Consider the following 288358-nt stretch of genomic DNA (forward strand, 5'->3'; position numbering starts at 1 on the left):
AGTAATTCTCAGTTACATATGTACCAAGGTTATTATAGCTTTGAATTATTTAAATTCGTTTTATTTTAATATAGGTTTCAAAATTTATATAAAATTCAGTTTAATTTGTATTAGTTTCATTAATAGTTTTGTTAGTTTTAGTTTAGTTTTTATTTTGTGAACACATTTTTATTTCATTTTATATAGTTTAGTTTCAGTTTTAATTTAAGTTTAGCAGAATTAACAGATCACTTCCAGGGGTCCAGTTGCATAAACTTAGCTAATAGCCACCATGTTAAGACTGTGTCTTAAGAACATCTTGGTTACATAGGTAACCCTCGTTCCCTGAAGGAGGAAACGGAGACGTACGTCGGAGTGACTGACGAATAGGAATCTCGCTAGAGAGGCCAATCTGCTTCGAGTGTAACTAAAACGAGCCAATGCACATTGGCATGCAATCATATGCAGCAGCTGCTCACCTCGCAGCGCGGGTATATAATGAGCAGCAGGCAGTGCTGGGGGTAACGCATTACAAGTAAAGCGAGTTACGTAATAATATTACTTTTTTCAAGTATTATTGACTGACAGTGCGCTGCGTGAACATGCTGTTACTGTAGTTCTAGACTAAATGTGAATGTGTATTAATTAAAACAGATTTAGTATTCATCAAAATGAATTTACTTTTCCTTCAGCCTGAGGTTTATTCATTACACTTTTTGGTGTGAAAGGGCTTTTACATTAGCTATAATTAGAACTTATTGTATTAAAAACAATCAAGCCCTGCTCATATTTAAAAGGTAACGCAAAAGTAACGTAACACATTACTTTCCATAAATTAGTTCCATAAAAATCTTCAGGTTTTTGCCGAGGAGGTGAAAAGGTAAGGCGGCAGCATCAGCGGGGTCCAGCGACTGTGGCGACGGGACGTATGTCTCCATTCCCTCCTTCAGGGAACGAGGGTTACCTATGTAACCGAGACGTTCCCATTCAGTCGGTCATGTTCACCGTACGTTGGACTGGCCGACGAATAGGAATCCCTACCAAAGTGCCACAGGAGCTGCCCCCTTCCAGTGCTCTGTAGCAAGCCTCCTGTACCCCCTTGCTTAAGGACGGTGGGACAGGGCAAACACAGAGAGTTTCGATCACTGCTGTTCCCCAAAACCCATTCATTGAGACTATTGGATAACACTGGGAAAGCGTACCCTTTCACTGGAAAGGAACGCTGCGGAAGCCACATCCTTCCCCGAAGGAGTTATGTGGAGAAGTACATATGGACTAACCCCGTAGGGCTGTACTTCATATGTAAGTATTGGGGTGACTCCAACCTGACGAGAGGTGGGTTCTCCCAGAGGGAAAGACACGGGCTTCGTTTAGGAGCAACCCCTGGAATAACACATATGGGATCCCCGTAAGGTCACACATATGGAACCCAGCCTAAATCCGGTTCTCAAGGATACAACAAAGTAAAGGCCTGGCGCCAGACGCTCCGCCACGTCTGGCTGCCGAAGGATGATCGGAGGATGCAACAGAGTCTGCCTTGTAGGAACTCTTTGGAGCAATAAGCGCATATAAACGCAGCAAGCCGACACTAAGCCGGGACCTCTCTGTGCCTCTGACCTGAGGTGAGAACACGGGAGGAGACCAGCTCGACACGAAGGCTATAGAATCTAGTGAACGTGTTAGGTGTCGCCCAGCCCACAGCTCTACAAATATCTGTCAGTGAGGCGCCACGAGCCAGTGCCCAGGAGGATGTCACGCCTCTCGTAGAGTGGGCATGCAACCTGAGCAGGCAGGGCACGCTTTGTGCTTGGTAAGCCAAGGCGATGGCATCCACTATCCAGTGGGCCATCCTCTGCTTGGAGACAGCCTTTCCCTTCTGCTGGCCTCTGTAACAGACAAGAGCTGGTCTGAGGTCCTGAGGCTTTGAGTTCTGTCTATGTACAGTCGCAAGGCACGAACTGGACAGAGCAAAGCCAGGGCTGGGTCTGCCTCCTCCGGCGGCAGCGCTTGCAGGATCACTACCTGGTCCCTGAAGGGAGTGGTAGGAACCTTGGGCACATAGCCAGGCCGGGGTCTCAGTCCCACTTGGCCGTCACCCGGCCCGAACTCTAGACATGATTTGTCAACCGAAAATGCCTGCAGGTCCCCTATCCTCTTGATGGAGACCAATGCAACCAGCAACAAAGTCTTCATATACAGAATCTTTAAGTCTGCTAAAGGCTGCTCTCCATAATGGTCCTCTCAGGTGGCTCAGGGCAAGGCGTACTGCTAGCAAATTGAGGCAGTTGACGTGCCAGTGCAGTTGGGGGCCCATCCACACCCCTGACACTGCATGCCCATTGTACGTGGCACCCCAGCCGGTGGCAGAGGCATCCGTGAAGACCACAGCATGCCGAGACTCCTGCTCTAGGGGCACTCCTGACTGAAGGCACAAGTGGTCTGACCACGGGCTGAAGGCTTGGTGGCATTCCGGAGTGATTGCCACTCGGTACGTGCCGTGTTGCCACGCCCATCTCGGGACTCGGCCGTGAAGCCAGTGCTGAAGTGGTCTCATATGAAGCAAACCGAGCGGGATTACTGCGGCTGTCATATACCCCAGGAGCCTCTGAATAGGTTCAGTGGGACCGCTGTCCTGCCCCTGAATGTATTCAGGCAGTTCAACACCGACTGAGCCCAAATGACTGAGCAACAAATCCCTGTGTTCTCATAACTGCTCCTGAGACGTAGAAAGAATGAGCCAGTCGTCGAGTTGAGGATGCGAATGCCCTGTTCTCTCATGGGAACAAGGGCTCCCTCCACGACTTTCGTGAAGACTTTTGGGGAGACAGGGCTAGCCCGAAGGGCAGGACCTTGTACTGATATGCTTGACCAGTCCCTCCTTCGGGGGAAGGAGTGGTGCAGTCACCATCTCCTGAAGAGCAGTCCCAATCATCCGGGTCGCCCGTCCTAGGGCCATTTGCTCTTGGCTTTGCCGCCCCTCTTAGCGGGGGCCTGGATGAGCTGGGGACCCCGCTTACGACTGGCTCCATGGCGCTACTTGGGTGGAGGCTGCTGCTGCGGCGCGGGGGCGGGGGCGGGGCCCTTGGCGACAAGCAGGCTGAGGTGCTGCTGGTGGCGGAATGGATGCAACAGCGGACCGCCAAGGGAGGATGTGACTGATCGCCTCAGACTGTTTCTGTACAGCCGAGAACTGCTGGGCGAAGTTTTCAACCGCCTCGCCAAAGAGGCCGGTCTGGGACACGGAGGAATTAAGGAACCTGACTTTGTTGGTATCCCTCATGTCAGCCAGACACAGCCAGAGATGGTGTTCCTGGACCACCAAAGTGGACATCGCATGACCCACTGACCGCGCCGTAACCTTCGTCGCCCGAAGCGTGAGGTCCGTCGCGGCACGAAGTTTCTGAAGAACTTGCGGATCATAATCACCCTCGTGCAGGCCCATCAGTGCCTTGGCCTGATGGACCTGCAACAACGCCGTAACGTGTAAGGTGGAAGCTGCTTCCCCACAGGCCTGGTAAGCCCTGCCGGTAAGGTCCGACGAGTGCTTACAGGCCCGGGAAGGGAGAGACGGCTTCCCCCGCCAGGTGGAGTTAGGGCACAGTTGCATAGCAATGGCCCACTCCACAGGGGGGATGCGCGTGTAACCCTTAGTCACACCACCATCAAGGGTGGTGATGGAGGAGGGCCCACCGACACGGTTTCGGGCAGTAAAAGGTGCCACTTTGAGTCACGTTGGTGACTGACGAATTGGGATCCCTCCAAAACCCCCTCCAGTGCCCTGTGTAGGCCTCCTGGTCCTTCCTATAAGGCAGATGATAGAACCGGGCTCTACACAGAGAAAGTCGACTACTGCTGTTCCTCGAGCAACCCAAACAGTAGGACTTGGATAACACTGGGAAAGGGTGCCCTTCCACCTGGAAGAGGCACACAGCAGAGTCACCTCCTCCCAAAGGGAGTTAAGTGACATTTACTCATGTGAAGTAACCTCATAGGGCCCTATTGCACAGGGAAGTCTCTGAGATGGCTCAGGCTGTATCATTTAAAGACGACAGAACATGGTCTGCCAGGGAAACATGACCCTAGTAAGTGTATCATGGAAATAACATATGGGATCCCAACAGGGTCACTCATATGGGCACTAGCCTGACACCAGATTTCAAGAACTCATTTTGAAGGGGCTGGATGCTCCGCCACGTCTGGCCGCCGGAGTGCTGGAGGACTCAACAGGGTTTGCCCGGTCAGAGAACTCCCTGGAGAATTTAACGACGCCGCAAGCTGACTCTGAGCCGGCCCTCTCGGTGCCACTGCCCGTTTGAGGTGAGAACACAGGAGGAAACCGGTTCGACACGCAGGCTATAGAACCTAGCGAACATGTTAGGAGTCACCCAGCCTGCAGCTCTACAGATATCTGCTAGCGAGGCACCAGGAGCCAGTGCCTAGGACGATGCAACACCCTTAGTGGAGTGAGCACGCAGCCTGTGGTGGCAGTTCAACATTGACTGAGCATGTTCCTAGGTGAGGAGTGAGTATAAGCCAGTTGTCGAAATAATTGAGGATGCGCATCCCCCCCCCCCCAAGGGCTGCCTCCGCGACTTTGGTGAAGACGCGAGACAACAGAGACAGCCCGAAGGGCAGGACCCTGTACTGATATGCCTGACCCTCGAACGCGAATCGCAGGAATGGGAAAGGAGCAGGAGCATCGCGACATGAAAGTACGCATCCTTCAGGTCTATCGCTGCACACCAGTCTTGGGGACGGATGCACTCGAAAATGCATTTCTGCGTCAACATGAACGGCAGCTTGTGAACCGCACTGTTCAAAACTCGCAGATCCAAGATTGGTTGTAACCCACCGCTTTACTTGGGCACAATGAAGTAAGGGCTGTAAAACCCCGACCTCATATCGGTTGGAGGAACCAGCTCTATCGCATCCTTCGCCAGCAGGACTGCGATTTCCGCCAGCTAGACAGGGTCTTCGACAGCATTGACAGAAGTGAACCGGATACCCCTGTACTTGAGGGGACAGCAGGCAAACTGAATTGTGTAGCCGAGTCTGATGGTCTGCAGGAGCCACCAGGACAGACTGGGGAGCGTTAGCCAGGCTCCGAGAGACTGTGCCAGCGGAAACTACGGGGCCACCAACGTACCCGTGGTGGGGCAGCGTAGTGGAACTTGAAGTTGTTAAAGACATAAAGTCAGTGGAAACAACATTAAATATCATCTGCAAAACTGCTTATGTTTTCAACGTGCAGAACTGCTTATGTTTTCAGTGTATGCGGAAGGAATAAAATTGGCTCTGCGTGCTTTAACTCTCAACGCACTGCACAACTGATTCTGATGTCAAACCCAATGATTAGGCGGTTTGATGGTCTTGTAGTAGGACTACGTGGATTTGTGACGCATGAACTGAAATTATTTTACAGTAATACGTTTTAATATGTTAATAATTATTTTAATTTCAATGTTACTTTTCATGCAGTTAACGTCTCTGAGTTTGTGTAGTTTTGAGGGATGGTCAGGATAAATGTAATTTGTTTACAAGTCAATATTTGGACAGCCCAAAGGGCTGCAGTCCACATTCAAAGTGCAACGTTTTCGTTGTCCGTAAGTCCGTTTTAAACTCGTAAATTCCATTAATAGTTTAAAGAACTATTAATGGAAAAAAGTGTGTTGGTACAGGTGCATTGGAGTGTATTGGGAATATACTAAAGTAATAAACCTTCTGATGAAGTACGTGAATTTCTTTCACCATTTCAAACTAACTATATGCTGTTTACATATCTTTACTTTTGTAACTCCTTTCAATATGTATGTAAAGCTGCTTTGCAGCCATGCAAATTGTGAAGAGCACTATATGAAGTGTGGTTAAATAATTGAAATTGTAAAGGTCATAATTATACAAAGTACTGCATCATTATGAATTATAATTATTTGCAACTCAAAACATTTCTTTTTATCTATACTATTTTTATACTCAACAAGTAGAACTCAAATACAGTGTATTATATTGTACATTTAATCATTACAGATCAAAAAAAGATAAAAAAAAAAAATTACTGAAGTTTTAATTCAGTATTCAATAAATTAAATTGTTTTATTTGCAAATTCCCCATTATTACATTTGTTCTGTAGGCAAACGTTGCATTTGGAAATTCTGCCCTTGCAGCACCTGTTAGGAGAAAAATACTGGATGTTTCAAATCATACCTCACATTTTCTTTGGTTTGCCCAAAAAGGAAGTCTCATCTTTAAAAAAAAATAATAATAATTGCACAGCATCATCTTAAAATAATTCCATCATTATTAGATTTGAAATACACGGTGAGACTTGTGTCTTTAGCTGCAATGTGTTTCTAGACTCTAAAGGTTTCTTCTGAAAAATGTGCCAAATCTGCAACAGATTCCTGATAGTGTGCTACTTGTTGGTGAATTTCAGAGCTCATGAAAGTAAGGTGTGGAGAGACTGACTTATCAAGACCCCTTCACTGAACACACAGTAGCCTATATTTAGGCTGATGTTAAAATCACATTATTAACATAATTAAGACACTTTTGGGGAGAAGGAACAAACAAATATCAATACACAGAATGTGATATTGTCTCTTGTGCCATAGCAGCCTTGTTTACTTTAATGATATGACAACATACAGTACAAACAATCCCCACAGACATACATTAATATTGCCTTCATACAGCTTCAAGATTATAAGATGAATTGCATCATTCATCCGTTATGGACACTCAGGGGCGTAGATTACGCGGGGGACGCGGGGGACGTGTCCCCCCCACTTTTTATAAAAAGTAAAGTCGTCCCCCGCACTTTTTCATTGGACAGTTGTGTTCTCGACATGTTGAGGTTCTAATGGAGCAGTGTATATAAATTATATAAATTTGTATTGATTTCAAAATCAAAAAGACAAGATAATTTATACATGACGTTTACGTTTCCATGGCAATCAGTCACTCATTTTTTCACGTCACGACATGCCCAGGCTCACGCCCGCGGTCCCGCGCTGTATCCATCATTCATTAGAGGTCGAGATGAGTTCAAAGCGACAAAAAACTCTTTACTCCTTTTTTACGAAGAAGTCAAGCAGCGTAAGTTGGATCCGAATAGTGTTGCACAATGTTGAGTGACTCTGCCTATTGCTCTTGTTGAATAATTAGCCAGTTTTGATGTTCATTATATGGAGGGGAAAAAAGCTGCCTGGACAAACATGCACATTTATTTTCAGTGTATTTTTCCGTAAGTCTTTTGTAACGTCTTTTATTTTAACACGTATGTATGTTATCAGAACCCTTCAAATAAGAATAAAGATAATGTTGAACTGAGATTTTACAGCGTTTGCAGCATTGTGACATGTTTAACTCTAATGTTCAATTCTACATGATGTATTTCAATCAAGTGTGCAAGCACTGATCTGATACAGGATCGATCTTCATTTAGGGGTGCTCTGTCATTATTACACTAATTTGACGTTTTTATGTGTTGTCAAGAATGAAAAAGAAACAGTCAGCCTAGGTTTGTTAGAAGAATCAGGACGACACGCAAGAAAAACACACTTCACAGGTGAGAACAACTGATCAGAATCAGAATGAATGAGCTTTATTGGCCAAGTATGTTTACACATACAAGGAATTTGTTGTAGTGACAGAAGCTCCACAGTGCAACAGAAGGACAGTAACAGGACAGGACACAGGTAATGAAACAAAATAACAGGAAATAGCCAATGACCAATGTACAAAGCAGCAAAAAAAAAAAAAAAAAATACACAATATATAATATATAATATAGGCGACTATGTATGTACAGGTCAAGTATGTGCAAATTAGAAATGAGAAAATAAAATAAGTGAGTGTGGTGAATGGATAATGTATTAGTTGTGTGTTCTACGTTTATTTATTGAGTGTTCATGAGATGTATTGACTGAGGGAAGAAACTGTTCCTGTGTCTGGTCGTTCTGGTGCTCAGAGCTCTGTAGCGTCGACCAGATGGTAAAAGTTCAAAGAGGTTGTGTGCTGGATGTGAGGGGTCCAGAGTGATTTTACCAGCCTTTTTGCTCACTCTGGATAAGTACCGTTCTTGGAGAGTGGGGAGGGTTGTACCAATGATTCGCTCAGCAGTCCGGACTACCCTCCGTAGTCTTCTGAGGTCAGATTTGGTAGCTGAGCTGAACCAGACAGTTATTGAGGTGCAGAGGATGGATTCAATGATGGCAGAGTAGAACTGTTTCAGTAAGTCCTGTGGCAGGTTGAACTTCCTCAGCTGGCGAAGAAAGTACAACCTCTGCTGGGCCTTCCTGACAATGGAGTCAATGTGAATATCCCACTTCAGGTCCTGAGAGATGGTGGTGCCCAGGAATCTGAATGACTCCACTGCAGTCACGGTGCTGTTCATGATGGTGAGTGGGGGGAGAGCAGGGGGGTTTCTCCTGAAGTCCACGATCATCTCCACCGTTTTGAGCGTGTTAAGCTCCAGGTTGTTGAGACTGCACCAGACAGCCAGCTCCTTAACCTCCTGTCTGTAAGCAGACTCGTCACCGTCCTGGATGAGGCCGATCAGTGTGGTGTCGTCTGCGAACTTCAGGAGCTTGTCAGAGGGGTCTTTAGATGTGCAGTCGTTGGTGTAGAGGGAGAAGAGCAGTGGGGAGAGTACGCAGCCCTGAGGAGCTCCAGTGCTGATGGTTCGAGTGCTGGATGTGAATTTGCCAAGCTTTACTAACTGCTGTCTGTCTGTCAGGAAGCTGTTGATCCACTGGCAGACGGAGGTGGGGACGGAGAGCTGAGTTAGTTTATTTTGAAGGGTTTCCGGGATAATGGTGTTAAAAGCAGAGCTGAAGTCCACAAACAGGATCCTCACATAAGTCCCTGGTCTGTCCAGATGCTGCAGGATGAAGTGCAGTCCCATGTTGACTGCATCATCCACAGACCTGTTTGCTCTGTAGGCAAACTGCAGGGGGTCCAGTAAGGGTCCAGTGATGTCCTTCAGATGAGCCAGAACCAGTCTTTCGAATGATTTCATGGCTACAGACGTTAGTGCCACAGGTCTGTATTCATTAAGTCCAGTAATTTTGTGTTTCTTTGGGACGGGGATGATGGTGGAGCGTTTGAAGCATGAGGGGACTTCACACAGCTCCAGTGATCTATTGAAGGTCTGTGTGAAGATGGGGGCCAGCTGCTCAGCACAGATTTTTAGGCAGGCTGGTGACACACCATCTGGACCAGGTGCTTTCCTTCTTTTGTTCTTCCTGAAGACCTGGCACACATCGTCTTCGCTGATTTGAATTGTAGGTGTGGGGGAGAGAGGGGTTGCTGGAGGTGTGAATGGTTGTGTGGAGGGGTGTTCTGGGCGGGTGTGGGGTGATCGTTCAAAACGACAAAAGAACTCGTTTAAGTCGTCTGCCAGGTGTTGATTCTCCAGAGTGCTGGGGGGTGGTGTTTTGTAGCTGGTGATGTCCTTTAATCCTAGCCACACTGAAGCCGGATCGCTGGAAGAGAATTTGTTCCTGAGCTTGTCAGAATAATTCCTCTTTGCCACTCTGATCTCCTTTTCCAGTGTGTATTTGGCCTGTTTGTACAAGACTTTATCCCCCTTTCTGTGAGCATCTTCTTTGGCCTGACGGAGCTGTCTGAGTTTGGCAGTGAACCATGGTTTGTCATTGTTGTAGAATAGATGAGTCCTGGTAGGAATGCACATGTCCTCACAGAAACTGATATAAGATGTTACAGTCTCTGTGAGCTCGTCCAGGTCATTTGCCGCATCTTCAAAAACAGTCCAATCAGTCAGGTCGAACAGGCTTGTAAATCCCGCTCTGTTTCGTTAGTCCATCTTTTAACAGATCTTAATACAGGCTTCGCAGACTTAAGTTTCTGCCTGTAGGATGGAATAAGATGAACCAAACAGTGATCAGAGAGTCCTAAAGCTGCTCGTGGAACCGAGTGATATGCGTCCTTTATTGTTGTGTAACAGTGATCCAATATATTACTGTCTCTGGTGGGACATGTAACATGCTGTCTGTATTTTGGCAGTTCACGGGAGAGATTTGCTTTATTAAAGTCCCCGAGAATGATTAAAACAGAGTCCGGGTGTTGTTGTTCACTCTCTGTGATCAGATCAGCGAGTTTCTGTAGAGCTGTGCTCACGTGCGCTTGCGGTGGAATGTAAACACTCACGAGAATGAACGAGCAGAACTCCCGCGGCGAATAGAACGGCTATTGATAGAGTGGCTTTTAACACCTGACTGTTTTTACATTGTATAAAATCTATTAATACACAAGCGTTTGTAGGATTATATATGGACCAATCATAGAAAACACATAATTAGTCAAATATAGAAAAATAAAAAATAACATTAGTATGATGAACAACTTCTCAGCTATCATTTTTAACTACAGTATGCAATTATTAGCTAGCATATTGGTTGTTTATTAGCACTTAAGCACATATTAATTCGGTATTCTTCATGATCATTTTCTGCATCCCATAATCCTAAACTTAACAACTACAAGGACTACCTTACAAGCTATTAATAAGCAGTAAATGAAGAGTTTATCGAGGCAAAAGTCATAGTTAATAGTGAATGTGTTTATCATTCTAAAGTGTTAAAAAAACATTTAGGATAAAAATGATTGGTTATTGTCCAGCAGTGTACTTAATTAGTTATTTTCTTCTGTATGTCACTATTCCCTGTATGTACATGTTTCAAACACTACTTTATTTGCTGTAGACAGACGCAGAAGTGAATTCAGAGTTGAAAGTGAATGAGGCAGAGAGTTTCAGTGAGGCTTCAGAGGTAAAGATTAAAGATTTACAGCATTGTCTATGATAAGATATTTATTTTAACATAGACTAATCAGACTAATGTATAATAGAACAGAACAGAATAAAGGAGCATGTGAATGTGCAAGTATCCATTACTGTGTGCCATGTACTCTACATACAACACTCACAAAATACAATCTGAAATATGTAAACAATAGTACCCTTATAAGGACATCTTTGTAACTTATACTCAAAAAGGTGCACATTAGTACCTTAGAATACCAATATGTACCGTAATGACTTTTGTACCGTTTGACTTATATTTCACTGCTGGTTATACTCTGTATAATGGTGTATGTGACGAATAAAAATCTTGAATCTAATGTACAACTATGAAACTTTTTGGGGTAAATAAGGTACAAAGATGTCCTTTTAAGGGTACTGTCCCAGTGACAAGCTGTTGTATTTCTTTCTTTTTCCTCTCTTTCTTTCCTTCTGTTTTATAATCATATATAATATAATCATAAAGCATATTAAGCAAAAAGGTATGATTAAAAATAAAACCTGTCAATTAGACAAGGGTTAACTGAAAAAAAAACAACAGGTATAACACTAGACATTCCGTCCCCCCCACTTTTGAAATGATGGCTACGCCCCTGTGGACACTAGTTGCTGGGTTGAGTGATCATGGGGTTAAGAAGTGGGCATCCTCTTTCAAATGTTTTGTCCAGTTAGTTTATGTGTGTGTGGTGTGGGGTGTGCGCCAAAATTACAAAATGGCGGCGCGCACAGACGCAGCGGCTTCTCTCTCTCCCGACAGAACGGTGTTTTCGTGTTTTTTGTCTTGTAATTCGCAATGTTTTTGTACATCTTCGTCTCGTCTACCTGCCTTTAAGCGCGCATACAGTCGTGAGTTTCTGCTCGATGTCGGCAGAATCACATTTTTAGAGTTAAACTCAGCACACACTGAAGAGCTGCGGGACCTCGGACTGCTCCGAAAGCCTACTCCATCACCGACCCCCACTACTGCACCTCGCCCACAGTGGAGGCGCTACAAGCGGCGTGAGGGGAAGCAGAAGAGGGGTAAGCACGGAGGTATCCGAGCTAGGCTAGCGGCCAACCCACACAAGCCAGCTATCCCCACCATCGTACTGGCGAACGTATGCTCTTTGGACTATAAACTGGACTACATCCGACTACTTCGCTCTACTCAGAGGACTGCAAGAGACTGTTGTGTTTTTGTGTTTACGGAAACATGGCTTAACAACAGCGTACCGGACTGCGCCATACAGCTCAACCAGCTAACATGCTATCGAGCTGACAGAGCTCTCGTCGGGGGAGGTAAGATCCGCGGCGGCGGGCTTTGTGTTTACATCAATGATGCATGGTGCCGCGACGCTGTTGTGGTCTGCAAACACTGCTCACCCTTGGTGGAGTTTATGATTATTAAGTGCCGGCCGTTCTATCTACCGAGAGAATATACAGCTATACTGCTCGTTGCTGTATACATCCCTCCCAGCTCCAACAACAACAACAGGAGTGAGGCACTAAATGATCTGTACCAGCACACCAGTGAGCAGCAGACAGCCCATCCAGATGCTTTTCTCATCTTGGCTGGGTATTTCAACCACGCAGACTTAAAGAGTGTGTTCCCAAAAATACATCAACACATAGACTTTCCAACATAGACTTTCCAACAAGGGGAAAAAATACTTTGGACTTTGTTTACACCACCCAGAGAGGAGCCTACAAGGCCCTCCCCCTCTCCCACCTCGGAGCCTCAGACCACATCACTGTCATGCTAATGCCTGCATACAGACCGCTTGTTAAAGTCATCAAACCAATACACAAACAGATTCAAGTGTGGCCGGAAGGGTCGTCAGAGGCACTTCAAGACTGTTTTGACACCACTGACTGGAATATGTTTAAACAGGCTGCAACACACAACAACACTACAGACCTCCAAGAGTACTCGGAGACTGTCACTGCCTACATCACCAAGTGCATTGATGATGTAACGGTCACAAAGTCCATCATTGTCAGGGCCAACCAGAAGCCGTGGATGACAGGGGAGGTTTACAGACTTCTGAAGGCTCGGAATGCTGCCTTTAGAGCTGGAGATGAGGAGGGCCTGAAGACAGCTAGGGCCAACCTTTCCCGCGGCATCAGAGAGGCCAAGAGACAGTACTCCAGGAGGATAGCCCATCGTTTCAGCGACAGCAGAGACACTCAGAGCCTGTGGCAGGGGATACAGACCATCACGGACTACAAGCCCCTACCACAGATCTGTGACAGCACCATCCACCTGCTGAACGAGCTGAATACCTTCTTTGCTCGCTTTGAGGCACAAAACAGCACCACTGCACAGAAGACTCCACCTCCTCCCGGCGACCAGTGATGACGCTGTCCCCGGACAGTATGAGGAGATCCCTCAGCAGGATCAATGCACGCAAAGCTCTGGGTCCTGACAACATTCCTGGGCGTGTATTGAGAGACTGTGCAGTGGAACTCACTGATGTCTTCACAGACATCTTCAACATCTCGCTAAATCAGGCCGTTGTCCCCACATGCTTCAAAGCTACCACCATCATTCCAGTCCCGAAGAAGTCATCTCCATCCTGTTTCAATGACTACCGTCCAATAGCACTCACTCCTATTCTCATGAAGTGCTCCGAACGGCTAGTCATGCACCACATCAAGTCTGTCCTCCCCCCCTCCCTGGACCCCTTCCAGTTTGCATATAGGTCCAACCGCTCGACCGATGATGCCATCGCCACTGCCCTCCACCCAGCCCTCACACATCTGGACAAAAAAGACTCATATGTCAGGATGCTGTTCATAGACTTCAGTTCAGCATTCAACACAATCCTCCCTCAACAGCTCACTCACAAACTGGTCCAGCTGGGGCTCAACACCTCTCTGTGCAACTGGCTGTTGGACTTCCTGACCGGGAGACCTCAAGCAGTACGGGTTGGCAGTAACACATCCAGCACCATCACACTGAACACTGGGGCCCCCCAAGGATGTGTGCTGAGCCCCCTCCTCTTCACTCTGCTGACCCACGACTGCACACCGTCACACCACTCCAACCGGTTCATTAAGTTTGCGGATGACACAACTGTGGTGGGTCTCATTAGCAACAGAAATGAGACAAACTACAGGAGCGAGGTGAGCCGCCTGGCCGGGTGGTGCAGTGACAACAATCTCTCTCTGAATGTGGAGAAGACGAAGGAGATTGTTGTTGACTTCAGGAGAGTACACACTCAGCATGCCCCTCTGACCATCAACGGTGCGACTGTGGAGAGAGTGAGCAGCACCAAGTTCCTGGGTGTGCACATCACAGAGGACCTCTCCTGGACTAAAAACACTGTAGCACTGGCCAAGAAAGCACAGCAGCGTCTCTACTTCCTCCGCAAACTGAGAAGAGCCAGAGCCCCTGCCCCCATCATGTGCACCTTCTACAGAGGCACCATCGAGAGCATCCTAACCAGCTGCATCACTGTGTGGTATGGTGCTTGCAACGCATCCTGCCGCAAGTCACTTCAGCGCATAGTGAGAGCAGTTGAGAAGATCGTTGGTGTCTCTCTCCCCTCCCTCCAGGACATTTACAGCACCCGTCTCACCCGCAAAGACATCCGCATTGCAGGTGATCCCACCCACCCGACACAAAGCTTCTTCAGTCTGCTGCCATCAGGGAGGAGACTGCGGAGTCTCTAGGCGAGGACCAGCAGACTGAAGGACAGCTTCATACATCAGGCTGTCAGGAAGCTGAACTCCCTCCCGTCCTTGCCCCCCCTCCCCTCTTTTACCCCCCTCTTTTACCCCATGCAACACTGAACTCTGACACTATGAGCCTCCCCGCCTCACCAACTTAAAAACTGTGACCAGCACCTGTCACTTGTGCAACATTGGACTGATCACTACCTCATCCAGCATTGACTGCAAACTACCTCTTCAGATAGTCTGATATAAGGACTGTTCTCCCTACTGACAAGCTCTTCTTGCACTACACATATATCTGCACAGTTTTGTTTTATTTAACTGATTTGCACTCTATCTATTCTGCCATGTGCCTTATGCCACTTTATCTATTTCTTTATATTTCTACAATATCCTCATTTGTATAGCTGTATAGTTGTATGTACATATGTTTAAACTGTATTATCTGTATTTGAACGTGTTTAATGTTAACTGTATGCACCAGGGGTCTGAGAGTAACGTAATTTCAATTCTCTGTATGTATGCGCCGTACATGTGGAAGAATTGACAATAAAGCAGACTTGACTTGACTTGATTTGACTGTGGGGGTGGTCACATTTATAGGTTTATTTATTTATTTATTTATTGGTTGGTGCTCAGAGAACACATGAAAATCACTTTTAACAAGTTTCAAATATGTTGCAGATGGACTTAACCTAGCCAGTGTGCGTCCTTAAAGATGAATACAGTGGTGTGAAAAAGTTTTTTTTGTTGTTTTTTTTTTTTTGCATATTTGTCACACTTGAATGATTCAGATCATCAAACTAATTTTAATATTACACAAAGATAACTCAAGTAAATACAAACGTTTTGAAATAATGATTTAATTTATTAAGGGTAAAAAGCTGTCCAAAGCTGTCTGGCCCTACGTGAAAAAGTAATTGCCCCGTACATCTAATAACCGGTTGTGCCACCCTTTGCAGCAAAAACTGCAATCAAGCGTTTGCGATAACTGGCAATGAGTCTTTCACATCGCTGTGGAGGAATTTTGGCCCACTCTTCTTTGCAGAATTATTTTAATTCAGCTACATTGGAGGGTTTTCGCGCATGAATGGACTGTTTAAGGCAGGGGTCATCAAACTTGTTCCTGGAGGGCAGGTGTCCTGCAGAGTTTAGCTCCAACTTGCCTCAACACACGTGCCTGGACGTTTGAAGATATGTTTGATTAGGGTTGGAGCTAAACTCTGCAGGACAACTGCCCTCCAGGACCGAACTTGGTGACCCCTGGTTTAAGGTCATGCCACAGCATCTCAATCGGATTTAAGTCTGGACTTTGACTTGGCCACTCCAAAACCTTAATTTTGTTTTCTTGAGCCATTCAGAAGGGGACTTGCTGGTGTGTTTGGGATCATTGTCCTGCTGCATAACCCAAGTGCGCTTGAGCTTGAGGTCACAAACTGATTGCCGGACATTCTCCTTCTGGATTTTCTGATAGAGTGCAGAATTCATGGTTCCATCATTTATGGCAAGTCGTCCAGGTCCTGAAGCTGCAAAGCAGCCCCAGACGATCACACTACCACCATCATGTTTGACTGTTGGTATGATGTTCTTTTTATGAAATGCTGTGTTGGTTTTATGCCAGATGTAATGGGACACGCATCAGTCCACATCATCAGTCCACAGAATATTTGCCCAAAAGTCTTGGGGATAATCAAGATATTTTTTGGCAAATGTGAGACGAGCCTTTGTGTTCTTTTTGGTCAGCAGTGGCTTTTACCTTGGAACTCTCCCATGGATGCCATTTTTGCCCAATCTCTTTCTTATTGTTTAACCATGAACACTTACCTTAGTCGAGACAAGTGAGGCCTGCAGTTCTTTAGATTAGTTGTTCTGGGTTATTTTATGACCTCCTGGATGAGTCGTCGTTGCGCTCTTGGAGTAATTTTGGTAGGCCGGCCACTCCTGGGAAGGTTCACCACCATTACAAGTTTTCTCCATTTGTGGATAATGGCTCTGACAGTGGTTCGCTGGAGCCCCAAAGCCTTACAAATGGCTTTATAACCCCTTCCAGACTGATACATGTCAACTATTTTGTTTCTCGTTATGTCTTCACGACATTATGGGGGGGATTCACTTGAGAGCCCCAATCATTTCTGACTTTAAGAGAAAACGCCAATGAATATTGGCTATTGGATTTTGCATAGGCAAGGCAAGGCAAGTTTATTTATATAGCACATTTCATACACTATGGTAATTTAAAGTGCTTTACATAAAAGAAAGTAAAATAGTAAAAATAAAGAATTGAAAAATAAATAAATACTTGAGCCACTCCCCGTGCATACGGGTATAAATAGGTGACAGGTGCATCCGCTCTTCAGGTTTTATGCTGAGGAGCCGAGAACTTGTCCCTGGCCGCCAGCGATGGTTCAAGGTTGTGGCAAGGGGACATAACGTCTTGTCGTCTTCGTTCCCTCCATCAGGGAACCCCGTCATAACCCTATGTAACGCTTTTCCTCAGACAGCATTCAAATCACAGACGGACACGGAGAACTGATTTTCATGCGTTGTTTACTGTAACACAACAAGGAGAGACATACATCCTCTGGCGACAGTGAGCATTTAAACATATGTACATTCATCACCTCTCAGCATCGGATAAATTTCTCTGCTGGGGTTTTAAATAAACACCAGAACGCGACGCAGCGCAAATCTGTCTCAATAGAACAGTTTTAACAGTCAATATTCAACTATACAAACATACCTGTAACACAACAAGGAGAGACATACATCCTCTGGCGACAGTGAGCATTTAAACACATGTACATTCATCTAAAAGAGCAAACAGAAATGAGAAATAAACCTTTGATTCAAAAAGATGGCGTCAGCCATGCAACGCACATGTTGAGCAAATTGAATCTAAACTCCACAAAGTTCATCAAATACAATCACAATCACTTAATATCTTGTTACACAATATAATTAACCGTTTATCTTAATATTATTTGTGAAATTAACAAGTGTCAAGTTACAAACAAAACTCATTTTGCAGGAGCGCATTTTACCTACCACCTCTCAGCATCAGATAAATTTCTCTGCTGGGGGTGGGGGTGTGGTTTAACAGCTGAAAGTGCATTTGACCCACTAATTACTTAATATCGCCACAAGAGGTCTCCAAACAATTAATAAATTAACAAAAACACAGTAATTTTGCTGAAAGTTATAACATTTAAAGTAACATTTTTAACCGTTACATATGGCGCAGCAAATGTTAGCAAGCGACCGCGTCAGACAACTGCTACACAAAGGTCGTAATTGGTGCTCGCATTTGGTGCCAAGCCACTGTTCCTTTCACCACAGAAATGATTAACAGAAGGGATTTCGACCTTCCATGAAAAATTTGTTGTTACAGCTTAACTTAGCTTTTTTTTTTTTTTTTTTTTTTACGATGGGGAAGCAAGCCTTCCTGAAAAGTGTGCTATGGAGGCCACATCCTATCTGTAGTGAGGTATCATGTAGAGACGCTAATATGGACAGACCCAGGCCTGGGGCAGTAATACATATGGAATGTGTCTCTGAGGTAGGTCCTACCTGAGAGTAGGGATGGAACAACTGTCAGCAGAGACTGACAGAATGGTCTGTCAAAGGGAAGACATGGGTTTGGCAAGAGGGAAACCTTACCGTGGAAGAATACACATATGGGATTGCCCTCAGGGAATCAAGCCATATGGACACCTAGCCCAATACTGGGGATGACCGGAGACCCGGGCAAGCTAACACCAATACTGGGCTTGGCATAAGACTGCTCCACCCAGTCTGACTGCCGAGAGTGCTGGAGGAACTACACCAGGGTTCGCCGTACAGGGAACTTCACTGGAGGAAGAAAAAGGCACTCGCATCCCCTGGTGAGGGGGAATGGTACAGCAAGCATGACACCGGTCAGCTCGTCCCGCAAATTACCTGTTACCCAACACACGGGAAGAAACTGGCTCAACGCAGAAATTGTGAAATCTCACGAAGGTGTTCGGTGTCGCCCAGCCCGCAGCTCCACAGATGTCTGCCAGAGAGATGCCATGCACCAAAGCATAGGAGGAGGCAACACTCAGTGTGGAGTGAGCCGGCGCACAGCGACTTGTGCTGTGTCTGACTCCAGAGGAGGAGATGCCGAGCAAGTTGTGACGTGACATGAATTTGTAAATTTCGAGGTCCCGGAACAAAGCGGGGTGATGGATCCGGCATGTGATTGGGGGGGTATAACTCTATTAAATCTCTCTAATAGAGTTATAATAAATCCTGTCTAGCATTTTGTGGGGGATTGTGTGTATATCACAGTGGGGGATTGTGTGTATATCACAGTTTTACTCATCCCCACAGCTTTCAAGTTTATAATGAGGGAAATTCCTGCAAACATTTATTCAATATAGCAAGTATGGCAGGGCTCTAGGCTGCGACTATTTTTTGAGAATGTGCGAGTTAAAATTTGACATGGTCGCACTTGTAGCAGGAGTCAGATTTCACTGATCACATGAAGAGGGGTGCTTTCAGATTACCTCACATTATGCTATAGAGGCTTTCCTTATTTTCCTAGGGAAGTCGTGGCCTAATGGTTAGAGAGTCGGACTTGTAATCCGAAGGTTGCGGGTTCGAGTCTCCGGCCGGCAGGAATTGTAGGTGGGGGGAGTGAATGTCCAGCGCTCTCTCCACCCTCAATACCATGACTGAGGTGCCCTTGAGCAAGGCACCGAACCCCAAACTGCTCCCCGGGCGCTGCAGCATAAAATGGCTGCCCACTGCTCCGGGTGTGTGTTCACGGTGTGTGTGTGTTCACTGCTGTGTGTGTGCATGTTGGATGGGTTAAATGCAGAGCACGAATTCTGAGTATGGGTCACCATACTTGGCTGAATGTCAATTCACTTCACTTTTTTTTTATTATTATTTATTTGATTCCTCAGTGTTAGCTAAACATTCTGTAATTTAGGCTATTAGTCAGTAAATAATACAGCATGTGATGTGTCCCAGGCCTCTTCTTATTCCTTTTTGTTAATAAATGTTATGTAAGCTAGTTTGTCATTGCCTACTGTTTTATTGTTGTTGTGCTTTTAATTAAGAATAACAATGAATCCATCTTTGTTTTGGTCTTAAAAAATGAAAGGTGTATAGATCTTTTCTTGTAAAATGTGACAGCAAGATCGCGAATTTGAAAGTGAAAGCGCACAAAAAAAAGGAATTCCTGTTCACAAACTTTAAATCACAAATATTATAGGCTACTGATGAAAAAGAACGGGTTGAATGTTGAACACTTTCGTTACCATATGACTATAATGTAAACTGTGATAAAAGTTCATCAGTATGCATTGATTAACCAAATGTTGTAGCAAAAAAAACTATTTTTAAAATTGCGACCAAATTACGTGCTTGTGCAACAAACTGAGAAAGTTAGTGCAAAAGTGCGACCAGTGGGAGGAATGAGTCTAGAGCCCTGTATGGGTAAATAAATCCACACAAACTAGCAGATTAAATAAGTCATTTGAAAACAGTGTGAGTGATTCAGCTGGACCACGTCTTCTCTCTTTCACTCTCTCAAAGCGGCTTCACATCAGCGCATCTCCTCTACAATACGAGCTGCTGCACGCTGTCGCTGATCCAAGGCTTGCGCTCACATTTCAGGACAGATGTCAAAATTGTCACTTGCTTAATCGGGTCATTGTTGCATCATCACAAAAATTTGTAATTTGCACGTCTTTTTAAGCCAATCGGCACTGGCGCACTCCAGAGGCTGTTTCAAGGCTGAGCGCTCACAATCACATCCAAAGCCGCCTAGTGAGTATCATATTGAGTTGTTTTTCGTAGTTTGTTGTTGAGTTTAAGTGGCCAAATACACACAAAATTATGCAAAAATGGCCGTCCTGGCCAGTATCCAGGTTGTTTCTTAAGTAAATGTGAACAGTTGAGAAATAAAACGCATGTGTATAGGCTATGGATCCATGCATTGTCTTGTGAGAGCAGAGCAGTTTACATGTCGCGTCTTTTGCGTGCACAGGTTCTTTGTTTCAAATGTAGATGTGCCGCAAGCATGGTCATTATAGAGGCACATTATAGGTCAGCACAAACGTCTTTCATTCGTGCGTGAGGAGGGGGATCCGACAAAATGAGGTGCCGGATTGGATTTCGGAGGTGTTCCGGCACAAATTAAGCCCTGCTGCCGGTTGATGTACAAGATAGCCGCAGTGTTGTCCGTGCAGACCAACACGTGCCAGACAAGCAGCAGCGGCTGGACCACCGCAAGGCTAGTAGCACTGCCAACAACTCGAGGCAGTTGATGTACCAAAGCAGTCGAGGCCCTGTCCAGAGGCTGCCTGCCCATTGCATGTAGCGCACCAGCCCACACTGAAGGCATCCATCGTGACAACGACATGCCGAGACACTTGTTCTAAGGGTACTCCAAAACGTAGAATGACAAGGTCCGTCCAGGGGCTGAACGAGCGGCAACACGTTGGCGTGGTATTCACGCGAACTGTACCACGGTGCCATGCCCATCTCAGGACTCGGGAGTGTAACCTGTGCTGAAGTGGTCTCAAATGACGCAATCCATGCAGTGTGACTGCGGCTGTGGATGCCATATGCCCCAGGAACCTCTGAAAGTGTTTCAGTGGTACCACCATCCTGTCTCTGAAGGAACTCAGGCAGATCAGCATGGACTGGACACGCTTATTGGTGAGACGTGCCATCACACTCACCGAGTCTAACTCCATACTGAGAAAAGAGTTTTTTTCTGCACAGGAGAGAGCTTGCTCTTTTCCCAGTTGACCCGAAGTCCCAACTAGCTGAGGTGTCGGAGCACCAGGTCCCTGTGATCGCACAACTGTTCTCACGCGGGCCATGATTGAGATAGTTGAGGATCCCTGATGCCCACTTCCCGTAACGGGTCAAGGGCACCCTCCGTGACTTTCGCAAAGAAACGAGGGGACATGGAGAGCCTGAAGGGGAGGACCCTGTACTGCCATGCCCAACCCTCGAACACAAACAGACAGTCTGTGTTGAGGGAAAACTGAGATATGAGTAAGCATCCTTCAGGTCGACCGCTGCAAACCAATCTTGGGGTTGGATGCATCTGATGATGCACTTCTCCGTCAATATCTTGAACGGAAGCTTGTGCAGGGCCCGATTCAAGACTCGCAGATCCAGGATTGGCCAGAGGCCACCGCCTTTCTTGGGTACAATGAAGTAAGGTCTGTAAAACCCCTGCTTCATCTATTTACACCTGGGGAATGTCCAGGAAATCACAGATTATTAACTGCCCAGAACATGAAGGGTTTTTCTGAACGATGCACAGTGGTCTCTCCAAGGTATGCTTCCAGCTGTATGGTGGTGGATGCTGGAGCTCTGCTCTCAGATGCCGGTGAGACCTTTTTGTCAGCTGGTGCAGCATGTGTCTCAGGTGTGGCTGTCTCTCCCACAGACATTTTTTGCATCTCCAGTACCAACATTTCTTTGGCCTGCCTGGCAGTGTCTGTGTTGGATAAGAGTCGATCTTTATACCTTGAACAAAAAACAATGATGACATTAGCATTTGTTCCGTGCAGTTAAAAAAATATATAAGAAATTTAAATCACTCTTGCATTTTTTTAATTGAATTATCACCTCAACATCTTTTACATTTTATTATTGAGCTAATTAAAGCTGATCTATTATATCTTAACTTATAATTATAATTTTAGCTAAATTAATTTAAAATTGAGCACAAAAAAATATTAATTACCTTGGATCAAGTAAACTTGCAATGCAGTAAAGTAGGTTTTGCTCCATGTTGGAAAAGTGCCTCTGCAAAGCATCAAGCAAAGTGCTCTTCATTGTTTTGATTCAGTGGTCCTCATCCATTTGTTTCAGCAACAGTCTCTGTAGCACAGTGACAGCATGATTACATCTGAGGCTAAAGCATCTGAAGAACTCACTTGACGAGTCATTTCTTCAAAGGGCGCCAATACATTTACCATCTCCTCTAGAAGATTCCACTGGTTTGACGTTAGTGGCAGGGAGCTCGTTTTAAGACACACATACTCCAATCACCCGTTTTTGCTCAATCAGAGACTGCACCATGTAGAATGTGCTATTTCAACGAGTCTGCACGTCTTGCTGAAGTCTTTTTATTGGTTGACCGAGCTGTGTCTGAATATCCTGTAACTGAGAGTATGCCAGGTTGGAGTGTTTAAAGTGGCCGACTATTTTGCGTCGAACTTCCACAGCCTCCGTAACGCTGTGCTGTGACAGCAGACCCTCTGTGATAGCCAGCTGCAGAGTATGTGCCACACACGGAAGACTAGAAACTCCAACCTCCTCCATGCCCTTTACCATGTTTTTGGCATTGTCACGGACAACAACATGGACAGAACCTTTGGGAATTGCCCAAGTCGCAAACATTTCCTCAAATACGCTCGCTATCGCTAGACCCGTATGTGAGCCTCGAAATTGCTTTGCATGAAGCATGATTTGCTGTAGAGTGAAATCGCCATCTATCCATTGCGCCGTTACGCTGATAAGAGACAATGAGCCTAATTTATGAAACGAACGTACGACCGAAAATTGGGTGTATGGTCATTTCTACGCAAAACGTGGAATTTATCAATATGGGCGTAAGCGGTGGCTATGATCAAATCTCACGTCAGGTCTGAGCCGTGTACGCAAGTTTTTGAGTTAGCCTGAACTTGCGTGCAGCATAAAGAATTTCTGAGAATTGTATAATGACAGCATTTTGTTCATTTAGGTTATTTTCCCAAATCGACAAACAAAGCTTTTTTTTTTTCCTTTCAGGGCTTTAGCTTTATATGCGCAAATAGCAGCATAAACAACAGACCGTGAGGAATCACACATCGTCGTATCACACACCTGCAGCGCTTCTGTGAATGGAGAAAAACATAAATTATAAAATGAATAAAATAAATATGGCTACACGAAATATATTTCTCTTAATTAACAGATTAACAAAAGAAAAAAACGGTGCGACAAGTATAGGCCACTTTCGTTTTTGTGACACTCTTAATGCATTTTATTTGTTTTCTATAACTTTATTTGTTTTTATTATACTGATTGGTGATCACGCAGGTGCCTCACACGCACACACACAACATTTCAGCGTTACTAACTTGACATGTCAGCCATTAATCAAACTAAAATGCAGTCAAACATAAATATAACATTGCACACTTTACAAGGTCCACTGTAAAATCAGCATGCAGCGCTGAAACAAACATTTATTGCGCATGCGGAGGATGATATTTTATGTGGATATTGGAACACAAGTGAAGTACAAAGCCTTGTTTACATCAGAGATAATAGTTTAGCAACCAAATATTACATGGCAAAAATTGAAACATTTGGATGTCGAATGAGAGAGGCTTGTGAGCCCACTGCTGTTTAGTTTCACTTGAATTCATTCATTAGGTTTTTAAACTTTTCAAACTCTTTTAAACTGTCTGGTCCGGCTTTCTCAAGCCAACTTAAAATTTGTCTCGACAAACTTTTTTATCTAGTTATTATTATTATTAAGTTGGCTTGAGAAAGCCAACTTAATGAAATGCTAATAAACTTCTTATTATTATTCTTCTGAGACTAAATTTACAACTTTATCTCCTCCTAGAGCTTTAACTCTACAGACTCCAAACTCAGCCCAGATCTTCAGACTGATCTATCTATCTATCTATCTATCTATCTATCTATCTATCTATCTATCTATCTATCTATCTATCTATCTATCTATCTATCTTGAGAAAGCCAACTTACTGAAATCCTAATAAACTTCTTATTAGGTTGGCTTGAGAAAGCCAACCTACTGATCTTCTACTTAAGCTTATTATTATTCTTCTTAGCCAAATTTCTGAACGCATCTCCTCCTAGAGCTTTCAAGCTAGAACCACCAAACTCAGCCCAGCTCTTCGGACTGATCTCACTTAGTGTGGTATATCTTTTCTAACTGATCCGATTTATAGTTTTCATAAAAATGAATATTAAAAATCATAAAAATCCCATAGACTTACATTCATGGAATGTTCAGATAAGCCAAGACTATTCAAACTCCAACTGTCAAAATTCAAACTGAAGCCCATTAGACTCAATCAGACTTCCCTTCTATGTACTATTTCTAATCCATTCAAACTCATTCATATTCAAACTCCAACTGTCAAAATTCAAACGTAAACAAACTGAAGTCCATTAGACTCAATCAGACTTCCCTTCTATGTACTATTTCTAATCCATTCAAACTCATTCATATTCAAACTCCAACTGTCAAAATTCAAACGTAAACAAACTGAAGCCCATTAGACTCAATCAGACTTCCCTTCTATGTACTATTTCTAATCCATTCAATCTCATTCAAACTCATCTATCTAATATTTCTAATTAATCTATCTATCCTAGCGACATGGTAATCATTCTAGAAACATACTAACAATATGCTAGAAGCTTGCAAATCATGCTAGCAACATGCTAATCATGCTAGCTACCTGCTAGTCACTTGCTAATCATGCTAGAAACATGCTAGTGACATGCTAGTAACTTGTTAATCATGCTAGAAACATGCTAGTGACATGCACTCAAAAAAATGATTCTTTAAACTTACTTAATTTAATTATGGACAGTGGTTCCACACAAGCAAATTGCTTTTTATTAACATTAATGGAATTTTTTGAATCTATGTAAACTCCTTGTGTTGGGACAACACAACTGAATGGGGAAGAATCTATGTGAAACAGTAATGTCGAACTAAATCAATGGAATTGCTTCCCTGTAACTTAAATCGGTTAAGTTAAGTGAACATGCAGTAGTTTATTTAAAACTGTCCAAATAGGTTACATTCAACAAACACAAGGAGATTTGTTTCAAAGAACTCATTTAAATTATGGACAGTGGTTCCATCCAATTAGTTCTTGTTACTTTAACTCAGTAGTATCTATTTAAAGTTACTCCTTTCAAAGCAGCATTTGTTTGTGTGTGATCGTCTTGTAGAGTCATAAAAAGTCACTATTTCATATTTATCCCGTTGACTGACAACATAAACAGTAACATATATAAAGGAAAACAGTTTTATTGAGAATTTGGCTGCATTAAAATACAGTATGAGCACAGAGAGACAAACAAATGTAAAAGGCAATATGACGCGATGACGTAATGAATATGCTAATTAGCGCATGACGTCATCTGGCGACATTTAGCGACTTTTCAAACTGGCTTTAGCTACTTTCCATCGAAAGAAGTTGGCAACACTGATTCGAGCTCAGTCCCATAGTGGACTTTGCAAGTGTAGTCAAAAGACAAACTGCTGCAACTATTTCTTGATATTTGCTTGGCGAAATTGCTGGCCAATACATTATACATTTCACACAATTATACACCACATTCCTTGTTTCAATTTAACCTAATTCCCACATTTCCTCCATCAAGTTTAATGTTTTTTTAGATTGTTTGTTCATTCATTCATTCATACAGTAGGCCAGGCGGTGAACTAGCCAGCTAGCAAACTGCACACAATGGCAGAATTTACGTATAAATAAATGGACAATTTTTATGATGTAGGCCAAAAATGAGCTTCCCCTCTTTGAAAGACCAGCAGCCGCCACTGCTTGAGACATAAATGACTGTTTTCGGTGATGTTAGCCATATTATGTATTTTGACATGATTTTGTATGTATTTGTCTGTTCAAGTGCTGAGAGACACAACACGGCTCTTAGTGACACACAGAACAGCTTGCAAACACTGAATTGAGTTATTTCATGTTACCTTGTGCTTGAACAGTGTAAAGTCGCTTGAATATTTGGTCCCACTTTACATCAGGTGGCCTTAACTACTGTGTACTTACATTTAAATTAATAATTTGATGCAATGCACTTATTGTGTACATACATGTTTTTACATTGTACTAATAACTTTAAAAATACCTATATGTAAATCATTTCTATAATTATAATTACATTGTTGATCCATCCCTTACACCTTAACCCACCCTTAAACCGACACATACCACCAAACCTGCCCCTAACGTTACCTGTATCCCACCTCAATAGCAGAAAAAAGTGTTTTGCAATACAGTATAACCACAATAAGTACATCATACTTATTTTTTGATGCAAGTACATAGTAGTTAAGGCCACCTAATATAAAATGTGACCGAATGTTTTAATTGGCAAGCCTTAAAAACACATGCAAATGATGAACTTTCATGAGGACGCAGCAGAGGCTCACAGCAGTGACAGATCAGTCATCTGTCCCGAGCATCTTTTACACTGGCCTCTGGACATCAGACAGTCATTATTTGACATGGTCATGATCAAATATGTTAACTTTGCTTGGCAGCATAAAGGAAATTGCATTGATTTGTAATTTTAATTGATTGAAAACGAAAGTGAATGAGGAGAGTTGAAAGATTTCTTACTCTGAGGCTAATTCTAGTGGACAGAAAATGTTCTCTAGAAGGGGCATTTTTTGCTCAGCCAATGCAAGTCTATGTGAAATCTTTGATTTTTGATAATTATTTATACGAAAACTAAAAGTCTGATCAGTCTGAAAATATATAGTATAAAACTACACATCGGGGCCCAGGTCTCTGCCGAATTTGGTGCTTCCTAGCATTAAAGCCATAGGATGGTTTTAATTATACACATTATATAGTACAGTTGAAAATTCTGGGTAGAAGAATAAGTGTAGTTGATCAGTTAATGTGGGAGAAGGAGAGAGATAACTTAGTGTGTGTGCTAAGTGTGTGTACTTAGGTCTTTCTTGTACATTTATGGCGAATCTAAATGTATTTGTTTTTGTGCACAACCGTATACCAAGAGCTCTTTTGACCGGCAGATTGCTTTTGTTGAAATCTAAATCCTTGACTTCTTTGGTTCGTTCCTTTTCTGGCAATGATAACAGGACCGCTCTGCTATTGCTCACTCACTTTATAGTGGAATCCACCTTTAGAGCACGCAGATATTAGACTTTGTGATAATTTGATTGCTGCATCCTCAGATGCTACAGATTTTAAGCAATCATCCATGTAAAAGTTTTGTAGAATAGTATCAGCCGCTTCTGCTGTTGCCTCCACCTTTCCATCTATTGCAGTCTTTCTTAACGCAAAGCACGCGCAACTGGGAGTCGAAGTTGCTCCGAACAGGTGCACCGTCATCCTGTATTCTGCAGTCGGCTTACTAAGATCTCCTTCGGGCCACCACAAAAATCTCAAAAGGTCTGCATCAGCATCTGGGACTCTCACTTGGTAGAACATTGATTCAATGTCTGCCATGATAGCAACTGGTTTTTTCTGAAGCGATTCAGTACACCAATGAGAGTGTTGGTCAAATCAGGTCCCTGCATTAGTTGACTATTCAGTGAGAAGTTCTGGTAAGTTGCTGTGCAGTCGAAGACAACTCTAATGTTTATATGTGTGCTCAGGGCTCGCATGGAATGAATGGACATCGGCTACCGTCCTCCCCAGCAGCTTTTGGGAAAGTTTGACTCATCCATGTACTAGACAGCTCAGCCAGACTGTACATAGTTCGGAAAAGTTGCATTCAGATTTTCAGCTGTGTTCTTCAGCATCCTGTGAAGTTACAACCGACAGCATGTTCTTGTTCTGCATTTAAAGGTAGGACTATGATCTCTCGCTAAATCCTGTCTGTCTCTCTCTCTCTCTCACTCACACACGTTTATCAGGAGTGAAATATAGTAATAATAATAATAATAATTATTATTATTATTCAAATAGATAATATCATTTAAATACACATTGTTAAATTTGTTATGAACAAATTGGGTATTATCTTATCGTATTTAAATCTACACTGTAAAGTGCATTGTGTGGGTGTGGCGATGTGAACGGGTTGTGTTGTCATTTTGCTATTGTGGTTCTGTTACTGCTGGTATTTATCACTAGCTACAGTATGGTACATTGAGTGTGGCAGTTAAAATAACTAGGCTAAATATTGATCAAATTGAAACTAATATTAATAAAATATTTTGGGCGGTTTTGTGCGTGTTTGGGCGGGTTTTGGGCAGTTTTTGGGTGGGAAACGATCAACTGCTAAGATGGTGCTGCGTACGGCAGCCACAGTGCTTAGCTCTCCATTGTTTGTACTGTTTTTGTTAGTTTTTCTTGTTTTTTTGTTTCTCAAATATGATCAGTTTTACCAGGGATGTACTGCTGAACATTCGGCAGAACACACCACAAAATCTTTTACTGGATTTCGATTATTCAGACGTTTTGCTGAATGGTGTAGTCGGCGGAGCGGCGGTGCTGTTTAGATGCTTTTGGACGCGCTGACGGGGGAAGCGAGCCAGCGCGCTTGTGAAGCTCAGACAGCGCGGATTCAGAATGCCGATTCTGATTTCAGCTGTTTAGAGCAGACCGCGACACAGAATCAACAGGGAAATCGTGTGGTGGCGGGACGTGCTTTTACATCAACGAAAGGTGGTGTACAGATGTAACTGTGTTAAAGAAGATGCGCTGTCCTGATCTTGAAACACTCTTCATTAACTGCAAACTGTTCTATTCACCACGGGAGTCTTGCTCATTCATTCTGGTGAGTGTCTACATTCCAATGCAAGCGCACATGAGCTCGGCTTTACAGAAACTCGCTGATATGATCACAGAGAGTGAGCAACAATACCCGGACTCTGTTTTAATCATTCTCAGGGACTTTAACAAAGCAAATCTCTCATGTGAACTGCCAAAATACAGACAGCATGTTACATGTCCCACCAGAGACGGTACTATACTGGATTACTGTTACACAGCAATAAAAGATGCATATCACTCTGTCACACGGGCAGCTTTGGGGCTCTCTGATCACTGTTTAGCTCATATCATACCGACCTACAGGCAGAAACTGAAATCAGCTAAACCTGTATTAAGGACTGTAAAAAGATGGACTAATGAAGCAGAGTGGGATTTACAAGCCTGTTTCTCTCTCACTGATTGGACTGTTTTTGAAGCTGCTGCCACCGATCTTGATGAGCTCACAGAGATTGTAGCATCATATATCAGTTTCTGTGAGGATTTGTGCATTCCTACCAGGCCTCATCTAACTTAAAACAATGACAAACCATGGTTCACTGCAAAATTCAGCCAGCTCCGTCAGGCCAAAGAAGATGCTCGGAGGAATGGGGACAGAATCTTGTACAAACAGGCCAAATACACACTGGAAATGGAGATCAGAGTGGCAAAGAGGAATTATTCCGCAAAGCTACGGATTCAGTTCTCTTCTAGTGACACGACTTCAATGTGGAAAGGTCTGAAAGACATCACCAATTACAAGACACCATCCCCCAGCACTGTGGAGAAATGGCAGACGATCTGAACAAGTTTTAATGCAGGTTTGAAAAAGCACCATTCACACCTCCTGCAACCCCCATCTCCCCCACAACTGCAATTCAGTTCAGTGAAGAAGATGTGTGCCAGGTCTTCAGAAAGAACAAGAAAAGAAAGGCACCAGGCCCAGATGGTGTCACACCAGCCTGTCTGAAAACGTGTGCTGACCAGTTGGCCCCCATCTTCACACAGATTTCAACAAATCACTGGAGCTGTGCGAAGTCCCCTCATGCTTCAAACGTTCCACCATCATCTCCCTCCCAAAGAAACCCAAGATAACAGGATTTAATGACTACAGACCTGTGGCTCTAACGTCTGTGGCCATGAAATCATTTGAAAGACTGGTTTTGGCTTATCTGAAGGACATCGCTGGACCCTTACTGGACCCCCTGCAGTTTGCCTACAGAGCAAACAGGTCTGTGAATGATGTAGTCAATATGGGACTGCATTATGTTCTACGGCATCCTGTTTGTAGACTTCAGCTCTACTTTTAACACCATCATCCCATCACTCCTCCAGCCCAAACTAACTCAGCTCTCCGTGCACACCTCCGTCTGTCAGTGGATCACCAGCTTCTTGACAGACAGGCAGCAGCTAGTGAGGCTGGGAAAATTCTCATCCAGCACCCAAGCCATCAGCACCGGTGCCCCTAAGGGCTGTCTTCTCTCCCCACTACTCTTCTCCCTCTACACCAATGACTGCATCTCTAAAATCCCTCTGTCAAGCTCCTGAAGTTTGCAGATGACACCATACTGATCGGCCTCATCCAGGACGGCGACAAGTCTACTTATAGACAGGAGGTTAAAGAGTTAGCTGTCTGGTGCAGTCTTGACAACCTGGAGCTCAACACGCTCAAGACAGTGGAGATGATCGTGGACTTCAGGAGAAACCCCCCTGCTCTCCCCCTACTCACCGTCATGAACAGCACTGTGGCTGCAGTGGAGTCATTCAGATTCCTGGGCACCACAATCTCCCAGTTAAAAGGATTTGATGATCACTAGTCTAGTGATTGTATGTTATTGTTGTCATCGTTCAGGCCGTATTTCAGCTGATATTTAACAAGGAAAATGTACGATAGAACATAGATATAGGTAAAAGGTTTGCAGTAATTTAATCTTTTTACTTGGCAAACAGTAAGCAGTATGAAGCTGTCTAGTCAATTGGTGGAGGGGACCTATCTATAATGTTTATATTTAAATATGATACACACACATATATATATATATATATATATATAGTAACGGGGTGAGGAATCACACGACAAGGAAGGCAGGTTAAAGGCCCCGAAGGGTGGCTTTATTGAGGCGGTGTGCAGTGCAAGGCAGGGAAAAAAGGTCCTCTGGAGTGCTCCAGTGCGGTGAGTGCTCTCTTCCTCCTTTCCCAGTGCTGTGAGTCCGTGTAGTGTCCAAGGGGTGCTGGTTGGTCACACGCTGCTGTCTGTGGGAGAAATGAGATGGCGAGGTAGTGCTTGGTCTCATGACGTCCTCTTCCTGTGTGTGGGGCTTGCGTGGCTTATCTAGCCGCCGCCTGATGAGCCGCAGCTGTGACCGATCAGCCTGTGATGAGGATGTGCAGGTGTTCCCAGGACCTGTCATAGTTTAAAGGTGCCATAGAATGAAAAACTGTCTTTGCCTTGGCATAGTTACATAATAACAGTTCTGTACATGGAAAAGACATACAGTGAGCCTCAAACACCATAGTTTCCTCCTTCTTATGTAAATCTCGTGATTAAAAAAGACCACTGAAAAACAGGCGAATCAGAACATAGCACCAACTGTGATGCAACAGTTGGGATCACTGCACCCAACATTTGCATAAACCCGCCCATGTTCTCGGCCAGCCGCCAGCTGAACCATCAAAAGCTCTGCAGGTATTGTGAAGAAACAAGCGAGGACAACAGCAAAAACGGCAGATCATGGAAATAAATGTTATGTTCCAGGCTGTGCAGGGGTTGTGAAGTGCAGGGCTGGTGACTGTATTTTGAAAGGCACGGAAAGCAAATATAGTCCAGGTGATATGTGTAAAATTTGAGGTAAAATGTTCACTTTTTCATAAAAGCATGAAATTTGGTACACTTGGATAGTTTGCGGCCCTAAACATTTTCAGAAAGGGAGCCATCGTAAAAACATGCGGCCATAACCAAATGATGTTGTGTCATATCTCTTGAAACAAACATGATAACACAGAAAAGGTGATGTCTACCCCTACGTATTGATGGTCAAGGATTACAATGATTCCATATACAACAACATGAACTGTTCAATTGAAGAGTTAATGGTGAAATCAGCAATGTAAGAAGGAAATAACAGTATCTGAGCATCACAGTATCACAGCATTTACAATAGTCCATATTATGGCTATTATTTTTTTTCTTTGTTTGATAATTAACTAATATTTTATTCAATAGTACAATAAAAGAATGTTTTAATTAATTATTAATTCGTTTCTGGGTACTCAAAGCACTTTACGTGGAAGGGGGAATCTCAACTGTGCAGCATCCACCTAGATGATGCGACAGCAGCCATATTGCGCCAGAACACCCACCAAACACCAGCTAAATAATATTTTATTCAATAGTACAATAAAAGATTGTTTTCATAATACAATAATTTATTTCAGAGATATAAAAAAAATATCATCTCAAGTAATTGTATTTTAATTACCTCTCAGGTAGAGTAAGGTAGGCGGTAGTATGTTTCCAATACATTCTTGTTCTCTTTCAACAATGCTCTAACATCACACGCAAATGGCAACGCAATCTTGCTAAACTGTGTCCTATATGCACCTCTTCTGCTGCACCTCTGTCATTTTCTGTGGGTCTCTGGAATTGTCAGTCAGCGGACAACAAACCTCATTATGGCCATTGCTTCTCAGTCTACTCTTATTATCTTGGGCTTGACTGTGACCTGGATTTGTCCAGAAGACTCCGCAACCCCTGCTGTTCTCTCTAACAACTTCCCTTTCTCTCACACCCCCTGGCAGGTTGAAAGGGTACTGGTCTTCTCATTTCTAATAATTGGAAATACTCAACTCACTCTTCCCTATGCATTAAAAATTATTTTGAGTTTAAACTACTGAGTAGTTAAACTCCATATTGTAATGATTTATCACCTTCCTGGTCAAATATAATCCTTTATAGAGGAGCTGTATGGGCTGCTGTCCTCATGCTGTCCTCAAGGCAGTCCACTTGTAGTCTTTGGTGACTTTGAAATCCATTTGGAGAAGCCTTACACTGCAGACTTCCACTTCCACTCCTAGCTTCATTCGATCTCAAATGGCTTACCACCAAATGCACTAACAAATCAGGCACATGCAATTGTATCACAGACAACATTTGGTAAAACCTCTAGACATCTCTGCTCATTGCTTTATTATATTTAACCTATATATTACTACCTGTGTGCCACCAATCCCTCTACCAGTTACTTTTAGGCAAAACCTTCACTCCCTTTCACCCTTCCATCTTTTCCCTGTTGTGTCATCTTCTCCTCCCTCACCCACCTATTTCTCATCTCTGGATGTAAATACAGCAAGTGACACTTTATGATCCACTTTAACTTCATTGAGCAAGTGATGCAAAGCAAACATACACCTATAGAGGTGCAAGTTGAAGGAAAAAATATGATCTAATTGAAAGAGAACAACTGCACACTCACTTAACAGCATTCTTCCATTTTAGAAACATTGCCAAGCTTCGAAACATGCTACCTGTTTCTGATGCAGAAAAGCTAGTTCATGCATTCATGACCTCTAGACTGGACTATTGTAATGCACTGCTAGCTGGTTGTCCTGCATCTTCAATAAACAAGCTACAGATAGTCCAAAATGCAGCGGCTAGAGTTCTTACCTGGTCAAGAAAATGTGATCTATACAGTCAATACAAATATTATACAGTCTCTGCACTGGCTACCTATTCAGTTCCGTATCATTTAGATAATATTATTACTTGCCTATAAGGCCCTAAATGGTTTAGCTCTTGCGTACCTAACTTGTCTTCTACCACGCTACAATCCAACCCGCTCCCTAAGGTCACAAAACTCTGGACTTTTGGTAGTACCTAGGATAGCAAAGTACACTAAAGGAGGTAGAGCCTTTTCACATTTGGCTCCCAAACTCTGGAACAGCCTTCCTGATAACGTTCGGGGTTCAGACACACTAATCTAGATTAAAGACACATCTCTTTAGCCAAGCATTCCCATAATGAATCGTATAATCTTGTACTGCAGTTATATCTGATCAAATGTACATTATTATTATTCTTTAGCTTGGGTTGAACAAATAATTTTTTCTTAGATGCTTAGATGGAACAGCAGCTACGCTAATTAGGTCTCTATTTGTTTCTCTGTTTCTGCCACAGGATTAACATCCCGTGGTAACTAGGAATTACAGACGCTTCAGTCTGGATCTAACCCATAAATGATCTGAGATGACCGAACACCTGAGAAAAGATAATGCAAACCCCTCAGAGGACCTCAGAGGATGCCAACGCTCAGATAACATACAGAATTACCAAACTTTGCCATAAGTTAAATATATTAATGTTCAGCAATATATAATTCCTGTAGAGCTGCTTTGCAACGATTTGAATCGTAAAAAGCGCTATACAAATAAACTTGAACTTGAACTTAAGCATAGGCTATTTATTATGCCTACGTGAGTGTGCAGTTATTCTCTTTCAGTTAGTCCATTTTAACTTCATGTCAAGACAATATCTGTCTACAGACAAGCCAGTGCATACTACCCCTTCTAACCTAAAAAGTTGCCCCATATATCATCATCTTTACTGTATTTTTGCTGAGCAGTCTTTTGGGTGGCTCACCAATGTAATATAAAAATTTCTCTAATTTCTCTAATATTTCTCTAATATAAAAAATTAAGTATGCTTGAGCAAAATTTTTGGGGGGAGAAGAATTTATTGAATATGGTAGTGTAGCAGTTCTTCAACAGCGATGTTAGCATGTCTTCCTTCAAACAATCTTAACCCTTTTATTAATCCTAGTTTCTCCCAAAGTTCTAACTGTGGGATATAATTGTATACTGAAGACAAACGGGCTAGTAAAAACAGATACTCTTAGGACCTTCCTGCTGGAGATCCTGCAATCTACAAGATGTTCCTGAGAATGATGTTCCTTTGTTATTCTAATGGAATGGACCATTTGGTTCACACCTTTATAGACACAGTTATATTATTTCTTTCACAGAATGACCACCTGAACTTTAACCAATCTGGTTTCAGCAGCGGCCATTCAACTGAGACTGCTTTGCTGTCGGTCACTGTAGCCCAGATAGAGAAAGCTGATTCCAAATCATCAGTCCTTATTCTGCTGGATCTATCTGACACTTTTGACACTGTGAATCATCAGATTATCCTGTCTACCATCACAGGATCTGCACTCCACTGGTTTGAATCTTATCGCACAGGTAGGTCTTTCAGGGTTTCCTGGGGAGGGGAGGTATCCAAAGAACATCAACTGGTCACAGGGTTTCCTCAGAATTCAATTTTTCACCATATACACTACATCACTGGGACCCATTTTACAAGCACATGGTTTCTCCTACCAAATTCTAGCATTGATGACACACAGCTCTATCATTCATTTCAACCAGACAATCCAATAGTAGCTGCATGGATCTCAGGCTGCCTGGCAAACATCTCGGCATGGATGAAAGAACATCACCTGCAGCAGCTCAACCTGGCAAAGACTGAGCTTCTCGTTTTCCCTGCCAATCCGATTCTACAGCACAATTTCATCATCCTGCTAGGTTCATCAAAAATTATTCTTTGGTGACCAGTTGACCTTCAAGAACCATATTGTAAAGACAGCGTGATCATGCAGGTTTGCATTGCACAACATCAGGAGGATCAGGCCCTTCCAAACAGAGCATGCTGAACAACTTCTTGCCCAGGCCCTTGTCATTTCTAGGTTGGACTATTGCTACTTCTAGCTGGACTTCCATCATGCGCAAAACAAACTGTTTCAAAACAAATGAAACAAATGTTTCAGAATGCAGTGGCCTGACTGGTCTACAATGAACTCAAAAGGGCCCACTTCACACCTCTCTTTATCTCCCCGCACTGGCTACCGTTTGCGGCTCGCATCAAGTTCAAGAAATTTATGTTTGCGTACAGAATAGCCACAGGCTCTGCACCCTCCTGCTTCCTCCTCAGTCTTACGAATCTACATCCCCTCCAGAAGCCTGAGATCTGTAAGTAAGTGATGCCTTGTGATAACATCACAGAGAGGCATTTTCGTTCACATTTCCTGGCTGGTGAAATGATCATCCAACACCTGCAGGAATTAACAGAACACCCGACACGTTATCTGACAACAACACTAATTTAATCCCAGACCTGACCCATTTGACATAAAAACTGGGACCCGAACCGCACCTGCTTTGAATCTCCTACATGAGGTAGGAAAAACTTTTATTCAAATTGTGAATAGATTAAATACAGAAAGCAAGCAAAGAGCGCCCCCTTTAATATAATCACTACTGCTGTCAATCAGTGGCAGCGCGATTGGCTACATTGCTCAGCGTGTACTGGACCAAGTCGAAATAGGCTTGGTTACTGGACCCGCAACCCGCACGTGCTTGTCACCGTCCGGGCCACACCCTACATATAAATATTATTCCACCCGTTACATCAAATATTAGCGATTCACCTGCGTGTACTCGCCCGCATGTAGGACTCTGGCTTTCCCCTTGTGGACAACATAATAGACAACTCTGGCCACAGAGAGTGATTGTAAATTAAGTTTACATGAAAAATGTTTGAAATTTCATTCTGCATCTTCTGAGATTTCATTGTAATCCTTCTCATACAGTCACTAAATTAACCATTAACGGTTCACCTGATTGCACTGCCGTCTGTGTGTGATGTTAGAGCGTTGTCGAGAGTGAACAAGAATGTATTGGAAATACACTTACCTGAGATGATTTTTTATATATATATCTCTGAAATATATGACAGTATTCTTGAAAAAAAATATATTATAATGTATTACTGACTAAAATATTAGTTAATTATCAAAGAAAGAAAAAATTCATAGCCATGATATGGACTTTTGTAAATGCTGTGATACTGTGATGCTCATTACTGATTTCAACATTAACTCTTCACTTGAACAGTTTATGTTGTTGTATATGGTATCATTGTAATCCTTGACCATCAAAACACAGGGGTAGACATCACCTTTTCTGTTTTATCATGTTTGGTTCAGGAGATATGACACAAAATACATAATTTGGTTATGGCGGAAAGTAAAATGTTCGCCATGGCAACCACAAGGTGTTTTTGCAATGGCTCCACTTATGAAAATGTTTAGGGCCACAAACTATACAAGTGCACCAAATTTCATGCTTTTATGAAAAAGTTAAAAAAAAATTCACATATCACCTGGACTAATAATGCGTTCTACTAAATTGACGTGAGCCACTTAAGGGACATGGTTAGCTTCTTTGCTAGCTGTAGCCTGTTACAGTACATAAGATTCCACTTACCACATAAACAGAGTAAGGCGAGATGAGGATGATGGCAAATGATTTACAGATCCTGAGCACCACTGGCAAGCATCCGATCTTGTAAAATGTGTGGTAAGTACTGTTGCTCCATAACATAGTTTATGTGATCGCGTCTCTTGAAAGTGAAACTATAACGCGATCTGCTATCTTGGTTGGTTCATTTATTTATTTTATTTTCTCTTTTATTTGACAGGGACATTGCAATTAAACATAGTACAAAACAAGTTAGTAACTGATGCTATGCAAAAAGAGTTTATAGCTAGAGCTAATTTTCAACTCCAGTCCCTGGTTGGGCCTTTACATTACAACATTTTCTATTTCCTCATAAAAACGTATCTATAGACACACCATATAAATCACTTACATACACAAACTAGCTATTTACAAATGGGTAAATTCCTGTTTCGATTTCATCCAAGACTTAACTCGAGAAGTGAACATTTTAAGCTCAGTCATGGTTTTATGTTCAGTGGGTAATGAGTTCCACAACTTTGCACCTTTATATGAAAAAGCAGACTGACCAAATGAAGTCTTACGGTATGGAACTATACAGTTATTATTGATAGAGCCTCTGGTGACTCTGTTGATGCTTTGTCTCTGCATAAATGAACTGAGTGGCTCAGGTGCTATATTATTGAGACATTTGAAAGTTAGTTTGAGAAAACATAAATCGCTAAAGCTTTCAAAGCTTAAAAATGTATACTTCTGAAGAATATTGCAATGATGGTAGCGGATTGGCTTTTTGTCCATAATCTTTATAGTTTGATTGTATAATGACCTGATGTTTTTAGTTACTGAGAGCGTGGCCTGTGCCCATGTTGTCATGCAGTATGATATATGAGAGAATATCATAGCATGCATGTACAGGAGGGCGGCCTGGTTTGGAATGTACTGTCTAATTAGTTTGAAACAGTTTAGGTTGCTTTGTATAGTTTTTGAGATTTTCTTAAGATTTTTGTCAAATTTTAATTGGGGGTCAAGGATCAATCCAAGGTATTTAAAATCTGTTACCAATTTTATAGTTGTGTCTTGCAGAGTAATCTGAAAATTTTGTTCCACAATTTGTCTTTTAGTAGAAAAACACATTGCTACAGTTTTAATTGAATTTAGCACCAACTGATTTTGAATGAGCCATTGACTGACCTCAGCCATACAAGTGGTCAAAACCTCCGCTGACTGTTCCGGTGACTTAGCGGGTGCATAAAAAACAGCATCATCCGCATAAAGTTGGCAAGTTACATCTGGACAGATTTGTGGCAAATCATTTATAAAAAGACTAAACATCAAAGGTCCCAGTATAGAGCCCTGTGGTATGCCCCTTTGAATGCTTAAGAATGGTGACTTATCCTGACCAACTTTAACACATTGATGTCTGTCTTGAAGATAAGATGTAAACCAGCTAACTGTCTCAGCAGAAAAGTTAAAGGATGTCATCTTGGATAGTAGTAGGCTATGACTGACCGTTTCGAAAGCCTTTTTTAGATCTAAAAATACCGCTCCTACCACCTGACTCCTGTCCATGGACTGTTTTAGATTTTCAATCAAACAGCAGTTTGCAATTTCGGTTGAATAACCCGGTCTAAAACCAAACTGCTGTGGGTGGAGGAGCTGATTGGTTTCCAAGTGGTCAATCAATTGTGCAGCTACTACTTTCTCCAATACTTTTGATAAAATAGGCAAAATGGATATGGGCCGATAATTGCACATACTGTCCGGACTTCCTGCTTTGAATATAGGTATGATGACGGCCTTTTTCCAATCTGAAGGAAATTTACACGTTCTTATTGACAAATTAACTAGATGTGTCAATGGTCTTCTCAAGACACTGCTGTATTTTTTAAGAAAGCAACAATCAATATTAAAAATATCATTTGATTTAGAATTAGATAATTTTGCAATAATTGATGTCACTTTTGTTTCATCAACTGTTTGGATGTAGAAACAATCTGCCAAGGCAGAAGGAGCTGAACAATTTAAGTTTTCAGTTGTTGAAAAATCTTTACACAAGTCTTCTACTGATTGCACAAAATATGAATTAAATTCGTTTGCCATTACGGCAGCGTCATTCAAATTTTTGTCATCTATAGTAAGTCCCCGAATTCCTTTGTGTTTAGTTGTTTTATTAGTTAAGTTATTTAAGTATTTCCAGAGAGAATTATTGTTTCCCTTTGCATTTCCTATAAGTTTAGTATAATAAAATACTTTCGCTTTTCGTAATTCATCGACCACTTTATTTCTTAAGCTTTTGTAAATTAAGATATCAAAATTAAGCTTTGATCTTAAAGATTTCTTTAGGGCCATATCTCTCATCTTCATTAGCTTTTTCATATCATTATTTAGCCACGGAAGGGTATTATTATTTTGTTTGTATTTCTTTTGCTTTCTAAATTTTTCTATTAACCCTGAGATTGCTGCTGTCATAGAATTGCAACATTCATCCACATCCTCCATGGCCATAATTTGTTCCCAATTACAGTTCTTTAATTCCCTTCCAAACTGCACAGTTTTGGATTTAGGGATAACTAATCTTATATTATTATTATTATCAGGTTTACCAAAATATTGCAGTCTCTTTTTAGTGAGTTTTCTAACTGTCAGGGTCATGTTGTGGTCTGAGAGTCCAGTTATCAGATTATAGGTCCTAGTAATACGCTCTGGTCTGTTAGTAAAAGCGTCAATGAGCATCTTTGTTTGCCGAGTAATCCTCGTAGGCCCTTTAATCATTTGTTCATAGCCAAATTTAGTCATTATAGTTTTTAATTTTATTCTACAAACCTTATCAGACCAATTGATATTGAAGTCACCATACCATATTGTCTCTCTATGAACCTCAAGCTGTTTCGCTGCCTTACTCAGCTCATCATAAAAAGACACATTATAAGAAGGTGGGTTATAGAGGACTACAATATTAAAGTTCATTGATGTTGATAGAGTTACATTAAGAGCAAGGCATTCGAGGGGGGTGTTAAGTCCTACTACGTGACATTTAAATATATCTCTGATGTAGATTAGCACGCCTCCCCCTTCCCAGAGTTTCTGTCCTTTCTATAGCATTGATATCCAGAAACGTCAATCATATTTATTGAAATATTGTTGTGCAGCCAGGTTTCCGTCAAACAAATATAGTCCAAGTTGGAGTCCAGGAGAAGTACTGAGATCTGATCCCTTTTGGAGATTAGACTGCGGATTGTCCTCCTAGTATTCCTTTTGGTTTGCTCACAGGTTCCCAGAGCACTCGGGCATGATTGACCGTTTGAAAGAAAAGATGTTCTTTTTGCTTTTGCGTAGCACGACTGGCCATATTGGAGCGCGTTTGTAGCGTCTTGCACGCCCCTCCATTAGCACGCCTCGCTGCCCCACTGTTTACCGATTGAGAGTCATCCCGCACGGTTCTACATCCGCGTAAAACCGTAATCGGCGCGGTCTGTATAATCTCAGCACCCGCACATGAGTCTATCAAAAAGAATGACTCACCGGTCAGGCTGCGATCCGTTGTACACAGGCGGCTAAGATCAATAGCGGTGCACTCCTCAGCTTGACGCTGCTCCTGTAGTTCCTGGCTCAGAGCCAACAGCTGAGCGGGCCAGGGCTCTGCTCCGCGGGGCTCCGGTGTGTGCAAGGGCGGTGCCTCCACGTATCCACCAGCACCTAGCCCCACCTGCTCCACAGAGCTAGCCTGCTTCTCCAGCGAGCTTGGGCCAGGATTTAGATGTATATCCCCCGCTAAAAGCATAAGCATCAGTAGTATTTTGGATGCTTGTGTTTTGCCCTGCTGAGATGTTGCCTTGTTGCCCTTGTTGTCCTTGCTCCTGTTGTCCTTGCTCCTGTTGCTCTTCCACCAGAATGACGACCAGATGGAATACAGAGTGTTGTGTCCATACCCAAACATATAGAGCTTAGTTTTACCATCGAATAAGCCGTTTGAGATACCCTCATAAGATGAAAACTTGGTACTCCAAACACAAAACAACAATAATAAAAGTGATAAAATACAAAGGGCTTGAGTGGAGCCCAGCAAACCACCCCTGCCTTCGGCAGCCATGATGGTTCAAAAGCAGTTTCAATGCCTCGCATATTAATAATGGCTCCCTGATGCCCGCATTTTATATACAGCATAATTACCCGATGATATAACTGTGAGAGAAAGTATTTAAATATATATTTTCCTCCCTGTGTTTCCTTCTTGCCGATGAGCTTCACTGTGAAACAGGCAATCAGAGCAGAGCTCAACATTGAGCAGCACTTTGAAAAAGCCAATCGGAGCAGAGCTCATTATTATTCATGACCCTGACAGACCGTTCAATTTGAGGGAGAAATCCTAGGGTTGTAAATGGACCTGTAAAATCTTTCTGGAGATTTTTTGGCCTTACCGAAGCCACATACTTTCTATGTAGATATCAGAGAACAATTTAAAATACTGTATCAATGCATTCTATGGCACCTTTAATGAGTGGGAAGATGACATGAAGCGACGCGAGGTTAACTGCATTAAAAATTGATGAGCACACATGGCTAGTACAGCTCCCGATCGGGGCGAAGTTCACAGGATTTTGTCCACAGAATGATAAGAGCACACGTTTTAACATATTAATTTATTATTTAACACTCAGCATTTAACTTTAGCGCTGCAAGCAATGCATACAGCGCCCGACATGACAGGTTCCCTTCCAGGAACTTCGAGCTGCGTCTGAAACACTCTGGGGAACGCCTTCAGCGTGACCACGCTCTGCATATTACCTGCAATCAGTAAAAAATAGACGGGCGAGGCGTCACGGGCGGGGTGACGTCACGACCAGGAAGTATATAAGCACGTGCGGCGGAGCCGGCGTCAGCTTTCTGTCATTCAGCAAGCGCTCTGTATGTTGTCAGTACGTTTTGTGTCTTGTGAGTCTTATTTAGTGTTGTCTGTCTCAAAAGATGCCTAAATCCAAGGCCAAGACGTTGGGCGATCCCAGATCGCGTTACAGGTTGTGTGTTAGTCCCTGCCCTCGCTACATCACGAGTGGGGAAACACACAATCTGTGCGTGGTCTGCCTGGGTGCGGAGCATGCGGTGTCGGCTCTCGAGGGAGCCGATTGCCCGCACTGTGTGCGGCTCTCGCTGCACACACTCCGCACCCGGAGGGCTCTCTTTGAGGAAGGAGCCTTCGTGAGCACCCCACGCGGGGGGCTCGCAGGCTGATCTGGCTGGCGAGAGTGAGACGGGCATGCCCCTATCTCCTCCCGTATCCACCAGATCTGGTGTCCTGTCTCTCGGGGAAGCGGTTCCTTCCCCCCGAGATGAGGACTCAACGCTTCGTCTCTCTTCCTCTGAGGAGGTTGACGTGACGAGCGTTGACGAGGGTTTGCCATCTCTCTCGCCCCATTATGAGAACTTGCTAGAGGTGGTTACTCGGGCTGTGGCCAAACTCGACATCAGTTGGCCCCCCGAGCAAACATCAGCGCCGCATTTTAGTCTCTTAGATGAGCGTTTTCTACGCTCGCGGCCGCCACCTCTACGCAGGAGCCTTCCGTTTTTCCCCGATCTCCACACCGAGGTGTCGAGATCGTGGGTTAAACCCTATTCGTCCCGCCCATTCGTTCCCACATCTAATTACTATGGTAATGTGCGGGAATTGGGTGCGCGCGGGTACAAGGCGATGCCCCAGATCGAGCAGACGCTCGCGAGCTATCTGTCTCCTTCCACGGCATCGTCTCTGAAGGCTCCTACTCTGCCCACTAAGCCTCTGCGCACCACATCTTCCTTAGTGGGCAGGGGGTATGCGGCAGCAGGTCAGGCCGGTGCGTGTCTGCACACTATGGCAGTGTTGCAGGCGTACCAGGCCGAACTGCTGAGAGAGTTAGATGAGGGCGGGGATATCAGAGCTGACGATATCTCCGAGCTCAGGAGGACCGCTGATCTTGCCCTCCGTGCCACCAAGGAGTCGGCCCGTGCCATCGGCCACTCCATGGCAGCTATGGTGGCAACGGAGAGGCATTTATGGCTGACCCTGTCCGATATTAAAGAGAAGGACAGGGTCTGCCTTCTGGACGCCTCACTTCAGCCTTCTGGCCTGTTCGGCGATGCAGTGAGCTCTCCTTTCGTTGCGCCGCATCGAGGCAGCGGTCTGGCCGCTTCTCTGACACCAGAGGTCAGTCTCGAGAGACTGATTCCCTTAGTAGATCATTTGGCAGCCTGGCAGCGACTGCCGAATGTGTCTCTTTGGGTCCTGCGCACGGTAGAGAATGGCTATTGCATCCAGTTCGATGGACCACCTCCACGGTCAACGGGGTTGTTGTGACTGCGGTCCGCCCCGAGCAGGCTCTGGTTTTGGAACAGGAAGTCGATACGTTGCTGAGGAAGAAAGACATCGAGTTGGTTCCTCCTCACGAGGTTCACACTGGCTTCTACAGCCGGTACTTCATTGTTCCAAAGAAGGATGGGGGGGCTGAGGCCCATACTGGACTTGCGTTTGTTGAACCGCTCAGCCAGAAAGCTGAAATTCAAAATGCTCACTGTCAGGCAGGTCGTGTCTCAGATCAGGTCCGAGGACTGGTTTGTTCCAATAGACCTCAAAGACGCCTATTTCCATGTTGTTTCCATCCTTCCCTCTCACAGGAAGTTCCTGAGGTTCGCTTTCGGGGGCAAAGCATACCAGTATCGGGTTCTTCCCTTCGGCCTAGCACTCTCACCCTGCACTTTCACCAAGTGTGTGGATGCAGCTCTGGTCCCGTTGCGACTGCAGGGCATCCGCATACTCAATTATATCGATGATTGGTTGATCCTCGCTCAATCAGAGCGGTTGGCGGTTCGGCATCGAGGTGTCATTCTCGCCCACATGAAAGACTTGGGGTTAAGACTAAACGCCAGGAAAAGTGTGCTTTCTCCAGCTCAGAGAACCACTTATCTAGGCGTGGTGTGGGATTCGACCACGATGCAGGCGCAGTTATCCCCTGCTCGGATCGAGTCGATCCTCACGGCAGTCAAGAGAGTACGAGAAGGCCAGCCATTCACTGTCAAGCAGTTTCAGAGGCTGCTCGGGCTCATGGCGGCTGCGTCCAACGTGATTCCATTCGGCCTGCTGCACGAGGCCCCTACAGTGGTGGCTCAAGACCAAGGCGGTTTCCCTGAGAGGAAATCCGTTCCACACTGTCAAAGTGTCACGCCGTTGTGTCCGTGCCTTAGACATGTGGAGGAAACCTTGGTTCTTGTCTCAGGGCCCGGTGCTGGGAGCTCCTTGTCGCCGCGTCTCACTTGCGACGGACGCCTCCCTCACCGGTTGGGGTGCGGTCATGAGTGGCCACCCTGCCCGTGGTCTGTGGAGTGGTCGCCACCTGACGTGGCATATCAACTGGCTAGAGATCCTAGCTGTGCTCCGTGCACTCAAGCACTTCTTCCCGGACCTAAGAGGTCACCACGTGCTGGTCCGCACCGACAGCACGGCAGTGGTCTCTTACATCAACCACCAAGGAGGTCTGCAGTCGCGCCCCTTGTACAAGCTGGCACACCAGATCCTTGTGTGGTCCCAGGGCAAGCTCCTATCTCTGAGAGCTGTGCACATTCCTGGGCATCTCAATGTGGGAGCAGACGTCCTGTCGAGACGGGGGCCGAGGCCCGGGGAATGGATGCTTCACCCCGAGGTGGTGAAGCAGATCTGGAAGGTTTTTGGCCACAGGTGGACCTCTTTGCGACCCGAGAGTCAGCACAATGTCCCCTCTGGTTCTCTCTAGCTCCTCCAGCTCCTCTGGGGCTGGACGCTTTAGTACAGACCTGGCCGAGGCTTCGTTTGTACGCCTTCCCCCCGATCGCTCTGCTCCCGGGAGTTCTGGCGAGAGTGCACCGGGACGAGGTCAGTCTACTGTTAGTAGCACCGTTCTGGCCGGGCTGAGTATGGTTCTCTGACCTGATTTCTCTCCTCGACGGCACCCCGTGGCCGGTGCCGATCAGGAGAGATCTCCTCTCACAGGCCAGGGGCACCATAGTGCACCCTCGCCCGGAGTTGTGGAAACTGTGGGTATGGCCACTGAGGAGGCACAACTCATAGCTTCCGGTCTGTCAACCGAGGTTGTCGAGACCATCCTCCAATCCAGAGCTCCCTCCACGAGGAAACTGTACGCCTTGAAGTGGAAACTCTTCACTTCTTGGTGTGGGGACCGCCAGCTCGACCCAGTCAACTGCCCGATTCGCGCAGTTCTGGAGTTCCTGCAGGCCCGTTTCTCCGCAGGGTTAACCCACTCCACTATTGAGGTCTACGTGGCAGCTATTTCGTCATACCACGCCCCTAGTAGTGGCCAGACAGTGGGTAGACACCCCCTAGTTATACGTTTCCTCCGCGGTGCACTGAAGCTGAAGCCGCCTGTACGATCACATGTCCCCACGTGGGACCTGGCTGTGGTACTGGAGGCTCTGTGTGTGGCACCATTTGAGCCTATTGAGGAGATCTCGGACAGACTCCTCACCATTAAGACTGTTTTCTTGTTGGCCATCACTTCTCTGAGGAGGGTGGGTGACCTTCAGGCCCTGTCGGCGGCTCCTTCGTGTATTGACTTTGCGCACGGTTTGGCGAAAGTCTTTCTCTACACCCGTGCGGGGTACGTACCGAAGGTTCCAACAGTCGTATCACAGCCGGTCGTACTCCAGGCCTTCTGTCCTCCTCCCTTCGGGGAGCCAGACCAGGAAAGGCACAACTGTATGTGCCCAGTGCGAGCACTGGGCGCGTACATCCACAGAGCTGCCCTGTGGATGAAGTCGGACCAATTGCTCGTGTGCTTTGGTCCGCCTAAGAGGGGGCTTCCTGCTTCGAAGCCCACTCTTAGTAGGTGGATAGTGGATGCCATTAATCTGGCGTATGAGGCCTCTGAACGTCCCCCGCCGTTGGGAGTCAGAGCGCACTCAACATGAGGTGTGGCGGCCTTCTTGGCAGGTGTGTCCCTGCAGGACATCTGCAACGCTGCTGGGTGGTCCACGCCCCTGACATTTGTTAGGTTCTATGACCTCGACATTCGAGCCACTCCAGGCTCTTCTGTCCTTTCGTCCTGACATCAGGCAGGGACTTGTCAGTGTGGCAGCGTTGGTATATCGTTCCCCAGAGTGTTTCGGACGCAGCTCGAAGTTCCTGGAAGGGAACGTACTAGGTTACGTATGTAACCCAGGTTCCCTGAAGGGAACCAGAGCTGCGTCTCGTAGCCACACTTCCGGCATCCCTGCCAGCGCTTGCTTCATGACTTGAAGCTGACGCCGGCTCCGCCGCACATGCTTATATACTTCCTGGTTGTGATGTCACCCCGCCCGTGACGCCTCGCCCGTCTATTTTTGACTGATTGCAGGTAATATTCAGAGCATGGTCACGCTGAAGACGTTCCCCAGAGTGTTTCAGACACAGCTATCGTTCCCTTCAGGGAACCTGGGTTAAATACGTAACCTAGTACGTTTTCTGTTACGCAAAACAAGTACTTTAAAGGAATACCTTAGCTTATTGCCTTTACCATGGCAGCCAACAACAGCACAGTTTAACCCTCCACACACTTTTATATTTACTTATATTGAAAAAGTTTCAATTTAGTCTATCTTTTTTACCCTGTTTTAACATGGATTTCTATGTTGACAGCCCGTAGCTGTCGGGCAAGATGGCGGATAGCGGCACATAATCACTGCGTTCTGATTGGTTAGATCGCCTGTCAATCAAGCTCTTTGCGAATGGTCAGTTCACTTGACTTGACACAAGGAATATGTAAAGAAATAGAGTCAAGGAATGCAGGAAGCATATGAGATTGCCAAAGAAAACAGCAAAAAAGTGGCTGAGAGAAACAAAAGGAAACACGAATGAAAAGTAAGGAGCTCAGTGTTGCACCCAGGAGATTGTGTTCTGGTGAGGAACCTCACACCTAGAGGAGGCACAAGGAAGCTGCGGAATCATTGGGAGGACGCGATACACACAGTTGTTCACCGAGTGGGAGAAGAAGGCCCTGTTTATGAAGTGAAACCAGAACCAAGGGTCTACACCGGAATCTCCTGTTACCATCCAATTACCTACCACTGGAATTGGAACTCCAACCACAGCCAAGAGTGAAGAGGAAAACATGGGTGCCAACCTTCATGGAAAGGCATGATCCTAGCTCAGAGGAAGAAGATGAAGAACATGGCTACTATTAATTACCTGTGGGAGGAAACAATGAATTGGAAAATGAAAACCTACCTGTAGTCCAGCATCAGCAACCTGTGGGAGGCAACAATGAATTAGAAAATGAAAATTGACCTGCCCTCCGGAATCAGCAACCTGTGGAGAGAAATGAAGGACTAGAGGCAACAAACTTACTACTTGTCCAGCCTTGCGAAGTGGAGAAGGAAAGAAATGAACGAGAAGGCGTGAGGGTGGAGGAACAACCTGCAGCTGATGTTGTAGCAGATGGACATGTAGCCCTGAGTGAAGTTGATGATGAAGGAAAACAGGGGTGCAGATGGCCTAGGAGAGAGAGGAGACCACCAAAGACGTTTACCTATGACTACCTTGGTACTCCGGCATGCTATGGGGTAGAGCATTTAAACCCAGGAATGTTTCTGCCCACTCAATATGGGATGCAGAACTTGACTTAATGGGCTCCCCCAGTACCACCATATCAGCCAGTATATTTATACACATATAAAAACGTATATGCATACTGAAGAGAATGAATTAAAAGGTGAAAAGGAAGTGTCCATAAGGAAGACAAGACTATGCACTTTCCAAAATAAACCTTTATTGGTGAACTGTAGATACAGTAACACAGTACATACACACTTTAGAACATTTGGATAACACACACAAAAAAAAAAGGTGTAATGTCGGAATGACATTTATTTTTGAAGGGGAGAGTGTGGTGGTTATAAAAACTAAATGAAATGAAATGAAGAAAAAAAAACTGAAATGGAGTAAAGTAAAAAGGGATAAATCATATTATATTTAATATAATATGATTTATCGGCGATCATGCCGTTGTAGCGAGGTTTTTGAACATGGGGTAATGAATTATATTATCTGTCAATTAGTGTGACAAGAAATATCACAACGATTTGTACGTTATATGTTTTTAACGGTTTTTGATGATTTGTTTAATAACCATTTATAAAAGTGGTGAAACATTAATTGTGGGAAAGCTGTATGTATTTCATTATTTTTTTTCCCCTTTTCATATAAAATGTAATGTGAATTATTTACTGATTGCTACTTGTGATAAGACAAAGGTTATAAAAAGGAGATACTTTTATTTTTTCACTTGCTGTTCAAGTTAATACACCGCTTCAGAAGAAGACGCAGCAGCTCCGTCTCTTGTGGTTTTTTCTTAACTGTTTATTTCCCCTCATCAGGCGGTGAGGGTGCTAGAGGTGCAACCCCCAGGCTGGGAACTAGTGATCTAGGGAACATGGAAAGGGTAAACACGGAAATTAGGAACAAATGGCTATTCAATAATCAGCACTCTAGAGTGAGTATAAGCATATTTTATACTAGACAAGAAGAGCACATGACAAAACCAACCAAAGAGAACAAGGCACATGCAACCAAGGAACCAATCAGAACATGACACATGCAACCAAGGAACCAATCAGAACATAACCACAAGGCTTGTTCGACTTCATGTGGCGCCGCAAAGATCTGCTGCAGCCTGACAAAAGCAGTGCATTCTGCTTAGAACATTTGTCCGACTTTAATCGGCGCTGCAGCCGCCTTACGATCACATGTGCCATCAAAGTACCACGAGAGCAAAACGAGACCAGCCTCAGAGGTCAGGCACTGCAGATGCTCAAATTCGGCTGCGAAAGCCTTGATGACGACACGCTTTATTCTCATTTGTCAGATTCTGTGAAGACAAGCACAAGATGTGTTGCATGTGTTTATTCTAATTTACTCACTTCCAATAATGCTCACAAATTTGTTTTTATAACAGTAGCTTTAGTATAGTCACACTGTTATCTTGAGTCATTTGTTTTATCAAAAACACTGATAAAAACATACTTTATTGGTATTTAGTAGCCTATATGTTTATGCTGAACTATATTCTTGAATAGATGGTGCTGTATTAAGCAGCTTATAAAAAGTGTTTCTGTTCTTCATAAAAATGTTTCTGTGTATTTCACATATATTTAATTTAATTCACTTTATCTGTGATAAGAGTATGCAAACACTGTGAGAGCATCACTACCGGGAGCAGAAAGTGTCCGACTTGAATTCGCCACTTTTAATTCCGCCCCGATTGCAAGCGGCTACTCTCGCCAGCCGGTGACAGGCTAGTATAGGTCATCTCAAACAAGCCTACAGACAAGGGTAGCACATGAGAAGATCACATGAGGGGCAAGGGACACATGGGAAATGGAGTCCAGAAAACAAAGGCAAGAGTTCGGGGTGGAATGCCCTCTAATGGAGTTCATGGGCACTCTAGCTGGCGGTTGTAACATATGTTTAGTTTTGACATTTATGTACTCGTGTGCGACAACCTTTTTTAAAATGTATTTATTTATATTTTTAACAACAAAAACTGCATATTCTGTTTTTGGTTTTATTTTTTTTTTTTTTTTTTTTTAAGAAGCCCTGTTTTGAATGCATTTATTGATTGTTCCAAGACTCAGTTAGCACATGCCAACCATTTGCAAATAAAGCTAAAGACCTTTGAGTTTAACATGTCAATGTTTACCAAGTCTACACTGTAAGATCCAGTAAATGACTTTTAAGGTTAAAAACAAGTTTTTTTTTCTTTCATTGATTTAAGGAGGATCAGCAGGTCATCTAGGATACAACAACAATTTAAGCTAATACAAATAGGTGTCAGAATCTTCTTCTGTCGCTTGTTTATCAATTCAATAGATTGCTCAATTCTAATAAACACCTTTCGCAATGTAATGGAAGTTAAAGCTATATTATGCAATGCTTGTACTATTGCAATGTCTGAAGGCTTGCCGGTGTTGTAAATCTTCTCTCATCTCTTGGCTCTCATGGGGTGGTGATGGCGCAGTGGATAAGACACATGCCTTTGGTGTGAGAGACCCGGGTTCGAATCCACTGTGAGACACCAATGTGTCCCTGAGCAAGACACTTAACCCCTAGTTGCTCCAGAGGCGTGCGACCTCTGACATATAGAAATTGTAAGTCGCTTTGGATAAAAGCACCAGCTAAATGAATAAATGTAAATGTCATCTCACTCTCTTTTTTTTTTAATGGGACAGATTTATTCATTACATACTGTTATTCTTGAATCAACCACATAATATGCATGAACCAGTTAAAAACATCTAACAGGATTAAGCAGTAAACATGGCAATTATTTTGAAACCTGCACTTTGCTTCCTGTTCATATATTACATAAGTTTGACTCAAGAAGTTTGAAGTTTGACTTCTCTAAAGAAATTTTTTGGTGTGTCCAAATGACAAACATCAATTGCTGCATCAGACACAATTTCTTTCTTTCTTTCTTTCTAGAAAGATTTTATTCTTTTTTACAGGAAATATTGCTTGTGTACAGAGAGGTCCGGTGTAAGAAAGACATCTTTTTGACATAGGTAAATTATTAACTTCTTGTTCCCAAAGTAGGCAAGAGATTCAGAGGCAGACCAAAAAAAGTTGCAGTACTTGTGAACTGAGCTCAAAATGAGAGTTTCTGTTAAACTTCTTGGCTTCGGCTTTTGGTTGTTTTTCCTAAATTGTGCCCGATGTAAAGGCAAGTGACTTTGTTGTTATTTATTTGATGTTTTGTTTTTGTTCAATGAGATTTTACTGACTTTAATGTAAATGTTACTATTTGCAGTTCCCAAAACATTTAACTGACCTCATGTAGCTTTAGAGATTGTAGACTTGTGCATGTACTTCAGCATTTAACAGTTGCATCTTTGTGTTTGTTCTTCTCAGAATGTCGTCGAGAGGACATTACATATGAAAACACAGAACCAGTTGGGAAAGCTTCATACACTCATGGTGAAGCAGTGAGAGTGAACTGCGTGACAGGTTTTTCCGGCTTGTATAAACTAAAATGTGAAAAAGGAGAATGGACGAAATCCATTGAGCGACCATGTACAAGTAAGAAAATTATCAATATGATGCCAGCATATTTTTTAAGTTATTAAATCATTGCTATCATGTAATGTACAACTTGTTTGATTTCTGCAGAAAAAAAATGTAGTCACCCAGGTGACACACCAAATGGCGAATTTTCACTTACAGATGGGATGGAGTTTGTTTTTGGAGCAACAGTGGTGTATACTTGCAAGAAAGGGTAAAAGTGCTTTGTTTTTTTGTTTGTTGTATTTTATTGCAGGAAATGTTTACTGTCCTCATCAGTTTGACAATACTTTGTCAAAAAATTGTGTTGACAGGTATGAAATGGCAAGCAGAACCAATCAGCGTACCTGCAGAGATAAAGGATGGGACAATGCTGTTCCTGTCTGTGAGGGTATGATTTCTTGAAAGTCACTGTTTTTCTTTTTTTCTCTCTCTTGTTTAATTTCTCTCCATTATAAAATAGTGAATCCTCAGCCAGAAGAGAATAACAAAAAAAAAAAATATTGATTTATTATTGTTTGATTGGTTTGTTGGTTTCTTTATTTTTATCTGTTTTCATGTTCATTCATGGCCTAGTGATGAAATGTCCAGCCATTCGCACAGATGGGACTGTAACTGCATCGGGCAACACAGAGGAGGGAAGTTATGGTGATGTTATTCACTTTGAGTGTGTATCTTCTGATAAAATGATAGCTGGAAGTAGTGACATTTACTGTGACGAGACGGGCGAGTGGAGTAACATTGTTCCAAAGTGCAAAGGTGCATTTCCATTGTATTTTTGTTGTTGTTGTTTATATATCTGTATCTTTAATCAAATATCACAGATATCTCCACATTAATTATTCTTGTTTCTTTCACTTTTCATACAGATATAACATGCACAGCACCTGTGATACCAAATGGATATATCGATGAGCCACTGCAAGAATATCAGAAAGATGCCGTTTTAAAATACAAATGCGGCACAGGATACAAGGCCAGAGAGGGAATCCCCCGATGTTCTAAATTTGGCTGGACTCTGAAACCAGAATGTGATGGTAGTCCACCACTCTTACATAATAATCAATTCATATGGGAAATTATACTTAAATACTTTCATAATGCAAAAAGCATGGTAGGGTCACACATGAACTCAAACATTCTAAAAATAGATAGTCATTAACCTCATATTTAAATTAGAAAATTAAAAAAACACAACTACAAATTAAGTTATCAGTCAGTTGAATATGGATAATTGTGACTATAAATAAAAAAAATCTATTATTTTAAATAAATAAACAAACACACAAACAAACAAATAAATATCCGAGATTATTTGTCTCCCTCCTGCAAAAGACAAAGTATTGAAATCTAGTTTCACAGATCAGCTATTAGTGCTTAATTTCTTATCTTTAGTTCTGCTAAATTATGTCTTGTACAGAAGTATTCTGTGAGCTAAAGTCAACCAGATTTGGAGTGAAAAAGATCATCCCAGAGGGAAAAACTATTTTCAGAGCTGGAGAAAGTGTGCGTATCATCTGCTCTGAAAAACACAGGCTCATTGATACAGCTGAAACCAGCAAAACAATTACATGCCAAGATAACGGGGAGTGGGAGTATAACCCTGTTTGTGAAGGTAAGGTTATAGAGAATAGAACTTTAGAATAGAAAGAATTACAGAGAGAGAACTTGCTATCTTAATAAAAGCATGTGAATCTTGTTTCAGTGATTAGATGTGAAGTTCCACGTGGCCAGCATGTGAGAAACCCGTTATATTACTTCAGCGACGATATGAAATTAGGAGTAAAAAAAAGATACTATTGTGAGCGTGAGTATAAGGAAATGGCAGCAGAGGCCACATGTACAGAAAATGGATGGATACCAAAACCACTGTGTGCTGGTATGTTCAGCTGTGCAGTATTAAAATCTTTACTACTCACATAAAATCAGTTTTAAGATTATGTTGACTTTCTTCCTTTCTTTCTTTTAGAAATAACATGTGCAGCTCCCAACATCGAAAATGCAGAGATTGTTGGACATCAGAGTGAAAACTACAAAATCAATTCAAGAATACAATATAAATGTCATCGTGGATTTGAACCAGAGCAGCCTGTACAAATCACCTGTAATTCCCAGGGCCAATGGACAGGCATACGGCAATGCACTGGTATGTTACAGCTTATTGACATGTTGTATCTAATTCCACTGAATGTTGTGAAACAAGAATTATTGGTTATCCAATTATTTTATATCTCCACATTGATGAATTCTAATTAGTATCATGGATGTTTTACAGCAATGTGTGCCGCACCTAACATCCCAAATGCAAAAATTTTGGAAGGTCAGAGTTCAAAATATAAAATCAATTCAAGAATACTATATACATGTAATCGTGGATTTGAACCAGAGAGGCCTGTACAAATCACCTGTGATTCCCAGGGCCAGTGGAAAGGCATACAACAATGCACTGGTATGTTAAATCGTATTGACTATTTGTCTTTAATAATCATTCAAAGACATATTAAGTCAGATTTTTTAAGAGTTTTGAAATTGTTTTCTCACAGCAACACTAAAAGTGTGCCTTGAATTATCCATGGAAAATGGGTTCATACACAGCCAACCCTTCAATAAGGAAGAAATATTTTACTCATGCGACACGGGATATAAACCATTCACTGGGAACTGGTGGGGTTCAGTAACATGCAGGAAAGGATCTCAGTCTGATGAGCCTCGCTGCATCTGTGAGTTTTATTATTGTCAGTCTCAGGTGTTTGATGAATGCTAGCCCATAGGAAAAAAATATTGCTCAGTGGTGGTTTTTCCTTAGCTCAGGAGACTTAGATGTGATTCTCATACAGTATATCTCTCATTTTAGTATCAACAGCATTTCAGGTGTTTCTCCTAAAATCCCTTAGGAGAAACAGAAGTAGACACAAATGAGACATGAGAAATATTTGAGAAAAAATTAGTCCAAACTGAGAATGTGGTGGAAGAAACATAGAATATCTATTTATTGTCTTGCTGCAATCGCTATCAGGACTCCATTATAGGAATATTATATTGCTCAGTGGTTGCTCTTTCTAACCTCAGGAGACTTAGTTGTGGTTCTCATGTATTTCTCATTTTAGTCTCAAAAATCCTTAGGAGAAATAAAAGTAGACACAACTGAGACATGAGAAAGTTCTGAAAGAAAAAAATCCAAAATGACAATAGGAGAGAAATGCATGAGAAACATGGGAGATCACTTTATTTTCTTGCTGTAATCTCTTGCAAGACTCCATTATAAAAATGTCTTATTGCTCAGAGATTGCTTTTTTTATGGGGTTTTTCAACTTTAATGGTCAGAACAGTATGAGTAGAGACAGGAAGCAATTGGACAGGTGAGAACTGAACAGGAGCAGGAAAATACCTTTAGCTGGGATTCAAACCCATGCTGTCTGAGGTGCACTTGTGCTTTCACATCGATGTGATGCCCACAAGGCTATGGCTCTGACAGAGGTTACTCTATGCTCAGGATACTAAGGGGTGATTCTCTTATGTGTCTCATTGAGATATCAGCTTTGTCTTAAGATTTATTTTAGGAGAAACGTTAAACTTTTACTAATATTGTAAATACTAAAACTATAATTTAAAAGGGTCATATGATGCGATTTCAAGTTTTCCTTTCTCTTTGGAGTGTTACAAGATGATTGTGCATAGATAAGATCCCTGAAGTTGCAAAGACAAAAGTCTCAAAACCAAAGAGATATTCTTTATCAAAGTTAAGACTCTACCACGCACCCCTAAAATGGCTCGTTCAAACAAGCCCCCACGTCTACGTCACAATGTGTAAATATTTGCATTCCAAATGTTCACGCAAAGAAAGAAGGCGTGGTTTCAGTAACTGTAGTAGTGTTGATGCAGCCATGACAGGGAGATGCTGTGTGTTTCTAGGCGAAAGTACATTGCCCTCCGAGTATGGTATATTATGGTATGTTGCCCTAGAAAAGTATGGTTGGAAATATTGGCATGAATCCTTTTTAATTTGTGACAATTTTGCACCGATAAGGGACAACACAAACTACGAAAACATATTTTATTACATAAACAGTTTGTACATAGAAAAAACTTAAAGGAGTCCTATTATGCTCTTTAACAAAGTCTTGATTTTGTTTTAGCGGTGTACTAGAACATGCTCTCATGCTTGGTGGTTCGAAAATCACATGATTTTTCACATAATTTACATTACAATACTTTTCTCCCCATCTTGGCCCAAACGGCTCGATCAGTTCCGGGTTTGATGAAGGCCAGCATTCCAAAAAACGAAATGTGTTGTGATTGGTTAGCTGTCCCAGTGCGTTGTGATTGGTGAACAGCTTAGGCGGTGTTTCAGTACTGCCCTGCCCTTTGCCAGAACAGCAAGTTTGTCAATATTGCCATATCAGTTCAGACATTATCAAGTAGGCTATATCATCAAATCACACACAGAGTGCACACACGTTGATTTATTAATGTATTAAAACTCAGATTTCCAGGCATTCTAAATTGTAGACGGCAAAAATGCTTCTGTATGTTTTTTATATTTATATAATGTAGTTAACTTCTATATCTATATACTTTCAATACTTAAGTACATTTAAGATTTTTAAAAATAATTTTCGTACTTAAGTACAATACATATCATATACTTTAAGACTTTTACTCAAGTAATATTCTAAACGAAGACTTCAACTTCTACCAAAGTAATTTTTTGGTAAGATACCTGTACTTTTACTTGAGTATGGCTTTCGGGTACTTTATACACCACTGCACACACACACACACACACACACACACACACACACAGGATGCCTTCTTATGCTTTTAAAGGTTCATCCAAGGAGTTAACAAATTTGACTAAGTTTACAGTTTATTTAATGCTATACTATGGGAAACTGTGATCATCTGATCAACAATTTATCATGTCTCTTCCCTTTCTCCCTCAAACACACAGGCACACACAAGATGGATGTCATAACTATGTAGGCCTATAGTTTTAGGATTCATCAGTGTGGATTATAGTTTTATTATATTAATAAATTACACTTTTTTGAAGTTTTTAAGATGTCAGCACTCACTCGTTCCTACCTATTATTATATGCCTTTAGTGCTTTTATGGAATAGGAGCTGGTATACATATTCAAGAGCGTGCAAAGATGGGTAGTATTTTGATTGTATGTAGTGGGCCGGTCTGGGCCAAAATGCCAGGGCCTATTTTTTTTTGTCCCAGTCCAGCCCTGGTGTGCGCGCACGCGTGTGAGAGAGAGAGAGCGAGAGAGAGAGCATCACATCCCAGACCACATTAACCGCGGCTTGTGTGCAAACACATACGAGCTTCATCACTGTGTCTGTCACGCGACTCTGTTCCCCTTTCGAGCTTGAACTGATGGTAAAACTAAGGACATTATCAACTGTCTTTATTTTTATTTTCAAACTATTGAGGCTCATGATTATGGAAAGGGCCGTTACATTTCCGACGAGTGCTTGCGTTGTTCGGCCAATCACAATGCACTGTGCCAGCTGGCCAATCAGAGCAGACTGCGCTTGATGGAAGGAGGGATTTTGTAGAAAACGAAGCGTTTGAGAGAGGCGGGGCCTCTCTACTGGACCTAAAATAATGTACAGTATTTGAAAAATAATGTTGTTTTTGAACTTTAATGCATGTCAACATATTCTGTTACACCAAATACACAAAATAATGATCTTTAATCCTCATGTACTGTTCAAAAACAGGTGACTTCCTGTATGGTCCGGGTCAAATTGACCCATATTGGATTCAATGTAATTCCACAAAAATTATGACATATAAAAAAAACATACAATCAATAAACTTTTAATATCAATACTTTTCACACATTTCAAAGAATGAATATCTGAATTTATGATTTATAAAAATGTTTTTAGCCTCTATTTTTGACTGCCACTCTTTAGACCTGTGAGATGTTTGCGATTGCACATTTTTTCACAATAATATCTTGGTCTAAACCTAAAGTAATCTTGACAAATTATATATCATTTGAAAGGTTTTGGACTCTAGTTTTCATATTTGGTGACTGTTTTTCAAAGAAATGACAGAGCAATAGATAAATAGCGATATATTCTCCATTTGTGATATAGTGCCAAACACACTTTTATTCTATACGCATGTTTTTTATGTGTTTTAGAGATACAAGTCAAATCAAATATTAAAGTTACTGCCCAAACTATTTCTGAATAGGATGTCTACTTCATAAATATAAAAAAAAAATATGGAAATATATAGTTCAGAACACGCTGTATATCACCTAGTGGAGATGTTTGGTACCGCATCCACAAAATCGTATTTAAAAGTAAATTTTTTTCAGATATCAACCTAAAATTTGGCACAAAACTTGTTCAGATGATTGGCTTCGATTTTCTTGACGATTTGGTGGTAAACATGTTTTGTAAAATTGCTATTTTAAATAAAATTAAATTAAATAAAAATATCTATTTTTATATTTTACATTTTCATACATTTAAACTTCTATAACTTTTTATAAATGTACTTTTATAACAGTTTTTTTTTTTTGTTTTACTTCTACAATAACTTGTGATGTTTCACCTTTAAAAACATACCAAGCTTAAGTCTGTGCTCTGAAGTTTTCAAGTTTTATAACAATTGTAGCCGGAAAAGTCATTTTTATGTCTGTGCTCAAAAACTGTGACTTACAATTAAAAGGCTAAACAGTTTTGTTTTCACAAACTTTGAAATTAAAAATTTGTTAAACTCATCAAGACACTGACACTAGGGGGCATTTCAGGACTAGAGTTGAGGAGCTCTGAAATACGACAAAGCAATTTGTTGTTATTTTGTGTGTATTTCAGTTGTTTTATGAATGGATGCCTATGCGGGTCAAATTGACCCACAAACGTATTATAATTTCTGCAGTGTTGTGCAAGTTACTTCCAAACTGTAATACATTATAGATTACTTATTACTGTTACTTAAAAGTAATTCCTTACCTTACAATATTACTCTCTCAGAATTGTAATGCGTTACATGACTCCTGTATTACTTTTGAGTTACTTTCACCAAAATAACTACAGAAGTAGAACTTAACATTCTAAAGTGACAAAATGTACTAGAGCCCTGCACGGGCCTCAAATTTAGGCCCCAGTCCGGCCCTGGACCGAGACGTTCAGGCCCGGCCCGTGTCCGACAGCTTATCGGAATTACCGACCCGAGCCCGTCTTTTTTTTCCCTTCTCCCAAAACAGCTTATGCTACTGTTTCGGCTATTAAAATAGTTCAGTTTTGTGTGTAATGGCAAAATTATTATATTTTTTTTTTTTTTTTTTTTTATTAAGTTCATTTAGAAAAACGTTTGAAGCATTTTTATTCGTTAAATAGCCTATACGTTTTTTTTTTTTAAAACAACGACCAAGCGGCCAGCAGCATGAGCTGATCACAGCCTATGTTTGATCAATTTAGCCTTCTCATATCATCATGACTTGCCTAAAATAAAATCTATAGATATACTAAAACAGTTCAAGTATATAACAGTGTTTAAACGGTAAACCTGCGCTATAATAATAATGTGTGCTAGCCTATATTTAAGTTTGTGCGGAGAGTGGAAGCTAAAGCGCGCTCTGCAGGACATGGAGGCGCCAGAGCAAACACTTGGATTTTTTTCAGGGGAAACAAATTAAAATAGCCTACGCTGTAATTTTTTGTTTGTTTGCTTGTTTTTTTGATAAAGGTAAGAGTAATACATCATTCGGAACTGTAAAGGGTCTACTTGTATTTGTGTGCATTCACAATACCAACAAAAGGTAGTTATTTTATAAAACAAAGAAAACAAACATGATGCGCTTTCTGTCGTCTTGAACAGGAGCGCTTCACAAAAATGAACCGAAGCTGAGCAAATACATGCCTCACAGACATGATAAATATATCTATAGAAAGCTTTAAATTATCACTTAACGAAATAAAAAAAATCGAAAATAAAAACTCTTTTTATAATCTTAATCATAATCAATAAAGACACATTTCTCTCTAAAGGCGCGTCTAATGAGGAGACGCGAGTGAGGATCAGCAACTTCATCCTTGCGACACGGACTCAGAAAACATTAGTTTATTAGTAAATAATTCAAATATCCCCTTACTATTTCCCGCAGACACATTCATGGTTATGTTTGCTGGGGCTTTGCAGCAAGCTTTAGCCTATTGCGTGCATTTGAACGCAGAACTCTTCATCTGTGCTGAAGTCACTTGCGGTCGCTGCTGCGGGACACTAAACACCATCGAGCTGCTCTCAGTCGCGGCAGCGCGGTCTCGTGTTTCCACCAGCGCTGCAATTTTTTTCATCACTAATCGATGGATGTCTACAATATAAAAATAAGGAGAAACCCAAAACAGGCCCGAGGCCTGGCCTGTGTCTGAACTATGACTGGAAATTGGCCCGAAGCCCGGCCCTAGAGGCGTAAAAAAGTCAGGGCCCAGGCAGAAATGCAGGGCTCTAATCATACCGACCCGAGCCCGTCTTACCCCCGTCTTAAACTAGTTCAGTTTTGCATGTAAATGCAAAGTGTTTATATTTTGTTTCATTTTTTAATTTAGTTAATTTAGAAAAAAATGCATTTTTTGTTCATTAAATAAGTATTTTTCTTTCTTAAAGTAAGGACCAAGCTGCCAGCTAAATTGATGTTCGATCAATTTAGCCTTCTCAAATCATCATGACTTGCCTAAAATAAAGTCTATAGATATACTAAAACAGTTCAAGCATATAACAATGTTTAAACATTAAACCTAGATAAATGTGCGCTGCATCAGTAGTTTGTGGAGAGTGGAAGTGGAAAAATCAATTGCATTTTTTTCAATGGTATGAAAATGAATGAACAACTTGCGCTGTAATTTTTGCTCATAAGAGTAATACATAATTCGTAACTGTAAAGGGTCTACTTTTATTTGTGTGCACTCAAAATATCAACAAAACGTTGTGCTTTTATCTTGAACAGGAGCTCTTCACAAACACTAACCGAAAGGCAGTGAATACCACACAGACATGATAAATATATCTGTAGAAAGCTTTAAATTGCTACTTAATGAAATAAATAAAAATGAAAACAAAAACTCTTTAATATAATCGTTATCCGTGAAGATGCACTTCTCTCTAAAGGCGAGTCTAACGAGGAGATAGCGAATCCTTACTATTTCCCGCGGACACATTTATGGTAATTATTTTTGCTGGGGCTTTTGCTTTATTGCGTGTATTTGAAGCAGAACTCTCCAGCTGTGCTGATGCCTCGCTGCTACTGCGGGACACTAAACACCGTCGAGCCGCTCTTGACAGTCGCGGCAGCACAGACTCATGTTATTTCCACCAGCGCGGCAATTTTTTCATCAATAATTGATGGATGTCTAAAATATAAAGATAAGGAGAAGCCTAAAACAGACCCGAGGCCCAGCCCACGTCTGAACTATGACGTGATGTCCCGAAGCCCGGCCCTAGGGATGTAAAAAAGTCGGATGACTTTAAATTAAAATTTAAAAAATAAATACATTTTGGGCTAAAAGTGTGTTGTAACGCAAGCGTCATTTGAAAAACTGGTTCTGGCTTATCTGAAGGACATCACGGTACCCTTACTGGACCCCCTGCAGTTTGGTTACTGAGCAAACAGGTCCGTGGATGATGCAATCAACACGGGACTGCATTACATCCTGCAACACCTGGACAAATCATCCTGCAACACCTGAACATGTACCTAGTAAAATATTACTGAAAATTGAGTTGCAATGCCTTGCATTACCCTAAACGAGAAAAAAAGTAACAAAACTTCAAGAAAAACAGCATGAGTTAAATAGTATTTCAGATAGATTAAAAAAAGAAATGATAGCTAATTTTTACCACTTTGGCTCACGTGAGCTCAGCTTTACAGAAACTTGCTGATTAGATCACAGAGAGAGAACAACAACACCCAGACTCTGTTTTAATCCTTCTTGGGGACTTTAATAAAGCCAGTCTCTCCCGTGAACTGCCAAAATACAAACAGCATGTTACATGTCCCACCAGAGACAGTAATATACTGGATCAGTGTTACACAGCAATAAAGGATGCATACCACTCTGTCACACGGGCAGCTTTGGGGGCTTTCTGACCACTGCCTGGTTCATCTTATACCAACCTGCAGGCAAAAACTTAAATCTGCTAAACCTGTAGAAAAGACTGTAAAGAGATTGACCAACGAAACAGAGTGGGTTTTACAAGCCTGTTTCTACTGCACTGATTGGAGTGTTTTTGAAGCTGCTACCACAGATCTGGACGAACTCACAGAGACTGTAACATCCTATATTAGTTTCTGTGAGGATATATGCATTCCTACCAGAACTTATTTAATATCCAACAATTATAAGCCATGGTTTACAGCAAAACTCAGACATCTTCGTCAGGCCAAAGAGAATGCCTACAGAAATGGGGACAGAGTCTTGTACAGTCAGGCCAAGAACACACTGAATAAGGAGATTAGAGTGGCTAAAAGGACCTACGCTCAAAAGCTGGAAGAACAGTTCACTTCCAATGACTCAGCTTCAGTGTGGAAAGGTCTGAAAACCATCACCAACTACAATACACCATCCCCCAGCACTGTGGTGAATCAAAAACTTGCTGAAAACCTGAATGAGTTTTATTGTAGATTTGAAACCCCTCACACCCGTCCTGACCATCTCTCTACACAATCGTTAACACCTCCTGTTACCCCCCTCTCCTGCACTTCAGATCAGTGAAGAAGAGGTGCACCAGGTCTTCAGAAAGAACAAGAGAAGAAAGGCACCAGGCCCAGACAGTGTCACACCAGCCTGTCTGAAAACATGTGCTGACCAGCTGGCCCCCACCTACACACAGATCTTCAATAGATCTCTGTCTTGTGAAGTCCCTTCCTGCTTCAAACACTCCACCATCATCCCTGGTCCAAAGAAACCCAAGATAACAGGACTTGTAGCTCTAACGTCTGTAGTCATGAAGTCATTTGAAAAACTGGTTCTGGCTTATCTGAAGGACATCACGGTACCCTTACTGGACCCCCTGCAGTTTGGTTACTGAGCAAACAGGTCCGTGGATGATGCAATCAATACGGGACTGCATTACATCCTGCAACACCTGGACAAATCAGGGACTTATGTGAGGATCCTGTTTGTGGACTTTTGTTCAGCCTTCAACACCATTCCAACACTCCTCCAGACCAAACTAACCCAGCTGTCCTTAGTTCTATCTGTCAGTGGAACACCAACTTTCTGACAGATAGGCAGCAGCTAGTGAGACTGGGGAAATTCATGTCAAACAGTCGCTCCACCAACACTGGTGCCCCTCAGGGATGTGTTCTCTCCCCACTCCTCTTCTCCCTGTACATCAACGACTGCACCTCTAAAGACACCTGTCAAGCTCCTGAAGTTCGCAGATGACACTACAGGCATCGGTCTCATCCAGGGCGGCGACGAGTCTGCTTACAGATAGGAAGATGAGCAGCTGGCTGTCTGGTGCAGTCTTAACAACCTGGAGCTGAACATGCTCAAAACAGTGAGATGATCATGGACTTCAGGAGAAACCCCCCTGCACTCTCCCCACTCACCATCATAGACAGCACTGTGGCTGCAGTGGAGACATTCAAGTTCCTGGGATGCATCATCTCTCAGGACCTGAAAAGCTGCACTCACATCGACTCCATTGTAAAAAAAAAAAAAAGACCCAACAAAGGTTGTACTTCCTTCACCAGCTGAGGAAGTTTAACCTGCTACAGGAGCTGCTGAAACAGTTCTACTCAGCTGTCATTGAGTCTGTTCTGTGCACATCAATAACTGTCTGGTTTGGTTCAGCTACAAAATCAGACATCAGAAGACTACAGAGAATGGTTCGGACTGCTGAAAGGATTATTGGTGCTCCCCTTCCCACCCTCCAAGAACTGTATACATTCAGAGTGAGGAAAAGGGCTCAGAAAATCACTCTGGATCCCTCACATCCAAGATATCCCCTTTTTGAACTTTTGCCATCTGGCCGGCGCTACAGAGCCCCAGATACCAGGACAGCCAGGCACAAGAACAGTTTCTTTCCCCAGGCAATCTACCTTATGAACAATTAAATGTTCCCCACATTATGCAATGAACATGTGCAATAACCTTATTTATTTGTTACCACTTCCATCCTAGCACATCCCTGCATCTCATTAGATGCACATCCCTGCATCTATTCTATTCCATTCTATCTTCTATAACACAACTGTACATACAATTTATTTTTCAATTTTACCTTTTTATATTTACATATGTGTGTGTAATAAATAAATAAATATATATATATATATATATTTTTTTTTTTTTTTTTTTTTTTTTTTTTGTCTGTGTGTTGTTGTCTCTGTGTACTGGAAGCTTATGTCACTAAAACAAATTCCTTGTATGTGCTAGCATACGTGGCAATAAAGCTCTTTCTGAATCTGATTCTGATTCTAATGTGCTTCTTCTTGAGCCATTCCTTTGTTGCCTTGGCCGTGTGTTTTGGGTCATTGTCATGCTGGAATACCCATCCATGACCCATTTTCAATGGCCGGGCCAGCTTCAATGCCCTGGCCCTGATGGTACATGGCCCCGTCCATTGTCCCTTTGATGCGGTGCAGTTGTCCTGTCCCCTTAGCAGAAAAACACCCCCAGAACATAATGTTAAACACAGCGAGTTGAGTTGATGCAAAAGACCTCAATTTTGGTCTCATCTGACCACAGCACTTTCCCCCAGTTCTCCTCTGAATCATTGGCAGACTTCAGATGGTCCTGTACATTTGCTTTCTTGAGCAGGGGGACCTTGCGGGCACTGCAGGATTTCAGTTCTTCACGGCGTAGTGTGTTATCAATTGTTTTCTTGGTGATTATGGTCCCAGCTGCCTTGAGATCATTGACAACATCCTCCCGTGTAGTTCTGGGCTGATTCCTCAACGTTCTCATGATCATTGAAACTCCAAGAGGTGAGATCTTGCATGGAGCCCCAGTCCGGGGGAGATTGACAGTTATTTTGTGTTTCTTCCATTTACGAATAATCACACCAACTGTTGTCACCTTCTCACCAAGCTGCCTGGCGATGGTCTTGTAGCCCATTCCAGCCTTGTGTAGGTCTACAATCTTGTCCCTGATATCGCTGGTGCCTGCGTCCCAATGTGCACACTATCCATCCTAAATTCTATGTGATATTAGTAATTTTCAATACTATTTAGGACAGATAGGGTGGATAGTATGCACATTGGGACGCAGGGATTGTGTGATTACAGAGAGAGAGAGCGAGTGTGTCCGAGAGAGAGAGAGAGAGTGTGAGAGAGAGCGAGTGTGTCCGAGAGAGAGAGCAACAGTGAGACAGTGCACGAGAGATATGTAATACTCATATGTGATAAGGGTACAGTGAACCAGTGTTACCAGGGTCACGGTTTTCCCACACAATTGGACTATTTTGAAAATACAGTCGCGGGAAAAATGACAGAGCCGTGGGTTGTGGTTTTTGGGCTACTTTTATAATGTACCGCCGTCGCCCAAAGTATACACGTGATCGCAAAAGGAAGTTATTACAAGCACTCGATGGTGGTTTAAAGTGAGTTCTGAGTAAAAATGTACTATTAATCTCATAAATTGTCTTATGTAGCATGATGCTAATGTTAGCTCTAATGCACCTGCAGAACAGGTCCAATTCTTCTTCATAATGCATTTTATCATAATACTTCATGTAAGGTCGCAAGAAAATGTTTTGTATTTATTTAGAAATACTTTTGATAATAGCTGAGTAAATGTGTACTGGGATTGAAGCGATGTGGCTTGGTAAACGTTTTATTGGCAGTATAAAGGCTGAATTAAAACAAAAGAATAATAAGGATTGACCTATGTACCTGGCAGAGATGTGAAAGTTTCTGTTTCCTTAAACTAGTTTGTCATGCATTCCTTTATTTCAACACATTTACAGGTAAATCCTAGTATTTTAAATTTGCGATTAATCGTGATTAATCACAGTCCAGGACTTGGATTAACGCGATTAAATGTTTTAATCGATTGACTGCACTAATGTAAATATAAGTTATGGTTTCCTCTGTTAAATCATTGTGCAATAAAATTCTACATAAAACAACTTCAAATATGACAATGCATGTATTGTCTTTGATTGAAATGGTGTGGATACATGACATTGAAGCTAACCAGAGGGAAGAAAAATAACAAAAGGGATCTCTTTAACATTTAACATTTTTCTCCTAGACAGAAATTAGGTTACTTTAAGATTGAATGAAAATTTTGGCTCGAGTCTCCTGCTTCTCAAACTTGTCTCCTGAGACAAAAACTCTAATGCCCGAGACACGCTGCATGATTTTCGGCTGTCCCAGATGAAAGATTGGCATCATGAAACAATCGTGGCGAATCAGAAATCACCACGATTGATTCACGATACCAGTCTTTCATCTGGGACAGCCGAAAATCGTGCAGTGCATCTCGGGCTTAACACTCACACAATGGTCTCAATTAAAGCTTTGGAAGAGATCTCAACAACTTTACACACTGTGCTCAGATTTGTCTCCTACATAAAGACTCACGAGCTCTCACATTTGTCTCCTCTAAAGTTTTGAAAAGATCTCAACATCACACATTGTGCTCAGATGTTTCTCCTACACTAAAGACTCACAAGCTCTCACATTTCTCTCCTCTAAATATCAGAAGTGATCTTAATAACTTTACAAAGTGCACCAAGTCAAAGGCCTCAATATTATCTCAAACATGTCTGATATGATATGTATTAATAATCAAATTAGTCAATTAATAATCAAGATTGTGTCATAAGAAATTTATGTTCCTTTCAGCAAAGAAGGCTCCAGGGTTACATTTTCTGTAAATAAGACTGCATTAAGGCAATGTAAAGTACATTACTATTTCCAACAAAAAATGATGTGCCTAAGTACACATTGTCCTAAAAAAAATATTATCCTTATTTCTGCTTAAATTCTCTCTCAATATAGCTTTTAACTCTAAATTTTAGAGTTAAAAGCTATATTGATGCACCTGCAGAACAGGTGCATATTGACCCCCCCCCCCCTATTTAGTGCCTATCAAGTACTTGACTTGATGCACACTTTGTAAAGTTGTTGAGATCTCTTCTAAAGCTTTACAGGAGACAAATATGAGACTCCCAGATTATTTAGCTAAAGATAAACATCTAAGCACAGTGCGTGACGTTGTTGAGATCTCTAATCTAAACTTTTGAGGAGACAAATGTGAGAGATCCAGAGTTTAAAAATTCTAAGCACAGTGTGTGAAGTTATTGATATATATTTAAATAAAATAAACATTTAAATTATTAAATATCTTAAATATTTGAGATAAAGAGATCTCACTTTTGATTTTTCTTTCCTATGGGAGTGTCCTAAAATGTGCTTCCTTTTGTCTATCTATACAGTGCAGGAAGAATGCGGTGCTCTTCCCAGTGTTCACAATGGAAAACTAAAGCAAACCCTTCATGATCCAGAAACTGCTGAAGTGGAATGTGATCCAGGGTTTGTGTCAAGTCATCACCTCATAAAATGTGTCAATGGTAGCTGGGACAAACCAGTTTGTAAGGGTGAGCCTCTTAAACTCTTATTACTCGCTTGTATTAAGAGCAGCTGTACATACAGCGGGCTGGACAATGTAATCTATCAACATTATTACATTTACATTACATTTATTCATTTGGCAGATGCTTTTATCCAAAGCGACTTACAATTGGGGAATACATCAAGCGATTCATCTTAAAGAGGCAAATAGGCACAGAAAGCAGGGGCGTGTCTAGAGCATTTTAAATGGGGGGGCCAGTCTGGGGCACTGCCTTAAAAGAGGGTGGCCGGGGGGATAATAGGCCTATATTATATAGGCTATTAATTGCACAGTGTGAGATTCATTGGTCCTCACAGAACTTTGTGAGATCGCGATGAACAAAGAGTGACAGCTTTATTGGTTATGAGAACTCTTTGCGACCTTTCTAAGCAATCCATTTAAAATGTAGAACTTTGTTTTTTGGCCCACACACACGTTGCAAAGTTTTGGGAATGACATCTGCATATTTATGCGGGATTCGCTCTCGAAGTAGCAGCATATTGATAGCAATAGAAGGGACAAAATATGTGAAAATGTGCATTAAGAGAGCACCGCCACTTATTTCAGAAGCAGCCTTAGTGATGGTTGATATGCTTCTATAACTATATACAAAAACAACAAAATACAAATGTACTACATAAAATAATTTAATAAATGCATATTTACAATTTAAGCACTTAACTAAAATAAGTATTAATAAAATTAATAACTAGAGAAGGCTAACTATATTCAGCTTGCTTCCATTTAGTGAGAAAAGCCTACTCTTCACTTGAATTAGAAAAAAAAAAGCTTTTCTGGTCTTCAGTGATGCGAGGATAACGTTTGAGCATACTCACAATATCTGAGTGAGACCCGAGCCAATTCATAAAAGAACAATGTAGATTTAAAAGCACACGTCCAGTTTTGTGCGAGTGAAGGAAATCCGCTTGCGAGTGGAGAGATTTGTGCTCGCGCATTACATGACCGCGTAACATTATGCGCTCTCGACATCTATCATTTAGATCACGCTAAAATGCCTAAAATGAATAAAGAAGAGAAGAAAGCGGCCCTAGGCAGCTGCCTACACATGCCAAGATACGCCAGATGCAGTTAGAAATTAACTAAAAACAAGCCTATCGCAAGACATCTGGTAGGGGGGGCACCTGGGGTGGCCAGCCAAATTTCAGGGGGGGCCGGTGCCACCCCTGGCCACCACGTAGACACGCCCCTGACAGAAAGTGCTCGTAATACCAACTTTCAAGCATTGTTCAAATAAGTACAAGCCAGACAGGGAAAGATCATAGAAAGAAATAAAAAAATAAATAATAATAATAAAAAAAAAATATATATATATATATATATATGTATGTATGTGTGTATGTGTGTGTGTGTGTATATATATGTATATATATATAGAATTTTTTTTTTTAAAGATGAAGTCAGATAGTGACGAAAAAGGTGAGTTTTCAGCTGTCACTTGAAAATTGTCAGGGAATCAGCATTCCGGATAGAGGTAAGATCCTTCCACCAGCCAGGAACGTTAAACGAAAATGTTCTGGAAAGTGATTTTGTGCCTCTCTGTGGTGGCACCACAAGGTGTCACTCACTAGTGGATCTCAGGCTTCCGGTGGGAATATAGATTCATAAAAGTGAGATGAATTAGGCGGGTGCTTAGCCTGTGGCTGTTCTATATGCAAGCATCAGTGACTTGAACTTGATGCGAGCCATAACCGGCAGCCAGTGCAGGGAGATGAAGAGAGGTGTGACATGGGCTATTTTGGGCTCGTTGAAGACCAGTCGTGCTGCTGCATTCTGAATCATTTATAAAGGTTTGATTGTGCATGACAGAAGTCCAGCTAGGAGAGCATTGCAGTAGTCCAGTCTAGAAATGATAAGGGCCTGGGCAAGACGTTGTGCAGCATGCTCCGTTAGGAAGGGACGGATCTTTCTGATGTTTTGCAATGAAAACCTGCAAGATCGAGCAATTTTTGCAATGTGGTCTTTTAAAATCAGCTGGTCATCAAAGATTCCACCACATTTCTGACCAAACCTGATGGGGTAATTGTTGATTAACCTAGCTGGATGGTGAAGTCATGCTGTAAAGTTGGAGTGGCAAGGAAGACAAGAAGCTCAGTCTTTGCCAGGTTGAGCTGTAGGTGATATTCTTTCATCCATGCCAAGATTTCCACCAGGCAGCCTGAGATCCGTGCAGCTACCGTTGCATCATCTGGTTGAAATGAAAGATAGAGCTGTGTGTCATTAGCATAGCAATGGTAGGAGAAGCCATGTGCCCGTATTATAGGTTCCAGTGATGTAGTGTATATGGAGAAGAGGAGGGGTCCAAGAACTGATCCCTGAGGAACCTCTGTGACCAGTTGGTGTGCTTTGGATACCTCCCCTCCCCAGGCCACCCTGAAGGACCTACCAGTGAGATAGGATTCAAACCAACGAACTAGAATCCCTGTGATGCCCAGTAATGAAAGGGTGGACAAGAGCAGACACCAGTTCAGACCAGACACGGCAGAAGACCACCACGACAGAGCGGGAACCCTAAGTAGAGACTGGGACCTAGGGAAAACTGAGACACAAGAAACAGAGAGAGCATGTACGGACTCAAGGACTGAGTTGGGGAACATAGGAAGTCCATCAATATTTTCCCTGTTGGCAACTGAGCAGGCAGACAGTCCATAAGCAAACTCCCTGATCAAAACTGGACGGCAGACCATTCAAAATTTGACTCATTGACTGGAACTGGACAGGAAGACAGTTCAAATCCTGACTCTTGACTGGAACTGGACAGGAGAACAGTTCATATGCAGATTTGACTGCAGAATTCAAACCAACAGACAGTTCACAATTGGATGCATTGACGGGTACTGGATTGGCAGGACAGGACGAGGGTTCATAAGTGGATACCAATGAGACCTCCGGAGGTTCTACAGCGGTTGCCACCACTTCTTGAGGTTCTACAGCAGTAACAGTCTCTTTGACCACAAGACGACAGGCTGAGAGTACATTGCTGGGTGCCACCACCATACAACGAGCTGAAGTGAGCGCCGCCGCTTCGGAAGGTTCTGCAGCATGAGCCACCACCTCTGGAGAAGCTGCAGTGAATGCCATCGCTTCAGCGAACACAGCAGCAAGTGTCACTACCCCAAGAGGTTCTGCAGGATCAGCCGCCACCTCTAGAGATATCACAGTGGACGTCACCAACTCGGGCAGTTCTGTGGTGGTGTACGCAGCCCAAACGCAACACAAAGCGATCCCCATCATGGGAAGGGCTTCAGACAGGAGAATTAGTTCAGGAACAGAAGGGCTAGAGTGAGTGGGTTTGGGGATACCAGCTGTGCATGCAGACACCAGCGGTGCATCCTTCACACTGGAAACCAGACTGGTATATCGAAGGACTGACCTTGAATATCCAGGTGCAACAGACAGGGAGTGATAGGACTCTGGATGAACAGATGAGACGTGACAAGACTCCAGACGATCAACTGTGACTTGACTTGATTCATGAAAATCAACTGTGACTTTACTTGACTCATGAAGATCAACTGAGAAATGACGGTGCTTTGTTGCGCCCGCCATTTTGTGGGTGCGTTCTGGTGCGTCCGCCATTTCAGTCACAGATGCGGTGTCGCGTTCCTCTTCCGCGACACCCACAGTAAACAAAGAAACAGCACACAGCAAAGCAGAGTCCATAAAATCATTTAAACTATAATTAAACTTCCCCTCAGGTAACCTTGACTTTATGGGCTCACTTAATCCGAAATGGAAAATGTCCTTTGATACGACCTCATCAAAAGGTACCCTATAAGATAACTCACAGAATTACACCTCAATGGATAAACTCCTTTGTCGCTGGTCAAATGGGTCCATACCTGGCCAGGGTCCTTTAGAAAAGCTGCTGGATCCTTGTTTGGCCAAGTATTCTGTAACAGGGCAATCGAGACGTGCAAGCTTTTATTATGAAACATGGTCAAAACACAGGCAGGGTCGAACAACAGCAAGAGAGAAGAACAATCCTAAACGGGGTTGAGTCAGATGACAGCAAACGTAATCCAGAGGGCTAGACAAGAGGGGTAATCCATAACGTGTGCGAAAGTCCAGATGAGGAGCAAACACAGTCCGAAACAGCAAGCAAAGGGTTAATCCAAAATACGTGGGCAAGAATCAGGAACTAGGAAATCAGGAAACGACGAGACTAGACTAAGACTAGAACTAGGAACTAGAAACTAGAAACTAAGACAGGAAAATGGCTCTGTAAAGCAGCTATCACTTGGAGAGTGATAAACACATAACAATACTGGAGACTAAACATAAAATAAACACGGAATGGCTTGGTAAAGTAACTAAAACTAGAAGAGTGCTAAACGCTAGACAATACTCAGCGATCTGAACAGGATCTGAGTCGGTATTATATAGTGTGTGCAATAGCCCTTAGGTGAGCGTGTAATTGGTGACAGCTGTGTGATCAGTGCAATGGATATTGGGAAATGCAGTCCAGTGTGTGTGGTGTAAGAGTCAATATGAAGGAAGGGCAACCTCTGATGGCGAGTGGACAGAAGACCATGAACCGGATTTGTGAAAATAACTGGTTAAAAACAACTCGTTTGAATGTTTTTGCTATGAATGGAAGGAGAGAGACAGGTCTGTAGCTATCTATAAGTGAAGTGTTTAAAATATATTAATATTAAAGATACAGTTTAAGATATAGTTCAATATTAAAATCAGTCTTGTGCAAGTTCATGATCTTCCATTATTTATTTATTTTTAATTTCTTTTTCAGAGGATGTGCATTGTGAGATTCCTCCAAAGGTGGAAAATGCAGTCATAATATCTAAACCTAAAGAATGGTATCTTGATGGATCTAACATAACGTACGTATGTCGAAGCTCATACTTCATCAACGGGAAAAGTACAGTTTTCTGCCACAACGGAACTTGGGAAAAACCACCAAAATGTCAAGGTGAGGATTTGGTTGATGATAACTTGTTTTAAAAGTCTTTTAAAACTTTTTACTGATTTATTTTTTTTTTTAGATATCATTCATGTATGTGAAAATCTAGAGAGACTGATATTTAGATACTTGAAAATCGAAGAACATCAAATCCCATATACTTTTGTCAGTGAAAACCAATTTTGAGTTTTAGCCCGTTTATTCTATCTGCACTAGATTCACATGCCAATGTAATGGTAAACAATTTTAGTTTATCTTTAATATGCTTTTAAACTTGACTTGTCTTTTCTTCTGGGAAAACAGGAAAAGTATTGATGACATTCTGCACTTCACAATTTTTTTTCAATCAGATGTTCTCTAGAATCAAATTAGTGTTTCAATTCAATAGTGCTTCCACATGCTTGAAGCCAACAAAGAATGGAAGAAAAATCCTGCATACATGACAATAATTGCTCAAATACATCAACATAAGAATTACTTTTAATTCTACAGTTGTGCGGTACAATACATTTCTCATTTTAGTTTGTGGAGATGGAGATGTCTCCTGATGGAAAACACTTATAAAATAAAAATGGCATGAAATAACAATTAATACCAGTAGATGGCAGGAGAGGACCACTCATTAGCCGAGTTCCCATCTCCACGCCTTAGTTATTTTCTCATTTGGCTTTAAGGTTTATGATAAAAGGACTATTATAACTAAATTTAGTAATTCTATTGTACAGGAGTATGAAGTATAGGTAGGTCAAGAAGCTGAAAAGTCTCATGTAATTTCATAAATAAATAAACAAGGCTAGACCCCAATAGCCTAAGAGTTTTTACACTGCATTTACAATTGATTATATAATGCAATTTTTTAATTCAATATTTAAATATAAAATGACTTCTAATTCTAACTTTTTAATTGAAAAGGTATTTTACATATGAAATTAAAACCACCAGCAGCTGGTGGCAATTCTTAATTTAAACGAGTGAGTCATTCATCAACAGCTCATTCATTCTGGAATGAGGCAAGTGACCATTTTTAGGTGTTTCTCAAATGGAAGGACACGTCCTAGTGATATGTTGGCTGATACATCATTAAGTGTCGTTGAAGGATGTCTCTTGAGTAGTGTTGTTTTTGGCGGCCTGTTTTAATTTTAGTTTTAGTCTAGTCTTTGTGGGAAGCTGTCATTTTAGTTTTTATAAGTTTTAGTCACGTTTATACTCTTTTTAGTCTAGTCAAGTTTCAGTCAACTAAAAGTCTGAGCATTTTAGTCTTATTTTAGTCAGAATTAACCATGACTATGTTCGTCTAGTTTTAGTTGACAAAAACTGATGACATTTTAGTCTAGTTTTAGTCAATGAAAATTTTATTATTTTTAGTAATGCAATTCTATTTAACCCAGTCAATATAGTATAAGTACTTAGTACAGACGAAACCAAAATTTTCTTTTAGCCAAACCCATTTCAAACAAGGTTATCTTATTATATTATTGTTACCTTATAGACTCAAGAATACACCCATTCCGGACACGGAAGACGCTCTGATTTGAATTTACAACATTTATTTTACCAATCAAACATGTTAACGTTTTTTGTCGTCTTCTAAATAATGCTGTGAGAGGGGTTTGAGGAAGTGACATCGCCTGCGTCTGCGCAGTACGACCTGATACAATCCCTGAAGTGAGGCTGTGTTCGAAATGCCATACTATCATAATACTCTTACTATTTCTGCAGCATCCAATATGTATGCTGCTCATAGTATGCACATTTGCTGTATGCATGAAATACCCGGATGACCTACTATATCTAAATATAACTCAAGTATACTGAAATCAGTACAGAAGCTGTATTCTAAATGGCATACTATCATACAACTCCTACTATACTGCAGTATGCTGTGTGAATACTGTGAATAGTATGTGATTTTTCTGTATGCATGGAATGCCCGGATTACGTGCTACATTTGCTGAAATTTGATGTATGCATCTGAAGACGCTGCGTGGGGTACTGTTTCCCAGAATGCAATGCGCTCCATGTGACCTTTCATCTTCAAACGCGTAAGTGAACTGGAGGCGTGGAATAATAATTATAAATGTTACACTTGTATATGCACGTTTATACATATACATGTAATCTACAAACTATCGCTGTGCATTTAAAAACAATATAATTTGTAGTAGGACATAAATTGTACTTTAATCTCTACGGCACTTTTCCGATCAAGTCAAATGACTTCACCTTTAGCTCTATAGCGCTTTATACATTGTTTCAAAGATATTACATAATACTATTAATATTGCAGTAATATAATATATAAATAAATTATATATATATATAACTAGAATTAATATTTCAATTAAGCAAACAGAATTAAATTCAGATGCAAACAGCTCTAAAAAGAAATTGAGTGTATTTACTCTAAGGACAAATAGACCAATTTGTTGTCAGAGGCTATTTACATTAACTCCACCCACCAATGCCTGCCTGTGATAAACAGCTCTGCAGAAGACACGTGTATTTCTGTAGAATCAGTGGCGGAGAGAGTAAAAGATACGAGCTGCTGTTGATACGAGCGATCCGAGTTCGATTGCGGCTTTTGTGAAACTCGTGCAACTCCTTTTCCCATCACATACCAGATCAGAAAGAAATTTATTTTCAATAAAAAATTAAGTAAATATTTGAAAAGTGGAGATTAAACACCTCATTAATAATACAGTGTGCTTAGCTGTTAGTAGGTTTTTGTCCCAATAAAGTGGCGTTCATCAAATAAAATTTATGATAATTTACATTAAAATGTTGTTGTCTAATATGTTATTGCATACTGTTTTATAATGTACTACAGTATAAATATCTGCCACCTAACTACTATTTACACACCTGTTGCTAAAGAAAATGCTGCTATTTTATTGTAAACATAATTTATCATTATTTGCACTTAGTGTAATTATATCACTTTTTCCACTTAGTGTAACTGCCAAAAATATTGTTCAGTTAAAGACAGCTCATTCAGTTCAGTCCATAGCCTATGTAAAGTTATTCAATTATGAAATGAATTCAGTTGGCCAATATTGTTTACTAGTATGAAGCCTTAATAACAAGCCTTTGTAAAAAGAGTAGTTAGCACATTTGTTTGTAAGGTAACAACCTTCACAGCTGTGCTGAATTAATGTTTGTCATGTGACAATTAAGCATACTACTCTGAAACATTTGTTGCTTACTGTATACTGTTTCACACACTATTCTTTAAACAATAGTAGACAGTATACACTGTGTACTGGGCAGTAAGCAGTATGCAGTAAGCAAGTATGCCATTTCGTACACAGCCTGAGAAACAAAATAATAATGGGCGCGTTCGACTTGAAACGGCGCTGCGCAGAATGATCAGTGTATGACATCAAAGTACCGCGAGAGCGATAAGAGAGCAGACAGATCTTTATACTTTCGAATCGCTCTCGCGGTACTTTGATGTCTAAACTGATCATTCTGTGCAGTGCGCTTCAAGTCGAACGCGCCTAATAATAGGCTTGTTTGAGATGCGCCTTGCCTCGCCTGTAATTTAGTCGAGAGTAGGCGGCTGCAGTGAGGGGAGGAGTGAAAAAAGTGCAGGCAAGCCGGACACTTCCTGAATCTCGTTGTGTCGTTGGACTGCAAACGTCAGCAATGGAAGAGATCGCGTTCGCGTTCTTTATCGCACTTTGTGGATGCCTTTTATAATCAAAGCCATAATGAGAAATGAGGAGCACACAGATGCTGCACTAAATTTACACTGTTATCCCTAATTATGGGTTAAACATTTCAGAGTGGGATATGGCACAGCTGATTAACCTAATTATGTGTATCCTACTTAAGGGACAGTCCCCCCCCCCCCAAAAAAAATCTTTGGGTGATCCCTTTTTTACATGAAACATATTCCATATAAATATATTACACAATTGTTTGTCACCTTAATGTAAATTTGAATTTCATGTTTAATGATTAGGAAAAGTGTGTACAGCAAATTATTATTCAAAATTAATATGAAACAAAAACACATTTTAAATTAAGAAATTAGCATGCATGTGTGGGCTTTGTTTACTGCACTCCTGAAATAAGACATACCCAGATAAAGATCTCAGATAAAAACACACAAACATGAGGCCTAATTGCAAAACCGTCACATTAGATGTAGCCTATGCATGCATGTATTGATGGATTGACTAATTTATTTAATGGAATAATGTTGTACAAAAATGTAAATGTACAAAATTAACACCAGCATACAATACATAAAGAGAAAATTACAACAAACAGGACTTCAAACCAAGAAAATAAAATAAAAGGGTAACTAAATAAAGCACGTGTCCTAATTACTAATAAATTACTATAGAAAAAGTAAATAGTATTAGGCTATAGGTAATGGACTTTTTAGGATTAAGGGGAAAAAATATCAGCTGACATTCGCAGCCAATGAGCATTAAGCTGTGTCGTCAGCAAGTCGTTTCCCATGATGCTTTTGATCAGCGCAGTCAGTGGAGAGCAACTGCGCTCGACTGCAGAATCCGACACGTGCGCCTTGCGCTCGCGAGAGATTTTTGACATACGTCAGCATGACATCAGAGCAAGGCGGACCGCCCTCGGACACATTTCTAACCGGCATGCATCTCGCGCTGATCACCGGTGATCGGTTCTGCGCAGATTTTGCTCATCTCAAACAAGCCTAATAATGCGATTAAGCGAGACGAAATAACGTTATAACATTTCGTTTAGTCTCGTTTTGGTCAACGAACATGAAGAGACATTTTAGCATAGTTTTTATTTTGTAAACCACATTTAGTCTCGTTTTTATTAGTCAACAATATTGCATTGTACATTTAATTATAGTCATCGTCACATGACCAGCATTTACGTTGTGTCTCGTCCCATTTTCGTCACGTGATAAAGGTTCGTTGACGACAATATTTAGTCATAATTTTCGGTGACGAAAGCAACACTACTCGAATTTCTCAATTTCATTATGTTATGCAAGAAATATATATTTGAAGTGAAGGCATTATGTTTTAATAATGCTGAATGTGTAATGTAAACCACTGGGAGACCACAGATGGTTGAAAATAACTGTACTGTACCTTTACTATACAACGCTCTACTTTGTGAGTAAACCACTCTCATATGAGACTAAATTTAATGCTATTTTTAGCACCAGAATAATTGTTAGATTTCACTCACCAGTGACAGAGTTAAGTGTAGCACAGATGTCTTTACTCGCCTACACTTGAACACTGAGCATTTGAGAGAGTGGTTCCTTCAGTAGTTGGCAGGAATAATGCATATGCTGCAATCTCACTGGCTAGTGCTCACCTATTCCCATCCACGTATTGATTGCAGCAAAACAGTTTCAGTGAATGCTGACAATGTAATTAATAGTCATGAGCCCAGCAGTTTATCAGGCCACACGGTATTTCATATGGTAATTAGTGGCAGAATTAGTAGTAGTAGTAGTTTTTTTTTTTTTTTTTTGAATTATTGTTAGATTTTATTACAGAAACACTGAGTTACAACAATGTGTCACTCATGACTACCATATAAAAATAAATGCTTGACTGACTGAAGTTTTGTTGTTATGCTTTCAGCTGTATTGCAACACTTTGTATATACTATTTTTCATATTGGTCCAAAAATATTTTGCATAATGTTACATTATTTTATATTATAAATTTATCTAACTTAAAAACATATATATTTTTAAGATTAAGATTGTGTTCATATTTTATATTATACATTCTATTTTATAATATCATTTTGATGTGATTTGTTTATTAAGTATTTTATTTTAGAATACAATTTTTTTATATGGAATACTATTTTTATATTGCTACAAAAATGCAGTGCAGTAAACAAATTAAATTGGTTTACATGAATCAAACTTCCCAATAATAGAGACTTCATGTGATGTCATGCTGACGTGTGTCAGAATACTTTCGTAACAGTGAGGAGTTTTCAGATCCACATGCTTCCCCTACTGGTACAGTAGATGTAGAGTCTTTTTTTTCATCTTTAACTACGTTTTCCTAGCTGTAACGCTGCTTGCGCAATACCATTTGATAAAAATATGATTGTTATGCTAAATCAAATTGGAAGTTAGTATTAGTATTAGTAATTATAAATGCTTCTGAGTGGATAAAAATGTGACCAATTGTCTGCTTTCCCTAGAGGCAACATGTTCTCTACAGTGGAACACAACAGAAGACTTAAAAATTGACAATGATCAAGACTTTGATATTGAAGGTCCAGTCAAACCTGGGCACACACTAACTTTTTCATGCACTGGAGAAGGACTGATTATAAAAGGACAGAGAAAAATCACCTGCCAGGCAAATGGAGAATGGAACAGCCCTTTTCCCAAATGTGAAGGTAAACACACAAAAAGTAAAAGTTTCTGATTGGCTAAAATCACCTGCCTGTCAAATGGAACATGGGACACCCCATTCCCAAAATGTATAGGTAAACTCACACGTTTACTTACTTGAGTTTTATTAGCAGTGTCTGCGAGCATCACTATTGTTCATATTAAAGATGATGATAGTTTGGTGCAAAACTCATCAGCACACACGTTTCTCCTCATTTGAGCCCAAAAGCAATCACCTAGCACAAAACAACCTAGCAACTAGCATATGTGTGTATATCATACCATAATGTGTCATATTATATAATATATCATATTATATTGTAAATATGTCTTCATCTCGTCAGTCTTTTTTAAAACATTTTATTCAAATGATCTCATTCTCATATTAGTAATGTGCATTACATTAATATATTACATATATAATATGTAATATCTGTGCTTAAGGTCAGAAATGTGGGAAACCACCACATGTGAGTAATGCATATACAATAGAAACAACAAAAAATTAATAAAAAATACAGGGGAGATGGTTGAATACATTTGTGCTAATAAATACATTTTGGAAGAGCACCCACCTTTCTCCAAATACTTGACCTGTCAACAAGGCAAATGGAGTGGGAATATAAAGTGTTTAAGTATGAACACGCTACACCATACATACAGTCATGGCCAAAAATATCAGCACACTTGCAATTCTGTCAGAAAATGCAACACTTCTCTCAGAAAATTGTTCCAACAAATACCAATATTTTGGTATTCACGTGCTTACTGTTTTTGTTTGTACTGCAACAACACAAAAAAAGAAAAAAAAAAAGAAAAGTCAACTTGATAAAATTTCACACAGAACTCAAAAATGGACTGGACAAAATTATTGGCACCTTGTCAAAATTGTAAGAAATAATTGCTTTTCAAGCATGTGATACTCCTGTAATTTGTATTTAGACACACCTGTGGTAACGGGTGTGGGCTGTATAGTATAGTGTGGGCAATACAGTAATCACACGTGCAACCAGTTAAAATGGAGAAAAGTTGATTTAACCTTTGTGTTGTGTGTCACACTGAGCATGGAGAAAAGAAAGAAGTGCAAAGAGTTGTCTTGAGGATTTGAGAGAAAACTAATTGTGAAAAAACCATGGACAATCTCAAGGCTACAAGTCCATCTCCAGAGATCTTAATATTCCTGTGTCCACTGTGCGCAATATAATTTTATTACAGCCCATGGCACTGTAGCTAACTTCACTGGACGTGGACAGAAGAACAAAATTAATGAAAAATTACAATGAAGGATTGTTCGAATGGTGGATAAAGAACCCCGATTAACGTCCAAACAAATTCAAGCTGATCTGCAGACACGGGGTACAACAGTGTCAGCTCGCACTATCCGTCGCCATCTGAATGAAAAGGGACGCTATGGTAGGAGACCGAGGAGGACTCCACTACTGACACAAAGGCATAAAAAAGCAAGACTGGAGTTTGCCAAAACTTATGTGACACAACCACAATCCTTCTGGGAGAATGTACTATGGACAGATGAGACAAAAGTAGAGTTTTTTGGTAAAGAACATCATGGCACTGTTTACAGAAAAAGAAGATTCAAGATATTTGTCACATACACAATTATACAAAGTATAACCAGCAGTGAAATGTAAGTCAGGTCCGCTCTAAGGACAGTGCAATTATATAGTATTCAAATATTAAGAAAAAGAAAAGTAGAAAAAATAAAAAATATAAATATAAATGTGCAGGTCAGTATGTTGTTGACTTAAATAGTAATATAAGAGGAATGTGCAAAAGAATGTGCAAAAAGTTATACAGGGTATTTAAATAGCAGCAATATGAGGTAGAGAAAAATTATGAATAGCTTATTGATATGGTGATATTTACATGGAGTCAAGTGATGTTATGACACAGAGTTAGAGTTTAGGAGCCTGATGGCCTGGGGGAAGAAGCTCCTCCTAAGTCTCTCAGTTTTTGCCGTCAGGCTACGGAAGCGCTTACCAGATGGAAGCAAAGTGAATAGACGGTTACCAGGGTGATTTGAGTCCTTGATGATTTTGACAGCTCTATTTTTGCAGCGTTTGAGGTAGATGTCCTGCAGAGAGGGGAGAGCAGACCCTGAGATGCACTCAGCTAAGCGCACAACTCTCTGTAGAGCTTTGCAGTCCTGATTGGAGCTGTTTCCATACCACACTGAGATGCACAATACACTTTCTATGGTCCCTGAATAGAAAGTTTTCAGGATTGCTGGTCAGACCCTGAATTTCCTCAGCTGTTGCAGGTGGTACAGTCTTTGCCTGGCTTTCTTAACCTGTGTTTGGATGTGTGTAGTCCAAGTCAGGTTCTCGGAGATGTTTACACCGAGGTACTTGAAGCTACTCACCCTGTCCACAGGGGTCCCACTGATCATAAAAGGAATGTAGGGCCGCTGCTGTCTCGTCCTAAAGTCCATGATCAGCTCTTTAGTTTTGCTCACATTCAGAGAGAGACAGTTGTCCTGGCACCATGATGGGAGTCTCTCTACCTCATCCAAGTATGCGGTCTCATCATTGTTGGAGATGAGGCCCAGAACCACAGTATCATCAGCGAATTTGATAATAGATTTGGAGCTGTGAGAGGACACGCAGTCATGCGTGTAGAGAGAGTAGAGCAGGGGAAATGAGGCCCTCAAAGAAAAGAACACAGTCCCTACAGTCAAACATGGTGGAAGGTTCAAAGATGTTTTAGGGTTCCTTTGCTGCTTCTGACACTGGATGCTTTGACTGTGTGAATGGAATCATGAAATCTGATGATTACTGTATTCTAAATGGCATACTATCATACAACTCCTACTATACTGCAGTATGCTGTGTGAATACTGTGAATAGTATGTGATTTTTCTGTATGCATGGAATGCCCGGATTACGTGCTACATTTGCTGAAATTTGATGTATGCATCTGAAGACGCTGCGTGGGGTACTGTTTCCCAGAATGCAATGCGCTCCATGTGACCTTTCGTCTTCAAACGCGTAAGTGAACTGGAGGCGTGGAATAATAATTATAAATGTTACACTTGTATATGCACGTTTATACATATACATGTAATCTACAAACTATCGCTGTGCATTTAAAAACAATATAATTTGTAGTAGGACATAAATTGTACTTTAATCTCTACGGCACTTTTCCGATCAAGTCAAATGACTTCACCTTTAGCTCTATAGCGCTTTATACATTGTTTCAAAGATATTACATAATACTATTAATATTGCAGTAATATAATATATAAATAAATTATATATATAACTAGAATTAATATTTCAATTAAGCAAACAGAATTAAATTCAAATGCAAACAGCTCTAAAAAGAAATTGAGAGTATTTACTCTAAGGACAAATAGACCAATTTGTTGTCAGAGGCTATTTACATTAACTCCGCCCACCAATGCCTGCCTGTGATAAACAGCTCTGCAGAAGACACGTGTATTTCTGTAGAATCAGTGGCGGAGAGAGTAAAAGATACGAGCTGCTGTTGATACTAGCGATCCGAGTTCGATTGCGGCTTTTGTGAAACTCGTGCAACTCCTTTTCCCATCACATACCAGATCAGAAAGAAATTTATTTTCAATAAAAAATTAAGTAAATATTTGAAAAGTGGAGATTAAACACCTCATTAATAATACAGTGTGCTTAGCTGTTAGTAGGTTTTTGTCCCAATAAAGTGGCGTTCATCAAATAAAATTTATGATAATTTACATTAAAATGTTGTTGTCTAATATGTTATTGCATACTGTTTTATAATGTACTACAGTATAAATATCTGCCACCTAACTACTATTTACACACCTGTTGCTAAAGAAAATGCTGCTATTTTATTGTAAACATAATTTATCATTATTTGCACTTAGTGTAATTATATCACTTTTTCCACTTAGTGTAACTGCCAAAAATATTGTTCAGTTAAAGACAGCTCATTCAGTTCAGTCCATAGCCTATGTAAAGTTATTCAATTATGAAATGAGTTCAATTGGCCAATATTGTTTACTAGTATGAAGCCTTAATAACAAGCCTTTGTAAAAAGACTAGTTAGCACATTTGTTTGTAAGGTAACAACCTTCACAGCTGTGCTGAATTAATGTTTGTGTTTGTCATGTGACAATTAAGCATACTACTCTGAAACATTTGTTGCTTACTGTATACTGTTTCACACACTATTCTTTAAAAAATAGTAGACAGTATACACTGTGGGGGAAGTCGTGGCCTAATGGTTAGAGAGTCGGACTTGTAATCCAAAGGTTGCGGGTTCGAGTCTCGGGCCGGCAGGGATTGTAGGTGGGGGGGAGTGAATGTCCAGCGCTCTCTCCACCCTCAATACCACGACTGAGGTGAGACCCTTGAGCAAGGCACCGAACCCCCAACTGCTCCCCGGGCGCTGCAGCATAAAATGGCTGCCCACTGCTCTGGGTGTGTGTTCACGGTGTGTGTGTGTTCACTGCTGTGTGTGTGCACGTTGGATGGGTTAAATGCAGAGCACGAATTCCGAGTATGGGTCATCATACTTGGCTGAATGTCACTTCACTTCACTTCACTTCTGTGTACTGGGCACTAAGCAGTAGGGCTGGGTATTGTGACCAATTCTGCGATTCGATTCGATTTCAATTTCGATTCGATTTGATATCGATTAGCTATCAATATTTCATTTAAAATGTTAGTTTTGCAGACATGGGATCCATATTTTGATATAAATGCTGGTAACTGAAACTCTCCTACTTAAGTTTATTACTGAAATACACATCTACATTAATAATAGGGTGCACACAGTTGTTTTTTTTAGTGGAGCAATTCGAAAGATGGTGGCACCTTCAGGACGAGAGGCGAATATTCATATCCTCTTACGTGAAGCACGCGCATTAAGAATCGATTCGGGGATTTCCCGAATCGATATCGTTGCGTTAAACTGAAGATCGATTAAAATCGGAGAATCGATATTTTTTACCCAGCCCTAGTAAGCAGTATGCAGTAAGCAAGTATGCCATTTCGAACACAGCCTGAGAAACAAAATAATAATGTGCTATAATAATGGGCCAGAATAATTGTTAGATTTCACTCACCAGTGACAGAGTTAAGTGTAGCACAGATGTCTTTACTCGCCTACACTTGAACACTGAGCATTTGAGAGAGTGGTTCCTTCAGTAGTTGGCAGGAATAATGCATATGCTGCAATCTCACTGGCTAGTGCTCACCTATTCCCATCCACGTATTGATTGCAGCAAAACAGTTTCAGTGAATGCTGACAATGTAATTAATAGTCATGAGCCCAGCAGTTTATCAGGCCACACGGTATTTCATATGGTAATTAGTGGCAGAATTAGTAGTAGTAGTAGTTTTTTTTTATTTATTTTTTTTTTTAGAATTATTGTTAGATTTTATTACAGAAACACTGAGTTACAACAATGTGTCACTCATGACTACCATATAAAAATAAATGCTTGACTGACTGAAGTTTTGTTGTTATGCTTTCAGCTGTATTGCAACACTTTGTATATACTATTTTTCATATTGGTCCAAAAATATTTTGCATAATGTTACATTATTTTATATTATAAATTTATCTAACTTAAAAACATATATATTTTTAAGATTAAGATTGTGTTCATATTTTATATTATACATTCTATTTTATAATATCATTTTGATGTGATTTGTTTATTAAGTATTTTATTTTAGAATACTATTTTTTTATATGGAATACTATTTTTATATTGCTACAAAAATGCAGTGCAGTAAACAAATTAAATTGGTTTACATGAATCAAACTTCCCAATAATAGAGACTTCATGTGATGTCATGCTGACGTGTGTCAGAATACTTTCGTAACAGTGAGGAGTTTTCAGATCCACATGCTTCCCCTACTGGTACAGTAGATGTAGAGTCTTTTTTTTCATCTTTAACTACGTTTTCCTAGCTGTAACGCTGCTTGCGCAATACCATTTGATAAAAATATGATTGTTATGCTAAATCAAATTGGAAGTTAGTATTAGTATTAGTAATTATAAATGCTTCTGAGTGGATAAAAATGTGACCAATTGTCTGCTTTCCCTAGAGGCAACATGTTCTCTACAGTGGAACACAACAGAAGACTTAAAAATTGACAGTGATCAAGACTTTGATATTGAAGGTCCAGTCAAACCTGGGCACACACTAACTTTTTCATGCACTGGAGAAGGACTGATTATAAAAGGACAGAGAAAAATCACCTGCCAGGCAAATGGAGAATGGAACAGCCCTTTTCCCAAATGTGAAGGTAAACACACAAAAAGTAAAAGTTTCTGATTGGCTAAAATCACCTGCCTGTCAAATGGAACATGGGACACCCCATTCCCAAAATGTATAGGTAAACTCACACGTTTACTTACTTGAGTTTTATTAGCAGTGTCTGCGAGCATCACTATTGTTCATATTAAAGATGATGATAGTTTGGTGCAAAACTCATCAGCACACACGTTTCTCCTCATTTGAGCCCAAAAGCAATCACCTAGCACAAAACAACCTAGCAACTAGCATATGTGTGTATATCATACCATAATGTGTCATATTATATAATATATTATATTGTAAATATGTCTTCATCTCGTCAGTCTTTTTTAAAACATTTTATTCAAATGATCTCATTCTCATATTACATTAATATATTACATATATAATATGTAATATCTGTGCTTAAGGTCAGAAATGTGGGAAACCACCACATGTGAGTAATGCATATACAATAGAAACAACAAAAAATTAATAAAAAATACAGGGGAGATGGTTGAATACATTTGTGCTAATAAATACATTTTGGAAGAGCACCCACCTTTCTCCAAATACTTGACCTGTCAACAAGGCAAATGGAGTGGGAATATAAAGTGTTTAAGTATGAACACGCTACACCATACATACAGTCATGGCCAAAAATATCAGCACACTTGCAATTCTGTCAGAAAATGCAACACTTCTCTCAGAAAATTGTTCCAACAAATACCAATATTTTGGTATTCACGTGCTTATTGTTTTTGTTTGTACTGCAACAACACAAAAAAAAAGAAAAAAAAAGAAAAGTCAACTTGATAAAATTTCACACAGAACTCAAAAATGGACTGGACAAAATTATTGGCACCTTGTCAAAATTGTAAGAAATAATTGCTTTTCAAGCATGTGATACTCCTGTAATTTGTATTTAGACACACCTGTGGTAACGGGTGTGGGCTGTATAGTATAGTGTGGGCAATACAGTAATCACACGTGCAACCAGTTAAAATGGAGAAAAGTTGATTTAACCTTTGTGTTGTGTGTCACACTGAGCATGGAGAAAAGAAAGAAGTGCAAAGAGTTGTCTTGAGGATTTGAGAGAAAACTAATTGTGAAAAAACCATGGACAATCTCAAGGCTACAAGTCCATCTCCAGAGATCTTAATGTTCCTGTGTCCACTCTGCGCAATATAATTTTATTACAGCCCATGGCACTGTAGCTAACTTCACTGGACGTGGACAGAAGAACAAAATTAATGAAAAATTACAATGAAGCATTGTTCGAATGGTGGATAAAGAACCCCGATTAACTTCCAAACAAATTCAAGCTGATCTGCAGACACGGGGTACAACAGTGTCAGCTCGCACTATCCGTCGCCATCTGAATGAAAAGGGACGCTATGGTAGGAGACCGAGGAGGACTCCACTACTGACACAAAGGCATAAAAAAGCAAGACTGGAGTTTGCCTAAACTTATGTGACACAACCACAATCCTTCTGGGAGAATGTACTATGGACAGATGAGACAAAAGTAGAGTTTTTTGGTAAAGAACATCATGGCACTGTTTACAGAAAAAGAAGATTCAAGATATTTGTCACATACACAATTATACAGAGTATAACCAGCAGTGAAATGTAAGTCAGGTCCGCTCTAAGGACAGTGCAATTATATAGTATACAAATATTAAGAAAAAGAAAAGTAGAAAAAATAAAAAATATAAATATAAATGTGCAGGTCAGTATGTTGTTGACTTAAATAGTAATATAAGAGGAATGTTAAAAAGAATGTGCAAAAAGTTATACAGGGTATTTAAATAGCAGCAATATGAGGTAGAGAAAAATTATGAATAGCTTATTGATATGGTGATATTTACATGGAGTCAAGTGATGTTATGACACAGAGTTAGAGTTTAGGAGCCTGATGGCCTGGGGGAAGAAGCTCCTCCTAAGTCTCTCAGTTTTTGCCGTCAGGCTACGGAAGCGCTTACCAGATGGAAGCAAAGTGAATAGACGGTTACCAGGGTGATTTGAGTCCTTGATGATTTTGACAGCTCTATTTTTGCAGCGTTTGAGGTAGATGTCCTGCAGAGAGGGGAGAGCAGACCCTGAGATGCACTCAGCTAAGCGCACAACTCTCTGTAGAGCTTTGCAGTCCTGATTGGAGCTGTTTCCATACCACACTGAGATGCACAATACACTTTCTATGGTCCCTGAATAGAAAGTTTTCAGGATTGCTGGTCAGACCCTGAATTTCCTCAGCTGTTGCAGGTGGTACAGTCTTTGCCTGGCTTTCTTAACCTGTGTTTGGATGTGTGTAGTCCAAGTCAGGTTCTCGGAGATGTTTACACCGAGGTACTTGAAGCTACTCACCCTCTCCACAGGGGTCCCACTGATCATAAAAGGAATGTAGGGCCGCTGCTGTCTCGTCCTAAAGTCCATGATCAGCTCTTTAGTTTTGCTCACATTCAGAGAGAGACAGTTGTCCTGGCACCATGATGGGAGTCTCTCTACCTCATCCAAGTATGTGGTCTCATCATTGTTGGAGATGAGGCCCAGAACCACAGTATCATCAGCGAATTTGATAATAGATGTGGAGCTGTGAGAGGACACGCAGTCATGCGTGTAGAGAGAGTAGAGCAGGGGAAATGAGGCCCTCAAAGAAAAGAACACAGTCCCTACAGTCAAACATGGTGGAAGGTTCAAAGATGTTTTAGGGTTCCTTTGCTGCTTCTGACACTGGATGCTTTGACTGTGTGAATGGAATCATGAAATCTGATGATTACCAAAGAATTTTGGGGCACAACGTAGTGGCCAGTGTCAGAAAGCTGCGTCTCCACCAGAGGTCATGGGTCTTCCAGCAGGACAATAACCCAAAACACTTAAAAAAGCACTCAGAAATGGTTACAAACAAAGCGCTGGAGAGTTCTGAAATGGCCAGCAATGAGTCCAGATCTGAATCCCATAGAACACCTGTGGTAAGATCTCAAAACAGCAGTTGGGAGAAGGCATCCTTCAAATTTGAATAACCTGGAGCAGTTTGCAAAAGAAGAGTGGTCCAAAATTCCAGTAGAGAGGTGTAAGAAACTCAGGGTGCTTTCACATCTGTAGTTCGGTTCCTTTGGTCCGGACCAAAGGCAAAAAATTATACATTGTAGCTATTTTTAGCCGTTTTAGTTCCTTTTCACACCACACTGTTTGCTCTGGTCCGAACCAACTGAAACGAACCAAAATGCAGTCACATGACAACATTCGCTTCACTTGTTGGCTAGATGTGTCTTTGAATGCATTCCCTAAACTGCTTTTCGATTGGCCAGAAAGAGCGTGCGGGAAAATTCCAACGGTGCTCCCGGAAGTAAACAAAGACAGGAGTAAAATGCAGCAGACAGCACACTGCTATTTTGAGGCTCCGCACCTCCTCGCAACCCCAAGTTTGTCCGCGACCTGCCATGCTAAACTGTCAACAAACACTTCCTCATCCTATAATGCACAGCGCAGCTGACTACGGCAGCTGGTTTAGTCCAAAAATGCGCAGTTCTTTTTGCGGTTGGGTCTGTTTAAGGTCGGATCGTGTTCTCACCACAAACGATCCGCTCCAGGGTTCGTTTGAAAGCGTACCGAGACCACCTCTTCAAGGAGGTCTCGGTACACTTTTTTTGTTTGGTCCGCTTTTGGCGCGCACCCGAGTGCGATTGCTGCTTTCTCACCTGCCCAAACGAACCGCACCAAGAGGGAAAACGAACTCTAGTGCGATTCAACCGAACTAAATGAGGCAGGTGAGAAAGCACCCTCATTCATGGTTACAGGAATCGATTGATTTCAGTTATTTTTTCCAAAGGGGGTGTTACCAAATATTAAGTTAATGGTGCCAATAATTTTGTCCAGTGCATTTTTTAAGTGAAGTGACATACTGCCAAGTATGGTGACCCATACTCGGAATTCGTGCTCTGCATTTAACCCATCCAACGTGCACACACACAGCAGTGAACACACACACACACACCGTGAACACACACCCAGAGCAGTGGGCAGCCATTTATGCTGCGGCGCCCGGGGAGCAGTTGGGGGTTCGGTGCCTTGCTCAAGGGCACCTCAGTCGTGGTATTGAGGGTGGAGAGAGCGCTGGACATTCACTCCCCCCACCTACAATCCCTGCTGGCCCGAGACTCAAACCCGCAACCTTTGGATTACGAGTCCGACTCTCTAACCATTAGGCCACGACTTCCCATGGATTTTGGATTCTGTGTGGAATTGTATCAGATTTGACTCTTCTTCTCTGTTTTTTTGTGTTGTTCCAATGCAAACAAAAAATAAAATAAACGTGAGTACCAAAACATTTGCAACTGCATAAATTTTCTGAGAGAAGGGTTGCATTTTCTGACAGAATTGCAAGGGTGCTGATATTTTTGGCCATGACTGTGTGTATATACATCATGATGTAATCTTGTAGATTAAGTTCCCTATCTGTCGGTCAATACGAGTTATGTCGAGTGATGACATTAGGGGATTCACTTGGGAGCCCCAATCATCTCTGACTTTAAGAGAAACGCCAATGAATATTGGCTAGTGGATTTTGCGTACCTGAGCCACTCCCCGTGCATATGGGTATAAATAGATGACAGGTGCATCCACTCATCAAATTTTTGCTTCGGAGCCGAGTGGATGAACGTGTTGATCTCCACAAAGCCATTCATCATCTGTCTGGAAGCTGTTCTGGTTGGCGTTATAGTGCGAACAGCGGTGTCCCTGTCTGCAGCGATTCCCCTGGGCTCTGATCTAAAACTAAACTCAACTAAAAGAGCAGATTTCTTAAAAGAGCAAATCAAGGTTGGTTCGTGTCTTTCTAAAGATGCCGTTCCGGGCGTGTCCTCTTGGTTGTGGTCGTTTCCTATCCCCCGTTGACAGCCGTGATCGTTGGCTTCAGAATCCAGCATGCTGAAGCTACATACTTGGATGGTTTATGCATTCGTTTTGAGTGTGTAACCATGGCAGCTCTGCGATCATGCCTCTCTCTCCTCACAGGAATGGAAGGGGCTCCCTCTATCACTACCCACGCTGGCTTCTCTTCCAGAAACAGAGAACCATCGGCTAGTGCTCTGGGCGATCTGAGGGGTACAGTGAGAGCCGTCCCACTGGGCCAGTCCCCACAGACCTTTCACTCCTCCCGCAGTAGCTGTTCTGTGCTGCTCCCCAGTGATTCTGCTGTGCCATCTTACGGCGTGCCCAGCGTTTCATTCGGCGTACCAATAGAGGATCTGATGTCGATAGCAGCATCGGGGGATGGACAATCGTCCTCTGAGGATGAAGATTCGGCGGGGCTGCCCCCCTAGAGTGTCGCGGCCACCGCTGAATCGGACCCAGGGTTAACGGCCGTTCTTTCCTGGGCCACCGTGAACATCGGCCTGGAGGGGTGCACACCTCGCAGTCCCGAGCCCTTGCGGCGAGTTGATTGGTTCCTCGGCACGGGCCGTGGCTCACGGCCACGCCCTGCTCCAGTTCCTTTCTTCCCGGAGGTGCATGAGAAGCCGATGAGCTTGAGGACGGCCCCTTTTTCAGCCGGAAGCTGCACATCTGTCTCCCCCATCCTCACCACCCTCGATGGCGGGGCGGCTAGGAGATACGTTGACATTCACCAGGCGGAGAGTGCGGTTGCGGTGCACCTGTGCCCGCAAAATGCTGCCACTTGGAGGAATCGTCCTCATCTCCCATCCAAAGCCTGCAAGCTGACAGCTGCTCTTGTGGCCAAAGCTTACAATGCTGCAGGCCAAGCCTCCACTGCCCTGCATGCCATGGCTACCCTGCAAACACACCAAGCTAAGGCACTAAAATACACAAGCTTAGTACCAACCTGAGGTTGATGCAGGAGCTGCGCTTGACGACTGACCTCGCCCTACAGGCAACGGAAGTCACAGCGTGGTTCCTCGGGAAGGAGATGTCCACAATTGTGGCCCAAGAGCGCCATCTATGGCTCAGCCTGGCTGAGATGAGCGATATCGACAAAGTGCTCTTTCTTGACTGCCTCCTATCCCAGGCTGAACAGTTTGGCGACACTGTCGAGGACTGTGCCCAGCAGTTCTCAGCAGTACAGAAGCAGACTGAGGCCATCCAACACATCTTGCCCTGGCATGATGCACCACCGCTCCGCTACGGGCCAGTCCCCAGTCTGCTTGTCACCGTGGGTGCCCTCCTGCGTTCTCCAGAGTGCGCTGCCCAACCCAGCTCATTCGCACAATCTGACTCGACTATGCGATTCAGTTCACCAGGCGATCTCCCAAGTTCATTGGCATTCTCAAAACTTCGGTGGCAGTCCGAGACGCACCTATCTTGCACAAAGAGATTTCTGTCCTCCTGGCGAAGGCTGCAATCGGGCCGGTCCCTCCAGCCTAGAAGAAGCAGGGGTTTTACAGCCCTTACTTCATCGTTCCCAAGAAAGGTGGTGGCCTCCGGGCCAATCCTGGATCTGCGAGTCTTGAATCAGGCCCTTCACAAGCTGTTAAATATATTGAAATATATTTTGAAAATATTTTAAAAAAATACATAAAACAAAGCTTAAAAATTGTTCCTCGTGATACATGTGTAAATAGGCTGTGTACGAATTCATGCGTATATAATCGATCTTTTTATTTATTATTAAATATTTCTACACCAAGTTTACCATTTCTAATAGCTATTATTATTTATATTATAATATATTTACATACATTCTGCATGACTTCTACGTGCTTTAATGGGCGCGCGCGCTGATCTGGAGCGGAGGAAGTCACCATGGAAACGGCGTGGCAGCTCAACTGTCAAACGTGTAACACTCCAAAATAATATCAAAGGAGTAGATAAAGAGACCACAAGGTTCCTGACTGGACCAGATCATTTATTTGGGCATCAATAGCAGGAGACTCAAGAACACAACATTAATATAAATTAATATGGCACTTTTATTCTTATACAATAATACTACAATATTAAAACCTCCAAAGGGCAAAGCAGCAGGTTAAGATGGTTATCACATATAGGCCTATACTTCAATTAATAGTGTATTTGACAAATCACAAATGACCTACAATAAATAAACAGTCGACGAGCAGGAAGTATTCAGCAGAGAGTTTCAACACCTTAAAATTAGTTAATGTGCCCGCCAATTATACACAATTTCATTACACAGCAAACACCAAATGTACACAAATCCGTAAGTGCACCAGTTAAATCACACACTTCAATACACACCACAAGATCACTCAGTATGGGCCAAAACCACTCTGGCTAACCACTTAGCCGTCGTCAATATAAAACAATATGAAAAATGGCACATGAAAGAAGATAACCTGCCCTAATACCCCATACACACACACTCACAATTACAAACACATACAAACGCCGGGTGACCGGTAACAATTAATCAATCACATTAAACCAGGACGCCCCGGCGAATAAAACACTTCATATTGTAGTATTCTAACGACATTATATTTATTTTAGCTTTTAGGGAATCACTCTTAAGATGATTATATGATTTATATGATTAATTGCTATTAATCAGAATGTCCAACTTATACCTGGTTAACGATACCTTATTAACGACTTGTCCAGCAAGTAGTAAAATCAGCACGTTATTTCTTAACTATTTATCTTATTCGCTGGCCAACGATAAAATAACCCAAATAGTCAACTTAGTTATCAAGCTCATGAGCGTAATTAATGCGGTCTTTTTGGCAAATAATTACGATTTGCAAAATCACATAGCACAGACACGGGATTTCTTAATATAATCAAAGTTTATTTACTACTCTAACACACTACTACATTAACCAACACAAAACAAAAGACATAAACACACACATTCGTTGCAATGGATTGTTCTGATCTGAAGAGAGTCTTAGGTTCTAAAGTATCGTTTCAACCTGAGGGAAATCACACGCAGGAACTCTTTATCCTTACTCTAAAAAAAATAGATATCACCAGTTTCAGCAGATTCAAGAGAATTGTCTTACTGTCTGTGTTTCAATTGAGTTCAGTTCCTTTCGTTCGGTTGAAGACGTCGCTGCTTCAACTTGGCTCTCAGTTGAATTCAGCTCTTTGTTCAGTTCGAGACGGACCGTGCGCTGATTGGCGGCTTGGGAGGTCGTCGTCACGGGGGTACTCTTCAGTGGTTGGTTGACTTCGTGCTGACTCGATGACGCTCTCAGGAAGTCTTTCTAGTTCTTAGCTTCAGATGTTAGTTTCTCTCAAAGTTTAACTGAGTCTTGGTCTCAGTTGCAATGCTCAGCCGTGATGTTAGTGGCCAGAAGCGCTCTGCAGCGCGTGAGCAGAACGAGAGATGAGCGAGGCGAGAGTGAGCTCTTCCTTTTCAGTTTTCAACTCCAACCGAACTTTCACAGTTGTGCATCTGGTTTTAACGGGCCGATTTGGGATCCGCCCATGGGCGCCTGATCCAATCGGATTCTTCCTGTGGGGCGTTTGATCCAATCGCAAGTGTTTCTGTGGGGCAGAGCCCCGCCCTGCACAGCTGCGTGTTGTGCATACATTATCTTGTTCAGTTGTTTTGTGACATGAACAAAATTATGAACAGCAAACTTCTATTCGTATTGTAATCATGCATCGATGAAAACATAATCTTCATTCATACCACAACATTATTCATGAAATTATCTTTCGTCTGGCACCAAACATTAGGCATTTGACATGCCCAAAAATACATATCCTTTATATTCATTACGTGGTTAATGCATTGATTAAACGATTCTGAATTCTAAATAATCACATCGAGCATGTGAAAATTAACAACTAGTGATCAGGAATATTATACATTCTGGAAAAAGATTACCATAAGTTCAAAATAACACAACAAGCTTATAAATGTCACAAACAAAAACATCCTTTAATATATATGTTGCAAATATATGGTATATAGTGTTTTTGTTTTCGAGTATAATTTCAGTCGCAGAAACTTAGTATAACTCGTTCCCTTTTAAAAATGTATTTAAGCAAAGCTGTGGCTCTCTCTCTTTGTCTGTTTTAGAGAACGCAACAAAAAAGGCACATTCCTTTCTTGGGCGAAACGCGAGGTCATAAAAGTCACTTCTTTTGGAGTTGTCAGAGTTACTCGTAAAAAGTCTTCTTCAGCGATTACTTTCTTGAATTACTGCGTGAACGTCAGAGAGTATCGAGAGAGTCCACGTTAGAACCTTTTTTTCCTTCAGACGCCTTTATAAGTCTTTATTTATGATAAAAACCAGCCAGGCGCTTAAAATTTTATTCTTGAAAGACATCCAGATGTGACTGTCCCATATATCCCGAGTTTATGGTCTCAGGAGATAAGGGAGTTAATTCCAGAAGAGCCAGGCTGTCTGTTGAGTTAGGTGTGTGTGTGTCCTGTTAGGACCCAAGCACTACAATATATACACCCAATTCAATAAACCATAAAGGCAGATAATGGGATGCTGGCCCTCTTACCCACTACCGGACATGGGGTACAGTGTTCGGGAAGACAAGCGGCGGCCGCCGAACTTTAGTTAGGGAACCCAAAACTACAAACTATCCCTCCCAATCACATCGCACACGTAGCCGAAAAAAACATCCAACCCACGTGCCGGCACGGTAGCCTCGGCAAGAAGCTCAGCAGCACTCACATACAAAATCCCCTCCCAAACAACAACAGACCTCATACCTTTATAGATTCCATTAGAAATGCAGCACAGGTGTTTGTCCCTTTCCCTAATGAGACGTAAGGCAGACACTGCGGGCGCCACCACTGTCGCCCCTCCCCTTGCCTAAATGAAGGGCTTACAAACAGCTAAACGTCGTCTCCCACTGCTGTTTTCACTCTGAAATAGCAGATGAGGGAAACAGACGTCCCCTGTTTGCTGGGCCGTCAATCTGAATGTGTGTGTGTGACGCGCGTGACGATCTCTCTCTCTCTGTATGTATGTATATATATATATATATATATATATATATATATACACTGTACATACAGTGTATGTATATATATATATATATGTGTGTGTGTGTATGTACAGTATGTATATACAGTCAGGTCCATAAATATTGGGACATCAACACAATTCTAAATATTTTGGCTCTATACACCACCACAATGGATTTCAAATGAAACGAACAAGATGTGCTTTAACTGCAGACTGTCAGCTTTAATTTGAGGGTATTTACATCCAAATCAGGAGAACGGTGTAGGAATTACAACAGTTTGCATATGTGCCTGGAGCGAGCCCTGGGGCTGGATCCGACACTGAAGCGAGCTCTGGGCCTGGAGCCGATACTGTAGCGAACTGCGGGGCTGGAGCCCACAGACTCTTCCTCCGCAATCTCCTCTTTTGGGCTGAGAAGAGGGAAATGGCCACCAGGCTTGACTTAGGAGCGGCCAGGGAACTTGACTCAGGAGCAGCCGGCGGGCTTGTGTGAGCCGCAGCCGGCATGCTTGAGCGAGTGGTGGCTGGCGAACTTTGGAGAGGCCGGCGGGCTTGACGTAGAAGCCAGCGGGCTTGAGTGACAAACCGCTGGCAGGCTTGACATCGGCGAGGCCTGGCGGCCATGACTTTAAAGTGGCCAGCAATCTTGACCAGGAAGTGTCCGGCATTTCTGGGCTGAGGCTGGAGCTTAGGATCACTTGGGGGTGCTGTGGGTTGCGCAGGTGGTCGGAGCCGTTGGCGTGGTATTTTTGTTATCGCAGCCAAAGTAGCATGTCCAACTCAAAAAGAACCGAATGAGCCGGTTCAACCAAATTACAGTTTTTAATTTAAATTTTATTAAAACCTGCAAAAACCTTTCTGTCGAGTGATGTAAATAAATAGTTTGTGCATGAATATTATATTTAAAGTTGCTTAAGCGAAATCAAGGAGTATATAAGAGTAATTTATTCATTCTTTATACAGTAGACATGTAGAACATATATGCGTTTGTGCATCAATGTCTGTAATGTGTGCTGTAGGTGTGAAACTTAGGAATCTTATCCAAGTTGTAGGCAAGTCAATAACCTATTGATAATATGCTTTCACACAAATAACTTTATTTTCTGAATGTTTCAGCGTGTTGACATAAATGACTTATTTGAATTTTTCATTGATTCAACATGGCACTGAGTTGTTGGAAAATAAATGTGTATTGCTTGATGATGTCAGGAACTGATGAATCGGCTTTTTGAACAGGTTCAATGAGCTGATCTGTCTGAAAAGAACCGGTTCGCGGAAATGAAACGGACTTTGCATAACTAATACAGGTCCTTTTCAAAAAATTAGCATATTGTGATAAAGTTCATTATTTTCTGTAATGTACTGATAAACATTAGACTTTCATATATTTTAGATTCATTACAACACAACTGAAGTAGTTCAAGCCTTTTATTGTTTTAATATTGATGATTTTGGCATACAGCTCATGAAAACCCAAAATTCCTATCTCAAAAAATTAGCATATTTCATCCGACCAATAAAAGAAAAGTGTTTTTAATACAAAAAAAGTCAACCTTCAAATAATTATGTTCAGTTATGCACTCAATACTTGGTCGGGAATCCTTTTGCAGAAATGACTGCTTCAATGCGGCGTGGCATGGAGGCAATCAGCCTGTGGCACTGCTGAGGTGTTATGGAGGCCCAGGATGCTTCGATAGCGGCCTTAAGCTCATCCAGAGTGTTGGGTCTTGCGTCTCTCAACTTTCTCTTCACAATATCCCACAGATTCTCTATGGGGTTCAGGTCAGGAGAGTTGGCAGGCCAATTGAGCACAGTAATACCATGGTCAGTAAACCATTTACCAGTGGTTTTGGCACTGTGAGCAGGTGCCAGGTCGTGCTGAAAAATGAAATCTTCATCTCCATAAAGCTTTTCAGCAGATGGAAGCATGAAGTGCTCCAAAATCTCCTGATAGCTAGCTGCATTGACCCTGCCCTTGATAAAACACAGTGGACCAACACCAGCATCACTGACTGTGGGTATTTGACACTGGACTTCAGGCATTTTGGCATTTCCCTCTCCCCAGTCTTCCTCCAGACTCTGGCACCTTGATTTCCGAATGACATGCAAAATTTGCTTTCATCCGAAAAAAGTACTTTGGACCACTGAGCAACAGTCCAGTGCTGCTTCTCTGTAGCCCAGGTCAGGCGCTTCTGCCGCTGTTTCTGGTTCAAAAGTGGCTTGACCCGGGGAATGCGGCACCTGTAGCCCATTTCCTGCACACGCCTGTACACGGTGGCTCTGGATGTTTCTACTCCAGACTCAGTCCACTGCTTCCGCAGGTCCCCCAAGGTCTGGAATCGGTCCTTCTCCACAATCTTCCTCAGGGTCCGGTCACCTCTTCTCGTTGTGCTGCGTTTTCTGCCACACTTTTTCCTTCCCACAGACTTCCCACTGAGGTGCCTTGATACAGCACTCTGGGAACAGCCTATTCGTTCAGAAATTTCTTTCTGTGTCTTACCCTCTTGCTTGAGGGTGTCAATGATGGCCTTCTGGACAGCAGTCAGGTCGGCAGTCTTACCCATGATTGCGGTTTTGAGTAATGAACCAGCCACACTCATTTACTGATGACCTACACAGTGATCATGTGTGAAAACACATACAATAATACATAATTTGTTCACTTAGAAATCAAAACTCAATGTCTTGAGGAAGAAATTAATTTTACATCCTTGCACACACACATAAATATATACACACACACATATATATATATACATATATATATATATATGTATATATATGTATATATGTGTATATATATATGTGTGTGTGTATATATTTATGTGTGTGTGTGTGTGTGTGCAAGGATGTAAAATTAATTTCTTCCTGAACAAATTATTTCTTCCTGAACAAATTATTTCTTCCTGAACAAATTATTATTGTATGTGTTTTCACACATGATCACTGTGTAGGTCATCAGTAAATGAGTGTGGCATTTAAATGGCAGCGTTTCCCAAATGAAATATATATATATATATATATAGAGAGAGAGAGAGAGAGAGAGAGAGGTTTCCCCGGTAACTGCTCTAGTAGACAAAGTAGCGCTGAGCTTACAAACGCTGCTTTATCAGGCATATAACATGCAAGATTAAATGAAAATGACATCAAATATTTTCTAAAGACACAGTCAGTGGCGTAGCGGACAGGCACGCAGGGCACACACTGCAGGGGAGCCCTGTGATAATCTCCGTGCTGGGGTGCGTTGAAAGAGAGGATCATGTACCAGCGGATTTGCGCTACTCCACTGAACACAGTGATATAAAAACACACCTCGTTTTGATTTTTAAACGTGCATTACGTGCTCATGTTTAGTCAACGAAGCCTTCGGAAAATCAGTCAGTTTTGATATTGTGGCGGGTCACTTTAACTTTAACTGCGTTTGTAGCCGTTTGTAGCATCGTTAGCCAACTATGGTTGCAAGTTCCGTCGTTACCAGCATAGTTCAACGTTTTCGGTGTTTCCCAAATCCATAGTTCAAACGAACGTTCGCAATCAGCGTCACAAACTTCCGTGGTTGGAACAACAGCTCTCGACCTGTAGTTAGAAGCATAGTTTCCTGTTAGTAAGATATATGGGCTTAAATAAATATGCTCTTTGGCACAACAAGCAAGCTAACATCCAGTACTATCTATATTGTCCATTCTATGTAAATATAAATGCATTTTAATTAAGTATTTTTGCGCTTCCATTGTAAGCACCGAGTGTGCATGTGCATAAATGCCTGCGGGAACCCCGGAGCATGACGTAAGAGGGAACCCATGATGAATCAAACATCAAATAAATCACAATGACAGGGAACAAAAACAGTAAATTAGTCAGTAGGTGCCATGTTCAATACAGTAGCATTTTAGAGACCTCTAATCAGTTAAATAGCTTAAGTTATTCCTCCACCACACGCGTGACGTCATTAACAATGGCCCTATATTGTTGAACTAACCACAAGATGCGACCGTGTTCGGGAAACAGTCGTGACTAGATAGTTTGTTTCCAAAACGATGCATCGTACTATGGTGGTTAATCAGCGAGCGACGTCGTTGTTCGAGAAACGCACCCCAGACCAATAACAAACACAGACCGGAAGTTAACTTTGGGCCTGGCACGTGCGCCCGATGAAACTGTCTATTTCTCCCGCTTTAAAGCACCTCCTGCTGGTAGAGAATGAATTAGCATTTTTAATAAGTCCATCCATGTAGTTATCATTGCATCTCAGTCCGTCTGATTTACGCAGCAAATATATTTAGCTTGTTATCAAATAAATAATCTACTCTAGAGGGACTTAGCTGTTGTTTTTTTTATTCTAAATTAGGGCCACAAAAGCGCACATGTGCAGTAACGTTTGTTTATGTTGTTGCCGTTGAAACCGTCTATAAAACTTACACATAGGAGCCTGAGAAAAATGCTCCTTTTAGAAGAAAATTTCAAATGGCACTTGAGGTTTTGCATCTGAACTCAATATATATATATATATATATATATATATATATATATATATATATATATATATATATATATATATAGAGTTTATTTGCAAAAACAGATTTTTTTTTATTTTCAAAAATCATGTTTTTTATGTTATGAAGTTTTTATTGTGTTAGGTAGCTAAGTTAGTTAGTTTTTTGTTTTGTTTTTTAACCTATTCAAAATAACCCAACTGCAGTTTAATTGAGATTAATTGGAATGCACAATGAAAAAACTTGATTTCTGAGAATTGTTAAAAACGGAGTTAACTGTTTTTGCACATGACCTGTTCATATATATAAACAATATAAATAAGTGTGCCATGAAATATGTAATGTAATGTGTGTTGTAAAGATCGTGAGTGAAAACAAAAGAAAAAGAAAAGCTTACAGCGGCATGAGTTGTGATTGTCATGTTAGCCTGATGCAGTGCTTGAAGTGGAAAAAAAGAAGTGCCGGTACATTTTGAATATGATCGGGACAAATTAGTCAGTGAGAGAGATGCCTCTACAGACACAGAAACATCTCTAGTTGTGTATGGACCGATAACCCGTCAATCTGAATGTGTGTGTGTGTGTGTGTGTACACAGGTTTATATATCCTGGTGGGGACTTAAACCTGAATACACACAGACTCATGGGGACTCATGTCACGGTGGGGGCCTATATTGAGGTCCCCATGGGTACAAAAGCTTATAAATCATAGAGAATGATTGTTTTGAGAAAGTAAAAATGCAGAAAGTTTCCTGTGAGGAGTAAATTTAGGTGTAGGGGATAGAAAATACAGTTTGTACAGTATAAAAACCATTACGCCTGTGGAGAGTTCCTACAAGGATAGCTGACCAGACGTGTGTGTGTGTGTGTGTGTGTGTGTGTGTGTGTCTGTCTGTTCTGTTTATTGAATGCAATTTCAGTTATTCATATAATTATTTACAGGTGAAAGAATTTGACATTTGAATGTATTTTGCTTGAAAATGCACTACTCTTTAAAAATAAATTTTTCTCAGTTTTTTGTCCAAAATGTTGTATTTCTGATGAAACCTATGTGCATTCAGGTGGTGATAAAACATGAACACATGAAGATAGAATAAAATAGTTTTATTAATTTAAAAGCAGAGGCTTGATTCTATATTTTGATGTATAATATGTTCATACATTCATAGCAGAACATATTCGGAGGGCTGTCAAATTTAGGTGAAAATCATCAAAAATGCTGGTGGTGGCTGGCAACTTTTTTTTAAACGCTGGCGGGGAAAGAATTAAATAAATACATTTTAATAATTCACAATGTATGTATAGTGCCTCAATCAATCAATCAATAATTAAATAAAAGTTTTCAATACAAATTAGCACAAGTCAAGCTGCAATACCAAACAGGACCACAGGGAGACGCCAAAGACCACTAAATCGCCTGCCTTTTAATATACGGATCCATTCAGAATTGCTAAATCTCTGACCACCGCATAATCAGCATTCATTATAAAACACTCTTGCTTTTAAGACAAATACACGCTGAAAAGAATAATTTTACTGACATCTGGACGTAAGTCACTATTCTCTCCGTAATCACTGATTAAATCGGCCGTGTTTTCTCTGCATTAGCGCTGTTTTGAGCTTACTGTTTGAATTCGTTCACTGAATCCTTGGACTTTCCAGGAGTTTACGGTTTAAAATGATGTGATGTGCAAAAGCATGATGTGCATTGAATTGAATTGAATTTATTTATTTGATCAGGGACAATGCACAAAAAACATTAGTCTAAAAAAGAAGAGATGTCATGTGCCAGGTTATAGCAAAAAATGCTAATTTCCACCCGCAGTCCCTAGACAGGTTGATATTATACTTACACAAATTCATAAAATATATACAAAATAATACATGGAAGCATTACTTCACTCACATCATAAAAATACTCTCCACTTCAGGAATCTATCACTCACTTACTCACAATTTACACCATTCATATCACAGTCATTCAGTGTGTACAGGTTTGCTTTAATAACAACCACTGTTTGGTCAGGCGTGTAAAAGTACTATAGTTTGTACATGAAATAATTTCGTTTGGAAGAGTATTCCAAAGGCTCACTGCTTTATAAGAGAACGCTTGTTGGCCATATGTGGTTCTACGTCTGGGAACACTGCACTCTCCTCTGACTGTCGACCGTGTGGCTCTAGAAATTTTCTCCGAATTTAGTGTGACAAATTTTCTCAAAGCGGGAGCAGCGATGTTATGGATCATTTTAAATAGAGCAGAAATTTGATTATATTTAACGAGGTTTTCAAAACTCAATATGTTGTATTTACTTTGTATTTTACAATGATGGTACTGGCAAGGCTTTTTATCATGAATTTTTATGGCCCTTTTATATAATGATTCAAGTAATTTTAACGATGTTTTACACGCCTGAGACCAACTAGACATGCAATACAGAAGATGTGGGACAATCATAGTATTAAGATATATATTTGAGGTTTCCATAGTTAATGAATTTCTGATATGTTTATAGTTCATCAAATTAAATTTCAATTTATTACCAAGTTTTTTTATGTGACTTTTAAAACTAAGGTTCGAATCAAGTATCAGACCTAAATATTTTGTTTCATTTACATTTTTAATTTTTTGTCCATTAACTTGAATTTCTTGAGTTAGTTGTAATTTACGTTTATTTGAAAAAAACATTGAAACCGTTTTATCTACATTTAAAGTCAGATAGGACGTCTGCAACCATTCTGCAACTTTTTGCATCTCTTTTGATAATTTGTCAGCAACCTCCAGCTCGTTTTCCCCAGAAGTGAAGATCACCGTGTCATCAGCGTACATAATTACGTCAACGTCCGAACACACTCTAGGGAGGTCATTTATATAGATGCTAAAAAGCAAGGGTCCCAAAATGGACCCTTGCGGTACTCCCATCGAGGTATGATGTGCAAAAGCCTGCTTCTTTTCATTTTAAGATATGATTTTCGTTATAAAGTACTGATTCAAATTAGTAATCGATAATTAATTATTATTCTACTGCTACGCGCACCTCCCCTGACATGCTCTCGCGCAACACACAATGAAGTAGACCGACTCTGCTTGCGTTCATTCACGTGATTAATTGAGATGAGAGGTGATCCCGCCGGGGTAGTGTGATTTACATAGTTTCTATGTAATTTCTAATCATATACGGGATCATATAGCCTAATCACCCAGACCCTGACGATTTTACTCTGAGTACCGTCAACATGTCAGAAGTGCAGGTACGCACAAAAAAGTGCAGGTACTCTAAAGGCTAAAATATATAAGTGCCGGTACTTCAAGCACTGGCCTGATGGGAACAAACTTCCTCTGTAAGGGATTTTAAAATGTAAGACAGTACCCAGATTTCAAGACAATAAGATTTCACTTCTAGTGTTAATAAAATTTTGGTAGGCTACTATGAGATGGGTAGACTGAATGTTATATAATGCAGATGGGCTACTTGTTATTTTTATGGTATATCTAAAATTGTATATTTTTAAGTGCATTTCTTGGTACACTTTTACCAGTATTTACCATACTCTCAAAACAAAAATTAAAATAGGAAAAATATGCAATATGAAAATAATTTAAGAATTTTTTTCCCCCCTGTAAAACAAGATTTGGTTTTCAAAAAGCCTTTTTCCAAAAGGCACATCTGGAAAAAGGGGGGGTCGTCTTATATTCGGGTCACGGTATATATTAGGGCTGCCCTCTAATAGTCGACTAACTGTTAGTAGAAAGTAGAGCCTTGGTCAACCAAAACATTTTCGCTTAGTCACAGGAAAAAAAAAAAAAAATCAGTCATACAGTCTGTGATATAATGAGATAATGAAAGCAAACGGGATGAGCTTTCTGCCATTTCGGTCTCTGTGAACTTTAGCACAAAACTCTGTGTATATTTGCCTCACAGATAGGAAGACATCTATAGAGAGCGAAATGTCTACTTTCAAATGAACCAATTCAAATAGAAAACAAATTCTCTGATTCATTCACTGATGAGTCAGTGTCGCCAAATTCATCTCTTATGCTGAAAGCACTAGTATATCAATACATTATTAAAATGTTAATGCAGCCTCCTTACTATTTGTCCCTGACACATTCATAATCATAGCTTCTGCAGTACATGTTGGCAAGCTTTAATACTTGTTATGTGTGTGTTTGAGCGCTTATAGGCTATGTAGTACGGTGGCCGAGAGAGCTCAACATGCTGCAACTTCAGAAAACACATGCAAATAGAAAAAGCACCAGCAAATCAAGAAAAAATCTTCATCAGTTTGACAGCAGGTGGTGCAAATGCTCACAATGCAAACAAATAAAGAAACACTGCAAATGCTCACAATACAACCAAATAAATTTTATTTGCAGTGCGTCTCTTTGTTTGGTTGTGTTGTGAGCATTTGCAGCGTGTGCGTTATAAAATTGAGGAAGTTGTTTTCTTAATTTGCAGGTATTTTTTCTATTTGCAGCGCATTGAGCTCTCTCGGTCACCGTAATGCAGGCAATTAAAGGCTCATTATAATGATTAATGGTTTATTATAAATGTGCGATTAAACATCTCGCCACGGCGGCACATATACTGGATTGATACAGAGAAGATTAGCATGACCAGTGCGAAAGGTCCATCTTTTAAAAAAAAAAATTATATTTATTTAAGGTGGCAGTCGTGGCCTAATGGATAGGGAATCGGACTTGTAACCCAAAGGTAACGGGTTCGAGTCTCACGTCTGGCGGGGATTGTAGGTGGGGGGAGTGAATGTCCAGCTCTCTCTCCACCCTCAATACCACGACTAGGTGAATAGGTGAGACCCTTGAGCAAGGCACTGATCCCCCAACTGCTCCCCGGGCGCCGCAGCATACTGTGTGTCTGCACTTGGAAGGGTTAAATGCAGAGAACAAATTACGAGTATGGGTCACCATACTTGGCCATACATCACTTCATTTTTTAATTTTTGTATTTTTTTTTTTTATTTTTTTTTATATAGACTGCATATGAATACAAAACAAGTTCAATATTCAAGTCAGTTCAGTATTGATTCCTTTCAGTTGCTTAATAACTGTGTAAAATTTATCAGTTGTACCAAAGACTATAGAATACCCGTGATGTGTCACTCGTATAGTTTGGGGAAAATGCGTCACTGCAGCTGCTGTTCTGCTGTTCAAAGATGTGAACAGTCGGAAGTTCTGAGACGTGCACCTAGGACTGCGCACTGGCTGATCTAGCCTGAAAAAGCCGCTTTTTTAATGCTATTTGAGCAAAATAAACTACATTTATGATACAGTTGTTGTCAGGTTTCATTGGTGATTTCAAATAAGAAATGTAATCGTAAGCTTGGCAAGCAATTTTGGAGAATTTGATGTTTCCCCATTCAAAGAGATAGGAGATGCACTTGCATGCCCGAGAGGTGTTTCAAAGATGGCCGCCGAATGGCATGACTTGCCTGAAAGGGACTTTGGTAGTACGTACATACTGTTTATGCAGTGTATATGTGCATATGCATGTAAGTGTGAGTGCTATGTCAAACTCCTGTGCTCCCTTGCACTCTGAACAAGTAAAGCATACACAAGTGTACTGTTTTACCTTTTTCACATCTGTGTAGTTTGGCGTGTATGTGGCTAATTATTTTATGTTTGTGTGTAGAGTTACTATAATACCATTAGAGTTCAAATAGATTTGAAAGAAGTATTTGCTTTTGCAAGACATGTATGATGTTTTGCATGTTGTTGTTGTAATAATAATAATAATACGTTTTATTTATATAGTGCCTTTCCATTCAAGGTCGCTTTACGGTGAAGAGACCGTGTGTGTGTTTTGTGGTTTTGTGTGTAGAGTTTTGAGAAATGGAGCAAGTTTCAAAAGTTTCAAATGACAGCTTATGAACAGATAAATAGATGGAGAATACGGCAATGACTGGTATTTCTTCTCTCTCTAGATGTAATATGTTTTCTTTAAAAAAAACCCAGGCTTGTTCTTAAAGGGTGATGTTATGTCCTCATTATTATTAATCAAGGAATAACACACAGGTCTGTTGCTATTCAAAACAGTAAAAGAAATTGATTTGTTAAAAAAACAGAAAACGCATCTTAGTTGGTTAAATTCAAGAAGAAAAAAAGCTCTTATCTAAAACACTGTTCTCTTCATACAAAAGTAAATAAGTGTGTAATAAAGTTAAAAAGTCATCTGTGTTTAACATTTAAATACAACATAATTATGTCTTGTACAGAAATAACTTGTGAGCTTCAGGCTACCACAGTTGGAGTAAAAAAGATCAGACCACAGGGAAAAATTATTTTCAGACCTGGAGAAGTTGTGGAGATCACCTGCTCTGAACAAGCCTGGTTATATGGTCAAAAAGAAACCAGCAAATTATTTAAATGCCAAGATAATGGGCAGTGGGACAATGAGCCTCTTTGTAAAGGTAAGATTATAAACACTTCTGGATTTGGTGATGAACTCACTGCATGTTATTAAAAGCATGTGAATATTGTTTCAGAGATTAGATGCAATGTTCCACGTGACCAGCATGTGAGTAGACTACAACAGTACTTTAGAGAAGATATGAAACTGAGAGCAAAACAATATTACGATTGCGAGTCTGGGTATCGTAAAATGGCAGAAGAGGCCACATGTACACGAGATGGATGGACACCAAAACCACTGTGTGCTGGTATGTTCTGCTATTAAATTTCAATATATGAAAATGAATGAGGTAATTATTCAATTCACCTCATTATCATATTAGAGATTTACTAATTGCACATTTTCTTAGAGATGACAGTCTCAGCGAAATGTGGGCCACCACCACAGCTGAACAATGCAGATACAATAGACATGCCAAAAAAGGAATACGATACAGGAGAGCGAGTTGAATACATCTGCTTTAGTAAATACACACTGAATCTGCAACACCCTTTCACCAAATACTTGACCTGTCAGCAAGGTGAATGGAGAGGGAGTGTTAAGTGTTTAGGTAAATATGAACAGACTTCGCCATTTATATCTTCTATTTACATCATGATGTAATCTTGTAGTTTTAAGTTGTAGGTTATGATGATTAGTTATTGAATGCATATTGTGACACTGATATTGTGACATGCTGGGTTTATTTCAGAGCCCTGTACAGTGACAAAGGAGATAATGGATGAAAAAGGTATAGACTTGGCCTATGCTAATGACCAAAAGATGTTTGCACCACATAATGATCACATCACCTTTATGTGTCAGAGGGGCAAATTTCAAAGAATTGATATTGCCCTGAGACAAAAGTGTAATGATGGAATGATGACTTTGCCTGAGTGTGTGTAACAGAAGGAATAAAACAAAGATGAGGCATCAGCTGTACTATTAGACAAATAAGCAGATCAAAATAAATCTTCTTTTTCCAAATCAATTTGTCTGTTTTGTCTGATTTCTTGCAAGATAAAAAGCAAACAAGCACACAAACGAACAAGAAAAAAACTTCAAAAACTTCTAGCAAACCTTTATTTTTGTCCTCCGATTCTTTTCAAGTACAGTGGCTTCTTTATTTCTTTATTCTTAATTTGAGACTATGCTAATTTGCGCCGCGCTTGATATATTGCATTGGTCAGTATGTAAATGAGATGTTGCATCTGTGTTCTTTAGTTTGCACATTGTTAGTAAATCACACGGAGAAATTTTCCCTCCCATCGACGCTGTTTTGGAATTGCATTCTTGCGTTAATTTACCCTGTTTAGAAAAACTGGCCCAAAGACTTTTAAGATGAAAATGACATGAAATTATCATTATAGCCAGTAGATGGCAGCAGAGGAACACTCATTAGCTCAGTTGCGATTTCAACTCTATTTTTGTCATGTCTTGCTTTTGAAATGACTATTTTATTCCATTTTAGCCATTTTACTGTACCCAAGTACGAAGTAAATAAATAAATAAATAGGCAAACCCAGACGTGTGAATGTTATAATAAATGTATTAGGTGAGTGATGGCGCAGTGGATAAGACACATGCCTTTGGTGTGAGAGACCCGGGTTCGAATCCACTGTGAGACACCAATGTGTCCCTGAGCAAGACACTTAACCCCTAGTTGCTCCAGAGGCGTGCGACCTCTGACATATATAGCAATTGTAAGTCGCTTTGGATAAAAGCGTCAGCTAAATGAATAAATGTATTAGCTGTTGTAATTATCATTATTATTGTCTTACTTTTTATTTTATTATACAGAACAACAGTAAAATTACATTAACATTTATTAATGTTAGTGCCTCAGTGCCTCTTATTGTTGACAACAGCAGATTTATAAATGATCCATGATGATGGATATTCTCTTCCCATAAATTTTGCATCTGAAAGGGAAACTCATACAAATGCATATTCAATAAGGTCAGGCGCAAAAATAACTGTTTTTGTGTCATTACAAATTTGAGAATATGTTTGTCGCACTTATAACATACCTTCTAAAAATTCATAAAAATGTGACTCAGCAACTAACGAATAACGCTCGTTTCAGCGCTGTTTTTTCTTGAACTTTGAACCCTGGCTAACAAGCAGATGCGCAGCGCTGTCAGAACAGATGCAATTTGTGCGTGTATTAGAAAACATAATGTTCTGCCGTTTATTTACTAATTGTTTAAGGCCATTTCAATCATCAAACATAACAAGCAACAACCACCCCTTCCTCTTCTCATCGAAGACATGCGATGCAGTGCTAAACAGTCTCTCACTGTCGGTGCTTGTAATGATTTTTGCGTCTTTCTCGAACTGTTTTAATTGCTTCTACACTGCGACATTTGCTGCATTATAAAGAGTGCACCCTTTTTCCTCTATGCTGGTTGATTTTTGATCACATCATGTCATTGTTTGGTACAATTTATCATTGTTTGGTCTTTTTGCTTATTATTCATTTTAGTGGCCGAACATTTGGTGCATACCTAAATATTAGTATACAAACATGGACTAAATATTTAAACCAAACTCAGCAAGCTGAATTGGATTTGTGAAGAAGGGGGCTGCCGTTTTTGGGACGTGGAACCGAGTCCTGTTTGGTGGGGTGGAGGAAAGGGGATGGTTGATTTTCATCTACATTACACAAACTTCAGAGATTCATATCACCACCGCTTTTAAGAGTGATTATGAATACTTTTGGAAAACAGGTAATCAAAGTTATTATTAGTACTCAATAATTTACATTTAGCATTTAGCAGACAATTCAAAGCGACTTACATTGCATTCAAGTTACAGTTTTTACATTTTATCAGCTCTTGTTTTCCCTGGGAATCAAACCCATGATATTGGCGTTGCTAGCGCAATGCTCTACTAATTGATTTATGTTAAATAAGGAACGTGACTCAGCCTTTAAACTAAATATTTTGTAGGTGTTTCAGTCAAGACTGTTTATACAGTTTATAGCTTTGTAAAAGTGTACATCTGTCATGTACATCTGATATTTATTTTTCTTCTATTAATAATCATGGATGTCTCAACAAATGCTCATGCATGGTAACACAATGACACAGAGTAGACCATATGTTTTATACAATATAATAATATATTTTTTGTATATCAATTTTATTTTATTTTTATTAATTTTTTGGTCGTTTTCCATAAACATTTACTGACCATAAAACCCAAATATGGGACGATATGACATGACTGATGATATGATATGCTGAACGTTCTAATCACGCTGGTGCGATTGTATCAAATATAGAAAATATCAATCGGCTATTTTTTTGTATTTTGGAATATGCATTCAAAATCCACTTAGCTCAAAAATCTGAGGGGCATGTGCCACTATAAGTGCATCAGTTAAATCACACACTTCAATACACACCATAAAACCACTCAGTATGGCACCACACCACAAAACCACTCTGGCTAACTACTTAGCCGTTGTCAATATAAAACTATATGAAAAATGGCACATGAAAGAGGATAACCTGCCCTAATACCCCATACGCACGCACACTCACAATTACAAACATATACAAACGCCGGGGGGACCGGTAACAATTAATCAATTAATCAATCACATTAAACCAGGACGCCCCGGCGAATAAAACGCTACCTATATACACCCAATTCAATAAACCATAAAGGCAGATAATGGGCTGCTGGCCTTCTTACCCGCTACCGGACATAGGGTACAGTGTTTGGGAAGACAATTAAGCGGCGGCCGCCGAATTTTAGAATTTTAACCCAAAACTACAAACTATCCCTCCCAATCGCTTCACACATGTCGCAGAGAAACATCCAGCCCACATCTGAGAAGGGTCTGGCTGCAGACGTGCACTTGCATTTTCAGACTTGCACTCTCAGACACCTGCACTTCCGCAAGTGACGTCACTTGCGGTCTTTATTTGTTATTTGCTGTTCAATGACCGCAGATTTGCGGGTCTTGCTTTTTCTTTTACAGATGACTTGCAGGACCCTGCCTGTATGTTATGATATTAGTTTTAATCGTTTAACCACCACAGCGTCTTGTCTCCACTGGCAACAAGCACGGTTTGTTTGGATTGCAAGTGACGTCACAGATAGCGAAAAGTGGAAGCAGCGATTGCAAGTGACATTGTAATTAGTTCATTTTTTTCTTGTATTCACCACCTGGCTACTTGTGTAAAATGTTGAGAAATTCAATTTAAAAAATAATTAATAAATAAAAAAATAAATAAAAAAGACTGCAAGTCAAGTTCAAGGTCAAGTGCTGACGAAGGTGCTGCACAGGCAAGACATCAAAAATACCAACTAACAAAAGCATTAAGACAATATTAACATTTAAAACCATTAAATGATACAAAAAGTAATACAAAACATAACCAAAGAAAAAAACAAACAGAGACCAAACAAAAAGTAAATTCAAATTAAGCAAAAGCCTGAGAAAAAAGATATGTTTTAAGAGATGATTTAAAAGAAGATAACGTAGGTGATGATCTGATTGATAAAGGCAAGGAGTTCCAGAGCATAGGACCAAGGACTGAAAAAGCTCTGTGACGTCACTTGTGGAAGTGCAGGTGTCTGAGAGTGCAAGTTTGAAAATGCAAGTGCATGTCTGCAGCCAGACCCTATTGCCACATCCCGGCACAGCAGCCTCGGCAAGAATCTCAGCAGCACTCACATACAAAATCCCTCTCAAACAACAACAGACCTCATACCTTTATCGATTCCATTAGAAATGCAGCACAGGTGTTTGTCCCTTTCCCTAATGAGACGTAAGGCAGACACTGCAGGCGCCACCACTGTCGCCCCTCCCCTTGCCTAAATGAAGGACTTACATCATGGGAAACATGGGCTGCAGCCCAGAGCCCCGAACACTAGGGAGCCCCTGAGTCAATTCTCTATTGCATTTTATATAGGGTTGCTAACCGTTCTGTATAATATGGAATCGTCCCATATTTTAAGAAATCAGTTTGTCCCGTATTTGCAGGCATATGCCGTATGACCACCTAGCCTATACAAATAACAAATAAATTATTATTTTTCCATAGTATTGTTTGAATTGCGACCCAGCAAACATTGGACCGACGGCAACGTCGTGTCCCTGGCCAAAAATAGTTGCGAAGATAAATATGTAAAAATATGTAACACAGAATATTTCCTAAAAATGCATTCAGATACGTTTGTAAATGTCTATAGTTCTCAGGGGTTGCATGTATAATTGTTACTTTGACTTTTAGCTACGTGTAGTTCAATATACCCTGTTGTGCTTCAGTTGTGAGACGATGTCCAGTAGGTAACGTCTTTTACACGTGCATTTATAGTCCATCATGACCCTCTATGAAATCCTTATGAAATATGCAAATAATTGTGATTACACCTTGGTTAATACTGCAAAAATAATTTTAAGTGCCACAAGTAGTTTTTAAGAGGTTGTGAATAGACGTCCACTGATGTCCTTTACACTTCTAGTCAAGCACCCATACAAATAAGCCAAATAAAAAATTTAAAACGGGGAAAAAAACACGGGAATCTTTATTAAAAAAACAAAACAAACATCTTCTTCCGCTTATCCGGGGCCGGGTCGCGGGGGAAGCAGTCTAAGCAGAGATGCCCAGACTTCCCTCTCCCTAGACACTTCCTCCAGCTCTTCCGGGTGGACACCGAGGCATTCCCAGGCCAGCCGGGGGACATAGTCTCTCCAGCGTGTCCTAGGTCTTCCCCGGGGTCTCCTCCCAGTGGGACGCGCCCGGAACACCTTCCCGGGAAGGCGTCCAGGAGGCATCCGGAACAGATGCCCGAGCCACCTCAGCTGACCCTTCTCAATGTGAAGGAGCAGCGGCTCTACTCTGAGCTCCTCCCGAGTGACCGAGCTTCTCACCCTATCTCTAAGGGATCGCCCAGCCACCCTGCGGAGAAAGCTCATTTCAGCCGCCTGTATCCGGGATCTTGTCCTTTCGGTCATGACCCAAAGCTCATGACCATAGGTGAGAGTAGGAACGTAGATTGACCGGTAAATTGAGAGCTTCGCCTTGCGGCTCAGCTCTTTCTTCACCACGACAGACCGGTACATCGACCGCATTACTGCAGAAGCTGCACCGATCCGTCTGTCAATCTCCCGTTCCATCCTTCCCTCACTCGTGAACAAAACCCCAAGATAATTAAACTCCTCCACTTGAGGCAGGAACTCTCCACCAACCTGAAGGGCAAATCACCCTTTTCCGACTGAGGACCATGGCCTCGGATTTGGAGGTGCTGATTCTCATCCCAGCCGCTTCACACTCGGCTGCAAACCGTCCCAGTGCATGCTGAAGGTCCTGGCTTGATGAAGCCAACACGACAACGTCGTCTGCAAAAAGCAGATACGAAATCGTGTGGTCACCAAACCTGACACCCTCCGGCCCCTGGCTGCGCCTAGAAATTCTGTCCATAAAAATTATGAACAGAACCGGCGACAAAGGGCAGCCCTGCCGGAGTCCAACATGCACCGGGAACAAGTCTGACTTACTGCCGGCAATGCGAACCAAGCTCCTGCTTCGGTCATACAGGGACCGGACAGCCCTTAGTAAAGGACCCCGGACCCCGGACCCCATACTCCCGGAGCACCCTCCACAGGCCGCCGCGAGGGACACAGTCGAATGCCTTCTCCAAATCCACAAAACACATGTGGACTGGTTGGGCAAACTCCCATGAACCCTCCAGCACCCTGTAGAGGGTATAGAGCTGGTCCAGTGTTCCACGGCCCGGACAAAAAACCACACTGTTCCTCCTGAATCCGAGGTTCTACTATCGACCGTATTCTCCTCTCCAGTACCCTGGCATAGACTTTCCCAGGGAGGCTGAGAAGTGTGATCCCCCTGTAGTTGGAACACACCCTCCGGTCCCCCTTCTAAAAAAGAGGGACTACCACCCCGGTCTGCCACCCCAGAGGCACTGTCCCCGACCGCCACGCGATGCTGCAGAGGCGTGTCAGTCAAGACAGCCCCACAACATCCAGAGACTTGAGGTACTCAGGGCGGATCTCATCCACCCCCGGTGCCCTGCCACCGAGGAGTTTCTTGAGTACCTCGGTGACTTCAGCTTGGGTGATGGATGAGTCCACCTCTGAGCCCCCAGGCTCTGCTTCCTCAATGGAAGATGTGACGGCGGGATTGAGGAGATCCTTGAAGTATTCCTTCCACCGTCCAACGATATCCCCAGTCGAGGTCAGCAGCTCCCCACCTCTACTGTAAACAGCGTTGGTAGGGCACTGCTTCCCTCTCCTGAGGCGCCGGACGGTTTGCCAGAATCTCTTCGAGGCCAGCCGATAGTCCTTCTCCATGGCCTCACCGAACTCCTCCCAGGCCCGAGTTTTTGCCTCCACAACCACCCGGGCTGCAGTTCGCTTGGCCTGTCGGTACCCGTCAGCTGCCTCAGGAGTCCCACAAGCCAGCCAGGCCCGATAGGACTTCTTCAGCTTGACGGCATCCCTTACTTCCGGTGTCCACCACCTGGTTCGGGGATTACCGCCTCGACAGGCACCGGAGACCTTACGGCTACAGCTCCGAGCAGCCGCTTCGACAATGGAGGTGGAGAACATGGTCCACTCGGACTCAATATCTCCAGCCTCCCTCGGGATCCGGTCGAAGCTCCGCCGGAGGTGGGAGTTGAAGATCTCTCTGACAGGAGACTCTGCCAAACGTTCCCAGCAGACCCTCACAGTACGCTTGGGTCTGCCGAGTCTGTCCAGCTTCCTCCCCCGCCATCGGATCCAACTCACCACCAGGTGGTGATCAGTTGACAGCTCCGCCCCTCTCTTTACCCGAGTGTCCAAGACATACGGCCGCAGGTCAGATGAAACGACCACAAAGTCGATCATCGACCTACGGCCTAGGGTGTCCTGGTGCCACGTGCACTGATGGACACCCTTATGCTTGAACATGGTGTTCGTTATGGACAAACTGTAACTAGCACAGAAGTCCAATAACTGAACACCACTCGGGTTCAGATCAGGGTTCCTCCCAATCACGCCCCTCCAGGTGTCACTGTCGCTACCCATGTGGGCATTGAAGTCCCCCAGTAGAACGACGGAGTCCCTGGTTGGAGCACTTTCCAGCACCCCTCCCAGAGACCCCAAGAAGGCCGGGTACTCTGCACTGCCGTTTGGCCCGTAGGCACACACGACAGTGAGAGACCTATCCCCTACCCGTAGGCGCAGGGAAACGACCCTCTCGTTCACCAGGGTGAACTCCAACACATGGCGGCTGAGCTGGGGGGCTATAAGCAAACCCACACCAGCCCGCCGCCTCTCACCATGGGCAACTCCAGAGTGGTGAAGAGTCCATCCTCTCTCGAGGAGTGTGGTTCCAGAGCCCAAGCCGTGCGTAGAGGTGATCCCAACTATCTCTAGTCGGAACCTCTCAACCTCACACACAATCTCAGGCTCCTTCCCCGCCAGCGAGGTGACATTCCACGTCCCTAGAGCTAGCTTCTGTGTCCAGGGATCAGGTTGTTGAGGCCCCCGCCTTCGACTGCCGCCCGATCCTCTTAGCACCGGCCCCTTACGGTCCCTCCTGCAGGTGGTGAGCCCACGGGAAGGCGGCCCCACGTCGCTCCTTCGGGTTGAGCCCGGCCGGACCCCATGGGGGGAGGCCCGGCCACCAGGCACTCGCATACGAGCCCCAACCCCGGGCCTGGCTCCAGGGTGGGGCCCCGGCTGCGCCATACCGGGCGACGTCACTGTCCTCTGTTTATTTTTCTTCATAAGGGGGTTTTTGAACCGCTCTTAGTCTGACCCGTCGCCTAGGACCTATTTGCCTTGGGAGACCCTACCAGGGGCATATAGCCCCAGACAACATAGCTCCTAGGTTCATTCGGGTACTCAAACCCCTCCACCACGTTAAGGTGGCAGTTCAAGGAGGGGTATTTGTATTTACATCTTGTTTAATGTCAAATTATATTCACAAAGTGCCCTGTGTGGTTAAGTAATTGTGCCACTGCATTTTAGTCATTATTTGACCTGTTTCCTGTACATTACAATACTTATGTATAAATTTATAAATGTATAAAACACACTTAAAACAAGAAATCAAAAGATAATTTCAGTGTAAGCCATGAATGACAGTCATTATTGTCACAAAAACAGTGGATATGGATAGGGTCATGGTTCAGAGCACTTTTACTTGATAGATGAGTGGTTGTATATATATAAATATATATATATATATATATATATATATATATATATATATATATATATATATATAGTTTCCTCCTCTCTCTTATGAAATGGGTAAACTCTGGTCCACACTCCAATAGGCCCTTTTCACAATGACGTCAGCTAACTTCCGCTTTTACGCAAAGCAAGCAGTGGATCCGTACTTCCGTTATACCCAGAGCTGGGTAGATTATTTACAAATTGTAATCTGTTACTGATTCCAAATTACATGACACAAATTGTAGTCAGTAACGTAATCCATTACATTACACATTTTAGTTAATATAATCAGATTACTTTTAGATTACTTTTGACCTAACTCGTTTATCACATTGATTTAAACAGGATAATCTTATACCATAATGATATAAAAATACAGAGTGAGAAAGTATATTCCTTTCATTCTAATTAACAACATGAAGTGCATTACACATTATATTACATCAAGGTTTCCCAAACTGTGGTTCGTAAATTAAATTCGGTGGGCGGTGAATTGAAAGAAAGGCAAAGCTGTAATTAAATCAAATTAAAAATGTAAAATTAAAATGAATAATTTTAAAATAACAATCAAAATAATTAACTTACTAAAAAAGAAGAAATATTTTGTGTTTACCGGCACACCATATGACCATTAACCAATGTCAGAGAACCGTGAACATGCAAATGTGATACTTAATTATTAAAATATTTATTTTCAAAATCTCAGGGGTACTTATAGGGGGTCATTGATTATGATTTAACTTTTTTAACTTTAGTTAGTGTGTAATGTTGCTGATTGAGCATAAACAACATCTGCAAAGTTACGATGCTCAAAGTTCAATGCAAACAGTAAATATATTAGGTGAAAGACAAAAAATTTAAGGATGTCTGCAAATAAGAAATAACGAGAATTTGTGCATTTTAATCGGTTTGAAAGACAAAAGCCTTTCAATAATACATATTTAACAGTAGGTTAAATAACCTACTAATACAACACAATTAATGTCTGCTGCAAGGTATCAAACCACGTTGTTAATCATGGTATACTCACTAAATTAAGTAGTTTAATCCATTTGTATTATAGTTTTTTTTTTTTTTTTACAATTCCCTAACAATAAATAGGTCATACCAGTGACGTCAGCTAAAAGCTTCATATGAAATCATGAGATAAATAAGAAACTTTCTGATAACTGAAAAGAGACAGTGGATTTATCATGGGCCTTTCTTTAAAATGTAGATCTTCAAGAAATAGAAAGAAGGAAGTCAAATAATGCCATTAGTGTGATTTCTATTTCAAAATAAATGATTTTTGTTAAATGGTAACACCAGTGACACAACTCCATGGGACCACCGTTTATAATGAATTAAAAAACAAATATTGCCACATTGATGGCTCAAGAAGGTGTAATTGTTCAAATAACATATTGTTTAATTTTAAAATATAAATAAACTGTAACCCTAAAGTGTTTTTCAAGTGTAATATTTCTGTAAAGGCTAGGGACAGAAAAATTGGCATTTTCATAGAATGACCCATTTATTTATTCATGACTTAAATCGTATCATGTTTATCAAAATAAAGTGGAAAAATATAGACCACATTTTATTGATATTTAAATAGTACAAGCTTATGTTGAATATTATTATTGTACATACAGATGCTATAGGCTATTAAGCAGTACATAAATTATTGAATGAAAAATCTTTGTTACCACATGCAAATATCTAAAACTTATTTGACAAATATATCTAACAGCAATAAAGACAGCAAACGCTGTGCGAGAGTCGCAGAAATCAGAAAGTACGACTTCTCCATTCACAACGCCTCCCTCGACCAAGCGACAAATCTCGCCGATCGGTATTCGGTAAGTTCATTTGAGATGCCAGACGCCTCGTCTTGAATGAGGACGAGAGAAGAAAGCTGCAGTCATCCTTTAATCGTATTTGTGGAAGATGTATAAGTGCCTGGTTGAACTCCATGCTGGTAGCGATAGCGCTTTACTATGCAGGCGGAAGTAAGAATACCCTGCTTCGACTCAAAACGGAAGTTGCGTGACATCATGTGAAAAGGGTCTATACAGTAGGTGGCGATATGGGCTAGTTGCATATCTCCGCCATCTTGGATTTCCGGTCTAGCGAGTGTGTGTATAGATGCTTCCGGTTGTGCTAAACGCCAGTGTAGAGAACCGGAGAAATACAAATATTACCTTCTATATATGTTTACAGGATTTATAATATCATTTCAAATGCAAATAAGATCTAGACTGCTATTATCACTCTACTATAAATGTTAACTGCGCCAGTGGATTTGAAACTTACATACGTTAATCCCTACTGTTTACAAAACGAAAGTTGAACTCGTGGTGTGTACACACAGCTACACATTTTTTCCTCACCAGTTATGTACAAATTACTTATTTCTCGAAAATGTTTGTATTACATTTATTTATTTTTAATGAAATGTTATGGGCTGCGATTGATCTTCATAAATATCCATTTCTCAGTTTTGCATATACATCAGTTTGTTCCATCATCTTTTTCACAACATATTTTAATATTTTACACAGTTAACTTTGCATCAAACATTTTTTTTTTAAATGAAAAATGATATCTGATAATGAATGCAAAAGAAATCATAAAAATACATGTGCTGCTTGTAGACATAATTATTTATGCAACAGATCTTTCACAAAACAGATAAATATTAATAAAACACACAGGTAATGCAAACACCGATCTTTTAATTAATGCCAACCTACCATATTATGTTACAGTTATAAATTATCAAAAAGTTAATATAAATACATGCAGATATCTCTGAGCATCTCGTTTGACAGTCACAAACCTTATAACTAGCAGTCAGAACAAAATCAACTCTCCGAAAATGTACAGTATTGCATGTTTGAATGATTTGTGTTTGAATGAAGAGATCCCTGCAGACTGATAAGCGCTGATGTTGAGCCTCATCAACAGAAGAAATAAGAAATCTTCGCGGTTTATCTTGATGAATTTCCACACAGAGGTACGCAATAATGTAGCAAGAATGTTTTCTCTTGTCTTTGATATACCACTATCCGCTTTTTAATCTGACATTCATTATTTCTATCTAGCCAAGTTTCGTATGAAGTTTCCCCTTACAGTAAATGTGAACATCGCAAGACCGGAAGTAAGTATGCACACACTCGAGTTGCCGAAGCTCACTGGCGCCATCTTTTGCACCGAGCCCATTGCACCTTAACGTTGGCACTACCCGCCAGAAAACTGAAGAAGAAGAAGAAGAATAAGAAGAGAACTTGAGGAGGGTGCTTGGCTGTGTTGCAAAAGTTGACGAATTATTAAAAATCTACTGTTGGGTAAGTACATTTTGCATTAAAGTGGTTGAGTTTTACTTGTTTGACACGAGGGAACCGAAAGAAATGATGTGCATATTGTCAGCTGAAATATATTTTGAGTTTGGCTAAAATTAGTTAGTAGGCTAAAAGTTAGTTGGGGTAAGATTAGGCTTTACCCTAAAAAGAAACTCTGCTGGTGTGAATTTGCCAGTATAAACCACCATGGGGTCTCTACACTTGAGTTGTGTTGTTTTATGCAGTTAAGCATACTTCTTGGTGGGAAATTGATAGCAAAATCATCAAATCCCCAATCTGTTCATTTTGGCTAAATGCCGTGCTACTGCAAGAACATGGTGTAATAGATCCAGGGTTCCCAATCCTGGTCTACAAGGACACCTGGCTTAATTATTTTCAAACTTTAGTATTTTTGTTGTTTACTTGTTTGATTTATGGCTGTTTAACAGTCCAGAACATCCAGAAGATGACATATTTAGATTTCCAGGGACGTGCAGAAAAGACGTGTAATTCACGGCCAGAAGACGTCAAAGACATCGGTTCAATTTTCCTTTTGGAGATATTTTTCAACCATGATGGGACGTGTCAGAGGGACGTCTTTTCAACGGTCATTAAACATCCAAATGTTTGCTGGGAAGTAATCTTAATGATTCCTAAATGCATCTACTTTCGGAAGGCCAAATAAAGTGCTTTTGCTTTCGCATAGAAACACACAGTGTCTCCCTGACATAGCTGCATCAACACTACTGCGGTTACTGAAACCACGCCGCCTTTCTTTGCATGAACATTTGGACGGCATTACGCAAATATTTCGACATTGTGACGTAGACATGTGGGGCCGTGTTTGAAGGAGCTGTTTAAGGGGGGCATGGCAGAGTCTTAACATTGATAAAGAATATATCTTTGGTTTTGAGCAGTGGTGGAAAGAGTACTGAACAAATATACTCAAGTAAAATTACCATTACCTTCCAGAAATTGTAGTGCGAGTAGAGTAAAAGTACTTGTCCAAAAAACTTGAGTAAGAGTAAAAGAGTAGCCTATAAATATTTTCCAGCATCAGTAAACTGAGCTGGAACATGAATTTGTGTCAGGTTTTCAACAAATCATTTTTGGGGGCGTTGAGTTGAGTCCTGTTTGGTGGGTCAGAGGGAAGGGGTCAGTTGCTTTTTATCTGCATTACACAGACTTCAGAGATTCATATAACCACCACTCTTAAGAGTTCATGAATACATCTTTTGGAAAACAGGTCATCTGAGTTTTTCAATAGTACTCATTCATGTTTAACACTAATAGAGTAATAACACTTATAGAGTATATTAGCTTTGTAAACTGTACTAAGCCATTTATCATGTTTTACAGCTTAAAATGAAATAATGTGAGATATTTCTCTTCTATTAATGATCATGGATATCTCAACAAATGCTCAAGGTAACACAATGATACACAAAGTAGCTAAAGGATAAACATCTAATATAATAATATCATGTTTGTATATCACTTTTATTTATAATCATGGTTTTTTGTTCATTTTCCATTAAATTTCACTGACCATAAAACCCAAATGTGGGTCTAAATTTGAAGTAAATTTAGCTGTCATTACACTGTCCTGCTCTGCTTTATTTCAGTGAAATCACAGATATATTTTAATTATTTTATTTTATTTCTTGATCTACAGAAGTTATTTGTGAGTGGGAACAACTCATCAATGTTGACATTTTAACTGGATATCCAGGTATCGTTTCACCTTATAAACCTGGGCATGTTTTAGTTTTTCGCTGCACTGATGTGAACGTGAAGATGCAAGGACAACGAACGATTGAATGCCTGTCAAATGGAAAATGGGATCACCCATATCCAAAATGTGAAGGTATGAAACAATACTACAATGTATTATTTGCTTTAAACCTTTTTACAAAATGTTGCTATGTTTATTATGTATAGAGTATAAAACTTCATGAATTATATCCTTGATTAAAAAAAAATAATTAAAGGTAAAGTTAACATCTATGTGTTATTCATTAAAACATCATTCATACATCAAATATTCACACATGGCAATGACTAGAAGATTTTGTTCAGTGTCTTTCTTCATCTCTTAGTGAGTTGATTAACAGCTGACAAGCCCCAGCAAGCAAAAAATATACAGCAAAAACAAAAACAAAAAAAAGTTGAGCCAACTTAATATTTTAAGGCAACCAGCTTTAGTAGATTTTTGAGCTTTCTCAACTTGTTGTTTTAAGTTTATACAACAAAAATAAGTTGAGAGAACATAAAAATCTGCTGATTCTGGTTGCCTTAAAATTTTAAGTTGGCTCAACTTTTTTTTTCTTTTTTTACAGTGCAGCATGCTGGTTATTTATGTTTTGAAGCATGGCTGCTGGTTTGAGCTGGTTCTTTGCTGGTCATGAGCTGGTTTAAGATGGTTCTTAGCTGGTCATGTGCTGGTCCTAAGCAACTAGCTCCTGCTCAGTACCAGCACATGACCAGCTTAAACCAACTCGTGACCATCTTAAACCAGATCAAACAGCAGCCATGCTTCAAAACCTACCTAACCATATGCTGGATTTTTCAGCAGGGGTAACACACAGGTCTGTTGCTATTCAAAACAGAAAAAAATCACCCTGGACCCCTCACATCTAGCACACTCCTACTTTGAACTGTTGCTGTCTGGTCGACACTACAGAGCTCTGAGCACCAGAACGGCCAGGCACAGGAACAGTTTCTTCCCTCAGGCAATCCATCTCATGAACACTTGACAATAATTGTGGAACACACACTATTTATACACTCATACACTTATTTATCTAACACACCTACTTAGTCTACATTTCAATTTGCACATAATACACCTGTACCTGAACCTGAACTGTCTATTGTTATATACGTATCTGTACATACAATTGTCAACTTGTATATTGTTATTCCATATTTACTTGTTATATTTTTTCATTCTTCTTTTTATTATCTGTTTTTTTTTTTTGTTCTGTCACTGTCATTCTGTTGCACTATGGAAGCTTCTGTCAACCGTTATGGTTGACAGAATGCAGCATTATCCAACCGTTAATAAGGTTGGATAATGCTGCATGACTTTTGCGCCAATTTGATCAGCACTTAAATAGAGTTTAGCTTTAAACACACTTTTAATTCAGTTTTATGACCCCTAAGAGATAGTAGCAATAACAACAGAGCTCCCGGAAAGTTAATCCATGGTTGTTTGCATCTGTCATGTGGCTCTGATAGGTGTTTGCTGTGATGAACATCTTCAATTGATATCTAAGTATTTTAAATACTGTACCTATTTGTAGATTTCCATATATCGTAATACACCTTAATTATGACCATTTATACTTATATTTTCAAGTTTTTTATTATCTGTACCCTGAAGCCTGAATTGATTGTTTTCATTTAATATAGCAGTTTTCTAACACAAACATGGTGAAGCTGTTCAGTAAAAAAAGCAAACAAGATCAGAAATGGTTAAGGGATAGGGAAATCCTTTTAAATATTACTAAACAGTGTATTGTTTTTGTAATATTATACAGATTATTAATTCTTCATAATTTAATTCAAAATATATGTTAATTTATAATGTAACAATTTAAAATGCAACTGAAAGTAATTCAAAATGCATCTGAATTCAATTCAGTATACAATCCAATTTTAAAAAAACCTTGAACAATGGTAAGTGTAAGAGAATTATCAAATGCTTTAATGAATGACATATATAATTAATAAACTTTGATTAAAAATATTAACATGCCCCGTTGGTATGCCTAGAGAGTCAAACCAGGGCCTGTCAGTGGGATGGTGGTTCTGTTTGCTCACTGATACAATAAGGTAGCTATCTCTGATAGCTTTATGAGCACATTTCAGTATGATCGCATTTCTGGCAAGTGTTTTATAACGGACACTCACTGAAGCGTGTTTTTATAGAAGTTTGCTATGTACAGTGGTGTATGGCATCAACATTCACTCTGACACAGGAACTGTTCACTGGTCAGTCATGTTGAGCTGCCTTCAGATCACCACACTCAAATTCATGTCTTTATTTTATTTATTTTTTTAAATTTATGTTTTTCTCTGTTTAATAATTCTGAATACAGATCCGTGTGTATTTATATAACTTTAAGGAGACTGGGATAGTGGTCTGTTGGCGTCTCTGTGTGGTCCTGCTTGGTACTGCAGCTTGACTTTTAGTTATTTATATATGTATAGAAAATGGTCTAAACAAATGTAACATTTATTTATTTTTCTCACAGATTTTGCTGTTGCACTGTATACATCAATTTTGAATTATAATAAAAAATTAAAGACAAAATGTTTTCATTTTTCTTGAAAAAAGCTTGCAGAAAATATAGTTCCCTTTCGAAAGCTACAATCGATGCTGCGCTGCTCAGCGCATTGGAAACATCTTTAGTCGTCATCGGCGCGCACCCGCAACACGAGGCTATAAATAGATGAGCCACAGGTGCATCATCAGGTCTTTTGTCTTCAGACCATTCTGTGTATGTGTGCGTCGAGTCAGGTAGTGTGCAGAAAATTCTCATTCTCAAATCTTTTTCTCTCACGTTACAACAAAGAGTTTAAAAAGTAAAAGAAGAGAAATGAGCCAACAAATCAGTAAGCGTTGTGTTCCTCCATGCTCCCATCCCATGTCTGAGCTGGATACACACGATTACTGTTTTGTTTGTTTGGGGGAAGAGCACGCGGTTCTGGCTATAGAGAAAGGCGGGTGCGAGCATTGTGACCAGCTCACAGTTAAGATGCTTCGCTCCCGTCTGAACTATTTCCAGTCCGCACCCGCATTACCATCGTGGGGCTCTCGTATGGATCTGCATGACGAGCAAGAGACGGGTCCGTCCCTTTCGCTTGCTGCGTCACCAGATCCTAACATCCCTTCTCGTGATCTTGAAGCGCGCTCCGGTGCTTCTTCAGTTCAGGAGGGGGATGATATATCTCTTGGTTCTTCAGATCACGAGCAGCCAGCCTCTGAGCATTCCTCTCGCAAAAAGAAATCTGTCGAGGAATTGCTAGAGGTGGTTACTCGCGCGGTGGCCAGGTTACAGCTTGACTGGCCACGTGAACAAGAGACCCCCAAACGTAATAAGCTAGAGGATAGGTTTCTGTCCGGTGGCAGGGGGGAGAGGCCACAACATCAGTCTCTCCCCTTTTTCGAGGACCTCCATGATGAGCTGTCTAAGTCATGGAGTAAACCATATACTTCTCGCGTCTTTGTGCCTTCGACGTCGACTTTTTCGACTATCGTGGGTGCGAAGTCGCGGGGGTATACGGAGATGCCTCGGGTTGAAGAGACGCTCGCGAGCTATGTTTCACCCAAAGCCGCATCTTCGATAAAGAAACCTACCCTCCCCACTAAACCTTGTCGTATAACATCATCACTAGTGGGTAAAGCTTTCCAAGCTGCAGGTCAGGCTGGTGCTGTGCTGCACACTATGGCAGTGTTACAGGCATACCAGGCTGACCTGTTGAAGGATTTGAGTATGGGCAGTACCATCGACGAGGAAGCGTTCTCTGAGCTTCGTCGAGTCTCAGATCTGTCTCTCCGTGCGACCAAGCAAACGGCCCGTGCCATCGGCCGTTTAATGAGTGCTTTAGTCAGCACGGAGAGACACCTGTGGCTGAATCTGACAGGTATTAAAGAGAAAGATTGTTTGTTTCTGTTAGACTCCCCTGTTTCTCCCTCTGGTTTGTTTGGCGACTCCGTGAACACCGTAGTGGCCAGATTTAAAGAGGTGAATAAACACGAAGAAGCATTCGTTCAGTTCCTTCCTCGCCGCACTCAAGGGGAGGGGCCGTCTGCCACCCAGCCCCGCGCCGGTCCTTCAAAAGCTAGGGAGGTTAAAAAGCAGAGCGTGGCGGAGCGTGGTCCCCCTCGTAGAGACTGGGGACAGGCTCACCGCGCTCAGCAACCTCCCAAGCCAGACCTCAGGACTATTATTAACAAGAAGCGAAAGTCATGATGGTCTGAAGCCCAATCTGGTGGGGGTAGTCCCCCACGGGATGGGACGCGTTCAAGATCTCTTCGCCCCTTCCCGCTACCCTCACAAAACCACTCCATCCCCGCCACCTCTCGTGCTTCGGGGGGCAGCGGTTTCCAGCAAAATGTTAGATGGTCCGTTGTTTCCGGCTGTCATTCCGGACGCGGAACATCTAACATCCCCTCAAAAGGAAGTATTAAAATTAATACCACTCTCAGAGAGTCTGGCAGCGTGGAAACTTCTGCCAGGCATTTCTGCGTGGGTATTAAGCACAGTGCAGATAGGATACAGAATCCAATTTATTCGTCGTCCTCCGCGTTTCAACGGCATGGTTTTCACTTCCGTGAAACCGGAGCTGATGCACGTACTGTCACAAGAGCTGCAAACTCTTCTGAGCAAAGAGGCCATAGAACATGTTCCTCTTCCAGAGAGAGAGTCGGGCTATTACAGCAGATACTTCCTGGTTCCCAAAAAGGATGGGGGGGTACGTCCAATCTTGGATCTTTGAGGCTTAAACCGTGCAGTCAAAGCGCTCAAGTTCAAGATGTTAACCGTCAAGACGGTCGTGACGCAAATTCAACATCACGATTGGTTCGTCACGATCGATCTGAAGGACGCATATTTCACATAGAAATATTGCCACAACACAGGAAATTCCTGAGGTTCGCTTTCGGGGGCGAAGCGTACCAATTTCGGGTTCTTCCATTCGGCCTAGCCTTGTCACCTCGCACATACACAAAATGCATGGATGCAGCACTGGCTCCATTACGACTCCAGGGCATTCGCATTTTGAATTACATCGACGATTGGTTAATATTAGCACAATCGCGAGAGATGGCGCTCCAACACAGAGACATCGTGTTAGCTCATCTAGTTTCTCTAGGGTTGAGACTCAACACCAAGAAAAGTGTTCTTTCTCCTGCCCAGAGAACGACTTATCTCGGGATCATTTGGGATTCGATCACGATGCGGGCACAACTGTCTCCCGCTCGTATCAAGACCATTCGGCAGACCATGAGCAAAGTCAGGCTAGGCCAAGATCGCACTGTTCGTCAGTACCAAAAAATGTTAGGTTACATGGCTTCAGCATCCACGGTGATTCCTCTGGGGCTGTTGCACATGAGACCGTTTCAGTTGTGGCTGAAAGCCAGAGGATTTCATCCAAGAGCCAATCCTCAAAGGCAAATAAAAGTGACGCGCCGTGGGCTTCGTACACTATCTCTGTGGCTCAGACCCCGGTTCCTTGCCTTGGGTCCCACTCTAGGGGCGCTGTGTCGTCGCAGACTGCTAACGACGGACGCCTCCCTGATGGGCTGGGGAGCGGTCTTAGATGGCCGTCCAGCTCAAGGGGAATGGGAGGGCCATCAATTCGATTGGCACATCAATTGCCTCGAGCTGATGGCCGTATTTCTGGCTCTGAAATATTTTCTCCATCAATTGAGGGGCTGTCATGTCCTAGTGAGGGTGGACAACACAGCAGCAGTCTCTTATATAAATCACCAGGGAGGTCTGCGCTCACGCAATCTGAACAGAATAGCGAGGCATATTTTTCTCTGGGCCCAGGACAAGTTCCTGTCACTCAGGGCAGTATACATTCCAGGGCATTTGAATGTGGGAGCAGATTTACTGTCCAGGCAGACACTACCGACGGGGGAATGGAAACTCCACCCGGAAGTAGTGAAACAGATTTGGACCAAATTTTACAAAGCGGAGGTGGACCTCTTCGCCTCACAACAGACAGCGCAATGTCCCCTCTACTTCTCTCTGAGTCACCCAGCTCCACTGGGTCTGGATGCGATGGCGCACACATGGCCCAAGATGCGCCTGTATGCGTTTCCTCCAGTTTCTCTGCTCCCGGGAGTTCTAGCCAGAGTTCGCCAACAAGGGTCTTGCCTCTTGCTGATAGCGCCACGTTGGCCGAACAGAGTGTGGTTCTCGGAGATAATATCTCTCCTCGACGGCTCGCCGTGGGCGATTCCGGAGAGGAGGGACCTTCTGTCTCAGGCGGAGGGCACGATATTCCATCCCAGGCCCGACCTGTGGAATCTTCACGTTTGGCCCCTGATGGGAACCAACTGAGGTACACTGGGCTTTCGCCTGCCGTTATTGAGACCATTCTGAGTGCTAGAGCTTCCTCCACTAGACAAATGTATGCCAATAAATGGGGTGTTTTTGAAAGGTGGTGTGTTTTACACAATGTAGATCCAGTCAACTGCCAGGTTGCTTCAGTTCTGGACGTCATGCAGGAGAAATTATCAACAGGCACGTGCCCTGCTACTCTTAAGGTTTATGTGGCCGCTCTTTCGGCTTGCCACGCCTTGGTAGATGGGGCGCCACTCGGGAGATATCCTCTGCTCTCTCGCTTCCTTCGGGGGGCCAGGCGACTGAGGCCTCCAGTAAAAACCAAGATCCCTTCATGGGACTTAGCTACAGTTCTCGAGGGTCTGGTTCAAACCCCCTTTGAACATATAGAATCATCGTCTGATAAACTTCTGACTCTAAAAATGGTTTTTCTCATGGCAATAACTTCCTTGAAGAGAATTGGGGATATGCAGGCTCTGTCTATCTCTCCATCCTGCTTAGACTTTGCCCCAGGAATGGTGAAAGTGATTTTGCATCCACATCCTGATTACCTGCCTAAGGTTCCATTTTCGGCTGTACATCCGGTCATTCTAGAGGCCTTCGGCCCTCCACCGTTCACAATGCCGGAGCAGGAGAAATCTCATAGACTGTGTCCAGTCCGTGCTCTTCAGGCTTACATCCACCGCACTAGCCAGTGGCGTAAGTCAGAGCAACTGTTCGTCTGTTATGGTGGTAGTAACAGAGGAGCAGCTGCCACCAAGCAGACCATGTCTCATTGGGTCAGGGATGCTATTGCTCTTGCTTATGAGGCGCGCAGTCAAGCTTCGCCTATAGGTCTTAGGGCTCACTCCACCAGGGGGGTCGCCTCCTCTAGTGCTTTGGCAAGGGGTGACCCCTTACAACAGGTTTGTGATGCAGCAGGTTGGTCCTCTCCACACACATTCATAAGATTTTATAGTTTGGATGTTCATGACACTCCGGGCTCTCATGTCCTTGAGTCAACGTCACAAGCTAATGTCTGAGGCCTTCTTGCGTTCTTGTGGGCACACCTGCACAACCGTGGGGTCCAGACATTTCCAAGCACGGCGGTGTGGGTATTCTCGTTCCCAATGCGCTGAGCAGCGCAGCATCGATTGTAGCTTTCGAAAGGGAACATTTCTGGTTACTTAACCCTTTAGGCGCCAGGGTTTTTTGGAAAAAATGCTGGATTTTGACATCAAGATTTCAAAAGCTTGTGGCTTGAAAGGGCTTAAAGATAGAGATCTACTGTAAATTAAAAAAATGTTGGGCATGACCGAAAGTTTATGTGGGGTGTAAATATACTCATCTAATTTGCATATTATGACGTCATCAGGGCTTGAATTTCATAATATTTAGGAAATAGTAGATATTGAATTGATGTTTGATTTTTTTGTTTGTTTTTTTGTCTTTTTCTCCTCATTCCAAATGATCAGAAAAGAGGAAACCAACAATAAAACAGGAGAAAGTAGTAAATTATTACTATATTACTGTGCCATAGTAAAATACATGTGCCTATTACTATATAGTAGTAAAACGCATGTGAGCAGTAGCCTACTTTTTGATCAGTTCATCAGTAATATTCAGGAAATAATAGATATTGAATGGATGGTTGAACTTATTTGCATGTTGTTGTTGTTTTTTTGTCTTTTTATCCTCATTCCAAATGATCAGGAAAAGAGGAAATCAACAGTAAAACAGGAGAAAGTAGTAAATTATTACTATATTACTGTGCCATAGTAAAATACATGTGCCTATTTTTTGATCAGTTGACCAGCTATCTGCCCAATCAGGTATCTATGTGACAGTTTATAGTTCTTGAGAGTATGGTACCTCTCATTGCATGGCACAGCGCACAGACCGACCCCACACACCGCACCTGTACTGTCTGCCGGCGGCACTTAGAGCGCGCGCGATCAGAACAAACAGCGCAATCTGGCCGATTATCAGAGAGAAACAGCTCTCCTATGGACACTAAGACCACGTCCACCCCTGCCACCCCCATCCCCATTGGGCAAAGTGTTGAAATGATCACTTGTTTGTGCTTTGTGAACGATCGCGCCTTGCGCAGCGGCACAATTGCGCGGAAAAGGTGTACCGGGAGAAGCGCGATCATTAGACGGCCGATCGTCATTTCCAAAAGGCAAATATTCCCCTTCAGAGTCAGAATCGGCCAATAACATTTGCAACACATCCTCACAGTACAACTTTTTATTAGCCGTTTGGCGATTTTCTCTCACAAATCTCACAATTTACTCAGACGCTATGAACTGAATTGCTTCCGCATTAATGACACGATAGCTCACTTACTATGCTATTTCCTCGAACAATTTTGGTCTAGAATCGAAGTACTACATGTCTGCCATCTAGTGGAAGGGAATACAAATGAGCCATTACACCAGATTAGGAACTACAGCCCATTTCATGAAGTATGACGTCTTGTCGCAATTTTGCGACTTTGGCGCTTAGAGGGTTAACTGTAACCTTGTTCCCTGAGAAAGCGGAACGAGATGCTGCGCTGCTTTGCCGTGCTGAAGATGTCCCAGGACTGCTCTTCAGACAAAATATCCTGATGATGCACCTGTGGCTCATCTATTTATAGCCTCGTGTTGCGGGTGCGCGCCGATGACGTCATCGACCGAGGCTATATTGGATTGGATTGGATTCAATTTATTGTCATTGCACATGTAGGTACAAGGAAACGAAATGCAATAAAGAAGAGAATACAGCACAACATGAGGAAAGAGAGGAGAAAAAAATAGTCCTACACTACGCTCCTGAACGAGAGTGCAGTGTGAGAACAGACAAAAACCTCAGCATAGAGCACAGTCAACACAGGAACATAACTTGCATAGTAATCCAATTCAGACGAAAACAGCCATCCGGTCTGCAGCCATTACAGCGCGAACACAGACCCGTTATCAACTGACGGGATGAAGCGACGAAGGCGTGGGCATGGGGGTAGGGAGGTGAATATCTGTATGTGTGTATGTGTAAGTTCGTGTGCCTAGAGATCCGCCACGCTGGCACTCCAGACAAGTTGTCTCAGTCCGCAGATTGTATTGCCATGGAAACGACCTTGGCCGGAACCCAAACGCTCGACAATCACAAGGTGTTTGTTGAGGGGGGAGGGAAGAAAGAGCGTCTCTCTGCAGTATTCATCCGGGGAGTTAGATTCCAGAACAACCTTGCCAAGCTGTCTGTTGTTTTGGGAAGCCGAAAGAGATAAGATTGTTTGGTCTTTGGGCGAAAAGCTGCCTTTTAATTTCACAGCTTATTCTCATTGTCCATTCTGATCTCCTTGTCCATCAATTTTCCTTTCCAAAGCCGAGAGCTTATCCGTGATCGAATCCATATTGCGGTTAATAGTCTCTGTTTCAGAGTTGACCGCTGCCAACTGCTTCAATCATGACGGGCAGCCTTGTGAGGTTTTGGACAGCTTTTCCCGTCTCCTGAATTCTCCGATAACAGGGCAACACCTAATCCAAACAGCAGAAACCCAGTTATCATGGTTCCGAATAGGTAGATGTCTTCAATGTCCTCCACGGAAAGAGCCGCCAGACACACGACCCGCCACCTCTCCCATGCGTCCATCGTGTAGCCAGCTGCGAAAGTCCCAGCAGGACACTTGGGTTCTCCCGATCCCAAGATGGTGTCAATTGCATTAAGAGACCAGTTGATCAGATCCATAATTTCGGTTTTGTAGAATATTGCGGAGAAAGTCTCTTCAGTGTCAGACAAGGACAAGACAGGAGAGAGCAAGCAGGGGTGATAAGGGCAGGGAGGGAAGAAAAATGCGACCGCCTTCGATGAGAGCCAAACGAGAAGGCGATAACGCCTTATATTACCTCCGGGTCAATTCTATCGACATGTTACACACAATATTCACAGCTGGTCACGACTAAAGATGTTCCCAATGCGCTGAGCAGTGCAGCATCTCGTTCCGCTTTCTCAGGGAACAAGGTTACAGTTAAGTAACCGGTTTTGTGAGAATCATCCTCAATCTTGAATTTGGTAAAACAATTTTCTTTATTTAAAATGTTTCATGTCTTTTCTTTTTGTTATACTGGGATACATCATATCAGGATGTATGCTAAAATTTTTGGATGTGGCGCCCCACCTAGAAAATTTGCCACCAGCCGCCATTGGGTAGGAGTAGACTATAAATGTATAACAGTCTAATATTGTTACATTATCTTTTCATATCTTGATATATTCATAATATATAACATGCCTATATGATTAGGCCTTGCAGAAAAAGAAAAAACACAATCATAGTGGATATGGTACTGTTCATAATGTATGGACGATTTTTATGGTCAATTTACCCTGTACCTTTGTTTGTTTGTTTTTTCTCAGGAGAACACTTTGGTGTCACCAGCGAGCTGCCTGACCTATCAGTCCTTCAAGTGGCAGAAGTGTTAAAATAAGACCATTACATTATCACAGTTATTAATATTTAATGTATTAGTATTTTACCTAAACATTACACTATCAAAGTTACTTATATTGACATGGTGTCAATGTTTATTATATTTACATGTTTAGATTACACCGGTGTGCAAGTAACAGTATTGAAGTTTCACCAAGTCTCCAAAAGTACAGGAGGACAGCAATCTCTTCGCGCAAGACAGGTGCGTCTCGGACTGCCACCGAGGTCTCGAGAATGGCACTGAACCTGGGAGGTCGCCTGGAGAACTGAATCGCGTAGCCAAGTCGAATTGTGCAAATGAGCCAGCGAGACGGGTTGGGCAGCGCAAGCCACGCCCCCAGATATCGTGCAAGTGGCACCAAAGGAACAATCGACATACCCGCAGTGGTGCAGCGAAGGGGAGCAAGGCGGGATGGTACAGAAGACTCTGCATTCTGACTCATCCTCGCCAAACCCTGGAGGGACTGGCTAGAGGTGCGTGGGGAGGCACTGCGTCCCCCAACCGCACTCTCTTGGCCGCTGGCAAGATGGGTTGTGGGCGAGAGTGAGGAGGCAGCGCGTCACACACTGTCAGCCCGCGAACCCGGAGGATAAGGAAATTGCTCTTTCTTTGAGAAGGTGAGTACCGCTGGCCCTTGAGCCAGTGGCGGAACAGAAACAAAAAGAAACACAGGATTCTCCACCCGGCCCTCCTCCGGGGGAAGGAGCGACGCTGTCCTCGCCATCTCCGGGTATGCCTGCGTCAGGGCCGCCTCTGGAGGACTTGGGCGCCGCCTGAGGCGTGGGGGATGCCGCACTCCTGCGAGAGGCTCGATGCCCCGGCCTAGGTGTTGATTCAGCACGGGGCGGAGCGGCTCTGGAGGACACAGGAGGGCGCCCACGGTGACGAGCAGACTGAGTCCTGGCCCTCGGGGCTGGGGTGGCTGACGGTGCATCACGCTGGTGTAGGATTGGCCTATCCCATTTTTACTCTGTGTACATTTTAAATGGGCTACTTTTTACTCTTACTTGAGTAGATTTTTAGACTGGTCCTTTTACTTGTACTTAAGTAAAATTTAATTAAGGTAATGGTACTTTTACTTGAGTAAAATATTTTCGTACTCTTTCCACCTCTGATAACTGCATTCTCTGGTTTCTCTAATGGCTTCATTCATCCACTTTAGCTCCCCTTTTGTATGTACGTGTGAGTGTATGTATGTTTGTTAGACTAGTTTGTGTTAGTGTTTAGTTTATAAAACTCTTGTGCGCAAATTACATGAATTTCTGATTCTGCCTTGCAAATGAATTTCCCATTACGATTTCGATGCTTGCTACATGCTCTAATGCCTTAATACTGTAGGAGGGTGTTTTCTGTGGCTACGAAAATATCTTTTCCTAGAGTTGATATGAACTTACACTGAATATTCTTTGGATGAACAGATTAGTTGATGGCAATTTAATTCTGCTACAGTCACTACTGGAAGCATATATAAATAATTAATTATAAGTAATTAATCATAATTAATTGTAATTATTTATATATATTTCCCTTTTGAGATAATTTGCTAAGTCAATAACTAACTGCGTGATTTTTACTGAAAATTTCTGCCATATGGACATCAACTTGACAGTCACCACTGATAAGCTACTGTACTACTAAATATAATGTAGAAACTTTATTTTTTCTGTAAAGCTGCTTTTCAATAATTTTTGTCGTGAGAAGCACTATACAAACAAATGTGAAAACTTAAAGTACAATTAAATTACATTAAAGATACTTGAAGTGGTTCTTTTTAACACAACTAAATGTTAAAATATAATCCAATTATAGTTGATCTTAAGCATACCTTAAAGAGCACTTCACATTAGGGCTGTAGTACTCGTGTCTGGTCTCGTATTCGAGTCCGGACTCGAGACGTTTTTCTATCGTCTCTGACTTGTCTTGGACTCGTTGGTATTTGGACTCGGACTTCGCATTCGGCACTCGCCAAATGTTCTAGTTGCTCCAACTATGCTTTTTTTCTCTCTTTCAAAGCAAAACCATTAATCTGGCTCGCTTGTTCGGATAATGGGTAATGTAATTGTTTTAACTCCATCTAGAACGGGCATTGCCATTGGTCGCCTGGTAAATGCACAACTGCGTCATATTCCTGGCTCCAAGTGTGCGTGCTGCACGGAGGCATAAATCATTTTTATTTTGGGTACAGATACAATGTCGGCCAGTTGCATAGTACAGTTTGGTTTTACAAAGTTTGTTGGAGTTTTCCCTCTCACTTTCCTTTGCTTTTAAATAGCTTATAAATGCCCGTGTGCATTTTACTTTCACTTTCATTTTCGGTCAATTGCTTATTTATAACTTACAACATTTTTCTGCAATAAACATGGGACATTTATTAACAAAACGAATAAAAATACACCATTACCATGCTATAAGCCTAATATAAAATAACAAACTTACAAAATGTTGAAATGTAAAAACGGAAAATCAGAAAAACGCTGTGGAACCAAATGAATAAGAAACAGAACGAATAAGAGCAAAACGAATATAGCCTGGAGGCCGGAATACTATACGGTGCCTGGGAGGGCCCGTCTTCGGTTCACTTAGTTTTGTCGTGGCCACGAGATATTAATTTGTGGGACCGTCTTATTAACTTGTGGGAACGTGATATTATGTCGTGGTCCTCCAGATGCTGTGTTGAGGGAACAACATCCATTTCTCGTGGCCACGACTTCTTATGTTGAGGGAACAACATTTTTCTCGTGGCCACGAGTTTAATGTGTAAACAAACCTACGTGACCATTGCAACCCGGGATTATCAGAAATGGATAAAACATTTTTATTAACATTAAACATTTAATTTAATATTTATATTATTATTAGGTTATATTAACTTGTTAGGGCTATATTTTTATATTCATTTCATATAAATATTGTGACGAGTCGGCTGCCTCCCCCCTGTCCATCATCACCACCCCGTCCCTTATTCGCCGCCCTTCACCAGGCTCCCGACGGGAGTGGGTGTGTGAGAGAGGAGGGGCGCTGAAACAGCCAGGGCTGGCGGCGCATGATGAGGCGCACCTGACGTGAATGGAGCCTCATCACCGCCGCCGTTTAAACTCCGAGCGCGCCTCTCCTCGGGAGACCGGTCTCTTCCCCGTGCATGCACGCTGGTGTCCTCGTGGGTCCAGGAAAGGGAGCGTAGAGGGAACTACCTGCCGCCGCCAGAGACGCGAGCGGCCGGACCCGCAGTCCGGCCGACACTGCACCCGCGATACGGCCGTCGGGCAAGGACGCCGGGCCGTGGAATCCCGTCGAGCACCCGGGGATGAAGGAGTTGGACGAAGCCGCCACAGAAGCCGCCGTCACCCGCGCCCCGGGACCTCCAGACGGGAGCGCGTGCGGCCGCCGGACTCCGCCCCTTACCTGGACCCTTCCCTCCTGAACACTGCCCTCCTTCACGAGCCCCGCAGCACAACGAGGACACCAGATCCCTGTTTATTTTGGACACTTTTCCCCCTTTGGACACTTTATTTTAATATTTTGTTTAATAAAAACCTCTCCGAGGCTTGACGCCACGCCCACTGTGTCTGTCGTTGGCTCCTCCCGCCACAGTGGTGGAGAATGCGGGCAGGCGGAGCCTAGACAGCACAGTTGGGCAACATCTGATGACGTCATCCCCTCTCGCTCGCAAGAAGCCGTAGAGCCCGTACGGGGACGGAGGAAGGACGGGGACAGCCTCCCAGCCACCAATGGGGTAAGTGACATTCTGTCTATTTGTCATCATTACCCCGTGGTTGGTTGAGGCTGTCAACTAAAACCCGCTTTCTCTGTCCCGGCTCCGGCGCGGTGCGAGAGGGAGCGTTGCCCGGAGAGGAATCCCTGCCCCGCCCACTCCGACCGCTGGAGCCTGGTTGAGGAAGGTAGCACTCCTGCGTGGGCGGCGACCCTCGGACGGGGATGTCGCTTGGGGGGGGGAATGTGACGAGTCGGCTGCCTCCCCCCTGTCCATCATCACCACCCCGTCCCTTATTCGCCGCCCTTCACCAGGCTCCCGACGGGAGTGGGTGTGTGAGAGAGGAGGGGCGCTGAAACAGCCAGGGCTGGCGGCGCGTGATGAGGCGCACCTGACGTGAATGGAGCCTCATCACCGCCGCCGTTTAAACTCCGAGCGCGCCTCTCCTCGGGAGACCGGTCTCTTCCCCGTGCATGCACGCTGGTGTCCTCGTGGGTCCAGGAAAGGGAGCGTAGAGGGAACTACCTGCCGCCGCCAGAGACGCGAGCGGCCGGACCCGCAGTCCGGCCGACACTGCACCCGCGATACGGCCGTCGGGCAAGGACGCCGGGCCGTGGAATCCCGTCGAGCACCCGGGGATGAAGGAGTTGGACGAAGCCGCCACAGAAGCCGCCGTCACCCGCGCCCCGGGACCTCCAGACGGGAGCGCGTGCGGCCGCCGGACTCCGCCCCTTACCTGGACCCTTCCCTCCTGAACACTGCCCTCCTTCACGAGCCCCGCAGCACAACGAGGACACCAGATCCCTGTTTATTTTGGACACTTTTCCCCCTTTGGACACTTTATTTTAATATTTTGTTTAATAAAAACCTCTCCGAGGCTTGACGCCACGCCCACTGTGTCTGTCGTTGGCTCCTCCCGCCACAATATATTTTATTATTTCCCCTTTCAATTTGTTTATCGTTTTACCTAATTAACGTTCTGTACAATTATGCTATTTGCTACCATATATTTAGCAAATACTGAAAACGCCTGACAAATATGCCAATACTTTATGATTGTAGGCTATTTATGCCTGTGCATGATGATAAATGAGCGTGTGAATGATTCATTCCTCAACAAAACACTATAGGCAGTAGGCTTAGGCTAATAATTATTCATTCACAGAAAAAAAAGAAAATAAATACATGTTAAATTCAACCTTTAAACTGCATTTCCAATAGGCTATAAATTCCAGTCAGCATAATTAAAGCTTTATGTCGAGCATTTACAGGCTTACAAAACTGGTCAGAACGTTATGTAAAGAGATCGAAATGAAGGGGAAAAACGAATATAAAAATATAATAATAGGAATATAAAAATATAATAATAGGCTAATAATAACAATAATAGCTAATGATAATATACAAATATTACGGAAAAAGACAATCAGTTAATGGACACACAGCTAAACTGTGGGATGGATAAAAATCTTTTCTTGTAGGTCTATTTTATTTTATGTAGGCCTACTTTATGTAACATTTAAACTATTTGTGATAAACTTCGCGTGCAATTGCCTACAGTCCAGTAGCCTATGGTCAATATAATAATTTAATTATGTAATAATTTTTATAATAACTAATATAATAATTTCTTAATTAAAAAAATATATATATTAATGAATCCCTGATAATCCCCGGTTGCTATGGTCACGTAGGTTTGTTTACACATTAAACTTAAGAAATGGATGTCGTTCCCTCAACATACACTGTAAAAAAAAGTCCGTAAAAATACAGTACAATATACCATAATAATTTGAAAGAAGTTTCCATATTTGTTTTTTTACAGGTGTTTTTACGTATGTTTTTTAATTACGCTTTGTTTGTGGGAACAAGAAGCTCAGTCGATTTTCGGCGCGAAAACAGTGCTTGAGCAGACTCCATTATTCACGGAGATGGTCTCTTTTGCTGCACCTTTGGCTCAGAATGCATCCTCAAATTCTCACTGCATTTTGCTACAATTATCATGCGCTGTTATGATGGAAATGCAATCCCAAGTGTCCTACCCCTAAGTCTAAATGCTTTTAGGTTTTTGCTTGGACATGTTAAACATATCAATTTGGGTAATACATTTTTGTTTTAATTTCACAACTTTTAAAGTGTTAAAATTATTTTTTTTTTTGCATATTAAAACTAGTGTACAAAATGGCAAATGTAAATTATATAACTGAATTTTCATTTTGCACTAAAATTTGGACACATGTATGGCAAATACATGGCACTACATTGCCATTCTATTTATTACAATGCATTTGCATTTGCATATTTCAAATTGAACATTTGAAATTTAATTTTGCTACCCATATGCTTCCATTTTTATTCACCTTTAGGGATATTCAATACTAACAAAAAATTAGTAATTGAGTCCTTTATTAAGTTGACTTTGTTATTGAAGTTGTTTGTGTAGGAAAGATTTAATCAATGTTTGGAGTTGCTTTCTGAATTTCCGATGTTTTGTTTATAATTTCTTATTTGTTTATTGTTATTGGTGATTCAATATTGCTGTCATTCAAGAAGTTATCATTTCCTCCCTTATTGTGGCTGAGCTACACATTCTCTTCATTTTATTTTAAACATAAAACATCCAGAGGAGAATGGCACCTACTCTGGAATTCATACAAATGTAAGGAACATATGTAATGAAACTGTGTATAAAGCATTTTGTTGTGTTGCTGTTTAGTTGAAAATAATCAAAGGGTTAGTTCACTCAAAAATGAAAATTCTGTCATTAATTACTCCCCCTCATGTCGTTCCAAACCCATAAGACCTTCGTTCATCTTTGCAGCACAAATTACGATATTTTTTATGAAATCTGAGAGCTCATAGACAGCAAGGGTCCTTACATGCTCAAGGCACAGAAACATAGTATAAGGACATCGTTAAAACAGTCCATTTGCCATCAGTGGTTCAATCTGAACTTTGAAGCGACGAGGATACTTTTTGTACGCAAAGAAAGTAAAAATAACTTTATTGAACAAGTTGTTATTTAACAAAAACAGTATATCCGTGTGGTGCGGCTGACACAACAGCATACACAATTTGTGTTCAGAGGATATTCTCCAAAATTTGACACAGATGTGACGAATTGTTGAATAAAGTCGTTATTTTTATTTTCTTTGCATACAAAAAGTATTCTTGTCACTTCATAAAGTTCACATTAAACCACTGATGGCAGAAATACTTTTTTTTACAATTTTCATACTTTTCTGGCCCAAAATATTTTAAATTGTGTTCCGAAGACAAACAAAGCTTTTACGGGTTTGGAACGACATGGGGGTAAGTGATTAATGACAAAATTTTCATTTTGGGGTGGAGTATCCCTTTAAGTATATCATAAAACATTGTTGACAAGATCACATGACAGATACAATTGGAGACCACTGGAAATGCAAGTTTAGCATTTTATAATCAATGCTTGAACTGGAATTGATAATTCAATCTCAACCTGTTCTTCATGTTACTCTGTACTTCACTTTCATTCATTTAATTTCTTTTCATTTCCAGTCTTTCTATGAAGAAATCCTGAACGAGGGTCAAAGGTTCAGATGAAGGGAACCTACGCGTCCAAGACTCATGTATGAACAACTTCGAGAATCCATGTACAATTTGAGCTTTTTTCAAATTTCAACATGGAAGTTGGACTGAACATGCAGCTAAAGAAAAAAAAAAGTAGTTTCCCCAAGTTGGGAAAGAGATGGAAAGAGATTCCACATGGAAAGAGATACTAAAAGCACACAAACACTTGGAGCCCCGCTCTTAATTTAGATTGTATATTTCTCTTAGTTTCACATTGAAATGTCAGACATGTATGCATGAATCTTTGTTCTTTATTTTCAAATGCTGTACAAGAAAGTTTTTTTTTTTTTTTTTTTTTTGACAGAATTCACATTTTTGGGTGAATTGTCTTTTAAATAACATTTCACTTGACTATTACTATAAGTCTATAGCAATTGTTATTAATGACACCTCTGTCTTTGTATAAATTTTTTTCCCATGTATCTGAAAACGTTTTGAATCTTGATGGTTTCACAATGAAGTTTATCTTTGTGACCACTATTTGGTGCAACACCAATATTGTGCAAGTACCTGCTCATGTTTTCTTTGTTGCTGTTTAAAACTAAACATTTTCCACAATACAAGCATTTTCAATGGTGCTTTAAACATTGTTAAATTAACTGATGTCATAATATTTTTGTCTTCACCTGTTAAAGGCAAATAAAAGCTACTGAACGCACTTTTAAGAATGTTTACATGAGGTAAAAATAAACCATGTTCAATTTGTATATATTGTGCTGGATTTATTTGCTGCTAAAGATAGGCCTATGCTATAATTTTTTTTTAATTTCTGCATAACGGATTGTCCGTTTATGGTACAGAAGAAAATGTAAATCTACAGAATTTTCCGTTTTAATGAAAGAAATGTCCGTAAATTTAATAGATATTGACCTGGTAATTTTCTGCCAGCAAATTCTCAAATTTTTTTTTTACTGTGTAGCATCTGGAGGCCACAACATAATATCACGTTCCCACAGAGATGGTCCTCACTGCAGAACACAAGATCCAGGGGGCATGGTTGGATCTAGATCCAACTCCTCCCACCTTATATTTACCTAAACCTACCCATCTCCACCCCCTGATCCCTAGACCCACCCATCCCCACCCCTAAACCCACCCATATCCACCCCTAAACCTACACATCTCCACCCCTAAACCTACCATCTCCACCCCTTAGATGTGAAACCAACCCCGCCCCCTGGGTCTTTGTTCTGCAGTGAGGGGCTACTGCCCTCCCGGGCACCGTAGAATACACTTTGATGTAAAATAAAATAAATAAATTACACAAAAATTGAAATAAAGTAAAAATAAGCAAACACTGTGGCTGGGCGATTTTTCAGATTTTATCGATTAATTCGAGTTTAATGTTTTGCCACAATTTTATTTTTTATAAATCGAGGAATCGCAATTTTGAATAGAAATATTACCAAATGCTAGAATTAGACACTTTGACAATAACAGTAAAGAGAAAAGAACAATCCAACCGCATCAGTGCACATGACTAATCGTTCACTTGTGATGCTTTCTAGGTGCCATTCACACAGAATGTGTGAATGGCACCTAGAAATAGTTAGGCTGACAGAGAAGGTTTCAGAATTAGAGACACGCATCCAAATTTTAGTTGAGGATAGTAAGAATGTGAGGGCTGTAGATACTGCTTTGGATGCGACTAGCTCAAGGAATCCTGTACATTGTTCGGTTCCGGTTGAGCCCATGCAGCAGGGCGGCTGGGTGACTGTAAGGTGGCCTAGTCGCGGGTCAAAACACTGCTCTTCCGTTCCGATCAGAACATCAAACAGGTTTTCCCCACTCAGTGAAGCACCCACTGAGAAACCTGATGAAAGTGCTCTACTAATTGGCGATTCTATTGTACGGAACGTGAAAATAGAGACACAATATAATCCAATGTTTACGGGGAGCCAGAGCGCCTGACATCTTGGCAAATTTAAAAGTGCTGGCTAATGCTAAACGTAAATTCAGTAAGATTGTTATCCACGTCGGCGCTAATGATGTTCGACTTCGCCAGTTGGAGATCACTAAAAATAATGTTAAAGAGGTGTGTGAACTTGCAAGTACGATGTCAGACATTGTAATATGCTCTGTTCCGCTCCCTGCTTACCGTGGCGATGAGATTCATAGCAGACTGTCGTCACTCAATGGCTGGATGTCTAAGTGGTGCCCGCAGAATAACATCGACTTTATAGACAATTGGACGAGTTTTTGGGGCAGACGTGACCTGTTGAAAAGAGATGGTGTTCATCCCTCCTGGGGTGGTGCCGCTCTTCTCTCTAGAAATATGGCACATAGTCTTAGAGTTCATACTTGACTAACTGGGGCCCAGGTCAGGAAGCAGACAGACTGGCTAAACCGACCATCTACTGGCCGCCTCACGTCACAGAAGTCTCAGCACATAGAGACTCTTTCACCTAGATATCACATTATAGCGACTGTGTCTGTTCCCCGAACTAGAAAATACAGAAAACGTCCAAACCAAATTAAGAGTAACAATTTAATTGATGTTCAACAAATAAAAAATGTTTACAATACAGAGAAACAATTGATAAAGCTTGGCTCAATGAATATCAGGTCCCTTTCTACAAAAGCACTTTTTGTAAATGATTTGATCAATGATAATAATCTAGATTTGCTCTGTTTGACAGAAACATGGCTAAAACCAGATGAATACATTTGTTACGGGGCTGACGAGACGCGAGACGTGCGGATCCATGTGCAAAGCTTTATTATAAAACATGGTCATGCAGGCAAGGTCGGGAGACAGCCAACAGGTATGGCAGAGGCAAGACAGAGCAATCCGTGGAGCAAGCGTGGGTCAAAGATCAGCGAACAGTATCCAAAGGGGCAAGGCAGAGAGATAATCCAGAGTTGAGAGCAATAATCCAAACGAGGTGCAAACACAGTCCAAACGGCAAGGCAAAGGGGTAAATCCAGGAAACACGGGCAGGGTCAGACATGGCAAGAAAGACAAGGCAAGACTAAGACTAAGACTATGGCTCTGTAAAGTAGCTATCCCTGGGAGAGTGATAAGTGCTGACAATACTCGGCCGAGAGCAAGAGCAAGTCCCAGGCTTAAATAGTGAGTGATTGGGTGATGGTGATTGCGAGATGAATATCAGGTGTGGGCGTGATAATTGTGAACAGCTGTGCATGTCGTCAGTGCAATGGATTATGGGAAATGGAGTCCAATGTGCTGTGTAGTGTGAAAAGTCCATGTGGTGAACGGGTGACCTCTGGTGGTGAATGAGTGGAAGTGCATGGCCAGGATTCGTGGCATAGCCCCCCCCAAAGGAGCGGCTTCCAGACGCTCCTAAACAATCCAGGAGGGCGGTGGCGCGGAGGCGGAGCAGGGGGAGGGACGGAGGGCCAGGTCCTTGAGGACGTGGGAAGACCGGGGATAGAGGCAGAACCGGCAGAGCAGGAAACCAGGGCGGAGCCAGAGGCCAGGTCAGGACCGACAGAGCAGAGGCCCACCAGGGTTGAGCAGATGGCACGGGAGCCCACCAGGGCGAAGTAGACGGGACTGGAGCCCACCAGAGCGGAGCAGACGGGACCAGAGCCCACCAGGGCGGAGCAGACGAGACCAGAGCCCACCAGGGCGGAGCAGGCGAGACCAGAGCCCACCAGGGCGGAGCAGGCGAAACCAGAGCCCACCAGGGCGGAGCAGGCGAGACCAGAGCCCACCAGGGCGGAGCAGGTGACCAGACCGGAGCAGAGGACCACCACGGCGGAGCAGATGACCACCAGACCCGAGCATAAGACCACCACGGCGGGCAGACAACCACCAGACCCGAGCAGAAGACTACCATGGCAGGGCAGAGGACCACCACAGGGAGGCAGACAGGGCAGGAACCCATGACGGAGACTGAGATCTGGGCAGAATAAGGACAGACAACACAGAGAGAGCAGGGACAGACAACACTGAGAGAGTCCTTGTTGCAGGGCAGGACGGGACCAGAGTGCACCTGGGCGAAGCAGGAGACCCCCAGAACCAGACAGCTGACCACCACCGCTGAGCAGACAAAGCCGGAGCCCACCAGTGTGGCGTAGACTGGGTAGAGAATCTCCACTGTAGAGTGGACTGGTCAGGAAGCCAGGGCAGGATCAGGGATCTGGGGAGAGCAGAGACAGACACCACAGGGAGAACAGAGACAGACAACACAGAGAGAGTCCTCATGGTCTCAGGAGCTGGGACCGGGCAGGTCGAGAGCTCGTAAACGGTCTCCATGGCCGTGGCAGGACAGGAGGAGAATAGGCAGACGGCCTCCATGGCCGTGACTGGGCATGACGAGGATTCGCAGACGGCCTCCATGGCCGTGACAGGACAGGGCGCGAGTTCGCAGACGGCCTCCTTGGCCGTGACAGGACAGGGCGCGAGTTCACAGACGGCCTCCTTGGCCGTGACAGGACAGGGCGCGAGTTCACAGACGGCCTCCTTGGCCGTGACAGGACAGGGCATGAGTTCACAGGCGGCCTCTTTGGGGCGCTCCGGAGGAGCGGGCACTTGAGGGCGCTCTTGCAGCGTGGACACTTGAGGCTCGGGAACGGCACTCCTGGCCGTGACATGGTAAACAGGGAGTTCGGGAATGGCCTCCGTGGCCATAACGGGGCAGACAGTGAGTTCAGGAACGGGTGCCACCACTTCGGAAGGTTCTGCAGCGAAAGCCGCCACCTCTGGAGGCACTGGAGCAGACTCGTGGACAGGAGAGGCCTCAGGAGCACAGTGTGCAGCCCACACACTCAAAATGGCAACCGCCATAATGGGAAGCACTGAGGTCAGGGGAACAGTCTCTGTAACAGCCAGGGTTGAGGCCCTGGGAATGCCAGCTACTCGCACTGACATCAGTGGTGGGTCCATCACACTGGATATCAGAACTCGAAGGACTGACCTTGAATCTGTGGTAACAGCCTCTGGCAGTTCGGCGGAGGCGTGGCGTGACTCTGGCTGGAGCACTGAGACGTGGCGTGACTCTGGCTGGAGCACTGAGACGTGGCGTGACTCTGGCTGGAGCACCTGGCTGGAGCACTGAGACGTGGCGTGACTCTGGCTGGAGCACTATGACGTGAGCAGACTCTGGCTTGGCAGGCATGACGTGAGCAGACTCTGGCTTGGCAGGCATGACGTGAGCAGACTCTGGCTTGGCAGGCATGACGTGAGCAGACTCTGGCTTGGCAGGCATTGTGGTGGTTTCCCTTTTTCGTGAAGAATCGCGCTCAGAGCCTTGTGGGGTTTTGATGCCAGAAAATAGACTTTATTATAACAAGACAACAAAGCCGAGGAGTCTTCTGCAGAACAGTCCTCTCGACGTTTTCTGAGTTTGTCTTTATATACTCTATCTTCTAGGCGTGTTCAGAACATTTCATACATGTGCATATTTCCTTTTTTGGCAATATTTATACATATGTTATTTCCCTAGAGAGAAGGGGCTCCTAGACGTGTTTAAGGAAAGAAGCCTTCTTTGTATTTCCACATATGTTTTCCATCATAAGGGTCTGAACCTTCCATCCATGCGAGCCCTTAACACACAGGCATATGCTTATATTGGAAATATAACTTAATACACAAGTGGTTAGATTCACATTAATTATACTTGATTAATTCATATTTTGACTAATAAAAATCTTCTACATATTCCCCCTTTGAGACTTATTAAGTCTCACATTTGCTTATTTTCACCCAGAATGCTGCTTCATAATTCAGCCTCATCAGTTAATATTTCCTAGCAACCAAATAAGTCACCCAGTCTTATCAATGACTAGATTATGCAGCAGCATTCTGGCGGAGTAACAGGACCAAACCTCTCCCACCACACTTGACTAGGAAGGAGTAAAAGATCCCATCTCCGTAACCCCTTATCTAATATAAAACAATGTTAAAAGCATGAGCATGTAATTGGTTCAGCACTTGCCTATGGTTGTCATAGTTATGTATAAAAGACAATATAATTAAACATCAAAACATAAAAGTTGTAACATCACAATAACATAGTTGATCTTTAGCTCAGTAGAGGGCCACCCTTGGGCAGAAGTTAGACTAGCACTTACACCCAGGGTATGGTTCATCTTTACACCTCTCCTGTGTCCTCATTGGAGGAACTGGAACTATCATCCAAATTTTTCTCATTTAAGTTTAGCTTGTTTAGCCATCCGTCATAATATTCATATAGGGTCTTTTCTGTAATCATTTGACTATATTTTGGACTTTTATCACTTCCATTTGCGTAACAGTAGCATTAACGATTAATGTTCTTAATATGGGTATTACACAACAAAATAATAATCCTCCTATGTATATGGCAACTTCTAAAAACATTCCCAGTTTAGTAAATCATGCTCCCATCAATCTTCCATCTTCACCAGGGTTACTCTTTACGAGTCGTTGCATTGGTCTTTCCCTCGTTGGCAAGGGAGGGTCGTTACTAGCACGCCCTTCATCCCTCACTTCTTGCTGTGTGGGATTGTTGAAGCTGGTCGTCGTATTTTAAAGGTGAGAGATGTGGACCCAGGTATCACTTTCCAACCATTTTGCTGATCAATGCAAGATTCTCCCTCCAGACCATTACTGTACTCACTGGTTCTTAATGGTGGAGCAAACCATTCCCTGGTTTTGGTAGAACTGCTGTAACCTGTAAACAGAAACCTTCACACTTTTTGTTAGTGATTTAATATTCAGAAAGATAATATTTTACCCTTTTTAGACAGAATCAGCTCCATCATGATATGCTGAAAAGTGAAAGTGGAAAGAAAGTTATTTGTGGGGTGGACAGAGCAAGCTTGCTTGCTTTGCCTTCCCATGTTATGCGCTGCGCAATTGTGGCACTGTGTTTCTTTCTGCCACAACAATAACCTAGGTATTGACCAGGAAACTTAGCCATATTCTTCCATGGTCATTATTTTACTGGGCATTTTTTGCCCTGTGGGCCCACATATTAGAATTTGCATACAGCTGTTTTGGCAAAATAATTGATTTGCCTCAGTGTCTGTCAGACACCTTCTTTCACTCCATAACACCATCATTCATACGTTTTCACACTTTTTCACACTCTCCTTTTGGTCAAAACCATATTTTTTCTTGAGAGCTCAGTTGGTTGTGAAATGAATGGTTTTAGATTGCCACAGATTTCGAATATGATAACATAACTTTTCTTGTTAGACTATACTGAGTATAGACCTGGCAGCATCCTACATACTGTCTAACTGTTATATGCAATTGGACAACGTCAGTCACCATAAAGATTAATTTAATACTGCAGTATAAACTTCTTTTTTTTTGTTCTCTAACAAAATCTAATAGATTAATTGGTTTAGTATAATTGTTTTAGGCATTGTGCAATTTATAGAATCAATTGTAATTTTTAAAATGTCCCTTGTGTGTGTAAGTTAAATTTTAGTCATATAATTTCATTATTGGTCATTAGCTACTTTGAGAAGAGGATTGGATATCTCCGCATAATTTAGGATCCATTGTCAATTTTCTATCTTGTCACTCTCAGCGATGACAGCATTTGTGATTTCATGATTTAGGATCATTGGAGTTAAATTTATTTACTAGTATTATTATTATATTCAAACTAACCCTTGTCCATTATTATTTAACAAACTGGATTGACCAATATTTTTTATTTTATCTGCCATATATTTTCAATTAGACATCTTGTTTTCTCTTTTTATGTTTTATTTTATTTTTTCATTCTTTCCCCCAAAGAGTTCAGCATTGTTGTCAATAATTCAGTTGTGCATTTTCCCCTAGTTGGTTAATAAAATTAACCCACACTATGCCAAATCCAGCTTCATTTTTATCTGATTGGTGAGTCAAGCACCGACGTCTGTCTGTCTATCATAAGACCTTCTAAATTTGCCTTTTAGAATTCGATTGAATAAATGTGTCGAATGTTTAAACCCTTATGGGATTTTGGTATAATGTTTACCAGCATATGTAAATGCAAATAAATATCTACTCTCTTCTGCTTGTGGAACACTGAAGTTTTGCATCAGGAGGGACATTCGTCAGTAGCGTGTGTGGGTTTGGTGCATATCTTCTATTATTTAATTGATTGTTCGTACGTCATGCATAAGACGCCACCTGCTGTTGTCTGTTTTAATCACGGACATAATTGGAGTGTTACAATGACTAGTTATTTCTATTAATACTTCTGCCTTCACTAACCCTTCAATAGTGTTTTTTATACTTGCTTCAGCATCAGGACACAAAGGGTATTGCGATTTTCTGAGCAGACGTGCATCTGGCTTAAGTTGTACTCTCGCTGGGCTTGCTGATTTTATTAATCCTATATCTGAGTCGTGTTGAGACCATAGTTCAGTTGGTACCTGTTGTTCTACTTATTTAATTAATTCAGTGTCAGGAGTGTCTATCAATTCAGATGTTGCAGACATCTGCATCAGTTTCTTTTGACTAATAATCACTTCCTGAGGAATTCCCATCAAACTAGTTGCACAAAATTTTTATGTAATTTTTATCAGCTGAGTGAGATATCAACGGATGTTCTGTTGGTTCCCATTTGCTTTGTTCTGCTTCTTTCATCATTGGTCCTAAATCTTTTGCTTCCCAATTTTTTCCTACATATACTGCAATATGTGGGACAGAATCAGTTTCATTGAACCATTTTTTAGCAAATTCACAATCTGGCATATTTAAAGCTGCTCCCTGTTTACCTATTATTATGTACTGTGAGACTATTTCAATTTGTTGTCCTTTTGTTTCTTCCTGCCATTTTTGTTCTATTTTTCATCTATTTCGGGATTAAACATCATTGTGCAATGAAATTTTGATTTTGGTATCTGTGCTTCTGGTAACTGAGCTTCAATAAATTTTCCCCATTTATTGACTGTTTGTCTCACATCCTGTTCTATATGTCCTATCCAATAAACATTTGCTTTTGGTTCTACAACCATCATCTGAGTTTCTACTCCAATTGTGTCTATATATACTCCTTCTGGAGAACATTTGTAGCCCCAATTTACATAATACATCTCTCCCTAACAAATTAACAGGAGTCTGATTTGACACAAGAATGGGCATTGTTATGCTTTTATTTTTAGTTTGTAGACACACTGGAGCTGTCATTGGAATTAGCTGTATTTGTCCCGAGAATTCTATTATCTTTGCAAATTTTCCAGACAAGGGGAGATGTGTGGCATAATTTGTATTTACACATGTATAACTGGTGTGTCTTTTCCTTCTATCTTAATTTGCAGAATAGGCTCTTGATCAGCTTTAGTTGTCAAAGTAGAAGCTGACTCTCCCCTGTAGGATTCTCTGGGCACCCCTAATAGCCTTGATTTGGACCTCCCCAAGGGTTTACTGGGCCCTGTAATGGACCACGGGTGGGCTGCTGCTAACTCCCCCCCCTTCCACCCCCCCCCCCCCCCCCCTTCCACCCCGAGGTGGCTGTTGCCATGGATTGGTAGGACAATCAATTCTGTTATGTCCGAATTGTTCACATCCCCAGCACACTCCTGGAGGACCAGTGTACAGCTTGCCTCTTCCTCTCTGTCCTCTTTGTACTGGTTTTCTTTTCCATCCCATTGTCTCTGGTTGTTGAGTATAGACATTAATGATGGGTACAGGAATGTGATGTGCATTTGGAGGGACCGCTGCAGGTGGGCTCGGCTGAATAGCTGCTTGAGGAGTATTTATTAGAGACAATGACATTTATTCTGATTCATCTTTCTTTATTGGAGCTTGAAAGTTTTTCTTGTTAATTTTTGTCAGTTCTTCAAGTTGTAACTGAGTTAATTTTCTCTGTAGCTCTTTCTCTTGGGTCTTGAGCCTCTGTTCATTTTTGCTATGCTGCTCTACTGCATGGGACACATGGTCACAGAACTCTTTGTGTGTTTTAGAGTTTAAGCCAACCACGTCCTCTAGCCTGCTCTTTACAGCTTGTGGCATGGCATCAATCACAGCATTTCTAAACAGTGTAGCCATTAATGGGTCTCCTTCTGGATTCCCTTCAGTCTCTTGTTTCCATCTTTTTAGATGTCTTTGAACATATATGGTTGGATTTTCTGCTTCCCCCAGCTGTTCTCCCTTTAATGATTTAGGGTCTAGTCTGATCGGGTACTCTGCTCGCAGTGCTTGCCATACTGCTGGACGGAATGCATCAAAAACAGTTCCATCCATGTAGTGAGAGTCCACAGGTCTGTTTAGATTAGATGCTTGAAGAATTTCTTCCATCTTTGCCCCTCCCATTATTCTTGCCAGAAGTGCTTTAATGTCCCCCACAGCTAAAAGTTTGCCCATAGTTTCTTCTTCAAACACCTTAATCCACTTTCCAGCCCCCTCATGAATATCTGGGAGGCGAGTGACCAGCCCCTCGAGGTCCTGGGTGGCCCAGGGGACATACTGTCCCTGTGCACCCTTGATTAAAATTGGAAATTGTGCAGCCAGTGGTCTCAGAGCCCCTCTTTCTCTGCTCCATTTTCCTTTATCAAATGACTCCTCATCTTCATTCACATCCTCACTGCTGTCAAACAGCTTATTTCTCCCTCTATTCACTTTAGTTACCTCTTGAATCTTTTTTCCTGATTCTTTAATTTTCTCCTCTATTTCTTCTTTCATAACCTTTGCTTGTGCTCCCATTTCCCAATCCTTTCTCCTCATCTCTTCTACCACGTCCTTATATTCTGTTTTGCCTTCCTGGTTTGTTTTCATCATTTCTAATGCTATGCGTGCCTGTCTATAACAATCCATCGGTAAATATCCTTCACTCTCTTTTCCCTGTCGCCTCTTTGTCTTTACATCTGGTTCTTCTTTTTCTTCCAATTCTACTTGCCCTTCCATCTGCATTTCTCCTAACACTTCTACCGTACCCTTAAGAATAGGCAACTGTCCCTTTGGGGGCAGATATGGGGGAGGTTTAGAAAACAACATTTCCTTTTTCTTTGTCTGCCTCCTTAAGCATCCTCCTTGCCTGTTTTATACTTTTTAATGCATCATTCCCTTCCTTTTTAAACATGGCTAACACTTCGTTCTCTTTTTCCCTTTTTGCTTCTCTCTTTTCTCTTTTTTTACTGATACTTTTAGTTTTATAGTTTTGTATCAGAGTTTCCATTTCCTCACACAATGCTACATCAAATGTCCCTTCCTTTGGCCATTTTGTCATCATATTCTTAGTTCTCTTCTGCCATTTGTTTGAGACCTTACTTATCAATTCTTTACACAATGTATATTTTAATCCTAATAATTCCACCGGAGTGGCTGCCATACTTTTCTATAATCTTACAATCCAATAGTTAAGATTCTATATATATTTCTTTATAACTAATTAACTTACTATTTTTCCCACTTAATTTAACTATTTTATCCAATACTCTCTTCTTTATTTTTGTGATCTGCATCCTTAAACTTAGTTTTTTTATTCTTTCTGATGCATGTACACTTTCTGTACAAGTTAATAGTTTCAGCTCTATTTTATATTCACTCAATATCCAAAACTACTAAAAATAATATTTATATTTATTTTTCCTTCAATTCTTTTGTCCACCCTTATAGGTTTATTATTATTTTTATTTTATTTTTATTTATTTTTTTTTTTACATAATGCCTAGATCTTACTTCTGCTGCTTTGATCTCAGAAATGTTCTCCTTTTCATTCACACAGAGCTCTAAAACGTATAAACATATAAAAGATCTTTATTGATACAAATGTTTCCTAATCACATTCACTCCTAGTCCTTTATTTATAGGGTTCATTCTTTCATTCAGTGCCCCTTTATTTTTTAGGGTTCATTATTTCATTCTATGCCCCTTTATTTTTTAGGGTTCATGCAGTCAATCATTCCTCTCAGGCGCGCACCAGCCACTCCCCTCTCAAGGGACTTCCAGAAGGGGGGCGCAGCTCTTGCCCACCCAATACGGAATTTATTTATTTTTCATACAACCTCAATCATTCACTCAGACACAAACATAGACACAAACACAGACAAAACTACACTACGCTCCTCTTGAACGACCTGCATCTGAACTGCTTACTCTTTTTCTGATGCACTTCCTCAACACAGAAAAAACAGTACCCTGCAGGATTTTTGCCTTATCCTAAGGACTTTGCGCGCTTTTCTCTACTTTATCTGCTTAACGTTTAATGTTATCCTCAAGGACCATTAAACAATAAACACAGACCATTGCATGCAATGTATATCTGCTCAACGTTTACGTCATCCATCAAGGCCCTCTTGACAGTAAACACAGATTTTTGCATACACAATCTGCCCTAATTCACTGCTATCCATCAAGGCCCTCTTAACAGTAAAACAGATCTGTGCATGCAATTATTTCTTCTGGAATCAAAACCCCTTTCTTTTCTTTTGGTTCTTTAAATTTGGAAGAGCAATTTTTAAGAGTTCTTACCACAAAGGGCCAACTGGCAAACAACACAAACCAATTATATAAGCATAAACTGCTTACCTGTGGCCACTTAATTTGTGTTGTCTGTCAGCAAGCTCAACGCGGTCTTTCACCCTCTGCTCCTTTCCATCCTGTTCGTGACGCCAAATGTGGTGGTTTCCCTTTTTCGTGAAGAATCGCGCTCAGAGCCTTGTGGGGTTTTGATGCCAGAAAGTAGACTTTATTATAACAAGACAACAAAGCCGAGGAGTCTTCTGCAGAACAGTCCTCTCGACGTTTTCTGAGTTTCTCTTTATATACTCTATCTTCTAGGCGTGTTCAGAACATTTCATACATGTGCATATTTCCTTTTTTGGCAATATTTATACATATGTTCTTTCCCTAGAGAGAAGGGGCTCCTAGACGTGTTTAAGGAAAGAAGCCTTCTTTGTATTTCCACATATGTTTTCCATCATAAGGGTCAGAACATGCCCTCCATGCGAACCCTTAACACATAGGCATATGCTTATATTGGAAATATAACTTAATACACAAGTGGTTAGATTCACATTAATTATACTTGATTAATTCATATTTTGACTAATAAAAATCTTCTACAGCATGACGTGAGCAGACTCTGGCTTGGCAGGCATGATGTGAGCAGACTCTGGCTTGGCAGGCATGACGTGAGCAGACTCTGGCTTGGCAGGCATGACGTGAGCAGACTCTGGCTTGGCAGGCATGACGTGAGCAGACTCTGGCTTGGCAGGCATGACGTGAGCAGACTCTGGCTTGGCAGGCATGACGTGAGCAGACTCTGGCTTGGCAGGCATGACGCTACGAGGTGGTGTTGTTGCCGCCATTTTGCGAGTGAGTGCGGTGTTGCATTCCTCCGCGACACCCACAGTGAATGACGAACCCACCAACATCAAGGCATAGTCCATGAACTCAGCAAGTGACGAACGCGGACCCTCTCTAAAGTGTTTACCTCTGAGAGGTTTATTAAGGCCATCCCCAAAAAGATGAATTAAAAAACAGTCCGGCAGATCTGAGTCATTGGCTACACTTAAAAACTCCTCAATGCACTCCTCCAGCGATCGGGTACCCTGCTTGAACCGCAGCAAACTATAAGCTGTGTCCATACCTTCCTCCTGATCCTCTGGAAAGCTGCTGGATCCTCTTGTGGCCGAGTATTCTGTTACGGGGCTGACGAGACGTGAGACGTGCGGATCCATGTGCAAAGCTTTATTATAAAACATGGTCATACAGGCAGGGTCGGGAGACAGCAAACAGGTATGGCAGAGGCAAGACAGAGCAATCCGTGGAGCAAGCGTGGGTCAACGATCAGCGAACAGTATCCAAAGGGGCAAGGCGGAGAGATAATCCAGAGTTGAGAGCAATAATCCAAACGAGGTGCAAACACAGTCCAAACGGCAAGGCAAAGGGGTAAATCCAGGAAACACGGGCAGGGTCAGACACGGCAAGAAAGACAAGGCAAGGCAAGACTAAGACTATGGCTCTGTAAAGTAGCTATCCCTGGGAGAGTGATAAGTGCTGACAATACTCGGCCGAGAGCAAGAGCAAGTCCCAGGCATAAATAGTGAGTGATTGGGTGATGGTGATTGCGAGATGGATATCAGGTGTGGGCGTGATAATTGTGAACAGCTGTGTGTGTCGTCAGTGCAATGGATTATGGGAAATGGAGTCCAATGTGCTGTGTAGTGTGAAAAGTCCATGTGGTGAACGGGTGACCTCTGGTGGTGAATGAGTGGAAGTGCATGGCCAGGATTCGTGACAACATTACTTTAAATGAGTCCACTCCCCAAGATTACTGCTATAAAAATGAGCCACGTCCAAAAGGTAAAGGGGGAGGTGTTGCTACAATTTATAGCAATATTCTCGGTATTTCTCAGAGGGCAGGCTTTAAGTATAACTTGTTTGAAGTTATGGTGCTGCATATAACATTATCTAGAGAAACACGTGTTAGTGATAAATCCCCTGTGATATTTGTACTGGCTACTGTATACAGGCCACCAGGGCACCACACAGACTTTATTAAAGAATTTGCTGATTTTCTATCTGAGTTAGTACTGGCTGCAGATAAAGTCTTAATTGTTGGCGATTTTAATATCCATGTCGATAATGAAAAAGATGCATTAGGATCAGCATTCATAGACATTCTGAACCCTATTGGGGTTAGACGACCCACTCATTATCGAAATCATACTCTAGATTTAATACTGTCACATGGAATTGATGTTAGTGGTGTTGAAATTCTGCAGCAAAGCGATGATATCTCAGATCATTATCTAGTCTTGTGTAAACTCCATATAGCTAAAACTGTAAATTCTACTCCTTGTTACAAGTATCACCTCTAATACAAAAGACTGCTTTGTAAGTAATCTTCCTGATCTATCTCAATTCCTCAGCATATCCAACAGCGCAGAAAAACTTAATGATGTAACAGAAACTATGGACTCTCTCTTTTCTAGCATTTTAGATACAGTTGCTCCTTTACGCTTAAGGAAGATCAAAGAAAACAGTCCGACTCCATGGTATAATGAGCACACTCGCACCTTAAAGAGAGCAGCCCGGAAAATGGAGCGCAGATGGAGGAAAACAAAACTAGAGGTATTTCGTATAGCCTGGCGGGAAAATACCCTATCCTCCAGAAAAGCATTAAAATCTGCTAGACCTGATTACTTTTCGTCTCTTCTAGAAGAAAACAAACATAACCCCTGGTATTTATTCAATACAGTCACTAAATTAACAAAAAATAAAGCATCAACAGGTGTTGGCATTTCCCAAGAGCACAGCAGTAATGACTTTATGAACTACTTTACTTCCAAGATCGATTCTATCAGAGATAAAATTGTAATCATGCAGCCGTCAGCTACAGTATCGCATCAGATATGCACTATAGATCCCCTGAGGAAAAATTCCACTCATTCTCTACTATAGGAGAGGAAGAATTGTATAAATTTGTTAAATCATCTAATATTGTATATGCTTTATTGGGTGGTTGTTCTGCACACTTGATCAACAAACTACAGTTGGTCCAAAATGCAGCAGCTAGAGTCCTTACTAGAACCAGGACGTACGACCATATTAGCCCGGTTCTGTCAACACTGCATTGGCTCCCTATCAAATATCGTATAGATTTTAAAATCTTGTTAATTACTTATAAAGCCCTGAATGGCTTAGCTCCTCAGTACTTGAGCGAGCTCTTATCACAGTATAGTCCTCCACGTCTGCTGCGTTCTCAAAACTCTGGCCATTTGATAATACCTAGAATATCAAAATCGACTGCGGACGGCAGATCCTTTTCCTATTTAGCACCCAAACTCTGGAACAATCTACCTAATACTGTTCGGGAGGTAGACACACTCTGTCAGTTTAAATCTAGATTAAAGACACATTTCTTTAGCCTGGCTTACACACTAATACATTTCTATTATTCAAATCTGTTAAAGGATTGTTAGGCTGCATTAATTAGATCAACCGGAACCGGGGACACTCCCCATAACACATGATGTACTCGTTACATCATAAGAAGAATGGCATCTATGCTAATATTTGTCTGTTTCTATTCTGCTTCTCAGTTCGTGTCCGGATCAGATGGTGGATCGGCGTCGGGAGATGATGTATGTGGCCCCGATCGTCGGCGGAGGCCGGACACCTGGATGAGCCCCGGGGACATATCCCCAGTGAAGACCTCAACTTAAAATACAATAAAACTTAAAATAAAACAAATAACTAAAAATATAATAAAATACCAAACTACATAATACTATTATTCTTAGAAATTGCAACAATATAAAAATAGAAATATAATACATTTATACATTTAAAATTTTAATTAAAACCATAAATAAACAATAATATCCTGGCCAGAGGAGAGCTGGCCCCCTGACTGAGCCTGGTTTCTCCCAAGGTTTTTTTTTTCTCCATTCTGTCACAGTGGGAGTTTTGGTTCCTTGCCGCTGTCACCTCTGGCTGGCTCACTTGGGGACACTTAATTTCTAGCGATTATCATCAATTTGATTTCACAGATACTATTTAAACTAAACTGAGCTAGACAATTACATATCTGAATTCAATAATGAAATGCCTTTAACTGAAAATTTAATGTTTAATCTTATTATTATACATTACTGACACTCTATCCTCCAATTGGATACTGTTAAGTGCTTTGACACAATCTGTATTGTTAAAAGCGCTATATAAATAAAGCTGACTTGACTTGACTTGACTTTAATAACTAGAGCGCCGCGTTTTTAGAATGCCGTTTCATGCACGAGATGCTGCAAGAGACACGAGTGCAACAGTCAAACGCGTCCATGTTTACATAAAAAAACAATGGAAAAGCAGCGTAATCGAATAAAACACCTGTGAAGAACTACTACTGTATGTCTGATATTTCATGTTTGCATCAGGGTGACAGGCCGAAAACTGCTGTTCATTGTTTTACAGAGCCTTTAAAGTTAATAATAGCACTCTAGGTGTTATACCTTCAGTCATTTTGAATTTTAATTACTTGAGAATTTTTTTAAGCATTTTGCTTGTATTATTTCTGAACATATAATATGCATAAGAAAAGTTTGTTCAAGATGTAGTTGTAGTTCATGCATCTTTTCTGCAAAGATATTTAGTGATTTGTTTAACATTTACATCATGATGACAACTTCATGTGTGTGGTGCACTTAGAATAGAATTTTCTTTAACTAGAAGGTTAATAAATAAAAAGTTGCTTGAATCATGTTGTAGTTACGTTTTCAAATTGACTAGTTAAAATCATACAAAATCGAGAATTGGTCAAATGTTCTGTGAAAATCAAGATTTATTTTTTTTTGCCATATCACCCAGCAATAGAAACAAATAAAAAAAAACTTCCAATTTTTAATTTCTTTAATTTTTCAATCTTTAATTGTCTGTTCTCTAACTGAACTAAATGAACACCTGTAATACTGTCTATATCCCCCATCCCCGGGGGATGTATATATTATATAGCACCTATATTTTATGGCCTAAGGCAAATAGCAAACAAATGCATGCACGGCCACACACAGACCTGAAGGTGTTTATATGCTACACAGCCTTGCTTGGGAGGGTTATATTGTACTATGGTTTCTTTAGGACAGAGGTCTCGAAACTTGGTCCTGGAGGGCTGGTGTCCTGCAGAGTTCAACTCCAACAATTATCAAACACACCTGAAACAGCTAATCTAAGCATACTAGAAACTTTCAGGCAGGTGTTTTGAGGCAAGTTGGAGCTAAACTCTGCAGGACACTGGCTTTCTAGGACTGAGTTTGGACACCCTGCTTTAGAACAAGTAACATGTTGATTTTTTTATTTACACTTATGTTGCTTGTTATTTGTAATATTTTCCATTGGCAGCCCAGAATGTGATTGTTACACTATAATAAAAATGCTGAAAATGTGAAATTGCTAAACCTAAAGTAAATAAAATAGCTTAATTTGATCCTACAGTGTTGCTGCACATGCTTTTAGATCATTACAAATAATAATGTAAAATTATTATCTTAGAATAGAAGATATGCTGTCTCTCATATCACATAAATTATCAATAGTTAAGTAGTTGGTTTTGAAGAAGATTCTTTTTTTCTTTCTCTGTTTTGACTGTCTCATTTGGACTTGGACTTGACTTGGATTCAAACCTCTTGGACTTTGATTGGAGTCGAACCTCTTTGGACTCAAGTCTTGACTTGACTTGTCTTGACTAGTCCTGGTCTTGGACTTGTCTTGGACTCGACAAAGGTGGACTTGACTACAGCCCTACTTCACATACTTAAAGTTGTTCCAAAATAACACATTTGTTATGCACTTAGTATAGCATAATAAAAATATAATAAGTTTAAGTTGTAGGAACTAGCTCAGATTCTTTTCTTTTAGGGAATTGAACTTAAGATCCAGTTTGATTTGATTTGATTGAACTGAATCAAAATGTATAGCTTACACTTTATCAACTAGTCGTCCAGCGTCGTAGTAGAATTTAGTGTATCTTTTCAATTCTGTTGGTATTACTCCGTGGCCAACGATAATACAAACAGAATGGTAGTTTTACTATGAGCAAGGTAACAAAGATCGACAGCTCAAGGCAGTAACTTATCAATCACATAAACACAAACACTGCTCTTTAAAATGAAACAAAAGTATATTTGAACTACTCTAATACATTAAAATAAACTAACATATGGAACTAAATCAATGAACCACACACACATACATACGTTTCAAAGGATGAGAATTACAGAGTTTGCATGAAGTTCCCAAAATTCTAGTACTTGCAAATAGTTCTTTAATCTTAGGTTGGTTATTGGTTATCTGATTGGTTATTTGCCTTGACCGCGGATGTTGATTTCTTGAAGTTCTTCTGAGAGTTTCCTTCTATTCTGCGGCTTTAGGCTTCTGAAGATTTCTGACACGGTCACAAAGTTTCAACAAAGTGTTTGAGTTCTGGAGTCTCGCTCGCATGATGGTACAGCGTGTGACCGCAAGTTGTAGCATGGTCAACAAGGCGAAAGAGCCAAAGAGCGAAAGAGTGAGCGCCGAATTCTTTGTGTTGCCAGTTTCTAAGCGGGCCGATTTTGTCCGTCCCACTACATGGTCTTCCAATCAAATGTTCCGTGCAGGGCAGGTCCACGCCCCGTACGGTTCCTCTTCGGGCACAAATTAACAATGCTGTATCTGTCACATGAGGAAATATCCTAGAAGATTTTCTTGATAACTTCAACAAAGTGTCTTAATGCGAGTCTTGTGCATACTACTAAATTGTCATTCATTTCAAAGTTCTGCATTTGTCGCGACCTTTTGTTCAAAACTAAACTTCACATATTTCACACACGTTAATAGCTTTATCTGCTAAAAGGGGTTATAATGCATAGATTAAAATTCACAGATTACATAAAACATATCAAGCATATAAAATACATAACACAAATTCTTTGTCATTATATTGCTCTAATAGCCATAGTAATAACTGATTGTCTTTTAAAATCATCATGCAAGGTTCTGTGGTCTTTTGTTTGTAAAAGAAAACGGGTGAGTTGGGCCATGGAAGAGCGGTCACGCTGTATAGATCCTGTGTGTGTTCAGGCCCGGGAGGGGGTCAGTAAATTATCCTTTTCTGTTGGATATACTGGGCCCATATATTGCGCCCACGAGGTACTTCTCGACCACGTGTTGCGTGAACAAACTCTTTAGTTCTTGATAATAATAATAATAATAATAATAATTCATTACATTTATATAGCGCCTTTCTGCTTTTTCTAAGCACACAAAGCGCTCTACATTTTCTGGGGGGATCTCCTCATCCACCACCAGTGTGCAGCATCCACCTGGATGCCCACCACACACCAGCTTATTGGTGGAGAGGAGACAGAGTGATGAAGCCAATCAGCAGATATGGGGATTGTTAGGACACCATGATGATCAGAGGCCAATGGCCAAATTTGGCCAGGATCCCGAGGATTTTTAATGACCACAGAGAGTCAGGTCCTCAGTTTAACGTCTCATCTGAAGAAAAAGATCTCTGTTGTTCTCCTGATTGAGTTTTTATCACTCTTCTGAGTAGATAATGACAAGGCGCTGACACGAAACCGACCCAGAACATTGACGTCATGTGATAGTGTGATTAGTTTAGACCGTAGATGGCTGAGGGAAGACTCAACTTCTTCTAAGGAATGCGCTGATTCTGCAGTTTATTTGTGTGTCAGTTCAATGAGGTCCTACAAAGTGCATCAATATTAGTACAACTTAAGTGTATTTCATTTTTACTTGGGTACATACATTAAAGATAGAATAACTTTTTTAATATCTAATCAAATTATTATATATCTACATGGTAATAGAAACAACATATGAAATTAAAATTTTGAAGAGTTTTGAATCTATTTCCTCACAGCAAAGCAAGAATTGTGCCCTGATCTATCTGTGGAAAGCGGGTTCATATACAGCCCCTCCTTCTATAAGGAAAAAATCTTTTACTCCTGCAACACAGGATGTAAACCATTCACTGGGAACTGATGGGGTTCAGTAACATACAGCAAAGGCTCTTGGTCTGATGAGCTACGCAGCATCTGTGAGTTTTATTATTGTCAGTCTCAAGTGTTTGATGAATGATAGTGTACTAAAATGTGCTTCATGTGGTCTGTCTATACAGCACAGGAAGAATGTGGTGCACTTCCTTGTCTTCACAATGGAAAACCTATAAGCAAACCAAACAGACCTTTCATGACAGAGAAACGTTTGAACATTTGAATGTGATCCAGGGTACATCTCAATTCAATGCTTCATAAAATGCATCAATGGTAGATGGGAGACACTAGTATGTAAGGGTGAGCCTCTAAAAATCTTATTACAAGTTTGTGTGGTACAATTGTACAATTGAGTATCATATTAACAACAATGGTAACCTCAGTCTAATGCATGAGTTTCTTTTTATTTTTCAGTGGGTGTGTGTTGGGACATTCCTCCAAATGTGGAAAATGCAGGCATAACATCTGAACCTGAAGAATTGTATGCAGATGGATCTTGTGTAACATACTGTAATAAATGTTGGGGATTATTTATTTTGATTAGTTAGATCCTGCCTATGTGAAGTTTACGCAGCACATTCTCTTTCCTATGGACTGAAGGAGAGACTGATTGAACTCACCTGGAGTAGAGGTAATTTAAGAGACAATGGGAGAGGAAACATAGCGACAGAGGGAACGAGTTTGGCCTTTGCGCTCAGGGGAACAACGGGGATGCTTTTTGGTTGCCCGAGACCGTTAGAGTTTGTCTGGCAATGAAGATAGCTAGTTAGATCATATTTATTGGTTTTAGTGAGATAGTGGGGGGATTTTAGGAGCACGAAGCACTTGTTTAATAAATGTTTCAGAGAAATGTGGAGCTGATGGAAAAGGACTTATCAGTACTACTGACACTGTGACTCTTAAAGGGGCTTAAAGGAGCTTTTCACTACACTAAAGCTACAGCCCTGGGAAATGTGACAAGCTAAGCTACAGCAACATGGCAAAAGCAGATTACTGCATCTAAGCTAAAAAACATATATATAATTTTATATTGAATCAACATCATACCAAGTCAATGCTCTCTCAGTGATCAATAAAACTGTCAGTAAAGCAGATAGACAGGCATAAAAGTTCAGGTTAATTGTTTATTCAACAACTGTTCCAAATAAATTTGTCAACAAAAAGCAGTATCATGTACAGGGCCAGATTTACCTCATATTGTGACATAGGCTAAATAAATGTTTGCTGTTGGCCAGAAACCTCCTATTGGTAGTTGGTATTATGGCTTTATTGTATACAGATACATTTCTGCAAAGGGTAACACTTAACAATAAGGTTCATAAGTTAACATTAGTTAACTAGTGTAGTTAACATGAACTAAGAATGAACAATACTTCTGCAGCATTTAATGTCAACATTTACTAATGCATTAGCCTATCAAAATCAAAAGTTGCGTTTGTTAATATTTGTTAATGCACTGTGAACTAATGTGAACTACCAATGAACGACTGTATTTTCTTAACATTAACAAAGATTAATAAATACTGTAATAAATGTATTGTTCATTGTTCGCTCATGTTAGTTCATATAATGAAATCTTATTGTATAGTGTCACCATATAAATGTGTAGGCCTATAAAGATAGGCTAAGTTTATTGGTATCGTTGCATGTGTCATTATATTATTAACATTTCACCAAAATCAAGTTCAAATACAAAGTTTGGTAACGTTTTAGATTACAGCCCGCAATGTACCGCGTAATTAAACAGAATTTACAGCGTACCTATTTGTAACTATAGAGTACCTCCACAGTACCTACTCATAGGTATAAGGGAACAATATGCAACGTTTGGGGAATAAGGGGGTAATAACCTGCAGAATTATAAAGCACTTATATTGTAAGTATTTTATAACTAAAGGGAACCTATTCTGAAATTACTTGTATGTAGAGACCACGATTTTCCGCATCGGCATAACTTAAAGCTGAATGTATATGTAGGTAAACAGAAACATTTGAGGAATAAGGGGGTAATGACTTTGAAAATTAAAGTATTTACACTGTTAGTATTTCATAAGCAAGGTGTAACTATTCTAGGATTACGTGGTATTTATATCCTACTGTTTTAGGCAACAATATTATGATTTAGAACAACTTTCCTTATTGTAATAACACAAAATATATGATGCAACATATTTTTACACTACGTACTGGATAGCCTACTTATTGTATTATAACAACATATCTTAGATGACATAGTAAACTGTAGTATACTATAGTATAATTTAGTAATTATAGTGAAATTAAAAACCACAATAGTCTTTATAAATTTTACCACAGTTTACTAAAGAATATAAGCTATATTATTTACTAGTGTTATTTATGTGGGGTCATGGAGATTACTGAACTCAGCTGAAAGTATGGGGTAATTATGTGATGAGCTTCTGATATGATTTGGTTTAGAAATTCCCATATGAAAATTTACCTGATGAAAGAGTATTGCTTATGGTCATCTCAGCAGCGAGTCAGGTCACCAGCATTGAACTGTCGAGAAGCTTCCAGCTCCTCCCAGGATAAATAACAACATAAAACACAACACGTATAATTACTGTATAATTGATGTTTTTTTGATAGCTGTAGTGCTGTTGGTGCACTTTGGGCTTTCGTATGTGGGTTGAGGCAAGTAGAATAAAATATACTACAACCTTTTTCTTAACTACTGTACAAACATACACCCTTGTTATGTGTAGTTATTGTGTAAGTGTAACATCCGTGGGCTGTAATCTAAAGTGATGCCTTGTTACCCTCCTGTTCCGTGTAGTTACTGTGTAAGTGTAACATCCGTGGGCTGTAATCTAAAGTGATGCCTTGTTACCCTCCTGTTACGTGTAGTTCAAGATTCAAGATTCAAGAGTTTTATTTGTCACATACACAATTATACAGAGTATAACCAGCAGTGAAATGTAGGTCAGGTCCGCTCCAAGGACAGTGCAATTATAAAGTATACAAATATTAAGAGAAGAAAAGTAGAAAAAATAAAATAAAAGAATAAAATAAAATAAAAGATAAGATAAAAAATATAAATATAAATGTGCAGGTCAGTATGTTGTTGACTTAAATAGTAATAAGAGGAATGTGCAAAAATAATGTGCAAAAGTTGTACTGGGTATTTAAATAGCAGCAATATGAGGTAGAGAAAAATTATGAATAGCTTATTGATATGGTGATATTTACATGGAGTCAAGTGATGTTATGACACAGAGTTAGAGTTTAGGAGCCTGATGGCCTGGGGGAAGAAGCTCCTCCTAAGTCTCTCAGTTTTTGCCATTAGGCTACGGAAGCGCTTACCAGATGGAAGCAAAGTGAATAGTCGGTTACCAGGGTGATTTGAGTCCTTGAAGATTTTAACAGCTCTATTTTTGTAGCGTTTGAGGTAGATGTCCTGCAGAGAGGGGAGAGCAGACCCTGAGATGCGCTCAGCTAAGCGCACAACTCTCTGTAGAGCTTTGCAGTCCTGATTGGAGCTGTTTCCATACCACACTGAGATGCACTGAGTCAATACACTTTCTATGGTCCCTGAATAGAAAGTTTTCAGGATTGCTTGTGAGACCCTGAATTTCCTCAGCTGTCGCAGATGGTACAGTCTTTGCCTGGCTTTCTTGACCTGTGTTTGGATGTGTGTAGTCCAAGTCAGGTTCTCGGAGATGTTTACACCGAGGTACTTGAAGCTACTCACCCTCTCCACAGGGGTCCCACTGATCATAAGAGGAGTGTAGGGCTGCTGTTGTCTCTTCCTAAAGTCAATGATCAGCTCTTTAGTTTTGCTCACATTCAGAGAGAGACAGTTGTCCTGGCACCATGATGTGAGACTCTCTACCTCATTCAAGTATGCGGTCTCATGGTTGTTGGAGATGAGGCCCAGAACCACAGTATCATCAGCGAACTTGACAATAGATGTGGAGCTGTGAGAGGACACGCAGTCATGCGTGTAGAGAGAGTAGAGCAGGGGACTCAGGACACAGCCCTGTGGGGCTCCTATGTTCAGAGTGATGGAGTTTGAGGTGAACTGGCCAACTTTCACCACTTGAGGTCTGCCGGTGAGGAAGTCTTGAATCCAGTCACAGAGTGAGGAGTTTAGGCCGAGGTCTGTGAGTTTAGATGCCAGCTTGATGGGGACTATAGTGTTGAAAGCTGAGCTATAGTCAATGAATAGCAGCCTTACATAATTCCCATTGTTGCTGTCCAAGTGTGTGAGGGAAGAGTGGAGGACGTGAGAGATGGCATCGTCCGTAGATCTGTTTCGGCGATAGGCAAATTGAAGAGGGTCCAGAGTATCAGGGATGGAGGAGCAAATGTGGCTCTTTACAAGTCTCTCAAAAACCTTCATGACTATAGCTGTGAGGGCAACTGGGCGATAGTCATTCAGGCAAGAGGGTTTATTGTTCTTTGGCACAGGGATAATAATGGATTTTTTGAATGAAGTGGGAACCACGGAGGTAGCAAGGGACTCATTAAAGATAGACGTGAACAAACCAGCGAGCTGATCGGCGCAGGACCTCAGAACACGGCCGGTTATCCCATCAGGTCCGGCTGCTTTCCTGACGTTCACTCTCTTTAGCGCCCTCCGAACCTCATCCTCCGACACGGTGATTACAGGATCATCTCTGCTCTGCCTGCTGCTTCCTGACGCGCTGGTCGGCAGAGACGCGCCGCCGCCGTTGCCATCGAAGCGGCCGTAGAAGATGTTTAACTCGTCGGCCAGCAATGGATCTGCTCTCACCTCCGCGGAGGATTTGTTTCCAAAGTCACAGATGGTCCTCAGTCCCTGCCACATCCGTCGAGAGTCGTTGAGCTGGAAATGAGACTCAATTCTCTCTCTGTATCTGTGTTTAGCGGCTCTTACTGCACGACGGAGAGCATAGCACGATGCTTTGTACTCGCTCGTATTCCCAGACAGAAGAGCCTCATTGTAAGCGGCAGTGCGTGTGTTAACCGCGGCACGGATTGTTCTGTCCACCCACGGTTTCTGATTGGAGAATGTCCTTATCGTTATTGTTTCTGTAGCTTGCTCGGTTAGCGTGTTTACGAAGCTTAATGCTACATCCGTGAACTCGCTGACATCAGAAGAACTCGCCCGGAACATGTCCCAGTCGACGTCATCAAGCGCCGCCTGCAGCATAGCCTCTGAGTGGGAGGACCAGCGCGTCACTACTCTCTGCACCGGAGGTTCCTGAACGAGCCTTTGTTTGTATCCTGGTGTTAGAAAAATGGCGGCATGGTCCGATTTGCCAAAAGCCGGTAGTGAGCGGGCTTTGTAGGCATCCTTGAACTGAGTGTAGCAATGATCCAGTGTGTTTGGTCCTCTAGTTGGACAGGATACGTGTTGATGGAAGCTCGGCATGACCTGTCTGAGGTTGGCTTTGTTAAAGTCCCCCGCGATTATGAAGGCAGCGTCAGGATGTTTGTTAATGTAGCCGCTGAGCACATCATGAAGTTTAGACAAAGCCAAGCCGGTGTCCTCCTGTGGTGGAATGTACACAGCAGTAACAATGATCGATGAAAACTCCCGGGGCAGATAAAATGGGCGGCAAATAACGGAAAGATGTTCCAGATGAGGCGAGCAGGAACGTGACAGAATGGAGATATTCCTGGGATCACACCATTTCTTGTTGATCATGAAACATACTCCTCCACCCCTGGATTTACCGGCCTCTGCTGTTCTGTCTGTCCGAAAGACAGAGAAGTTATCACTCGGCATTACAGCAGTGTCCGGGACCGAGGACGAAAGCCACGTTTCTGACAAACAAAGGATGTTACAGTCCCTTATGTCCCGTTGGAAACTAATCCTGGCTCTAAGATCGTCCATCTTATTCTCCAAGGATTGGACATTAGCGAGGAGAATGCTTGGAAGAGGAGGACTGTGAGCCCTTTTCCTGAGTCTGACTCGAATTCCAGCGCGCTTCCCGCGGTGTTTCTTGATACGTCGCCTCGGGGGTGTATTGTTTATCTCCGCGTTCCGAAGAATCTCCAGAGGCCACGCAGGATTCGTGGATAAAGTGTCCTGAAGCAGGTTGGTGTAGCGGTTTCCAATGTCCAAAAGTGTTTCTATGTTGTAGGTGATCAGTGCCGACGTGAAATGGGTAAAAAGAGAAAGTAAAAGTAAGTAAAAAAGAAAGTTGAAGCAAAATCTCAGCGGAGCGACCCGAACGGCGTCCGAACACAGCGGCGCCATCTTTGCTCTCTGTGTAAGTTACTGTGTAAGTGTAACATCCGCGGGCTGCAATCTAAAGTGAAGCCTTGTTACCCTCTTGTTATTTGTTACAGCATCTGCATGCTGTAACAAATAAATGTTTTTATTATTTAACAATTTTAACATATCTTTTCCAAGAACAGAATGAAACTAATTTGCAACAGAAAAAAATTTTCTAACAGACAAAAAAAGTAATTTGCAACCACTTATACAAAATACAAAGAACTGTATAACACACACACACACACACACGCACACACACAATCATGTTCTACATTTATTCTTAATAGGCATATTGGCAATTTTTCCTTTCAGCTGTGGGCAGGAGTTGACAAATTTCTGGAGATATTTTGCATATGCTTGCAGTGTTGTCCCTGCAGTATATGAGGGCGCAGAAAAGTCCTCCCCGTCTGATGCAGTTTTCACCGGTGATCACAATTAGAAAAAAATACATTGCAAAAAAAAAAAAAAACTGTTAATACATGTCAAGTTTGCATACTGTAAAGAAGTGTTGCACAAAGTTTATATTTAACCAAATATATAAAATAAGGACTTCTGTGTCACAGCAATGTTTCAAGGAAAATCTGTAAGATTTGCCAACACTGTGATACGGTAAAGCAATAAATAATAAATTAACAAGGGACTACAAAAGTACACAGGCAACTGGAAAATAAAAACAAGAACTTAATAGTATAACAAAATAGAGAATATGCGATAATAAGTAGGTGACACTCCACTCTGATGGGCTCCAATTCACCTTAAAGGAGTAATTCACTTCTGGAACAAAAATGTACAGATAATGTACTCACCCCCTTTTCATCCAAGATATGCATGTCTTTCTTTCTTCAGTTGTAAAGAAATTATGTTTTTTGAGAGAAACATTTCAGAATTTCTCTCCATAAAATGGACTTCTATGGTGCCCCCGAGATTGAACTTCGAAAATGCAGTTTAAATTCAGCTTCAAAGGACTCTAAACAATCCCAGCCTAGGAAGAAGGGTCTTATCTAGCGAAAAGATTGGTTAAGCACTCCTCTTGTCTAGCTCTGCGTGAACGGTGTTTGTTTCCGGTTCATGACAGTTACGGTAGGTCTAAAAATTACTATCTCATTTTCTCCTCCAACTTCAAAATCGTCCTACATCGCTGAGTTAACTCAGAGCTAGACAAGAGGAGCATTTGAGATTAAAAAGCATATTGTAACTTTAAGAAAGTAACCGATCGTTTCCATAGATAAGACCCTTCTTCCTCGGCTGGGATCGTGTAGAGCCATTTGAAGCTTCATTGAAATTGTGTTCTTAATCTTCAATCCACTGGGCTGGCCACCATAAAAGTTCACTGTATGAAGAAAAATCCTGGAATGTTTTCCTCAAAAATAAATCTTTGCGACTTAAGAAAGAAAGACATGAACATCTTGGATGTCATACGGGTGAGTAACTTGTCAGGAAGTTATAAACAAATACATTAAAACAATGCCATGGTTTAAAATTTAGAGGGTTTTCAGTCCCTCTTTATATTGAGTGGCCTTAACATTTAAATGAATCATTTGGTTCCATGCACATATTGTGTACATATTTTTTTCTTACATTGTACTTATATTTTAAAAATACCTGCATATAATTACATCTGTAATTAATTTATGTAACTGCATTTATAATTACACTGTTGAACCATCCCTTACTCCTTAACTCACCCTTAAACCTACCCACACCACCAAACCTGTCCCTAACCTTACCCGTATCCCACCTCAATACCAGAAAAAGTGATTTGCAATACAATATAAACATTGTACATTGTACTTATTTTTTGATTCAAGTACATAGTAGTTAAGGCCCGTTAATATAAAGTGGGACCGGGTTTTCTGTACATAGAGACTATTTTTTATAAATGTTCTCTAATGTTTGTGGATAGGGCACTTTTTTAAATTACAAAATGCTAAAATATGCAACAGGGCTGAAGAGGTTTTAACCACAGGTTTTGTAGCACAATCATGGTTTTGTGGTACCCATGGTTTAACTATAGTAACAATGTTTCTTTTTTAACTATGGTATAAACATAGTTAAAATATTTTCGTAAGGTACAGGGCAGGGGTGGACTGGGGACTTTTTGGCACAGAGCGGCCCACCAACCCCGGTCCGCAACACACCACACCACACCATAAATGAGTGGCATATTCTTGACATTATAATTTGTCTTTTCTGGTGTATATGACAAATAGTAAAGAATTTTAAAGAATTTTTACAAGGGACAGTTTAATGTCACTAAAGTTAAATACCAATATTTTCAGTCCATATGACACGATGCTCCGGTATTGTCTAGAAGACTTGAATAGTGCAGAATGTGGACTGTTTTTATAGTGCCTTTCTATTGGTCATATACAGTATTTGTACTTTTGCAGGAGCTTGACATCTATCATTTTAAGGAATAGAGCTCCAATTGTGGAAAAGAGTATACAAATGATTTTGATGATGAAAAATACAGTAAACAGTATTGTGAAATATATAATGTTACAATTTAAAATAGGTGTCTTCTATGTGAATATATAGTAAAATATTATTGATTGCTGTGATCAAAGCTGAATTTTCAGCATCATTTCTCCAGTCTTCAGTGTCACATGATCCTTCAGAAATCATTCTTATATGCCGATTTGCTGCTCAAGAAACATTTCTGATTATTATGAATGTTGAAAACTGTTGTGCTGCTTCATTTTTTTGTGGAAAATGTGATACCATTCAGTCTTGTGTAAGATTAAAAAATATAAATTAATATTTTTCTTCAACAATGTTGAATTAATCAAAGATTATAGAATGCAAAAAGCGACTTTGATTAAATTGATTTAAGTGACAGTAAAGATATTTACACTTATTACAAAGTACTTATATTTAAAATAAATGCTGTTCTTTAACTGGATACAAACGAGGACAGGAACAGGAAAACCAAATATGGGCACGAGAGGAGGGGAAACAAGACACAGGACTGACACATGCATTAGCCTATTTTATATACACCACTTATTTCTGTGCTCAAAGTTGAATTTTCAGCATCATTACTCTAATGCTGCCTAATTTTCTGCTTTTATTATCAGTTATTTGTGATTAATTAGTAATAATGGTTTTATTATTGGTATAATGGTTCTCAGTTACATTCCACCGCAAGCGCACGTGAGCACAGCTTTACAGAAACTCGCTGATCTGATCACAGAGAGTGAACAACAACACCCGGACTCTGTTTTAATCATTCTCGGGGACTTTAATAAAGCAAATCTCTCCCGTGAAATAAATACAGACAAAATACAGACAGCACATCACATGTTCCACCAGAGACAGTAATATATTGGATCACTGTTACACAACAATAAAGGACGCATATCACTCGGTTCCAAGAGCAGCTTTAGGACTCTCTGATCACTGTTTGGTTCATCTTATTCAATCCTACAGGCAGAAACTTAAGTCTGCAAAGCCTGTATTAAGATCTGTTAAAAGATGGACTAACGAAACAGAGCGGGATTTACAAGCCTGTTTCGACCTGACTGATTGGACTGTTTTTGAAGCTGCGGCAAATGATCTGGACGAGCTCACAGAGACTGTAACATCTTATATCAGTTTCTGTGAGGACATGTGCATTCCTACCAGGACTCATCTATTCTACAACAATGACAAACCATGGTTCACTGCCAAACTCAGACAGCTCCGTCAGGCCAAAGAAGATGCTCACAGAAAGGGGGATAAAGTCTTGTACAAACAGGCCAAATACACACTGGAAAAGGAGATCAGAGTGGCAAAGAGGAATTATTCTGACAAGCTCAGGAACAAATTCTCTTCCAGTGATCCTGCTTCAGTGTGGTTAGGATTGAAGGACATCACCAGCTACAAAACACCACCCCCCAGCACTCTGGAGAATCAACACCTGGCAGACGACTTAAACGAGTTCTTTTGTCGTTTTGAACGATCACCCCACACCCGCCCAGAACACCCCTCCACACAACCATTCACACCTCCAGCAACCCCTCTCTCCCCCACACCTACAATTCAAATCAGCGAAGATGATGTGTGCCAGGTCTTCAGGAAGAACAAAAGAAGGAAAGCACCTGGTCCAGATGGTGTGTCACCAGCCTGCCTAAAAATCTGTGCTGAGCAGCTGGCCCCCATCTTCACACAGATCTTCAACAGATCACTGGAGCTGTGTGAAGTCCCCTCATGCTTCAAACGCTCCACCATCATCCCCGTCCCAAAGAAACACAAAATTACTGGACTTAATGACTACAGACCTGTGGCCCTAACGTCTGTAGCCATGAAATCATTCGAAAGACTGGTTTTGGCTCATCTGAAGGACATCACTGGACCGTTACTGGACCCCCTGCAGTTTGCCTACAGAGCAAACAGGTCTGTGGATGATGCAGTCAACATGGGACTGCACTTCATCCTGCAGCATCTGGACAGACCAGGGACTTATGTGAGGATCCTGTTTGTGGACTTCAGCTCTGCTTTTAACACCATTATCAAAATAAACTAACTCAGCTCTCCGTCCCCACCTCCGTCTGCCAGTGGATCAATACCTTCCTGACAGACAGGCAGCAGTTAGTAAAGCTTGGCAAATTCACATCCAGCACTCGAACCATCAGCACTGGAGCTCCTCAGGGCTGCGTACTCTCCCCACTGCTCTTCTCCCTCTACACCAACGACTGCACATCTAAAGACCCCTCTGTCAAGCTCCTGAAGTTCGCAGACGACACCACACTGATCGGCCTCATCCAGGACGGTGACGAGTCTGCTTACAGACAGGAGGTTAAGGAGCTGGCTGTCTGGTGCAGTCTCAACAACCTGGAGCTTAACACGCTCAAAACTGTGGAGATGATCGTGGACTTCAGGAGAAACCCCCCTGCTCTCCCCCCACTCACCATCATGAACAGCACTGTGACTGCAGTGGAGTCATTCAGATTCCTGGGCACCACCATCTCTCAGGACCTGAAGTGGGATATTCACATTGACTCCATTGTCAGGAAGGCCCAGCAGAGGTTGTACTTTCTTCGCCAGCTGAGGAAGTTCAACCTGCCACAGGACTTACTGAAACAGTTCTACTCTACCATCATTGAATCCATCCTCTGCACCTCAATAACTGTCTGGTTCAGCTCAGCTACCAAGTCTGACCTCAGAAGACTACGGAGGGTAGTCCGGACTGCTGAGCGAATCATTGGTACAACCCTCCCCACTCTCCAAGAACTGTACTTATCCAGAGTGAGCAAAAAGGCTGGTAAAATCACTCTGGACCCCTCACATCCAGCACACAACCTCTTTGAACTGTTACCATCTGGTCGACGCTACAGAGCTCTGAGCACCAGAACGACCAGACACAGGAACAGTTTCTTCCCTCAGTCAATACATCTCATGAACACTCAATAAATAAACGTAGAACACACAACTAATTCTTTATCCATTCACCACACTCACTTATTTTATTTTTATTTTCTCATTTCTAATTTGCACATACTTGACCTGTACATACATAGTCGCCTATATTATATATTATATATTGTGTATTTTTTTTTTTTTTGTTGCTTTGTACATTGGTTATTGGCTATTTGTTGTTATTTTGTTTTATTACCTGTGTCCTGTCCTGTTACTGTCTTTCTGTTGCACTGTGGAGCTTCTGTCACTATAACAAATTCCTTGTATGTGTAAACATACTTGGCCAATAAAGCTCATTCTGATTCTGATTCTGATTCTGAAGATCTCCAGAAATGTGTCGACTCCTGCCCACAGCTGAAAGGAATAAATGTAGAACATGATTGTGTGTGTGTGTGTGTGTGTGTGTGTGTGTGTGTGTGTGTGTATGTGTTTACTGTTCTTTGTATTTTGTATAAGTGGCTGCAAGTTTGTTTTTTTCTGCATTCTGTTCTGGGAAAGATCTGTTAAAATTTTGTTAAATAATAACAAATATTTATTTAACTTAAGGTCCTTAAGGTCTTTGGACCTTGCATTTAACCGTGTAATACAGTTCATTGTTAATAACTTTTAAACACATCTATTGTATCATAACTAAAATGGTTTAATGTTACACTTACACAGTAACTACTGTAGAAGAGATTTATAAATCAAAATATGAATTTATTATAAAAAAATATAAAAAGTGTAACCAATGTGAATATAGCCATTTATGTAGTTATTCTACTATTATAAAATTGTATCTGCCTGTGTGTGTGAGTAGAGAAGAATGCAGAAGAATAGAATGTGCTGAGGTATGGTGTAAGATAAAGCTGCACATATTGTTTTGACATGATAGGGTTTCCTCCTTTAACGTAACGTAAATTGGGGCCTATTATCTGCTCCAGGAAGCAGATGGAGGCACAGCCAAAAGAAGATAAACAATGACATAGGAAATATATAGAACACACCTTAAAGGAAAAAAACTGTATTAAAGGGTATGGAGACACATACTCAAGAGATTGCTCTGCAAAGTTTTCTCGGTTTTATCGTCTCTGATAATAAAATCTAAATTTTGGCATCAAAACCCCAAGACTCTGAGAATGATTCCTAATAGCACCGGCAGGAGACACCACACTACACGTAACAAAAGTGTAACAAGGCTTCACTGTAGATTACAGCCCGTGGATGTTACACTTACACAGTAACTACACGTAACAAGAGGGTAACAAGGCTTCACTTTAGATTACAGCCCACGGATGTTACACTTACACAGTAACTACACGTAACAAGAGGGTAACAAGGCTTCACTTTAGATTAAGCCCACGGATGTTACACTTACACAGTAACTACACGTAACAAGAGGGTAACAAGGCTTCACTTTAGATTACAACCCATGGATGTTACGCTTACACAGTAACTACACGTAACAAGGGTGTATGTTTGCATATTAGTTGAGAAATTATTATAATATTTATTCTACTTGCCTCAAACCCCATACGGAAGCTCAAGTGCACCAACAGCACTACAACTATCAAAAAAACATCAATTCGGTAAATGTACATGTATTATGATGTTATATTTATACGTTTTATCCTGGGAGCAGCTGGAAACAGGTAATATAGTTTTCCACTGTACTGCACCTCAACGGACATGATTTGCTGCTGACATGACCATATGCAATGCTCTTTTATCAGGTAAATTTTCATATCAATTTTTAAACCAAATCATAGCAGAAACTCATTACAAAATTTTCCCATACTTTAGTAATCTCGACTATGGTGGTTTTTAACTTTGCTATAATTACTAAATTATACTATAGTATAGGCCTACTATTTGTATCAATGTCATGTAAGATATATGTTGTAATAATACAATAAGTGCTCAGTATGTAGTGTAAAATATACTGCATCATATATTTTATGTTATTACAATAAGGCAACTTGTTCTGAATCATAATAGTGTTGCCAAACACAGTATGTCATGGATACCACATAATCTTAGAACAGTTACGCATTACTTATAAAAGATTAATTACATTACTTATGAGTCATTATCCCCTTATTCCCCAATTGTTTCCATTTACCTACATATACCTTCAGCTTTAAGTTATGCTAATGCTGAAAATCGCAGACTCTACATACAAGTAATTTCAGAATAGGTTCCCTTTAGTTATAAAATACTTACAGTATAAATGCTTTATAATTCTGCAGGTTATTATCCTGAGTGGAAGTAGGAGGGTGCTGAGCCTGTGGTCGTTCTGTATGCTACACTCTCTCCTGTTGCAGTCTCTGATATTGAAATGAGCTCATAATGAATAAAATGCAGTGCATATCTATTGCTTTCATTGATGTGAAAGCCGTTAAATTTGCATATAGCGTGGGAATTGAATAACGGATTTATGTCCGTTTGGGGAGACACATTTTTGTGGCCAAGTGTAAATGGAAACGTTTTAACAAATCAGATAGATATCTGATCAGAGAAAACGCATGAAGTGACCAGGTGTAAACAGGCCCTAAAGGTGAAAGATCTGGACTGCAGGCAGGACAATTCAGCACTCTTCTAATACGAAGCCATGCTGTTGTAATAGCTGCAGTTTGTGGTTTTGCATTGTCCTGCTGAAATACACAAGGCGTTCCCTGAAATATACGTTGTCTGGAGGGGAGCATATGTTGCTCTAAAACCTTTGGGCAGTCGTGGCCTAATGGATAGAGAGTTGGACTTGTAACCCGAAGGTTGTGGGTTCGAGTCTCGGGTCCGGCAGGGATTGTAGGTGGGGGAGTGAATAACCAACACAATACCACAACTGAGGTGAGACCCTTGAGCAAGGCAACGTACACCCAACTACTCCCCGGGTGCCGCAGCATTGGCTGCCCACTGTTCCAGGTGCATGTTCACTACTGTGTGTACACTTGGATGGGTTAAATGCGGAGCACAAATTCCGAGTATGGGTCACCATACTTGGCCACACACCACTTCCCTTTCCCCCTTTATATACCTTTCAGCACTCATAGTGCCTTCCAAAACATGCAAACTGCCCATACCGTATGCACTTATGTACCCCCATACCATCAGAGATGCTGACTTTTCAACTGAATGCTGACAACACACTGGAAGGACTCCCTCCTCTTTAGCCCGGAGGACAAGGCATCCGTGATTTCCAACAAGAATGTCAAATTTGGACTCGTCTGACCATAGAACAATTTTCCACTTTGAAACAGTCCATTTTAAATGAGCCTTGGCCCACAGGACATGACGCTTCTGGACCATGTTCACATATGGCTTCTTTTTTGCATGATAGAGCTTTAGTTGGCATCTGCAGATGGCACCGCGGATTGTGTTTACCGACAGTGGTTCATATACCTAAAGATTTTAAGAATCCTTTTAGAGAGCTCCTAATTTAGCTTAAAAATTTCTAACTAGGAGTCTTAGCTTAAAAGTGATTCAGGACCAATCTGAGAGCAACGCTGAGCGAGGAAAAGGCAAACACTTTTATCTTAGTGAGGAGGTGGGGTTGACCCCGTTGCTAGCTATGACACAGTCTTTTGAAGACTGTGATTGGTTTGTTGTCCAAGAAGGAAATAAAAGAACGCTTTTAAGAGTAGGGTATATTATAAGCCTTCACTTGTAATTTTTCCTGTTTTACCGTACTCTCTCTCTCTCTCTCTCTCTCACACACACACACACACACACGATATATGTACATATATTCTTTATTTTTTATTTACCATACTGTCATACTTAACTTATTTTATAGGAACTGAACAGCAACATAATAAGTGCTGTAACAGACCCAAATTATCACTGCTGCATAATTGCATTTTTCCAGTTGCCAAATATGTTAATGTAGTGATTACGCCCATTTCTGGCGCTATGGCATTTCTGTGTGGTGTCAGAGATGTTTGCATGTCTTTAATAAGATCGGTCACAAACATGATCTCTGCAAAATATAATGTGTAGCGTCTTAACTCACTGCCATGCATTGTGTGCAACGCATTTCTTCTCCTTCTTCATGTTTTGTCCATTTTCTCCACTGCTAAAGAAACTCTTAAGCCAATTAAAAGTCCTCGTCCATACTCCTAACAATTTTGGACCTTAAGACCTCTTTTAAGGGTTAATATGCTTTCTGAATTACTTTTTTCTTTACTAGGATCTTTTCTTTAATTTTAAGAGGAAACACCCACATTTCTAAGAATTTTCTTAGAATTTTGTTACTATGATTTTTCATGAATACGGACCCTGATGTCAATTAACTTAAGTAGTTGCTAGATGTTCTCCCAGCTGAATCTTTTCAAAATGTCGTGCTTTTTCAGCCCTTTGTTGCCCCAAGTTTTTTGAGACCTGTAGCAGGCATCAAATTTGAAATGAGTTCATTTAGTGGATAAAAGTGTAAAATGTCTTGTTCTCTGTGTTCTATTGTGAATAAAATATTGGCTCATGTGATTTGAAAGTCTTTTAGTTTTCATGTTATTCAAATTTAAAAAACGTCCCAACATTTCCGGAATTTGAGTTGTATACGCTGGGGTGAGAAATAGGGAAAGGTGGTCAGACTTGCCCAAGTGAGGGTGGGTAGAGACTTCATATTCTTCCCTGATGTTACTGTATACATGACCCAGTGTGCTTTGACCTCTCGTCTAACATGTAACGTGCTGATAAAATTTATGAAGAACGGTCTATAAATTTGCACGATTAAAGTCCCCAGCTACAATACACACTGCATTTTGTTGATTGCTTCTGTGCCTCGATTGTCATTGCTAACTCATCCATCTGATTTCCTAGTGATCTGGCATTTGTCAAAAATGTGTCTTTATCATTGAATTGATGTAGGTTCAGTTACAGGCCGCTTTATCCCGCTGCAGTAAATCAAAAACAGCAGGCAGTCACAATTGATTAATTCAGTCTGAGGTAGATCATTCATGCAGGATGAGTTTTGGTTTTCTGTCTTTGTTATTTTTTAGTTGTTGATGTGCACATGCATACCAGCATGTCGGTTAATGAAAGTATAATTTGTTCTCAGGCTGGTTTGAAATAAACCAGGCAGCAGTTTAAACTCCAGTACAAACTTCAGTATGTTGTGTCATAAAGGAAGACTTAATAGTTACTTAATAGTTTTATCCTGTTTTTTATTGATTTTATTGATTTTAGGTCAATAAGAAGTTGAAAACAAGCTGGAGTGAAATCTTGAGGTATAAAAATATGAAACGTTTTGCTTATGTTACTAACTTTATCATGATTGATCATATTTTATTTTTTATAATATTCAGAGTTTATTTTGCAGTGCATCATTTTATTGAAATAAAGATCCTGTAATTATTATTTGTTGGTAAACATTTTTTTTGACTACATTAAAATGCACCAGCCTGTAACTCTGCATTTATTATTGTCTTGTGTTTTAAGATCTGTATTAACATTCCTCTGATGGCTGACATTAAAGAGAATGCACTGCTGTACAAGCAACACACACAATCTTGATGCTTTGATCTATGTTACAGTTATATGACATTGTGTCAACACTGCTTCAGAATAAAGCTTCACATTCAAACACTATTACACTGAGTTTGGTTTTACATTTAATTATTTCCTTTTTGTTTTCATACAGGAGTTTTACTAACTTAGAGGGGGCTAAATAAAAGAAATACATTCTACTTACTGTAATAAAGAGATCATGTGATCATTATAACAGATTATTTTATTCTATTGAGTCACAGTATTTGACATTTGTTAAAAAAACTGCATTAGTGGGAAACAAATGCTTAAATAATGTATAGCTGTGTTTGAATTTTGCAACAATTAAATTAACAATTTTTCAACAATTCTACACAATCAGCCTCACGTGATGTGCTGATATGCGATATCTATAAATTGTGAAACAGCAGAAGGTCTTAGCAAATGATTTCATTTGGTCCACAGCTTTGCCTCATCTACCTTCAAAAACATCAATTCCAGTATTTTTGTATTTGATCTTCCCATACAAAGAGCATTCATGTTTGCAAAGAGTATTTGCTTTGCTGTGGTTCAGTTTGCTGAGTATGTGAAATGGGTAGCAACAGAAGTTCCAAATGACCTAAGCTCACATTCATCAATGTTTTCAAGCTGGACTAGATCACATACAGGAGAAACGCATTACAACTCCCTCATGTGTTGTTATTGCAAATCAAGTAATTCATTTTTTTTTTTTTTTTTTGTGATCTCAGATTCTCAGAACCTTAGACTGATTGTAAAACATGCATTTGCATTTTTGAGGTGTGTATGCAGACTTCTACTGCTTACACATTTTATTTGTCCATGTTTTTGCAGTACTTGATCTAAAGTTGAAGCTATTCTTCATTTGGAAATATGTACTGTATAAAAGTTTACTACACATTTAGTACATTTATGGAAATTGGACTTTTTGCTGCTGTAAGTGTGAGTAAAAGCTGATTAGTTAAGTGTATTTATATTCTTGCTTAAGACCTAAAAATAACAACAAATAATAATAGCAACAAGAACAGCATATTAAGGAAAAAACTTTGCATTTACTGATGACAGATTTATGATAAAATACAAGGTTACACTTTATTTATTAACATTCCTCTGATGGCTGACAATAAAGAGATGCACTGCTGTACAAGCAACACACACAAGCTTGATGCTTTGATCTATGTTACAGTTATATGACATTGTGTCAACACTGCTTCAGAATAAAGCTTCACATTCAAACACTATTACACTGAGTTTGGTTTTACATTTAATTATTTCCTTTTTGTTTTCATACAGGAGTTTTACTAACTTAGAGGGGGCTAAATGAAAAAAATGCATTCTACTTACTGTAATAAAGAGATAATGTGATCATCATAAATGAGATTATTTTATTCTATTGAGTCACAGTATTTGACATTTGTTTAAAAAAAAATCTACATTCGTGGGAAACAAATGCTTTAATAATGTATAGCTGTGTTTGTATTTTACAACAATTCAATTCTAACAATTTTTCAACAATTTTACACAATCAGCCTCACATGATGTGCTGATATGCGATATCTATAAATTGTGAAACAGCAGAAGGTCTTAGCAAATAATTGTATTTGGTCCACAGCTGTGCCTCATCTACCTTCAAAAACATCAGTTCCAGTATTTTTGTATTTGATCTTCCCATACAAAGAGCATTCATGTTTGCAAAGAGTATTTGCTTTGCAATGGTTCAGTTTGCTGAGTATGTGAAATGGGTAGCAACAGCAGTTCCGAATGACCTAAACTCACAATCATCAGTGTTTTCAAGCTGGACTAGATCACATACAGGAGAAACGCATTACAACTCCCTCATGTGTTGTTATTGCAAATAACAACATATGTCATTTTTTTTTTTTTTTTGATCTCAGATTCTCAGAACCTTAGACTGATTGTATATCATGCATTTGCATTTTTGAGGTGTGTATGCAGACTTCTACTGCTTACACATTTTATTTGTCCATGTTTTTGCAGTACTTAATCTAAAGTTGAAACTATTTATCATTTGAAAATGTGTATGAGTCATTGATGTATAAGGATTTTCGACAGGCAAATTTTAAAATACAAAAAAATATATTTTGTAGTTGTTCAAACATTAAGAAGGTTGTGTACACATAAATTCATATTAAAATGTTAAATTAAGTGATTTTAGTGTTTTTTCATCTAGATGAATCAGCTGTAGCCTTAAAAAATATCATGGGGTGTGACCATGAATTATATTAACATTTATAATTTCCTTAACATGTTTTTAGATGTTCTCAGTAATTGAAGTGTTTAGAAACAAAGTATTTTCATTTCTTTTGAGTTTTTGTACATACTGATCTACTTAATTGTAGTTAGCAGACTTATTTTTTCTGTAAACTGCATAAAACGTTAAATATGTTAAATACCATTCACTTAAGCATACAATGATTCATATTGCAGCCACAGCCACAATTTATTTTTTTATTTAATACAGTTATTGCTGTTATTGGTCGTACCACATGACACAAAGACCTTATATCATTAAAATATATATTTAAAGAAACGTGTGAAAAGGTCATCATATGGCATTAACTGCAGTCATTTTTTTAGACCATTATTTTTAAACTGGCTGCTCAATTGACCCTTCGCTGGGAGTTTGATTAACAGGCAATCTGAGTAATCATAATGCCAAATCTGCCATTTTTGTCTGACAAACAAACCAGACAGGAGAGTAGATTAACGTCAGTGGACTTGAACTTGAAAAAAAGTGTTTATTGACATCTTTTCACAGTTGAAACAAGATACCTTCTGATGTTCATTCATGATTATTTTGTGCTATAGATCTGTCACGACACATAACAGAATTTGCTGTTTGAATTTCTTTAAATAATGATCAAATTTGAACTCTGAGACTTTGTTTAATACCGAAAGTTACCTGCTCTGTATTGTACGTCGGCGTGTTGTGAGTGTCTTCTTTGCTCCATGATGTATGTTTCACTGCATGAGAACATGATGTGTGACATAAAAGTGCCATGGTTTGTTGGATGGTTTGCCTGACATAGCACCAGTAACTAAGGGCGAGTCTTTGCTAAGGGTCAATTTAGAGTTGCTGGCTCAGGTTCTGAGATGAAATCATAAACATCTTTCTTACAGCAGAAAATTACATCTGGGGCCTCATGTATAAAACTCTCGGTGGATTTCATCCTAAAAGTGTACGTACGCACAAATGCTAGATTTTGCGTATGGACAAGTTTTCAGATTTATAAAAGCATGCGCCAGAACATGTGCAAAAATCCCTTTATAAATCCCAGTCAGGGGAAGATTGTGCGTGCATGCATCTTCACCCAGTCTCCTCCCAGAAATCACCATATATGGAGCTTACAACGCCTAGTTTTACAATGGATAACCTCATCTGCATATCATTTCCATGCATATTCCCATCCACGTGACTCCATGTTTAACACCGTCAAAGGTACAAGACGTTAAGGAAATATGAGATACGGTCTAAATGCCATTTCTGCCACATTCATTTTTATTGCCAAAATCATCCAGAATGTTTTAGAATATATCAAAATATCCATAAAAACAAAACTGTTTATTTCTCAGATAAATAGCCTATTTTAGAATATACTTGACCTCATTCTTTCCACTGAACAAATAGTATTTCAATTGTTTTAAACAACTCAAATCAAATCAAATTTATGTAGTTTTGCTGAAAAGGCGAACATCTTTTAGCTATTTTTAGTGGAAACAGGTAAGCCATTTATTGCAGCATAAATACAATTGTCTGACTCGCGCGTTACTGACAAAGTACTTTAAAAAGGAAACAAATCTTACGGTTTTTTTTCAAGCTGTAACCTTCAAGTACAGTGGTATTTTTCATAATGTTGTGAATATACCTTGAAACGCCATCAACGCCTCCATGCAGCTGCAGTTGTACAGTAAGTTATCGTCATTGGACCTATTTAAATTGGAGAATGACCACCGAATTCAGCAGTGTCCACCAGTATCTAAGTAAGTGCGCATCATTGATCATTGTTCTTGCTAAACAAAAATTTTAAAAATTCTCATAACATGACATCTGCAGTTTAGTATAAATAACAGCGTACGCATATTTCTATGCCTATTTTGTGCGTACACAACGTTTATACATGAGGCCCCTGGAGTTTGTGTTGACTACAGGGTCAGAATTAACATGCTGCCTATGGGGAGCGTTTATTTGACTTTGCTTGGCAGTGGAATCTGGTAAAATAAATTAAAATAGCTATTAATAAATTACTAATAAATGCATAATTACCAAATTAATATTAGATGCTCTAAATTCCTACTTTTTGCATTTTTTCTCATATTGTACAAAGACTACACATAAACCGCTCGAAATGACCCAAACTGCATAAAAATCCATTCCAAATTATATTAAAATAAAGTATTTTGTGTATATAAACCATTAATTAAATATAAAAGCACAAAAACTGCAAATCTGGTACATATATCTATAACGAAAAAAAACTCTGCAGTGGTCGCACCACATGATATTTGGTCACATCACATGATAATTTCAAATTCAGTCAAAATTTACAAACTCAGAATTAGCCACCCAAACAAAACAAGCTAGCTTCCCATGAAAGGTCACTATGAAATTTATAATAAAGATAAATGCTTGTAGAAATATCTTAATATTCATTGTTTTTTTGAGGTCATGCCACATGATATGCAAATGTGATAACTACATACCAGCCATTAAAAAGGTTATTTTTTCCCAAATTTGAAATAGTTACAAACCTGCTTGATGCTTCTATGGGTCCCTAGCAAATTGTTATATGATGCAACGTCCTATCTTTGAATGGAAAGTACCAAAATGGTAGTTTCTTGATGGTCGCACCACATTATATTTCATAAAATGGAGATTATCGGACAAAGTTTGTTTAAATATTATGACGGAATATAAATACAAATGCTTTGCAATTTTATACAGGATTACAAAACACTTTGGAAAACATGCCAAATAGTGCAGAAAATTAATCTACATAAATTTAGGGTTGATGTTTCCAAAAGATTTTTCCAAAACAACAGTTATGGCCGGACAGTCACACACATGAGGTTTTGACACTTTGAATAACAAAAAAATTACAAATAACTAATGTTTTTTAAAAATTAAAGTCGGTACATGTGTGGGAGAGGTATATAATGGCATCTTTTTTATGCATTTAAACCAATTTTTAACAGAAAAAATGCAATCGGACAGAAAATTTAGGCGTCATGTCATAGACCGATAAACGTTTACTAAACATTTAGTACATTTATGGAAATTGGACTTTTTGCTGCTGTACGTATGAGTAAAAGCTGATTAGTTAAGTGTATTTATATTCTTGCTTAAGACATAAAAACAACAACAAATAATAATAGCAACAAGAACAGCATATTAAGGAAAAAACTTTACATTTACTGATGACAGATTTATGATAAAATATGAGGTTACACTTTATTTCAAAAGTCCACTTTAGACACTCCACTAACTATAAGTAACTTTGCAGCAATATGTTGACTCCCATTAATGTATTAGGCAGTTATGTTAGGGTTAATAGAATAGTATGACATACTTGCAAAGTTACCTATAGTCAGTAGAATGTCTAGAAAATTATTTATAGTTTGGAGAATGTCTCAGGTGGACATAATATGAAGTGTTACCAAATATGCCCAAACATTTACAAGCACATTATCTCATTTGTAGCTATTTGAATATTTATTAACTAATGATCTGTTAAGCATTACATAATGTCTGTTACGGATTTAAACTGACTGAAACATATTATAAAGTGTTACACTGTTCGTTTATTTCCTGTTTGTTATTCTCCCAGTTCACTTTTCACACAAATTGTTGATAATTACTGATCATTTACTATGTAAAGAATTCCAAAAAAGGACAATTTTCACTAGCATTTTCACTAGCTCAGACTTTTAAATCTCAATATGTATATTATTTTATGATCCATAATTTATTATTATTATCTAGACAAATCAAACATCTTTTAACATATACATTTTTTACATATTTTTAACAATACAAATACCCCTATGTGATCCCAAATAAACATCATGCAGCAAACAAAAGTCCTGCCCAGAACTGTCAATTATTAACTAAGTTAAAGACTTTGTTTGGCAAGTTTCTTCATATCCCAGTGTGAGCAAACTAACAGATTGGGGAAAATGGAAACAAGTATTGCTTTATGTCTTTGGATGCATTTAATTGTTTATGCTTCCACGTCAAATGGTAAGGCATTTCTTTTTAAAAAGAATTAGTAAATTATTACATACAAATTACGGCAAGGTTGTCATTTTCTAATGGTCTAACAGGTTGCTCTGAGATCCCAGTAGTAGAGAATGCCGAAGTTGCTGAAAGCTCAAAAAAACTACTCTACTCCAATGGTGATACACTTGACTACAATTGCGGACATGGCTATACCTCTCGGATAAAAATCATCTATATGTGCAGCAATAATAAATGGATTAGATGGCGTGGTGAAAAATGTTCACGTGGGTATACATGACACAATTTATAAATCAGTGGACTGCTGTAAAATACCTTTAAATCTAATTTAAAATAACCTGAGTAACTTATTATGATGTAATCATTTCATTGGCCTTCAAAAGTGAAATTCTCAGAAATATATATTTTATCTTTTGCTTCTGATTCATCATAAGTCAAACGCTGTGAGTCACCTGAAGATATTCCAAATGGCCGTTACACTATTGAAAGTGGTAAAAGCTTTGTATTTGGAACAACCATCAAGTATATCTGCAACGATGGGTGAGTATGAACATTCTTATTTAGACAGAGTTATTTGAAAGTAATCTTATAAGATGTGTTTTTCAAGCTACCAGATAATGAGTCGATTTGACACCAGAACATGTCGGGATGGTGGATGGGACAATCAATTACCTGCATGTGAAGGTACTGAAAATAATCGCCTAAGCTCTTTTCCCAGCAATGCCATAGAAGAATCGTTTTGGGTTCCACAAAGAACCATCCAGTTCTTAAAAGAATATATTTTTCTTAATGTGAAGAATATTTTAATCATCTTAAGAACATTTTCCACCATAAAGAACCTTTTGTGTAATGGAAAGTTTCTTCATGGAACCAAAGATTCCAATAAAGAACCTTTATTTCTAATAAAAAAAAATGCCCTATATTTTCGACAAAATGCAGGTGGACATCAAATATTTCTTTACATTGTAAATATGCTTGTTGGACTGAAATAACCATAATGACCATCTGAGCTCCTGAAAAAAAAAAATTACAAAAATTCTCTTTAGAGGTATCATGTGAAGTAAAAACCACAGAGGGAAACATCAGAGTGGAGGGAATCCCTGACCACCCTGAGAACTTGATCCGATATGGACACAGGTTGACATTTTCATGTGTTGGTCATGGACTGATTTTACAAGGACAGAAAGAAATCACCTGCCAGTCAAATGGACAATGGAGCAGCCCAATTCCTAAATGTGTTGGTAAGGTTACAGATTGTAAACAATTCTCAACATTGTGAGTACATCACTCTCATGTAAGACTAAATTTCACGCTAGATGACAAAAAGTCTATCTTTAGACTAATTAAACATTAGATTTTGCTCGCCAATGACTGAGTTAGAGGCTAAGAATAAGTTTACTTGAACGCTCTAAGCATTTCAGAGGCTAGTTCCTTAAGTAGTGGTCTGGAATACTGAATGACAAATAAGGTGTCACGCATCACTACAATATAAAAATAATAGCTTGATTGACTGATGCTTTCAATTGTATACTTTGTATATATTTGCAATTACTATTTTGCATATTGCTGCCAAAAATGTTAGAATAACGTTCAATTTTATATAATTTTTATTACATATTCGTACAAAATAATGAAGGCAAAATATATATGGCAGGAAATTTACAAAATATCTTCATGGAACATGATCTTCACTTAATATCCTAATGATTTTTGGCATAAAAGAAAAATCGATCATTTTGACCCATACAGTCAATGTACAAGGTGCATCTCAATAAGTTAGAATGTCGTGAAAAAGTTCATTTTTTCTTGTAAGTTATTTCAAAAGTGAAACTTTCATATTTTAGATTTATTGCAAGTAAAACATTTCAAAAGTTTTTTGTTTTAATTTTGATGATTAGAGATTACTGTAGCATATCTGTTTCTGATTAGTTTCCTTTCTGCCCATATTTGGTTCTTCCTGTTTTAGTTCCTGTCCTAGTTTGGTTAATTAATGATCCCCATCACCTGTGTTTGATTAATCATCTTGTTTCCTCATTTGTTCCTCTCCCTTTATAAGTCCTCAGTTCTGCCTTTGTTTTTGTCGGATCTTAAGTTAGCAATGGTTTAAGTGTGTTGATGCAAATAAAAGTACCTTTTGTTATTTGTCGTTGTGGGCGCCTTCTCTACAACCACCAACCGTGACAGAAGATCCGACCAACTACCGAAGACGAGATCACCGCTTGTAATGATTGAGCTCATTCCCGTCGTTTGCGGGGGTTCACGCCGCCGTTCGCGGCTCGCCCCTGCCCGTTGTGCGTGGGATGTTGGGCTGCCTGTCGCGGCTTATCCAGGTCTGCAGTTTTGGGGAAAACGGGTCGCCATTCGTCGCTCGCCCAAACCCACAGCCCAGGAGGGATTTGTTCCGCCTGTGGCAAAGTGGATGCCGCCGTCCACGGCGAAGAATGTTCCGCCCGCGATGAGGAGGAAACCGCCGCAATCGGCGATGAACGTTGCGCCGTATGCGACGGTGATGATTCCGCCGCCCACGCATAGGAGGATTCCACTGACACAGAACAGGGGGCTATTGGATGAGGCTCTTCCCCCGGAGTTCTCGGCTCCCGTGCTCTCTCCAGTGTCTGCTTCTCGCCAGTGCCTTCCAGTGCCTACTCCTCGTAAGCGCCCTCCAGTGCCAGCTCCTCGTCAGTGCCCTCCAATTCCTGCACCTCGCAAGAGGGTCCAGTCCAGCCCACCTGAGTTCCCACTGGTCCCGTCCAGCCCACCTGAGTTCCCGCTGGTCCCGTCCAGCCCACCTTCGTCTCCGCTGGTCCCGTCCAGCCCACCTTCGTCTCCGCTGGTCCTGTCCAGCTCTCCTTCGTCTCCACTGGTTCCGCCCAGCACCGCGCTGCAAGAGCGCCCTCAAGAATCCGCGCTTTCAGAGCGCCCCCGAGTATCTAGTTCTCAAGCCACGGCCAGGAGTGCCGATCCCGATCCCCGAGAATCCAGTTCTCAAACCACGGCCAGGAGTGCCGTTCCCGAATCCCGAGAATCCAGTTCTCAAGTCTCGGTCAGGAGTGCCGATCCCGATCCCCGAGAATCCAGTTCTCAAGCCACGGCCAGGAGTGCCGATCCCGAAGCCCAAGAATCCAGTTCTCAAACCACGGCCAGTAGTGCCGTTCCCGAATCCCGAGAATCCAGTTCTCAAGTCTTGGCCAGGAGTGCCGATCCCGATCCCCGAGAATCCAGTTCTCAAGCCACGGCCAGGAGTGCTGATCCCAAAGCCCGAGAATCCAGTTCTCAAACCACGGCCAGGAGAGCCGATCCCGAATGCCGAGAATCCAGTTCTCTGACCAAGGCCAGGAGTGCCATTCCCGACCCTCAAGCATCCGCGCTGCAAGAGCGCCCTCACGCGTCCGCGTTGCAAGAGCACTCTCAAGAGCCCGCTCCTCCAGAGCGCCCTCAAGAGCCCGCTCCTCCAGAGCGCCCTCAAGCGCCCGCTCCTCCTGAGCGTCCCACAGAGCCCGCTCCTCCAGAACTTCCCCATGAGCCTGCTCCTCCAGTGAGACCCCTAGAGGGGAACATTCCCAAAAAAAATTGGGGGGGGGGCCATATAGTCTCTGCCTGTGTGGCCAGGCCAAGGGCCACGGAGCCCCCTGATCCACCTGGGGCTCTCAAAGAAATAAACCCGCCATGGCAGTCCAAGGACCCCGATCCGCCATGGCCTTCCAACCTCCTTGATCCGCCATGGCCTTCCAAGCTCCCTGATCCGCCATGGCATCCCGAATCTCCAGTCCCGCCATGGTGTCCCGAATCTCCAGTCCCGCCATGGCCTCCCGAATCTCCTGATCCACCATGGCCTCCCGAGTCTCCAGTCCCGCCAAGGCCTCCCGAGTCTCCAATCCCGCCATGGTCTCCCGAGTCTCCAGATCCGCCATGGTCTCCCGAGTCTCCAGATCCACCCTGGAGGCTTCCCTTGTCTCCTCCCAGTCCTGGCCCTGCTCCAGCCTCCAGGACGCCCGCCCCCCCCCCCTCCCCGATGTTACTGTTACGGTGCGGGACGCACCTTCTGGGAGGGGGAGATACTGTAACATATCTGTTTCTGTTTAGTTTCCTTTCTGCCCATATTTGGTTCTTCCTGTTTTAGTTCCTGTCCTAGTTTGGTTAATTAATGATCCCCATCACCTGTGTTTGATTAATCATCTTGTTTCCTCGTTTGTTCCTCTCCCTTTATAAGTCCTCAGTTGTGCCTTTGTTTTTGTCGGATCTTAAGTTAGCAATGGTTTAAGTGTGTTGATGCAAATAAAAGTACCTTTTGTTATTTGTCGTTGTGGGCGCCTTCTCTACAACCAACAACCGTGACACTTACAGATCATGAAAGTCAAAAATCAGTATTTCAAAATATTAGAATATTTATATTTGAGTTTCAATTAAGGACCATCCCTACAGTATAAATTCTGGGTATCTCTTGTTCTTTGAAACCACAATAATGGAGAAGACTGCTGACTTGGCAATAATCCAGAAGACGAACATTGACGCCCTCCACAAAGAGGGTATATCACAGAGAGTAATAACTTAAAGGTGTGGCTGTTTACAGAGTGCTGTATCAAAGCATATTAAATGCAAAGTTGACTGGAAGGAAGAATTTGGGTAGGAAAAGGTGCACAAGCAACAGGGATGACTGCAAGCTTGAGAATACTGTCAAGCAAAGCTGATTCAAACACTTGTGAGAGCTTCACAAGGAGTGGACTGAAGCTGGAGCGCATCAAGAATCACCACGCTCAGACGTCTTTAGGAAAAGGGCTACCAAGCCACTTCTAAACCAGAGACAACATCAGAAGCGTCTTACCTGGGCTGTGGAGAACAATAACTGGACTGTTGCTCAGTGGTCCAAAGTCCTCTTTTCAGATGAAAGTAAATTTTGCATTTCATTTGGAAATCAGGAAGAGTGGAGAGGCACAGAATCCATGTTGCTTGAAGTCCAGTGTGAAGTTTCCACAGTCAGTGATGATTTGGGCTGCCATGTCATCTGCTGGTGTTCGTCCACTGTGTTTTCTGAAGTCCACAATCAAAGCAGCCATCTACCAGGACATTTTAGAGCACTTCATGCTTCCTTCTGCTGACAAGCTTTATGGAGATGCTGATTTCATTTTCCAGCAGGACTTGGCACCTGCCCACACTGCCAAAGGTACCAAAAGCTGGTTCAATGACTATGGTGTTACTGTGCTTGATTGGCCAGCAAACTCACCTGACCTGAATCCCATAGAGAATCTATGAGGTATTGTCAAGAGGAAGATGAGAGACGCCAGACCCAACAATGCAGATGACTGAAGGCCGCTATCAAAGCAACCTGGGCTTCCATACCACCTCAGCAGTGCCACAAACTGATCACCTCCATGCCACGCCGAATTGAGGCAGTAATTAAAGCAAAAGGAGCCCCTACCAAGTATTGAGTGCATATACAGTAAATGAATATACTTTCCAGAAGGCCAACAATTAACTAAAAATGTTGGAGTTTTTTATTGGTCTTATGAAGTATTCTAATTTGTTGAGATAGTGAATTGGTGGGTTTTTGTTAAATGCCTAAATCATCACAATTAAAAGAACCAAAGACTTAAACTACTTCAGTCTGTGTGCATTGAATTTATTTAATACACGAGTTTCACAATTTGAGTTGAATTACTGAAATAAATGAACTTTTCCACGACATTCTAATTTATTGAGATGCACCTGTATGTATTGTTGGCTATTGCTACAAACATACCCATGCAACTTATGACTGGGTTTGTGCTCCAGGGATATATTATTTTCTAATACTATTTTGTTTTATGCTACATAAAATTCAGTGTAGTAATCAAATATGTAGTTGTGTTCTGATTAAATAAAACCCCCGATTTGAATTTTACATGAGGTTATGAGGGACAGATGCATACTTCATCTTTAACTCCGTTTTCCTGGCTGTACCGCTACTTGTCCAATACCATGTGACAAAAACATTATTATTATGCTAAATCACACTGGAAGTTAGTAGCACAGTTACTCCCAAACACTGGAAAACATAAATTGTAAAAGTGAAGGCTTCCTGAGGGCTAAGTGAGGGCTGCCCATGCAGGGCTAGCGCTAAGGGGCCAATGTTTTGCCAATGAGCAAATTCTCAGGGGCCCTGTGCTGTTAGTATCCATCCTTCTGCATGGAAAAAAATGTGACCAATTGTCTGCTTTTTCTAGAGGCAACATGTCCTCTACTGTGGAACGCAACAGAAGACTTAAAAATTGAGGGACTCCCTCATATTGAGGCTCCAGTAAAACCTGGACACAGGCTAACTTTTTCATGCACTGGAGAAAAGCTGACATTGACCGGAATGAAAGAAATTACCTGTCAGTCAAATGGAGAATGGAGCAGCCCTTTTCCCAAATGTGAAGGTGAACACAGAAAATAAAGATAGATATGTGGTTCACATGAAATATGCATGCTTCTTACACCAGATCACCATATACACTAACTTCAAGTCAAATAATTTTTGTTACACAATATATAATATCATGTTTGTATATCACACTTATTTATAAAGTATGTTTGAATATATATATATTGTTTTTTGTTCATTTCTTCATGAAGGTTCATGGACCATAAAACCCAAATGTGGGTCTAAATTTGAAGTAAAGTTATCTGTCATTAAATTGCCCTGCTCTGCTTTATTCCAGTAAAATTGTAACAGTTTTCTTTTAATATTGACTGAAATGTATTTCTTCATCTACAGAAATTACCTGCAAGGGGGAACAACTCATCAATGTTGACATTTTATATGGACATCCAGCTATTGATTCACCTTATAAAACTGGACATATTTTACTTTTTCGCTGCACTGATGTGAACCTGAAGATGTATGGCCAACGAGCAATTGAATGCCTGTCAAATGGAAAATGGGATTACCCATATCCAAAATGTGAAGGTATGAAGCAATACTGTAATAATAATATTGTTTTAAACATTTTTACAAAATGTTGAGATGTTTATTATGTATAATGTATAAAAATATATAAATTATATATTTATATAAAGTGAAAAAAGTTCAATCAAAAAGGTAATGACAACATTAAAGGGGTCATCGGATGCAAAATTCACTTTTCAAGTTGTTTGAACATAAGTGTGCGTTGGAAGTGTTTGTACACATCCATCCTATAATGATAAAAATCCTTGTTGCCTTCTATTCAGCTACCTATTACCCTGATACTATTTCCAGCAGCTTGTTCGGGTTGTTAGGTATCCCTCTGTTTGTAGGTCGAGCTGGCTTTGCTCCCCTCGCCTAGAATGTGGAGGGTTATTTATGAGCATGCCGCTCCATCCTGAGTGTCTGAGCTCTCATGCTGAGAGTAGATTCTCCGCTCTCTAGAGCTTTATCATGGTAGAGCTAGTTTTTGCTCCCCTCACTGTTGAGGGTCACCTTGAGTATACTGCTCTCGTATGAGCGTGTGAGTTCCCTCTTTTGCTGTAAGTAGAGTTCCGCTCCCAGAGTTTTGTTACTTAACAACCTGCTCCTCGTTGCTGCTGTACCCATCCGAGCTCTACCCTGTTAGTCGAGCTAGCATTGCTCCCCTCACTATAGAGGGTTGCCTATGAGCATGCCGCTCCCTGCTGAGCGTCCGAGTTTCCTCTCATATGAGAGTCGAGCCTCCGCTCCCAGAGCTCTGTTATTCAGAAACCTCAGCACGTCAGGCCTTTCTTTAGGCCTCCTTGTCAGGTTGCTCTCATAGTTGGTCGAGCTAGCATTGCTCTCCTCACTTTAGAGGGTTATTTATGAGCATGTTGCTCCCTTTTTGAGCTCTCTTTGTTGGCTGAGCTGGCATCGCTCCCCTTATTTAGAGGGTCACTTATGAGCGTGTCGCTCCCTTCTGAGCGTCTGAGTTCCCTCTCATGTTGAGAGTTAAGTTCTCCGCTCTCCAGAGCTTTTTCTTGGTAGAGTTAGCATTGCTCCCCTCATTTTAGAGGGTCATCTATGAACATGCTACTCCCTCCAGAGAGCATCTGACAACACGGTTTCTAAAATTTACATTTACATTTACATTTACTCATTTAGCTGACGCTTTTATCCAAAGCGACTTACAATTGCTATATATGTCAGAGGTCGCACGCCTCTGGAGCAACTAGGGGTTAAGTGTCTTGCTCAGGGACACATTGGTGTCTCACAGTGGATTCGAACCCGGGTCTCTCACACCAAAGGCATGTGTCTTATCCACTGCGCCATCACCACCCCATAAAATCCATATTTGGTAAGTGTGCACGCTAGTCTCTGTGTACTTTTCAATATTGAGGGTCACCTATGAGCATGCTGCTCCCTCCAGAGCATTTGGAGAATAGAATTTGCAAATCCATGTTATGGTAAGTGCGCACGCTAGTCTCTGAGCACTTTCTGAAAGCCACGCTGTGGTAAGATCGCACACCAAGTGTTTTACGGTCTTTTCTAAAATCCTGTATGGTATGGGTTACGCGCTGAGGCTTCGTACCATTCTTGGAGTCGGTTAGGCCCCGGTTTTCACCTTGGGCCCCACTCTACTCATGTATGTGCTAGTATGATGAACTGAGAGTTAAGTTCTCCGCTCTCTAGATCTCTGTCTTGGTAGAGCTAGCATTGCTCCCCTCGCTATAGAGGGTTACCTTGAGCATGCTGCTCCCTCACGAGCTCTCCTTGTTGGTCGAGCTGGCACTGCTCCCCTCTTTATAGAGGGTCACCTATGAGCATGCCGCTCCCTTCTGAGCGTCTGAGTTCCCTCTCATGCTGAGAGTTAAGTTCTCTGCTCTCCAGAGCTCTGTCTTGATAGAGCTAGCATTGCTCCCCTCATTTTAGAGGGTCACCTATGAGCATGCTGCTCCCTCACGAGCTCTCCTGGTTGGTCGAGCTGACATTGCTCCCCTCATTATAGAGGGTCACCTATGAGCATGCTGCTCCCTCCAGAGCATTTGGAGAAACGGAGTTTGCAAATCCATGTTATGGTAAGTGCGCACGCTAGTCTCTGTGCACTTTCTGAAAGCCACGCTGTGGTAAGATCGCACACCAAGTGTTTTGCGGTCTTTTCTAAAATCCTGTATGGTATGGGTTACGCGCTGAGGCTTCGTACCCATTCTTTGAGTCGGTCAGGCCCCGGTTTTCACCTTGGGCCCCACTCTACTTATGTATGTGCTGAGTATCCTCTCATGCAATCTTTGCAAATCACCTTTCCTAATAATGTACTAGTTAGGCAGTTTCGCAGCTAAAGTAAACAGTATGGCTGGTCACCCCACGGAAGAGAGGGGCGGGGCTAACAGAGTCATGGGCATTTAAATCAACATGGACTAAAAAACGGCTTGATGAAAACAGAGCTGATTTTTACAGGGTAAAGAAGGTGTTTTTTACACTACCATTGAGAAATTTTAACCAAAGTATGTTATAGACTTTTCATTAAGACCCTAAAGAATCATATCAACTTATATCAAATGAGCATCCGATGACCCCTTTAATGTGTTATTCATTAAAACATCTATCATTTATACATCAAACATTCACACATAAACCCTGTCCCAAACTGGTAATGACTTTTTTACAGGTTTTGCTTACTGGCTTTCTTCATCTCTTGGAGTGAGTTGATTACAGCTGACTAGGCACCAGTATCCATTATACCAGTGGTTCTCAAACCTGTCCTGGAGTGCCTCCAACCCTGCACATGTTGTATGTCTCTCTCATCTATCACACCTGATTCAACTCATCAGCTCATTAGTGGAGACTACAAGACCCGAAGTGGGTGTGTCAGATATAGGGAAACATACAAAATGTGCAGAGCTGGGGGTACTTCATGTATAATACTTGACCTAGTTATATTACAGATTTTTAAAATTGCTTAGACACAAAAAAGTGGTACTCACGGCCCTCTCAGTGAAAGCATTCACTGATTTACCTAATCTTTGGACTAATCTTTGCCATTGTAAAACAAACTTTTTGTAAAACTCTATACACATTATAACAGCTGTTTTGTTTCACTTGGAAAATTTAAATGCTACACTCATTTACTGATGACCTACAGCCAGTTATCATCTGTGAAAACACTCAGTTGCGCTTATGTCATATCTAATGGTGTGTTGAGATATTTAATATGAAAATAAATGTAGCCTAATTTGCTGATATGTCTTTTTTTCCAATTTAACTATAATTATGATATGGTTATGGAGATGGCACTATCTCCATAACCATGGAGATGCGGTGCCATGGTGCTTCGCTATCCAGTTGTTTTAGTGTCTTTGTTAGTTTTCCTGTTTTTTGTTTCTCAAGCACGATCAGTTTTACCAGAGAAAAACTGCTGAACATTTAGCTGAACACACCACAAAATCTCCAACCAGTTTTCGATTATTTGGATGTTTTGCTGGACATAATAGTCGGCGGAGCTGCGGTGCTGTTCAGACGCTTCAGAACACGCAGACGGGGGAAGCGAGCCGGCACACTTGTGAAGCTCAGACAACGCAGAATTTGAATGCCATTGCCTAGCATCCATCTGGCGAATCTCCGCTCTCTACCCAACAAACCGGACTAACTCCTTCTGCTCTCCCGGACAAATAAGGATTTTTCAAACTCTGCTGCTCTGTGTTTCACGGAAACCTGGCTGAATGATGCCATTCCAGACAGCACGCTTCATCTGCTGGGCTTTGAGCTGATCAGAGCAGATCGTGACGCAGAATCAACGGGGAAATCGAGTGGCGGCGGGATATACTTTCACATCAATGAGAGGTGATGTACAGATGTAACGGTGTTAAATAAGATGTGCCGTTCTGATCTAGAAGCGCTCTCCATTAACTGTAAGCATTTCTACTTGCCGCAGGACTTTTGCTCGTTCATTCTCGTAAGTGTTTACATTCCACTGAAAGCGCACATGAGCTCAGCTTTACAGAAACTCACTGATCTGATCACAGACACAGAAACACAACACCCAGACTCTGTTTTAATCATTCTTGGGGACTTTAATCAAACAAATCTCTCACGTGAACTGCCAAAATACAGACAGCATGTTACATCTCCCACCAGAGAAAGTAATATACTGGACCATTGTTACACCACAATAAAGAATGCATACCACTCTGTTCCACGGGCAGCTTTGGGGCTCTCTGATCACTGCCTGGTTCATCTTCAGAGGTGGGTAGAGTACCCAAAAACTGTACTCAAGTAAAAGTAAAAGTACTTCTAGAAATATTTACTCAAGTAAAAGTAAAAGTAATAGTCTGAATAGTTACTTGAGTAAGAGTAAAAAAGTATCGGATAAAAAAACTACTCAAGTAGTTAGTTACTAGTTACTTTGGATCATATACAGTGGGTACGGAAAGTATTCAGACCCCCTTAAATTTTTCACTCTTCGTTATATTGCAGCCATTTGCTAAAATCATTTAAGTTCATTTTTCTCCTCATTAATGTACACACAGCACCCCATATTGACAGAAAAACACAGAATTGTTGACATTTTTGGAGATTTATTAAAAAAGAAAAACTGAAATATCACATGGTCCTAAGTATTCAGACCCTTCGCTCAGTATTTAGTAGAAGCACCCTTTTGATCTAATACAGCCATGAGTCTTTTTGGGAAAGATGCAACAAGTTTTTCACACCTGGATTTGGGGATCCTCTGCCATTCCTCCTTGCAGATCCTCTCCAGTTCTGTCAGGTTGGATGGTAAACGTTGGTGGACAGCCATTTTTAGGTCTCTCCAGAGATGCTCAATTGGGTTTAAGTCAGGGCTCTGGCTGGGCCATTCAAGAACAGTCACGGAGTTGTTGTGAAGCCACTCCTTCGTTATTTTAGCTGTGTGCTTAGGGTCATTGTCTTGTTGGAAGGTAAACCTTCGGCCCAGTCTGAGGTCCTGAGCACTCTGGAGAAGGTTTTCGTCCAGGATATCCCTGTAAGTGACATTCATCCAAGTATGGTGACCCATACTCGGAATTCGTGCTCTGCATTTAACCCATCCAACGTGCACACACACAGCAGTGAACACACACACACCGTGAACATACACCCGGAGCAGTGGGCAGCCATTTTATGCTGCAGCGCCCGGGGAGCAGTTGGGGGTTCGGTGCCTTGCTCAAGGGCACCTCAGTCGTGGTATTGAGGGTGGAGAGAGCGCTGTACATTCACTCCCCCCACCTACAATTCCTGCCGGCCTGAGACTCGAACCCGCAACCTTTGGATTACAAGTCCAACTCTCTGACCATTAGGTCACGACTTCCCCCCTCCTTCCCTGTACTTGGCCGCATTCACCTTTCCCTCGATTGCAACCAGTTGTCCTGTCCCTGCAGCTGAAAAACACCCCCACAGCATGATGCTGCCACCACCATGATTCACTGTTGGGACTGTATTGGACAGGTGATGAGCAGTGCCTGGTTTTCTCCACACATACCGCTTAGAATTAAGGCCAAAAAGTTCTATCTTGGTCTCATCAGACCAGAGAATCTTATTTCTCACCATCTTGTGGTCCTTCGGGTGTTTTTTGTGTCTTGCACTGAGGAGAGGCTTCCATCGGGCCACTCTGCCATAAAGCCTCGACTGGTGGAGGGCTGCAGTGATGGTTGACTTTCTACAACTTTCTCCCATCTCCCGACTGCATCTCTGGAGGTCAGCCACAGTGATCTTTGGGTTCTTCTTTACCTCTCTCACCAAGGCTCTTCTCCCCCGATAGCTCAGTTTGGCCGGACGGCCAGCTCTAAGAAGGGTTCTGGTCGTCCCAAACATCATCCATTTAAGTATTATGGATGCCACTGTGCTCTTAGGAACCTTAAGTACAGCAGAAATTTTGGGCCAGATCTGTGCCTTGCCACAATTCTGTCCCTGAGCTCTTCAGGCAGTTCCTTTGACCTCATGATTCTCATTTGCTCTGACATGCACTGTGAGCTGTAAGGTCTTATATAGACAGGTGTGTGGCTTTCCTAATCAAGTCCAGTCAGTATAATCAAACACAACTGGACTCAAATGAAGGTGTAGAACCATCTCAAGGATGAGCCGAAGAAATGGACAGCACCTGAGTTAAATATATGAGTGTCACAGCAAAGGGTCTGAATACTTAGGACCATGTCGTTTGACATCTCGTTTGGCTCTGTTCGAAGGCGGTCGCATTTTTCTTCCCTCCCTCCCTCCTGAACTTCCCTGCTTGCTCTCTTGTATTGTCCTGTCCTCTTAAGAGACTCTCGCTGCACTATTTGCAAAACCGAAATTATGGATCTGATCAACTGGTCTCTAAATGCAATTGACACCATCTTCTCGACTAGGAAAGCGGGATCTGGAGAACCGGAATGTCCCGCTGGGACGTTTGCTGCTGGCTACACGATGGACGCATGGGAGAGATGGCGGGTCGTGTGCCTAGCGGCTCTCTCCGTGGAGGACATTGAAGACATCTTCTTATTCGGAACAATGATAACTGGGTTTCTGCTATTTGGATTAGGCGTTGCCCTAAATTATCAGAAAATTAAGGAGACGGGACTGGCTGTCCAAAACCTCTCACGGCTGCCCGTCATGATGGAGTCTGTAGGCAGAGCGGTCGCCTCGGAGACTGAGGCGATTAACCGCAATATGGATTTAATCACGGCTAAGCTCTCGGCTTTGGAAAGAAAAATCGACGGAAATGGAGATCAGAATGGACAATGAGAATTAGCTGTGAAACTGGAAGACAGCTGTTCGCACTAAGACAAAACAATCTTATCTCTTTCCGGCTTCCCACAACAGATCGGCTTGGCAAGGCCGCTCTGGTATCAACTCTCCAGTGAATACTGCAGGGAGACGCTCTTTCTTCCATTCCCTCCTCCCAAAAACACCTTGTTATTGTCGGGCGCTTGTGCTCTGTCCAAGGACGTTTCCATGGCAATTGCTATGTCGCACCACAACCTGCGAACTGAGTCGACTGGTTTGGAGTGCTGGCGAAACGGATTTCAAGGCATACGAACTCACACGAACTTACACATACACACACTCATACACCTTCCTACCCCCATCCCACGCCTTCGTCGCTTCATCCTGTCAGGTGATAACGGGTCCGTGTGTTTGCGCTGAATGGCTGCTGGCCGGATGGCTGTTTCGTCTGAACTAGGATTACTATGCAAGTTATGTGTTGATTGTGCTTTATGCTGAGGTTTTTTGTCTGTTCTCGCGCTGTGTTCTCTTCCAAGAACGCAGTGCGAGGACACTTTTTTTTCTCCTCTCCTTCCTCATGTTATGCTGTATTTCTTCTTCTCTATTGCATTTCGTTGCCTTGTACCTACATGTGCAATGACAATAAATTGAATCCAATCCAATCCAATCCAATCCAATGTGATATTTCAGTTTTTCTTTTTTAATAAATCTTCAAAAATGTCAACAATTCTGTGTTTTTCTGTCAATATGGGGTGCTGTGTGTACATTAATGAGAAAAAAAAATGAACTTAAATGATTTTAGCAAATGGCTTTAATATAACAAAGAGTGAAAAATTTAATGGGGTCTGAATACTTTCCGTACCCACTGTTAGGTAATGAATATAATCTATTTTTATTTAGATATATAGATTACATTTATGTAATGTGTATGTGTATACACACACACACACACACTGCCATTCAAAAGATATATATATATATATATATATATATATATATATATATATAATAATGTAATTTATTTCAGTGATGCAAATCAGAATTTTCATCAGCCTTTACCCCAGTCTTCAGAGTCACATAATCCTTCAGAAATCATGTTGATTTATTATCAGTGCTGCTCTTTTTAGCTTTCTATTCATCAAAGAATACTGAAAAAAATGTCACAGGTTCCAAAAAATATTAAGCAGCAAAACTGTTTCCAACACTTGTAATACATCGATATATTATAATGATTTCTGAAGGATCATATGACTCCGAAAACTGGAGTAACAGCTGATAAAAATTCTGATTTGCATCACTGAATTAAATTATATTTTAAAGTAAATTAATTATGTATTATCCTATAACCTCTGACACTGAAACCTCTGAAAACGCCTCACATGACTGCTCTGAACATAACGAAACAATGCATATTGACGGATCTTCTGTTCTGCAAAATGTAAAGAAATGTAGCCTATATTTTTGCAAGCGTAAATATTGTAAAATATGAATATTAATTGTGTCTAGAACAGGCCGCGCGCCGCTGCGCAGAGCTAATGCGGGTTCCGCGGGTGTTCATTTCATACTCTGTGACAGCTTATTTAATGTATAAATTATACATTGTATTTAATGTAAGGTACATGTACAACAAACTGGTAATGCCATAGTGGTATCGTGGCCTATGCCTGTGGAACAGTAGACAGCACACACGGTGTTCATCTAATAAAGATCTTCATATAGCTCTAGCAAACAAGCCTTTGCAGATTTGCTTTCAACTGACTGTAGATCCACAGCCACGTCTTCAGCGCTCTTGATGTTCTTAAACTCTCTGTTATCTGAGTGAGAACCGCTTCAGAGACTCAGCGCGTGCGGCAGGGAACTGAACGAATCATTCAAACTGATTCGCGAACCGATTCACTGGTTTGCCAACTGGTTTGATAAAGCCTTTAAACAGAATCGACTCAAAAGAATGAATCATTCGTGAATGGGCATCGTTCATTGCCCAGAGAAAAGTAGACGGCGCGTTTGGAATAAACCAAAGCATTTTTAACTTGTATTGCATTAAGATAGAGTAACGAGAGGAGAGTCGCCCACAGTAACGAAGTAAAAGTACCGTTTTTACTCTAAAAATATACTTGAGTAAGAGTAAAAGTACCCATTTTAAAATATACTCTAAAAGTATTAGTTACCCAAAAAATGTACTCAAGTAAATGTAACGAAGTAAATGTAACTCGTTACTACCCACCTCTGTTCATCTTATACCAGCCTACAGGCAAAAACTTAAATCTGCTAAACCTGTAGTAAAGACTGTAAAGAGATGGACCAATGAGACAGAGCAGGTTTTACATGCCTGTCTCGACCTTACTGGTTGGAGTGTTTTTGAAGCTGCTGCCACCAATCTGGATGAGCTCACAGAGACTGTAACTTAATATACAAGTTTAACCTGCCACAGGATTTGCTGAAACAGTTCTACTCAGCCATCGAGTCTGTCCTGTGCACTTCAATATCTGTCTGGTTTGGCTCAGCTATAAAATCACGGATCAGAAGACTGACTACAGAGAAAGGTTTGGACTGCTGAATGGATTATCGGTGCCCCCCTGCCCACCCTTCAAGAATTGTATACATCCAGATTGAGGAAAAGGGCTCGGAAAATCACTCTGGATCCCTCATCCAAGTCATCCCCTTTTTGAACTTTTGCCATCTGGCCGGTGCTACAGAGCCCCAATTACCAGGACAGCCAGGCACAAAAACAGTTTCTTACCCCCAACACACTTATAATTCTTCATATAATTTATGAAGAATTATAAGTGTGTGTATGATGTGATTTAGCCTATTCATATTTGTTTGAATGTTTGGCAGAGTGATCACAAGATGCTAGGCCAAGTTATGTATTGTTTACAGAAAGGCGCATTCTCGTCGTTTTTCTTCAAAGCACCAACTTGCCTAATGTTGGTTTGATTGCTTGTTTTACATGACAAAATAAATTATTTTGCCTACCTGATGTTGTAGATTAATGCGGGTGCAGTCCGGGTCGCGACCCGCAGTCTTTATGTCAAACGGTTCTGGTCTGGTATAGAAATAAATTAGTGCTGCTGTCGGATAACGGGTCGGGTGTTCTGTTAAGTAGGCTACTGCTGGTGCATACACCAAACAGGACCCGTGCAGGATTCTGCTTTAAACATCTCTCCTTCAGATATCCCCATGTGTGTGATGCACTATTGACAGGTATTTCCCTAAACCGTCACACAGCTCACATATTTTTCTGCCAAGGGGTGAGAGCATAATGATTACGAATACTATTTTTGTTCATTATTATTTTATTTCAGTTAGTTTTTCAATAACTGTTGTTAGTTTAGTTTAGTTTAGTTTAAGTTTTTCAAATATTTTGACAATATTTTATTTCAGTTTACGAAATAGTTTTTTCATCAATCGTTTTCGTCTTAGTTTTCGTTCACGAAAATAACCTTGCACAGGAGTAAACTCAAAATGACTTTAATGTTGAATCCAAAAGCATGAAACTGAGAACACTGAATGATGTATGACACAGGACGCTGGAGACAGGGAAACACTGGGCTTAAATACTCCAGCTAAACTAGGTAATTAATAACACACAGCTGAAACCAATGGAACTAAATGGGGAACAAACAAGAACAGGAAAACCAAATATGGACATGAGGGAGAAAACTAGGGCAAGGAAGGCATAATGGGGAGAAAAACACAGGACTGACATTTACTGCCCCCTCCCGGAGGGTGCATCCCAGCCAAGCAGGGAGCTTGGGTGGCCATGGCGGATCAGGAGACTCGGGCGGCCATGGCGGATCAGGAGACTCGGGTAGCCATGGCAGATAAGGGGACTCGGGAGGCCATGGCGGGTCAGCCTCCATGGCCTTGGCCTTAACCCTCGGGCTGGCCCCCACGGCCTTGGCCTCGACCCTCGGGCTGGCCCCCACGGCTGGACCCCTATAGCCCGCCAAAAAAAATTCCTTGGGGGAAATTACAGGTTTCTTGGCAGGAACTGGTTCTTGAGTGCGCTCTGGAGGAGCAGACACTTGAGGGCGCTCGGGAGGAGCAGGCATTGGAGCGAGCCCTGGGGCTGGATCCGACACTGAAGCGAGCTCTGGGCCTGGAGCCGATACTGTAGCGAACTGTGGGGCTGGAGCCCACAGACTCTTCCTCCGCAATCTCCTCTTTTGGGCTGAGAAGAGGGAAATGGCCACCAGGCTTGACTTCGGAGCGGCCAGGGAACTTGACTCAGGAGCAGCCGGCGGGCTTGTGTGAGCCGCAGCCGGCATGCTTGAGCGAGTGGTGGCTGGCGAACTTTGGAGAGGCCGGCGGGCTTGACGTAGAAGCCAGCGGGCTTGAGTGACAAACCGCTGGCAGGCTTGACATCGGCGAGGCCTGGCGGCCATGACTTTAAAGTGGCCAGCAATCTTGACCAGGAAGTGTCCGGCATTTCTGGGCTGAGGATGGAGCTTAGGATCACTTGGGGGTGCTGTGGGTTGCGCAGGTGGTCGGAGCCGTTGGCGTGGTATTTTTGTTATCGCAGCCAAAGTAGCATGTCCAACTCAAAAAGAACCGAATGAGCCGGTTCAACCAAATTACAGTTTTTAATTAAAATTTTATTAAAACCTGCAAAAACCTTTCTGTCGAGTGATGTAAATAAATAGTTTGTGCATGAATATTATATTTAAAGTTGCTTAAGCGAAATCAAGGAGTATATAAGAGTAATTTATTCATTCTTTATACAGTTGACATGTAGAACATATATGCGTTTGTGCATCAATGTCTGTAATGTGTGCTGTAGGTGTGAAACTTAGGAATCTTATCCAAGTTGTAGGCAAGTCAATAACCTATTGATAATATGCTTTCACACAAATAACTTTATTTTCTGAATGTTTCAGCGTGTTGACATAAATGACTTATTTCAACATGGCACTGAGTTGTTGGAAAATAAATGTGTATTGCTTGATGATGTCAGGAACTGATGAATCGGCTTTTTGAACAGGTTCAATGAGCTGATCTGTCTGAAAAGAACCGGTTCGCGGAAATGAAACGGACTTTGCATAACTAATATATACTGAATATGCATACAAGCCAAGTCAGAAAATCAATTTAATTTCTAAAGCACTTTGTACAATATAGATTGTTTCACAGCAGCTTCACAATAGTATCAAATTCAAATTCTGCTCTAGCTGTAACAAGTCAATAGTGTCATTATACTGTTCAAGTCCGTTCAGATTTGATTCCGTCCAATTGCATAACTGTGTAAAATTCATCAGTTGTGCATACACACTATGTGCATATGCATCTGTGTGAGTGCTATGACAAACTCCTGTGCTCCACTGCACTCTGAACAATCAAAACATACACAAGAGTAATGTTTTACATTATTCACATCTGTGTGTAGTTTGGTGTGTATGTGGCTAATTATTTTATGTTTGTGTGTAGAGTTACTACGCAAAATAGATTTTTTTAGAAGAGTTAAAATAGTTTTTGTAAACTTATGATGGAAAGACACACAGATGAGCTTAATTAGTTTTATTCAACAACTGCGCGGCTCTCCCTTCAACATGGGACTTGCTGACGTCACTTAATCGGAAGTCTGTGACTTAAAGAAACATACCACTTAACTCAACAGTTTTAAAAGAAGCAAGCAAGATATCTTGCTTTTGCATGATATGTGTCATGTTTTATGGTTTTATGTGTACAGTAGAATTTTGAGTAATAGAGCCTTAGTTTCAAAAACTGAGTTTAAGCTTTTTTTTTTCTTTTTTTTTAACTGTAATCTTGTTTCAGAGATTGGATGTGAAGTTCCACGTGATGTGTATAACCCATCCAATACCTTCAGAGGAGACATGAAATTGGGAGCAAGAAAATATTACCATTGTGAGTCTGGGTATCGTAAAACAGCAGAAGAGGCCAAATGTACACGAGACGGTTGGACACCAAACCCACTGTGTGTTGGTATGTTCTACTACTAAATGTACAAAACATTTACAGTAATAGTTTACATTTCTCAATTATACAATTACAATTATGTCTTGAACAGAAGTAACTTGTGAGCTTACATCAATCAAAATTGGAGTAAAAAAAAGGTCAATCTAGATGGGGAAAATAATGGTACAGTTTTTTTTTTTTAAATTGCTTAAACTCTAAAAGTTTAAAGGTTTTTCACTCAGTGAAAGCATTCATTGATATATCTAATCTTTAGACCAAGTCTGCAAAACTACAAGCACATTGCATGCTTTGAGCTCTGTTTGCTATTGTAAAACAAACTTTTTGCAAAACTCCAACACATTTCTCTACATTAAACACATCATTCAAAACCAACAGCTTTTTTGTTTCATTTGGGAAACGCTGCCATTTAAATGCCACACTCATTTACTGATGACCTACACAGTGATCATGTGTGAAAACACATACAATAATACATAATTTGTTCACTTAGAAATCAAAACTCAATGTCTTGAGGAAGAAATTAATTTTACATCCTTGCACACACACACACACATAAATATATACACACACATATATATATATATATACATATATATGCATATATATATATATATATATACACATATATATATATATATATATATATATATATATATACACACACATATATATATATATATATATATATATATATATACATATATATACATATATATATATATATATATATATGTGTGTGTATATATTTATGTGTGTGTGTGTGTGTGCAAGGATGTAAAATTAATTTCTTCCTGAACAAATTATTTCTTCCTGAACAAATTATTATTGTATGTGTTTTCACACATGATCACTGTGTAGGTCATCAGTAAATGAGTGTGGCATTTAAATGGCAGCGTTTCCCAAATGAAATATATATATATATATATATATACACACATATATATATATATATATATATATATATAGAGAGAGAGAGAGAGAGAGAGAGAGAGAGAGGTTTCCCCGGTAACTGCTCTAGTAGACAAAGCAGCGCTGAGCTTACAAACGCTGCTTTATCAGGCATATAACATGCAAGATTAAATGAAAATGACATCAAATATTTTCTAAAGACACAGTCAGTGGCGTAGCGGACAGGCACGCAGGGCACACACTGCAGGGGAGCCCTGTGATAACCTCCGTGCTGGGGTGCGTTGAAAGAGAGGATCATGTACCAGCGGATTTGCGCTACTCCACTGAACACAGTGATATAAAAACACACCTCGTTTTGATTTTTAAACGTGCATTACGTGCTCATGTTTAGTCAACGAAGCCTTCGGAAAATCAGTCAGTTTTGATATTGTGGCGGGTCACTTTAACTTTAACTGCGTTTGTAGCCGTTTGTAGCATCGTTAGCCAACTATGGTTGCAAGTTCCGTCGTTACCAGCATAGTTCAACGTTTTCGGTGTTTCCCAAATCCATAGTTCAAACGAACGTTCGCAATCAGCGTCACAAACTTCCGTGGTTGGAACAACAGCTCTCGACCTGTAGTTAGAAGCATAGTTTCTTGTTAGTAAGATATATGGGCTTAAATAAATATGCTCTTTGGCACAACAAGCAAGCTAACATCCAGTACTATCTATATTGTCCATTCTATGTAAATATAAATGCATTTTAATTAAGTATTTTTGCGCTTCCATTGTAAGCACCGAGTGTGCATGTGCATAAATGCCTGCGGGAACCCCGGAGCATGACGTAAGAGGGAACCCATGATGAATCAAACATCAAATAAATCACAATGACAGGGAACAAAAACAGTAAATTAGTCAGTAGGTGCCATGTTCAATACAGTAGCATTTTAGAGACCTCTAATCAGTTAAATAGCTTAAGTTATTCCTCCACCACACGCGTGACGTCATTAACAATGGCCCTATATTGTTGAACTAACCACAAGATGTGACCGTGTTCGGGAAACAGTCGTGACTAGATAGTTTGTTTCCAAAACGATGCATCGTACTATGGTGGTTAATCAGCGAGCGACGTCGTTGTTCGAGAAACGCACCCCAGACCAATAACAAACACAGACCGGAAGTTAACTTTGGGCTCCCGCTTTAAAGCACCTCCTGCTGGTAGAGAATGAATTAGCATTTTTAATAAGTCCATCCATGTAGTTATCATTGCATCTCAGTCCGTCTGATTTACGCAGCAAATATATTTAGCTTGTTATCAAATAAATAATCTACTCTAGAGGGACTTAGCTGTTGTTTTTTTATTCTAAATTAGGGCCACAAAAGCGCACATGTGCAGTAACGTTTGTTTATGTTGTTGCTGTTGAAACCGTCTATAAAACTTACACATAGGAGCCTGAGAAAAATGCTCCTTTTAGAAGAAAATTTCAAATGGCACTTGAGGTTTTGCATCTGAACTCAATATATATATATATATATATATATATATAGAGAGAGAGAGAGTTTATTTGCAAAAACAGATTTTTTTTTTATTTTCAAAAATCATGTTTTTTATGTTATGAAGTTTTTATTGTGTTAGGTAGCTAAGTTAGTTAGTTTTTTGTTTTGTTTTTTAACCTATTCAAAATAACCCAACTGCAGTTTAATTGAGATTAATTGGAATGCACAATGAAAAAACTTGATTTCTGAGAATTGTTAAAAACGGAGTTAACTGTTTTTGCACATGACCTGTTCATATATATAAACAATATATATATAAATGAGTGTGCCATGAAATATGTAATGTAATGTCTGTTGTAAAGATCGTGAGTGAAAACAAAAGAAAAAGAAAAGCTTACAGCGGCATGAGTTGTGACTGTCATGTTAGCCTGATGCAGTGCTTGAAGTGGAAAAAAAGAAGTGCCGGTACATTTTGAATATGATCGGGACGAATTAGTCAGTGAGAGAGATGCCTCTACAGACACAGAAACATCTCTAGTTGTGTATGGACCGATAACCCGTCAATCTGAATGTGTGTGTGTGTGTGTGTACACAGGTTTATATATCCTGGTGGGGACTTAAACCTGAATACACACAGACTCATGGGGACTCATGTCACGGTGGAGGCCTATATTGAGGTCCCCATGGGTACAAAAGCTTATAAATCATAGAGAATGATTGTTTTGAGAAAGTAAAAATGCAGAAAGTTTCCTGTGAGGAGTAAATTTAGGTGTAGGGGATAGAAAATACAGTTTGTACAGTATAAAAACCATTACGCCTGTGGAGAGTCCCTACAAGGATAGCTGACCAGACGTGTGTGTGTGTGTGTGTGTGTCTGTCTGTTCTGTTTATTGAATGCAATTTCAGTTATTCATATAATTATTTACAGGTGAAAGAATTTGACATTTGAATGTATTTTGCTTGAAAATGCACTACTCTTTAAAAATACATTTTTCTCAGTTTTTTGTCCAAAATGTTGTATTTCTGATGAAACCTATGTGCATTCAGGTGGTGATAAAACATGAACACATGAAGATAGAATAAAATAGTTTTATTAATTTAAAAGCAGAGGCTTGATTCTATATTTTGATGTATAATATGTTCATACATTCATAGCAGAACATATTCGGAGGGCTGTCAAATTTAGGTGAAAATCATCAAAAATGCTGGTGGTGGCTGGCAACTTTTTTTAAACGCTGGCGGGGAAAGAATTAAATAAATAAATACATTTTAATAATTCACAATGTATGTATAGTGCCTCAATCAATCAATCAATAATTAAATAAAAGTTTTCAATACAAATTAGCACAAGTCAAGCTGCAATACCAAACAGGACCACAGGGAGACGCCAAAGACCACTAAATCGCCTGCCTTTTAATATACGGATCCATTCAGAATTGCTAAATCTCTGACCACCGCATAATCAGCATTCATTATAAAACACTCTTGCTTTTAAGACAAATACACGCTGAAAAGAATAATTTTACTGACATCTGGACGTAAGTCACTATTCTCTCCGTAATCACTGATTAAATCGGCCGTGTTTTCTCTGCATTAGCGCTGTTTTGAGCTTACTGTTTGAATTCGTTCACTGAATCCTTGGACTTTCCAGGAGTTTACGGTTTAAAATGATGTGATGTGCAAAAGCATGATGTGCATTGAATTGAATTGAATTTATTTATTTGATCAGGGACAATGCACAAAAAACATTAGTCTAAAAAAGAAGAGATGTCATGTGCCAGGTTATAGCAAAAAATGCTAATTTCCACCCGTAGTCCCTGGACAGGTTGATATTATACTTACACAAATTCATAAAATATATACAAAATAATACATGGAAGCATTACTTCACTCACATCATAAAAATACTCTCCACTTCAGGAATCTATCACTCACTTACTCACAATTTACACCATTCATATCACAGTCATTCAGTGTGTACAGGTTTGCTTTAATAATAACCACTGTTTGGTCAGGCGTGTAAAAGTACTATAGTTTGTACATGAAATAATTTCGTTTGGAAGAGTATTCCAAAGGCTCACTGCTTTATAAGAGAACGCTTGTTGGCCATATGTGGTTCTACGTCTGGGAACACTGCACTCTCCTCTGACTGTCGACCGTGTGGCTCTAGAAATTTTCTCCGAATTTAGTGTGACAAATTTTCTCAAAGCGGGAGCAGCGATGTTATGGATCATTTTAAATAGAGCAGAAATTTGATTATATTTAATGAGGTTTTCAAAACTCAATATGTTGTATTTACTTTGTATTTTACAATGATGGTACTGGCGAGGCTTTTTATCATGAATTTTTATGGCCCTTTTATATAATGATTCAAGTAATTTTAACGATGTTTTACACGCCTGAGACCAACTAGACATGCAATACAGAAGATGTGGGACAATCATAGTATTAAGCTATATATTTGAGGCTTCCATAGTTAATGAATTTCTGATATGTTTATAGTTCATCAAATTAAATTTCAATTTATTACCAAGTTTTTTTATGTGACTTTTAAAACTAAGGTTCGAATCAAGTATCAGACCTAAATATTTTGTTTCATTTACATTTTTAATTTTTTGTCCATTAACTTGAATTTCTTGAGTTAGTTGTAATTTACGTTTATTTGAAAAAAACATTGAAACCGTTTTATCTACATTTAAAGATGGTCTGCAACCATTCTGCAACTTTTTGCATCTCTTTTGATAATTTGTCAGCAACCTCCAGCTCGTTTTCCCCAGAAGTGAAGATCACCGTGTCATCAGCGTACATAATTACGTCAACGTCCGAACACACTCTAGGGAGGTCATTTATATAGATGCTAAAAAGCAAGGGTCCCAAAATGGACCCTTGCGGTACTCCCATCGAGGTATGATGTGCAAAAGCCTGCTTCTTTTCATTTTAAGATATGATTTTCGTTATAAAGTACTGATTCAAATTAGTAATCGATAATTAATTATTATTCTACTGCTACGCGCACCTCCCCTGACATGCTCTCGCGCAACACACAATGAAGTAGACCGACTCTGCTTGCGTTCATTCACGTGATTAATTGAGATGAGAGGTGATCCCGCCGGGGTAGTGTGATTTACATAGTTTCTATGTAATTTCTAATCATATACGGGATCATATAGCCTAATCACCCAGACCCTGACGATTTTACTCTGAGTACCGTCAACATGTCAGAAGTGCAGGTACGCACAAAAAAGTGCAGGTACTCTAAAGGCTAAAATATATAAGTGCCGGTACTTCAAGCACTGGCCTGATGGGAACAAACTTCCTCTGTAAGGGATTTTAAAATGTAAGACAGTACCCAGATTTCAAGACAATAAGATTTCACTTCTAGTGTTAATAAAATTTTGGTAGGCTACTATGAGATGGGTAGACTGAATGTTATATAATGCAGATGGGCTACTTGTTATTTTTATGGTATATCTAAAATTGTATATTTTTAAGTGCATTTCTTGGTACACTTTTACCAGTATTTACCATACTCTCAAAACAAAAATTAAAATAGGAAAAATATGCAATATGAAAATAATTTAAGAATTCCCCCCCCCCCCCCTGTAAAACAAGATTTGGTTTTCAAAAAGCCTTTTTCCAAAAGGCACATCTGGAAAAAGGGGGGGTCGTCTTATATTCGGGTCACGGTATATATTAGGGCTGCCCTCTAATAGTCGACTAACTGTTAGTAGAAAGTAGAGCCTTGGTCAACCAAAACATTTTCGCTTAGTCACAGGAAAAAAAAAAAAAAATCAGTCATACAGTCTGTGATATAATGAGATAATGAAAGCAAACGGGATGAGCTTTCTGCCATTTCGGTCTCTGTGAACTTTAGCACAAAACTCTGTGTATATTTGCCTCACAGATAGGAAGACATCTATAGAGAGCGAAATGTCTACTTTCAAATGAACCAATTCAAATAGAAAACAAATTCTCTGATTCATTCACTGATGAGTCAGTGTCGCCAAATTCATCTCTTATGCTGAAAGCACTAGTGTATCAATACATTATTAAAATGTTAATGCAGCCTCCTTACTATTTGTCCCTGACACATTCATAATCATAGCTTCTGCAGTACATGTTGGCAAGCTTTAATACTTGTTATGTGTGTGTTTGAGCGCTTATAGGCTATGTAGTACGGTGGCCGAGAGAGCTCAACATGCTGCAACTTCAGAAAACACATGCAAATAGAAAAAGCACCAGCAAATCAAGAAAAAATCTTCATCAGTTTGACAGCAGGTGGTGCAAATGCTCACAATGCAAACAAATAAAGAAACACTGCAAATGCTCACAATACAACCAAATAAATTTTATTTGCAGTGCGTCTCTTTGTTTGGTTGTGTTGTGAGCATTTGCAGCGTGTGCGTTATAAAATTGAGGAAGTTGTTTTCTTAATTTGCAGGTATTTTTTCTATTTGCAGCGCATTGAGCTCTCTCGGTCACCGTAATGCAGGCAATTAAAGGCTCATTATAATGATTAATGGTTTATTATAAATGTGCGATTAAACATCTCGCCACGGCGGCACATATACTGGATTGATACAGAGAAGATTAGCATGACCAGTGCGAAAGGTCCATCTTTTAAAAAAAAAAATTATATTTATTTAAGGTGGCAGTCGTGGCCTAATGGATAGGGAATCGGACTTGTAACCCAAAGGTAACGGGTTCGAGTCTCACGTCTGGCGGGGATTGTAGGTGGGGGGAGTGAATGTCCAGCTCTCTCTCCACCCTCAATACCACGACTAGGTGAATAGGTGAGACCCTTGAGCAAGGCACTGATCCCCCAACTGCTCCCCGGGCGCCGCAGCATACTGTGTGTCTGCACTTGGAAGGGTTAAATGCAGAGAACAAATTACGAGTATGGGTCACCATACTTGGCCATACATCACTTCATTTTTTAATTTTTGTATTTTTTTTTTTTATATAGACTGCATATGAATACAAAACAAGTTCAATATTCAAGTCAGTTCAGTATTGATTCCTTTCAGTTGCTTAATAACTGTGTAAAATTTATCAGTTGTACCAAAGACTATAGAATACCCGTGATGTGTCACTCGTATAGTTTGGGGAAAATGCGTCACTGCAGCTGCTGTTCTGCTGTTCAAAGATGTGAACAGTCGGAAGTTCTGAGACGTGCACCTAGGACTGCGCATGCGCACTGGCTGATCTAGCCTGAAAAAGACGCTTTTTTTAATGCTATTTGAGCAAAATAAACTACATTTATGATACAGTTGTTGTCAGGTTTCATTGGTGATTTCAAATAAGAAATGTAATCGTAAGCTTGGCAAGCAATTTTGGAGAATTTGATGTTTCCCCATTCAAAGAGATAGGAGATGCACTTGCATGCCCGAGAGGTGTTTCAAAGATGGCCGCCGAATGACATGACTTGCCTTAAAGGGACTTTGGTAGTACGTACATACTGTTTATGCAGTGTATATGTGTATATGCATGTAAGTGTGAGTGCTATGTCAAACTCCTGTGCTCCCTTGCACTCTGAACAAGTAAAGCATACACAAGTGTACTGTTTTACATTTTTCACATTTGTGTAGTTTGGCGTGTATGTGGCTAATTATTTTATGTTTGTGTGTAGAGTTACTATAATACCATTAGAGTTCAAATAGATTTGAAAGAAGTGTTTGCTTTTGCAAGACATGTATGATGTTTTGCATGTTGTTGTTGTAATAATAATAATAATACGTTTTATTTATATAGTGCCTTTCCATTCAAGGTCGCTTTACAGTGAAGAGACCGTGTGTGTGTTTTGTGGTTTTGTGTGTAGAGTTTTGAGAAATGGAGCAAGTTTCAAAAGTTTCAAATGACAGCTTATGAACAGATAAATAGATGGAGAATACGGCAATGACTGGTATTTCTTCTCTCTCTAGATGTAATATGTTTTCTTTAAAAAAAACCCAGGCTTGTTCTTAAAGGGTGATGTTATGTCCTCATTATTATTAATCAAGGAATAACACACAGGTCTGTTGCTATTCAAAACAGTAAAAGAAATTGATTTGTTAAAAAAACAGAAAACGCATCTTAGTTGGTTAAATTCAAGAAGAAAAAAAGCTCTTATCTAAAACACTGTTCTCTTCATACAAAAGTAAATAAGTGTGTAATAAAGTTAAAAAGTCATCTGTGTTTAACATTTAAATACAACATAATTATGTCTTGTACAGAAATAACTTGTGAGCTTCAGGCTACCACAGTTGGAGTAAAAAAGATCAGACCACAGGGAAAAATTATTTTCAGACCTGGAGAAGTTGTGGAGATCACCTGCTCTGAACAAGCCTGGTTATATGGTCAAAAAGAAACCAGCAAATTATTTAAATGCCAAGATAATGGGCAGTGGGACAATGAGCCTCTTTGTAAAGGTAAGATTATAAACACTTCTGGATTTGGTGATGAACTCACTGCATGTTATTAAAAGCATGTGAATATTGTTTCAGAGATTAGATGCAATGTTCCACGTGACCAGCATGTGAGTAGACTACAACAGTACTTTAGAGAAGATATGAAACTGAGAGCAAAACAATATTACGATTGCGAGTCTGGGTATCGTAAAATGGCAGAAGAGGCCACATGTACACGAGATGGATGGACACCAAAACCACTGTGTGCTGGTATGTTCTGCTATTAAATTTCAATATATGAAAATGAATGAGGTAATTATTCAATTCACCTCATTATCATATTAGAGATTTACTAATTGCACATTTTCTTAGAGATGACAGTCTCAGCGAAATGTGGGCCACCACCACAGCTGAACAATGCAGATACAAAAGACATGCCAAAAAAGGAATACGATACAGGAGAGCGAGTTGAATACATCTGCTTTAGTAAATACACACTGAATCTGCAACACCCTTTCACCAAATACTTGACCTGTCAGCGAGGTGAATGGAGAGGGAGTGTTAAGTGTTTAGGTAAATATGAACACACTTCGCCATTTATATCTTCTATTTACATCATGATGTAATCTTGTAGTTTAAGTTGTAGGTTATGATGATTAGTTATTGAATGCATATTGTGACACTGATATTGTGACATGCTGGGTTTATTTCAGAGCCCTGTACAGTGACAAAGGAGATAATGGATGAAAAAGGTATAGACTTGGCCTATGCTAATGACCAAAAGATGTTTGCACCACATAATGATCACATCACCTTTAGGTGTCAGACGGACAAATTTCAAAGAATTGATATTGCCCTGAGACAAAAGTGTAATGATGGAATGATGACTTTGCCTGAGTGTGTGTAACAGAAGGAATAAAACAAAGATGAGGCATCAGCTGTACTATTAGACAAATAAGCAGATCAAAATAAATCTTCTTTTTCCAAATCAATTTGTCTGTTTTGTCTGATTTGTTGCAAGATAAAAAGCAAACAAGCACACAAACGAACAAGAAAAAAACTTCAAAAACTTCTAGCAAACCTTTATTTTTGTCCTCCGATTCTTTTCAAGTACTGTGGCTTCTTTATTTCTTTATTCTTAATTTGAGACTATGCTAATTTGCGCCGCGCTTGATATATTGCATTGGTCAGTATGTAAATGAGATGTTGCATCTGTGTTCTTTAGTTTGCACATTGTTAGTAAATCACCCAGAGAAATTTTCCCTCCCATCGACGCTGTTTTGGAATTGCATTCTTGCGTTAATTTACCCTGTTTAGAAAAACTGGCCCAAAGACTTTTAAGATGAAAATGACATGAAATTATCATTATAGCCAGTAGATGGCAGCAGAGGAACACTCATTAGCTCAGTTGCGATTTCATAAATTTTTGTCATGTCTTGCTTTTGAAATGACTATTTTATTCCATTTTAGCCATTTTACTGTACCCAAGTACGAAGTAAATAAATAAATAAATAGGCAAACCCAGACGTGTGAATGTTATAATAAATGTATTAGGTGAGTGATGGCGCAGTGGATAAGACACATGCCTTTGGTGTGAGAGACCCGGGTTCGAATCCACTGTGAGACACCAATGTGTCCCTGAGCAAGACACTTAACCCCTAGTTGCTCCAGAGGCGTGCGACCTCTGACATATATAGCAATTGTAAGTCGCTTTGGATAAAAGTGTCAGCTAAATGAATAAATGTATTAGCTGTTGTAATTATCATTATTATTGTCTTACTTTTTATTTTATTATACAGAACAACAGTAAAATTACATTAACATTTATTAATGTTAGTGCCTCAGTGCCTCTTATTGTTGACAACAGCAGATTTATAAATGATCCATGATGATGGATATTCTCTTCCCATAAATTTTGCATCTGAAAGGGAAACTCATACAAATGCATATTCAATAAGGTCAGGCACAAAAATAACTGTTTTTGTGTCATTACAAATTTGAGAATGTTTGTCGCACTTATAACATACCTTCTAAAAATTCATAAAAATGTGACTCAGCAACTAACGAATAACGCTCGTTTCAGCGCTGTTTTTTCTTGAACTTTGAACCCTGGCTAACAAGCAGATGCGCAGCGCTGTCAGAACAGATGCAATTTGTGCGTGTATTAGAAAACATAATGTTCTGCCGTTTATTTACTAATTGTTTAAGGCCATTTCAATCATCAAACATAACAAGCAACAACCACCCCTTCCTCTTCTCATCGAAGACATGCGATGCAGTGCTAAACAGTCTCTCACTGTCGGTGCTTGTAATGATTTTTGCGTCTTTCTCGAACAGTTTTAATTGCTTCTACACTGCGACATTTGCTGCATTATAAAGAGTGCACCCTTTTTCCTCTATGCTGGTTGATTTTTGATCACATCATGTCATTGTTTGGTACAATTTATCATTGTTTGGTCTTTTTGCTTATTATTCATTTTAGTGGCCGAACATTTGGTGCATACCTAAATATTAGTATACAAACATGGACTAAATATTTAAACCAAACTCAGCAAGCTGAATTGGATTTGTGAAGAAGGGGGCTGCCGTTTTTGGGACGTGGAACCGAGTCCTGTTTGGTGGGGTGGAGGAAAGGGGATGGTTGATTTTCATCTACATTACACAAACTTCAGAGATTCATATCACCACCGCTTTTAAGAGTGATTATGAATACTTTTGGAAAACAGGTAATCAAAGTTATTATTAGTACTCAATAATTTACATTTAGCATTTAGCAGACAATTCAAAGCGACTTACATTGCATTCAAGTTACAGTTTTTACATTTTATCAGCTCTTGTTTTCCCTGGGAATCAAACCCATGATCTTGGCGTTGCTAGCGCAATGCTCTACTAATTGATTTATGTTAAATAAGGAACGTGACTCAGCCTTTAAACTAAATATTTTGTAGGTGTTTCAGTCAAGACTGTTTATACAGTTTATAGCTTTGTAAAAGTGTACATCTGTCATTCTTTTTCTTCTATTAATAATCATGGATGTCTCAACAAATGCTCATGCATGGTAACACAATGACACAGAGTAGACCGTATGTTTTATACAATATAATAATATATTTTTTGTATATCAATTTTATTTTATTTTTATTTATTTTTTGGTCGATTTCCATAAACATTTACTGACCATAAAAACCAAATATGGGTCTTAAGTACAAATTAAGCAAAATAATCTACTTTGTTACTTTTAAATCATAGTTCGTTACTGAGTACGCCTAATTTGAATTGATATTCAAACCTTTGATGGCATTTCAGTAGCTAAAGATATCCGATCGTAAATGGACCAATAAAAGCCCTGATATCTGAACCGGGAAAAGCTGCCACTGCAGCAGCAGCTTTTGAAGAGCTGATCGGACAGTGAGCTCAGCGTAACTGGAGTCAAAGTTTTGAGAAACAAACTACATGGTAGTGTCATAAATATCTATTTTGATACCGATCAGGGGCGTCATGCACTCATTATTTTTGAGGGGGCAGGAGTTGGGGGGGGTCATCATATGACACACAGCAGCCACAACATCACTTATATTTTATTTATTTTGTCCTATTTATTCGAAACATTCCCAAACACATTAACTATATCATGAAATACAGTATCTTGATTGTCACCTTTATAGATTATGTTGATCTATAGTGGGCGATGGTCAAAGTATCCTACATAATGTAATCTATTAACTAGGCCTATGCATAAAAACCTGTCTGTTTACTTAATTAACCGATATTTTAATACGTTATATATTAAAATAACAGATATTTTTAATACGACTGACTTTTATATTTAATGTGAATTTAACATTGAAAGTTAATGTGAATTAAAACATTGCAAGTAATTCGGCTAATAATCATAACACTTTCATTGTACAGAAAGAGAGCAAAGAACACTGACAGACTTTCAAGCACTCTCAAAAACTCCCATTAAAATCACTGAAGCTGTTTACACTATGAAATTAATATCTTACAGATTCGTATACACATTTGCACTTTGTTGTTGTTTCTGACGAGAGAATTCGCCAGAAAGTGGTATTCAGTCAGCTAGCAAATGAAGAAAACACTGGCATTTTAGCGATGACTCATCTGAATGCCTCTGATTGGTCAGTGCATTCATTAGCTCAACAGCATCGTGTGTGATTGGTTATAATGCAGCGCTGTACAAACGCGTCTATCTCTGGCTCAGCACCAATGCAGATTTGAATTTAGCAGCTGATGATATGACGCGCTGAACGTTCTAATCACGCTGGTGCGATTGTATCAAATATAGATAATATCAATCGGCTATTTTTTTTGTATTTTGGAATATGCATTCAAAATCCACTTAGCTCAAAAATCTGAGGGGCACGTGCCCCCTCACTTTGAATGGGCATATCGCCTCTGATACCGATACTGAAATATCTGACACGGTTCCATTACTCATTTTCCACAGTATCCACCGTATATAGCCTGCCCTACACCCAGGGCTGCGTTATCCTAATTGTAACACTCCAAATAAAGTCAAAGGAGTAGATGAAGAGACCAAGGTTCCTGACTGAATAAGATCATTTATTTGGGCATCAATAGCAAAGGAGACTCAAGCACACAACATTAATAAATGAATATGGCACTTTTATTCTTATACAATAATACAACCAATATTAAAACCTCAAAAGGGCAAAGCAGCAGGTTAAGATGGTTATCACATATAGGCCTATACTTTAATTAATAGTGTACTTGACAAATCATCAATTACCTACAATAAGTAAACAGTCAACAAGCAGGAAGGTATTCAGCAGAGGGTTTCAACACCTTAAAATTAGTTAATGTGCCCGCCAATTATACACAATTTCATTACACAGCAAACACCAAAGGTACACAAATCCGTAAGTGCACCAGTTAAATCACACACTTCAATACACACCACAAGATCACTCAGTATGGCACCACACCACAAAACCAACTAACTACTTAGCCGTCGTAAATATAAAACAATATGAAAAATGGCACATGAAAGAGGATAACCTGCCCTAATACCCCATACGCACGCACACTCACAATTACAAACACATACAAACGCCGGGGGGACCGGTAACAATCAATCACATTAAACCAGGACGCCCCGGCGAATAAAACACTTCATATATACACCCAATTCAATAAACCATAAAGGCAGATAATGGGCTGCTGGCCCTCTTACCCGCTACCGGACATGGGGTACAGTGTTTGGGAAGACAATTAAGCTGCGGCCGCCAAATTTTAGCTAGGGAACCCAAAACTACAAACTATCCCTCCCAATCGCTTCACACATGTCGCAGAGAAACATCCAGCCCACATCTGAGAAGGGTCTGGCTGCAGACATGCACTTGCATTTTCAGACTTGCACTGTAATTAGAAATACAATTATTAGTTACAAAATCGTGAAAATATTGTGAAAATGACACAATGAGACAGTTTTAAGAGCTTTGGAGTTGTTGGATGCAAGAAGAGTGTCCAGGTAAGATTTAAGGTCCTTACAGAAAACAGGAAAGTAAGGTTTAGCACCTTGAAACTTACATTTGTGTAAAAAGAATTTTGCAAGAAAAATTAACAAATTTATCAGATAATATCTGTCCTTGTCTTCTTTAGTAAAGTTATGACAACCAAATAAGACATCCTTATATAACAAAAAGAAACTCTGTGAAGAAAAAGCATGTACAAAAATCCTTCCAAAATAAAGTAGTATATGTACATTCCCAAAAGAGATGGGACATAGATTCATCTTCAGCCTCACAAAAGGAGCATAAAGAGTCAAAATCTGCAAACATTTTTTTTATATAAAGCTTAACAGGGTAAAAAAGATGAAGTAATTTGTAAGAAACCTCCTTCACCTTATTAGTTATTAAATATTTAGATGACAAAGTCCACACTTTCTTCCATGGAATATTATCGTATAGGCCATTCCAGTGGGATAAAATATATGGGAGAGAAGTTATCTCAGCCTGAAACAGTTGTCTAATTTTTTTGTTCCGACCGGAAGAGGGAGATAAAAAGCAAATCTTCCCAATCACTGTATCAAAAGGATGAATCTCTGACAAAGAAAACTGGGATCTAGAGTTATGGCCCCACAGGGAATGGCGTCCATTACAATGGCGAACCCTCGAGGAGTGACAGGAATATTATATTTATTTAGAAATTCAGAGTAAGAATATAAATAACCAACTTAGCGATATTGTAATTACATAACAATAAGAAAGGAGAAAACAATATTAGGAAGAATATTCCAAAATTAATCAGGATTTGTTGAATACTGCTTTAACCAATTTATCTTAAAGGTATTATTTAAATAAGCAAAATCTAAAAAATTTAAGCCACCATATTCATATTTATTTATAACAACAGATTTCTTGACATAATGTCTTCTATGTTTCCACAGAAAGTCTAATAACATTCTATCGATGTCTGCACATACAGGTTTATCTACGTATAAAGAAAGAGCAGGGTAAGTCACTCTTGAAATACCCTCAGCTTTAGCAATGAGGGTTCGGCCTCTTAATGATAAATCTCTCTGGAACCATGAATTTAATTTCCTTTTAGCTTTTCCAACAACTGGGTCAAAGTTTAACCTGCATCTGGCTTTATCATCCTTACATATAGACACACCAAGATAGGTCACCTGTGATTTAACTGGGATACTGTAAAGAGAAGGAGAAGAACAAGTTTTAATGGCTAATAATTCACATTTATCAAGACTTAGCTTTAAACCGGAAGCTTTAGAAAAACTTTTAATGAGTTCAATAGCGACTGGAATTTGTAATTTATCTGTAAGAAACAAAGTAGTGTCATCGGCTAGCTGACTGATAAGTATATGCTTATTGGCAACAGTAATACCGTGTAGATCACTACTTGAAAGGGAGGAGGAAAGAAGTTGTGCAGCTATAAGAAATAAATAAGGAGAGATAGGGCAACCCTGACGAACACCTCTTGACAATTGAAATCTAGGAGAGGTACCCCATTTAAGATTGATAGAACAATTGGCGTTATTGTAGAGAGTTCTTACAAATTTACAGAATGGGTCACCAAATCCAAGCTTTTTGAGAGATAAGAAGATAAATTCGTGATTGAGAGAGTCGAACGCTTTGTAGAAATCTAAAAAGAGAATAAAACTATCATCATTAACTAACTCAGAATAATCTAATAAATCTAAAACAAGTCGGATATTATTAGCTATGTGTCTTTTTGGCATGAATCCTGATTGAGTCTCGTCAATAACAGAGTTTAAAACACTCTTAAGCCTTTTAGCTAAAATCCAAGCTAATATTTTATAATCGTTATTGAGCAGACAGATAGGCCACCAATTATCTATCAAAGTAGTATCCTTTTTGGGTTTAGGTATTAGAGTTAGTAGTCCTTGTGTTAAACTTGGAGGCAGATTTTCTGACTGAATACTCTCCGAAAACATCTCTAGCAGGAATGGTGCCAAGTCTTCTGCAAAGCATTTATAAAATTCAGCCGTTGGGCCATCAGTACCGGGAGATTTTATTATTTTTAAGGCCTTCAATACCGTCAATTATATCAGTAATATTTATATTTTTATCACAGGCAGACTGCTCATCTCTAGATATTAGATTAATTTTCTTTAAAGATTGAAAGAAAAGAGAAGTAGATTCTTTACAGTAATTAGACTTATAGAGTTCTGAATAGAAGTTACTACAGAAAGAGGCAATTTCCTTAGGATTATTTGTCAAAGTACCATTAACTTGCAATGAGTTAATAGTAAGATTCCTAGAATTATGTTTTTCCATTCTGAAAAAATAAGCAGAGCTTTGCTCTCCTTGTTTTAACCATTTCTTCCTAGAACGAATATAGGAGCCTTCAGCTTTGTACTTATAGATATTATCTAATTTAGATTGAAGCTCTGCAAGTTCTGTTAAATCAGAATCTGTTAAGTCTTCCTGAATTTTGTTCTGAAGTGTTATGATCTTTGAGATTACCTTTTCCTCTTCATACCTTCTCTGTTTTGCCAAATTGCTGCTGAAATGCCTAACACTCAATCCTATTTCATATTTTAATAACTCCCAGTTAGAACTAAATTTTTTGTCAGATGAGGCTTTGGCCCAATAGTATTGAATCAAAAAGGAAATTATTTTTTTCAATTCATCATGTTTAAGCAGAGAGGAGTTCATTTTCCAATAAGAAGCTCTAAAACTAGAATTTGAGTGTCCTGTGGATAAAGGAGTAGAGAGGAGAATAGTGTGGTGGTCTGTTAAAGGTGAGGGAAGGATACTAACTGAAACATTAAAGTTTTTAAAGGAGTATGGTAAAAGCCAATAATCTAAACGAGAAAGTCTTGAATGATTCTTGTTACTCCATGTGTAAGATTTAACATTTGGAAACTTCTCTCTCCAAATATCGATTAAATCAAACTTCTCCATGAACATTTTCAATTTTGAATTAGAGGAAGCAGACTGTCTGGGAGGAAATCTATCAACATTGTTATCAGGAGCGATATTAAAATCTCCGCCAATACAAATCAAAGCATCTGGAAGTGTATTGGACCATAACAAAATTATTTCTCCTATCTCTTCAAACAACAAATCGTTTTCTCGGGAGGTATTAAATCCGTAAATGTTAATCAGTAATATAAAAATATTATTAACACAAATGATTAAGTAAAAGAAAATGCCCCTTAGGATCAGTATAGTTCTGTAAGACTGAACCAGCAAAATGGTTTTTCATTATCATTACACCAGCAGAGTGCTCAGAACCATGAGCCATCCAAACCTCATTGCCTCATTGGTTTTTCCAAAAAGTAGAGTCATTGAACACAGAGTGAGACTCCTGAAAAAAAACTAAAATCGGTTTTAAAGGATTTAGCATACAGAAACAGTGCTTTGCGCTTTACATTATCACGTAACCCCCTGGCATTGAGAGAAACAATTGAGATAGACATAAAACATTAAAGAACAGAACAAAAATAATAGAACAAACTTTGTTGAACCTTCTAAAGAGAAAGTGCTAAAGAGAAAGTAGCTGACTAACAAAGTCAAACGAATCCAATCTTCGGCATAGACGCAGTCAGTCACTCAGTCCTTTCTTATGCAATATGAGACGTTTCATCAATCAGGTTTACCGTGCTAAGGTGGAAATATTTCAGATCCATCAACGAAGGCACGGGCTCCATTCAGACTTGAACTCTCAGACACCTGCACGTCTGACGTCACTTGCAGTCTTTATTTTTTATTTTATTGTATTTATTAATCATTTTTAAATTGAATCTCTCAACATTTCACACGAGCAACCAGGTGGTGAATACAAGAAAAAATAAACTAAATTACAACGTCACTTGCAATCATCACTTGCACTTTTCGCTACCTGCGATGTCACTTGCAATCCACACAAACCGTGCGTGTTGCCAAAGGAGACAAGACGCTGTGGTGGTTAAACGATTAAAACTAATTTAACGTACAGGGTCCTGCAAGTCATCTGTACAAGAAAAAGACAAGACCTGCAAATCTGCGGTCATAGAATGGCAGATTATGAATGCAATGCACAAAGTCTCTTGTTAAGCGCTTTTAAACCTCCAGTAGAAAACCATAAACACTTAATATGGCTGATAGTGCTATCAAAAGATCAAATTCGATATATAGTTTATTCATTTAATGTACTACAAGGCAAGCATATGTCCGTGAACACAACGAACAAACTTTCACTTTTCCTCCCATACAGCAAAACACTTAATGTGGCATAATAACGAACTAAGATGATAAAGACCAAATTCGGTAAAGCTATTTCTTATTGTTGATGCAAACTATACAGACCATATGAATGGCAAGCAGATGAGCCCAGAATGCAATGCGTTAAGTTGCACATTAAACATTTTCCTCCTGTAGAAAATCATTATACATAAAACAGTAATGTAGCTTAATGGACAAAGACAATGAAACAAAAGGACTGTAGACATGTTATTCTACATGAGGAAACGCAAAAATTTGTGCGTTGTGTTTATTCTGGGCTCACCTGCTGATCTGTACATATTAAAACCTGTTAACTGTCACGGGCCCACCGGTGGACCCACTTGCCATTACATGATTTAAACAGTAATATCTTAGTCTGAACCAAAAGCAATCTTGACAAACTACTGTATATATAGTTTGAAAGCTTAAAGACTCTAGTTTTCATATTTGGTGACTTATTTTTTAAATATTTTACAGGGCAACTGTAATTTGCTAATTTGTAAGAAGAGTACTCATCAGTCAGAGAGAGAGTTCTGACCTTTACTTTGAAATAGTGATACATATATAAAATCATGAAAAATCATGAAAAATCTCCATTCAAGTTCATTTCAATTGTTCAAAAGATAAAATTTGAGGAAAAAAAGGTGTTTCGAATATAAAGAAAAAACAAGATCCATCTAGGTTCTCAATTTTTGATGCAGCGTGAACTATATCGTACCTCCAGGGTTCTTGTTGCATGTCTTTTATGTGTTTTTTAGAGGATGAATTGAAATCAAATACTGCCATACCACCCTTAATACTTCTGAAAGTGATGTCTACGTCATAAATATTGAGAAAAGAGTGGAAAAAACATGTATCAGATCACTCAAACCATATATGGAAATAGAGCCGCACTTATATGGTTACTAATGGGGTTTAATGGTCATCTAGTGGAAAAGCTTGGTACTACGCCCAAACAAAATTTCACTGAAAGCTCATTTTTTGAGATATCAACCTCAAATTTGGAACACAACTTTTTCAGATTTTTGGTTTTGATTTTCTAGCAGTTTTAGAGTAAAACATGTTATGTAAAATATATATTTTACATAAAATATAAATATAAAATTTTTTACATTTTATATTTTCGTAAACTTCCATAGAACTTTTTTCACGTCTACAATAATCTGCTAAGTGTCTTCTTTAAAAAGAGATCAACCTTAAGTATCTGCTCCAAACCATTCAAAATTTATAACAATTTAAGTTGGAAATGTCATTTTCAGGCCTATACTCAAAAAGTGGAACCGACAGTTAACAGGTTAATATAGGCTATGTTTTAATAATGGAGAGTAAATATTGTTTTATGGGATTTCAGTAAATTATATATGATTGCCACTATAATAAACCCAGCCTTTGATTTTACTTGAATTCAGGATTTAACCTGTCACACACCATTATATCTCTTTATACATAGGCGTAATTTACGGGTGGGACGGGCGGGACATGTCCCCACCACTTTTTACCAGGCTCGATATTGTCCCCACCACTTTTAAAAAGTATCTGAAAAATAGATTGCGTAAGGTATATATTAAAGGAAAAGCACCATCTACAAATCGTCACTCTTCATAATCTAATTCATTCATTTAACACATTTTTCCGCCGGTCAGAAGCTTTTCAACATCCTCAAAGATATTAAGTCTCGTTGTGAAACTATCGCGAGATACGCGATATGCGTCATGGGATATGTAGTTTCCTTTCCCTATAATTAATTAGTCTACAGATCCTGTACCTCTTTTAAAATTTATTTGTAGTCTACAATGTTAATACTGTATTTTAGTCTTAAGGTCTCTGCACACTGAGTCCGAAATTTCCTCATGCGTTTTATCGCATTCGCAATCTTAAAAATTCGTCACCCACAGAGACCTTGCACACGGAGTCCGATGCGTTTTAATTAATCCGTTGGGGAAAAATTCACAAAACTATACAAAATGTCTTCAAGCAGTGAGGATGATTTTGTTGTCCTCTCTCTTTTTAAAAAAAGAAAAAGAAAAAGGAAATATTGGGTCCATCCAATCCTTAGATTGCGCAGACAGGAAGGTTCCACCTCCTTATCAAAGAGCTGCGGGATTATCCCGAGAGATTCAAAGTTTATTTCAGGATGTCAGTACCTCAGTTTGATACTTTGCTATCGATACTGAATCCACATATTAAAAAGAAGACCACCAATTTCCGTGAACCAATTTATCCTGAACAGAGACTGTCTGAGGTATGGATACACACACACACAAACATCGAACTGCGGCATCGGAAAGGTGCGCGCCAGGCATAAAAAAATAGGCTACAGCAGTTCTTTATATTCTGTATCTTTGTATTCCGCAATTTGTTTGTCATAAAGTGCTCTCTGCTGCAAGACGAATTTGTCTGACACTATTTTGGATTTTGGCTTTCGCTTGTACGGTGGCTCTGAATTGTCAAAACACCTTCTCAAAGCATCTCAAAATGCTTTATACGGATGCGAAAAACGCAAAAAATCGAACCCGATCCGAATTAATTTTTTGACGGACGACAATTTCGGAGGCAGTGTGCAAACGTGATTGACAAAACGTGAGGTCGTATTTATTTTTCAACGTGCGAAAATTTCGGGCGAAAAATTCGGACTCAGTGTGCAATGTGCGTGGCTGCTTCACTAAAAAGCTTCTTATATCACTTCCATACTTTCTTTTGGACATTTTGTTGATGTTTTAACATTTATGCTATAGGTAGCAACATTTACCGTATAGCCTTTACATGTGGGGTGGGGGAGGAAAAAATAGAGCTTTTATACAAACGTCATAAAAAAAAAGATTCGTCAAAACAATTTCATTTATTTAATTAATAAAGGTAGTTTAACCATTTTAAACACAAATTAACTCTCATTCATGTTTTACACGAGGTTTTGCGTAGTTCAGGATTGGTTAAATTATTTGATTGGATGAGGAAACATTTTGTGGGCTTGTCTTGACTCTTGACGTAATGTTGAGCGCGTGCATCGATCACACCTGCTTTTAGCAAGTTGTCCGGCTGGTATTAAGAGAAAATTCATTCATTCAAGTAATTCAAAGTGGAATGAATCGTAATACACACACACACACACACACACACACACACAATTGATTGGGGATTAATGAATACGCTGCAGCTGAGCATTTATCTTGCGTATTTTGATTGATATTAGCTACCCTGGATGTGTTGTGATAAGCAAAACGTAACATTCACATTGTCAATGTTACGTTTTGCTTATTTGGATGTTTATAGACATATTTGTGAATGTGATGCATGTGTACATCAAAGTGAAAATTAAGTGCATTTCCAACTCTGAACTCAGTCCCAAGTAAATTCAGTTATTAAATAAACAAATAGCAAAACGAGTTGTGCGCTGTCCCCACCACTTTTCAAAGCAAAGTTACGCCACTGTCTTTATATACCTGCCTGTTTTCTTGCTCAGAAGTTTTATGATGTCCGTATTAACTCGGACAGTCAGCCAGACTTGAAAAGAAGCCATTCATAGCTACACCTTTATATTATGTGATTCAATGTCATTTTGGCCTTGTAACAAAAATATCTTGTTCCTTGTCTTATGTAATTTTTATTGGTACCCTTTATCTATTCAGGGGACATTCTCTAAAAGATTACCTGTCTTTTTCAGAAATGTCCTGTTCACTTTCACACAGTTACACACCTAGTTAAGGGTCTTTCTCAAGGGCACCACAGTGGGATTGAAGAGGGAGCGGAGAAATGCTGTTTTTTCACAGCTAAAATCTAACACGCATTTAATGCAGAAAAACTTTTACTGACATAAAATTCATTTTAAAAAGTTCATAAAATGGATGCAAAATCTTGTTCCATTGTATTTTAAATTTGGTTGTAGGACCATAAAAACATTTTCAAAATTAGTAAATGTGTCATTTACCTCAAACCTTGCCTTTTGATTTTTTTTTTTTTTTTTATATTCATATTCATATTCTCTTCCCTCAGATGCTTTGAAGAGGTGGAGCTCCAATACTACAGACTCAGACATTGATGTAGCAATGGCGGAACACCAGAAGCACGCTCCAGGAAGAGCTGGGGGTGGTGGATATGAAAAGTGAGCCTTAAACAACTTTCACAAACTCTAAAAACATGTACATATGTGTTAACCATATTCCAGTATTTTTGTTGTTTACTTGTTTGATTTATGGCTGTGACCAACAATGATGGAACACATGAATCACACTCCGGAAGATCTGGTGGTTTGTGGACCAAGAAAATGGGAGTAAACCTTTTGAAAAAAAAATTTTTTTGAAAGACTCTAAAAATAGTTACATATGTGTTAACTATGTTCCTGTACTTTTATTTTCTTGTTTAAATAATGGCTGCTTAACATTAATGTAAAACTGTTAAAGAAAATGCCATTGCCACAGATTTAGAATTAGCCACATTCTACCATTTTTATTTTCTTATTAAAAGTACCATTACCTTCCAGAAATTGTAGTGCGAGTAGAGTAAAAGTACTCTACTCGCACTACAAGTACTCCAAAAAACTTGAGTAAGAGTAAAAGAGTAGCCTATTTAAAAGTACTCATGGGTAGTGAGCTGAGCTGTGGATTCTATCCCGTCATAATAAACACTGTATACTGCAATTTATTCATTTAAAAAACGTTGTACATTCTGTAATTTACATTGTCTAGTTTGTCCTAAAGAATGAATAATATCTATCATCCAGCAGTTTTCATTTTGACTGCCAACTCTTTAAAACACATCAAAATAGCACGGAAACCGTATTCAGTTGAAGAAAAGATGAACGTTATTCTCAGTACAATCATCCCCATTTAAATCATAAAGTTTGAAAAATAGATTTAAAATCATGTGTAAGGCCACTGAGACAGCATGCTGTTGTTGCACATAAAATATTAATGTTTAGAATAGTGCAAATACAAACACCATTAGAAACTCATAGTTCAGCATCACACACCATGATATGGGTTAAAATGAGAGCTCATATTTCTCTCCAAAACGGTGCCAGTTTTAGTGTTTTGCAATAAAGAAATAAGAATAACCAGTGTTGGGGAAAGTTACTTTTAAAAATAATGCATTACAATATTGCGTTACTCCCTAAAAAAGTAACTAATTATGTTACTTAGCTACTTTTTATGGAAAGTAATGCGTTACGTTACTTTTGCGTTCCTTTTTAAATATGAGCAGGGCTTGATTGTTTTTAATACAAGAAATTACATTAATACAAATGTAAAAGCCCTGTATCTTGTGAAGGAAAAGTAAATTCATGTCTGTAAATTAGAACGCAGGAGAAGGTTTAACACTCTTCAGCAATAAAAAAACAATGAAGCACAATTGTTAGTTTATCTAAAGTAATTTTTTCTTATTAGTGTGGTTGAACTGGATCATCAAAGGTCAGCAGCAAAGACATTGGTTAATAAAATGGGATTAGATACATTTGTGTTGTTTAACATATTTAATTATTGCAGTTTGCGTCATATTCTGAGTTTGCATTTCACTGTTTTAATTCATTTTGATGAATACTAAATCTGTTTTTTGCGAGTGGGATGAATTAATGCACATTCACATTTAGATCTATAGTAACAGCATGCTCACACAGCACACTGTCAGTCAATAAATGGGGAAAAAGTAACAGAGTGTCTATTTACACTAAGTGCAAATAGCCCATATATTTACACTAACTCCGCCCACTAACGTGTGATTGGGTTAGTCAACAATAAAAAAAGAAGTTAGTTCAACATCAGTTTCAGTGGCGTAGATGGTAAGGTGTATGCTTTTTGACGCGATCGACCCGAGTTCGAGCCCACCTTTTGCCAAACATTTTTTTCTCCCTTTTCAAATCTCATATCGCATGAGAAAGGCATTTATTTTCAATAAAAATTAAGGAAATAATCAAAAAGTTGAAAATAAAGTATCGGGTAGGGTTAGAGTAGGTGTAGGGAGAGCTTTATTGTCCCAATAAGGTGGCATCCATTTAATAAATTTGAATTAAAATTATAATTTACACTCAGTACGTTATTATTGCGTTCTGTTTTTTATGTACTACAATACTGAGGTGCAGATAATTGCCACTATTTGCAATAAGTAGTATAAATAGCAGAAAACCTTGCTATTTTAACACAGTGTAAATAGAATCTATAGCTATTTGCACTTAGTGTAAATAGCATATCGTTAAAAAAATACTGCTATTTTCACTTGGTGTAAATAGAATCCATTGCTATTTGCACTTGGTGTAAATAGCGTCTATTGCTATTTGCACTTAGTGCAAATAGCCGCTGCCAAAAAGTAACTGGCGTTACTTTTTTGAAAAAGTAATTCAGATATTTTCTTGTAAATTAAAAAGTAATGCGTTACTTTTCTAGTTACTTGAAAAAAGTAATATTATTGCGTTACCCCCAACACTGAGAATAACTAAACTTGATCATTTAAGTTACAATTTTAACATAAATGCACATTGTTCTAGAAGGATGGCATCATGCCATACCTTTTATACATTCACTCGAATTGTTATGTCGATAAAACAATTTGTAAGGAAAAATGCATTCAATAGCAAAGTATTTCTGGGGAAACTTTTTCAAAAGAAAACACAAACGCACGTCTCTTTGCTGAAGCCTGGCTCACACTACAGTAGTTTTAAAATCCTAACCGATTATGAAATCTGGTTGTAGCACACACATAAGGAGAATATTTGCAGATTATCTTCCCTCAAATATGGACAAAACATGGACTAAATATTTTCCAGCATCAGTAAGTTGAGCTGGAACATGAATTTGTGAAGAAGAGGGCTGTCAGGTTTTCAACAAATCATTTTTGGGGGCGTTGAGTTGAGTCCTGTTTGGTGGGTCAGAGGGAAGGGGTCAGTTGCTTTTTATCTGCATTACACAGACTTCAGAGATTCATATAACCGGCACTCTTAAGAGTTCATGAATACATCTTTTGGAAAACAGGTAATCAGAGTTTGTCATTAGTTTTCATTAGTTTCATTAGGTTAAAGATGAAATGTTTGGTAGATGATTGTCAAGACTGTTTATAGAGTCTATTAGCTTTGTAAACTGTACTAAGCCATTTATCACGTTTTACAGCTTAAAATGAAATATTGTGAGATATTTCTCTTTCTTCTATTACTGATCATGGATATCTCAACAAATTCACAAGGTAACACAATGATACACAAAGTAGCTAAAGGATAAACATCTAATATAATAATATCATGTTTGTATATCACTTTTATTTATAATCATGGTTTTTTGTTCATTTTCCATTAAATTTCACTGACCATAAAACCCAAATGTGGGTCTAAATTTGAAGTAAATTTAGCTGTCATTACACTGCCCTGCTCTGCTTTATTTCAGTGAAATCACAGATATATTTTAATTATTTTATTTTATTTCTTGATCTACAGAAGTTATTTGTGAGTGGGAACAACTCATCAATGTTGACATTTTAACTGGATATCCAGGTATCGTTTCACCTTATAAACCTGGGCATGTTTTAGTTTTTCGCTGCACTGATGTGAACGTGAAGATGCAAGGACAACGAACGATTGAATGCCTGTCAAATGGAAAATGGGATCACCCATATCCAAAATGTGAAGGTATGAAACAATACTACAATGTATTATTTGCTTTAAACCTTTTTACAAAATGTTGCTATGTTTTTTATGTATAGAGTATAAAACTTCATGAATTATATCCTTGATTAAAAAAAAATAATTAAAGGTAAAGTTAACATCTATGTGTTATTCATTAAAACATCATTCATACATCAAATATTCACACATGGCAATGACTAGAAGATTTTGTTCAGTGTCTTTCTTCATCTCTTAGTGAGTTGATTAACAGCTGACAAGCCCCAGCAAGCAAAAAATATACAGCAAAAACATGTTGTGTTTAATACTTGAACTAGTATATTAAGACAAATGGTGACTTCTTGAAAAGATAAATCCAGATGCAGAATACTGAAATGACTAGAATTTCTTCTCTCTCAGGATGTAACGTCCTTTTAAAAAACAAACAAAAAATAAAATCCCTCAGACTTGATCTTAAAGGGTGATGTTATGTCCTCAGTATTAATCAAAGGGTCCCTGTTAAATAAAGAACACACTGTAAGCAGATTTTTGAGTTTTCTTAACATGTTGTTTTAAGTTTATACAACAAAAATAAGTTGAGAGAACTTAAAAATCTGCTGAAGCTGGTTGCCTTAAAATTTTAAGTTGGCTCAACTTTCTTTTTTTTTCTTTTTTTACAGTGCAGCATGCTGGTTATTTATGTTTTGAAGCATGGCTGCTGGTTTGAGCTGGTTCTTTGCTGGTCATGAGCTGGTTTAAGATGGTTCTTAGCTGGTCATGTGCTGGTCCTAAGCAACTAGCTCCTGCTCAGGACCAGCACATGACCAGCTTAAACCAACTCATGACCAGCTAAGGACCAGTTTAAACCAGATCAAACAGCAGCCATGCTTCAAAACCTACCAAACCATATGCACAGGTCTGTTGCTATTCAAAACAGAAAAAAGAAATTGAAATAACAGAAAATACATTTTAGTTGGTTCAATTAAAAATAGAAAGCTCTTATCTCAACACTGTTGTCATGAAATGTCTTAAAACTAAAAACCTTCATACAAAAAGAAAAAAGTGTGCACAAGTTAACACAAAATCATCAGCACACCCAGCAGGCTCAGCAAGATTATGAACCTTTTGCTCGTTCAAGTACACTACTATTTTATCTGGCAACGAATTCTTAAAATCCTCAACTAAAACAAGTTGCTCACAACTAGATTTTTTGCTGGACTGGTACCACTTATCAAAGAAAACACACTTCATGTACATACTCGACAAAAGTTTGATTGACAGTTTTCTTATGTGAACAAAGTTTTTGATGATAAACTTTGGGGACAAGCTCATAGGCTCTTAACATGGCAGACTATAGTCAAGATACAAAGCAGAGCTCACTTCCTGAGCCTTTCCAGTTAAATGACACTGTAAGAAAAGAAGCCAGACCTCTTTTGGCCAACACAAAACCACAGCAATGCATTCAAAAGCATCAACATATGAATCTACCTCGGCCTCTGTAAATTGTGGCATGAGCTTGATTTGTCTACTAACAACAAAATCTGAAGTTGCAGAAAGCATAGGCAATGAACAATTAGAGACCTGATGTAAATCCTGACCAATCTGAATAGGAAGTTGTGTCTTAGACTCATGGGGCAGCCTGCGACTAGCCTGTGCTCTTGACTCTTAATTTCCAAATCAAGCTTTTTTTTCTTTTTTCTTTTTTTTTTATTTAAATTGGACAGCGAGTTTTAAATCTTCTGTACCTAATCCAGTAAGTGAACAAAGCACAACACTACTTTTCACAGTCCTCCTTTTTCTCACCTGTATCTTCCTCTGCACCCTAACATTTATTTATAAAGCCTGTCTGAATTTATATATAGTTTTTGTTCATATTCTATGAAAGTTCATTGACCATAAAACCAAAATGTTGGTCTAAATCTGAAGTAAAGTTAGCTGTCATTAAACTGCTCTGCTTTATTCCAGTAAAACTGTAACCGTTTTGTTTTAATAATGATTGAATTTTATTTCTTCAGCTGCAGAAGTTACTTGTGAGGGGGAACAACTCATCAATGTTGACATTTTAACTGGACATCCAGGTACTGCTCCACCTTATAAACCTGGGCATGTTTTAGTTTTTCGCTGCACTGATGTGAACGTGAAGATGCAAGGACAACGAACGACTGAATGCCTGTCAAATGGAAAATGGGATCACCCATATCCAAAATGTGAAGGTATGAAACAATACTACAATCATATATTTGCTTTATGATGTTTATTATGTATAATGTATAAAAAATAGGAATATTCTTGATATAAAAAAGTGAAAGAAGTGAAATAAAAAAGGTAATGACAATGTTAACATCTATGCGTCAAAATAAATAAGATGCTTCATCTATGCGTAAAAAAATCATTCATACATCAAACATTCACGCATAAACCCTGTCCCAAACTGCCAATGGCTTTTTAAAAATGTTTTGTTTGGTGACTTTCTACATCTCTTAATAAGTTGATTAACAGCTGACTAGCCCCAGTCCCCACTATACAACAAGAAATAAAAATATGACGTACAGCTGGGCATTGAGTTAATTTTGTGAACTTATATGATTCTCACTTGTGAGCTTTAGTCAACCATTAAAAAAGTTCAACCCAGAGGGAAAAACGATTTCACTGCATGTTATTAAAAGCATGTGAATCTTGTTTCAGAGAGTAGTTGTGAATATCCACGTGACCAGTATGTGTACATACCATACTATTTCTTCAGAAGACATATGAAACTGGGATCAAAACAATATTACTATTGCGAGTCTGCACAGTCAAATTTGCAGTGTTAAATGAACTCTATAAGAGTTAAATTTAACACTCGGCCCGAGTGTATCCCACTCAGAATTGGTGATAAATTGACTCTCGTCATAGCGTTAAATTTTCAGAGTTAAATCAACTCTATTTTGAGTAAAAAATGAACACTGCTCAACACTGAATAGTGTTACCAGAGTTGAACACTAGGGGAAATTAACTCCATTCTGTGTTACCACAATCTAACTCTGCAGGAAAATGTACTCTAATTAGTGTTAATATTTCACTTATGTGGAGTTCATTTACATTTATAATAGTGAAAAATTCTCTAATTTTAAATCCCATCTGGTGTTTTAAAAACAGAACAGAAAACAAGATCAACGACGCCAGATTTAAAACATTTATTACAATGCTGTCATGCTCAAGAAACATACACAATTACATGCACAAAAATACATCACATCTGCATGAAATGACAATACACTATATTCAGTACAGAAGCTGTTGAACCACCTAGCTAAGCAGCCTTGCTCTAACCTCAGCAATACAAGGACCTTCACTTTGCCAACATCTTTGTTGAACACAGTGGTCTGAATGAAAGTGTACATCTTGTGTAGAATAGTGTTATAAGTGGTGCCAAAAATAAAGTGTGCCTTAAGAAGTTTGTCCACCAAAAATTAGAATTCTCATTAATTACTCATCCTCATGTCACACCAAACCTATACGACTTTTGTTCATATTCTGAACACAAATGAAGATATTTGTAATGAAATCTGGCAGACTTCTATCCTTTCATAGACAGCCTATAACTACATCTTTCAAGGCCCAGAAAGGTGTTAAAGACATCATTAAATTAAACCGTGAGACTCTGGTGATTTAACTTCAGTTTTATTAAGCAACACGAGTGTTTTCTTTGCGCGAAGGAAAAAAATAATAATAATTTACCACTTTATGAAAATATTAATCCCTGACAAGCATACACGAGAGCACGATGATAGATGAGTGTTTTGTTTGAAATTAAAGCAGACATTTTGTGAATGCATGTATAAAATTAAGGTTAAACCAGTGGAGTCACATGGATTACTTTAATGATGTCATTACTACCTTCCTGGGCCTTGAATGTACTAGTTGCGTGGACTGTCAATGTAAGGACAGAAATCTCTCAGATTTCATTCAAATATCTTCATTGGTGTTTTGAAGATGAAAGAAAGTCTTACAGGTTTGGAACGACATGAGAGTGAGTAAATGATGACAGTTTTCATTTTTGGGTAAATTAACCCCATTAAACAGTTTGTCAAAGGCATCAAGAGAAGAGATTGACTTGCATGGAATGGCATGCTGATCAAAACTGAAGTACTGGTGAACTGAATAATTCTTCCCTGAGCCAGGAGACAGGGCTGCGCACTTCCAGCGATGTCTTGACTATGCTCCTCAATGCTTGTTCCACTCTGAAAAAAACAAGCAAATTGCAGAGGACTATCACTGATGTGTTAAATTAAAAAAAAACTACAAAAAATAATAACAAAAATAACAATTAAAAACAAACCTTTTAGAAGATATCCCTACTTGAGACGTAGGCACCTTTCCTTGTCTCTTCTGGCCTTGACAAGACACAAAGAACAAAGCATTTTAAGATCATCAACACTGCTTAAAGAATACTATACGAAGTCAATCCTTAGTCACAGTTAAAGCAACTCAATGGCTATAAAACTGCTGTGAAAAGTGGCACAATGAGAATTCTCTTTTCATTTTGTACCTTCAAATGATATTCCTCGTTCTTTAGAAATGCCTCTCTGTATGAGTCTGGTGCTTCTTAGAAAGACAAAAATACAGAAAAAGGAGGAGAAAATGTGTTTTAAAATCCAAGAGAAAAATACACCACCTGTATTATGGGCATTGATCAAAACATTTAATAGTTGTCAACAATGTATTAAAACTAAAACAAAAACAGTGATACTTACGTAGCCATTTTTGTAGAAGGTACAGGAACAAAGGCACAATTCCTCTGGCACAGTTTTCCTTCATCTTCCTTGGTGGTGATATACTGCAAAAATTATTATTATTTTTAAATATAAAAATTATATATATCATATCGTTATCATATATGCACAGTTATATGAAATATTACCTATTATTTTCTTTAATGTCAGCTGTCAGAATACTGACACTTTCTTTTTTCATCGAGAATTGATCAGACCAGCTTATTAAAAAAAAAGCAAAGCAAAAACATAATTATGGTATATAAACAAAAAAGTACTACTTCAAATAATACTTAATTTTAAATACTTTTACCTTATAGAGATCAAATTAATGTTGTGTTTTTAAGAAGATTTATGAGTTTAACAGTCCCCCAAATGCATAAGTAATAAAAAACTTCTTGCCCACCTTTTAGCTCCATCATCTAATCTCATTCCTTTACTGGAAGACCTTTCTTCAATAATGAGTGTGTCCTGGAGTCAAAGGATGAAGACAGGGACTCATTTGACTGCACAGGAGAAGCGTGTTACTTAAAAACAGGAGAACAATAATACATTAGTTCTGCAATATGTGCTATGTCATGCCAATAACAGTCACTCATTATAAACAAGCAACATTTTAAAATGCATTAACGTCACTTGTACCAGTACTTACATGATCAGGCCAACTAACTGTGCATGTCTAATAACAAACTATAATAAATAACGAAAAACAAAGACGCGTCTGTTTTTAAATTCGTGAGCTGAACAGTGAGATGAGTATAAACGGAGGTCGGAGCCATATCTAATTGGGCCCTACCTAGAAGATTTCGACCGTCCAATTTCGACCGTCCAAAGAGCTGCCACAGATAATATTTCCATATATGATTTTCTTTTATTTGTAGTATGAGGGCTTACAGTTTAATGCAAATCACTGTATATTAAATCTACAGAGATCAATTATTAAGCCATATCTTATTTGAGTTGTTACCGAGTTTCAGTTTAACTTTCATCTGAGTTCAGTAGTGAATGTAGACATTATATAGGCTATTATTTTATGTTTATGTGATTCAACTTAAGATCGCGTTGAATGATTAAGGCTTACTGTATCAACAGCGTTAATCAAAAGCAGAGGTATTTCATGCAGACACTGATAAGGGCTAACTTATGGCATCTATTAATGTCTGCAGGAAATACCTCTGCTTTTTCAGCTTTCTAAGGCTGAAAAAAGCACGTTTTTCACACCGGCTGTGCAAAGGGCTATGGCAAATGATGTAAAGTGAGCCTTAACCACTCCAACGCGATCTTAAGTAGAATAATAGAAACATTAAATAATATCAACGTCTATATTCACTATATTATCCCATCTCCACGGTAGCTCCCGTTACCTAAATTCCCAGAATGCATTGCCGCTGTGACGACACATTCCCAGACTCTATACATAAAAATGAGTCAGCTTAATGTATTTACGTACATTGTGACATTACATAATGGAACGTTTAAGAAACAAATGAAGTGGGTATACCAAAGCTAAATACAGCTGAAAATCTAATTAAGTAAGATTACTGACATCATTTAAACTTTATCATTACCACATTGAGATGAAAAAGCACATTTATCCAACATACTGACTTGCCTATTCGATATTTCCGAGTTTAAACCAATCAAATTACAAAAAATTTAAAAATAACTACAACTTATGCATTAATAGTAGCACAATTATTAACCTCAAATATTAAACTCATGTTTTAACAAATTAATTAAAAGCGCTTACCTTGAGGGGCGAAGCTTAACAGAGTAAAGTTAACAATGCACAATTCAACTCTGATCATTTTCACCAACACTAGAGGGCATTTTTCATTATTTGTTGTTAAATTAACCCCTTAAGATTAAACGGAGAGTATTTAAATGCCAAGATAATGGGCAGTGGGACAATGAGCCTCTTTGTAAAGGTAAGATTATAAACACTTCTGGATTTGGTAATGAACTCACTGCATGTTATTAAAAGCATGTGAATATTGTTTCAGAGATTAGATGCAATGTTCCACGTGACCAGCATGTGAGTAGACTACAACAGTACTTTAGAGAAGATATGAAACTGGGAGCAAAACAATATTACGATTGCGAGTCTGGGTATCGTAAAATGGTAGAAGAGGCCACATGTACACGAGATGGATGGACACCAAAACCACTGTGTGCTGGTATGTTCTGCTATTAAATCTCAATATATGCAAATGAATGAGGTAATTATTCAATTCACCTCATTATCATATTAGAGATTTACTAATAGCACATTTTCTTAGAGATGACAGTCTCAGCGAAATGTGGGCCACCACCACAGCTGAACAATGCAGATACAATAGACATGCCAAAAAAGGAATACGATACAGGAGAGCGAGTTGAATACATCTGCTTTAGTAAATACACACTGAATCTGCAACACCCTTTCACCAAATACTTGACCTGTCAGCAAGGTGAATGGAGAGGGAGTGTTAAGTGTTTAGGTAAATATGAACACACTTCGCCATTTATATCTTCTATTTACATCATGATGTAATCTTGTAGTTTAAGTTGTAGGTTATGATGATTAGTTATTGAATGCATATTGTGACACTGATATTGTGACATGCTGGGTTTATTTCAGAGCCCTGTACAGTGACAAAGGAGATAATGGATGAAAAAGGTATAGACTTGGCCTATGCTAATGACCAAAAGATGTTTGTACCACATAATGATCACATCACCTTTAGGTGTCAGAGGGGCAAATTTCAATCAATTGATATTTCCCTGAGACAAAAGTGTAATGATGGAATGATGACTTTGCCTGAGTGTGTGTAACAGAAGGAATAAAACAAAGATGAGGCATCAGCTGTACTATTAGGCAAAAAAACAAATGAATCAAAAAACAAATGAATCAAAATAAATATTTTTTTCCCAAATCAATTAGTCTGTTTTGGATTTCTTGCAAGAAAAAGAAAATAGCAAACAAACAAAAAACTAAAGACTAAATATTAAATTCTTTAGATGTGCAAATATGAAAATTATATTATCCCTACTTTTTTTCTATATACTGCAAGTCAATGTGTCATATAATACAAAATAAGTGGAGCCGTGTGATTGATTGGTTAACCTTATTTCATTTTGGAAATTGTTGTAGCAATTTCTGTCTTAATCTATTATATTGTTTGCCGTGGATTAATTTATTATATTGTTTGTGGTGGATTCACTTTTATATTGTTTGCTGTGATTTTGTTGGACCATTGATGGTACTGTTTTTCCTCTTTCACAAACTGCAATAACAACAAACACTAATTGACACACCTGTAGAACCCCGTTCACATCAGCGATCTAATTTGCCAGCTGATCAGATCACTCCCAATAAAAAGGACGCTAGATCTCTTACCGGGGAGATGCGCTCCGGACAGATGAGCGAGCCGTGTGCTGAAGCGGACTGTTGCTGATCTTTTCCCTCGGTGTTGTTGCTGGCTGGATTTCCTGTGCCTGGTGGAGTCGAATCCCAGACTCTGCTGTGTCAACGCTCACAAAACTCCGACTAAAGGGAAGTGGTTCTTGTTTTTCCCCACGCTGATGTGGTTTTAATATCTGAGTTGAAGGAGGCGTTCTTAGATGTCCATTTCTGATAAGGTGACGGATCCAGGAGTCGGCAGATACGATAGCATTGTTGATGAGTCCATTTGAAGTAGGAAAGGAAAGTTGTCATTTTAGTCATCTAAGATTTTTTTCTAAATTGCCGGGCTACGAGCAAGCGGCCCATTGATTTCACGATCTCTCCACTGACAGACGCAGAGCGGCGCCGCGGAAATCCTGGTCCGGGATTTTTCGGGATTGGGATTGGCTGTTTGAGGTCTCGCTGAAACAGACATTCTTTGCCGGCGGCAGGGGAAACACGGAGCTAAATCCGGATTTGACTGGATTTGGGTATTGTTTCACCCTGGGACAGAATATTGGACAATTCATGTTTTATTGTCTCCCCTGGCTTTTGAGGATGAAATTGTGATTTTACTGCCCTTTTAAATTTCATTTTTACAAAAAATAATAAAGTACTATTTTGGTAATTCTTGTGTCTTTCTCTCTGTGTTGGTGTGGCTGGGAATCTAGATTTATTTAAAATTTACAGACTTCCAATCTGTTACATTAGTGGCGTAGTCGGCAGGGTTCCCTTTCCACACCACACAGTGAAGAATGGCAGATGAAAATGAAGGGCAGCCTGAAGGCCCAAGGTGTAATGTGTCACAAGGAACTGGGGCCAGACTAGAAAATGTTCCACTTAATCAGCCTGTGATAAATGCAATGATGATGCCTTGGTTTATGGGGGTCCCATGGATCCCAAGGTTTAATGGTGACTCAAGTAAAATGAGTTTTTCTGAATGGAGTGGGCAGGTACAGGCTATGCTGAGGGCACAAGGGTTAAATGAGGAACAGAAAATTGATTTTATATATGGGGCACTTGAGGGTGAGGCAAAAAGAGAGATGAGGCTACTGAATCCAAGAAGACGCTTAACAAGTGTAGACCTGCTGAGTGAGTTAAAGAGGCTGTATGGGCGTGAAAAACCAGTAGCCCAGATCCGGGCACAATTTTTTAAATGCCATCAACAGGAAGAGGAAACTGTTTCTGCTTTCATTCTCCGTCTCCGGGAATTATTCTCCACATGGAGGGAGCAAGAACCAGCGGGCTCTGCCCAGGATGAGATGACTATTAGGGACCAGCTTGTCCTGGGTTTGAGGCCTGGTGTGGTGCAACAGGAACTCCAAAGGCAGGTACGTAGGAAACCTACATTGTCCTTCACTGAGGTGTGTAGTGAAGTGAGAGCATTAGAAGTTGAGTTGAAGATGGAGCCTGTCTGTGCCTCACGTATCTTTGTGCCACAGACAAACCCATCCATGGTTGCACCAAGCCTAGAGGAGTGGAGGGAGACCGTAAGAGCTGAACTTAGAAAAGAAATTACAGACCAACTTTCTGTTATTAAAGAAACCTTAACTGACGAGATTAAACGCCAACTTTCTCCTCAGACTTGGGTGCATAGAGATCAGCCTTTATCCCCTAGGGGGGCTGTTCAGGAGGGCCGTTATACTGCCTCCCCCAGGCGTCACCAGACTTTGGAATGGGACGACCGGGGCAAACCAATCTGTAGAGGCTGTGGGAAAGCTGGTCACATTCAGAGGTACTGTCAACAGGAGAGGAGGCAGTTAAACTAACAGCCCCAACCACTGAGAGCCAGGTGGTTGGGGAGGGGGACCAGGGAAACCAAACTGACAAACCATCTCTGGTGGGGACGTGTCCGGGAGTTGAAGTTGTTGTTGCAGGAGTGAAATTGCCCTGCTTGCTTGATACAGGCTCACAAGTTACATTGTTTAGTGAAACTTTCTTCCAGAAATGGCTGAGTGGAGAGCAGAAGCGAAGCCCACAAGATCTGCACTGGCTTTCTCTAAAAGCAGCTAATGGATTACAGATCCCCTATATTGGCTACGCCATCTTGGATTTTTCAGTGGGAGGAGTTACCGTGCCAGGTAAAGGGGTTATCATTGTAAAGAATGAGTGCCTGAGTGCTGAAAGGGGTATTTTAGGGATGAATGTCATTTCACATTGTTGGAAAGAGCTGTTTCAGGGAGTTCACCCTGGCCTGACTGTCTTCGGTGCAACTATGTCACGTGAAGCAAAGGGGGAATGGGAGCGTGCTTTTGCTGTCTGTCAAAAGGTTTCACAGGTTGAATTATCCGAGGGACAGATTGGAGTGGCCAGGTTAACCCGCCAAGACCCAGTTTATTTGCCTCCGAATAGTGAGATGGTACTGTGGACACACCTCTATGGTGCAAAAGCTGGGTCAGATCTTTGTGTTTTGGTGGAGAGCCCAGAAAGAGATGACGAGTGGCAGGTGGCCCGGACTGTTACTATTGTGGTGAAAGGACGTCTCCCTATAAGGGTACGTAACCTCAATCCTTACCCTATATTGATACCTCAACGCCGCCCCCTTGCTAATGTTTTCCAGGTTGACCCAAGGCAGATCCGAGGAGAAAAGGATCTTGTTTTGAAGACTTTAGATCCAGGCGTGGTGGAAGTGGATGTGCAGACCAACCATATCAGCACAAAGGATCAGCATCCAGTCAACCTGCTGAAAGGTGATGGCTTAACCACAGACCAACAACAGCAGATGGACTCACTGTTACAGCGATGGAGAGACATCTTTGCAGCAGGTGATGAGGACTTTGGCCAGACCAGTGCAGTCCTCCACTCCATACCTACGGGCTCTGCACCACCCAGTAGGGAGCGCTACAGGCCAGTTCCACCAAGCCTGTACCCTGAATTGAGGGAACTTCTGCAAAACATGCTGGATAATGATGTCATAAGGGAAAGCTCCAGCCCTTGGGCAGCACCAATTGTCCTTGTGAAAAAGAAGGATGGATCCTGGCGCTTTTGCGTGGACTACAGGAAGCTGAATGCCCTAACCCACAAAGATGCCTATCCCTTGCCAAGGATAGAAGAATCCCTCACCAGCCTCAAGCAAGCTGCTTGGTATTCTACCCTTGACCTGGCCAGTGGATATTGGCAAGTAGATGTGGACCCGAAGGATCGAGAGAAGACTGCATTCACCACACCCTTGGGCTTGTACGAGTTCCAGAGGATGCCCTTTGGCCTCTGTAATGCACCTGCAACATTTCAACGCCTGATGCAGCGGTGCCTGGGTGGGCAGGTCCATGACTCTCTCCTGATCTACTTGGACGACGTTGTTGTATACTCCCCAGACTTTGACACCCATATCAGTCACCTGGAGCAGGTCTTTGAGAAGCTGGCAGCCCATGGCTTAAAGTTGCAGCCCCATAAATGCAGCCTGTTCCAGAGGAAAGTCACCTACCTCGGCCATGTCATCTCTGGTGAGGGAATATCCACAGATCCCGAAAAGACCGCTGTCGTTGAGAACTGGCCTATCCCCTTTACCATTAAGCAGGTACGCTCATTCCTTGGGTTTGTGGGGTACTACAGAAGATTTGTAAAAGGGTTTTCTAAAATAGCTGCACCCCTGAATGCTCTTCTAGTAGGTTCTGCTAGTATGCGGAGAGGAAATGCTTCCATCAACTGGACCACAGATTGCCAGATGGCATTTGATTCTCTGAAGACTGCTCTGGTGAGTGCCCCAATCTTGGCATATGCAGACTTCTCAAAACCTTTCCATCTTTACACGGACGCCAGCCTGGGAGGTTTGGGGGCTGTGTTGGCACAGCTACAGGACGGTAGAGAGAGAGTTATAGCTTATGCCAGCAGGAGCCTTAACCCTACCGAGAGGAATGACCAAAACTACAGTTCTTTTAAACTGGAGTTTTTAGCCCTTAAATGGGCCGTCACCGAAAAATTTAAAGACTATTTGTGGGGCAATAAATTCCTGGCCTTTACGGATAATAACCCTCTGGTCCACCTGAATACGGCACACTTGGGGGCCACAGAACAGCGGTGGGCCGCGCAGCTGGCGAATTTTGACTTTGAACTTAAGTATCGCCCTGGCGCTTCCAATCGTAATGCTGATGTCTTGTCCAGGTTACCACAGGAAACAGGATCCAACCGACAGGCCCAAGTGGAGACCGCAGTGGTGGAGTCAGAGGTGAGCACAGAAGCCAAAGACCATTGGAGGGATTGGCAGGAGAACGATCAGACGGTGGCTCAAATTAAGGGTTGGGTAGTTGGAAATTGTTTTCCAGGAGTTGAGGAGAGGAAAGCTTGCCTACCTGCAACAAACCGCCTCTTAAGGGAATGGAGTCGATTACACATCCAGGAGGGTGTGTTAAAGCGGAGGGCCCAAGAGCGTCATACAGGGTTGAGCCTCTATCAAATCGTGGTTCCCAAAGACAAGACTTATAAGTTGTGGGAGAAGTATCACAATGCCTCAGGCCATATGGGGATAGCCAAGGTTGAGGGCTTGCTGAGAAAAGCCTTCTTTTGGCCCGGAATGGGTGCTGACTTGCAAGATTGGGCATCCAAATGTTCAATTTGCACTCAACAGAAAAGAGGACCAGAGGTAAGGGCACCCTTGGTGCCTATTCTTACATCATACCCTTTGGAAACCGTTTCAATTGATTATTTGTCGCTTGGTAGGCATGGTGACACTTATCCGTATCTGTTGGTAATAACTGACCTTTTCTCCAAGTACGGATGGGTTGTCCCCACAAAAGACCAGACAGCAGCCACTACGACACGTGCCCTTTGGCGCTATCTTATCCAGCCATGGGGGTGTCCAGAACGAATCCTCTCAGATCAAGGGGCAGCCTTTGAGTCAACCATGGTGGCACAGTTGTGCAGTCTGTATGGGTGTACCAAAGTTCGAACTACACCCTACAGGCCCCAAGGAAATGGGGCCTGCGAAAGGTTTAACAAGACTGTTTTGTCTCTTTTAGGAACACTGAGTCCAGAAGATCAAGTGCGGTGGCCAGATCATTTGCCGACTCTCTTGCAGATGTATAACAACACCCCTCATGAGACCACTGGACTGACCCCACACTTTGTCATGTTTGGCCGACATGCCCGCCTGCCAGTAGAAACGGCTGTTGGGGCGCCACCATTGACCCAAAGACAAGACTTGGAGGGTTGGGTTCACCAACATAACCAGACCCTATAGAGAGTCTACAGACAGGTGGCAGCAAAAACCAGAGAATGCAGAATGCGGGACAAGGCCAGGTATGATCAGAAAACAAAGAAACTCCCCTTGTTGCCCGGAGAGCGGGTGCTCCTGCGCAACTTCCGCCGTAGAGAACAAGGGAAGTTGGCACCGTACTGGCAGCCCCAACTCTATGTGGTTCTTGACCAACTACGCCCAGGCCTGCCAGTTTTCCGGATAAAGCCTGAAGGAAAGGAAGGCCCCATCAGGACAATTCATCGGAATCACCTAAGGCCTTGCCTTTTCAACCCCCCTGAGGAGCCTCAACAAGCCCCAGAGACTGAACCGGTGAACCCCAATCTTTCAAATGCCTTGTATTCTGGGCCTTTGTCGCTACCTCTGACCTTTGTGCCCATAGCCTGTGCCCCTCCTGCAGTTTTAGTGGACGATGACCCAGTAGCCCCTATTGTGAGACCTGAGCCAGGAGATAGATCTCCCCTGCGTAGGTCCCAGAGACAAAATAGGGGTAGGCCTCCAGACAGGTATGGACATTAAGACTTTGTCGGGACGACAACTGTTAAGGGGGGAGGAGTGTCATATAATACAAAATAAGTGGAGCCGTGTGATTGATTGGTTAACCTTATTTCATTTTGGAAATTGTTGTAGCAATTTCTGTCTTAATCTATTATATTGTTTGCCGTGGATTAATTTATTATATTGTTTGTGGTGGATTCACTTTTATATTGTTTGCTGTGATTTTGTTGGACCATTGATGGTACTGTTTTTCCTCTTTCACAAACTGCAATAACAACAAACACTAATTGACACACCTGTAGAACCCCGTTCACATCAGCGATCTAATTTGCCAGCTGATCAGATCACTCCCAATAAAAAGGACGCTAGATCTCTTACCGGGGAGATGCGCTCCGGACAGATGAGCGAGCCGTGTGCTGAAGCGGACTGTTGCTGATCTTTTCCCTCGGTGTTGTTGCTGGCTGGATTTCCTGTGCCTGGTGGAGTCGAATCCCAGACTCTGCTGTGTCAACGCTCACAAAACTCCGACTAAAGGGAAGTGGTTCTTGTTTTTCCCCACGCTGATGTGGTTTTAATATCTGAGTTGAAGGAGGCGTTCTTAGATGTCCATTTCTGATAAGGTGACGGATCCAGGAGTCGGCAGATACGATAGCATTGTTGATGAGTCCATTTGAAGTAGGAAAGGAAAGTTGTCATTTTAGTCATCTAAGATTTTTTTCTAAATTGCCGGGCTACGAGCAAGCGGCCCATTGATTTCACGATCTCTCCACTGACAGACGCAGAGCGGCGCCGCGGAAATCCTGGTCCGGGATTTTTCGGGATTGGGATTGGCTGTTTGAGGTCTCGCTGAAACAGACATTCTTTGCCGGCGGCAGGGGAAACACGGAGCTAAATCCGGATTTGACTGGATTTGGGTATTGTTTCACCCTGGGACAGAATATTGGACAATTCATGTTTTATTGTCTCCCCTGGCTTTTGAGGATGAAATTGTGATTTTACTGCCCTTTTAAATTTCATTTTTACAAAAAATAATAAAGTACTATTTTGGTAATTCTTGTGTCTTTCTCTCTGTGTTGGTGTGGCTGGGAATCTAGATTTATTTAAAATTTACAGACTTCCAATCTGTTACAAATGCATGTATTTTTCTCATTGAACGGCCAAATTAAAAATTTATAACCAGGGATGCAAACTCATCAAGGCTGAAAAAGGTGATGAAGACAGTTATGCTCTATAGTTGTGCAGTAAAATTCACTTTAAAGATTAATTTTTCCATTTGAGGATGTCATGAAAAAAACGAAAAGATGAAAACAAAAACGAAAGATGAAAATGACACGTCGGACTCGGCACCAGTATAGACTCGTGGGCAGCGCGCCAACATGCATTACCAGGACTCATTTAACCTACAACAACGACAAACCGTGGTTCACTGCAAAACTCAGACAGCTTAGACAAACTCAGACAAAGTCTTGTAACAGGCCAAATACATATTGGAAAAGGAGATCAGAGTGACAAAGAGGAATTATTCTGAAAAAATAAGGATTCTTCTTCTTCCCCCTGTCCTCTCTGCCTCTCCTCCCTCACTCTTCTTCCCCAAAAAGCAAGAATATCCATATGCCACAAGTGTTATATTTTGTCAATGTTGTTTTTTCCCTTTCATGTTTGGTATCGTTTTAAAGGTCTCTGTGCGATTGGTAAACTGGTCTCAATTTCACAGTAGTCACTTATATTGTGAAAAATATTAAAAACTTTAATTCTGTACTGCTGTTGTGGGCGTTCTCCTTTCAAAATCTGATAAACATTGCTCTAAACCAGGTGTGACCATTTGGGGCACGAGAGCAGCTCCTACAGAGGCTTCTCATTCCCCATACACAGATGTAATCTGTGAGGGGCCGAGAAAAAATGTTTATGGCCCTTTTGTTCTGGAAGTATTTAACCAGATCAGCCGGTAGTGTGGAGTGTAATTTCATATGTTCCATACTATGTATCTTCTTGAAGTCAGGTATATATTTTACCCTTAAATTCATCTTTGAACAACTGATGTTATGTATTTTCTTATTTCTAAATTGGCTTCTAATAATTTTCATTATGTAATTGGCATGATACAATTTTACCTGACTAATAATAAATTGTTATATTTGATTTATTCTGATCTCTTCTGAAACCATTTTTTTTTTTTTCTAGTAGATTAGAGTTGTAGTCTATTGTTTCCACAAATCTGTGTCCAGGACAGATCATACTTAAGTACCAATGAATGAAGCGGGGGCTCGTCATTAGGGATCTTCTGATTTCTGTATGTCACTGACTTAACAAGTTACAGTTTTCGTGATTATAGGAAAAAATAAACTTTTTGTTATTTGCTAGCAGGTGCGGCACTTAAAGGTATTATAGTCACCCTGTATCCTCTGAGTAAGTTACAGAACTGGTGAGTTGATGCCGTGCATTCACAGTTGGCCGAGTGAATTGCTTAGCAGCACTAGATCGCTAATGAATGTATAATTGAAAGTATGGGATTTCCAGAATAATCAAAAATCTAAATTAATATACAATCAATATCTGTGATCAGTTTTTAATTAGGAATATTACCTAAATTTAATGATCACGTGAAATTGGAGTCAGATTGAACATGGAGCAAGACTAAAATTGAAACTAAATTCTGAAGTGCAAGTAAAAGACCAAACATGCATTAAACCTTCGACCAGGCCGTTGGACTTTTTGGACTGGCGGGTGGATCCTTACACCCCCCCACCACCCCACACCTGCAATTCAGATCAGCGAAGACGAGGTGCGCCAGGTCTACCGGAAGCATAAAAGGAAAAAAGCACCAGGCCCAGATTGTGTTACACCTGTCTATCTGAAATCCTGTGCTGACCAGCTGGCCCCCATCTTCACACAGATCTTCAACAGATCATTGGAGCTGTGTGAAGTCCCTTCTTGCTTCAAACGCTCCACCATCATCCCCATCCCAAAGAAATCCAAAATTACAGGACTAAATGACTACAGGCTTGTGGCTCTAACATCTGTGGTCATGAAGTCTTTTGAAAAACCGGTGCTGGCCCACCTGAAGGATATTACCGGACCCTTACTGGATCCTCTTCAGTTTGCCTACAGAGCAAACAGGTCTGTGGACGATGCAGTCAACATGGGACTGCACTATGTTCTGCAACATCTAGACAGAACAGGGATTTATGTGAGGATCATGTTTGTAAACTTCAGCTCGGCCTTGAACGCTATCATTCCAAACCTCCTCCTGCCCAAACTAACTCAGCTCTCCGTGCCCACCTCCGTCTGTCAGTGAATCAACAGCTTCCTGACAGACAGGCAGCAGCTAGTGAGGCTGGGAAAATTCTCATCCAGCACCCGTAAAATAAATCAACTCTTTTGAGATGCTTCAAATTCTGAAGTACGTTGTTCAGATATGTTGCCAATGGAATCAAATAGATTAAATTGCATAACTTCAGTTAATATTAGCACACAAACATGGACAAAGCGCAGGGTCACCCAGGGACAAAAGTCCTTTGTGTTTTTTTTAGTATCAAGTTCTGTTTTGAGGGGTGGATGGGGGACAGTTGTTTTCAGCAACACAGACTTCACAAATTCATATCACTGCTTAAAAATTCACTACTGCTTAAGTGTATTTAAACAGTAACTACATCTTTACGGGAAAAAAGGTAATCAGAGTTTTTCATCAGTACTTATGTTAAATACTCAAGAAATCTTTGCATTGATTTGTGAAAGTGAATCGGCATTTAAATACAAAATAATCGGTCGGTGATTCAGTCGATACTCTGTAAACTGCAATATTGTGAAGTATTTCTCTTTCTTCAATTAATGTTCATGGATGTCTCAACAAAAGGTAACACGATGAAACAAATTAGCTAATGCAGATCATTTAAATTTCTGACTAAAATCCGATCATTTTTGAATAAAATAACTGATAATTTATAATACCTGTCTGAATACAGTGACTGGTTTCCCATTAAAGCTCATGTACCCTAAAATTATCACCGATTTTATTATTAGTATTGCATGGCATACACATTCAGAGCATTTCTTCTCGGTTTTACTCTATTGGTTAATATCATGCTTTCAATAAACGGTTCTTTATTGCAGTAAGACTATAACGGATATAGAAGCTAAATTGACCAGATTTTCTGTTCTTTAGAGGCAGCATGTGCTGTAAACCTCAGATGGAATATGATCATAGAGTCTGAGGTTGCACACATTAAAACTTTCATGTAATGGACAAGGTCTGATATTAAAAGGACAGCGAGAAATCACCTGCCAGTGAAATGGAGAATGGAGCAACTCATTTCCAAAATGTGAAAGTAAGGCCACAGAGGGAAAAATGCCTAAATGAACTAAACCGTATGAAACAGTGCTTTTCTTTTTATATTAGAGGTGCTTTCTCATATTGTATTGGTATTAGTTGTACCAAGTACCAACTTTTCACCAATCATTGTTTCAACTTACCTTCTTAAGCCCTCTCATAGTACATTACATTGAAAATGTATTTTATAGATAACAACATAAAACATGCATCTTGCTAATATTGAGACTAATTAATGAAACACTGGCTTACAGTTACAGTTAATACCAGGGCTGTCCAAACTCGGTCCTGGAGGGCCGGTGTCCCTCTGGGTTGTTTTTATTTATTTATTTTTTTCTGTTAGGAAGATAACTAAGCCTTTAAATCTCCTTTGCAACAGATATGCCTATAAATCAAGAACAAGGCATTTATAGCTGTATTTATAAACTGCTTACTAATGACTATTAATATTGGGACAATGCTTTATAAAGGATGAACTGACTATTTACTAATGCTTACCTAATGATTCACAGCGTGCCGTTATTATAAAGTGTTACCTATGTTTGTATAAAAATACATCTTTTGTGTCTTTATTCATTTAATTTTGCTTAATATACTTCCTGTTGTATTCAGAAAGCAGAAACAAAATGTACAGGATAAATAAATCTGCAAGCCTACTATTATCCTGAGGGCGTCTATTTTGTAGTGATCAGTTATTCTTGAACGATTCATTCATTTTTAATGAATCTTTAATATAACTCGGGAACAACAAATTGTCAAGAGGGGTATAACTGCAGCCTGGAGAGCTCTAAATGGTCTGGAAACTCAAAAAGATGGTGTGGCTTCTTTTTGAGTTTCACTTTTTGGTGTGGCTTCTTTTTGAGTTTTGGTTTGGGAAAACTGGTAACAGTTTTCCCAAACCAATTCAATACAAACTCCACCGATTCTAAATATTTCATTGGTCATGTCATTCATTCACAGTGCTGATTTTCATCACACTGCTTCAGCCAATCCAAACCCCTAACCCTACTAACCTTGTAACCTAATCTAACCTTAACCAATCAAATTGGCTGCTGGGCAGGGTTTGCACTGAATAGTGAATAGTGCTAAAGAAAATGTCAGTTCAGGAGGTAAGCAGTCAAGATTTCACAAATGCTTAAATTTGATCCATTAACAATTTGAAGAAAAGTTTTGTTTGTTTAAGAGGACCAATCATCCATGTATACAATTTCAGGAATGACAAACAAGTGTAAAATTGACATGATTGAATCTAATTAAATCATGCCAGGAGTCATTACTATGATTGACAGTGATAATGGAAGGAAACGTCTGACAAGCCGATGTCAAAATAGAGCTGTGCATTAAGTGATGCAGAATAGATTTAGAGTAAAAAAACTACACCAGCAACAAGTCTGTGTTGGCTGAATTTAGCATCTCACAGCTAAAGACAAAACGATGTAGTTATTAAATTAAATCTAAAATGCATTATTAAAATGCTTATTTGTTGTACCATTAATATTTAACTTTTCAATTTAAATGTATTTAAATAGCCAAATATAGGCTGTTGTCTGCACTTATTGATTTTTAAAGAGACAAGTTTGGACTTTCTGCACTTGCTATACTTCAGTGTTGTAAAGTACTAAACTTGTTATAATAAATCCAAAAGCAAGATGTGAAAACACCTAGGGAGTTGAAATGGCAGCTATAGCCAATGATTGATCCTCTGCTGCCATCTCCTGGTTATAATGGCAATTTCATATCATGTTCATATTAAAAAGTATTTATTTTTGGCACATTTCTTCATGAATGAAAAGTGAACCTTTAAAGTGAATTTTACTGCAGAGTTGAGAAATAATAAAGGCTTTAAAATGTCATAAGATTTAAAAAATGTGTTCATGGCTATTAAGGTAATATATTGGTGTTTAAGAGATTAGCCTAAACAGTTGGTGTTTATTTACTCTCCTAGGATTACCAGGTTTAGCACATAAAATTATGTTGTTAAATAACATGAAACTGTATGTTAATATCACTATCATTATCAGTTATTTTGTTTCTTAGTTTCTGAAAAGAATTAGGCAGGAGAGGTTTCCGAGTCTATATTTAGCACATAAATTAGCTTCACAGGAAGTTTATGAGCTGGCTTATGCGGAAATTCAAAACGTGATCAATGTTTGCTTAAGTGTTGGGGAATTTGGATGTAACATTTTAACGTTAATTATATTCTGCTGAAATACACCAAATGACTTGGGTGGGATCGTTCATTCTTAAATTACCTCAGGTGTCGCCTCCGAGGACCATCATAAACAATAGAGCTCATCGACAAGTGGAATTTAACTTTTTTAAATTCAACAGACTTTAAGTAACATCCTCTTGTTGGGAAAAAAAAACCCCGGATATAAACCTGAAAGAATAAAGGAAACCAATATAATATTCACAACAAAGACAATAACTGAAGTAGCCTACCAGTAGCCGTTGTAATTCTCTGCAGATGTGAAAGATTGTAGTCCTATGTGACAGAATATCGTTTAAATTACTCTCAGAACACTTTCCCAGCTCATTCGATGTAAATGTACAGCCAATCACAATCCACCTGACTTTTAGGAACGACAGCATTGAAAGCAACAGACATATCTGCATGACCTCAAAATAAACTTTTGGCCATTTTGGCCTATTGGTGCAGACCTTACAGTACTTTCTTTTTTGTGTGTAATTCTTTTTAATATTCAATTACAGCGCTTTAAAAGAAATAATTTCCAAACTGCATTTGTATTTACAGAATCTCAGAGCTAACGTGCCATCTTTTAGCACAGACCCCAATATGCGCCAATAAAACGGTCATCATTTTGATAAAACAAAGTATTAAAAATATTCACAATACAAAAATACACAATATTTACAAGGGTGCACAATTCTCAGCAACAATTAAACACTTTGGCAGTGCACAGGTAATATAGACTTTTCCTTGCTGCAATATTTTCAAGGCACAATAGCCAGAGCGTTTGCCAGCATCTGAATGGCATGAAGAGGATCCACAATGTCCTTTAATTTGTCACGCCGTAGAACCCAGTCGGGAGCAAACCTGAGGGAAATCAGAAGGTCGATGGGATCAGTGTCTTCCCTACAACACAGAATATGGGAGAAAAAAAAATAAATATATAGATAGTAGATAATTGCATACCTGGCCACAGGTTTTGATTTTCGAGGGGTGGCTTGAGGGAGGAAGCTTCCATTGAGAGAGGTGTTCATTTTCTGCTTGACTTTGTTTCTCTCAGCATCCATCTTGCACTTTCGAAGTGTAAGTCGGTAGATGCTGCGAATGCGATCTGAAACCTTTGGAAGGTTTCGAACCTCCTGTGTGAACAGAACATTTCAAAATGAATTGCTTTCATGGCATTAAAATTAATACAGGTTCAATACAAGTGGGGCTGTATTGATAGCACTTTTTCATTTCAACTGTTATTGAACCCAGTTGCTTAAAAGCAAAACACCCACCATTGCTCTCCTTTCATCCTGGACTAAGAGGACCAAGAGAAAACAAGCCTTGGTAAAGATGTTGCCACCTTTTTCTGCAACCTTATCTCCAGCCTTCTCCCGGTAGATCTGCAGAAGATCTAGGAGGGTTTCTACAGAGTTGTCCACATCATAAACTGCATCAATGGTTCTGTTATACTGAAAAATATATTGAAAAAAGAAAAAAATCAGCAATGTTATATGCAATTAGTTAATCAGCATATTAAGTGATTTCATACAAATTTGTAAATAACAACCTTAATTCCTTAATTATGAGCCAACATACCTTTGATAAATTGAGAAGAACTTGGATGGATAATGTGATGATCTCCATTGAAGGCACACTTCTGTTGCAGCTCCTTATCAGTGTGAAGATGGTGTGTGTTGCTCCGCTTTCAACAAGACGTTCACAGCACTCTGGAGAAAGTCTTGTGGCAGTTTCTTTAACCATGACAAAAGGATAAAGTTAGCTATCATTTTATGAATCAGCCAGCCTCCAAACTTTAAAAACAAGATCTTACCCAAATGTTTCAAGGCAGCAAGAATGTAAGCATAATTTTGAAGTCCAAGCAGGTAGCTTAGTGCTGCTGTAGTCTTGTTACACAGCTTGTCCTCTTCCTTCACCCCTCGATTTACTTCCCTGAGACGGCTCCTCATGGAAATGACTTTGCTTGTGTCATGATGTTTTCTTGAACGATGACCCCTCCAGAGCGCCTTAAAACAATTCATTCAATTATAAAAATTAACTAATAGTTGTTCACCCAAAATAGAAAACACTTCCAACACCTACATTAACACTTTTGTGGTCTAAAGAGACCCAAGTTATACTGGTTTTGAAAAACCAGTAAATAGTGAGTTCATTACATGCATGTACACATAAATGTATAAGTTTTTAAATAAGTCAGTTGTTGTTTTTTTTTAAACAAGTTAATTTAAGACACCATACCTGTGCCTTTATTATTCCATGTTGTAGCCTCTCCTTGCGGCGTCTCAGAAGGAGCTTCCTAACTGCATGCTGGATAGTAGCAGCAGCTTTGTTGCGATAATGTAACCACGTTCTCACTGCCCTCTGGGTCTTGATGATGTCTTCTCTATCTTTAAGGTATTTCTTTCTTTGCAGCTTTGCCCTAAAACATTGCTAGAAAAGTGGGGCAGAGAAAGAGAAATGTAAACTGTAATCTGCAATTACAGTTTACGTGATCTGGCTCTTGATTTTATTGTTTTTTTGTCTTTGCCGGGATGCAAACATATTAAAAATGCACGCACTGTGCGGTAAGAGCGTCTACAGTAGTTCACATTGGTCAAAAGACACAAGGAAACGCGTCGTGAACAGAAAAAAAAAATTAATAAATATATAGTCGGCACTCACAAACATTCGCATTCGGACGGGATTAGTTTTCTCACTAATCACTGAGTTTGCTGAAAAACAGTAGGTAATTTGCTCTGGAACTGTTACAGAGGTCATGTGAGAGAAAAACAGATATGGCACATTCAGACGGGATTAAAAAAAAAACAACGCAAAATACGTCTGTGAAACACAAATTTCTCTAAGGACCCCCTGTAAAACTAGTCCCGTCCGAATAGGGCTATACACAATCAACATTGTAACAATGCAAAGCTGGTTGAAAATCGGTCAACTTCGAAAACAATGTAATTCTCTGTAATTAAGAAATGGTTTTATTTTGATGATTAAATGTACCTGGATGTATAGGACCGAAGAGATCTTCTTCTTGGCAGATTTAAGAGCCCAGTGTGCTCGCACAGCTCTCTGAATCCTTATTGCACAGAGATGATGGTAAACAGCAGCTGTGAAACGTTGGCGTCTTGCAGCACAAGCCATTTCTTTCATCTATAAAGGGAAAAGGTTAATACACATTTATTAACTTTTAGCATATTCAGACCCATGAGTTGACTCAAGAATCATGGTTGGGCATTGAGTAACCTACTCCAACTAGTTTATTGCTGAACGATTACTTGAAGGATAAGTTCACTTACAGAATAAAAATTCATTTACTAAATGAATAAATGTCATCATTTACTCGCAGGGTTCCCACTCTTTCATGAACACCAGTTTTTTGAATGTGTAGGTTTCATAAATTTAGAGTAGTTGTGTTCGAAGAATTTAATGAAATCCATTGAAGTTAATACTGGTAATATTCAAATACAATTTCTAAAATATTTTTAGAAAAACAGCAAACTAGTTCTTGTAAAACTTGTACAAGATTTAAATTTGAAAGAATTTCACAATTTTTAAAATTAATAAATGTGGTTAAATGTTGTAATAACACTGTAAAGCTGTTAACATTAAAAATGTGCATGTTCTCTCAATAGAGACGTTACTCAATAAACAACTCAAGTCAAAATTATTTTGTAAATCCCATTTTTTTCATCTTTGACTTAGAGGAATGCAGGTGCTCAAACATGCAGCTGCTCAATTTCAATATTTTGTTTTTAATATGTCATGAACATTTTAAACCTCGTACATGTGCAAGGTTTAAAATGATTAATCTAAATTTATTTATAGAAATAAATGTCTGCTTGAAAGAATGATAAACAAGTTAATAAAGAATGCATAATTAGCCTATATAACCATTGGTATTTCATTAAAAAGAAGACCATATTCTTGTTCTTTATGAGAAGTGGTTTTATTTAATTTTATCAAAGGCATGTTGTGCGTCACCGCAGTTAAACTACAGTCTATCATGATAAAAAAACTATATCAAACCTATATAATGAGTTTGGAAATTTTAGAGAAATGCTTAATAAATGCACTGTAACTAAACCCATTAGATTTTAGCCGACTAAATTTACTGTAGATTTAGTCGACTAAAAATCTTATGATATTTAATCAACTAAAACGAGACCAAAACTAAAAACAACTCAGATGACTGAAATATGACTAAAACTATATGACATTTTAGTCAAAAGACTATATCAAAATTTGCTGTCAAAATTAACACTGCTCTAAACTTATCCATCTATAAAGCCTATAAAAATTAGTCTTCATGTATTTAACAACACTTCAGCATGTTATTCTCATTAAGTGAGGGTCATTTTTTAGGATTTTTTTAGGAAGTCTCTGAGAAGCTGAGACCTCATAATTCTGGAGACTCCAGGAAGGTTGCAGTTCTGGAAAATGGTGGCGCTGGAAGACTAAATGTTTGATGGTTGACACCTAATTCTTCACATTAATTCTTAATTATTTTGCAGTTACCGTGTGTCTTATCTTCTCCACCTGTTTTTGTCTAACCCCGCTGTAACCAGTGAGCATTTCGCTGACCAATGGTCATGTCTTAACTTTACAATTTCTGTATTGCATTAGTTTTGAATATTTCTCATTGGGGATTTAATAATTTTTGACTTTTCAGTTAAATCTCTTTTATGGCTCATTTTATCTGTAAAAGAAAATGTGCCTAATAATTCTGCACACATGAATATAAGGAGTTTTTCACTTCCAGCCTTCATGGACAATTATATATCACTTATAAATGATTAATTACAAAATTAATAGTAGTTATTAAGATTGATATGGTTTGGAATTGGTCAAATGTTCTTGGAAATAAATATGATCAGAATATCAACGTGTCTAATAATTATTCTGTAAAGATGTGCTCACTTTACACAGAGTGTGCGTGATCGTGTAATCGAAAGTGAACTGCGAGTGCTCATTTAAATGTGATTTCACTTAATAGCGCGAAAATGATATACAATATTAGAATGTTTGCGGGAGCGGCACACAAGTTGCGGGAGCGGACGGTAATGGTCAGACACTCAGCGGGAGCGGCTCAAGAAAACTCTAGGCTGCACATCAACACACGCTAAGTTTTTTTTCCGTGCTACCCCATCTCCACCCCAATCATTTGTGCCGTTTCGTTCTGTCTTTGACAGCACATATAGGACAATTTTGAAATAGCGCCATAAACTAAATTTATTTCAAATTTAATTCAAGCACTTTCAAGGACCTATATTTGTTTTCAAGTACTTTCCAGGCCTTGAATCCATATGTCTGAAATTCAAGTACTTTCAAGATGCGTGGGAACCCTGTACTCACCTTCCAGTTGTTCCAAATCTTTAGGAGTTTCTTTTTTCTGTTGAACACAAAATATTTCGAAAAATGTTGGTATCCAAACAGTTGATGAGCACCATTGACTTCCATAGAATTTTTTTCCTACTATGAAAGTCACTGGTGCTCATCAACCATTCGAATACCAATATCTTCGTTTGTGTTTAACAGAAGAAAGAAACTCGTACAGATTTGGAACAAGTGGAGGGCGAGTAAATGACAGTTTTCATTCTGGAAGTGAACAAATCCTTTAAATAGCCAATTACTTATGCAAGTCAATAGGGCTGTCAAAATGGCTGAAAAACTAAATTTGAATTTTGTACCCAAGTATTATCAAAATTTGAATTACATTCGAATTTAAAAGGCATAATTTCAGTTAGAGGAAAAAAAGCTTTTGGCTTCTTTCCTGAGAAGCAAAATATTACTAATCCATGGTTCTTCAAAGCAGAAAACAACAACTGTCTTTGAAAAATGTGCATAATGTTTAAAATAATGTTTAACCATATATACTTAAGTTGCTTAAACAATTAGAAACAAAAAAGCATCATATACACAGTTTAATACAAAGCACGGAAAACCAATTACAAAGAGTAAAGTTACTTTTTCATTTAAAAATGAGATGTAGTGGAAAGGGGAGAGACCCATCCCGCCATAATTTTGAGACATGTTTTTTCAAAGTTGAAATGGCTTTCTAAATATCCGACACTCTTTTGAATGACGCGAGTGTAACTGTGATGTCCCTCTAAAAAATACGCAAAATATGCATTCTGTGTGAAGGGCTTGGTTTCAGTTTTGATGTAAACAACATCATCTCCGCACTGATGTTCTCTTTTTCCGCAGTATTTTGAATGAACAACATATCCAGCGGGTTCAACTGGATAGGTAGTAAAAAAAAAAAAAAAAAAAAAAAAAAAAAAAAAAAAGCATTAAAATGCAATGACACCTACCTACATCTTCACATCTCGTGCGCCACTGATAAGGCTGCCTGACGCACACCTAAAATTTGTGGAATGTGTATTTTTGTTCTTTTTTTAATTCGACGAATATTCAAAATTCTAATTTTTTGGCAGCCCTAGTCGATAACAACATTACTTATATAAAGAAAACTTGCCTGTTGTCTCACAAGCCAACCACGCCACAAAGCCTGAAGATAGACAGCGGCATTGTGTCGTCGTCTTAGATTTTCTTCCTTAAATCTGGCCAGCTCTAAAAATCGGAAATGGCGCTGTAGAATTATGGCAGCATCTCTCTGTTGGTGATATCGACGTCTTTGGCTAAAGCCTCGGAAAGTTGACTGTATCTTCGCAGCAGCTGTTATTTGCTGTGAAAAAGAATAGAAGGCTTAGTGATGATTTCAAAAGTTGCTAAACAACATTTGTCAAAATACATTTATGAATAAAATTATTGTTTTCTATAGTTGCTTCAGCTATAGAATAACAGGATTGTTTCTAGCTTCAGCAGTTTTTCGTAAGTCAAAGCAAAAGTTTTGTATGTACCACAACACAATCGACCCAATTATTCTAAAAATCAATCAAGACCTAACAGACCAAAATAAATATTTGGCAATACAAGCAAAATTACACAGGATAATGTCATCAATTTCTGTATAAATGAATGGACTTTGATAACCGTTTCCCTGAAACGGTTTTATCTGCAAATAACAAACTTTACTTAGACACTGTGTATTTACAGAGCAAAGTCATCACTGTACAAAGTCTATTTTGCTTACCGGAATTTATACAAACTGGTGACAAAACAGTGTGACATTTCAAAGCAAAGTTCACCGACACTTAAAAGGTGCACTCAGTCTTTTTTTTTCTTATTAAAAAGTGGGTCACATCATGATCACTTAACCAGCCAAATACCACCAACTACATCTCAGTAATCTATTATTATTCAGTGCTTTAACTCATATATGCTAATGTTAGTTGACAGCACATTTCTACAGTAGCAATTGTAAAATTTCCTTTAGTGTAATGCTGCTTCCACACAACTAAGTGTCAGTATAAGTCAAACATGAATGAATGAATGATGCATTTATATAGCGCTTTGTGTATTGCTGTACACCCAAAGTGCTTTACGATCATGAGGGGGGGGTCTCTCCTCAACCACCACCAGTGTGCATCATCCACTTGGATGATGCGACGGCAGCCACGGAACAACCGCGCCAGTGCGCTCACCACACACCAGCTACAGGTGGAGAGGAGAGAGAGAGAGATGGAGCCAATCAAGTGGATGGGGATTATTAGGAGGCCATGATTGACAAGGGCCAGTGGAGGGAATTTGGCCAGGACACCGGGGTTACACCCCTACTCTTTACGAGAAGTCCCATGGGATTTTTAATGACCACAGAGAGTCAGGACCTCGGTTTAACGTCTCATCCGAAAGACGGCGCCTTAAACATGACTGCCCCTTAAAGACAGAATTACATTAGCAATTCCTTTATAATAAATATTGATTCCCACAAAAAGAACAAGTACCTTTTGAATGGAATCTCTCACTCTTTGACCTCTCCACAACGCCTGGATGTATAGAACAGACTTTCTAAACCTCAGGAAGTCAGCATGTTGTTTTCTGGCGATTAGAGTTTCCCTCCATCTTTGCTGAATGACTCTGACACTGTGCTGGACTGCTAGAAATCTTGGAGTGGAGGACAAATGGTCATGTTGTAAATCCATACGACAATTTAAAAGCAGAAGAGAATAATAAAATATCCTTTATTTGTTACCTTGAACGTTGGCGTCTTGCTTGAATACACCGACTAATGGTTGCAATAGCAGCTTGTTTTAAAATGTAGTTTCGTCTAGCTATGCGTCCTCGAAACCAGGCCTGAATTTTCCAGGCAGCCTGTGCTCGCATAGCATGTCGTCTTGTTTGATAAGCCCGAAATGCTGTCTGAGGTTAACCAGAGATAAAGCAAACATGAAAATCAAATATATACACTTAAATCCAAAAATCTCAAATAGGATCATCAGCAGAAACACAAAAGTGTACATTAAAAAATAAACAAAAACAGAAGTAGGAATTGTGCAGTAACAGGAGCTAGAGATTCAGAAGAAAAAAAAAAAAAAAAAAAAAGTTTATGCTTACTTGTATCACAACAGCTGACTTTCGCAGTTGAAGAAACTGTGCACGCTCTCTCTGGCAGAAGCTAAAAGCTCTGATATGCTTCTGTATAACCAAAACAGATTCCTTGAGATGCTGAAACCTGCGTCTTTCAATCATCCCTCGATAATGGGCCTGTTTGAGGGTTAAAAAAAAGTTTGGCCTAGTCACACTGTATTTCCAAAGTGATACAGGATAAAACAAATGACAAGACAGAATACAAGTATAGTGAATTGCATACCTGAATTGTGATGGCACTTGCACGCAATCTCTGAAATTTTCTGTACTCAATGTGTCCACGCACTCTGGCCTGAAGGATCTTTATGTTTTTGAGTGTCTTCAGATAACTGCTCCTCTGCTCCACTGCTGCCCTTTGAGCTCTGTAATGCTTTTGGAGAGTAACAGTTGCAGCCTGCAACCTGCGGTATCTTCTCTGGTCCACAAACATTCTGTAATGAGCTTGCAACTTCAGGACACTTGAGCAGAGCGTCACATAGCGCTTGCGGTGTACATGCATGCGCATCACAGACTGAATCTTGATTGCAGCCCGCCTTCGTTTTGCAAGCCTCCTCGCTAGCATTCCACGCAATGCAGATTGCAAGGCAAGCGTAGCTTGCTTAAGAGCAACAAAACCATTCCGATCTTTCTGGACCAGTTTACATGATCTGTACCACTTTTGGATGAGCGTTGCGCTTGCTTGCATTCTGGCATGCTGAACTCTGGCGCAATGACCTCTGTACGCAGACTGAATCGTGATTGCTGAAGCTTTTTCTTTCAAGAAACGCTGGCGTTGGACAGCCATCCTTAGGTAGGAGTGGATTGTTCTTGCGGCCTTAGTCCGTCTGGCAAGTTCTCTCCCCTTCATCCCTCTGAAAGACTTCTGCAGGCATACAGCGGCATTTCTTACCTGCTGATATTTATGCATCTGCTCGTCTCGAAGTTTCAGGGCTCTAAACCTCTGCTGGAGAACCCTGGCTGCCCAGCGCTGTCTCTTAAATGCTGATCTCTGCTGGTTCATCCGGAAAGCAGCCTGTATGACGATGGATGCTTCTTGCTTTTCTGCCAATTGTCTCCTTAGAGAGTGTCCTCGAAAAGCTGCTTGAATGACAATGGCTGACTTTCTTAAACGTAGATAGTTCTCACGATCTGCTCGAGCCTGGATGTTTGACCTGTAATGGCTCTGAATAATGACAGCTGACAACCTCATGGCCTTGTACTTAAGCATCTCTTTGTGTCTCCTAAAACAAGACTGAATCAAGACAGCTGCTTGACGCTGTTGTAGTAGATTCCTTCTAACTTTAAGACCTCTATAACATGCCTGAAGAACAAGTGCACCTTGGTGCATTTCAAAAAAATGCTTTCTTTGCTGTTTCGCTACATTTGTGGCACGACACCTTTGCTGAATGACAATGGCAGCGCATTTCATGGCTAAATACCGTTTACGAGCACTATAAGCTCTGAAAGTTGCCTGAACAGTGGTGACAGCCTGATGCATTTGCTTCAAAGTCTGTCTGGACTTCATGCCACGATAGACTGCTTGCAGAATCAAGGCAGCACTCTTCTGTTCCTGCAGTGCTGCCATCTCTCGTTTCATCATTTTGTTAGCTCTGAAATGCTGCTGAACAGTACAGACTGCCCACCGAAGTCGCTGGAAGTGCAGCTTGAGGATGTGCTTTCTCACATGGGACTGAATGAGTGTTGCAGCTTCATGCTCTCTTCGGATCTGTCGACGGACCTGCATTCCTCTGAAAGTTGCTTGGATTGCAACAACAGCTTGGCGTTTGGCAAAATAATCTCTCCGATCGCACCTTGCTACCAAAACGGCTCGATAGTGTTGTTGACAGAATTCAACAGCAGCTCTGATGGACAAAAAGCGCTTTCTTTGTTTGTAGGTAAGGTACTTCCGTTGAATGACTGTGGCTGCAAAATTCATTCTAGAAAAGTCACGGCGTGTACGGTTTCCTCTGTAAATTGCCTGAATTGCAGTTGCACTATGCCGTAGCTTCAAAAAGTTCTCTCTCGCCTCTTTTCTCAGTAGATGGCACCTGTATTGCCTCTGTATGACCAATGCAGCCAGTTTCATAGCTTGGAATGGCACTCGAGTTCTGTACATTTTGTACATTGCCTGAATCACAGCAGCCGCTTTATGCTTTCTATCGATTTCTTTCCTCACCCTCATTCCTCGGTACACAGACTGCAAAGTGATGGCGGCTGCTCTCAAGGAGCAAAACCTTTTACGTTGTTGCCTTGCACTTACAATTGCTCTGAACTGTTCCTGAATACGAATAGTTGCATTTCTGAGAGCAAGGTATTCACGGCGTTGCTTGTATGCTCTATATGTCTTCTGGATAATTTTTGCAGATTGGTGACTTCCTGCAATCTGCTTTCTTACCATCATTCCACGGAAAGCTGACTGAATACATATGGCAGCTGATTTTATGGCTGCATATTGTTTCATGACAGCATTTTTAGTCATCATTGCCCTGAATCGCTGCTGTAAAACTGATGCGGCCCATTGTTGTCTTCGGTACTTCTTGAGTTGGGAATGTCCACGCACTCTGGCCTGAAGGATCTTTATGTTTTGGAGTGTCTTCAGATAACTGCTCCTCTGCTCCACTGCTGCCCTATGAGCTCTGTAATGCTTTTGGAGAGTAACAGTTGCAGCCTGCAACATGCGGTATCTTCTCTGGTCCACAAACATTCTGTAATGAGCTTGCAACTTCAGGACACTTGAGCGGAGCGTCACGTATCGCTTGCGGTGTACATGCATGCGCATCACAGACTGAATCTTGATTGCAGCCCGCCTTCGTTTTGCAAGCCTCCTCGCTAGCATTCCACGCAATGCAGATTGCAAGGCAAGCGTAGCTTGCTTAAGAGCAACAAAACCATTCCGATCTTTCTGGACCAGTTTACATGATCTGTACCACTTTTGGATGAGCGTTGCGCTTGCTTGCATTCTGGCATGCTGAACTCTGGCGCAATGACCTCTGTACGCAGACTGAATCGTGATTGCTGAAGCTTTTTCTTTCAAGAAACGCTGGCGTTGGACAGCCATCCTTAGGTAGGACTGGATGGTTCTTGCGGCCTTAGTCCGTCTGGCCAGTTCTCTCCCCTTCATCCCTCTGAAAGACTTCTGCAGGCATACAGCGGCATTTCTTACCTGCTGGTATCTATGCATCTGCTCGTCTCGAAGTTTCAGGGCTCTAAACCTCTGCTGGAGAACCCTGGCTGCCCAGCGCTGTCTCTTAAATGCTGATCTCTGCTGGTACATCCGGAAAGCAGCCTGTATGATGATGGATGCTTCTTGCTTTTCTGCCAATTGTCTCCTTAGAGAGTGTCCTCGATAAGCTGCTTGAATGACAATGGCTGACTTTCTTAAACGTAGATAGTTCTCACGATCTGCTCGAGCCTGGATGTTTGACCTGTAATGGCTCTGAATAATGACAGCTGACAACCTCATGGCCTTGTACTTAAGCATCTCTTTGTGTCTCCTAAAACAAGACTGAATCAAGACAGCTGCTTGACTCTGTTGTAGTAGATTCCTTCTAACTTTAAGACCTCTATAACATGCCTGAAGAACAAGCGCACCTTGGCGCATTTCAAGAAAATACTTTCTTTGCCGTTTCGCTACATTTGTGGCACGATACCTTTGCTGAATGACAATGGCAGCGCATTTCATGGCTAAATACCGTTTACGAGCACTATAAGCTCTGAAAGTTGCCTGAACAGTGGTGACAGCCTGATGCATTTGCTTCAAAGTCTGTCTGGACTTCATGCCACGATAGACTGCTTGCAGAATCAAGGCAGCACTCTTCTGTTCCTGCAGTGCTGCCATCTCTCGTTTCATCATTTTGTTAGCTCTGAAATGCTGCTGAACAGTACAGACTGCCCACCGAAGTCGCTGGAAGTGCAGCTTGAGGATGTGCTTTCTCACATGGGACTGAATGAGTGTTGCAGCTTCATGCTCTCTTCGGATCTGTCGACGGACCTGCATTCCTCTGAAAGTTGCTTGGATTGCAACAACAGCTTGGCGTTTGGCAAAATAATCTCTCCGATCGCGCCTTGCTACCAAAACGGCTCGATAGTGTTGTTGACAGAATTCAACAGCAGCTCTGATGGACAAAAAGCGCTTTCTTTGTTTGTATGTAAGGTACTTCCGTTGAATGACTGTGGCTGCAAAATTCATTCTAGAAAAGTCACGGCGTGTACGGTTTCCTCTGTAAATTGCCTGAATTGCAGTTGCACTATGCCGTAGCTTCAAAAAGTTCTCTCTCGCCTCTTTTCTCAGTAGATGGCACCTGTATTGCCTCTGTATGACCAATGCAGCCAGTTTCATAGCTTGGAATGGCACTCGAGTTCTGTACATTTTGTACATTGCCTGAATCACAGCAGCCGCTTTATGCTTTCTATCGATTTCTTTCCTCACCCTCATTCCTCGGTACGCAGACTGCAAAGTGATGGCGGCTGCTCTCAAGGAGCAAAAGCTTTTACGTTGTTGCCTTGCACTTACAATTGCTCTGAACTGTTCCTGAATACAAATAGTTGCATTTATGAGAGCAAGGTATTCACGGCGTTGCTTGTATGCCCTATATGTCTTCTGGATCATTTTTGCAGATTGGTGACTTCCTGCAATCTGCTTTCTTACCACCATTCCACGGAAAGCTGACTGAATACATATGGCAGCTGATTTTATGGCTGCATATTGCTTCATGACAGCATTTTTAGTCATCATTGCCCTGAATCGCTGCTGTAAAACTGATGCGGCCCATTGTTGTCTTCGGTACTTCTTGAGTTGGGAATGTCCACGGAAATGTGCCTGAATCACTGTTGCAGCTTGATGAGATTTTCTTAAGTAGTTGCGAACTTTCATTCCCCTGAATGCTGACTGAATAAATATAGCGGCATTTTTTGTTTGCAAGTAAGTAGCTTGAATGCATTTGCCAACTCTGTAGGCTCTGTATTGCTGCTGTATGATGATAGCTGCACACTTTGCAGCAAGAAAGGCAACGCGTACCTTATGCATTCGGAATTGAGCTTGAATGATAGTAGCAGCTTGATGCTCTCGTCTCAGATTTTGCCTCACTTTGGAACCCCGATATATGGCCTGTAGAGTTATAGTTGCCTGCCTCAAATGGACATAATGGCTTCTTTCCAACCGTCCAAGTGCTAAAGCCTGATGGTGTTGCTGGATGAAAATAGAAGCACGTTTTAGAGCTAAAAAACTCTGACGGCACCAATGTGCTCTTATCACAGACTGAATCAAAGTTGCTGCTGTGTTTTTCTTCTGCAGTTCTTGTCTTGCTCTCTTGCCACGATAAGCACTCTGTAGCATAATGGCCGCTCTTTTAATTTTAGTGTATTCTGCGTACACCTTCCGTCCATCTCTGAAGGCTCTGTATTTTCTTTGAATGACTACGGCAGCCCGTTTCATTTCCAAAAACAGTGTCTGTGCTGCATATCTACGGTAGTTTGACTGAATGATTGTGGCAAATCTGTCGAGTTGACTCATCTTCTTCCTCTCAGCTCGTCCTCGCCAAATTGCTTGAATTGTCACTGAAGCGAGTTTAAGAGCCATATACTCTTGTCGCAATTTGTCTCCAAGTACTTTTGCTCTGTATCTCTGTTGCAGAACAATGGCCAATCTTTTTAAACATAAATAGTGCCTTTGAGCCATAAACCGCCTGAAAGCCGTTTGAATGAGAAGTGCAGCTTGGTGGCGCTGAGCCACAGATCGTCGGACCTTATAGCTACGGAAAGCTGCTTGCAGAGCAAGAACTGCTGATTTAATCTTGAAGTATCTCTTCTGTTCTGTTTTCCTTAGCATGCATGCTCGGAACCACCTCTGAATCACGACTGCATTTTGTTTCATTTTAGATATGAGTTGTCTGACGAGGTAGGCCCTGAATGCGCTCTGAATGACAATTGAAGCATCGTGCCTTTTCTTTAAAGTCTGGAACTTGCATCTTTGAAGGTGACCTCTAAACCATGCTTGGACACAAACTGCTTTGCTTTTCATATCCAAGTAGTGGGTTTTACAACGCTGCATTCTGTACCATGCTTGAATGCACAAGGCTGCAGCATTTCTTTCCAGCAATTTCTTTGCGTGCCACTTCCGGAAAGCTGCTTGGATTACAGAGGCAGCATGGTTTTTCTTTAGGAGACTTTGAATCCTCCAAGCTTTGTATGTTTTCTATGGGAGGACAAGAAAATTCTAATGAAGATTAGCCATCTAGAGATAGATCTATAATAAATCTATTAATTGGCTAACTGCTGAAATATTAAAATTTTACTAGGTACAGTGGTACAGGATGAGCTGCATTACATGTTATCTTAATCCTGAATATACCTGAATTACAGTTGCAGCTGCATTTTGAAGAGCAACCCGTTTCTCTTTTTTCAGCACTCTCAACTTCTCCCGTGCAACGTATCCTCTCCAGAGTGTCTGGATCATGATGGCTGCCTTATTCTGTCTGATCAATCTTCTTCTCAAGATGAACTTCCGCACAACAGCTTGAATTTTAGTAGCAGCCATGTTCCTTTGCTGTGCATACAGAGCATATTCAATATAAGACAAAAAATCTAAGCACAGCAAGGTTCCAAGCAGCTTAAAAGTAGAAAAACTGTACCGTTACCTGAATAAGATCAAGGTCCTTCTGTAGCTTATATCTCCGCCATGCACCCTGGATTACCCGGGCTGCTCTTGTTTCATTGCGGAGATCCAAAAGACGGGCACAGAGGAAGGAGAGGTAACATGTGACAACCTGAGTTAAAAAATAGTCACAATTTATCAATACACATTAAATATACATTAATATGAAAAGTATTTCGACACAACCTCAGAGTTTTTTTTTTTTCCCAACAAGTATGTTTTACTGCTAACCCAAAATGTGGAAGGGGATTACAATTATTTTTACCTTTTCATTTGGGATAGTGTTGGACATATCCTCTGGATTTATCATAGCAGGCACCCCTCCCAGATAAGACACAGCAGTGTTCACCAACTTAAAGTTACTTCTCTCATTCTCAAGTAGCTCTCTGAAGTCCACTGATGGGGATTCTGAACCCAAGGCAAAAAAGCAAACCGTTCTGAGACATTTACAGTGTTAAATCGTATAAATTACCACACTATTATAGGATTGCTTAATCTAAAAAAATAATAATTTACTCAAAGTACCAGTTTGTTTCGTGGGCAAATTTTCAAAAGAGCAGTCCGAGTCAGTCGAGGAGTTATTGAGCTCTACTCTGCCACGATAGCCACATTCAATGGTCTGCGTTGTTCTCTGTTGAATCTCTTCTGCAGGGAGATGACCAGGATGGTAATGATGAATGAGGTAGCACAGGATACGACCATCTGAGAATGACACTGTGAAATTTTCAGCCTGGAAAAATAAATGGAGAGATTTTGTTCAGAGAAGGATCCTATGCAGGATACCTTATTAAAAAAACATGCATTAACTCTCTGCAGAGTGAATAAACGAGCAAACTATTTCTTTAATGTGACCTACATTTGTGTTGTAGAACTCACAAACAGCATTGACCCAGTCCATGAGCAGTGTCACTTTATGGCTGGGATGTTCAAATGCTCGTCTTGACTTCATCCTTGTCACTGCAACCCCATTGTTAGCCATTAATGAGGCCAGCTTCTGTTTAGTCCTCCATGTTTTCCTGAGGAAACTGATTTCCTCTTTGAGTTGATTCTCATCAAGTAGCACTTCCACCTATGAAAATTAAAGTACATCTGAATATAAGGCCAGTGTTTAAAAGGTCACGTACAATATTAGAAGATAAAAATTAGCAACAGTCAAACTATTTATCATAAAAGTGGACTGGAAAATGTGTTATTCAGCCCTGGTTGATACCTGGAAGGCAAATATGATTTTCCACAGAAGGTTTAGGGTCTTTTCCCTGTGTCCATCCACAATGTCTCTGGAGTCAATGTTCGATCCTTCAAGATAATGAGAGCAAATTCAGAGGTTTTTTCCCCACATTATAAAGGCATTGCTTGTTATTTAAGGTCATGAAACTCACCATGCTCATCTTTAAGGTCAACACCTTTGTCTTTCAGAACCTGTAGTGCAACATCAACATTGTGCACTTTCTGCAGGCGGCTAATAGCAGGTATCCGCAGCTTTCTAGACAAAGTCCAGTCCAGAGTGAAGAGCTCCATGACCCGTCTGAAGGTGAATATAGAAACATTTAATGAAGACGTATATAATGGGATTTTGGTGGCTTGTTAAATGTCAAATCTAAATAAATATTGGCTTGGGTAACAACAGCGATATCATTTCATTATGACACATGAACAATAAACATGCAATAATCAATTTCAAATCAAACATACACCAAACGAATGCCACATCTCAAATCAACAGCAAGATTCTTCACAGCAAAGTTGAACTCATCCAGAGGAGTCTGAATATGGGATACTGCTAGGCCCAAGTGGCTGAGGTGCCGTGACAAAATGCCTTCACCACTGAGGAAGTCCCGAGAAAACGCCAGGAGCAGATCTTTGCTTGACTGTAGAGAAAGATAAATAAAGATTTTTTTTCTCAAGTGTACTATTGTGAAACTCCTTGTTTTAACCACCTTTATTCCACTTTTCTTTTTCTTTTTTAACTATACACACACACACACACACACACACACATATATACCCACATACCTTAAATTCAGCATCCATGCAGAACAAACAAGGATCATGTTCGATCAGTCTAGACTCTTTGGCTTTATCCAGAAAGCAGACCAGCAGAATTAGTTTCTTTAGAGTGAAGCGAGAGAGCGCCTCCTCATGGCCTGATGAATGAAAGTGAAAAAATAAAGAACCTGTTATAACAGACACATTGTTTGTGAAAGTAATAAAAATTATGATTAAAAATAATAATAATAATAATAAAGACAAAATAAAACAGGCTGCATGAAAAAGAATAAAAAATCAAATAAATTCAGTTACCATCTCTGTACAAATGGGGCACTTTAGGGTGTCTAAACTCAGCGGCTATGTCTGGGTTCCACAGGAGACGTCCAAGAATAAACATGGCCAGTCCCATGACATCACTGTTGCTTTCAAGTGATATTAGCTCTCCATAGATTGTCTGAAAAAAAAGGAATGGGTAAAAGGCATGTCACTGAGAATTCGAAATGTAGCCAATTAATTAAATTAATTTTTTTTAGCAACAAACAAATGAACATTATGTTTTCACAAAGAAAAATAAATACCTCAAGTCCGATTCTCAGCCAAAGTGGATTGTACGATAGCAACCAGTTAAGAACTTTTTGTCGTTCACCTGAGAAATAAATATAAAAGGTGAAAAATTTGAAAGATTCACCTTAAGAGGCTTGCTGAAAAACTAAAAATAAAATTTGACTATTAAAACAAATATTTAGAATATTTAGCAAAGAATGTGTTTTTAGTAGCATGATTTTTTTTTTTTAATTAATAGTATTATTCAGGAAGGACAGATTAAATTGATAAACACTGACAGTAATGACATTTGTAACGTTAAAAGATTTCGTTTTTTTTAATTCATCAAGGAATCCTATAAAACAACCCTATAACGGTTTCCACGGAAATATTAAGCAGCACAACTGTTGATCATAATAAAACATGTTTATTTAGCACTAATTCAGAATATTAGAATGATTTCTGAAGGATCATTTGACACTGAAGACTGGAGTAATGATGCTGAAAATTTTAAATATATTCAAGTAAAAATTAGTGCCGTTAAAAGATTAATCTTGATTAAAAATCGCATCCAAAATAAGTTTTTTTTTTTTTTACATAATATGAGTGTGTACTGTGTATATTTATTTTGTATAAATACAAACACATTCATGTATACATTTAAGAAAAATATGTTTATATATTAATATAAAATATATACATGTAAATATTTTCAAAATATATACTGAATGTGTGTATTTATATATACATAAATATACACAGTACACAAACATTATGTTAACAAAAACTTTAATTTTGAATGCAATCGATCGCGATTAATCGTTTGACAGCACTAGTAAAAATATTTCAATTGTAATGCTATTCCACAAAATCACTGTATTTTTGATCAAATAAATGCAGCCTTGCTGAGCATAAGACACTTTTCAAAAACATTACAATAAACAACTAGTTGAATAAAGAGATTTCCCATGTCATACGAGCATAATTCACAATCATGACAAAACGCATATCATTTGCATCTCATACCTATGTCCTTCCAGAGATGTCTGTCCTTTCGCACAAGGAGCCTCTTGGCTTCTATTTCCAGCTCCAGTCTCTGGATGGCCTTTACCGTGGTGTCTGATGTAAAAAGCTTGCAAGCTGCTCGCCGAAGGCGGTTTAGCCGTTGACGGGCTGTGTAGGTTCTGAAAGACATCTCTTCTTTTGTTGGTGCTTTGGGTATATTGAATTTGTCGTTCCCCATAGTTAATGATAAGGCATTCACTAAGAAGACACAATAAAAGGAAGAAAGATGTTACAAGAATGCTGCTGAAATTACTTAAAGCAAAAGATTTAAAATCTTACATGAAGGAAAACAAAAGCACCTACCTTTGGTAACTTCAGTAGCAACTTTAAAGTCATCAGGAGTGAGAAAATAATTCATCCACCAGGTGAAGCCTCGCTCCTGTTTCTCAATCCATCGCTCATCATAAAACATGTTTTTTGCAGCAAATGGCAGAGGATGCCTTGGAATGGCTGTCAAGATTGTACAATATAAGCAAGCTATGCCATTTAAAATACAACTAAAGAAATGATAAGAAAGTAGCCATAAAAACATACCAGTCTGTGACGGCTTTATAAAGGTCAGTTTGGCCTGCGCTACAGCCACTACCCTTGTAGGCTTTCGGCTCGAGCTGCTCAGTGACTTCACAGACCGGCCATCTATATGAGTGAAATACATTTAAAATGGTATCCTTCGTCATACTAAACTTGTGGTACATGTTATTTAAAGTTTATTTTAAAAGACATGCCATTCTAAATAGAAGGAACAATTTATTCTTACCTTTTTGAGATGTTTTTGGAGAGGATTTCTTTGGTGGAGGTTTTGTGAACTTTCTTGAGCTTGGTGGAGCTTTAGGGGGAAAAAATAGGTAAAATGAAAAAGTTCTCATACAATGTTCAATTTATTTGGACATTAAACTTGAGATATTTTGGACCAAATCTCTAAAATGTATGCCAGTGTGTATTTGATAATGCATACTAGATTTTTAGTATAACATGCACAATGAGTACACTTGGCTTACCTATAGCTTTGCGTTGCTGTCCAGATGTGGACCTTGAAGTGAACGTTCTTTCATGGGTTGGTCTCTCAGTCGCATGTGCCAGAGCACGACACTTTTTTGCTTGGACGTTTGTCTTGTCTTCTGACTGACCTCTCAAAAACTCATCACTTTTTCTCTTTTTACTCTGCACAGATGTCAGGCTTTGCACAGGAAACTGGTCCTGATAAAGACCTGGTTGCACTTTGTCAGAGACGTTACCAGCTGCCAACTCCAGACCACTTGACGGACTGCCAACCGTGGTCAAAACTTGAGGTCGTATGGGAGATATAGAGGACAAAAGCTGTTCAGGAGGGGGTAACTTTGAGGTTAGCTTCTCTTTTGTAACCTGCATTGAGGTTACAGAAAATTTTGACTCTTGTGCCACATCTGGACTTGAATCTGAGCTGATGACAGGTAAAGCACTATCAGAATAACTGGTGTTGGATTCTGCATTACTAGCTTCTGAGAGCTCCAAGGTCTTCTCCAAGAGCCTTCGTCTGGAAGTTTTCTTCTTACGCAACCCAGGACTCTCAACAGAGGCTTCTGCTTTGCCTTTGGTCACTGTGGATGAATTCACAGGAAACTTCTTGGGACCATCAGGAACAAGGGCATCATCCACTTTATTCGACTTGGTCACTGTGGCAGTGCTAAAAGGTAATGCCTTGAGCCTAAATGCATCATTATTTGATTCAACGCCTATGACTTTGTTGGGTTTCACACAGAAAGTCAACCTTGGGTGAGCGACTTCAACTGGTGGTGAAATGACTGCTGTCACTCTAAATGGTCTTTCTGGATCTGGTTTTTCAGACTCAAGAGAATCAGAAAAATCAAAGCTTGAGCAAGCATTAGGCGGACTCACCGCATGCGACAGATCTGATCCTATAACATCCAGAGCATATTTTACGGACAAAGAGGGTTTCTCTGGCTCTCGACTTTGAGCTTGTGCAAATTGTCCAATCATGGGAAGTGGACTCTGAAAGCACAAAGGATTTTCAAACCTCTCTGGGGTGCTGGCAGGAGAGAGCGTTTTATTCAAAACCCTTGTGATTTCTCTGCACTCTGCTTTACGTGAAAAAGGCACATCCTTGTTACCAGGTGCATCCAAAAATCTCTCTGCTGGTACTAAGACGACCACTGGTGAGTTCTTTTGCAAATGCACATCATCAAACTTTTCCGTCACAAAAACAGGCTTTGATATCTCAGGAGTGGAGGATGGTGCATTCTTCCTAATGGCATTGGACCCATAGGCAGACCGTTCCTGGTTTAATGGCGACAACGGGTTGGATGTTCTATCTTTTCTGTACTGCGACTGACGTGAGACATGAAATGTCTTATTTGCAGCCTTTATCGGCATCGAAGACACTTTCTTCTCTTTTGAGGGTGCCGGGACACCCTTCTTGGATTTAATGGAATCCCATAAGGTTTTCTGCAAATAGAGAATTTGTAAGCACTCAACATTACACTAAAACACATTGGGTAAGCGTACCTATTAAGCTCACGTACCCATTAAGCACACTACCATTTCTGAGCTCCGATTATAAAAAGATTTAAAAAAAAAAAAAAGTTTTATTGTACTTGATGTCTTAACCAATCAATGTGTTTGTTACTACATACCTCCTGTAATTTCAATCAATCAAACCATTGCACAAGGAGATACGAGTATCCATGTGTTAACACTGTCTGGTGGCCATTTTGAAAGCTGTCTGAAAACTTTCACCAGAAGAGTAGCTTTTTAAGTGTGCATTTTTTAGATGTTCAAGCCTACATTTTGGATAAGTTTCACTACTTACTGTAAAATTAAGAGATTAAGGTTTAAACTTATTTTATTAACTTATATTACGTTACATAAGGGAGTCGTGTGTCTTGCTCTGCTTTGAGCGGGGTGAGTCAGTGTGTTTTGGGTAGTTATTTTTATTTCAATTTATCATTGTCATGGTAAATTGTGTTTGTGGAGGTTGCACTAACTCCAGCTTGTCAGGACATCGGGTCCACAGGTTTCCTAACAAGAAATAGGACGGTATCTTCCGGGCCTCGGTGCGTTAGTGCAGGTGAAAAGACGGGACTTCCAGGTCCGGGTCACCCCAGGCTCTACTAGAACAGCACTGTCATGTCTTCCACTAACACCTGCAGTGTAGTTTTTATAAAGTAAAACAATGTGATTGTGATTGTTTATTGTCACCAAAATGGGGCCATTCAAAACCTTTAAAAATTATTCTAATGGCCGACACAACAGCCATTACCTGATGTGCCTGCCCAGAATGCCATAGACCCAGCAGACAACTTGCCTGTATGCTGTCAATATTGATTGTGTTATACCAATGGCATCAAAAAGTGTTACTTACTGGTAGTCGTTACCTAAATATATTCAACTTGTAATTGAAAAAAAAAATATTCAGATTGTTTTAATATTTAAATCTTTAATTTACTATGTATTTATACCATAGACTGTAAAAAACGATGGACGACGCGTCTCCGCTTCCTTCAATTATAGAAAAGTGAAGCGAATACATCTCAGTATGGCCGCTGTCATTGTGAGTAAATGACGTCCTTTGGAGCCCGAGTCTGCGCAGTAGAGATTAGTTTGGAGCCCGAGTCTGCGCAGTAGAGATTAGTTTGGAGCCAGAGTCTGCGCAGTAGAGTCGTGGGGCGGAGCCGCGGAACTAAACTCCCGCCCAAACTCCGGCAGACCCAATCAACCATAACGACACGCCCCATTTTTATAGCATCAAATTACTAACTAAAATCAAACTTCCCACAAAAACGAACAATTGAACGTATATCAGCGTGATAACTACCTTAAATGACCAAAATCATATTTTGTAAAATTGTATTGGAAGTGTAATTATTTTTTTTGTTATGACTCAAGTCCCATTCGTTTACATGGAGAGGGCGGGGGTTTAAGACCTGTACTGCAGCCAGCCACCAGGGGGCGATCAAAGAGCCCGCAGCTTCACTTTTATGGACGAGTCAGACACACTTGATTTATACATACAAGTATTTAGCTAAGAGTAATAATTTATCTCTGCCCTAAACATACATCTCTGCTGGCCTGGAGAGGTCCACGCTCCTGTCCTAAGCGCATATAGGCTATCTGTAGGACATACGGGTTCAAGCCTTGAAGCCTGGGTGCAGAGTCAGACACTGCATATCAAATGTGGGGGGGGGGGGGTCACATTCCCCACTACGGCCCGGTATGCATCCAAGATCCAACTCCCTGCAGCACTGACTTTCCTCAGCTGTGACCATGGCCTTGCATTTCCCACACAAGCACCTATGAATCAAAAACATGTTTATCTCCCTCTCTCTGTTGCGGTGATGAGAAACCGCTATATCACGTAACGATCAACACTTATTAGTTTCTGTTACTGGTAACTATCAATACTCATAGATGACCAATACTAGCTTAGCTATTGCCAGATTACATATTGTTAGCTAACGTGTACCTGTAAGCTAACACTGGTCTCTCACCAAGACACCTGGGGGCTGTTTCATAAAACAAGTTTACCAAATAAGCCAGGTTTATTTCATTTAGCCTGACTTATTTTGAACCAAATCACATGACAGTAAGTCAGACTAACTTAAATAAGCCAGGCTTATTTGGTAAACTTGTTTTATGAAACAGCGCCCTGCCCTGTTCTCCTCACATCAACTCAATTTGTCTCCTCTGACCGTTGTTCTGTCTAATCCTGGCCTGTCCCTGCTCTCTTGACTGCATAGCAGGCTCATAATTGTATCCGTGGTCCATCGTACGAGTGTAAACAAACATTCAGAATTTCCACAGCGTCCGAACATTGCGATCCATTGTTTTCCTATGGTTTAAATGGACCGCATTCCCTTTTGATGCGTCACTTCCGGTTTTCAGATGCGGAAGTAAAATTCTCCCACAAAAACGACTCCAGAAGCCTTAATAGCGTATTTTAAATTAAGAATTATTTTTCTATACATCGACTCACTGGGGTCTCTAACCTGCAATATGCCCTTTCACAGGCATTACTGGCTTGTATTTTTAAATCTACAATATTATGAATTGATTATTTATTGCTGGTCTGTGGATTTACACTGCTGTTATTTTTAAAGATTTCATATTATTGCAAGGTGAGCTTAAAGTGTGCACTACTATGAAAACCACACAGCTTCTGACATCAATAATAAAAAGTATAATTTCATAAATATTGTCTTGACAATAATAGTTGTTCATATTAAATTATGCATAAACTCAATACATGACCTATATTATTCATTTGCAAAATTGTTCTTTAAATTTCATGTAATATATATATTCATTAAAAATGGTTGCTGCTCCACTTAATCTCCCTTTAAGATCTTCAACATTGAACGTCTATGTAAATACTTTAAATATTAATATGTAACTGATTGTTGTCACTTCTTTATAAAATGGTTTTCACAGCTTTTGTGTGTGAAACATGATGTGGGTTTATTGGGAACAGGGGTGTGCTTAAAGGGTACAAAAATATAAGCACAGCCAGACTTTTTGCATTTAATGATATACATCTTAATTGAAATGCTTTCGTCATTTAAAATAAAATTAAATATTTATTGTGAGAGAGATTGATATTTTATTTTAACAATATCTTGTGCTGTAAAAATGTCTCAATGTAGATTTTGGTGAGTTTAATAGGTACATTTACCCCATTCTCTGTGTAAACTTTAAAAATGTAGACATCCAGTGGCAGAGAGAGAGAGATTACCTTTTTCTTCTTTGTCGCCTCTGCTTTCCCAAGCAAAATCGCCTGGTGTTTGACAATTCCATTTGCAACAAAGCTGAGGAGTTCTCGAACCCCGCCTTCTTCCACTGGTGTCCAAGTCACAGTTAAAATAATGCTGTCTTCAGGCTAAAAAATAGAGGATGCACTTTTAAGTAACTTTCCCTCAAGCCGTTCCAAATATGCGACTTTTCTTCGGTGCAGCTCCAAATGAGATAACTTATTTAGCACAATGTTAATGCACCTCTTTTCCATACAATGAATGTGAATAGGGACTGTCTGAGCTGTCCAGCTTCAAAAATGACAAAAAGCAGCATAAAAGAAGCCCATGCAACTCATGCACATTATTCCAGTTACATTTAAGTCTATTTTTTTTTTAAATCATTAATGTTCTCAGCACAACCTTTGCATATACTCCAATATAATGTGTCAAGAAGTGTCACATCTGGTTTGACCAACTACTAAGCACAATGTCTTTGCTTCTCATGCGTTTTGTAATCAATGAAAAAGGCACTAATTTTGAATATGCTCATATTCAGATAGCACAAAGCGATGTTGGAGAGGATTTCGGTGAATAATTACTTAGTAAATAATAATAATTAAATTTAAGACAAAGAAAATAATCATATTGTTTCAGAAGACTCATATTTAATGAGAACAAACTCCCAAACATATCCTGTGTGTTCCACAGAATATATATATATATATATATATATATATATATATATATATATATATATATATATATATAAAATTACAGATATAGGTGAATTAATAACAATTTTCATTTCTTGGCGAGTAATTTCTCTACATACTGCAAAATAGCTTTGAGTACACATGTGCAAATTCTGTAATCTGAATAAACCCCATTCAATTAACGTACACTAAACTTTGTCTCTTTGCCATTGCATTGTACGATAGTCATTTTCCTTAAACATGAATGCAATATGCACATTTATAAACCACATTAAGAGATTTTCTTCGCTTTATTTAGCTGGAAAGCATCGTTTAGTCACACGCAGCTTCTTGTTTACGCTTAACTTACTTGTATCGTAAAAGACGTCTGATCAACCGAAAAGCCTTTAGATGCTGCAATTTTATCCACAAGGACTGTCGTTGTTGCATCCTCGGTGGGGTTTTCGAGTCGTAAAGGCAAAGATTTGGACGAGCCCAACTTGATCGTCCCAAATGACACGAAAGGAGACCTGGAGAACTGAAGCAAACTCAGCACAGGAACTGAAGTGTTGTTTTCCTTGCCGGATTTATCGCGATTACGATGAGAATCAAATGTTGGACTAAAGTCCAAACATTCCGCTTTCGTGACTTTAAAAGACATGTTTTTAACTCATCTAAATGAACGACGATTCAGTAACGTTACATCCATGTGTTTGTGATGGTGAGCTACTATACCGTTTAGTGCGTAGTCGAACGTTTGAATTTGAGAGCAGACCAGACGGCCAATCAGCTCGTTGCAGCAGATAGGATTGTCCAATCACTGAAAAGAAAAGCAAACGCAAACCAATCAAAGTTCTAGGATTTCTTTTTAAAATCTGTAGACACGCCCACAATGCAGGAAGCCCCTTCATGCACGTTGAAATGTTGTTCAGACATGTAATGCTTTTGCCAAAGTGCTTTGTCCAGGCTGTTGCAGCTAGTTTTAAATTAGCGATGTGATTTTTTATTTTATTTTTAGTTGCAAGGAAGGAAAATTATAGAATTACCGTTTGTTTTCAGGGGTTTAATATACAAAACTGGTGATATATTCGTATATTCATATATAATGCTTATGCTTATGCTTACGCTTGTCTAGGCTGTTATATTTCTACTTTTTAGTAGTTTCGAAATGTGTAACTCAAGGTGATTTTTAATTTATTATTATAGTAATTGCCTATTATAATTTAGGAAATTATGATTTCTTATATTCACATCTTATGAAAATGTATGTTATTATATTTATTTACTTTTTAGAAGTAGACTATGTAGAATTGCAAGATGATTATTAATATTATTATAATACAAATTTCCTATTTATTTTTTTATTTTTGTTCTGCTTTTCATTATAGTCCAAAATGGACAAAAATAATATTTTTTTCTGTTTAATTAATTCATTTTTGATTTAGTCCTCATCATTTAAAAAATAAATAACAAAAAAACACAAGAAAAAAAGCATACAAATTAAGGGGAAAGAAAGAATATACAAAAACAAAATTGTGGAGAATTATTACAAATGATAGAAAAATGACAGATTCACCAGTGCACAAGGTTCATGGTAAATGAGCTAGTTGTTTAAACTCTAACCTGAAGACATTGCACGTTCTTACCAAAGAGTCCTGGCAGATGGCATGGTCTATTTTGCATTTAATAAGAGCTTTTTGAGTGAAGTCATTAGACTGGAGTGGATGGAAGGCCATGATTGCAAGAGGGCGATGAGTACAGCGTAGCTGCATTTTGTCTGCTGTTCCTTATTTAATATCCAATGTTATCATCCGCTGCTAATTATTATTCAGACAGCATGCTTGATGGCCCCTCTCTGTCCAAGTCTTCACCAATCCCCAGAGGCCTCTTTGTATTGAGAATACAGAGAGTTGCGCCTCATTGGTGCGCATGTGAATGAGAGCATCCTAAGCCTCAGAGAGCCGCAAGCAGACAGACACACTGGAGGATGCTTGAGTAACACACCGTGATCATGCCAGCTTGCCCACTATCACAATGACATCCAAGTATGGATATGGATCTTACGGTTTTGGGTTCAGTGTGGCTCAGATTAGTTGCATGTGGCTTGTTTCTTTTTCTACAGTGGACAGAAAGTAAGTAGCCCAACCTGTTGATTTATGCAGTAATGACGTAATTGTTGGTCCACTTGTTGGATAGTGTTCTAGAGCCAAAGAGCAGAGATTTAGACATACTATATTGTTATTTTTGGTTGTTTTAGTAGAATTCATATTGACCTGCAACTTGTACACAGTGTGCATTCAGGCGATTTTTAAAAAATGTAAAAAGCCTTCCAAACATTTCATGATGGTTTATACTTTTGTATGTGTGTGTGTATTTACTAAATGCAAATGTTCTTCTTTTATGGATGGAAAAAGCCTATCTGATAGCTTGATATTATTCCCTTTTGCTTTGAAACGGCTCTGCATGAGTGTGGTCAGGGGTAACGTAACCCCGAACGCATCAGCTGCAGTGGCACTTAAGAACATAAAAGGCTTTGCATCAAAGACACTTAAAAACAGACCTGCTCTTTTCATTTTCTAGACACTAGGCACATTTAAAAGGATTGGGGTTTGCTTTCATCACGAGTGAAAATGGTATTTAAATGTGTGCATTTTTACCATAGTATAGCATTTGAGTTTGATAGAATTGTAGAGTGCTGTTTATATGAACATATGGATTGACATCCTCGTGTTTTTGGGATAAGAGTGGGCTCATGCTGAGCACTGGTCTAGACTTCCTATAAGCTGATCTTACTGAAATCCGCCAAAACAGACAATTTGGGTCCCAACTGGTGAACAAGTTAAAATATAGATCAAATATAAATTTGATTTGAAAGTAAAGAAATGTTGTGTTTAATATGTTCAAACGTCATTGACTACATGGCATTTGATACTTTTTGATGCAATAAACCAACATATCAGCAAACATCTTTTAGCATTTCTTCTCTATGGCCCCTGAATGTGAACGAGAGGCAATCCTGATAACATTGCAACCAAATTGTGCTCATGATTGCTTGCACGATTAGCCTTTGTCTCAATGCACAGTCTGTAAGAAAAAGACATTGCAGACTGCAGGGTTTGAATGGGGTTTCTAGACACCCCCTAAATGACTGACTTATGTCTGTTGCCGGTAACCATAGCAACCCCTGCTAAAGGAAAGCTGGAAGTGTGGAATTGGTTGCTATGGGGACATAATTTGATGCTTTGTTGAGACTCCAAAGTTTGCAAACGTCCTTGCACTGTGAGTGCCGTGAATAGGGCTGTCACAGAGGTTAAGCCATTTTTTGGATAGATAACAGGGCTTTGTTTCCTCTGGCATTTCCGAGAATGACCAGCTGAATACAGGAAGGAGGCCTTTATATATGTGCTTTATCTAAAGCAGCAGGCCCTGCGGTGTGTAGGTGTGTGATCAGTCAGGTATATACGTTAACTGACACTGAAGTGAAAGTGTGGCATTGTTTAATGGTAAATACTTTCTCATAACTTTAAAGTAATAAGACGTTTGTAAGAATTTGTGGGTACAACCGGTATCTTTTGCAACTGCGGCGTAGTTACCTAATTATCTTAAAGGTGCAATGTAACTGAAGTAGCGACAGATCTTTTCTTCCATACAGTGGCATACGTCTGAATATAACAAATTATCCAAAAAAAAAAATAATTTGTTTAGTTCAAACTACTAGCTATTGACTAAGGTAGATCTGAAGGCGAGTTTGCAGACCATTGCGAAAAAGAGTCTAAGGGATAGTTAACCCAAAAAATTTAAATTCTGTCATTAATTCCTCATGTCGTTCCAAACCCGTAAGACCTTCATTTATCTTTGGAACACAAATTAAGATATTTTTGATAAAATCCGAGCGCTTTCTGATCCTGCATAGACAGCAACGCAACTGACATGTTCAAGGCCCAGAAAGGAAGTAAGGATATCGTTAAAATAGTCCATGTGACATCAGTGGTTCAAGTGTATTTTTATGAAACTGCGAGAATACTTTTTGTGGGCAACGAAAACAAAAATAAGGACTTTCTTCAACAATTTCTTCTCTTTGTGATACTGTTGTGAACACGCATTGAAGAATGACACAGAAGAGAAGAAATAGTTGAATAAAGTCGTTATTTTTGTTTAAAGGATGGATTCATATAATAATAATTTAGCTTGTTGTTGTTCTATGTGAAAACAGCTTAGCTTACTTGTTAACTGTGAGCTAATCTGAGAGAATGGTGTGCTTGTAAAGTAAATATGTGTTGTAGCATAAAACAGCTGTGAGACTTGAACTGATACATGTAGTATTGGACTACAGTGAATTTGAGAGTGCATAAATTTTAGCCTTTGATTTGCTAATTGACCATGTGACTGTTAGCGAGCATGCTACGCAACATGGCATCCTGACTTTTTGGCCATCTGTGTCAGTATCGCACACTCTGTACATCTCTTCTCTTCATCTATTTAATTGATACAAATAAATAAATCAATACACTTTATTATACTTTCACTAGCAAACAACTGTAGGGTAAAATTAAAGGGGAAGTGTGCAATTTGTAATTATCTTATTGATCATCTCTTAATATATATATATATATATATCTATCTATATATATATATATATATATATATATATATATATATATATTGTCACAAAATGCAACTATGTTATCACCCAGCTTTTTATACAAACTGTCCAGCTCTAGCCACATACAATACATACAGGATACCTGCATCGGGCAATAAATATTACACAGCATATCTGACCTGCTTGATTGCTAGTATATTCGCAAAATGTAAACTATATTATTGGCCAGCTCTAATCTGCTAAAGGCAACTATAAGGCTTGAAGATATTAGGATAAGCATGAACATCATGATTTGTACCATATTGTTCCATATTTGCCCCTACAGGGTGCACATTAATACCTAAATGCTACATATTAGTACCTTTTGAAGGGTACTACCCCAGCGACAGCTTTTGTACCTTTAATTGTCATCATATTATTTTAACTTCTTGTCAATCATAAACCTCCTTATTTGTAGTGCAAAAAATTCTGTTATGTATATCGCCTAATGATTCAGAAATCTTGAACAGTCACAGAAAATAGCTTACTTCCACGTTGCAAAATAAGGTGGATACTTATGGTAGCAAACTTTTAAGCAGAAAAAAGCATTAGGCTAATGATACACGGGGCAACTTTTTGAACAATATTGCTGGGAAACTTAATTGTTGATGTTGCTGTCAATGGGCAACCAGGTAAGACACAGGGCCCACGACCCATTTAAAGTATCCATATAGAAATCTGCCCAAGCAACATTGTTCAAAGAAAAGTTGCCTGGCAAAACTGCTCAAAAAGTTACCCCGTGTATCATCAACCTTGGGTAAGTTTTCTGAAGCCACTAACTGTTATTGCATTTTGTCCCAGGTACATTAGGGAAGCAGGGAAAACTTTCAGCACATGCATAAGTGTTTTTTTTTTTCGTAAATCCTTGTAGGTTTAACACTTCCCCAGACCTCAACACTCTGCCTGGACAAGCCTTGCCAAAACAGGGCAGAGTGCAAGGAAGCCCCATCTGACTTCCTGTGCCAGTGTCAGTCGCCTGCGCCAGTCCTGCCCAGCACGCGTTGTGATTCTTCCAGTGCGCTCTGCCAACTGTCCATCTGCCAGGGCAATGCGACGTGTCAGCCCACCGGCACCCACCCAGGGGAACTAGTTTGCCAGTGTGAGCCCGACTTGTTGGGGCAGGACTGTCATACCAGTGCCCAGCTCTGTGCTCAGGGGCTGTGTGTGGACACTCCCCGATGTCTGGCGGTGCAAGACAGGAGCCCGGGGTACGCATGCATCTGCCAAGAGGGTTACACCGGGAGTTCCTGCGAGAAAAAGGTGGACCACTGCTCCCCCAACCCCTGCCGCAACCGCGCCATCTGCCGCAGCAGAAGGGATGGCCCCACCTGCTTCTGCGTGCCGGGATTCCAGGGTAAACACTGCGAGATCGAGGTGAATGAATGCGTGTCGTGGCCCTGCAGAAACGGAGCCACCTGTCTGGATAAGATCGGGCACTACATCTGTCTCTGCAGGCCTGGATACACGGGTAAGTGAAGGGAGGGAGGGTCAGATGCACTGTTGCCATGTGCGACTCACCTGTTAGACTAACATGTGGAATGTTTTGAGTGGTGCCAAATGCAGCTACTGCTATCTTGTGGCTCAATGAGGGTATTGCAGCCTGAAATGCAACCCTGGAGAACATCCTAATATTCTTTCATGGAAGATTGTTGACATTTGCTTTTAAACATGCAAAGATCTAGTTTAATATAATTTATTAAAGAAGCTATGAAGTTTAAACTTGTTTAAAAACTATTTTTTTGTTTTCTTTGATGATATAATGAGTAAGGGAGAATGGGGTTAGTTTGCTACCCTAGTGAATATTTCTCAGGGTGGGTTTATTTTTTAAGCCAATTTCTGTTTAGACACCTACCTTAAAGACTCTGCTACAAAAATGCTATTAAACATTTTCATCTTTATTTTTTCAGGAATAAAAAAGTACTGTTTATTGCACACATGTAGTGGGGTATGTTGTCACAGTGGAAACTTGATATTTATTGATGCTTATTTGAGAATATTGTACTTAAATAAGGTTATACTTAATGTTAAGGTTACAGTGTAATCACACAAATAAGTACTAAGTAATATTAAAGGGATGGTTCTCCCAAAAATGAAAAATCTGTCCTCATTTACTCACCCCTCATGTCATTCCAAACCTTATGAATCTCTTCTTCTGCTGAACACAGAAGAAGATATTTTGAAGAATGTGGGTAATCAAACAGTTGTTGGTAGCCATTGACTTCCATAGAATAGAAAAACAATATTATACTGTCAACTGTACTTACTGTAGTGTTAATGTTTGGTTTAGGTTTAATTGCTTGTAATTATGCATAATTTACTGTTATTACTAGTACATACTGTACATGTAAAGTGTGACTGTCATGTCAAAATTAAGGGTTACTCTAAGTAATTATTAAAATATTATTTTAATTTTTAGTTTGGAGAACAGAATTCACAAAAAATAGGTTTTTGAACTAGGACTTTGAAATCAAGAAGAAATCAAGCATTGTTTAATTGAATTTTGACAACTTCCTTGTGTGACAACGAGCCCCAGACTCTTACAGGATGTGAAAATTCACAATTTAGATCTGCTTGAAAAACATTTTTGATCAAGTGAAGGAAAAGCTGTGGGCAGCATATCAATAACCCTAAAGACTGACTGGAAGCTTCCAGTTACAGTCTGTTTGATCCAGGATGAGGCCTGTCCAGATGGCATGTGTAATAAGCCATGCAGAGATCTCGACAAAAAGCGGATTGGCATCTTTGCACTCAACAACACTGTCTCTGATGTTCCAGGTAGCAGCTGTGAGGTTCAGATTGATGAGTGTCAATCACAGCCCTGTCTCCACGGCGGCAGTTGCCATGACCACATCAATGGCTTCTCATGTACCTGCCTGGAGGGCTTCCAGGGGGAGCGCTGTGAAACGAACATCGATGAATGCAGTGACCAGCCATGCCGAAATGGGGCTCTGTGTGTGGATGAAATAAACAGGTACAATACATTTCCATCCATATTAGGAAATCTATTCTAAAATTTTCAAAACAAGTTAAACTTACTTTAATTTCTTATTTAATAATTATAAGTATACATATAATGATATTTGAATGTTTAAATATTAGTAAGTAGTATATATCAATTTATATACAATATATAATTGATAAAACTAGTCCCTTACCACACAGAAAGTTGGTAAACAACATGCACTATATTGCTGTGTCTAAAATATAATATGCTGAATCATTCTGTGAACGTACTCAGAAAGAATATACCCGAAATTAAATAACATATGCATATCTATTTTGAAATAATCTTGTAGCTACCGCTGTGACTGCTCACAAACTAACTTTACTGGTGTTCACTGTGAGATCCCACCTCCTCCCTGCTGGTCTCAACCCTGCCTCAACGGCGCCCTATGTGAGGATAAAAATGGGAACTACACCTGCAGTTGCTGGCCAGGTGACTTACATAGAGCTCTTTTGTGTAAAGTGTAATATATTGAAATTAATAGATTGACTTTAGAATGAAATATGGTGACTCTGTACTTATTTTTTTAGAAACAAAAATGCACATGATTGGAAGATATATTTATAATGTATAATCTACAATGTAGATGTAATATTCATTTGTTTATTTTAGAAATCATGGTAAAGGCTTTAAATAATTTAGGCAAGCTAGGACACTAAACTTCATTAGGTTGTCTCTCTTATCTGTGTACCAGGGTTCGAGGGTCGTAACTGTGAAATAGACATCGGTGAGTGTGATAGCAGTCCCTGTGTGAATGAAGGCACTTGCATTGAGCTCTCTTGGAAGACACTTTATGGCACTGAGCCCTTGTTTCCTACTCGATACAACCCCAGGCATGCTTCCGGCTTCATATGCAAATGTCCACTAGGATTTTCAGGTATCTGCAAACTCACAGCCCCATTAATATTTTTACACTTTTTTTTTTTTTTACCAAATATGAAACTTTTAAATTTAGGATCAAGACAAATTCCACTTTTTTCAGAGGTTTGTGTTAGTGCCACGCATGTATCTCAGTACATTTTCTTATACAACCGTTTTTGAAAGAAATTGTTTAAATAAGGAAGGGGTTAAAATCCAGGACTGTCTAAAGAAGATCAACAGATCACTGTAAAGGCTCTAAAGTCTTTAAAAATCAATAACCGATGGACAACTGAGTCAAAATCTGTTTTTAATGCCTGGTTAAATTCTTGGCAAAATGTTGCCTATAATGAGCATATAAGAAGCATCATCAGGTTGTTGCAACTGTAAATCAGAACTGTCTTGGGATTCTGTCCGGTTTGCATAATCAAAACCAAATCATCCATTATACAACACATCTTTCAACACAAATTCACTCTACTGGTTCCTAGACTAAATAACTAAACATATAACTGCAAAATGACTTTTAATTTTTAGATTATACAAAAGTTTCTGTTTCTCTGAACGTCAGGTTACCAGCTCAGGACATGACTCAGAGGCGGAGGCTATAATTGGACTTTGCAATTGTAAGATGCTCAGGTTGAATTAAGCTAATCCCTCGGGAGCTGGCTTTGATGGGGGCCTAGTGTTGCAGTCCACGGTTTTTCTTGAAGGAAGGAATGTACACTGACGGCTGTCTGTTAGGATGGCCTTTGCTATAGATGGACCCATCAAAAAGCAATGTGAATGGTAGACGTCTAATGCCATGGAAGTTATAGTTTGGATTTGGAGTGTTCTGTTGCTCATTTCAGGTAAATTTTCCCTTTTTTTAAGATTTAATTTTGGTTGTATGATCAATCTCAGTGTGAATTCAGTGGTGAAATAAGCTGTGTTGGGGGGGGGCACAATGTCTTTTATTAGGCTAGTGAAAAGTGTGAAAATTCTTTCTGGTTAAACATACAATGAACTTGCAATGACTTTAGGTCATCTTTAGGAGTCATGTTTTTTTTGTTCACCGTTTCCATGTGATGCATTATACAAAGCTCCTTCATGTTTTATCCAGGCATTTTAAACTCATTTGGTAACTAAATTCTCATTCAATTAAAATTTCAGGCATTTTTTAATAAGAAAACTCAGTTGGCAGTCACACTGGCATGAAGTTGCATGAGTGTTATGCAACCAACTTTGCATATTTGTTGTCCTGAGGGATTATTGACTAAAACGTGCCCATGTTGTCCCTGGCATGAACTACTCTTTAGTTACAGACACAAAATTGGCACAAATGCAGCAAATAGCTTTAAGGATAAACTCTTATAAAAACAATAAGAACTTATAATTGCAACGAGAAAAGTTAATTCTTGGGTAACAATCTTTGTTAAACGTTTATTTGTATGCAACTAAATTCCACTCTGGGCTCTCCCCTATCAGGTGCCTTGTGCGAGCAAAATACCACTGCTTGTACCACCATCCCGTGTCATAATGGAGCCATATGTGAGGACTTCCTGGGCAGCTACAAGTGCATCTGCATGCCTGAAAGCCAAGATGGAATTCTCTATGGTGGCCGCAACTGTAGTGAGCCCCTGGTGGGTTGCGAGGGTCACGAGTGCCAGAACAGGGCAGCCTGCATGCCCTTCCTGAGCGAAGGTGTACATGGCTACAGTTGCATCTGTCAGCCGGGCTACACCGGCTCTTACTGCCAGACGCCCACTGTATTCTCCTTCGAGGCAACTGGAGGATTCCTGCACCTGCAGACCCCACTGCTGGGTGTGGAAACATACTTTAATATCACGCTAAGCTTTCGCACAGTGCAGAAGAACACAGTGCTCTTTCAGAGGGGCAACGAAGGGGTCACACTCAGCCTGGAGCTGCTGGAGACACACCTGCTTCTTGATCTTAGGAGTGACCCTCAGCCAAATGCAACCAGCTGGACTCTGACACTGCCTCAGGATGTATCTGATGGTGAATGGCACACAGTAGAGGCCGTGCTTGGAAAGGGTATCCTGCTGTTACAACTACTGGAGCCATGCCAGGATGGAGATAACTGTAGTGCAACAGCCCAAGTACAGACCGGTGCCCTTGAGCTGGAGTCAGCCCTGCAAAGCACCTTTGTTGGAAGATCAGATGAAGGAGGGGGTTCTGGCTCATTCATCGGCTGCATGAGGGACTTGTTTGTGGACTCACAGCTGATGGTACCAGAGGACTGGTTGAGCAGTTCAGTGGTGAATGTCAAGCAAGGATGCAGCCATCATGACCGATGCCTTTCTGGTCCATGCAACAACCTTGGAAAGTGTGTTAACCTTTGGCAAGGTTACCAATGCTTGTGTCTGCGACCATATGTGGGTCAAAACTGTGCTGAGGGTAAGCGTACCAGGGACTGACCTCCCATATAACATGTCTACACTGGAAATATCCACTGTGGTGTTGTAAATGGCCTGTCTATTCTAGCACAATAGAGACACGCCGTAGTTTCTTGTACTGTAGACACAAGTAAATGTTTTCAGTAAATGTCGAAGATCACAGGATAAACCTTGAGAGATGCTTTGTTTCCTCTTAGGGTCCAAGTTTCAATAGTAAAACTAGAATAGTTCTAGAAACTCTTTAAGAGTTGTATGTCTTCTCTTTCTCATACAGAGTATGTTACTGCTAGATTTGGCCAGGAAGACTCCGCAAGCTATGCTGTCTTCACCATCACCGACCAACCGGAAACAGATACTCTCTATCTGTCCATGTTCTTGCGTACACGGAAGGAGTCTGGTCTTTTGGTGCTGCTTGCCAACAGCACCACTGAGTACTTGAAGATGTGGCTGGAAAAGGGAAAACTCATGGTGCAAGTCAACAACTTGAAAACTTTAATGGGTAAAAGTGTGGTTAACGATGGTGAGATCCATTTTGTCTGCATCACCATTAAAGAGAGTATGATGACTCTGCAGGAGTCAGATCATGAATTCGGAGCAATGGATGTTCAACCTGTTTCCCTTCAGTTTGAGGATATGGTCTACGTTGGCGGACTGTTTGATGGGCAGGAGACATCTGCCTTTGGTGGTTATTTTAAAGGGTGCTTACAAGACTTGCAGCTCAATGAGAGGAAGCTAGAATTTTTCCCACTTGAAGCTTCTGTGATGTCTTACAGACCTGACCGCATGGTTGATGTTACCCCAGACTGCACCAGTGATGACTCTTGCTCTGTAAGTTACAATGTTTCATGAGCTCTCAAATGCAAGAGGACAATGGTTAGGTTACACCAGATCTGGCAGATATATGAACAAATCCTACTTATCTCAATTGGCTTTTATCCTCCTTGGCCTAGATTAAAGTTTACATCCATGACTTTGGCCATGCTAATCAAGAAACTAATCCCAAACACTGGGCAGATTCAAAAGATTTTTTGATCCAATTTAATTCATTAATCCTATAAATGAATAATCAATTAATGTAAGTCCCTGAGTATTCAACACTGTGTAATTGATCATGTACAAATTTGTGTGTTGACTGTACAAGCTACAAGCAATTTTTAAATCCAAACACCCTATCACCTTAACACCTAGTAGATTTACTACTTCTAAATCTTTTCTTACTTTTAATAAAAATTTAATAAATAAACAATATTATTTTTAAAAATTCAATGGAACATTTAATTGACAGTTTTGTTTGTGTCATTTTTGTCTTTCCATTCCAGAAAAATCCTTGTCAGAATGGTGGAATGTGCTTCTCCCTATGGGATGACTTCACATGCAACTGCCCTCCTAGCACAGAAGGGCAGCACTGTGAGGAGGTGAGATGGTGTGAACTCACCCCCTGCCCACCACAAGCAACATGCCGCACCCTGAACCAGGGCTATGAATGTGAGTATTTCAGAACATCTGAAATCAGAAGTATAAAATACAGTAGTCAAAATCATTCAATACTGAAGTCAAAATTATTGGTTACAGAATTAATATAAAATGCTGTATTTTGGATTAATAACCTTCCAGATTTAAATTGTAGACTAGGCTCAGGAAAGAGACTTGAAGTGTTACGTAAACTATGTCTGCTTTTATTTTATGTAGGCATTTCAAATGTGACTTTTCAAGACAATACCACTCTTGTATACCATGGGAATGGGCTGATCTCCCGCCACCTGACCAGCATTGTTTTCAGTATCCGAACACGTAAACACAATGCAGCACTGTTACATGCGGAGAGTGGGTCTGACTTTGTTACGGTATCCATTCAAGATGGCTTTCTGGTGCTAGAGCTTCTTAGTGGACCTTTTTCTTCATCATCTTTGTCACCGGTAACCCTGCACAGCCCAAGACCAGTGGCCGATGGAGAGTGGCATGTAGTAGAGCTGTTAATGGCCAGTCCTTGGACTAACAACTCCCAGTGGATCATGGTCCCTCTTGATGAAAAGGACGAGCCTACTATATCTAATTCCATGACCGGAAATCTAGACTTCCTCAGAGAGGGCGTCGATATCCTTCTAGGAGGACTTGGCCCAGAGTCTGGCTGGAATTTGATTGGTTGTCTGAGTAATGTTGAGATTGGTGGTATTGTGCTTCCGTATTATGGTCCTGCTGAGGTGAGATTCCCACGTACACAGGAAGAGAAGTTCAATAAGGTATCGGAGGAACCTGTCCAAACTGGCTGTGTTGGTGAGGTGGTGTGTGAACCCAACCCCTGCCTACATGGGGGCATCTGTGATGATCGCTTCAACCTTTTCCAGTGCTTCTGTCTACCTGGCTGGGGCGGTGATCGCTGCGAACTGAATACAAACACCTGTGCCTCCAACCCCTGTCAACATGGATACTGTAGTGTGCAGGACCTTTCATACAGCTGCAAGTGTGATAGTGGCTACACCGGCACCAACTGCGAAGTGAAGGTGGACGTATGTGCCGGTCACAAGTGTGCTAATGGTGGGACCTGCTTGTGTGGCTTCAAGAACTATTCTTGCCTCTGTCCCAACAGGTTTACTGGGCCGTATTGCAAGTGAGTTTATTCAAATTTGTAGTTGACTTGTTCATTACTACTATTGGTCATACTTGGGTTTAGGGATTTGAGCAAACCCCTAAATTATGGTTCCTCAAATCTGGCCTGCAGTTTAGCGCAAACCCTAATCAAACTGCTGGTAATTCATAAGGCCTTCATTAGCTTGCTCAATGGGCTGGGCAACTTCAGTCCTAGAGGGCCACTGTCGTGCAGAGTTTAGCTCCAACCCTAATCAAACATACCTGAACAAGCTAATAAATGTCTTCAATATCACTAGAAAGCTACAGGCATGTGTGTTTGATTAGGGTTTCGAGCTAAACTCTGCAGGACAGTGGCCCTCCAGGACTGAAGTTGCCCAGCCCTGCTCTACAGGGTAGTGGCCCTCCAGTGCCAGATTTGTGGAATCCTGTCCTACCCCTAAGTATTAAACATTGGCTTGTAACTGGTTTCATCTTTACCCTGTTGTGATAGAAACATAAGTGATCCCTCAAAGTGTGCAGTTGCTTGTCAAAGCACTTGGAATTGGTGGGTGGGCGGGCGATTAAATAGGTGAAAAAAAATCATAGGCTTACCCTAAAAGAGGAACCCGAGGCATATCTAGGGACTAAAATATCTTTGAAAAATGCAGGTGAGCTCTTCTGCGTAGTAAGCTACCACTGAAACCACCGTGTTTAAAAAAAAAAAAAAGAATGACGCTTGCTGTTTGTTTGTCTCTTTCCTGTTCCCTCTGTCTCACAACAGCACTCAGATTGAAGAGGCTCCGTGGTACGTAGTTGTCAGGAGCGTGTAAGTGCCGTTTTACTATTGACTTGTTTTTAGATTTATCCTCTTGTTTTATATATCCTTCCTTTATTTGTTCTTCTCTTCCTTCCTTGTACTTCCTTTTTTACTATTGACCCCCCTTTTCTTGCCATTCTTGCCTTCCTCATTTCCTTCCTTCCTTCACTCTATTTCTTTCTTCCTTTATCCTTCCTATTTTCATTTCCTTTTGATCTTTCTACCCCTTTTTTCTCGCCTTGCCTTTCTTCCCTCCTTACTACTTCTTTCCTTCGTGTTATCCCTTGTTTCTTGCCTCTTTCCCTGCTTCATACCTTCTCTCCATCTTTTCTTTCTTACTTCCTCATTTTTTCTGTCTGTATTCCTTCATTCTTACATTTCTGTTTTTCCTTCTCTTTTTTATGACTTTGCTCTTCCTTCCGTCCTCCTTCCCATTCTTTTTTCTCTCCATTTTTATTTTTTCTTTCCTTCTCCCTTCCTTTCTCCCTCTCTATCCTTTCTCTGCACAATTTCCTTTTTAATTCCTTTTTATCCTCTCCTTTCTCTGTTTCTTTTGTTCTCCCTTGATATCCTTTACTTTCTCTCCATATCTTTATTTTATTCCTTTTTCTTTCTTCCTTCCTTTTTCTTTTCTTTCTTTCTTTCTTTTTCTTTCTTTCTTTCTTTCTTTCTTTCCCCTTGCTATCCTTTATTTTCTTTCTTTATATATTTTCCTTTTTTTCCTTCCTATTTTATCCCTTGCTATCCTTTACTTTCTCTCCATTTCTTTCTTTCTTTCTTTCTTTCTTTCTTTCTTTCTTTCTTTCTTTCTTTCTTTCTTTCTTTCTTTCTTTCTTTCTTTCTTTCTTTCTTTCTTTCTTCTCCCTTGCTATCATTTACTTCCTCTCCATATCTTTATTTTATTCCTTTTTCTTTCTTCCTTCCTTTTTCTTTTCTTTCTTTCTTTCTTTCTTTCTTTCTTTCTTTCCCCTTGCTATCCTTTATTTTCTTTCTTTATATATTTTCCTTTTTTTCCTTCCTATTTTATCCCTTGCTATCCTTTACTTTCTCTCCATTTCTTTCTTTCTTTCTTTCTTTCTTTCTTTCTTTCTTTCTTTCTTTCTTTCTTTCTTTCTTTCTTCTCCCTTGCTATCATTTACTTCCTCTCCATATCTTTCTTTTTTCTCCTTTGCTATCCTTTGTTCTCTCCATATCTTTTTTTCCTTTTTCTTCCTTCCTACTTCCTTCCTTTCTTTTTCTCCCTTGCTATCCTTTACTTTCACTCCATATATTTCTTTCCTTTTTCCTTCCTTTCTACTTCCTTCTTATCTTCCTTCTTCTTCTCTTTCTTCCATTCCCCCTTGCTAATTTTTATTTTCTCTCCATATATTTCTTTCCTTTTTTCTTCCTTTCCAATTCCTTCCTTCATTCCTTTATTTTTTCTTACTTTCTTTATTTCTTTTCCTAGAATCCTTTATTTCACATGGTCTCTGTAAAGTAAAAGAAAACCACAATTCAAACTCTTTATTGGTCATA

General features: G+C 40.3%; 6 protein-coding genes across 8 annotated transcripts in view; 5 read left to right on the forward strand and 1 right to left on the reverse strand.

Annotated features, from left to right (window-relative positions):
* The first annotated feature begins 50807 nt into the window (after positions 1 to 50807).
* cfh (complement factor H) lies at positions 50808 to 210731 on the forward strand. Of its 2 annotated transcripts, XM_079426052.1 has the most exons (20): positions 50808 to 50967; positions 51156 to 51323; positions 51414 to 51519; positions 51620 to 51696; positions 51882 to 52064; positions 52175 to 52342; positions 52726 to 52920; positions 53011 to 53184; positions 53275 to 53451; positions 53581 to 53754; positions 53849 to 54025; positions 66724 to 66885; positions 71668 to 71847; positions 78013 to 78213; positions 84287 to 84487; positions 200807 to 200974; positions 209566 to 209760; positions 209836 to 210009; positions 210112 to 210312; positions 210453 to 210731. In XM_079426052.1, exons 1-20 carry the CDS (start codon positions 50898 to 50900, stop codon positions 210644 to 210646), a joined length of 3345 nt encoding a protein of 1114 aa, XP_079282178.1. In that variant the 5' UTR covers positions 50808 to 50897; the 3' UTR covers positions 210647 to 210731. The 2 variants fall into 2 exon arrangements, with proteins under 2 accessions (XP_079282178.1, XP_079282179.1); XM_079426053.1 differs by lacking the exon at positions 78013 to 78213.
* On the forward strand, positions 105003 to 106281 carry LOC306875473 (complement factor H-related protein 1-like). Its single transcript, XM_079426058.1, has 4 exons — positions 105003 to 105309; positions 105385 to 105558; positions 105661 to 105861; positions 106003 to 106281. Exons 1-4 carry the CDS (start codon positions 105102 to 105104, stop codon positions 106194 to 106196), a joined length of 777 nt encoding a protein of 258 aa, XP_079282184.1. The 5' UTR covers positions 105003 to 105101; the 3' UTR covers positions 106197 to 106281.
* A 15586-nt stretch (positions 210732 to 226317) lies between the features above and the next one.
* On the forward strand, positions 226318 to 234719 carry cfhl5 (complement factor H like 5). Of its 2 annotated transcripts, XM_079426056.1 has the most exons (7): positions 226318 to 226426; positions 226562 to 226634; positions 226882 to 227073; positions 229062 to 229259; positions 233804 to 233977; positions 234080 to 234280; positions 234421 to 234719. In XM_079426056.1, the coding sequence occupies exons 1-7, from the start codon at positions 226403 to 226405 to the stop codon at positions 234612 to 234614; spliced, it is 1056 nt and encodes a 351-aa protein (XP_079282182.1). In that variant the 5' UTR covers positions 226318 to 226402; the 3' UTR covers positions 234615 to 234719. The 2 variants fall into 2 exon arrangements, with proteins under 2 accessions (XP_079282182.1, XP_079282183.1); XM_079426057.1 differs by lacking the exon at positions 226882 to 227073 and having other exon boundaries at positions 229068 to 229259.
* Positions 234720 to 247300: 12581 nt separating this feature from the next.
* On the reverse strand, positions 247301 to 273306 carry LOC306875474 (abnormal spindle-like microcephaly-associated protein homolog). The gene is made up of 30 exons (XM_079426059.1): positions 272929 to 273306; positions 271869 to 272012; positions 267142 to 268585; positions 266901 to 266969; positions 266678 to 266779; positions 266447 to 266593; positions 266105 to 266341; positions 265114 to 265181; positions 264848 to 264989; positions 264560 to 264690; positions 264239 to 264414; positions 263926 to 264071; positions 263757 to 263842; positions 263403 to 263615; positions 263072 to 263276; positions 262812 to 262954; positions 262530 to 262658; positions 262244 to 262438; positions 256139 to 262087; positions 255883 to 256032; positions 255521 to 255687; positions 255273 to 255432; positions 253904 to 254113; positions 250429 to 250578; positions 249676 to 249867; positions 249251 to 249443; positions 249016 to 249170; positions 248712 to 248888; positions 248398 to 248570; positions 247301 to 248298 (listed from the first exon to the last, which is right to left on the reverse strand). Exons 1-30 carry the CDS (start codon positions 273217 to 273219, stop codon positions 248196 to 248198), a joined length of 11847 nt encoding a protein of 3948 aa, XP_079282185.1. The 5' UTR covers positions 273220 to 273306; the 3' UTR covers positions 247301 to 248195.
* An 815-nt stretch (positions 273307 to 274121) lies between these two features.
* On the forward strand, positions 274122 to 281735 carry LOC306874636 (uncharacterized protein; the record flags this gene model as incomplete). The annotated part of the gene is made up of 6 exons (XM_079424782.1): positions 274122 to 274152; positions 278072 to 278668; positions 279976 to 280171; positions 280497 to 280636; positions 280899 to 281081; positions 281634 to 281735. 6 exons carry the CDS (start codon positions 274122 to 274124, stop codon positions 281651 to 281653), a joined length of 1167 nt encoding a protein of 388 aa, XP_079280908.1. The 3' UTR covers positions 281654 to 281735.
* Positions 281736 to 281789: 54 nt separating this feature from the next.
* The window catches only part of LOC306874602 (protein crumbs homolog 1-like), a 14893-nt gene continuing 8324 nt past the window's right edge, over positions 281790 to 288358 (forward strand). The window contains exons 1-6 of the mRNA XM_079424750.1: positions 281790 to 281913; positions 282530 to 283459; positions 283733 to 284286; positions 284778 to 284943; positions 285148 to 286066; positions 286808 to 286852. Of these exons, the coding sequence (XP_079280876.1) occupies positions 281868 to 281913; positions 282530 to 283459; positions 283733 to 284286; positions 284778 to 284943; positions 285148 to 286066; positions 286808 to 286852 (2660 nt within the window). The 5' untranslated portion in view covers positions 281790 to 281867. The remainder of the gene's footprint in view (positions 281914 to 282529; positions 283460 to 283732; positions 284287 to 284777; positions 284944 to 285147; positions 286067 to 286807; positions 286853 to 288358) is intronic.

The sequence above is a fragment of the Barbus barbus genome (genome assembly GCF_936440315.1).
Source record: "Barbus barbus genome assembly, chromosome: 9".
Lineage (NCBI taxonomy): Eukaryota > Metazoa > Chordata > Actinopteri > Cypriniformes > Cyprinidae > Barbus > Barbus barbus.

Coding starts and splice junctions, on each gene's coding strand:
- cfh (XM_079426052.1), top strand. CDS start 50,898: ATGAGAGTTTCTGTTAAACTTCTTGGCTTCGGCTTTTGGTTGTTTTTC. Junction 50,968..51,155: donor AAATTGTGCCCGATGTAAAG/GCAAGTGACTTT, acceptor TGTTCTTCTCAG/AATGTCGTCGAGAGGACATT. Junction 71,848..78,012: donor AAAACCACCAAAATGTCAAG/GTGAGGATTTGG, acceptor TGCTTTCCCTAG/AGGCAACATGTTCTCTACAG.
- cfhl5 (XM_079426056.1), top strand. CDS start 226,403: ATGAATACATCTTTTGGAAAACAG. Junction 226,635..226,881: donor TATCTCAACAAATTCACAAG/GTAACACAATGA, acceptor CTTGATCTACAG/AAGTTATTTGTGAGTGGGAA. Junction 233,978..234,079: donor ACCAAAACCACTGTGTGCTG/GTATGTTCTGCT, acceptor ACATTTTCTTAG/AGATGACAGTCTCAGCGAAA.
- LOC306875474 (XM_079426059.1), bottom strand. CDS start 273,219: ATGTCTTTTAAAGTCACGAAAGCGGAATGTTTGGACTTTAGTCCAACA. Junction 264,990..265,113: donor GGCTGAGAATCGGACTTGAG/GTATTTATTTTT, acceptor CTTTTTTTTCAG/ACAATCTATGGAGAGCTAAT. Junction 264,415..264,559: donor GCATGGATGCTGAATTTAAG/GTATGTGGGTAT, acceptor CTTTCTCTACAG/TCAAGCAAAGATCTGCTCCT.
- LOC306875473 (XM_079426058.1), top strand. CDS start 105,102: ATGTCTTGTACAGAAATAACTTGTGAGCTTCAGGCTACCACAGTTGGA. Junction 105,310..105,384: donor CAATGAGCCTCTTTGTAAAG/GTAAGATTATAA, acceptor ATATTGTTTCAG/AGATTAGATGCAATGTTCCA. Junction 105,862..106,002: donor AGGGAGTGTTAAGTGTTTAG/GTAAATATGAAC, acceptor GGTTTATTTCAG/AGCCCTGTACAGTGACAAAG.